The 288,358-nt window shown below is 40.1% G+C and overlaps 3 protein-coding genes and 2 pseudogenes across 3 annotated transcripts; 1 reads left to right on the top strand and 4 right to left on the bottom strand.

Moving 5' to 3' along the window:
• Positions 1-20,037: 20,037 nt before the first annotated feature.
• On the bottom strand, positions 20,038-45,068 carry LOC139174778 (zinc metalloproteinase-disintegrin-like MTP4; annotated as a pseudogene).
• Positions 45,069-56,837: 11,769 nt separating this feature from the next.
• LOC139174776 (zinc metalloproteinase-disintegrin-like NaMP) lies at positions 56,838-89,353 on the bottom strand. Its single transcript, XM_070765325.1, is given in 18 exon segments — positions 56,838-57,327; positions 59,396-59,525; positions 61,349-61,451; positions 64,049-64,244; positions 64,909-64,998; positions 67,673-67,835; positions 70,433-70,563; positions 72,714-72,798; positions 75,680-75,849; positions 77,698-77,769; positions 78,401-78,463; positions 78,969-79,167; positions 80,970-81,046; positions 83,150-83,228; positions 85,820-85,890; positions 88,017-88,123; positions 89,189-89,278; positions 89,281-89,353. Coding segments are annotated over 18 exon segments (1,968 nt in total). The 3' UTR covers positions 56,838-57,258.
• A 19,660-nt stretch (positions 89,354-109,013) lies between these two features.
• Positions 109,014-135,740, bottom strand: LOC139174921 (zinc metalloproteinase-disintegrin-like NaMP). The gene is made up of 18 exons (XM_070765622.1): positions 135,689-135,740; positions 133,437-133,543; positions 131,882-131,958; positions 131,455-131,533; positions 129,797-129,873; positions 128,954-129,152; positions 127,406-127,408; positions 126,987-127,046; positions 126,489-126,560; positions 124,390-124,559; positions 120,689-120,773; positions 117,867-117,997; positions 116,507-116,684; positions 115,823-115,912; positions 114,275-114,470; positions 113,204-113,306; positions 110,476-110,593; positions 109,014-109,070 (listed from the first exon to the last, which is right to left on the bottom strand). The coding sequence occupies exons 1-18, from the start codon at positions 135,738-135,740 to the stop codon at positions 109,014-109,016; spliced, it is 1,854 nt and encodes a 617-aa protein (XP_070621723.1).
• Positions 135,741-149,919: 14,179 nt separating this feature from the next.
• LOC139174775 (zinc metalloproteinase-disintegrin-like ohanin) lies at positions 149,920-240,964 on the bottom strand. The gene is made up of 26 exons (XM_070765324.1): positions 240,822-240,964; positions 219,692-219,804; positions 217,985-218,061; positions 214,151-214,229; positions 204,580-204,656; positions 203,512-203,707; positions 200,903-200,965; positions 198,163-198,234; positions 196,521-196,690; positions 192,912-192,996; positions 190,709-190,839; positions 183,270-183,447; positions 180,117-180,206; positions 179,716-179,911; positions 177,067-177,169; positions 175,229-175,385; positions 171,348-171,428; positions 169,889-169,967; positions 168,403-168,505; positions 167,217-167,313; positions 166,571-166,633; positions 165,004-165,051; positions 164,553-164,618; positions 161,474-161,545; positions 158,110-158,178; positions 149,920-155,851 (listed from the first exon to the last, which is right to left on the bottom strand). The coding sequence occupies exons 1-26, from the start codon at positions 240,874-240,876 to the stop codon at positions 155,831-155,833; spliced, it is 2,541 nt and encodes an 846-aa protein (XP_070621425.1). The 5' UTR covers positions 240,877-240,964; the 3' UTR covers positions 149,920-155,830.
• A 41,167-nt stretch (positions 240,965-282,131) lies between these two features.
• The window catches only part of LOC139174920 (inactive rhomboid protein 2 pseudogene), an 8,803-nt pseudogene continuing 2,576 nt past the window's right edge, over positions 282,132-288,358 (top strand).

Below are 288,358 nucleotides of genomic sequence, written 5' to 3'. Positions count from 1 at the left end.
GTATAGGATAGTAGTTTATATAAACATAACATAGAAATTAATGATTAAAAAAGGCAATAGGGCAATAGGACAGGGATGGTAGGCACAATGGTGTGCTTATGCACGCCCCTTACAGACCTCTTAGAAAAGAGGAGACGTGTATTGTAGACAATCTAAGGTTGAAGATTTTGGGGTTTGGGGAAAGAAACAACAGTCAGGTAGTGCATTCCAGGTGTTTATCACTCTATTGCTGAAGTCTAGTTTGGAGAGGTTTATATTTACTTTGAATCTGTTACATTCTCATGTGTTGTTGCGGTTGAAGGTGAAGTAGCCATTAACAGGAAGGACATTTTGGTATATGATTCTGTGAACTATAGTTACATCAGTTTGTAGACGACGAAGTTGTAAACTTTGTTGGAATTATAAACTTTGTTGGAGTTGGAGACTACATGGTAGAATGTAGAATGTATTAGTACAGTGAGAATTTAGGAGGGGCAGTTGTATGAGAAGGAAGAATACTAGACACAACAAATTCCTTCTCAATACTCAAGGTCATCCTTTGTTCAGCACCTGCCCGGAAGTCAATGGGAGGATCGTGAATGTTGGCAGAACCAGAGTGATACATGTGATGAACTTGTGGGAGTGGGGACAGAGGATGAACTTTAAACTGGGTGGAGAAACCTAGGGGACTTTAGATTCTGGTTTCTCCAGTTCGTGCTAACACGGCTCTATTAATAAATTGGAACTTAGAGGAAGGCCAATCCTTGGAATCCGATTTATTTCTCGGATGCTATTTGGAATGCTGCCAAAGGGTTGATGAAAGTTTTCTTGGTGGGTCCTTGATTAGGGTCTTGTTTCCTATTAGCTTGTTTGTCTGAGTTGGCAATGTATTGATTGGGATATTGTTTACTTCTTGACTGTTGGTCTACTCACTGCAGGGTGGTGCAGTAGGTAGAGTGCTGTACTGCAGGCCACTGAAGCTGACTGTCGATCTGAAGGTCAGCGATTCAAATCTCATCACCGGCTCAAGGTTGACTCAGCCTTCCATCCTTCCGAGGTGGGTCAAATGAGGACCCGGATCATGGGGGCAATATGCTGGCTCTGTTAAAAAGTGCTATTGCTAACATGTTGTAAGCCGCCCTGAGTCTAAGGAGAAGGGCGACATAAAAATGAATGAATGAATAAATAAATAAATAAATAAATAAAGTCATTTCTGAACTTTGTAGTTATTTTACCCCCTTGTTTTAAAAAAGTAAACAATCCTCATATACTGCAATGTCTCAAAAGATAACGTCAAAAGCAGATGAGGATTTCATCAAGTTCTGATCAGTTCTGGAGCACCGGTAGTGTTGTGGTTCAGCCTGAGGCTGCTCAGGGACCGGCTGTGTCTCTGCTGGCTCCATGCCCGGAGGAGGATGACAGCAAAGAGGAGGGGGCTGAACAGTCGGACGGGGGAGAGGAAAGTCAGGAATGGGATGAAGGAGAACAGCATGAGAGCCCCGGGGGGGGGGGGGGGGGCTCTCCCCAGCCAGTAGCTTAGAGTCATTAAGTGATGAAGCACAAGCCATCATTGACATGCGCAGGAGACGTTCAGATCACAGAAAGGAGCAATTAAAGAGGTATTATCAGCACTGAATTAGGAACAGCTGGGCTTGGGTGTGGTCCTCCTTAGCAGGGTTTAAAAGGCAGGCAAGCCCTTGAAGCCATGCGGAGTGTTATCAGTTTGGAGTTGCGTTATCCTGTCTTGTTTCTTGGCGTCTCTGTTCCTGGCTTGTGGCCCAGCAGCTTGGGAAGACCCGTGGGAGGTGTAGGTCTGCTATCTACAGCCTCGGCTTGGCAGCAAGAATTCTGTATTGCTGCATGGACTTTTGCCTTCGTGGATATATCTGAAGATACAGCATTTTCCTGTTTGTAAGGACATTTTCTGTTACCTGTGTTTTTCTTGAATTTTATAAAACTGCCTTTGCCTTTTACCAGTGTGTCTGGGTTCTCTTTTTGGGTTGGTATTGACTTCTGGAGTGACCCAGACAGAACAGGTAGTGGAAATTTTAAGTAGTTTGGAGAACCAGTAAATACCACCTCTGATTGGCCCTGCCCCTCAAGTCCCAGCTGATTCGGAGGAAATGGGGATTTTGCAGTACTCTTCCCCTGCCGCACCTACCAAGCCATGCCCACCAAGCAATACCACACCCACCAAGCCACGCCCACAGAACTGGTAGTAAATTCTTTTGAAACCCACCACTGGTCAGAAGAAGAGAACATCCCTTTCCTCTTTTGCCTCGTGAATCACCTTGTCTCTATAGCCTTACCTGGCACTGCCTGTTTTTACCCATCCAAAACATTCACATGCCTTGTGATGACATTTCACTGGGCTTCCTCTTTTTGGAATTACCTATCAAATCTCCATTCTGTTTGTCTTAATGATCTTTTAATCTAATTAATAGCTTTTGAAGAATTAAGAGTTCCAGTAAAATGGTCGTAATCCTTGAAAACAAGAACAAAATCTAGCACAGTAAATCACATCCGTGTCAAGAAAGTATAAGGATAAACACACACTCTGACATTTAGACTTTCTCAAGGCTGGGATTAGGAAATAATGCAGCAAATAGAAAACATACTGTATAGGTCAGTGATGGCAAACCTTTTTTTCCTCGGGTGCCGAAAGAGCAAGCGTGCGTGTTTTCGCGCGTGTGCGAGTGCTCATACCCATAATTCAATGCCTGGAGAGGGCAAAAACAGTTTCATCTGCCCCTCTGGAGGTCAGAAATGGCCTGTTTCCCAACTTCTGGAAGGACCAGTAGGCTCCTGTTTCGCCCTCCCCAGGCTCCAAAGCTTCCCTGGAGCTGGGGTGGAGGATAAAAAAGGCCCCCCACCTTCCCCCGGAGAATCTCTGGAAGCCGAAAATGCCCTCCCAGAGCCTCTGTGTGAGCCAAAAAATCATCTAGCCAGCACACACATACACATTGGAGCTGAGCTAGTGCAATGGCTCACGTGCCAGCAGATATGGCTCTGCGTGCCACCTGTGGCAACCATACCATAAGTTCACCATCACTGGTATAGATGGTCTTCAACTTTTGATCGCAGTTAAGACCAAAATTTATATTGCTAATTGAGATATTTGTTAATTTTACACCATTTTTTGACCTTTCTGGCCACAATTATAAGGTGGATCATTGCCGTTGTTAAGTTAGTAAAGAGGTTGTTGTCAGGGTTCCAAATAGCATCCTAAATTAAATCAGAGTCCAAGACACAAAGTTTCAATTTATTAACAAAGCTATGAAAAACCTGAATTTAAAGCTACAAAGGATTCTCCACCAAGTTTAAAGTTCATTCCCTTGATCCCACACCCATGAGTTCACCACGTTGACCATTGATCGTCTTTTGCCAATGTGTCCGTTACTCCCATCAGCTTCCGGGCAGGTACTAAGCAAAGGATGACCTTGAGAATCTAGAAGGAATTTGTTACGGCTATATTTCCACATCCCTCATGCAACAGCCCCTCCCAAATTTCCACAGCAAGAATACATTCTAAAGCATAAAGTGTGTCCAAGTCAATGATGGCTTCGGTCTAATCCTGCCTTGAAGCTATCCAGCCTGACAGCTGTCATGACCTCTTCTGGAAATGAATTCCATAAACCAATGACCCTCTGGGTGAAGAAATATTTCCCTTTATTTGTCCTCACTTTCTTACCTATTAGCTTTAGGGAGTCCTAGTATTCTGTGATAGAAACAAGAATTTTCTCTATCCACCTTTTCTATCCCATGCATCATTTTATACACTTCAATCAAGTCACCTCAATGCTGTCTTTCAAGGCTGAAGAGACCAAGGCATGGCAACCTGGTTTCATAAGGGAGGTGCTCCATTTCCTTGATCATTCTTGTTGCCCTTTTTGGCACCTTTTCCAGTTCCATTATATTCTTCTTGAAGTGTGGTGACCAGAACTGTACATAGTACTCCAAATGTGGTCTCACCATCAATTTGTATAGAGGCAAATTTTCTTTTATTGCTATCACTTCATGTCTAGTAAATGTACTCATCTATCAACATGGAACTGGGGTTTTTCTTTCTTGGACTTTGAATGGAAGCACACCTGACATTCACATTTCCCCATTGACTGCTCATCAGAAGGTTGCAGAAAAAGATCACATTATTATTATTATGTCAATACAACACAGCAAACGAGATCACTATGCTGGATTTCGTATTTCATCACCAGTCGGGCGCTTCCCAAGCACCTAGGACTGCGTGATGTAGCGGCGAATTATGTTTACCAATCCCAGTAAAGTGACTTTTTGCAATTGACAGGTGGAGATTTTGTCAATTCCGATGGTTTTCAAATGTCCGCTGAGATCCTTTGGCCCTGCGCCCAGCGTGCCAAGTACCACTGGGACCACTTTCATTGGCTTATGCCAGAGTCGTTGCAGCTCGATTTTTAGATCTTCGTATTTCACTAATTTCTCTAGCTGCTTCTCCTCAATTCTGCTGTCCCCTTGAGAAGCAGCTAGAGAAATTAGTGAAATATGAAGATCTGAAAATTATTATTATTATTATTATTATTATTATTATTATTATTATTATTATTATTATTATATTTGTATGCCGCCCCTCTCCGTAGACTCGTGGCAGGTCACAACAATAATAAAACAATGTATGACAAATCTAATATTTAAAGTAACTAAATCTAATATTTAAAGTAACTAAACTGATCCCGGGGTACTGCAAATTTGAGACAATTGTCGACTGAGTTTTGATCATGTGACCATGAGGATGCTGCAATGGTCATAAGCATGACAAATATTCATATGTCAATGATCTGGTTACTTTGAACAGCCACTAATGGAACTGTCGCAAGAGGAGTAGTACTAGTGCACCCTAATTGTTTCTTCAAAGGAAACTATTTAACAAAGTGAAGAAGCTAAAACCCTTCTTTATATTTTATTGCTATCATCTCCACACTATCTCTCCCCCACCGCCCCGGCATTTGATGGTACCCTACAGTCTTATCTAATTGCTCAGCTCCTGTTCAAAAAATTAACCCTAAACTTTACAGAATCACCAAAAGTCTTTGAAGATTTTAGTGTTCATAATTATGATCTCACAGGTTAGTGTTTTTTCAGATATATATTCAGATTCCAACTTAAAAAACAATAGAAGCGTGTATTTGATTTGAATTGTCACCCTTGAAATCAGCAGGCTTCCTGCTTCCATCTATTGTTTTATCTCACACTTGTATTGTTGCAGTGTGTTCTATAGGGCGTGTTGTGGTTAGCTCTGGCCCAGCTCCTGCCCCAAGGAATGTGCAGGTGGATGTGGGGGAGACATCCACATGCCGTAGGCCTGTTTTGCTCCTGATGGAATCTGCCGATGAAGCCTCCTCTGACCAAGGAAGCATGAGTGACAGGGAAGAGGGGAGTTTGGCAGACAGCCCAGGAGGAGATCAATCATCTGTATCATCCCTGGATTCTGAACAAGAATTAATGACACATCCACGCATGCGTAGAGTGATGCATAGGAGGCAACAACTAAAGGATTATTACAAGAGAAAATGAGGCCACCTGTGGTTGGGTGGGGCTCCAGTAATTAGGGCTGCTGCTATAAATAGGAGCATGTGGGTTTGGCCGTGGTGGAAGAGTATCTGATCGCAGTTCGTCAGGAATCCTGGGTTGCTGGTTTCTGGACTTTGCTTGTTGATTTTTCACGCCTTGGAAAACAAAGCAGAGCAACGTGTGTGTGTGTGTGTGTGTGTGTCTCACTTCGTTGGAAGAAGAAGGGGTGTGAAGTTTCTTCACAGCTGCTATCTAAGTACTTAATGACTGCTTAAGGGAAATTGTACAGACTACCCAGTTGTTTTGGGAAAAGTGTTCTTTGCAATACAAAAAGAGTGCTTATTTTATTTTGAATTTTGGGATAAAGAACATTGTTTTGAATTTTCAAATGTGTGTGTGTCTGAAATTTGTACCCTTGAATTTTCGGGAGGCTCCTACCAGAGAGCCCGGCAGAACAGGTCGTTTCCCTTGAAGAGGGATTCTTGACAAATGTATATTTTATTTTATGTACGCTGAGAGCATATGCACCAAGACAAATTCCTTGTGTGTCCAATCACACTTGGCCAATAAAAATCTATCTATCTATCTATCTATCTATCTATCTATCTATCTATCTATCTATCTATCTATCTATCTATCTATCTATCTATCTATCTATCTAAAGAGTATTCAGAAGTTACAATCGGTCCAGAATGCTATGGGTGGCATATGTAACATCATGTTCCAGGAGCTGCAGAGGCTGCTGATAGGTTTCTGGGTGTTGGTTGTGACTTTTAAAGTCCTTTATGTCATCAGTATCTCCAGGATATATGCAGAATCACCTTTCTCAATGGGATAACAGTTTAATGTTTCCAAATGTAAAATAATGCACTTGGGGAAAAGGAATCCTCAATCTGAGTATTGTATTGGCAGTTCTGTGTTAGCAAAAACTTCAGAAGAGAAGGATTTAGGGGTAGTGATTTCTGACAGCCTCAAAATGGGTGAACAGTGTGGTCAGACAGTTGGGAAAGCAAGTAGAATGCTTGGCTGCATAGATTAGATTAGATTTATTGGATTTATATGCCGCCCCTCTCCGCAAACTCGGGGCGGCTCATAACAATAGTAAAAACAGTACATAGTAACAAATCCAAACCCACCAATCTAATTACAATTTAAGTTAGGAAATTCATAAACAGTCCCAATATATATAAAAAACAGGCATACAGTCAATCAATCAAATGGCAAAACAACATGGGCAAGGGGGAGATGTTTTAGTTCCCCCACACCTGATGGCAGAGGTGGGTTTTAAGGAGTTTACGAAAGGCAGGGAGGGTGGGGGCAATCCTAATCTCAGGGGGGAGCTGGTTCCAGAGGGTTGGAGCCCCCACAGAGAAGGCTCTTCCCTGGGTCCCGCCAGATGACATTGTTTAGTCGATGGGACCCGAAGAAGGCCAACTCTGTGGGACCTAACCGGTCGCTGAGATTCGTGTGGCAGGAGGCGGTCCTGAAGATATTCTGATCCGGTGCCATGAAGGGCTTTATAGGTCATGACCAACACTTTGAATTGTGACCGGAAACTGATCGGCAACCAATGCAGACTGCTGAGTGTTGGAGTAATAGGGGCATACTTAGAGAAGCCCATAATTGCTCTCGCAGCTGCATTCTGCAGGAAGAGGGAGATTGTGATCCCGCTATATAGAGCGCTGGTGAGACCACATTTGGAATACCGTGTTCAGTTCTGGAGACCTCACCTACAAAAAGATATGGATAAAATTGAACGGGTCCAAAGACGGGCTACAAGAATGGTGGAAGGTCTTAAGCATAAAACGTATCAGGAAAGACTTAATGAACTCAATCTGTATAGTCTGGAGGACAGAAGGAAAAGGGGGGACATGATCGAAACATTTAAATATGTTAAAGGGTTAAATAAGGTTCAGGAGGGAAGTGTTTTTAATAGGAAAGTGAACACAAGAACAAAGGGACACAATCTGAAGTTAGTTGGGGGAAAGATCAGAAGCAACGTGAGAAAATATTATTTTACTGAAAGATGCTTGGAACAAACTTCCAGCAGACATGGTTGGTAAATCCACAGTAACTGAATTTAAACATGCCTGGGATAAACATATATCCATCCTAAAATAAATTACAGGAAGTAGTATAAGGGCAAACTAGATGGACTATGAGGTCTTTTTCTGCCGTCAATCTTCTATGTTTCTATGTTTCTATGTTTCTATGTTTCTATGTTTCTATGTTTCTATGTTTCTATGTTTCTATGTTTCTATGTTTCTATGTTTCTATGTTTCTATGTTTCTATGTTTCTATGTTTCTATGTTTCTATGTTTCTATGTTTCTATGTTTCTATGTTTCTATGTTTCTATGTTTCTATGTTTCTATTATTGCCTTGCCCCACTCATGTCTGCTTAAAAGCGGGGTTTTCTTAACTACTTTAAATTTTAAATTGTAAATTATTAGATTTGTTATGAATTGTTTTATTATGTTGTGAGCCGCCCGAAGTCTACGGGCGGCATACAAATCAAATAAATAAATAAATGAATGAATGAATGAATGAATGAAGAAAGAAAGAAAGAAAGAAAGAAAGAAAGAAAGGACTACTGCAGGACTTTTGGCTAGTGAGATCCAGAAGAAGAACCTTTTCTGCCATTGTTCATGCTCTTTTAGTACATGTTGTCACAGGAGGTAAGATCCACCCTCCAGAAGAGCCTTGAAACATGGCTATGGTGGCCTTCCTCTCCAAACCTTTGGGTTTTAGTTAGTTTCAATTTTTGTAATCTACTAGAAGGCCACTAGGGGCTGCTGTAGGAGCAGGAACAATGATAGCAGTGCTTGGCTGAGCAGTTTGACAGCTGATATAAAAGGGAGCTGTTAAATGGCACCCAGCATGTTTTTAGTCAGATAAGCGTCTACTGAGTTTGTTCACAAAGCTTTTAAAATGTTATGTTTGAAGGCAACTATGGAGTCTCTTCAGTTATTGTGCTCATTTATCATGCTATTTAGTAATTTTTATATTTTCTTATATTTACAATTGTCAAATGTTTGTGTGTATTTTAAGCCAATGTCCAGGTGTGTTGACTGGCTAGGATTTGTGATAATTTCAGATCTTAAAATGTTGTAATTTAATATTTTTTAATCAGACTGAGGAAAGTCACTCTAGGTACTATCTCAGAGTAAATGTCAAACACCAGGGAAATCAGGAGGTCCAGGCAGTTCAATTTTGTATAAAGAATTATATATCCTTGATTATATTTCCTCATCTTAGCTTTCGGGAGACTTACATTTGTCTCGTTCTCTCCATCTCTCTCCTCTTTTCTTTTTATCCCTGTTAAATATTTTTTCCCCTGGTGTCTCTTAAGGGCTATCTGTACTTCATATCTCCTGTTCTGTGCTTTGTGCTATTATTCGGTGCAATAATTTATTTATTTTTATTTATTTTATTTATTTATTTTGTCCAATACATAATACAAATTGAAAAGAATAGACATGAAGTATTATATATAAAGAGAAGATATAAAAATAGAGGAGAAGATATATGAGGGAAGAAAAGATATATGATATATGAGATAAGGAGAGACAATTGGACAGGGGACGAAAGGCAGGCTAGTGCCCCTTACTGACCTCTTAGGAACCTAGAGAGGTCAATCATGGATAGTCTAAGGGAGAAATGTTGGGGGTTAGGGGTTGACACTACTGAGTCCAGTAATGAGTTCCACGCTTCGACAACTCGATTGCTAAAGTCATATTTTTTACCGTCAAGCTTGGAGCGATTAATATTAAGTTTGAATTTGTTGCGTGCTCTTGTGTTGTTGCAGTTGAAGCTGAAGTAGTCATTGACAGGCAGGACGTTGCAGCATATGATTTTGTGGGCAATACTTAGATCGTATTTTAGGCGTCGTAGTTCTAAGCTTTCTAGACTTAGGATTGATAGTCTGCTTTCGTAGGGCATTATGTTTCGAGTGGAGGAGTGAAGGGCTCTTCTGGTGAAGTATCTTTGGACATTTTCTAGGGTGTTGAAGTCCGAGATGTGGTATGGGTTCCAGACAGATGAACTGTATTCAAGGATGGGTCTGGCAAAAGTTTTGTAATGGATAGAGTTGACAAAGTATGGTGCTATGTAACCCTTGAGCCTGGTGAGATCTGGACTGCCAAATTGAACTGATATGTTCTATCCTTTTCTAAGTGGAAGTTACATATATTATTGATTGTCATTCTCATTGTGGAAAAGCAGAATATAAATTATTTTAATAAATAAGGGATGGTCTGTTATATTGTCAGCACACCTAAAGTTGAAATATATTGCGCTGGTTTGTAGTTCCATGATTATTATAAATTATTACTTTCCTAAATTCTGAATAAAGCAGACCCTGACACTCGACAAGCTTCAGAGGCAAGGTATAAAATATTGCTTTATGTATCTTCAGTCATCTTACAATCAAGGTTTGATAAAGATCTTAAAACAGAAGGTATTAATTTACAAAAAATGGAGATAGATCAGATTCTATTTGACCAGGGGGATACTTTGATTTTTAAAAAATGTAAGTATTTTTAATCTATTCCATTAGATTTTGAACAGTTTTGTAATTTCTTTTATTGTTATTATTATTATTATTATTATTATTATTATTATTATTAATTAATTAATTAATTAATTAAATTTGTATGCCGCCCCTCTCCGTTTACTCAGGGCGGCTCACAACAGTAATAGAAAAAACAATGTAGAATACAAATCTAATAATTAAAACTCTAAAAACCTATAATTTAAAAAAACATGCACACAACATACCATACATAAACAATATAGGCCTGGGGAAGTTATATCAGTTCCCCCATGTCTGACGACAGAGGTGGGTTTTAAGGAGTTTATGAAAGGCAAAGAGGGTGGGGGCAGTTCTAATCTCAAGGGAAAGCTGGTTCCAGAGGGTCGGGGCTGCCACAGAGAAGGCTCTTCCCCTGGGACCCGCCAAATGACATTGTTTAGTCGACGGGACCCGGAGAAGGCCCACTCTGTGGGACCTAATCAGTCGCTGGGATTCGTGCGGCAGAAGGCGGTCCCGGAGATATTCTGGTCCGGTGCCATGAAGGGCTTTATAGGTCATAACCAACACTTTGAATTGTGACCGGAAATTGATCGGCAACCAATGCAGACTGCGGAGTGTTGGTGTAACATGGGCGTATTTAGGGAAGCCCATGATTGCTCTCACAGCTGCATTCTGCACGATCTGAAGTTTCCGAACACTTTTCAAAGGTAGCCCCATTTTATCCATTTCTGGATTTTTTCCCAATATTTTCTTACTTCTGGACACGTCCACCATGTGTGGTAGTATGTCCCCAGATTCTGTTTACATTTCCAACATGTTGCTAATGTATTTGGATACATTTTTGCCAGTCTTTTCAGAGGTAGGTGCCAGCTATAGAATATTTTGTATATATTTTATTTGTACAATGCTGCCTTAATTCATTTGTGATTTTGGTCCCATAATCTTTCCAAATCTATCTGTTGTTTAGTAGTCCCTTTGCATTAGTAATTCTTGTTCTTTAAGTTTAAGGTTAAAGTTTTCCCTTTAAGAATGCCTTCATTGTATCCCATATCTTTTGATTTGACATTTGACGTTTGGTGTTTCTTTAAAGAAGAAACCTACTTCTTTTTCTAAATTTCTTTTTAGAATAGCTTGGTTGAATGACCATCTAAATGTTTTTCCTTTTTCTCCTCTCCATTTTATTGCTACTAGGTTGTTAGGTAAGGATTCAATGTTGTTTATCAGTTCTGTGTTTGTCCAAACCGTGTCGATTCGGGACCAAGATCTATGGGGATTTGAGTAAAACATGAATTGCTTTTTTTAACAGGTTTAATATTCTCCATGTATCTTGTAAATTTAGTTATTTGACCATGTTTAAATATGTAGTTGGTATTTGTCTTCTAATTTTCTTCTTAATGATAGATTTATAATCCAATTTACTATCTCCTATAGCATTGAAATCTCCTATGATACATAGATTCTCCCATTTTAATTCTGTTATTATTTTGTGCAATTTAGAGTTTATTTATTTATTTTATTTATTTATTTATTTATTCTTTGTCCAATATACAATACATATGGAAGAGAATAGACATTAAGTAATATATATAAAGATAGAAAGTAAAAAAGAAGAGAAGTAGATGGGAGGGAGAGAATATATATGATATAAGAGATAAGGAAAGATAATTGGACAGGGGACGATAGGCACATCAGTGCACTTATATACTTATATTTAAAAATATATTACTAGTAAAATTTGTTTTCTTCATATTATTACTTCCACAATTCATATTCTACCTTTTTTATCTGTATATATCAATGTTGAGGTTAGCCATAGCCATTCTTTTACATATATTACAATGCCTCCTCTTTATTTGTCTGAGCCAATGAGCAATATAGTTTTCCCAATTTTGGGTATTCTAACAATTTTTCATATTTTTTCTGCTATGTGCACCCCTTATAAACAAATTATAGTCATGTTTTGTTTTTGTAAATCCAGCAATAAACCTTTCCTCCAACATGTGCATTCAATCCATTAATATTTATTGAGAATAAGTTGACTTCTTGTTCTTCATATTTCCTATTGGGTACCTGCCTTTGCAATTATTTATTTATTTATTTTATTTATTTATTCAATTTTTATGCCGCCCTTCTCCTTAGACTCAAGGTGGCTTACAACATGTTAGCAATAGCACTTTTTGACAGAGCCAGCATATTACCCCCAGAATCCGGGTCCTCATTTTACCCACCTTGGAAGGATGGAAGGCTGAGTCAACCTTGGGCCGGTGATGAGATTTGAACCGCTGACCTACAGATCTACAGTCAGCTTCAGTGGCCTGCAGTACAGCACTCTACCTGCTGCACCACTATTACCTCCATCTGTGCCTGTATTCTGGCTCCCTTCCTTTTGTATATTTTTATTTCTTTTCTGTCACTTGTTTCCTGTTCTTGTTGTTTCTCTACCCTTAACTCACCTCGGCTTCTATTGGTCCTCTCTTCTCTGCTGTCTTGTTCATTTTCAATCAAAAAATGTTCTTGGAATCCTTGCTCATTTCCAATAAATGTCTATTTTAAATTTCTTGCCTATTTATTTATTTATTCATTCATTTGTCCAATACACAAATACATAGGAAGAAAAATAGACATGTGATAATATAAAAGAGGGTGAAAGTGAACTTAGAGGAGAGGATATATGAAAGGAAGAGAATATATAAGATAGGTGAAAGAAAGGAAAGATAATTGGACAGGGGACGAAAGGCACACCAGTGCACTTATTTACGCCCCTTACTGGCCTCTTAGGAACCTGGAGAGGTCAATCGTGGAGAGTCTAAGGGAGAAGTGTTGGGGGTTAGGGGTTGACACAATTGAGTCCGGTAATGAGTTCCACGCTTTCGATAACTCGATTGTTGAAATCATATTTTTTACAGTCAAGTTTGGCACGGTTCGTGTTAAGTTTGAATCTGTTGCGTGCTCTTGTGTTATTGCGGTTGAAGCTGAAGTAGTCATTGACTGGTAGGACATTGCAGCATATGATCTTGTGGGCAATACTCAAATCGTGTTTTAGGCGTCGTAGTTCTAGGCTTTCAAGGCCCAGGATTGTTAGTCTATTTTCGTAGGATATTCTGTTTCGAGTGGAGGAGTGAAGGGCTCTTCTGGTGAAATATCTTTGGACATTTAGACTATCCAAGCTATCAGCATCCCTTCTGGTATGAGCCATCTAAATGCAATTTTTTTGCCTGATTAATTGGGCATCTTACTGGAAACTGCTAGTTCCAGGACATCTCTCTCCCATTGCGTGCAGGGAAAAACCTTGAACAATAAAGTCTTTACTGTGAGTGCTACAAGCCCAAGTTCTGCACATGCGCAGGAGAAATCCCCTTCCCAGCTCAGCTTATGTGCATGTGCAGGAAAAAAAACAAAAATCCCCACCATAGTTCCCTCCATGCTGAGCAGTGAGCAATCGCTCACTTAAAAATCATCATCAACTCAGAGTTTTCCAAACCTGCCCAGAAGCCGAGAGGGAAAGAGGGAGAGGGAAGGAGAGAGAGAGGAAGAGAGGAAGAGAGAGAAACAGATAGGAAAAAGAGAGGGAGGAAAAGAGAAAGAAAAAGAATGGAAGTAAGGAAGAGAGAAAGAAAATCAAAATCTAGTTTGAAACTAGCTCAACTATTTAAGTGGCATTTTGATATTGATAGAGTTGCCCTATTATGAGCTCACTGTTATAGACACACAGTACAGTATTTTATTTTGAAATTCTCTGAGGCAAAACAGGGTGGGTTTTTTGTTTGTTTGTTTGTTTGTTTGTTTGTTTGTTTGTTCGTTCGTTCGTTCGTTCGGTTGGTTGGTTGGTTGGTTGGTTGGTTAGTTAGTTAGTTAGTTAGTTAGTTAGTTAGTTAGTTAGTTATTATTTCTGTGCCGCCCAGTCCTGAAGGGACTGCCACTCAGACACTATACTTTTCTATATACACTATACCCCCCCAAAAAATTAGAGGAAATACTGATCCCCACCCTCCTTACCTTCTGTAAGAGTTTGAGAGTCTAACCCCCTAAACTTGGGTTTTAGATTAGCTAGTTTTAAATTTAATTGGACTTAGGATATTTTGTATTGTTTTTAATGTGTTGTAAGCCTCCCCATATCCCTGGAGAGCAGGGATAAATCAAATCAAAATCAAACCTCCACAGCTGGATTACTGCATTCCTGTCAAACAGGCAACAAGTTGTCAAAATTGGAAGCGCCATTTCCACCCCTGTCCGGGTTAAAAGTGGCGTTCCTCAAGGCAGCGTACTAGGACCTACTCTCTTCATTCTCTACATCAACGACCTATGCAATCATATCACAAGCAACTGTGTTCTTTTCGCCAACGATGTAAAACTTTTCAACACCACAGACAAAACATCTACTCTCCAAAAAGACCTCGACTTTGTCTCACATTGGTCTAGCACATGGCAACTTCAAATATCAACCAGCAAATGTTCTACCCTCCACATCGGCAAAAAGAATCCGAACCTCATATATAAACTGAATAAACAAAAATCTCACAGCCAACCCCCACTCAGTAAAAGACCTTGGAATACTAATATCAAATGTGCCAAAGTCCACTGCAACAATATCGCCAAAAAGGCTTCTAGAGTTGTTAACTTGATACTACGCAACTTCTCCTCTGGCAATCTCATGCTACTCACCAGAGCCTACAAAACTTTTGCCAGACCCATCCTTGAATACAGTTCATCTGTCTGGAACCCATACCACATCTCGGACATCAACACCCTTGAAAATGTCCAAAGATACTTCACCAGAAGAGCCCTTCTCCACTCAAAACAGAATACCCTACAAAAGCAGACTATCAATCCTAGGTCTAGAAAGCTTAGAACTACGTCGCCTAAAACACGATCTAAGTATTGCCCACAAGATCATATGCTGCAACGTTCTACCTGTCAATGACTATTTCAGCTTCAATCGCAACAATACAAGAGCACACAACAGATTCAAACTTAATATTAACCGCTCCAAACTTGACCGTAAAAAATATGACTTCAGCAACCGAGTTGTCGAAGCGTGGAACTCATTACCTGACTCAGGAGTGTCAAGCCCTAACCCCAAACATTTTTCCCTTAGACTATCCATGATTGACCTCTCCAGGTTCCCTAGAGGTCAGTAAGGGGCGTGCATAAGTGCACCAGTGTGCCTTCCGTCCCCTGTCCAATTGTCTCTCCTTATCTCCTTTATCTTTTCTTCCTTTCAAATATGTTCACCTATACTTTTATATCTTTTCTTCTATTCTTTTCTTTACTTATATTATTACATATCTTTCTCTTCAATGTGTATTATGTACTGGACAAAATAGATAGATAGATAGATAGATAGATAGATAGATAGATAGATAGATAGATGATAGATAGATAGATAGATAGATAGATAGATAGATAGATAGATAGATAGATAGATAGATATGGAAAAATTTCAAAAAAATAAAAATAGAAAAAGAATGCAGCGCCCACGGACCGGCACTGATTGTACTGGATCCATGACATCACTGTGACATCACCAGCAGGTTGCTACCAGTTCGAGTGAACCCATCCGAACCAGGAGGAGCCCACCCCCTCTGTTTCAGTGGTCTGACAATTAACAGGTACAGGAGCTCAGGTACAACAGACTGTCTTATCCTAAGGATCTGAAAATAGCCCAACCATTCTTGGTGAAATTCTTGGCTCTGACATATCCAGATGGACCCTGCCCCCAAACAGAAACAAACACACTGTGTTGTGATATATGGATAATTTATTTTTAGAGGATCCTTTTGAGACAGAATAGGAACAAAAACACCTTTTGAATTTACTGGGTGACTAAACAATCTAAATCCAGCCTCTTTAATGCCATGATTGCATGCAAGTTCTAAATCCAAAAGATGAGATTTGAGAAATCAGCTTTTACAAAATACAGAGTTGAGAATAATTTATTGATGGAATCAGCTACACTCTGGAAAGCCAGAGTGAAATTTTGGGATAGGAAGCATTGCCTTTTAATCTGCCAGCTCAAAAAAGCAGAACTTGTTGCATTAAAACGGACTCTGCAATTGACTAACGGTAAAACTGCCAATATTTTTTTCTTGACAGCAAATATATCCTTGGTGTTGTATGTTCCCATGGAACTTTGTGGCTGGAAAAAGATTACTACAGATTACAATATAAAGAAGAAATATTGTAAATTTTAGAAGTCATTGATTGATTCACTTGTATGATGAAAAAGGAGGGTTTCTTTGGGCTTGAGGGAAGTCCAACTTTCTGGAAGAAGAATCTCCAAAATCAAATCTGAGAAAAGTTAATGGTTTATTCATAGGCTGTCTTCACATCAACACACTGGCCTTTGTTGCAGACCTGAAAGTCAAATTAAAAGATGATCAATAGATTAAGACAGTCCTTTCCTATACAATTACATTTTGTCATTCCCTAGAACGAAACCATAATGTTCAACACACCTTGTTTCATGATATATATTTTATTAAACAAACAGGGGGAAGTGACTCCTGATCCTTTAAGATAAGCTTTTGGGATTATTTCAGCACTTCTAAGTACCATAGCTTCACTGAACTTGTGTCCTTTAGATAAGTGTTTTTCAACCAGTGTGCCGCGACACACTAGTGTGCCGCGAGACATCGTCAGGTGTGCCACGAAGCTCAGAGAGAGAAATAAAGTAAGAGAGAGAGAGAAAGAGAGAAAGAAAGCAAGAGAGAGAGAAAGAAAGCAAGAGAGAAAGAAAGAAAGAAAGCAAGAGATAGAAAGAGGGATCAAGAAAGAGAACAAGAGAGAGAGAAAGCAAGAGCGAGAGAAAGAGAACAAGAAAAAGAAAGCAAGAAAGAGACAGAGCAAAAGAGAGCGAAAGAAAGAGAGAGAGAGAAAGACATAGAGGGAGGTAGGGAGGGAGAGAGAGCAAAAAAGAGGAAGGAAGGAAGAGAAAGAAAGAGGGATGGAGAGAGAAGGAAAGATGGAGAAAGAGGGAGAGAGAAATAGAGCGAAAGGGAGGAAGAGAGAGAGAGAGAGAATATTTTTGTCCAAATTTTTTTTAGCAGCCCCCCCCACACACACACTCAATGTGCCCCAGGGTTTCGTAAATGTAAAAAATGTGCCGCGGCTCAAGAAAGGTTGAAAATCACTGCTTTAGATCACAACCAGTTCTGCCCTTATTTTCTCATCTCTCTCTTCCACCTTCCCTACAATTTAAGAGAAAGGACTGTCTCTTGACAATCTGTTGAGAAAGTACTGCAAAAGAGAAGCACAAAGCTCTGAGAAGGCCAGAAGAAGAAAGAAACAAGCCTGGACATTCACTTCATTTGTTGTGGTTATTGTTTGAAGGAAAGATAAAATTAGAACGCCAAAAGAAGGCTAGAAGGATAGTTTTTCTTCTCCATAGATTCACTGTAGTGGGAAAAATCTAAGCCAGCTTTCAGCAAGATCCATTGTGACATTTTTAGTGATCAACCCTTGGAATCAGAACATACAGGTTTAGAGGTAATCTTTTACTAACCCATCCATCTCCACATTTTGTTCCAGGTTCAACCATTCCAATCATTGCATCTGCTGGTGAAAAGCTGAATTTGCATTGATTTATTGTCACAGTGTAGCCAACTGCAGGAACATCCGTACCTCCTGTGCAGTATAACCTGCCACATGCGATGTCCCTGGAAGAGAAACAGTCAATTCCTTCTAATTAACAACAATGAATTAAAAATATATCTGTTCATTTGCATGCATGCATGCATGTATGTATGTATATATGTATGTTTGTATGTATGTATATATGTATGCATGTATGTATGCTGCACGAGTCAAAAAGAGGGCGGTGAAAATATTAATGACCCCTCTCAACCTGGACATAAACTGTTTCAACTCCCACCCTCAGAGCACTGCACACCAAGACAACTAGACACAAGAACAGTTTTTTCCCCGAATGCCATCACTCTACTAAACAAATAATTCCCTCAACACGGTCAAACTTTTTATTAAGTCTGCACTTCTATTTCTATTAGTTTTTTCTCATCATTCCTATCATCCTTTTCCTCCCACTTAGGACTGTATGACTGTAACTTGTTGCTTGTATCCTAAGATTTTTTATTAATATTGATTGTTTCTTCATTGCTTATTTGACCCCTATGACAATCATTAAGTGTTGTACCACGTGATTCTTGACAAATGTATCTTTTTCTTTTATGTACACTGAGAGCATGTGCACCAATGACAAATTCCTTGTGTGTCCAATGACACTTTATTCTATTCTATTCTATTCTATTCTATGTACAGTATGTATGTATTGTTAGTTTTCCATGCATCTGGATCCCATACATATTGAACTGAAAACATTTTTTCTCACTAATTCAGTGACTCTGGGCACTTTACCAAAGATGCTTTTTTCCGTTTCAGACATTACAAATAGATGCAACCAATATTCCATTGGTTGTGTTGTACCACATCCAACCTTATTTTGGCCATATCCCACCTAAGGCATCTCAAAAATCCCGATGACCCTCCCCCCAGACATATAATTCTTACTATTTAAAAAGTGAACTCCTACTCATGGGAGTAAGCCTAAAAGGCAATTAACTTGGTTTAAAGAAGGTTTAATTGCCCCAATTAAAAATCAAATTGCCCCCTGTGGGGTATGGGTCCCACCATGGAAACCACTGATTTAAACAATGGCAGAGGGTTTATAGGGCAAGAGGGGAAAAAAAACCCATGAATTAAAAAAAATGATTATAACAGTAGTCTTTGATTTCTAGCATCTAGAATTGCAAAGCAAGGTTGTTGCTAAGCAACCTGCACATGATTTCACATCATTTTCGCCATGGTTGTTAAGTGAATCACTACAATTTTTAAATGAATCACAACATTGTTCAGAAAATCTGACTTCCCCTCCCCTTGACTTTGTTTGTTGGAAGCTGGTAGGCAAGGGGCCCTCGTAAATGTTGTGGTTAGCTCTGGCCCAGCTCCTGCCCCAAGGAATGTGGAGGTGGATGTGGGGGAAACATCCACATGCCACAGGCCTGTTTTGCTCCCAATAGAATCTGCCGATGAAGTCTCCTCTGACCAAGGAAGCGTGAGTGACAGGGAAGAGGGGAGTTTGGCAGACAGCCCAGGAGGAGATCAATTATCCTTATCCTCCCTGGATTCTGAACAAGAACTTATGACAGACCCACACCTGAGGAGAGTGGTGCATAGAAGAGAACAATTGAAGGATTATTACAGGAGATAAGTGAGGCCACCTGTGGTTGGGTGGGGCTGCTGTAATTAGTGCTACAGATAAAAAGAGCAGCGTGCTGATTTAGCCTTGTGGAAGTTTATCTGATGCATTGTTTCGTCAAGATCGTGGTTTTGCTGTTTTGCTATTTCCCTGTTCAAGACTGTGTGTGGACTTTCTGGACTTTGGAATTGGACTCAACTTCCCAGTTATTGGGTGAGAAATTGGATTACATTGAACCTGTGCCTTGTGTGTATCAGAACATCCCTTTGACATTTTAAAAGGGAGTTTTTCCTGCTTTTCTGTTGATAAAGACTTTTGGTTTTCCTTCTATTGTGTGGTGTGTGTCTTCCTGAACTAATCGCCCTGTAATTACGGGCGGTTGGGGCATGCCGGCGGAACAGTAAATATATGTTGAAAGCCAAGCACTTGAATTTGGACCATGTGACTATTGAGATTCTGCAAAGACCCATAGCAAATCTCTTCTTGCAGTGTTATAGCTTTGAGATTGATAAACGAATGGTTGTAAGTCAAGGACTACCTATACTTTCTCATACAATCTTTTAAAAGAATTCCTGTGGCACTCCTTTTCTATTGCATTGTAACCCAAGAAGGAAAACTCAGGAAAATTAGCCATTCAGAAATTGGCTCACATTTCTGTTGTTTTAGCCAGGTGATAGAATCTGGATCCGTACAGATGTTGACCTGAAAACATTTTTTTAATAATTCTTTAATATTGTCATTAACATAGCAGATAATAATTTAGACTGCTTACTTTGGTTCACATGGAATGTTTCTATCATTTTCCTTTCTGCAGTAGGCATAGTTATCGCCTATCTGGTTGAACTGAAAACAGTCATATGGGGCGACTTTTCCCTCTGTAAGTGGAAAAGTAAAAGCAAAACAAATAGTACTTGAATGTGACACCTGCCAGCAGGATTGTCAATCACCACTACGTGCCACCTGACACTTTTAATTTGAGGCCCAAAAAACTTTGTTTGGCACATTCTATAATACAAAGCCTCACTGTAACACCCAATTATGATGATGATAATAATATTAATAAGGTTAATGTTAATGTTAATGTTAATAATGTTAATGTTAATGTTAATGTTAATGTTAATGTTAATGTTAATGTTAATGTTAATATAATAATAATAATAATAATAATAATAATAATAATAATATCTGCCGGCATGTGAGCTGTTGCCCTAGCTTAGCTCCAGTGCTCATGTTCACACTGGTCAGCTGATTTTTGGCTCACATGGAGGCTCTGGGAGGGTGTTTTTGGCTTCTGGGGGGCCTCCGGTGGGTAGGAGAGGGCATTTTAGCTCTCCCTGGCTCTAGGGAAGCCTCTGGATCCTGGGGAGGGTGAAAAACGGGCCTACTGGGCTCACCAGAAGTCAATAAATGGGCCATTTCTGGCCTCCAGAGGGCCTCCAGGGGGGCAGGGTATTATTATTATTATTATTATTATTATTATTATTATTATTATTATTATTATTATTATTATTTAGATTTGTATGCCGCCCCTCTCTGAGGACTCGGAGCAGCTCACAACAGAATACAACGTGACAAATCCAATATATTAAAAAACACATAAAAAACCCATTATTAAAACCATACAACTCAGTCATACCATACACAAATCTACAATAGCCGAGGGGTAACTCAATTACCCCATGCCTGGCAACATAGGTGGGTTTTGAGTAGCTTACAAAAGGCAAGGAGGGTGGGGGCAATTCTAATCTCCCCAGGGGGAGTTGATTCCAGAGGGCCGGGGCTGCCACAGAGAAGGCTCTTCCCCTGGGTCCCACCAGACGACATTGTTTAGTCGACAGGACCCGGAGAAGGCCGACTCTGTGGGACCTTATCGGTCGCTGGGATTCATGCAGCAGAAGACGGTCCCGAAGGTATTCCGGCCCGATGCCATGTAGGGCTTTATAGGTCATTACCAACACTTTGATTTGTGACCGGAAACTGATCGGCAACCAGTGCAGGCTGCAGATTGTTGCCGAGACGTGGGCAAATCTGGGAAGCCCCACAATCGCTCTCGTGGCCGCATTTTGCACGATCTGAAGTTTCCGAACACTTTTCAGAGGTAGCCCCATGTAGAGAGCATTGCAGTAGTCGAATCTTGAGGTGATGAGGGCATGAGCGATGATGAAGAGAAATCTCTCAGTTTCCCAGAAAAAAATATCTCCTTTATATGAAAGGGAGGAACTTATTTTCAGCTTCATTTTTCAACCAAAATCATACTGAAAATTTTTGGATAGTTTGCCATTACATTCATGGATGGTCAGCGATAAGAATCACATCTCCCAACATCTGTTTCTGTAATTTCTATGCTAAATTAAAATTAAAATTCAATCTCAGGGATTGAAAACTCTTAGCAAACACTCCTATGTTCAATCTCCATTATCTCCGATTGACAAAAAGTAAAAAGTTGAAATAAATTAATCAGTGATCCTAATTAATTCTTAGAAGAAGGGCAGAATACTAAGCCTATGACAGGTTCTTGATGTCAATCATTGTGCTTCTCCAGCAGTATTGGCTTGCTTCACAATTTGACATAAACAAAGAATATTGGACAATAATTTTGAGCTGGCACTGTAATATACAATGTAGCAGTCTATCTGTGACATACAGTACACACAAACACAGTTCACACATATTGTCTCAGGTTTTGGTCCATTTTGTGAATGCACGCACAACCCACGAAAGCACAATCCCCTAAAGTCAGCCTTTCTAGATTTTTGCTCTACATACAACTGCCATTATCTTTGACCAGGGGTCCCCAAACCTTTTACACAGGGGGGCCAGTTCACTGTCCCTCAGACTGTTGGAGGGCTGGACTATTAAAAACAACCTATGAACAAATCCCTATGCACACTGCACATACCTTATTTTAAAGTAAAAAACAAAATGGGAATGTGCTATTTAGAGGGGGGGAGGGAAGAAGTCTGAAATTCATATACGTTTATGTTTTGTTTTTAATTTTCTTGTGTTAACATCTGATTGTAGGTTTTCTTGGCTTATAGAAAAATGTATAAAGAAAGAAGGAAGCACTTTGGCATAATGGTTAATAAGTTAGAATATAATTGGTGTACTAAGGAGGGAATGTAATTAAAAGAAAATGAATGTAACTGGATGACAAAATTAGAAAAAAAACACTTTTGCAACTTTTTGGATGATTGATATTAGTTACTAACAAAATCCCGCATTTTAGTCATAGAAAATTAGATGGAACCCTGTGTTGTGTCAATCACCCACGGGCCGGATAAATGGCCTCGGCGGGCCACATGTGGCCCACGGGCCATAGTTTGGGGACCGCTGTCTTTGACCATTGGTCATGTTCTCTACAACTAACTAGAGCTTTAAACCAAAAACATCTGGAGGACTGAGCTTTGAAGCCTCCAACCAAAGAACTTCAACTTGAAAAATTATGTCATCTGTACAAGGGAAAATATATGTGATCAATAGCAACAATTGTCTCAGTCTTTTATAACACCCTATTTCTGAAATCCTAAGGTTGACTTACCTGGGCCCCAGAGAGCAATACATTGCTTGAAGAAGGAAGGACACTTTCCATTGTAGCAGTAACCAACGTTGTTTTGGCATGGTTGTCCATTCTTTTGGAAGCGATCCATGGGACACTCAGCAGATTGACCAGTGCAAAAATCAGGTATGTCACAGTCATCCTTTGCTCTCCGGCATTCTACTCCTGCTCCCTTAAACTGTGAGCGAGAATGAGAAATACTCTCAGCTATCACTCTTTAAGGATCAAAGAACCAAACCATGATTCACAACTCAATTCAAAGCCTCTTTTTTATCTGTCTTGAGGATTACCAAGATGGGCTCCAGGTCTTAAGACAATTGTGCATGGTGTCTAGAAGTCCCAGCCTAGAAGTCCCAGGCTGTCCTACTTGTTATGAGGAAGTGACTGCCTTGAAATTCTCAGTTCCTAAAATACAAGTTCAAGTAAACTGGAAGAAGGGGCTATATAATAATAATGATGATGATGATGATGATGATGATGATGATGATGATGATGATAATAATAATAATAATAATAATAATAATTATTATTATTATTATTATTATTATTATTATTATTATTATTATTATTATTATTATTTATACTTGTATGCTGCCCCGCTCTGTAGACCCGGGGCAATAGTATAAAACTAGAACCCAATAAAAAGTTATTTAAAAAGACAGTCACAGTCATACAAATGCACACCATTCATAAAATTGGCCATCCAGGATGTAAATTTATGGCCCCCAGGCCTGCCGACAAAGTCTGTTCTTTGTGGCCTTATGAAAGGCCAGCAGGGTGGGAGCAGTATGGACATCGGGTGGAAGTTGGTTCCATAGAGCCGGACTCATAGTTCCCTCTAAGCTGAGCAGTGAGCAATGGCTCACTTAAAAATCATCATCAACTCAGAGTTTTTCAAACCTGCCCAGAAGCTGAGAGGGAAAGAGTGCCGCCCAGTCCCGAAGGGACTGCCGCTCAGACACTATACTTTTCCGCCCCCCCCCCCCAAAAAAATTTAGAGGGAACACTGGCCGGACTAACCTGAATTGCTTAGTCAACGGGACCCAGAGGAGGCCAACACTGTATGCTCTTATGGGTCTCTGGGAGGTGGTATGCGGTAGGAGACGGTCCGGTAAACAGTCTAGCCCTGAGACGTATAGGGTTTTTTTAGGTAATAACCAACAGCTTGAATTGTGCCCGGAGACTAATAGGAAGCCAGTGCAGCTCGTGGGGTGTTATATGCTCTCGCAGCTACATTCTGGACTATTTGCAGTCTCCGAACACTTTTCCAGGGTAGCCCCATGTAGAGCGCTTTGCAATAATCAAGACGGGAGATGATGAGGGCCTGAGGGCCTGTATGGAGAGCCTCCTGGTCCAAGTAGGTCCTGGTCCATATATCTAGTCAGAAGCAGCGTAAAATCCCTCCAAGTGTTAAATAAATAAAGTCTAATAAATAAATTAAAATAAACAAGCCTTACCTGACATTTCTCACAACATTCTCCATCTGCACATTTTGCTCCAGGTTTCAGTCTACAAGATTCACAGCAGCCATTTGTACATTGCTGAAAATCAAAACATACCAAATGGTGTCATAGGCTTTTCTGCTTGTTCTCTTCTAATTTCAAAGAGAGAAAATGTCAAGGAAAAGGATATTTCTCCCATGTATTCCTTCTTACGGGTTCATGCTGAAAAATGAATGTGACTAAAATCACATCCCTGGGTGATTGTTATTTCAAATGCATAGCTATCGGTATGTGAAACAGACTTATCTGCTGTATCCAGTGATGAGCAGCAGCCGGAACGGTTGGAAATCCCATGCTGCCGGTGGAAACGGAGCATGGAAGCTTGCTCCATTGCCGCCAGGTATGCACGCGCCATGCACATGCAACCGGACCGGTTCTGGTTAAAAATTAGCAGGTCTTTTTGCTTCTGCGCATGCAAGTGGGTGGAGGCATGGCAGAGTGGGCAGTGTAGGGGGGGAGCCAGCACGAGAGGCGCGTGGGGCGAATGATGGCAAGTGGGTGGCAGCCTGGCAGAGTGGGCGGTGGGGGAGGAAGCCGGCGCGAGAGGCGTGTGGGGCAAACGGCGTTGAGTGGGCGATGGCATGGCAGAACAGGAGGTGTGAGGGGGAAACAGCAGAAGGCAGCAGCGAGCGGGCACTTACCTTGTTTTTGCCTATTTCTGGGTTCTTTTCGCTTATGCACATGTGCAGAAGCTAAAAAAAATCCGGAAATCTCACATGTACTCATCCACACATGAGATTCGGCTTCCCAAAATTTTGCCCTTATTCTATCCACTGTTGACCTTTCCTGATTCCTAAGAGGTCAGTAAGGTGCACCAGCATGCCTTCCATCCCCTGTCCTAATGTTTCCTTTTTACTTTTACTATTGTTTCCTTTTGTTTCCTAATGTTTCCTTTTCCTTTTACTATTATCATGTATATAAATATCATTATATCTTTATATACCACCAATATGTACTTGACATTATAAATAAATAAATAAATAAATAAATAAATAAATAAATAAATAAATAAATAAATAAATAAATAAATAAATAAATAAATAAATAAATAAATTTACTTATTTATTAGATTTGTATGCCGCCCCTCTCCGCAGACTCGGGGCGGCTCACAACAATAATAAAAACAATGTATCACAAATCTAATATTAAAAAGTCTCTAAAAACCCCTTATTTAAAAAAAGCAAGACATACACACAACATACCATGCATAAATTATATAGGCCAGGGGGAGATGTCTCAATTCCCCCATGCCTGTCGGCAGAGGTGAGTTTTAAGAAGTTTGCGAAAGGCAAGGAGGGTGGGGGCAATCCTAATCTCTGGGGGGAGCTGGCTCCAGAGGGTCAGGGCCGCCACAGAGAGGGCTCTTCCCCTGGGTCCCGCCAGACAACATTGTTTAGTCGACGGGGCCCAGAGAAGGCCAACTCTGTGGGACCTAACTGGTCGCTGGTATTCATAAATAAATAAATTATAAGTTTTGAGAGGAATCAGCTGACGAAAATACTAGGATAGATAATGTGGCTATGTCAACAAATTAAGGGTTTTCAATAGGGAAATATTTTCTTGGAGTGATAAATCACACATTTTTTTTTAAAAAAATGTTGACTTTCCCAAATGGCAGTAAGATAAAAGTTCTTTATTCCTCTATAAATGTTTCCCAATTGCAAGGAACTGCACTGCACCCTGATCCTAAATCAAACCAACCTCTTTTTTGGCTCATGCCCATTTTTGAGAAAGGTCTCGGAAGTATCCTTGTTCATAAATAAACTTACCTCTGGAGAGCCACAGTCACATTCTTCTCCACGCTCCACAAGGCCATTCCCACAAATTGGAGATGTAATAATATCTTTGCTGAATGGTTTGTTGAGAAGACATTGTGGAGTAACTTCAGAGAGATATGTATAATGAGCGGTCAAACTACAAAGGCTGAATACCGTAGGTGGTTCATTCCTATAAAAAAATAAACCAATATAAGTGTTATGCCAGGCTTCACGTTACGAGCCCCAATTAAGTCCGAGATGTAAATTCAAACACACACACTGTTGTAAAGTAAACAAAGTCAGTTTATCAATAGAAAAATATTGTCCAAACGCACTTTAATCAGCCAAAGTGCTCTCCCACAAACCACAAGCCTTGAATGCTGTGTAAAGCAAAAACAAAAGCAAAGCAGATAAAGGCAGCTGTGAAGATGTCACAGCCACCCCTCTTCAAGAGTCCTCAAGCTGTACTTAACTGTGAATTAGTCAAGGAGTCCTGGTAAAATCCCGAAGCTGTCCAAAATCAAACAATACTCGTGTCTCACCAAACGGATAATCTCCCACACTGAGAGGCAACAATGCTGGCAATTTATCAGCAGCCCCATTAGCCTAATTGCTCCAGCCACAGGTGTTGTCTCTTATTTTCTATAATACTTGCGCAGTTGTTCCCTTCTTGTCATAAACCTGCATCTGCGAGCATCTATGAACCCCTCTTCCTCTGAATATAATGATGATGACTCACTAATGGGGTCATTAGCTAATGGGCTGCCTGTAACAACCTCATCATCCAATCCTGATTCACTCCCAGAATCTTCCCTTGACACAGAATATTTACTGTCCAAAACTGTTGGCAGTAAAACCGGTCTCTGATAATGGGAGGATTCTCCCAAACCAACCCCCACAGTCCTCGGAGCAGGAGCTGGCCCAGAGCCAACCACAACAATAAGGTCATGACATCATCCATATTTGAACCAAAACCAAAATTCATTGCAAAAACATATTGTTCTGCCTGACTGGCTCAGGCAATGCGTAATAGTCCAAGGAAAAGAAATCAAACACACACGTGCTCTGCTAATCAGCAAACTTGTATTAAATAAACAAAAAAGGGTTACTCAAAACAGTTCTTAGTGTCCAAAAACAATGAGAGTGCAAGGCTTACTTCAGCTACATACAAAAACACAGGAAAAAACAAACAAAGACAACCTGGAATGAGCAAAGACGTTTCAGGAGTCCTTTTGAATCTTTGAAGCAAACAGCAAGTCCCAGAGTTTTCACCTCCCACTTGTCTGAAAAGAATTAAAATAGGACCTACTCTCTTTATACTCTACATAAACTATCTCTGTGACAATATTACAAGCAATTGTGTTCTCTTTGCTGATGATGTTAAGCTATTTAATACCTCCAATAATACTTCTACCCTTCAAAAGGACCTTGACCATATAGCTGAATGGTTTAATAACTGGCAACTGCAAATCTCATCCAACAAATGCTCTGTTCTACACATTGGTAAAAAGAATCCAAATACTAAATGCACACTTGGACAAACTGAACTCGCAGAAGACCCTCACTCAGTCAAAGACCTTGGAGTACTCATTTCCAATGACCTAAGTGCCAGAGCCCACTGCAACAGCATTGCCAAAAAAGCACTAAGAGTCACAAACTTAATTCTATGCAGCTTCTTCTCTAGAAACACCGATCTACTAACCAGAGCATACAAAACATTTGTCAGACCAATTCTTGAATGCAGCTCACCTGTATGGAATCCACACTGCATAACAGACATTAATGCAATTGAAGGAATCCAGAAATACTTTACAAGAAGAGTCCTCCACTCCTCTTCACGCAACAAATTATCTTACTCCTCCAGACTTCAATTACTATGTTTGGAAAATTTACAGCTACGCCGCCTCTGAACTGATTTAATTGTTGTTCATAAAATCATACATCACAATGTACTACTTCACCTTTAACAACAACAACACAAGAGCATGCAATAGATACAAACTAAATATAAATTGCTCCAAACTAGACTGCAGAAAATACGATTTCAGCAATAGAGTAGTCAACGCCTGGAATTCACCGGACTCTGTTGTTTCCTCCCCCAATCCCAAAATCTTCAACCTTACATTATCTACAATAGACCTCTCCCCTTTTCCAAGAGGTCTGTAAGGGGCGTGCATAAGTGCATTTCGTGCCTACCATTCCTGTTCTAATGTCTTTTTATCTTTTCTATCTCTACTTTATACTTATATTATGTTAAACATACTGCAATGCAATACTATATTTGTATGACAAATAAAATAATAATTAAGTAAGTAAGTAAGTAGGTAGGTAGGTAAGTAAGTAGGTAGGTAGGTAGGTAAGTAAGTAAGTAAGTAGGTAGGTAGGTAGGTAGGTAAGTAAGTAAGTAAGTAAGTAAGTAGGTAGGTAGGTAGGTAGGTAAGTAAGTAAGTAGGTAAGTAGGTAAGTAGGTAGGTAGGTAGGTAGGTAGGTAGGTAAGTAAGTAGGTAGGTAGGTAGGTAGGTAGGTAGGTGGGTAAGAAAGTAGGTAGGTAGGTAGGTAGGTAAGTAAGTAGGTAGGTAGGTAGGTAAGTAAGTAAGTAAGTAAGTAAGTAAGTAGGTAGGTAGGTAAGTAAGTAGGTAGGTAGGTAGGTAGGTGGGTAAGTAAGTAGGTAGGTAGGTAAGTAGGTAGGTAGGTAGGTACGTAGGTAGGTAGGTAGGTAGGTAAGTAGGTAAGTAGGTAAGTAAGTAAGTAGGTAGGTAGGTAAGAAAGTAAGTAAGTAGGTAGGTAGGTAAGTAAGTAGGTAGGTAGGTAGGTAGGTAGGTAGGTAGGTAAGTAAGTAGGTAGGTAGGTAGGTAGGTAGGTAAGTAAGTAGGTAGGTAGGTAGGTAGGTAAGTAGGTAGGTTGGTAGGTAGGTAGGTAGGTAACTAGGTAGGTAGGTAAGTAAGTAGGTAAGTAAGTAAGTAGGTAGGTAGGTAGCTAGGTAAGTAAGTAAGTAGGTAAGTAGGTTGGTTGGTAGGTAGGTAGGTAGGTAGGTAAGTAGGTAGGTAGGTCGGTAGGTAGGTAAGTAAGTAAGTAGGTAGGTAGGTAGGTAGGTAAGAAAGTAAGTAAGTAAGTAAGTAGGTAGGTAGGTAAGTAGGTAGGTAGGTAGGTAGGTGAGTAGGTGGGTAGGTAGGTAGGTAGGTAGGTAAGTAAGTAGGTAGGTAGGTAAGTAAGTAGGTAGGTAAGTAAGTAAGTAAGTAAGTAAGTAGGTAAGTAAGTAAATAAGTAGGTAAGTAGGTAAGTAAGTAGGTAGGTAGGTAGGTTGGTAGGTTGGTAGGTAGGTAGGTAGGTAGGTAGGTAAGTAAGTAAGTAAGTAAGTAAGTAAGTAAGTAAGTAAGTAAGTAAGTAAGTAAGTAAATAAATAAATAAATAAATAAATAAATAAATAAACAAACAAACAAGTAAATAAATAAATAAATAAATAAATAAATAAATAAATAAATAAATAAATAAATAAATAAATAAATAAATAAATAAATAAATAAATAAATAAATATTTTCATGAATCCTTACCCAGCTTAGGTAGTCATGATGCATGGGCCAGATTGGCAAGTGCAGTACTCCGCATCATGATCCATGCCCACAGTATGACCCATCTCATGAGCCATTACAGCTGCCACAAAAAGTGCCGTCTTGCTGTGATCCTGAAGAATAGAGAACATTTTTGTCTATTGTTAGTCCAGCAAAAGAAATCAAAACTCAATCTAAATATTACTAGCACTGAGCTGAAACCTTTGCTCAAGGACCTTCTAATGAAAAAAAAAATCAAATAGTTGTTAAAAGAGATCAATAATTCGAGAGCTGGGATTGGATTTCCTGCAAAAAAAAAAAAATTCCCCCTTCAAAGCAATATACTGCAGTTTACTCAATATTTTCCTTTGAGTAGCTTAGACCACTACAATAGCGATCATTGTAGATGACCAGACTGGGCCTGGAGGAGGGATTAAATAATCATACATCTGAAGTCCCTTCCTGACCACGAGATCGAAATTCAACCTACATTGAATTCCTGTGACTTTTATTTAATGCCAATTTGTTTTGGCAATTAATCGTTCAGATTATTTTAGAGTTGGAACTTGCAATAAATATTTATATTCATTATATTCATGCTGGAATCCTGATTTCCCCCTCTCGGCAGTCATAAAGTGAATGATACGTTCATACGTTCAATTGTTAAGGAAACCCATATGAGCTGGTCTTTGACAGAAACCAGTAGTAAACACCAATTTCTGGCAAAACTATCATAAATCACAATCACATTATTGAAGAGTACTGCAAATGGCCTTAAATGCAGACTGGTTGCTAAAGGTCCAAAATGCAGTCACTCAGCAAAATTTCAAAATGAAATTGTAAGTAGATTTTTATTTTTATTTTTTTTGGGGGGGGAGTCTATGGTAACTTTGAATGGTCATTAAGTGGCCAGTTACAGGGTGAAGACTATCTACATCAGAGGTCTTCAAACTTGGCAACTTGAAGACTTGTGGACTTCAATTCCCAGAATTCTCTAGCCAGCATAGCTTGCTGGAAAATTATATGAGTTGAAGTCTACAAGTCTTAAAGTTGCTAAGTTTGAAGACCTCTGATCTCAGGATTCCTCCAGCTCTTCTAAATGCATGTGTCCTCACCAAGCCTCCAGAACATTCACAAATACTTGCATCCAGAAGAAAACTTTAAAGCCCTGAAGGAATGGAGGAGATCAAAACCTGAATAGTTTTGGACTGAAGTTATCTGTAAGTTTTAGTAATTAAATCAATGCAGACAGACAGGTGGATGTAGATCCACCTGTCTGTCTGCATTGATTAAATTACTAAAACTTACAGGTAACTTCAGTCCAAAACTATCCAGCAGCTTTTGATAAAGCTAAAATTTTCAGACTGAATTCCTAAACAGACATAAGAGAACATTGGATCTTCTAAATAAAAACAACTTTTTTAAGCAAACAGGGTTGCCTCATTTTGCCAGAATTGTAACTCTGCTTATTAAGGCTTTACAAAACTTTATAACTTCCATGTGATACTTGTTTTTCTTCTATTGGAACAAAGTCTAAGATAATGTTTCTCAGTAAATATATAATAACATCTTAACTAACATGGTTTTCTTACAGGGTTAATTACCGGTAATAGCATTTTAAAGCTGATTTAGTAGTCTCCCATTTTTAAAAAATATACCTGTATATTAATTCAGCCATATACACAATATAGATTCTAAATATTTTGGAATGAAACTGGTGTTTCTAAGAATATGGTTCAGAAGCCTTGTTTGGAAATATTGCACCATGTTTTATCCTGTTCATTGGTCAATTATGACAGTTTTTCTTCAACCCCTGCTGATCCCAAAAATTATAACTTATTGTCATCTATGGATATATACAAAAAGCTCATACAAAAAACCCTAATCTACAACATGTCTAGAATGCCATCAATTGAGAAAGGACCTGAAGATGTCAAATTCACGAATAAATGTGGATGAAAATGGTTCAAAAATGAGAAGACTATGTGTAAGAAAGTATGTAAGTTTTAATTGATATACTTTCTACCTACCTGAACAACTCCTGCAGAACTGTCAGGTTCACACATGGATTTGAAGAAAGCTACTCCTAAGCCCCCGTCATAGAGGTCAATACCCCTGTAAGAAAGCAGGTAATAGTGGGAATACAATTTATAGAAATGGAAGCACACCACATAGCTTGGAGCAGTGTTTCCCAACCTTTTTTGAGCCGCGGCACATTATTCATATTTTCAAAATCCTGGGGAACACTGAACGGGGGTGGGTGGGGGGGGTGGCTAAAGAAATGTTTTGACAAAAAAAAATCTTCCTCCATTTCGCTCTATTTCTCCCTCACTCTTTCTCTCTCTTCCTTCCTTCCCTTCTTTCTCTCTCTCCATCCCTCTTTCTTTCTTCCTCTCTTTTTTGCTCTCTTTCTATCTCCCTCCTTCCCTCCCTATATGTCTTTCTCTCTCCCTTGCTCTCTCTGCCTCTCTTGCTATCTCTCTTTCATTCTCTCTCTTTCTTTCTTTCTCTCTTTCTCTCTCTCTCTGTCTCTCTTTCTCTGTCTCCTTCTCTCTCTCTCTCTTGCTAGCTCTCTTTCTCTCTCTTTCTCTTTCTCTGTCTCTCTCTCTCTGCCTCTCTTGCTATGTCTCTCTTGCTCTGTCTCTCTTGCTCTGTCTCTCTTGCTCTCTCTTCCTTTCTTCTCTGCGGAGGCCGGCGAAGGTTTTTCTTATTTTAAATGTTCCGGGTGGCAGGGGGATGCGGAGCCCGCACGCACACACCCCCGACATTCCAAATTCTGCCTCAGCTGTGAGAAGAACGCCTGCCCCGCCTGTCCTGCAGCCCTTTCGCTGACAGCCTGGGACAAAAGCGCTCCGTGAAGGGACTGCAAGAGGGGCTGGGCGGGTATTAGCAGCCGGATGAGGAGGACGAAAAGCCGCTGCAGCCACCCCCAATCCCCCCCCTTCCCTGGGTGCCTTCCAAAGGCCCCTGGAAAAAGGCAGGAGGTAGCAACAAGGCGCGAGGACAAGCAGGCAGCTTGGCGGAGGGGAAGCACTGAGGGGCTCTCCTCCTTCCCCACCCCCGCGCTTCTCTCCCGCCCTGGCTTTTGCTTTGCCCGCAGATTTCCCCGCAGTTCAAAAGGAGGCAAGAGGTGGCCTGGATGAAATTGCGGGGAAATCATGGGTCTTGCCTCCCAAGGACAATTCCATCTGTCCGTCCATTACCCTGGGGGGAGAATCATTGACCCCCTCAGAGAGGGTCCGCAACTTGGGCGTCCTTGGGCGTCCTCCTCGATCCACAGCTCACATTAGAGAAACATCTTTCAGCTGTGGCGAGGGGGGCGTTCGCCCAGGTTTGCCTGGTGCACCAGTTGCGGTCCTATTTGGACCGGGAGTCACTGCTCACAGTCACTCATGCCCACATCACCTTGAGGCTCAACTACTGTAACGCTCTCTACATGGGGCTACCTTTGAAAAGTGTTCGGAAACTTCAGATCGTGCAGAATGCAGCTTCGAGAGCAATCATGGGCTTCCCTAAATATGCCCATGTCACACCAACACTCCGCAGTCTGCATTGGTTGCCGATCAGTTTCCGGTCACAATTCAAAGTGTTGGTTATGACCTATAAAGCCCTTCATGGCACCGGACCAGATTTTCTCAGGGACCGCCTTCTGCTGCACGAATCCCAGCAATCAGTTAGGTCCCACAGAGTGGGTCTTCTCCGGGTCCCGTCAACTAAACAATGCCGCTTGGCGGGACCCAGGGGAAGAGCCTTCTCTGTGGTGGCCCCCGCCCTCTGGAACCAACTCCCCCCAGAGATTAGAATTGCCCCCACCCTCCTTGCCTTTCGTAAGCTACTTAAAACCCACCTCTGCCGTCAGGCATGGGGGAACTGAGATACTCTTTCCCCCTAGGCCTTTACAATTTTATGCATGGTATGTCTGAATGTATGTTTGGTTTTTACTTTAATGGGTTTTTAATTGTTTTTACTATTGGATTATTGTGTATGCTGTTCTATTATTGTTGTTAGCCGCCCCGAGTCTCCGGAGAGGGGCGGCATACAAATCCAATAAATCAAATCAAATCAAATCAAATAATATTGATAATGACCAATATCCAACACTGAGGTTACCTACTTTGGGTAATGAAAGGTCTGGCAGAAAACAAACAAATTCAGACAGCACCCCTTCTCATAATCCTCCGCTCCTGTCCAACCTCCTTCCCTCTGCCCACAATGAGACTTACGTGAGTAACTGAGCAAGGTCATTCCTTTTGCGCTTCAATAGATCTGAATGTCTCCACATTGCAAAGGCTCTCAAAGTGGCGTCTGATGATCCAGTGACCAAAATCTTATCTTTATCTGACCAAATTTCTAGGCCAATTAAGGCTACTGTAATATTCAAACTGTAGTAAATCTGTGGAGTGGACATCAATCAAAACCCCAAATTTATTGATAAATATTTCAAGACTAAAAGGCAAATTGACATCGGCACCTACGGGATGATGAAATGGAATAGATTTGGGGATCAGTAGAAAAGAAATCTCTGTAGCTTGGGGTTTAACTGTGGGGGTCCTTCAGCTAATAAAATGTCAATAACTCTACATATTGGGGGGTAATTATTATAACAATTATTACAATATTATTGGGGGATAATATTTCTCCTGATTAATAAATAATAATTCATTAACCAGAAGAAATAGGTAAAACAATAAAGAAGAACCTGGTGATTATTGTCTTTAATGAAGAACAGAAGAGGAGGAGGACTAAAGGAAGATTTGACCCCACTGATATTCCTGTTGTCTCCCCGATTCTAACTGATGAACAGCCCTGAAAATGTCAACAAGGCTAATAGGACTGAAATGAAGCCATTATTAGTGAATGAAATGCCACAGTCCAAGTCAAAATGGTTCCCTCCCTCCTACTTTCTTCTTACAGGTCCTCTTCATAATCAGTTGAGTTTTACATCTTCTAACTTTCAAGGTCAGCAGATTAACCACAGCCTTGAAAGAATTCAGCTACAGACGGACTGAATTCTTGTAACATTTTTGGACTACATTCTCCCAACACAGTGGCTACATTCACATAAGAGGCTAATTAACCTAATTATTGAATTGACCCATTTTCTGACATTTGCTGCACTCGAAACAACAAGTATTGACATTCCTGTATATCTCCTAGCTCTCTTTGCCAGGTTAATAAGCTTGTTATATGAATACAGTGAAAATCCAGGACAGACGGAAAGATTTAAATCCAAATAAAGGAGAAACAAACTTTTGCCATGTTCTCTTACCTGATTTAAATTATTGATACATTCAAACACTCTCAGTTGTACAATAGTGTGATTGCTGCTGTACTTCTTGAACTACAAAAAAGAAAAAGATATTTTTAAAAAAAAATTAAAAAGAATATGTCAGAGAAAGGAAGAGATTTTAAAATAATTCAATATGTTCATTCAGACAAAAATAATAAATCCTTATGAAGCAATCCAGGGATTCCTTTTCTCCTGATTTCTTAACATACATTTGTGCCGTTAATATATTAATACAGTGGAACCTCGGCTAACGATCACAATCCATTCTGGAATGTTGGTTGTTAGCCGAAATGTTTGGTATCCGAAACAATTTTCCCCATAAGAAATAAAGGGAATAGATTTAATTGGTTCCAAGCCCCTGTTGACTTGCTATTTTCTTCATTTCTTATGGGGGAAATTGATCTCTCGTTTATAGTGGCTGTTCCATTCCAGGACCACCCGTGATAAAGAATTTCTTTCTCTCCCCCATACACATATTGTCCCTCACTCCCCCACTTTCCTTACCTCTTTACCTCTTGTCTCTCTTCCTTCGTCTTTCTCTCTCTCAAAGCGTCTCTTTGAGTACAGTGGTGGCACCAGCGGCAGCTTCTCTTCAAGGACAGTGGTGGCATTGGGGGCCTGGGCATGGACATGACGTTCCCGGCACTGCTGCTCCTCAAAGGGAAGCTGCCGGAGCTGCCTCAGTAGCTGCCGCCGCCACCACCACCCCGCTGGTCCCGGCAGTGGTGGTGGCGGTAGTGGTGGCAACTGCTGAGGTGGCTCTGGAGGCTTCCCTTCGAGGAGCAGCAGCGCCAGGAATGTCACATCCATACCTAGGCCCCCGCCGCTGCCACTGTCCTCAAAGAGAAGCCACTGGAGTTGCTTCTGCCACCACCACCGCTGTCCTCAAAGAGAAGCCGCCACCACCGCCGTGACCAACAAACTCAGTGCCTGCCTTGTCAAAGCCAAAGCGATGCTTTGCTGCTTTGCTGGCGAGGAGATGAAGGCAGAGAGACAAGAGGTAAAGAGATAAGGAGAGGGGGCAGCAAGGGACAATGGGTATAACATTTTGAATAACAACCAAAAATTTCTGTTAGTTATCTGAATTTTTGTTCGATATCCGGTGCAAAGTTTTAACAAACTTTTTGGTTGTTATCCAAAATGTTCGCTATCCAAGGCATTCGTTAACAGAGGTTCCACTGTATTATTAACTTTTCAGCACCACATATGAGCCACAGTGGTAGAATGGTTAGAGTGATGTACTGCAGGTTATTTCTGTTGACTGCTGGCTGCCTGCAATTTGGCAGCTCAAATCTCAGCAGGCTCAAGGTTGACTCAGCCTTCCATACTTCCAATGTGGGTAAAATGAGGATCCAGATATGCAGACACTGTAAACCGCTTAGGGCTATAAAGCCCTCTGAATCGGTATATAAGTGTAAGTGCTATAGTTATTGCATCCTGGTTAGAGAAAACTTTGGTCAGAAAAGTCATAGATAAGTATTTTTCACTAGTCATCCTATTTTTCAGGTTTTGTCAACTCAGATAAACAAATAGTGCAAGAATATTTCAAAGAAACCCACAAAATTAATTTAGATGTGAATCTTAGATATCAACCAATCATAGCACTAAATAAGAAGGAGCACCATTGAACAGAATGTATCATATATGGAGAGGTATTTGCAAATCTTGTATTTTGGTGGAAAATCAGTGAATTAACAAAAAATCCATATTGTATCTTCACAAGAAAAGTTTTATAGGAGAAAAAGTAGCTTCCATTTATGCAATACTGTAAATAATTTTACATGGAAACGGAATATTACTGGTCACACTGCTAAGGAAGAAGAAACTGAATTTAAATGACATCCATCAGAGACCTGAATAGATTTACAATAGTATTAAAAGGAGAAACTTAAACTAGTGTCTGGGAATTCACAGGCTCTTTTGAGCTCATGAACATAGTTTTATATTTTGGGGCAGGGAGAAAATGTATATTCGGAGATACCCAAATAGTTATTTTACATATTTTACCAATGCTGCATTGTTGCTAAGTCAAATGTGGATCTTACTCAGGGTGGGTTTTGGACTGGTTTGCCCAAATTGGTAGCAACCTGCTGGTGACATAACCATGATATTAACAAACCAGATCTATTAACAAATCAAAATTCATACATGTCCAGACATACATGTGGAGGAAACCAATTTCAAATGCACATGTTCATGAAAATAAGTTAAAATATTTCATCTTAGGGAAAACCTGTGTAAAGCAATAGTATAAATAAAAATAAATGCTGCCAGGCAGGGATGCTATAATATATATTAATATTTCAATGTAATTAACCCTGCTATTCTCCTCGCATTTACTATAACCTTGTGATCCTCGGGTTATATATGACCCGGACTAAAAAAAAAGGTTGGTTTTAGCTACTGGAATACTAATTTGAACATTTCTGAACACAATGAAATGAAAACTGAAGTGAAAAAATTAATGCTTATTTGTTTATTTTGCTCAGAAAAGCCCAGCCCCCCTAGACACAAATAAAATGGAATAATATCCAGAATACTTGCCATGAGGTTGTCCACAACTAAGTAAATTTCAACAAATTTCTTGGCATCCAAGTATTGCTTTTGCTAAACAGAACAGTAAACAAAAGTTGTTTAGACATGTTAGTTCCTGGGAAAAACCTGATGTAACCAAATAGACCTGGCCTGCAATGATATCATGATATGCAACTAGGACAACTTAAGGGAAGTCAATCAGATATTTTGATCCCCTAAACTCACTCTAAATGGTTTGAGACATATATCTTGATGTAATTTTTTTTAAAAATTACTGGAAGATTGTTTTAGACGTCTCGGGTACAAGAAATAAGAGCAACATGGTTCATTGCTCAGAATAGTTTATGTATCCCTTGTTCCCCTATAGACAGGAGTCTTGCCAGGCTAAAGCACACTTTGCAGAAACATTAGAAACATCCTGTTGAATGTTTTAGGGAGGATCCTTTCTGAGCTTCTTTCTGCAATCCAAAAACTCATTGCTGATCCCCCCCTGGGATAGAACCCTTCTGTCGTGCACCCCAGTGTCACATTCATCACACATTCCGCATGAAATACTCCTACGGCTCAATCTGAACCTGTGAGGTTGCATCAGCTGCCTTTATTCCCTGGGAAAGTGAACTCTTGTTTGTTTGTTTGTTTGTTTGTTTGTTTGTTTGTTTGTTTGTTTGTTTGTTTGTTTGTTTGTTTGTTTGTTTGCTTGCTTGCTTGCTTGCTTGCTTGCTTGTTTTGTTCATTCGTTTGTTTGTTCGTTCGTTTGTTGATCCCAGAACTATTAGGTCAGATTGCCAATTCTAGAGGGCAGTTCATTTCCTTGCTGTCTGACATCAACTTTCTTCACTCTGCTGCACAAGATCCAGTTCGACCATGACATGACATTGAAACTAGAGCATTCAATGGGTAAAATAATGGACCGATTAAAGATATTGTCATACTATATAACCAGAACTTGCTGAAGATAAAGAAGCACAGGAGCCAAAAATCCAGCCATTGGCTGAGCTGTAGATTTCAGTTTTGGTATCTGCATTTGTATTTCTGGTATTCCAGTGTAACAACAACTGTTGCTCCAAGCTTATCATACTGACGGTGAATCAAAAAGTACTGCCATTTTCTTTATTTCAGGTGAAGTTTCCCTCTTATGTTATGTTATGTTAATATGTATTATAATACTATACTTGTTTGACAAATAGATAGATAGATAGATAGATAGATAGATAGATAGATAGATAGATAGATAGATAGATAGATAATATAGCTGAAATTCTTCCAAGCTATAAATGATTATATCATTTACATTGTGAAATATTTTGCTTCTTACTTTTCAAGTTTGTAACCACTCAAGGGAAATTCAAAATGGCTGCCCACTTAGAGTTGCATCAAAAACAAAAACGGCGATTGAATTCCTTGTTGCTGAGGGGAAAAACCCTGTGAACAATCACAGACCGTTACAAAATGTGTTTGAGGATAATACTTTAGATTATAGCAATGTATGCAACTGGGACCATCGTCTGAATGATGAAAAATTGGGAACTGTGAGCGATAAACTGCAGTGAAGAAGTGACTCAAAGAACAGTCAACAAAATTTTATGAGGCAGGGATACATGCTATCATTTGAAGGTTGAGAGAAACAGTGACCATATTGACAAGGAAGGATGTGATCCACAGAGGACCAGCTTCATTTTGATGTACATGTTCCTGTGTTGCTACATGTTCCTGTGTTGGTAATTATACATATCCTAAATAAAATGGCATTACTTTTTGACTCGTATTATAACAAAATAAGATAATGTTTTCAGCCACCAAAAAGAAGGAAGCAACTAGGATTTTGGATGTAATTTTTTCCCGCCTCCAATAATGAAGAAAAAATTTGGAATATGAGGATCATATTCATTTCAAACCGGTTTCAAACCAGTTTCTCATTCTACCCCAAGTCCTCTTTGCATTCCTAACAGAGGGATCCAATTTGATAATTTGATTAAACTTTCTAGACTGATTCAGAAAGATCAGATGCTTTCGACATTAAATTAAATAAAATAAATTAAGTTAAGCTAAGCTAAGCTAAGCTAAGCTAAGCTAAGCTAAACTAAACTAAACTAAACTAAACTAAACTAAACTAAATTAAATTAAATTAAATTAAATTAAACTAAACTATTAAATTCATTTTGAACCAAATCTCCAAACTAAGTTTGCATGGCGATAGAAAATGATATAAATCTGGAATATGTGTTTCCTGTTCATGGAGTTTCCATATTTTATTGGGCAGTGTGGCTGCAATACAATTTTAGTAATTGAGGTTCCACTTCTATGAATTATTTCTAAACACTATCAGAGAATTTCTCTTTACTTTACAATTTAGAAACGAGTAAATGAATCCCTATTCTCTAACCATTATGCATACCTGAGAGTTTAATATAAGACTTACTTCAGGAGTAACCATTAACTGTTGGCTCTTTTCAATGGGCTTATCTGATTCCCAGGTAGTCTGGGTTACTCCACAGGTTTTGGGGGGCCCATCCTCTTTTTCTATATTTTCATATTTGTAGACTGCATGGGCTTCACTGTTGGAAAACTTCAGGGGTTCAATAAAGTATATCTCCCCTTGATGCTTGAAATGCCCTCTGTGAAAACAATTTTAGAGTTTTTTTAAAAAGGTGGTCAGAAATGAACAACCAATGGAAGAATACATTTGCAGTACCGGATTGAATATGTTATGCAGAATGACATTATTAAAATGCAGAATTAACAGAGAGATGGATAAGCTAAAACTGTGATGGAGAACCTTTTCTCCCTCTGGTGCCAAAATTGCATAAGCATGCACACTCATGCATGCATAAGTGCCCATACCCATAATTCAATGCCCGGGGAGGGCGAAAAGAGCTTCCCCCGCCCCCCTGGAAGTCATTTGGAGGCTGGAAATGGCCTGTTTCCCAATTTCTGGTGGGGCCAATAGGCTCGTTTTTCACCCTCCTCAGGCTCCAAAGGCTTCCTTGGAGCTGGGGAAGGGTAAAAATGCTCTCCCCATCCCCCTGGAGGTTCTCTAGAAGCCAAAAACGCTCTCACAGAGCCTCTGTGCAAGCCAAAAATCACCTGGCCGGCACACACATGCATATTGGAGCTGAGCTAGGGCAACAGCTCGTGTGCTAGTAGATATAGCTCCATGTGCCACCTGTAGCACCCGTGCCATAGATTTGCCATCACTGAGTTAAAACATATGGTGAATGGTTGCAGGAACTCTAATGAAGAGAAGGAGTGGTGGGATGCCTTGGGGAGGGAGTGCTAAGAGGCAAGGGGGCAGCAGGGGGTGGTAAGAGAGGCCAGGGATGGGGCAGGTGGTTCGCCGATCCTGTCCCTGTGCTGCCACCCATGCCCACCCAATTGCCTGCTCACCGCTTTTTTGGCCACTCTTTTCATGGTGGGGGTTGAGCGGGCCATGAGATGGGCATCTTACTGGAGTTTTAACAGTTCCGTGTGCCTGTTGTCCAGTCCCTTTTAAGGATTGGGACTAGTGGTGGGATGGTGGGATGCAGTTTAGGGGTGACCAGCTGGGTGGCAAGAATCTGGCTAATGATAAGAACCTTCTGAATTTTTGGATTTTTACGCAGCTAAGATATTGAGATGGTTGGAGAAGGTGTCCAGAATGGCTCAAGATGGTGTTCCTGGGTGGTGCATGCCTCTTCCTCTACACTTTCTAGCAAAGTATGCAATTTGAAACTTAGTTATCTTCTTTCCATATCCACCTAATGTATGCAAAGTAAATGTAGTCTTGGGAGTTGCTTAATGCTGCAAAAGTCTTTGATTAAACTCAACTAATTTGCATGAACATTGATCCTCATATTAAGTTTGACAACTCCAAGAGCAATGATGATATTTTCATCCTGAATAAAATCAATAAAAGATAAGAAGATAACTTACTTCAAGCCACCACAGGTACTGATGACTGCAGTTGAGTCGACATCATTCTGAATGTAACCATGATAATAGCAGTGATCCTGTATGGAGACAAGAAGACTACATTGGTCAAAGCTTGTTTGTTGGGTGCCTTGATGAGCAGAAGTGCAGTTCCAATGTGTTTCACCATTATTCAATGAAATAATGTGTTCCAAAATTCCAGCATTCCAGAATATTTTGATTCGGGGGAACAGAAATCCTGCTTAGCATTTATTATCCCAAAATGAACATAGGATAAACACAAGTCTCCATTAACCCTGGTATTCTCCTCCCATTTACTACACACATGTTACCCTCTGGGTCCTTTTAGACCCGGAGTATAAAAAAGTTGGTTCTAGCTACTGGAATGGTCTTTTTGAATACTTTTTTCACTAATATACTAATTTGACCATTCAATTCAATCACTAAAACAAATTTGGGTTAACAATGCACACTTCCTTATATAGAACTTGTTCAATATAAGATATTTTGTACATAATACAGCCTTCTTATTTCGTACATACATATTTAGGTTTGCATTTGGTACATACAAAATATTGTGCGAAAATACTCTTGGTTTATTTCACTAAAGTAAAATAGTCTGGATATTACCTCAATTTGAGGGCTTGTTGTAATTTCTCTGCCATCAGGGGAATAATGAGTCTCGGTATAATCTTTTGAAAAAAGTTCCCTGGAAAGAATATAAAAAAGATATCTATGTCAGGAATTAAGTACAAAATAAGATAACTCCGGGACCACCTTCTGCCACATGAATCCCAGCGACTGGTTAGGTCCCACAGAGTTGGCCTTCTCCGGGTCCAATGTTGTTTGGCGGGACCCAGAGGAAGAGCCTTCTCTGTGGTGGCCCCGACCCTCTGGAACCAGCTCCCTCCGGAGATTAGAATTGCCCCCACCCTCCTTGCCTTTTGTAAATTCCTTAAAACCCACCTCTGCCGTCAGGCATGGGGAATTGAGACATTTCCCCCGGGCCTATACAGTTTATGCATGGTATGTTTGTGTGTATGTTTTTGCTTTTTAATAAGGGGTTTTTAGTGATTTTTAAACTATTAGGTTTGTTGTGCATTGTTTTATTGTTGTTGTGAGCCACCCCGAGTCTGCGGTGAGGGGCAGCATACAAATCTAATTAATACTACTACTACTACTACTACTACTACTACTAATAATAATAATAATAATAATAATAATAATAATAATAATAATAATAATAAACTACATCATAAGTCTAAAACTATGGTAGAACAGCATTTTAAGGATATTGTTTGGTATCAAAAGAAAGGAATAGGCATTGCATGCTTTAATAGGGCATAACATTTCCTGCCTAAATAGGAGGTTGGACTAAAAGATCACCAAGGTCCCTTCCAACTGTGTTATTATGATTATTTCGTGCTTTTTATGCTTCAGCATATAAACTCTGATGCAAGTTTAGCAGTTATATAGGGCTGTTAGGGAACATTATACAGATTGATGGGATGTCCTGGAGCAGTGTAACGAATCATTTTAAAATCTCTATTATATTTCATAACTAATGTAGTTTATTCCAGGGACAGACGGTTATGAGCCTTGAATGATCTAAAATCTAAATCGTTATAATCCAACAATGTACATTAACGGTTGAAACAACCAAAAAATTTCAGTTCTGGGATGAGACATAATTCACTTGTTCACCAACTGTGCCCATTTATCCTATACCAATGATGGTGAATTTTTTAGGCACAGAGTGCCCAAATTGAAAGGCACATGCATGGCAGAGGGTAAACAATGACCAGATGACCGTCAGGCATGCACATCTCAGAAACCTGATGAATAGTTGGCTGAACTGGGGCAATAGCATTCATGCCCACAGAGAGGGATTCTGGCTCACGTGCCATAGCTTCATCACCATGGTCCTATACTATAAAGATGAACTGAGTTTTAATTTTCCAGACAAAGCAATGCAATTATTATTATTATTCAATTATGCCTAAGAATATACATTTTCACATTATCTTAGTAAAAAGAACTTCTGCATAACCTACGTATTTTTGTCTAGGTGAAGGACCACTGGCTCTCCATTCACGTTGAATTTATATTGCATGCGATCTTCATACTTGATCTGAAATGCAAAGAGTTCAGGGTTTGGATAAATAAGAGTTCACACACACACACACACAAAATATGTTCTTACCAACTCAACCCCTCTTTACAAAAGAGCCCTTGTCGAAGCGTGGAACTCATTACCGGACTCAATAGTGTCAACGCCTAACCCCCAACATTTCTCCCTTAGACTATCCACAATTGACCTCTCCGGGTTCCTAAGAGGTCAATAAGGGGTGTACATAAGTTATGCATGGTATGTTTGTGTGTATGTTTGGTTTTTATAATAAGGGTTTTTAGTTGTTTTATTAAATTGGAATGTTACATGTTGTTTTTTATCATCGTTGTTAGCCACCCCGAGTCTGTGGAGAGGGGCGGCATACAAATCCAATAAATAAATAATAAATAAATAAAATAAGTGCACTAGTGTGCCTTTCGGCCCCTGTCCAATTGTCTTTCCTTTATCTCATATATCATATATATATTCTTCCTTTCATATATCTTCTCCTCTATTTTTACATATTATCTTTATATATATTACTTCATGTCTATTCTCTTCCATATGTATTGTGTATTGGACAAATGAATAAATAAATAAATAAATAAATAGTGGCATAGTAGTTAGAATGTAATATTTATCTATCTATCTATCTATCTATCTATCTATCTATCTATCTATCTATCTATCTATCTATCTATCTATCTATCTATTTATTGGATTTGTATGCCGCCCCTCTCCGGAGACTCGGGGCGGCTAACAGCAACAATAAAGCAGTGTACAATAGTAATCTGATGTTAGAAATAATTAAAAGCCCATTAATATAAAAAAACCCAAACATACATACATATATACATACCATGCATATAATTGTAAAGGCCTAGGGGGAAGAGGGTCTCAATTCCCCCATGCCTGATGGCAGAGGTGGGTTTTAAGCAGCTTACGAAAGGCAAGGAGGGTGGGGGCAATTCTAATTTTTGGGGGGAGTTGGTTCCAGAGGGCCGGGGCCGCCACAGAGAAGGCTCTTCCCCTGGGTCCCGCCAAGCGACATTCTTTAGTTGACGGGACCCGGAGAAATTATTGCAGGCTAACTCTGTCCGCAACAGAGTTTCATCCTGATGGGGTCATCCTTCCATCCTTCTGAGATTGGGAAAATGAGTACCAGATGGTTGAGGGAAATATTCTGGCAATATAAGCTTCCCAAAGAGTGCTATAAAGCATTGTGGGGTGTTATATAAGTATTATTGCAATTGGTATTGTTCTTACCTTTTGCTCAGATGAACGAGCTTCCCTTTTGGGCAATGCATGGACTTTTTGTGGATACACTACTTCATAATCGTTAACATTCCCGGATTCCAGGATTATAGAGCTCCCTTCACAAGAAAAAAAGAAAAGAAAGGTCCACTTTGGTATGTTATTATATCTTTTTTACATCTACAAAGACATTTGTGTTGCGAATTTAAGTGGAACCCACCCATGGTTGGGTGCAGTCATCTTTTCCCAATAAGAATCTGAATGAGGACACCAAAAAGAGCATCTTACCTTGATATGGAAAAACCGTTAAGCATATAGTTACCAAGAGAGCTTGGATCATTTTGGAGCCTGGATGGGCTGGTGGATAGAGAATCTCTATCAGCTTCGAAGCCAACCTGAACTCTTCTCCTGTTGACTGTGGGAAGCAAGCTCCATTCATGCCCTTAAATATGAAGGTGTTTGCGGAAGGCTTTGCACAATTTCTAAGGTGTAACAATCCTATTGGTGGGCAGGTTTGGTGGGCAGGTTTACAGCTGCCTTAATGTCAACAATTGTATGTGGAAGGGTTCTTTGAAGGCATCCTTTGAAAGAGGGGATTAAGTCGTGACAGCAGAGCTCTTCCTTTTATAATATTTTGTGAGCAACAGTTACTTCTTGGACAATCTAGCATCCTTTCAATATTGCTAGTATTTATTTATTTATTTATTTATTTATTTATTCATTCATTCATTCATTCATTCATTCATTCATTTATTTATCCAATACACAAGTACATAGGAAGAAAACAGACATGGGATAATATAAAAAGGGTGAAAGTGAACTTAGAGGAGAGGATATATGAAAGGAAGAGAATATATAGGATAGTTGAAAGAAAGGAAAGACAATTGGACAGGGGACGAAAGGCACACCAGTGCACTTATGTACGCCCCTTACTGGCCTCTTAAGAACCTGGAGAGGTCAATCGTGGAGAGTCTAAGGGAGAAATGTTGGGGGTAAGGGGCTGACACAATTGAGTTCCACGCTTTGATAACTCGATTGTTGAAATCATATTTTTTACAGTCAAGTTTGCTAACCAAGTAGCTCAATGAGCTGACTTGTAACCTTTGAAAAATGATATTATTGTGGGAAAGACTGAATTCATGTCAACGCGTCTACCTAAAGGATCCTTGACTACAAGAATATAAAAGCTTTCAATTTTTAAGAGACCCCGGGAGTCTTTCTATAATACTTCCATTTGCCCCTCCATTTTCTGAAAAAGAAGATGTTTGAGCTGGTGGTGTAAATCTCAGCTGCTATAGTATTCATTTAATTTCTTTGTAAATAGACAAATATACATAGTGACTTTTCTTTTGAGTCTTCATTGGGACTTACCGTATTTTTCGGAGTATAAGATGCACCCTTTTCCTCCCTAAAAGAGGCTGATAATTTGGGTGTGTCTTATACTCTGAATTTAGCCTTTTTTTCCGAGCCCTAACTAGCTGCTAACAATCTTCAAAGCTCTTATCTTGCAGGCTCTTTCATTGTTTCTCTCTGCAAAAAATGTTTTCCAAGCCCTAAGTCTATGCAGGGTTTTTTTTCCATTTCTCTAACTTATTCTCAATAAGTGTCTTTCCAGTCCTAATCAGGTGCTAACAATGTTCCCAGCTCTTACCCACTTGCAAGCTCTTTCATTGTTACTCTTTGCGAAGAATGTTTTCCAAGCAGGGTTTTTTTTCCATTGTTCTATTTGCTCCGAATGTTTCTTTCCAGATGTTAATGATAGTCCCAGCTCTTATTGGCTTGCAAGCTCTTTCTTTGTTAGTCTCTCCGAATGAAAATTTTTAAAGCCCTAACCAGAGGATAAAATAATGTGCTGAGGCTGACCAGACTAAGGACGCTAGCCAGATGAACACCTGGTAAGCAGATTCTTTTCCCTATTTTCCTTCCCAAAAATTAAGGTGCATATTATACTCCAAAAATATGGTAATTACTGATAATTAATTGGGCTGGACAGAACAATAGGATCTTCTGCTTGGGAAGGGAATGGAATTGGAAGATGTCCCAGGTTCCTTCTATGTCATTTTGTGTTCTGTAAAAGGTTTTTGAATGGTGACTATGAGATAAACCATAGCAAAGGTTTTAGGAACAAGGTGTGTGAGCTTTGGGGCCCATTTATTTTCTTTCAGAACTTCTGCCATCATCATCACCCACAGAAAATTCCAGTTATTGCATAGTTTAAAATGATACCAGAAAACATCAATATTTAAAGCCCTACATGGCATTGGACCAGAATACCTCCGGAACCGCCTTCTACCGCACGAATCCCAGCGGCCGATAAGGTCCCACAGAGTTGGCCTTCTCTGGGTCCCGTCGACCAAACAATGTCATTTGGCGGGCCCCAGGGGAAGAGCCTTCTCTGTGGTGGCTCCAACCCTCTGGAATCAACTCCCCCCAGAGATTAGAATGGCCCCCACCCTCCTTGTCTTTCGCAAATTACTCAAGACCCACCTTTATCGCCAGGCATGGGGGAACTGAGACATCCTCCCCCAGGCTTTTATATTTTATGTTTAGTATGTATGTGTTGTATGGTTTTAAATTGCTGGGGTTTTAGATATGTTTTATTTTAATATTAGATTTGTTTCACTATTATTGTTTCTATTGCTGTTTTGGGCCGCCCTGAATCTTCGGAGAGGGGCGGCATACAAATCTAATAAATAAATAATAATAATAATAATAATAATAATAATAATAATAATAATAATAATAATAATAATAATAATATCCCTCATACAATTTACTCAGTGACACCTCTATTTAATCTGTATTATTTTTAGCCTCAGAGGTACTACAATATGCTTTTAAAGAAAAAAAAGCAATAAAACACAAATGCCAGATAAAACAAATATTTCCCCATGCTTCAAATCTGCAAAATTACTTTTCCAAACAATAAATTGCATAGACTGTATGTTATAATTAAAGGTACAGAATTTCTGAAGTGATTTATGTCAATGTGATATCTTTTAAATATCTCGGAAACCTGAAATTTTAAGAGGGATTTGTAAACTTTTTATATCTGGTGTATTTCCATTCTTTGCTAAAAATCCTGGTCATTCTGATTAGTTTTATTTCAAGACATTACTATCTCATCAGCCTGATTTATTTCCCTCACCATAGCCAAGTCAGTGAGTACAAGCTTACCTACCGTATATAAAACTTTCACATGGCTTGTGATGGCCTTTCACTGGGCTTCCTCTTTTTGGAATTACCTATCAAATCTCCATTCTGTTTGTCTTAATGATCTTTTAATCTAATTAGTAGCTTTTGAAGAATTAAGAGTTTCAGTAAAGAAAATGGCCCTAATCCTTTGAAAACAAGAACAAATTCTAGCACAGTAAATCACATCCGGGTTAAGAAATTGTAATAATAAATATGTTACTCTGACATTTAAACCTTTTCATAGCATGAATTAGGAAACCATATCCTAACCATTATGGCAAAGATTTGCAAAGGCAAGGAGGGTGGGGGCAGTTCTAATCTCCTGGGGGAGCTGGTTCCAGAGGATTGGGGCTGCCACAGAGAAGGCTCTTCCCCTGGGTCCCGCCAAACGACATTGTTTAGTCGACGGGACCTGGAGAAGGCCAACTCTGTGGGACCTAACCGGTCGCTGGGATTCGATTTATCTTAAGAACACTAATTTGTGAAATCATAATTATGAACACTAAAAAGTGAGTTTGGTGACTGGTTTAGGAGTATTATTTTTTGAAAATAAGCTGTGCCATGAGATAAAACTGTACGAAGCCAAGCAATGCCACAGTGGAAAAGATCCATCACCTTGTCTACAGGACAGCAGTGAAATATCAATAAGGGTTTTAGTGTCTTCATTTTGCCAAGCAGTTTCCTTTGCAGTAATGATTATGTTATATGTTTTCTTATTATTTCCCAATCCCTGCCATGAGAAAGTCTAAATGTCAGAGTTTATTTATTTTTATTATAGATTATTGAAACGGACGTGATCTACTGTGCTAGATTTTGTACTTATTTTTCAAGGTTTAGGACCATCTTCTTTGCTGGAACTCTTAATTCTTCCAAAGCTACTATTAGATTAAAAGATCATCAAGACAAACAGAATGGAGATTTGATAGGTAATGCCATAAGGAGGAAGACCAGTGAAATCACATCACAAGGCACGTGAATGTTTTGTACAGGTAAAAACAGACAGTGCCAGGTAAGGCTATATGGACAAGGGCATCCATGAGGCAAAAGAGTGAAGAGAGGGTCACTTCTTCTGATGTAAATGTGGATTGTCTATTCTTTTAAAATATGCAAGCAGCATGGGGGGTAGACAAATAACAAATTCAGAAATAGATGTTCTTGATCGAGTAAGACAAAGAAGAGCCAACACTGGATCAGTTAGAAGAATGGAATGGAATGGAATGGAATGGAATAGAATAGAATAAGCTGGAAGTGACTTGGGAGCCTTCTACTTCAGCCCTCTGCTCAAGCAAGAGAACCTATACCATTTTAGTTAAGTGAGAGTCTAGATCAGTGTTTTTCAACCTTTTTTCTTCAGGGGAACCCTTTGATGCCACACGCGGGAGGGGGCGTTCAGTCGCTGGCAACCGTAATGAATGGGCGGGGCTGTGACTTATACACAGTCCCCGAATAAGCATTCTGGGAGGAGGCAAAGCCAAAAGCGGAGTGGTGGTGGTGGTGAATGGGGGGCGTGGGGTCCATCTTTCCCCTGCTGTGTCCCCTTTTCTCCACTTGGTGTAGACACCATGTTGGCTGGAAGGGAAGATCACGAGAGCAATGTTCCCTCTACTTTTTTTTCAGGGTGGGCGGAAAAGTATAGTGTCTGAGCGGCAGTCCCCTTGGGACTGGGCGGGATAGAAGTACAAACAGACAAACAAATAAATAAATAAAATAAATAGATCCCTTCTTTTTTATTAAAAGAAATTAATAATAAAACAAAACCAAACTCTATTACTATTAAAACTAAAACAACCAGCAAATCCAAAAACATAATTATTAATAAAAACAGGTGAGGGCTGGGGTTTTTTTTCTCTGTTATTATTTAAGTGCTTTTACCATATGCTTTAAATCAAGAGTCACTTCTCTCTCTGTTTCTCTCTCTTTCCTGTCATTCTTTGCCTCAATTATTTTCTCATTTCTCTCCCCCCCTTTTTCTATCATTTCTCTCTCCCTCTCTCTTCCTTCCACTCCTCTCTCTCTCTTGCTTTCTTACTCTCTCTCACTCTCTTCCTTCCTCTCTCCTCTATCACTCTTTTTTTCTTGCTCCCTCTCACTCTCTCTTCCTTCCTATCTTCTCTCTCTCTCTCTTTCTCTCTCTCTCCCTTTCTTTCCTTCTCTCTTCCTTCCACTTTTTTCTCTTTGTCTCTCTCTTTTCCTTCCTTCCCCTCTTCCCCTCCCTCTCCCTCTCTTTCTTCCTCTCTCCCTTTATATTTATCTCTTCCTTCCTTCCTCTCTTCCTCCCTTTCTCTCTCCCTCTCGTTCACTTTTCTCTCCCTTCCTTCCCTGCCTCCCTCCTTCTTTCCTCTCCTCTTTCCCTCCCTCTCTTTCTCTTCTTTCTCTCCACGTCTTCGGTGAGCAGCTGGCTTTGCTGACCGGCACAAGGCTCAGGATGGTCCTCCTGCCCCCCCCCAGCCGAAATCACAATGGAGGTCTGCCGCCACCAGCTTGAGCCTCCCATTGCTCCACCCTGCTTCGCCTGTCATCCTGGACCTCCGTTGTGTTTTCGGGGGGGAGCAGCAGGAAAGCCCTGTGCCGGCCAGGGCTTTTCAAATGCGCTGCTTTCTCACAACTCTTTCCTGGGCAGGGGGGAGGGAGGAGGCCACTCCCCCCCCCGGAAAGAGGTGCAGGAAAGCAGTGTGTTTAAAAGGCGCGCTGCTTTCATGAAAAGCCGGCTTTCCTGGCCGGCACAGGGCTTTCCCGCCGCTCCCCCCGAAAACACAACGGAGGATGATAGGCAGGGCGAAGCACGCTTTTCTTTTGGCGGAACAGGAGGAGAGGGGGTGGATCAGGTGGGCGGGGGGCAGCGCCTTCTACTGCCGGCACCTCCCAGCCCCCCTGCGGGCTGGCAGGGGGATGGGGAGAGCGCGCCCATGGAAAAGTGTGCGCGGGGGGGTATTTTGGGGGGCGCGCGTGGTCACGCGCGCAGCTTATGGGGAACGGTGGATGAGAGGCGGCTGTGGGACTAGTGGTGGCAGTGGCAGGCAGTGAAGAGCACCGGGCAGCAAGAAGCACACTGGAGAAAAGCCGGTTCGTTTCTCCACAGTCCCTCCTCTACCTCTTTTCCATCTCCTTCTCCTCCTCCTTCGCTGTGGTCTTCCTCAGCAGCCAACAGTTAACTGAAGCTCCCTGGCAGCCGAAGTGGAAGAGCAGCTCCTTCTCTCCTCTCCAGCCAGAGGGAAGAAAGAGAGTCCCCAGTCAACCAATTCAATCATGCATGATATCAGCCGGAGACAATCTCACCACTCGCAGCCCACATGCCTGCCAGCAGAGGGAGGTCTTGAGAGTTTTACAAAAGATCAGGAGGGAGGGGGCAGTACGTATCTCCAATGGGAGTTTGTTCCAGAGGGTTGGGGCCTCCACAGAGAAGGCTCTATCCCTAGGCCCCACCAACTGACATTGTTTGGCCAACAGGACCTGGAGAAGGCCGACTCTGTGGGACCTATCGAGCCACTGGGATACATGAGGCAGAAGGCGGTCCCAAAGATAGTCTGATCCCAAGCCATGTAGGGCTTTATAGGTCATAACCAGGACTTTGAGATCAATTGGCAACCATGTTCTATGATAGTTTCAATTATTTGCGCCTGACAATAGGTCTACAATGATATCATGAGAACAGCATATTGTAGACAAAGCTAATATTCAGAGGTCTCCAAGGACTGGTCATGGTTCCAAACACTCTAGTTCTTCATTCTTTGATGTGTGTTTTCCAAGAAAATTAAGACTTTAACCCTGCTGCTCTGTTCAAAACCGCTATACACTTGTACTGTTTATGAGTCTGTCTGACTCGCACTGAAAATTCTTTATTTTAAGTTCTTATATTTGGTCAATTTGAAAACTTCTTTCCCTTGGAAATTAGGTTGAACATTTCTGCACACAATGAAATGAAAATTGAAATAAAAAAATAATGCTTATTGGTTTATTTTGCTCATAGCCCCCCCCTTTTTGTGATTTTTTTTTTAAAATTTATAGATAGTTTTGCCTGCAAACAACTAAATTTGGTGTGGAATTACTAGTGTTTGAACATTTCTGAACATAATGATATGAAAATTGAACTGAAAAAAATGATGCTTCCCAGTTTTCTCAGTGAAAAAAGTTTTCAAAAAGACCAAATTTAAGTACCTAAAAAAATCTTTTTGGTCTGGGTCATATACGACCAGAAACAGACTCAACGTGAGGTTTTTTTGCCCAGTAAAAAGTTAGCCCCCCACCCCACCCCCAAAAATATTTTTATGATGATCAGCAATGTTAAATTGAGTTAATGAATGCCTAAGATATTAAAAATATTTTGGATTTGGAGCCTAAAAAAAATTTAAAGTGAAAATGGTTGCAAGCAGCCGGGTCGAGGAGGCCTTATTTCAGTCTGTTCCACGGACATGGGTCCAGATCTTGAAAGGCCCAAAGCTTGATGTTGCTATGTGTGTCTGTGGAACAGCGAACTGACCCTTCCCTGCTTAATGTAGGTCTCTCAATAGTATATACCAATATCAATGGGCTGCCAAGTAATTTTGTATATTTGAGTGCAGGGCCTTAAATACCATCACTAACAATTTAAATTGGGCCCTGGCTTGAATTGGTAACCAGTGTAGAGACCTATGTCAGCTGCAAACTGACAGAGTTTCAGAATTCATATCAACAATGATTGGGACAATTGGGAATAAAACACAGATTCATACACCCATACACAGCAGCAGAGAACGGTGTTGTTGAAGGAAGAATAGAGTCTTACAAACCATAAAGGACTCACTTCTAGAAGATTCTGATCTGAACATGTCATATTTACAGCTAAACCTGAACCTATTGGTTTATCTTACGGTGCTGAATTTCAATGGCCAGTATTCAATTCATATGCAATATATATTATATAGTTAATGCTCATATTTCATGCTTTTTACACTTAAAAAATGTTCACTATGATGAGGTATTTACACCAGCTGTATAGATTGAAAACATAAGATTCACATTAACACTGGCAGTTATGCATGGCCATAAAATTTGGCATTTTGACATACTTACTGCATTCCTCAATGCTGAGTTAGAGGAAGAAATTTATATGGTTCAAGCACCAGGGTATGAAAGTAAAGACTAACAGTGTACAAATTGAACAAAGTCATTTATGGGCTGAAGCAATCACTCAGAAATTGGAATATATGTCTAGCTAAGGCACTGTAGAGTTTTGGGTTCAAGAGTTGCAAGGCTGATGGTTGCATATACACTGGAAAGATGTGGATTGTCAATTATTAGCATTTGTGGATGATCTTTGCTTCATTGCAAAGGACGTATCCAGTGAAGGTCTGCAAAAGATTTCACTGCCACATTGTGGGCGTGGCTTGTTTTGTGGGTATGGCTTGCCAGCTACGTGACCAGGTGGGAGTGGCTTGATGATCATGTGACCCGTGGGTGGCTTAAAGGACATGTGACTGGCTTAAAGGTGACCAACTTGACATCACTCACATCAAGGGTTTGGTTTAGGGTTGGGTGCCTGGCCTCTCCTAGCCTCAAAGACAGAGGTCTCCAAACTTGGCAACTTTACGACTTGTGGACTTCAACTCCCAGAATTCTCCAGCCAACTATGCAGGCTGGAGAATTCTGGGAGTTGAAGTCCACAAGTCTTAAAGTTGCCAAGTTTGGGGACCTCTGCTCAAAGAGATACAATTTCCCTGTTTTCTGTTACTGAACATCCCAAATATACTATTTAATTCTATGTCTATATGTCATGTGTGTACATACATATTACACAAAGGCACACAAAAATATACATTATCGACTATATAAAATGTATGTACACACATACACACCCAGATCTTCTAGAATTATATACAGTGTTCCTTCCCTCGATTTTCACGGGGGATGCGTTCCGAGACTGCCCACGAAAGTCGAATTTCTGCGAAGTAGAAATGCGGAAGTAAATACACTATTTTTGGCTATGAACAGTATCCCAAGCCTTCCCTTAACACTTTAAACCCCTAAATTACAATTTCCCATTCCCTTAGCAACCGTTTAGATTATTACTCACCATGTTTATTTATTAAAGTTTATTAAAAAAAATGTTTTTTATAGGCAGACGAAAGTTTGGCAATGATATATGATGTCATCGGGCGGGAAAAACCGTGGTACAGGGGAAAAAACTGCGAAGTATTTTTTAATTAATATTTTTGAAAAACCGTGGTATAGACGTTCCACGAAGTTCGAACCCGCGAAAATCGAGGGAACACTGTACATTCAACCTCATTTACTGTGATAGGAAAAACATACCCAGAGCCCAGAAGGCAAATAAAGAGAAAAAATTCAAAAACTTTCTACCAGTTCTGTGTACCTGACCATACCCATGCCCATACATACCCATACCCATACATCACTGTATGTATCACAATAAAAAGGATACTCGGGTATTTGAAGGGAATTCTGAATGTGGATTTTCAAATATAAGTATCTGAAGAATATTAAATCTTCCAGTCATGAAGGGAGGAGTGTTAGAATATTCATGACTGGGAGAACCAGTGATAACAACGTCAGCCAATGAATAGGCATAGCAACTAAGTCAACCAATGGGAGCTAACCACTGCTGAGTCTGTGCAGAGAATCAAAACTGGAATTTAAGATTAAGGCTAGGTGTGGCTCCAAGTCAACTCTGCACTCTCTTCTGAAATGAAGCTAAGTCCTGTTTGTGTTTACCTGAAGAAATAATCTGCTAATGGTATTGTAAATATATATCTTAGTATGTTTATAAAGATTTTTATGAATCCAGCTGAATCAGTCATTTTTGTGTGCTTCTGATTTTGATTTTTCAACAAACTTTAATAGGGTTTTAGATCATTGAGATCATGCATATCCAGGGGATTCTTTGTAACTCTAATGTCAGAATATGTCAATATGTCAATATGCCAGTCTTTGTTCTGAAAATTGGCGCAAGCAATTAAGCCTATCACTGTTCTTCACATTCCTACCTTTGGTTGCAAAAGCAGTCCCGAGGTTGCAGAAGAGACATTACATTAAGTAATCTGGGGGAACTTGTCAATCAGCAACCTAGGCCTCTCCTTTGCATACCAATAATGCACAGCTGTAGGTTGAGATGAATATAGTATATGGAAGCTTTTAGAAAGCATTTCAAGGGGAAAATATGTGCCATCAATGATGTGCTATGGATGAATAAAGATAAATGAAGTTTTATCAGAATTCCTTAGAATCTTTTCTGACAATTACTTCTTATAAATCGTTGGAGTAATAAAATGAGATTTTTTGACTTGGCTGGGAAGGTGTTGTGGTTGGCTCTGGCCCAGCTCCTGCCCCAAGGAATATAGAGGTGGATGCAGGGGAGACCTCAACATTGCATAGACCTGTTTTATTGCCGACAGAGTCAGGTAGTGCAGTTTCCTCGGACGAAGAAGAAGGTGGGGTGACTTGGAAGAGGGGGGCTTGGCACACAGCCCAGGAAGCCCATCTCCCATTATATTCGGTCGATTCGGATGAGGAAGTGTTGGACACACGCATGTGCAGAATTATGCATAGAAGAGACCAATTGAAGAAATATTACAGGAGATAAGAGAGGCCACCTGTGTTTGGGTCTGATTGTAATTCTTCAGGACCGTATCTTATTGTTTCTGGACTTTGTTTGTCGATTTTTCACGACTTTGAAACCACAGGAGAGCAAAGTGTGTGTGTTTCGCTTCGTGGGAGAAGGAGGGCTGTGACGTTTCTTCACAGCTGCTAGCTAAGTACTAAAGGACTGATTAAGGGGATTGTTTTAAAAAAGTTCGCGTTCGGGTTTGCAGGTTCGGTTCGCCCAACACTAATTATAATGTGATATTAACCCTTTACCTGAACTGGTTTCTATCCCTTGAACATGTACAAGAAATCAGACTGTGATAGCTCAAGGATTTGAAAATAGCCCAATCATTTTTGGTAAAGTTCCTGGTTCTGATCAACTCAGATGGAGCCACCTACTCCCTAATCACTAATAAATAGCTCTATATTGCCATATGTATATGTTGTGATTCAGCCTGAGGCTGCTCAGGGACCAGCTGTGTCTCTGCTGGCTCCATGCCCGGAGGAGGATGACAGCGCAGAGGAGGGGGCTGAACAGTCGGACGGGGGAGAGGAAAATCAGGAATGGGATGAAGGAGAACAGCATGAGAGCCCCGGGGGGGGGCTCTCCCCGGCCAGTAGCTTGGAGTCATTAGGTGATGACGCACAAGCTGTCATTGACATGAGACAGTGACGTTCAGAGCAACGAAAGGAGCAGTTAAAGAGATATTTTCACCATTGAAGTAGAAACAGCTGGGTTGGGTGTGATACTCATCAGCAGGGTTTAAAAGGCAGGCTAGCCCTTTAAGCCATGTGGAGTGTTATCAGCTTGGCGTGGCGTTATCCTGTCTTGTTTCTCGGTGTCTCTGTTCCTGGCTTGTGGCCCAGCAGCTTTGGAAGATCCGTGGGAGGTGTAGGTCTGCTATCTACAGCTTTGGCTTGGCAGCAAGAATTCTGTATTGCTGCATGGACTTTTGGCCTTCGTGAATATATCTGAAGATACAGCATTTTCCTGTTTGTAAGGACATTTTCTGTTACCTGTGTTTTTCTTGGATTTTATAAAACTGCCTTTGCCTTTTACCAGTGTGTCTGGCTTCTCTTTTTGGGTTGGTATTGGCTTCTGGAGTGACCCAGACAGAACAGTATATGAAGTATTATTAGGGCTCCTTCTGAGACAAGATGAGAATAAAATACTATCAGTCTTTTGAATTTTCTGGCTGACTGAGTGAACTAAATCCAATCAGTTTAATAAATGCCAATAAATAATTGACCTGATGATTTATCTCATGACTACATGTAAATTCTCTTGATGTGATTTACTCCAGAGGAACACATTTAAAAATCAACATTTACTAAATGCAGAATGAGATTTGTTTATTGATTGAAGCAACTACATCATTGATTGTCAGAGTAAAAAAATTGGAATGGAATACATTGATTCTGAATATGACAGCTCCAAAATTAGAACTTGTTATATTAAAACATGTTTTGAAATTGGCAAAAGAAAAACAGTCCATATTTTTTTCTTGACAGCAAAGGTACATTTGGTGTTGTACATGGTACTTTGGTGTTTTACTTGGAGCCTTGTGGATGGAAAAAAATTTAATAACAGCAAAAAGTAGTCAGATTAAATATGGAGAAGAAATATTGCAGATTTTAGATGCCATCTAGGAATTAAGAATGATTTACTAGTACAGTAAAGACGGATGGGTCTCTTTGGGCTTGAGGGAAGCCAAGCCTTCTGGAAGGAAGATCTCCAAAATCAAATTTGAGAGAAGCTAAGTGCTTGGTCCAATGGTTGTCTCTGTCTCTGTCTTTATCAAAGTACACTTGTCAAAGACACAGATCTGAAAGTAAAAGTCTAAGATTATCAATAAAGTGAGACAGAACTTTCCCACACAATAAAACTCTGTCATTCCCTAGAACTAGCCCAAGATAGTCAAAAAACCTCTTTCAGTTTATATTTATAAGTCTAAGTGCTATTACTGTTGCTGTTATCTGTTCTTTCATTCTTTTCTCCTTTCTTCTGAGTAAAATTGACATGTGAAAAAAAGATCATTTTGCCATATGCAATCCCTAGTTGAAAGCGTTTTCTTAAAGTTTGATGAAATGTTAATGGCTGCAGAAAATATCCAGGTCCATGTAGCTTTGGATAAATTAGGTTCACAAAAGGGATGTGATTTGAAACCAGCAGGTTCATTGCTAAGAAATGTGGACTACACAGATTTATAAGTGAATTGATTGCACATCTCCTTGATGTTGAACCTGTATTATTTTTTTACAATAGCGGAAATCTGACTGAGTACAGAAGTGATTTATTGGTTTTCCTTAGGAGCCTTAAAGATGATTGTGGAATGAATTTGTCATACTTAACTGGAAAGCACTTTCATCTGGACTTTTTGGGGAAAATAATATTAACTTTGGACACTGGATATTTAATCAGACAACAATTGATAAGAGATGGTATTAATAAACAAATATCAATATCTGATTAAGGATGAATCACTTAACAGTGATATCATGTTTCGGCTGTGGCGAGGGGGGCATTTGCCCAGGTTTGCCTGGTGCACCAGTTGCAGCCCTATTTGGACAGGGAGTCATTGCTCACAGTTCTGCACGATCTGAAGTTTCCGAACACTTTTCAGAGGTAGCCCCATGTAGAGAGCGTTGCAGTAATCAAACCTCGAGGTGATGAGGGCATGAGTGACTGTGAGCAATGACTCCCTGTCCAAATAGGGCCGCAACTGGTGCACCAGGCGAACCTGGGCAAACGCCCCCCTCGCCACAGTCGAAAGATGATGTTCCAATGTCAGCTGTGGATCGAGGAGGATGCCCAAGTTGCGAACCCTCTCTGAGGGGGTCAGTAGTTTCCCCCCCAGGGTAATGGACGGACAGATGGAATTGTCCTTGGGAGGCAAGACCCACAGCCACTCCGTCTTGTTTCATTTGTTTCTTTGTTTAAAGTTTTGGGAGTTTTGTATTTTAAATTGAAATATAAATTAAAATAAAAAATAAAAAATAATAAAAAATAATAAAATAAAATAAATAAAATAAAATAAAATAAAATAAAATAAAAATAAATAAATAAAATAATAAAATTTAAAAATTTAAAAAAATATAAAATATAAAATATAAAATATATAAAATATAAAATATAAAATATAAAATATAAAATATAAAATATAAAATATAAAATATAAAATATAAAATATAAAATATAAAATATAAAATATAAAATATAAAATAAAATAAAATAAAATAAAATAAAAAAATAAAATAAAATAAATATAAAATAAAATAAAATAAAATAAAATAAAATAAAATAAAATAATAAAATAAAATAAAATAAAATAAAATAAAATAAAATAAAATAAAATAAAATAAAATAAAATAAAATAAAATAAAATAAAATAAAAAATAAAATAAAATAAAATAAAATAAAATAAAATTATTATTATTATTATAACTTAATTTTGCCTTTTTATGATTATTGTTATTCTTGTTAAATATTTTTTCATTAATGTAGTATATAAATGACAAGTAAATAATTTTCAAATAGTTTTAGAAGTTCAAAAAATTCTGGGGCCTGATTCTCAAGAGGTGGGAAACTAATGTTGTAGTGATATATTAATTGGTATTCAAGTAGGGGGGAAATATATGTTTATGTGTTAGGGTTTTTAATTTTTAATGCACTTTCTTAATGTCTTGTTTCATTTGTTTCTTTGTTTAGAGTTTTGGGAGTTTTGTATTTTAAATTAAAATATAAAATAAATAAAAAATACAACCCCCTCCCCCCAAAAAGGAAAGAAAATCTAAACCAGCTTTCAGCAAAATCCTTTACAAAAATTTCTTTCAATGATCAACCTTTGGAATCCGATCTTCCAGCAGACAGAGAAGAGCTAATCTTTTACTAACCATTCCTTCTCCACACTTTGTTCCAAGTTCAACCATTCCATAATCTGGATTTCCTTCTGAAAAGCCGTATTGGCACGAATCATCTTCTGTTGAATCACTTATGCAGTATAACCTGCCACATTTAACATCCCTGAAAAAGAAACAGTCAATTTCTTCTAATTAATGAAGTGGATTAATAAAATAACTGTTTCTTTGCTCATTTTAAAATATTTACGTTAAAAATTTAAAAAGGTGATGGAGAATCAGAGGTTTGCTCAATCTCAAATGTTGGCTTTAACAAGTAAATTAAAAAAATTCACAAGGTGTTTCAGGTTTTGGAGAAAAAGTAGAGAAACACAGTTCCAACAACCTCACATGGTTTCCCTATTTATGAGTATGAAGATAGTTTGAGTCAGGATTCTTATCATCAGAGTGGTAACATATCTATTGTCCACATGGAAAACTCCTAAAGCAGATTTAGGAGGGTTGATTTTTTTCAAGATCTCTAGCCTAAATTTCTGATCTGTGACTAGTGAATGATGGGGTATGTGTGTGTGTGAGGTGAGTTGAAAGCTAAAGGGGAAGGGAAATTATTGTGAAAGATGGCTATTAATCCATTTCCTTATTACTCCATTAATACTGAAATAGGGATATATATAAAACAAGGACTGACATTCTTTTAATAGGGAAAAATTGCATAGGATTCTGTGGGTTTATGCAAGAGCTAGAGGCAGAATGAATTTACACACATCACAAAAAGGCAGCTTATTGTTTGGATTGGGTTCAACTTGTGGTACATATTTTGTCATTGTGATTCCTAAGTGTTGTGGTTAGCTCTGGCCCAGCTCCTGCCCCAAGGACTGTGGGGGTGGATGTGGGTGAAACATCCAAATGTCACAGGCCTGGTTTGCTGCCGATAGCTTCAGGCAGCAAATTATCCTCTGAAGAAGGGAGTGTCTGTGAGATAGACTCTGATGAGGAAGTTGTGATAGACCCACGCATGTGTAGAGCTATGCATAGAAGAGAACAGCAGATATTACAGGAGATAATAGAGTCCACCCATGGTTGGGTGGGGTTCAAGTAATTAGGGCTGCTGTTAAATGGGCAGCATGCCGGCCTCGCAGTATGGAAGATTATCTGATTGTGCTTGTGGAGTTTGCATTGCTGTTCCGGATTTTCCCAGGACCTTGTGTTTGGATTTCAGGACTCTGACCATAAATCATAGTGAGTTTACAACGTCTGAAGAAGAGTAGCAGTGACAAATTCACTGATACTGGTTAATTGACTTGAGTTTATTCTTTTTGTTATTTCACAACATTCAGGTTTGTTTGTTTTTACAAGTGAGTCCTTTGAATTCAAAAGAGGGTTTTCTTCTATTTTTCTTTGGATAAAGAAACGATTGTTGCCTTGTCCTGTGTGTGTGTGTCTGTTTTTGCTACTTTTACATTTAATTGAAGGCTCGTGCCAGGAGCCAGCAGAACACTAAGTCACAGTTTATTTTGTCTAAAATAAATGGTTGTAACTCAAGGAGTACCTCTACTTTTTCATACAGTCTCTTAAAAGGCACTTTTATCCTCAAGGAACTCCTTTTATACCCTACTTTTAACTCAAGTGAGGCAGGGGTGGGTTCGGATTCTGTACAGAAGCAAAAAACAAGATGGCAGTGCCTATGACAATGGTGAGAGAACCAGCTCGGGCATTGCAGGCCTGAGTCACTGCTGCTTCCAGCGGCCCAGGCCGCCAAGTTACTAACGATTCTATCGAACTGGTAGGAACCCACTTCTGAAGTGGGGTATAAAAGGGTTTACCCCTCTTGTACACAAGATAGAAAACAAAGGAAAATTAGCCATTCAGAAATTGGCTCACACTTCTGGTGATAGACTCAGGTTCCCACAGATATGGGCTTGAAAACACCTTTTATGTTATTATTAAATGGTGTCAACATCATAGCAGGAAATAATTTAGACTGCTTACTTTGGTTCACAGGGAACCTTTGCATCGTTTTTGGGTTTGCAGAAGCCATAACTGTTCCCTTTCTCGTTATTTGCAAAACACTCATCTGGAGCCACTTTCGCACCTGTAAGAGGGGAGTGAGAAACCAAAACAAATACCTGAGTGTTTAACATGTCAATAGGATTCTAAATCAGCATGACGTGCCACGTAATGCTATTAATTAGGGACTCAAAATTGTACCGGAGATATTCTGCATGCAAAGCTTTACTGCACCACCCATCAATAGAAACATAGGAACATAGAAGGTTGAGGGCAGAAAAAGACCTCATGGTCCATCTAGTCTGCCCTTATACTATTTCCTGTATTTTATCTTAGGATGGATGGATGTTTATCCCAGGCATGTTTAAATTCAGTTACTGTGGATTTACCAACCACGTCTGCTGGACGTTTGTTCCAAGCATTTACTATTATTCCAATAAAATATTTTCTCACGTTGCTTTTGATCTTCCCCCCAACTAACCTCAGATTGTGCCCCCTTGCTCTTGTGTTCACTTTCCTAATAAAAACACTTCCCTCCTGGACCTTATTGAACGCTTTAACATATTTAAATGTTTCGATCATGTCCCCCCTTTCCCTTCTGTCCTCCAGACTATACAGATTGAGTTCATGAAGTCTTTCCTGATACGTTTTATGCTTAAGACCTTCCAACATTTTTGTAGCCTGTCTTTGAACCTGTTCAATTTTATCAATATCTTTTTGTAGGTGAGGTCTCCAGAACTGGACACAGTATTCCAAATGTGGTCTCACCAGCTCTCTATTCAGCCAGATCACAATATCCCTCTTCCTGCTTGTTATACCTCTAGCTATGCAGCCAAGCATTCTACTCTCTTTCCCTACCGTCAGACCTCATTGTTCACCCATTTTGAGATTGTCAGAAATCACTATGAATGATCAAGGGAAATCTCCTTGTTTCCTGTTTCCCAGAAAAAATATGTCCTTTATATGAATAGTTAACTAGTTAACTACCAGGAATTTATGTTCCTTTTACAACGTAAAATTATGGTGAAAATTTTTGGATACTCTTCATATTAAAGTCGTGAGTGATCAGTGATAAGAATCATCTGTTTCTTGAATTACTATACCAAATCTGAAGGAAAATTCAATTTTAAGGTTTGAATACACTTATGCATGTTCAATCTCCATTATCTCTGCTTGAGAAAGATGGGAAGTGATGGGTCTATCAGTGGTCCTAATTAATTCTTAAAATGACAAATGGACAAAACTCTAAGCTTATGATAGGTTCTTGATGTTATTTGTACTTTTCCAGTAGTATTGACTTACTTCACAATACCTGTTGATCTAAGAAAAAGAGTATTGGGAAATAATTTTGAGCTGATGCTGTAATATTCTACTAAATCTGCACTTCTATTCTACTAGTTTTTCTCATCATTCCTTTCACCCATTTCCTCCCATGTTGACTGTATGACTGTAACTTGTTGCTTATATCCTAAGATTTTTATTAATATTGCTTCTTCATTGCTTATTTGACCCCTATGACAATCATTAAGTGTTGTACCACATGATTCTTGACAAATGTATATTTTATTTTATGTACGCTGAGAGCATATGCACCAAGACAAATTCCTTGTGTGTCCAATCACACTTGGCCAATAAAATTCTATTCTATTCTATTCTATAGTAGTTTATAAATGGCATTCTCACATATAAAGTTCACATATGTTTTGTCTCACATCTTTGTCCACTTTGGGAAGGTGCAACAGCCACAAAGCACTCTACCACCAAGTCTCTCTTTCCAGATTTCTGGTCTGCAGTTGTCTTTGACCGTTGACCATGTTCTATTGGGAAGCTTGGCGCTTTAAACCAAAAGACGGACTGATCTGGAGGACTGAACTATGAAGCTCCCAAAAAAAGAACTTTATCTTTGAAAAAAATATGCCAGCATAATTGTTGTGGCTTCAGGCCAGCTCCTTTGGCTGCTGATTTTGATGCAGAGGAGTGGGAGTCGTCTGTTCACAGAAGACTCCTCTGGCTGGAGGACGAATCAGACAGTGAACCAGAAGGAGAGACAGAGAAGGGAATAGAGCCAGTCAGATCTCCAGCCAGAGTTTCATCGGAATCAGAAGGGGAGGAGTTAATGAACAATACTATTCTTAGTGTTCGGGTCAGGAGAATGCTGGGAAGACAAGAGCAGCTGTGTAAATGCAGAAACAGATTATAGGTCACAGGGTATAAGAATTAATGATGCTGTTGCAACCTTGAAAAAGGGGAGGGTTGGAGTGATTTGTGTGGGAGTCTATTGTTACGTTTTGAGGAAACGTTGATGAATTGTGGTTTTGTGTTTGCTGTGGATTTCTGGACATTCTTACATTTAAGTTGTGAGTTATTTGGAAGCCTGAAAGGCTTTTGCACTGATTTGAGTAATTAACTCTGACCTATTGAACTTTTAAACTAACATTGCTCTGAAACTCCATGGTCTACACTTTCCTGAATATAAAGAACAACCCTTGCTTTATTTTTACAAGCCTGCCTGTGTGTGTGTGTGTGTTTGACTAATTATTTCATTCCTGGGGGGGGGGGGGGCACGTGGCCAGGCAGAACAATAATGAAATGATGATTTACTGTGGATACAATATCTTTGATCAACAACAACTGTCTTAGTCTTTTATAACAGTACTATTCCAGAATCCCAAGGTTCCTTACCTGGCCCAAAGAGAGCAATACATTGTTTTTCTAAGGTTGGACATGCCCCCTGGAAGCAGATACCCAAGTTGTTTTGGCACGGGTGTCCATCCTCCTGGAAGCGATTCCAGGGACACTCAGCATCTTGGCCAGTGCAGAATTCAGGCAGGTCACACTCATCTTTTGCTGCCTGGCACAGTTCTCCTGCTCTCTTAAACTGTGGGTGAGAATCAAGAATGCTTCCAATGGTCACTTTTTAGCAGCATATAAATATACACAAACATACCATGCATAAACTGTATAGGCCCGGGGGAGATGTCTTAATTCCCCCATGCCTGACGGCAAAGGTGGGTTTTAAGGAGTTTACGAAAGGCAAGGAGGGTTGGGGCAGTTCTAATCTCTGGGGGGAGCTGGTTCCAGAGGGTCAGGGCCACCACAGAGAAGGCTCTTCCCTTGGGTTCCGTCAAACGACATTGTTTAGTCGACGGGACCCGGAGAAGGCCAACTCTGTGGGACCTAACTGGTCGCTGGGATTTTGCTATGAGTATATCCTCTATTTATTTATTTGTTTGTTTGTTTGTTTGTTAGTTTGTTTGTTTATCTATCTATCTATCTATCTATCTATCTATCTATCTATCTATCTATCTATCTATTTATTTATTTATTTATTTATTTATTTATTTATTTATTGGATTTGTATGCCACCCCTCTCCATAGACTCGGGGCAGCCAACAACAGTAATAAAAAACATCATGTATAACCTTCACTATGTATTTTACTATGTGTATACCCACTAAAACCCTCATCGTGTATTGGACAAAATCAATAAATAATAAATAATAATAAAACCTCTCCTAGCGTTAAAAATAAGCAAGTCTTACCTGGCATTCTTCACAACAGGCCCCACCTGCACACTGTGCCTCAGGTGTCAGTGTACAAGTTGCAGCTTCGCAGCACTTATTGTTACATGTCTGAAAACCAAAAAAATATCAAGTGACGTCATAGGCTATTCTGCCTAGTCTCTTTGAATTGGTTTCTTTTGTAGAGGGGAAATGTCAATTTCTGTCTTATGGGCTCATGTTGGAAGATGACAGGAACTAATATCAGCCTGAGCGTTTGTTGGTTGACCACCATTGTATCCACCATTGTGTCTGATAGTACAAGGTACATGGTTGTTAGGGTTTCCATTGTAAACTAGCTATTGTAGTCTCTTGTACTATCTATTGTAGTCTCTTGTACTATCACTTTAAATATTTTGGGCTGGTTCGCCATAAGAGGGCACCAGTACTCCTTCCCTCAATGATGCTTTATCGCTCATTCACTTTTGCTTTGCCTTGAGGGGGGAGTGTGCTTGCTTAGTGCTTTTGTTTGCTTAGTGCTTGTTATGGATTGTTTCTATTTTGTATATATGTAAATAGTACTTATTCAGCATAACTAAGTCTGTGTCTATTTCTTTGGCTTTACCACACATCCACATTCTGTTAAAATTCTCTGCTCAGTGTATGTCAAAGGTCTCATAGCCTAGCTATACCGAGACATACCAACAGTGTCCCATCCATGCCCTCCCCCGATCCATGATCCATTACTGATCCATCACTGGATCATTGGATCCATCAGTGATTGACGCCCCATCAACAACAGACTGGTCAGCCTTTTTGAGATAGTATCTGCTCTTTTCAGCTTGAGCAGGATGTTGGACTATACGACCTTCAAGATTCCTTCCAACTCTGTTATCTATGCTATTTCAAAATAATGATGGCATTTCTGCATGAAACAGATTTACTACGTATTTCCTATGTGATAAGAAACCCACCTCCCAAATAGGCTCACCTTCTAATTGTGAAGCTCACATAAAACCTGCAACCCAAAACTCTTGCTTATCCTGAACGATTTAGGCCAGAGAAGAAGCACCAAACATGAATGTTTAATGCTACCTTTATTCTAGAGTTATAATAGCCTTAATATTTCATGCCCGAAAGAACATTTATCCCCTTATCTTTACGGAAAGATGGGTATTCCACTTGAGATGATTGTCATATCCCCATTGTTTCTGCAGGCTGAGCTACCTTTTATCTGACAATTAAGTAGCCTGATCTTCCTATTTGCCTCTCAAGCACCTTCTCAAAGATCATTACATGTGTCGCTACAGAGCACTGCACAACAAGACCACTAGACACAAGAACGGGTTTTTTCCGAACGCCATCACTCTACTAAACAAATAATTCCCTCAACACTGTCAGACTTTCTACTAAATCTGCACTTATATCCTACTAGTTTTTCTCATCATTCCTTTCACCCATTTCCTCCCATGTTGACTGTATGACTGTAACTTGTTGCTTATATCCTAAGACTTTTATTCATATTGCTTCTTCATTGCTTATTTGACCCCTATGGCAATCATTAAGTGTTGTACCACATGATTCTTGACAAATGTATATTTTATTTTATGTACGCTGAGAGCATATGCACCAAGACAAATTTCTTGTGGATCCAATCACACTTGGCCAATAAAAATTCTATTCTATTCTATTCTATTGACTCCATTTAACAATCAAAGGAGAATAAACCACAGTTCCTGTTAAAATTTACTATTAGAAAGCAGAACAGAAGTTGAAGATCATACATTCTGAGAAAAAGCGCTCAAGTAAACAGTGTGATAGGTAATGTGGTCAAGTTGCAAGACCCAATAAGGTTCAATCACCAGAGCTAGAGATGGTACATATTCTGGTGAGAGAGAAATTCCCTGAGGATGACCTGCAGCATAAGTCTGAAAGTTTGGAAGACTAAATCTCTTGGACCTGGTGACAATCCCAGACTGGCTTCTCCTAGGATACATGAATTTGTCTTCATTTGAAATATAGCAATGTCAACAACGTAGGGGTTTTCAGGAGGGAAAGATATTCTTAGTGTGGTAAGAATGTTAATGCATTGTCTTTCCAAAATGTAAGTGAGGTATCAGTTCTCTATTCCTCTAAAACTGATTTCTCAAATCCAAGAAAGCAACACAAACATTTTGTCTGCGAAACATGGCTAAATGCATCCTTTCCTCTCCTGAATCCTAGGTTTAGAAAGCTTCGAACTACATTGCTTTAAACACGACCTAAGCATAGCCCATAAAATCATCTGCTACAATGTCCTTCCTTTCAAGGATTACTTCAGCTTCAACCACAAAAGAACACGAGCACACAACAGATACAAACTTAAAGTAAACCGCTCCAAATACGACTGGAGGAAATAGGACTGTAGTAACCGAGTAGTTGATGCCTGGAACTCACTACCTGATTCTATAGTATCATCACCTAACTCCCAAAACTTTACCCTTAGACTATCCACTGTTGACCTCTCCCGATTCCTAAGAGGTCAGTAAGGGGCGTCCATAAGTGCACCAGCGTACCTTCCGTCCCCTGTCCTCATGTTTCTCGCTTACTAGTATCATGTATATAAACATTGTTATATCTTTGTATTCTACCAATACATATTTGACAAAACAAATAAATAAAAATAAAATAAATAAAATGTATATACATAAAGGACATAAACCTATGCCATTCAGAAGTCAGCCCCTTGGATGTCTCATACCACTTTTCCAAGGACAGTTCATTGATTTACCCTTGTTAATTAAGAAAACAAAAACAAAAAAAATACCTCTGAAGGGCCACAGTCACATTCTTCTCCCTCTTCCATAACACCATTTCCACAAACTGAAGTGGTCAAGGGGACGTTGAGAATGCATTGTGCTTCTTCACTCGTGACAAACATCTCATAATACCATAAACTACAAGAGCTGAACTGAGAAGGAGGGTAATAACTGTAAAGATGAATAAGAGATGGTTTGGATATTATAATGTGAATTAATGGTATATGTGTTTGAATATTATAATCGATATAAATGTGGACACTCATTACAAAACAGCTAAGTAGTCTGCAAGTTCCAACTACTCAGGATATCACCCCCAATCCACAAACATCAACTAATCAGCCTACATCAATTACATCAATGATCCCAGGTGTTACCCCACTGACTCACCAGGAAGTTTCAACACAGCTTGCAGCTGCTGAGCCAGCACTCCACACCCACCCACCAGTATTTATAGAGGGAAGGCAGCTCAGGTCTCTCTGCATTCACCCTAGCACAAGGACAAAAGCACCAGCCTGAAGATGATGAGTGGGACCTCGTCGAAACGTCGCCAGAAATCTCTGAAACTTACACGGGAAAAAACCCAAATATGCTACAGTGATACCTTGTCTTACAAACTTAATTGGTTCCGGGACAAGGTTCTTAAGGTGAAAAGTTTGTAAGACGAAACAATGTTTCCCATAGGAATCAATGGAAAAGTGATTAATGCGTGCAAGCCCAAAATTCACCCCTTTTGCCAGCTGAAGCGCCCGTTTTGTGCTGCTGGGATTCCCCTGAGGCTCCTCTCCATGGGAAACCCCACCTCCGGAATTCTGTGTTTTTGCAATGCTGCAGGGGAATCCCAGTAGGGGAATCCCAGCACCGCAAAAATGAGCGCTTCGCTGGCAATAGAAGTCCGGAGGTGGGGTTTCCCAGCAAAGGGAGCATCAGTGAAATCGCAGCATCACAAAAACACCGAAGTCCTCGAAACCCCACCTCTGGACCTCTGTGTTTTTGTGATGCTGCGATTTCACTGAGGCTCCCCTCGCTGGGAAACCCCACCTCCAGACTTCCGTTGCCAGTGAAGCGCCCGTTTTTGCACTGCTGGGATTCCTCTGCAGCATCACAAAAACACGGAAGTCCAGAGGTAGGGTTTCCCATGAAGGGGAGCCTCAGGGGAATCCCAGCAGCACAAAAATGGGTGCTTTGCTGGCAATGGAAGTCTGGAGGTGGGACATCCCAGCGGCGGCGGTGGGTTTGTAAGGTGAAAATAGTTTGTAAGAAGAGGCAAAAAAATCTTAAACCCCGGGTTTGTATCTTGAAAAGTTTGTATGACGAGGCGTTTGTAAGATGAGGTATCATTGTATATATATATATGAGCTGAACTGTAGATGAGGGTAAAAACTGTAAAGATGAGGAAGAGAGGGAAGTAATGTAATTAAAGGGATTTTCCCCCTTTTGGGGAGATGTTGCCCTTTTTATAATAAATGTTTTAAGGGAAAGTGAGCATTAAGATACTTATTGGACTTCTTTTCTAATATCAGCAACTTGCCACTGTCTTCTGAAATACTATGCTGAAAGAGATACAAATACGACATCATAAGTCCACTTTCCTAATGCTATTACAAATCATTAGGAATATAATCATTGGGCCTCAAGTTAGAGAGTGAAAGCAAGAACCCAAAGACCAGCTGCTTTTGGCCATTAAATAGCCCACATGGTCTCCCCATTCCTCTCCTCCCCTTCCCCTTTCCCCCTCCCTCTCCCTTCTTCCTCCTTCTCCCCTCCACCCTCCTCCCTCCCTCTTCTTCTCCTTCTCCTCCTTTCTCTCCTTCTCTTTCTGCTTTGCATTTCTCTTTTCTTTCTTGAAAACATAAACCTAATAACTTTCATCATGACTTTAAACTCTTGTGTTTCAGAGGAAGCTACTGAATGGTGGCTATTCAACTGAGACCGTCTACCTTTTTAAATACAAGACATTTTAATCACACACCACAAATTTACGCATGTTTGACCAGACCTCATTGTTCTGTAATTCTGACCATTTCATTTTTAAGCTCTCAGCATATTTAATTTCATGATTGATTGATTAATTAATTAATTAATTAAATTTGTATGCCACCCCTCTCCAGAGACTCGGACTGGCTCACAACACAAAACAGTACAAATCCAATGATTAAAGCAATTTAAAACCCTTAATAGCAATCATACATCTCATATAAACTATACATAAAAGGGAAAACGGTCCAGGGGAATCAATGTCCCCATGCCTGATGACAGAGGTGGGCTTTAAGGAGTTTGCAAAAGGCAAGGGGGGTGGGGCAAGGGGCAAGGGGAGTTGATTCCAGAGGATCAGGGCCGCCACAGAGAAGGCTCTTCCCCTGGGTCAGACGACATTGTTCATCAATGGGACCCAGAGAAGGCCAAATCTGTGGGACCTAACCAGTCGCTGGGATTCGTGAGGCAGAAGGCAGTCTCGGAGATATTCTGGCCCGATGCCATAAAGGGCTTTATAGGTCATAACCAACACTTTGAATTGTGACCGGAAACTGATCAGCAACCAATGCAGACTGCAGAGTGTTGGTGTGACATGGGCATATCTGGGAAAACCCATGATAGCTCTTGCAGCTGCATTCTGCATGATCTGAAGTTTCCGAACACTCTTCAAAGGTAGCCCCATGTAGCGAGCATTACAGTAGTCGAACCTCGAAGTGATGAAGGCATTGCAATCATCTAAATATAACATGATTTAAATGGCATTAAAAGTGTTTTTTTTTCTGAACCCTTACTCTATTGTGGGCTTCATGATGCATAGTCCTTTGTTGCAAGTACAGGACTCTCTATCGTGACTCATGCCAAGATTATGACCCATCTCATGGGTCATTATAGATGCAACTAAAGTTGCCTTGTTGTTGTTATCCTGAAAAAAAGAGAAAACATTTTTGTCTAATCCACCAATAAACCAAAATGATCCTAGTTACTTGCATTGAGCTGAAATCTTTGTTCTGGGACTTTTTATTAAAAAAAATCAGAGTTAGAAAAAGAAATAATTTAAAGGGCTTAGAATAGGTTTCATGCAGAAAGCAGGGGTTTTTTTCAAAGTTTGATGGCTTCTTTTAGTAGCTTAGAGATGGAGGTTTCCTCCACAATTTTCTCATTGGAATAATGTGACATTAAAATGTCTTCCTATTATTTTTTCTGGGTTAAAAATTTGAAATGTAAACAAAACATTAGCCTCAAAGGAAGTGGAACAGAGGTGGGGGTTTTTTCTTCTTCTCTGTATGTGAAGCCAAATTTCAAATATATATATTGAAATTTTTGGCATTGTGTATGTGTATAGCGCAAAGTACACACATGGCCAAGAGATGTGATCACAAGGTGCAGCCACATGGCACAGGAGGAAGCAAACCAGTGACGATGTAAGTTAGACCCCACCCCTGGAGTGGAAGGGATAAGATCCTTTCTCCAAATGGTGCCACTGTTTTATCAGCAACAGGTTTTAATGTGGAGAAATGCTAAGAAAGTCTACTGTTATCTGAAGCCTGAAACAAAAGGATCATAGATCCTCAGTTTATGAACATAACTGAGCCTTGCAATTATGGTCATAAGTAAGAATGGTTGTACAGTGGGTTATCACATGACCCAATTTTATCACCTTTTTATAGTATTCTTTAAGCAAACACAATAAATTGAAGCAAATGTTGCAATTATTAAGAGAATACTGTGGTTGTTAAATAAATCCATTGTTTGTTTTAGGCTGCTTTTTGCCCAAAACCAGAAAAAAAATGCCAATTTCTAACAAAACTCATAAATTACAATTACATCATCTCAGACCATTGGGAATGCCCTTAAGTACAGGCTGATAGCCAAGGGCTCAAAATGCAGTGATGTGATCTCAGAACCTCAAAATCTGGGTACACATAGCTTTGGGGAGGTCCAAGCCACTTCAAACAGTCACTGACTACTTGTACCAGCTCTTCTAGGTACTTGTGTGCACCATTGATAATAATAATAATAATAATAATAATAATAATAATAATAATAACAACAACAACAACAGCAACAGCAACAACAACAACGAGAAGAAGAAGAAGAACAACAACAACAACAACAACAACAACAATAACAATAACAATAACAATAACAATAATAAAATTAGATTTGTATGCCACCCCTCTCCGAGGACTCCAGAACATGCACAGATACTGTACAGTATTTGCATCCAAAAGGCCCTGAAGAGCCAAACCTTTGCATCCATCCATCCATCTGTGTGTATTTATTTAGTTACTAAAACTTACAGGCAACTTCAGTCCAAAAACTACTTAGTCAATTTTGCTACAAGCTAAAATTTTTAGAATATTGAAGACTGAAGTGCTTAATAGATTTGGTCCTTCTGAATAAAATGACTTTCTTAAGCTAACAGGCTTAGGGTTACCCCATGTTTCAGGATCCTAACTTTGCTTGTTAAGGAACAAAACTTTATAACCTCCATGTGGCTCCATTCTATTTGAAGTGAACAAAGCTAAGTTTAATGTTTTCTCTGTAAATACTATTAGTATTTTCCTGACTAATATGATTTTCGTACAGGCTCTTCAAATATTGAAAGTTTTTTTAAAGGCATATTTAATATTGTCTCAATTTTGCACTGTACATTAATTCAGCCATATAAGTCTTGATCCTAAATTTCTTAGAATGAAAGAAGGATGTTTCATATTTAATATCACGGTTAGCAAGAATATTGTTCAGAATCCTTGTTTGCAAGTATTGTATCATAATTTTAACTGCCAATCATGGCAGTTTTTCTTTGACTTCTTCTGATTCAAATAATTATAATATATTTTCATCTTCTGATAAATAAATCAAAGCATACAAAAAGCTTGTTCTATGATATTTCCATAGTGCATTATGGCAAAAGACAATTAATTGAGGAAAGACATGGAGATGTCAAATTCATAAATAAATATAAATGAAAATGATGTGGATCAAAAATTAGAAGTGTCTTTATTCATAATAAAATTATGAGTGATTTACAGTAAGTTTCACTAACTACAAACAGATAACACTACCCACCTGAGAAATTCCTACAGATGCCAAATCATCACACATGCCTCTTGTAAAAGCTATTCCTAAAGTTAGTCCCTCAAAGTAAACACCCCTGTAAAAAAGGAGATGGGGAGAAATAAAATTTATACAAGATGGAAATACTGTCTATAGGATTGGGGCATACATAATCCCATATACCTTTCACAAACCTCTAATCCTGAGGGATACATTTTTAGCATGCATTTTCACTGCACAGTGATCAGCATGCTATGTGAATCCAGTGCATTAAATTAATTTACATTCCCTGTGTTGCAAAAATCCCAGATTCAAGTTTCTTTAATAATTAAGTTTCTTCTATTAATTTAGATGTGGTGTTATTGAAGACTAGTTGAGATTGGAAACACTGATTAAGTGGCACATCAAATCAATAGCTGGGGGAGAGGTCAATGGATTTTCTGTATTTTTTACAATTTGATTTGATTTGAGATTTGATTTGATTTGAGATTTGATTTGATTTGATTTGAATGCCGCCCCTCTCCGTAGACTCGGGGTGGCTCACAACAATAATAGACAATATAAGACAAATCTAATAATTAAGATCATTAAAAAGCCCCTTATTAAAAAGAAAAAATACACTCAACATAAACTTTATAGGCCTGGGGGAGAAGTCTCAGTTACCCCACGCCTGGCAGCAGAGGTGGGTTTTAAGAAGTTTATTTTATCTTATTTTATTTTATTTTATTTTATTTCATTTCATTTCATTTCATTTTATTTTATTTTACTTTACTTTACTTTACTTTACATTTTATTTTATTTCTTTTATTTTTATTTTTATTTTTATTTTTATTTTTATTTTTATTTTTATTTTTTTATTAGATTTGTATACCACACCACTCCGTAGACTCCATAGACAAAAGATAAGGAGGGTGGGGGCAGTTCTAATATCCGGGGGGAGCTGGTTCCAGAGGGTTGGGGCCGCCACAGAGAAGGCTCTTCCCCTGGGTTCCGCCAGATGACATTGTTTAGTCGAAAGGACCCGGAGAAAGCCAAATCTGTGGGACCTAACCGGTCGCTGGGATTCATGCAGTAGAAGGCGGTCTCGGAGATATTCTGGCCCAATGCCATGAAGGGCTCTTTCACTTTGATTCCTCCCAGTTTGGACTGATTCACCCAAGTGACCTGCTGGTGATTTGACGATGATGCAGGGGTGGGCTACTGCCCGGATGGGGGTGGGATGCAGTGGGGTAGCGAAAATGGAGCTCTACCCCAAAGCACCCAATTTGCACTGAAAGATAATGAAAGAAAATGCAGGGCATCCTGCATAAGCCATGCCCACAGTGTGGTAATAAAAATTTTGGTAGCCCTTCACTGCAATGATGTAACTGATCTAATTTGGTCAGTGACAATCCATGAGTGCCACCATCTTTTTTTTCTTTTTTTTAAATATTTTGGGAGAAAATGTATTTTTATTTATTTTTCTTCTGAGCATGTGCAGAAGCCAAGCTTCTGGCACGGTGCATAAGGTGACCATCTTGTTTTCAGGTTTTTTTTAAAAAGCAGATGGCACTGCACAAGTGTGTGTGCAAAGCATGTGCGGGCACACTAAATGTGCACACCAGGAATAAGAGAAAGTTAAACGGCAGGGAGGTAAGTAGGAACCCACCCCTGATCTACCTCTAACGTATTTCATGCATTTGTATGCACAGACCCTGTAGGATTACTCGCAATTTATATTTGTCTAATATTTTACAGATATAAACCCATTAACTTACCAATTTCACATTCATAATTATATAACTGCCTGTATAAACTAGTCACATTAAGATCTAGGATATTTATTTATTTATTTATTCATTCATTCATTCATTCATTCATTCATTCATTTATTTATTAGATATGTATGCCGCCCCTCTCTGCAGACTCGGGGTGGCTAACAACAGTAATAAAACAGTATATAACAATAATCCAATACTAAAAACAGTTAAAAACCCATTATATAAAAACCAATCATACATACAGACATACCATGCATAAAATTGTAAAGGCCTAGGGGGGAAGTGTATCTCAGTTCCCCCATGCCAGGCGGCAGAGGTGGGTTTTAAGCAGCTTACGAAAGGCAAGGAGGGTGGGGGCAATTCTAATCTCTGGGGGAAGTTGGTTCCAGAGGGCCGGGGCCGCCACAGAGAAGGCTCTTCCCCTGGGTCCCCTTATGGATTCACATAAGCTGCTAAGCAAAGGTATTATCCAAGAACAGATATTTTATTACTTTTTTTTATTCCTGGTTTATCTGTGATATAATGGAAACATTCATTTAGCTAGTGCAGAATGAAAACCAATCAATTTAAAATGCTGGCATGAGTGTAGCCAAATATATCATGAGACATAGAATAAAAAAAAGCTCTGTTTGATATATGCTGCACTGATTTTTACAACTTATAAGTAAATAAGCGGATATGTCTACCAACTTATTTGAAAAATTCATAAAAATTACATGCATAATTGTTTCTGGACACCACTTGACTTGGTATTCTTCATTTTTACACATTATTAAACATGGGAAACTGCCAGAATCTGCTATGTTCTACCTTCCTCTGGACATCATTCCAAATGTGTCAAAATTACTTTTTGTCATTGCCAAAGCAGAATCCCCAATTAGAAGCCTCTGGAAGCTTCCTATATCATCTAACACCCAGACCCACTTTAAAGTTGTCCCCTAAATAGAATGTTTAATTGATAGAAGAGGAAAATTCATATGTCAGGACAATCGTTCGAGATTCAATTTCCAATCCGGCGGAAATGAAATGAGCATTATACAATCTTCACTCAAAACTAGTTCTAAGTTAAGAAAAAAATGGTTTGATTTGATCCAGAAACAAAGTTCACACATAATTTATAACATGCAACACAGAGTGGAAACCCTGAGCAAACATCGACATTCTTATAATGTTCCACTCCCAGACTCTCCCACCCCCTCTCCCCACAGTGGGACCTACGTGAGTAAATGAGCATTATCATTCTTTTTGCGTGGCAGTAGATTTGACTTTCTCCATTCTGCAAAGAAATCCAAAGTGGTTTCTGAAGTTGCATTGATCAAAATCTTATCTTCATCGGACCAAACTTCAAATCCAACCGATACTACATAAATATTCAAGCGTTTGTAAAACTGTGGAGTGAACACAGAATCAGTCAGAAACAGAAACACAAGTAAATCTTGATAAGCATATAAACAGACTAAAAGGCAACTGACATTGACATCCGTGGGAGGTGAACTGGAATGGATTTGGGAATCAATAAAAGAGAATCTCTGCAGCTCAGGTTTGAACGGTGGAGTTCTTAGGGCTCTTTGAGTTTGTTGGTTTGCTTGCAGATATTCATTTCAGGTAATGAAACGTCTGCAATAAAACCACCAGGGTCAGACAGCACCAAAAACTCCACATTTGAGCTAAACTAATAATTTATTAAACAGAAGGAAGAAATAAATAAATGGTGAAGAACCAGGTGGTGATGCTCTTTAGTCAAGAACAGAAGGGGAGGAGGACTAAAAGGGAGGTTTAACCTCTCAACGTTCCTGTTGTCTCCCTGATTCTAACTGATCATTAACATGGAAGATAGTCAACAAAGCTAATTTGACAGAAGCAGTACAATATGAGTGGGTCTTCTCCTAAGTGTCACAACCCAACCGGCTTTCTCTCTCCTGCTTTCTTCTCGGGGATCATGTTCATAATCAGTTGAGTTTGCAATAGGCTTACTCTCTCTTTCTCTTTCTAATTTTCAAATTCAGATTAACCTTAGCCCAAGATGAATCTAGCTACAGAATACACTGAGTGAATTCTTGGAACACCTTGGGACTTGTACCATCCCAACATGGATGTACAGTGTTCCCTCGATTTTCACGGGGGATGCGTTCCGAGACCGCCCATGAAAGTCAAATTTCCGCGAAGTAGAGATGCGGAAGCAAATACACCATTTTTGGCTATGAACAGCATCACAAGCCTTCCCCTTAACACTTTAAACCCCTAAATTACCCTTTCCCATTCCCTTAACAACCATTTAGATTATTACTCACCGTTTTTATTTATTAAAGTTTATTTAAAAAAATGTTTATTAAAGGCGGACGAACGTTTGGCAATGACATATGACATCATCGGACGGGAAAAACCGTGGCATAGGGGGAAAAACCATAATATTTTTGAAAAACCGTGGTATAGATTTTTCGTGAAGTTTGAACCCGCGAAAATCGAGGGAACACTGTATTCACATTTAAGGCTTTTCAATCTAGTTATGGAACTAACTAATTTAGTATGAAATGGCCTCACATGCTGGATCACAAGCTTGCCAAATAACTCAGTTTTATTTATTTATTTATTGGATTTGTATGCCGCCCCTCTCCGTGGACTCGGGGCGGCTAAAAACAGTGACAAAAACAGAATGTAAAAATCCAATACTATAATATCTAAAAACCCTTGTTATAAAACCAATCATACATACAAACATACCATGCATAAATTGTAGAAGCCTAGGGGAAAAATTATCTTAGTTCCCCCATGCCTGATGGCAGAGGTGGGTTTTGAGGAGCTTACGAAAGGCAAGGAGGGTGGGGGCAATTCTGATCTCTGGGGGAAGTTGGTTCCAGAGGGTCGGGGCTGCCACAGAGAAGGTTCTTCCCCTGGGCCCCGCCAACCAACATTTTTTTAGTTGACGGGACCCGGACAAGGCCCACTCTGTGGGACCTAACTGGTCGCTGGGATTTGTGCTGCAGAAGGCGGTTCCTGAGATAATCTGGCTTTATAGGTCATAACCAACACTTTGAATTGTGACTGGAAACTGATTGGCAACCAGTTTTGCAGCACTCAAAGCAGGAAAAGTTACCATTTGTGTAGATGTCTATCTCCTAAGTCTCTTCATCTGATTAATTCTGTTAGGTGAACATAGTGAAGATGTGAGCAAGAGTGTGGGGTGGGCGGGGAGGTTTAATGCAAAAAGTGAAATAACATTTGTTATGTCCTCTTACATCATTGACATGGTTGAGTAGGTCAGATATTCTCCTCCTTATAGTAGCGATGTTGCGGTCATACTTCCTGAACTACAGAAAAGAAAAGAAAGTTAAGAGGAAACCATAATTTTAGGATAGGTATTGAAGGAGACAGAGAAAGCATATGTCAGGGAGAGGAAGAAATTTATTTAAAAAATGGATTTTCTGAATCAGACAAAATAATAATTCTATATAAAGTAGCCCAGTAAATTCTTTTCTGCTGATTTTTAACCTATATTTGTGCTGTTACTCTATTAACATTATTAAGTTTTCAGCACCACACAGGAGGCCTCCTTCTGGTTAGAGAAGTGTTGGTCAGCCTTCTGAAATGCTTTTCATATTTCCATGTTTAGAGAAATGTAAGATAAGCATTCTTTACTTCACATCTTATTCTTCATATGTTGTCAACATGAGTAAACAAATAGTTGAGGAATGTTACAGAGAAACCCACAGAAACTGGGATAAATAAATTCAGATGTGGATTGAGCAATAGTCTGAACATTAAGAATATAATTTTATCTCAGCACTATTGGAATTACTTTGAAGATTTATTTTGAAATAAATACAACCCAGTTAGAATTCTATATTTGGTAATGTCTTCAAAAACGCTGATATTAAAACACAGAAACAAAATCTTGTGCTCAATGTAGAAAGAAAATGGAATTATATCCAAGATACTTACAAGTACATTATCTACAACCATGTAAACCTCAACATATTTTTTAGTTTTCAAGAATTCTTCTTTCTAAACAGAACAATAAATAGAAAAGTGTTTAGATATGTTCCTCCCTGCAGCAAATAGGCACGTAGGCTCTCAGATCAGAAAATTGATTGTTATTCTTCTTGGTCTAAGTCCTTGAAGTTTCAGAAATATTGTTTTTTGAAGAAACCATTTATAGTGACAGAGCTTGTTAAAACACCTTTAACACCTAGAGAATGTATTACTAGTTTCTTCCCATTATTCTTCCCATATGCTGGAAAAACATGTATTTGTGTTTTTTCAACTTATGGAACTACCATTTGCAATGTCAGAGAGTTCCTATGTTGAGTCCAAGATTGCCAATTCTTCTTTTGTTCTTTGACAGCTACTTTCTGCTCCGCAAGATCCAGTTTGAATAAAGTGATCATGACCTGAAATTGAGACTAGACCATTCAAAGAGTGAAGGTGACTTTTTAATATATAGATATGGATATAGATATGGAAACAAATAAACGTATCCATGTACTTGAGGGTTTAATATGAGACTTACATCTTCAGGAGTACTGAATATCTTTGAGGTCTCTTTGATGGGCTCATATGATTTCCTAGAAGAGTCGATTGCTCCACAGGTTTTAGGGGTCTCATCCTCTTTTTCCAGACTTTCATATTTGTAGACTGCATGGGCTTCATTGTCAGAAAACGTCAAGGGTTCAATAAGGTATACCTCACCATTATTCTTGAAATACCCACTGCAAAAAAAATTGTAGACTCTTTTGGAAAAGAGTGACCAGAAATGGATGAAATAGAAAATCATATTTGTAGTTCAGGTGTGGACTTCACTGATGATGATGTTACCTAGTTGGATAGTGAAATGACTACAAGGAAAACTGTAAGTTCAGAGAGCATCTAGGACCCATTTTTTTAATGACTACATCAACATCCCCTGTGGTTTTGAATCCCTCCCTAAAACTCATTTTTTTTTAATTTTCTTTCCCTCCTTTGCTTTTCAAAGATACAGGTATGATCAGAAATATATAAACGATTACACATTTTCAATACAAACATGGAGTGTCTGTACAATGTTTGTATGGTAATAACTTGACGTGGAATCCAATGCTGTATATTTACTAGGTTTTACATAAAATAGGGGGGGGGGGAAATCTAGCTATGGAAATATAAGAATATCCCTGTCTGAAAGATTAAGTTTATGTGTAAAACTTTATTCTCATAAGGGTAAAATAGGCTATAGCAAGAGCAATTTATTATTTGGATTTATATGCTGCCCCACTCCTGAGGGACTCAATAGCTCTCAGACTTATATACCGCTTCATAGTGCTTCTACAGCCCTCTATTTACAGGGTCAACTTATTGCCTCCAACAATCTGTGTCCTTATTTTAGTGACCTCAGAAGGATGGAGGGCTGTGTCAACCTTGAGCCAGTGAGATTTGAACTGCTGAACTGCTGTTCAGTTTGAAGATTTTGAAGATTCTGATTTAGATAGTGTTTATGAATTAGTGGCAGGTCCTGATTTACAGGCAGCAGAACAAGGAGGAGACCAACCACAGGACGTTTCTATGAGTTCAGACTCCAGTGAAGGAGAGACAGATAATAGATTGTTAAATCCTCATTTCAGACGATTACAGAGATGAAGAGAGCAAGTGTCAGGGAATAAATATTAAGGAGAGGAATGGGTTAATTAATTAAGTAATTCATCACGTACGGGTGTCAGCGGAGAAGAAGGGCGGAGTTTTCAATTCTTCCATAATTCAATATGGAGGTGTTGTTCTGCAGCTCTGAAGTAAGCTTTGTTTTTATGTGTCTTTTAACTGCAGTTTTATTACCCTGAGCTAATGCTGCCTAGCCATAAATCTTAATATGAAGGAAGGAATGCTTGGAGAATGTTTTATGTTGATTTACTATTAAAGACTGAGATAAAAGTGATTGCCTGCCAATGACGATGCAGTTTTGTAACAGAAGAGAGAGAAATAAAGATGATGTTTTTTGCTTTATAAATGTCTGCATTCAGTAAGCCTTTATTCCAATTAACAGAGGCTCTAGTCGGAAACCAGAACAAACTGCAGCTAGCAGTCAGCTGAAGTAGCCTTCAGAGCTTCACTCTCACCATCTCAGCTCTACAAAGTGTTTCACCCATATATAAACTCTTATATACAAAGTATTTGACCAGTATATACATTGTTGCACACTCACTATCAATTACTATTTATTCAGTCATAGACAACATATAAAACTTAAAAATCATGGTTTTAGGGAGGAAAGGGAAAAAATATAATGATATAATGATTCTAAACTATCCAAAAAGAATTAGAGGAAATACTATGATGTAGAAGTCATAGAAGGATATTGGGCTGTGGTCAAAGAAATTCTTTCTTTCAAATGAAGCCTTTCTTATTTCTGCAAATGTCTTGGATCAAACCCAAATAATTTCACTGAAAGAACCTGATTATCTTTGCTTTAACTATGACAACTACAAGAGCAGTAATAATATTTTCACTCTTAATAAAACAAATAAATGATAAGACACTATCTTACTTCAAGCCGTCGCATGCACTGATGACTGCAGATGAGTCGGCATCATTTTGAATGTAACCATGATAATAGCAGTGATCCTGTATGGGGACAAGAGGATTACAATGGTTAAAGCTTGTTTGTAGGGTGACTTGATCAGCAGAAGTGAAGTTCCAATGTATTATAGTTATAGTTTATTAGATTTGTATGCCGCCTCTCTCCAAAGACTCGGGGCGGCTCACAGCATAGCAGTAATACAATACATTACAAATCTAATAATAAAAAATTAAATCCATTTAAAAGACATTAATAACATAATAACATAATAAACCTCCTAACTGCAGTCACACACATTCAACCTAATCTATCATACAGTAAGGCCAAAAACATAATAAAAAGGGGGAAAGATGGTAATTATCCCCATGCCTGGTGACAAAAGTGGGTCTTCAGCATTTTATGGAAGGTGAGGAGGGTGGGGGCTATTCAAATCTCTGGAGGGAGTTGATTCCAGAGGGCCGGGGCCACCACAGAGAAGGCTCTTCCCCTGGGTCCCACCAGCTGACATTGTTTGGTCAACGGGACCCAGAGAAGGCCAACTCTGTGGGACCTAATCGGCCACTGGGATTCATGTGGCAGGAGGTGGTCTCAGAGATATTGTGGTCCGATACCATGTAGGGCTTTATAGGTCATAACCATCACTTTGAATTGTGACCGGAATTCCACTACATCAATGAAAAAATGAGTAAGAGGGCAACTAGTCCAGAATGTTTTGATTGAGGGGGAACCTGCTTAGTATTGATTGTTCAAAATGAAGATAGGATATGATAATCACAGGTCCCCATTAAAGGAAGTCACACTGCAGAGGGAGGCTCATTGATGGTTAAAAACTAAGACCTTTTGGGCAGACAATCAACAAAGAAATTTTTTAAAAGTATGTTCAAATAACAAGCCATTTTCTCCATCAACCTTGTTTTCTTGAAGAACAATTCTAGTGCCGCATCACAGGATTTGCCGAATAAACTTTCAAATTATGTTCTAAAATCTTATACCACTTAATAATTCTTTCCTTGAGCCCACACAATGGAAGCTTTCACAAACACACAGTACATCAGAAATATAAATACACAATACCAAAATATATGCCTATGTAACCTGGAATTCTCCAACTGGTAGTTGAATTTTGATCACTAACATCTTCTGGAATCGGGACCAATATATATCAGTTTGGTTAGAAACATGTTACTGCTGTGATATTGTAACAGGTTGTGGCCAATTTTAGTGAGAAGGAAATATAATGGATTTCTATATTCTGTACAAGCAAATTGAATCCCTCTCACTTTTAGTGTTTCAAATGTCTTTGCAAGTATCACTGTAACCTATTTTAAAAGGTTAAGTATTTACATAGCAAAGGGGAAATATACTAAGACAAGAACCAAAACCTTTTTTCCATAATTTAGACATGCTACAAATGTATATAATTTAAAACTGCTTTGAATAAGAATTTTAAGATCTAATTAATGATTGTAATATTTGAATCTTTTTTCTTTTCTTTTTTCTAGAACTGAAAAGTATAATTCGTATACTTTCATTACTTTCTTTGGTTTTTAAGAAACACAGAGCTAACCTGTTAGGTAAGCATGAAAAACTTTAATATGGGAAATGGCTAATTGAGTATTAAATTGTTGGTCTATAAAAATATAATAAGAAAGGAAAGAGAGCATGTTGCCTCCCTAATGTTTGTTGTTTTTGTCCTATTCTTTTTATTTTATTTTCTTTTCTTCTTTCTGTTTTTTTCTGTTTTGCTCTTTTTCTAAATGCTATTATTTCATTTGATATTAGTTGATGGACATTTTACTTTCTGTACTATACACTTTTCAATATTTTTGTCTTAAGAATAAAAGGTTAAGTACATCCCATTAACATGATTTTCTCATAGGAAGCCTATTTGTGGAGCTCACTCCCCAAAATGTTTGCTTTTAATCAGTAGCAAGGAATTGATTGAAATATATGTCCTACTAATTCAATAAATGAAACAGATTGGGTTTTAATAATCCACACATGTTTACACAAAGCATGTCCAATGTAAGACACCTCATGCATAAATAATCATTTGAATAGCCTGGTCTGGTCTATACAAATTTGGAATATTGTACACAAATATTCTTTCCATTTGCTTCATAAAAAAAAGATGCTCGGGATATTACCTCAACTTGAGGGCTTGTTGTAATTTGTCTGCCATCAGGAGCATAATGTGTCTCAGTGTAATCTTTGGAAAAAAGTTGTCTGGAAAGAATGCAAAAAGTCATTATTTATTACCATAAATTAAGTAGGTAATTGCATATTCAGTCTACAATGCTTGTCTAATGGCATTTGTTTGCTGTCAAAGGAAAGGAGCAGGCATTTCAATCTCATCAGGTATGGCTATTTACGAGGAGTACACAGCATCCTGGATTTTCCTGACCAGAGAGATTTGTCCCAAGGAAGCGGTGCAATCCATCAACACTGAGAGGGGGGTATGATTGACCAGGGTGGTCCAAGATTCTTCTGATTGATGCAACAATCAGATAAAGCTACTAGGTCTGCAAAGGAGAGCACTGTAGGTCCCTTTGCTCAAGAGGTTCACATTGCTTCATGAAGAAACCTTAAGAAAGGAACGCATTGAACCTTTGTTCAGGATCATCTCTCTTGAGGTTTCAAACAATAGTACAGTGATACCTCGTCTTACAAACGCCTCGTCATACAAACTTTTCGAGATACAAACCCGGGGTTTAAGATTTTTTTGCCTCTTCTTACAAACTATTTTCACCTTACACACCCACCGCCACTGCTGGGATGCCCCGCCTCCGGACTTCTATTGCCAGCGAAGCACCCGTTTTTGCATTGCTGGGATTTCCCTGAGGCTCCCCTCCATGGGAAACCCCACCTCCGGACTTCCCTGTTTTTGTCGTACTGCAGGGGAATCCCAGCAGTGTAAAAATGGGTGCTTCACTGGTAATGGAAGTCCAGAGGTGGGGTTTTCCAGTGAGGGGAGCCTCAGTGAAATTGCAGCATTGCAAAAACACAGAGGTCCGGAGGTGGGGTTTTGAGGACTTCGGTGTTTTTGCGATGCTGTGATTTCACTGATGCTCCCTTCGCTGGGAAACCCCACCTCCGGACTTCGATGCGATGCTGGGATTCCCCTGTTGGGATTCCTCTGCAGCATCGCAAAAACACAGAAGTCCAGTGGTGGGGTTTCCCATGGAGGGGAGCCTCAGGGGAATCCCAGCAGCGCAAAAACGGATGCTTCGGCTGGCAAAAGGGGTGAATTTTGGGCTTGCACGCATTAATCGCTTTTCCATTGATTCCTATGGGAAACATTGTTTCGTCTTACAAACTTTTCACCTTAAGAACCTCGTCCCGGAACCAATTAAGTTTGTAAGACAAGGTATCACTGTATTGGGTCACTATCTACTCCTGGTGTCACATATTCTTTGGAGTATAAGATGAACCTTACTTTTTGGGGAGGAAAACAGGGGAAAGAATCTGCTTACCAGGTATTCATCTGGCTAGCATCCCTTGGTTAGGACTTTAAAAAAAAATTTATTGGGAGAGGGTAACAATGAAAGAGCTTGCAAACCAGTAAGAGCTGGGAATATCATTAGCATCTGGAAAGAAAGATTCGGAGCAAGTAGGGTAATGGCAAAAACCCTGGAAAGTCTTAGGGCTTGGAAAACATTGTTTGCAGAGCATAACAATAAAAGAGCTTGAAAGCGGTAAGACCTTTGAACATTGTTAGTTCAGCAATACCTTGTCTTACGAACTTAATTGGTTCCAGGACGAGGTTCGTAAGGATGAAAAGTTCGTAAGACGAAACAATGTTTCCCATAGGAATCAATGGAAAAGCGATTAATGTGTGCAAGCCCAAAATTCACCCCTTTTGCCAGCCAAAACACCAATTTTTGCACTGGTGGGATTCCCCTGAGGCTCCCCTCCATGGGAAACCCCATCTCCAGACTTCCGTTGCCAGCGAAGCACCCATTTTTGCAATGCTGGGATTCCCCTGCAGCATCGCAAAAATGCGGAAGTCCGGAGGTGGGGTTTTCCATGGAGGAGAGCCTCAGGGGAATCCCACGAGCATGAAACGGGCGCTTCACTGGCAACGGAAGGTCCGGAGGTGGGGTTTCCCAATGAGGGGAGCCTTTGCCTGGCAACGGAAGTCCAGATGCGGGGCATCCCAGTGGCGGCGGCGGGTTTGTAAGGTGAAAATAGTTTGGAAGAAGAGGCAAAAAAATCTTAAACCATGGGTTCATATCTCGAAAAGTTCGTATGACGAGGGGTTTGTAAGACAAGGTATCACTGTACAGTACATGGTTAGGGCTGGAAAGAAACATTTGGAGCAAGTAGAGAATGAAAAAAACCAAAAAACTACAGGATTTGGAAAACATTCTTCACAGAAATTAACAATAAAAGAGCTTGCAAGCCAGTAAGAGCTGGGAACATTGTTAACACCTGGTTAGATCTGGAAAGAAAATTATTTGGAGCAAGTTAAAGCAATGTAAAAAGCCTCGGAAAAATTTAAGGGTTGGAAAACATTCTTCACAGAGAGAAACAATGAAAGAGCAGCTAGTTAGGGCTGGAAAAAAACCCCTACATTCAGAGTACAAGACACACCCAAATTATCAGCCTCTTTTAGGGAGGAAAAAGGTGCATTTTATATTCTGAAAAATATGGTAGTTAATCAATTTGATAACTATATCTACCTCACTGATACAGTAATATTTAAATTACATTTCCCCAACAAAGCAATGCAAGCATTATTTCTGCAGGATTATGTCCAAGAATATGCATTTTAACCTTCTCTAAGCAAAGTTAAGGGAACTTCTGAGTTAACATACCTATTTTTTTCTAAGTGAAGGACCACTGGCTCACCATTCACTTTAAATTCATATTTCATGGTATGTTCATACTTCATCTGAAATGGAAAGAATTCGGTGTTCATTTTTTTAAAAAAGATAAATAAAAAGACAAATAAAATGTGCACCTTCTGACCCATTCAAATGTGTGAAATGGAGAGCCATTCATGTAATTTGATTTGCAGTATTTCATCTGTTGCTTGAAAAGCACTATGAAATCTTAAATTATATTAAGCCTTCTGGCATAAGCTCAAGATCTTCTTTAATTCAATACTTTGTTGAATGAGGTTTGGCTGGGACAGAGAGGCTGAGACAAAAGTCATTGAGTGGCTTCCATGGCTGAGGATATATTGGTATCTGGTCCTTACTTCCAACCTTGAGCTGTAACCACTACATCACCTTCAGTACCTTTATATGTCATAGTGATGCATTCTGGAAAGCTAGAAAGGATAATTTCATATCTCATGGTTCTCAGTTGTCACCACTGCCCATCATCATTCATGAAAACATGATCCAAGACCATAAAAAGGAAGAAATCTCTTAAAGTTACCTATTAATAGTAACATTGTGTCACTCACAAATAGAAACATAGAAACATAGAAGACTGAAGGCAGAAAAAGACCTCATGATCCATCTAGTCTGCCCCGAGTCTTCGGAGAGGGGCGGCATACAAATCTAAATAAACTAAACTAAACTAAACTTATACTATTTTGTGTATTTTATCTTAGGATGGATATATGTTTATCCCAGGCATGTTTAAATTAAGTTACTGTGGATTTATCTACCACGTCTGCTGGAGGTTTGTTCCAAGGATCTACTACTCTTTCAGTCAAATAATATTTTCTCATGTTGCTTTTGATCTGTCCCCCAACTAACTTCAGATTGTGTCCCCTGACCAGATTTACATGTGAAGAGTTCAAACTATTAGATGTTCCATAGAACTGTGTCTGTGTGTGGTGTGTATGTGTGTGTTTCAGTCCTGGATCTCTTGCAACTTTGCAATGATTCAAGGCAAATTCCCAACTTGATCCCTCCTCCCTGTCTTTCTAGGCATTGCCAAATACTTTACGAATATAGTAACCTATTCATATGATGATGAATTTTTTAATGTTTTAAGTTGCCAGGAGTCTTCTCAATTGTGTGTAAATTAGATGTCTGTATAAACCTGTTTAATAAATAAATTTGCAGGTGCATCGATTGAAATGCAAACACAGAAGAGGAGGAAGCAAATTGGCAGCAAGGTAAGTTGGAGCCCACCCCTGGATTTATTGCATGTCATCTTTACTTGCACATTTTTATATAAATCCATCTATGAAAGTATTATTCATAAGACCTTTGAGGGTTAAACTAGGGTCAGATCCAACCTAAAGATGAAATGGGTGTCAGATCCAATTATAAACTCCCCCCCTTCATCACTTTTCATAGTCTATGAACTCTGACAAATATGTGACTTTGTAGTAATTTCCCTCTTTAAAACAGAACAAACTCAACTTTAAAAACACCAATAAATATAGTGGAAATTTCAGGGACTTTTGTCCTAAGAAGCAAATGGCAAAATTGTGAAAGTAGTAGAGTTGTAACTGTAGGTTTTCTTCATGTAAATAAATATTGAGCAAGACTTAGGGTCAGATTGATCCCTCCCTCCCTCCCTCCCTCCCCCTTCTATCTATCTATCTATCTATCTATCTATCTATCTATCTATCTATCTATCATCTATCTATCTCTATCTATCTATCTAACTATCTATCTATCTCTATCTATCTATCTATCTATCTATCTAACTATCTATATCTATCTATCTATCTATCTATCTCTATCTATCTATCTCTATCTATCTATCTATCTATCTATCTATCTATCTCTATCTATCTATCTATCTCTATCTATCTATCTATCTATCTATCTCTATCTATCTATCTCTATCTCTCTCTCTCTCTCTCTCTCTCTCTCTATCTATCTATCTATCTATGAATCAAATAAATAAATAAATAAATGCATGCATACATACATACATACATACATACATACATACATACATACATAAATATTTGAATTTGTTGTACAAAAATGAAAACAAGAATAAGAGAATAAAAATACAACAATATGGAAGATAGACACTTATGCATGCCCCCTCTACTGACCACTTAAATTAGTTGATGAAATGAAGATTATTTCTTACTTTTTGCTCACGCCGCTCAATTCTGCCTCTGGGCAATGCAGGGATTTTTTGTGGATATACTACTTCATAATCGTTAACCTTCCCAGCTTCCAGGATTATAGAACTCCCTTCAAAAGCAAAGCAAAGCAAAGTTCTACCATTTTTGCATCTATAACAGTTAATCAGTTATCAATGAAGAATGGAATCCTTTTCTAGTGGAACATAGGATCGAAATTCAGGTTACAATTTTGCACATGAAATATACTAAATGGTGTTGGATAACTGGTAGTATGGGAGGAGTACATAAAAACCTGAAATCCCAGAACTGCATTCTGTATGAAAAGACTAGAACACTATCCAAGAAGACAGTAGTGGAAAACCCTTGAATATCCGCATGTAATTTACAGAAACTGATTCAAGTCAGGATTATTTGTCCTACAGTAGATGTTCCAATTGGAAGACTGAAAAAGAGCTTGGCCATTGTTATATTTATCTGAACACCCATTCTCATATAGGAGAATTAGCCTCTTCGATCATCCTTGGAGGCTAACTCCTCCTACCATGGAGAATTGCTTATTCACTTTTTAGTGAAGGCAAAAATGAGAGAATGTGTGGAGGGGAACCCATTAAGGCAATAGAATATGGTTGTTTGTAATGATATCTGGGATGACTTGGGAGACAGAAGGAAGAGACTGGTTAATTGGCATGTAAAAGGTATCTCAACCCACATAAGGAAGGAGAACATAGAAAGCATATCACAAGGGACTCTCCCTCGTTTTCTGGATAATAAAAAGAAAGGAGGAAAGAAATAATTTAAGGTCATTTAAAATCTTGCAATGCGGAAAGCATCAGATTAACTTCAGTACCATTTGAAGATTCTCAGTCTTCTACTCTTTTTTTTACTCACATTATTGGAAAGCCTACCAACTTGAATATGCTTTTCTTTTGAGGATCTTATATCTTTTCTTTCTTGGGATCTGTTTGTTGCATGACAAAATATAAGCAAACACAAAGAAAAATCCATTCATTCATAACAAATTTAATCTTTGGGAGTATTCTTTTTGAAAATCTGTAGAAACTAAAGTTGTGCAAAGTTTGATTAATTGTCAAAAGAATAACCACACAAACCTGTTGGATAAAATAGCTTTTTAGCAGTAGGAACCTGAACAAGGAAACCCAAGAGAACATCTTACCTTGATATGGAAAAACCGCTAAGCATACAGTTACCAAGAGAGCTTGGATCATTTTGGAGCCTGGAGTTGACTGACAGTCAACAAAAATCACTTTTTGCTTTCAAGCCAATCTGAGCTTTTCTCCTTTTGACTATGAGAAGTAAGTAATGAGTCCGTCAACTCCATTCATGCTCTTATATGAGAAGGTGTTTGATAAAGGATTTGCACCAATTCTGAGTTGCCACCATACTATTGGAGGGCAGGTTTCCAACTAACTTAGTGCCAACCATTACACGTGGAAGGCCTCCCTCAAAGGATGGGATTAAGTGGTCCAAAGAGAGCTCTTCCTGGTCTGTACGTTAATGTAACTTAATTCGGGTGGTCTTGTGCATGGGGTTTTAAATGTCAAGAGTTATGTTTTGTAGTATTTTGTGTGCAACAAGCATTTGTGAACCATTTACAATACATTGTAGCTAAATGGTTCATTATACCTTATGCAACCAGACTTGAAATGCTGGGCTTAGAAAGCTTAGAAGTATGTTGCCTTGGGCATGACCTTAGCATGGCTCATAAAATTATCTGCTACAATGTCCTTTCTGATAATGACATTTTCAGCTTCAGCCACAACAATACACAAACACACAGCAGATACAAATTCAAAGTGAACCGCTTCAAATTTGACTGTAGAATATACGACTTTAGCAACAGTGTGGTTAATGCCTGGAACTCACTACCTGACTCTGTGGTCCCCTAACCCCAAAAACTTTATCCTTAGACTGTTGACCTCACCTGATGCCTAAAAGGTCAGTAAGGGGCATGCATAAGTGCACCAGCGTGCCTGCCGTCCCTGTTCTAATGTTCCCTCTTATCAGTACCCATCTTATGTATATAAACAATGTTATATCTATGTATGTATATTACCAATATGTACTTGACAAAGAAAGAAAGAAAGAAAGAAAGAAAGAAAGAAAGAAAGAATATTAGGGTTACATCCATAGCAACCGACTCTGAGCATTCCCATGGTTTTCACCTAATTTGTCCGCCTCCTGCCCACGTCCGCACCGTCCCCCTCTCCATACGTCGCCGCGTCTGCCACCTCCCTCTGATCTTAATGAGCGCCGCCTCCTGCCCACTTCCGCGCTGCCCCCCTCTCCATACGTCACCGCGTCTGCCGCCTCCGTCTGATCCAAATGAGCGCCCCCTCCTGCCCACTTCCGTGCCACCCCCTCTCCATACGTCACCGCGCCGTCCCCCTCTCCATACGTCACCGCGCCGTCCCCTGCACTTGTCACTGTCGCCTCCTGCTTAAAATACGGTAATGCACACAGTATTAATCATACATCAGTAAAACATACACACTGGCATACTGGGGTATCATCTGCTGTTTTGTGGTGAATACAATACTGTTCAGGTTGTTAATAAATGTTAATTTTATGGTTAAAACAAAAAATTCGACAATTTTTTTCCAATATAAGACATACCCCGAAAGTAAGACATAGTGGGGCTTTTGGGGATAAAAAGAAAGTAAGACACTGTCTTACTTTCGGGGAAACACGGTAGGCAATGATGTCCCCCTTAATCCTTCACTTTAGGTTAGACATACATCGACTTTTTGTTTTTTTTAGAAAAGAGCTATACTAATTCATAGAAATCATGGAGATCAACAATTGCTAGCCTTGAAGGCAGAGGGGCTATCTAAGAAAGCCGTCTGCTTGGAGACTGTTCTGTGCAAAGCCTTTGAAGCAAATCCCCCAACTCAAAAATCCTTTATGAATAAATCAAACTCTTTATTGTTATAAGCACACATAATGGGTTTTAAAAGTCTCGGAGAAGGGAGGATTTTCTTTTTGGGAGCTAAATGTCAACAAGGTCCGGGGAAATGGCAAGCTCAGCCTAATCAGCATCCCAATAGATAACAAAGTCCATTTATCATTTAAGCATATAAGTCCTCAGAGAGGGGCGGCATAGAAATCCAATTAATAAATAATAAATAAATAAATTACGCTCACCAGAGTCCTGAATGTGAGAAAAGATATATAAAATATAGGAGAGTCAATTGGACAGGAGACGGAAGGCACACTAGTGCACTTATTACTTTTACTATGTAATTCTTCTCACCTTCTGAGCAATCTCCTATATCGAGGGTCTATTTCCACTCTCATGTCTCCCTCGTCCTCCCACTGGGACCATTCCTCCATTGACATATCAGCCCCCTCTAGTGGTCACTTTCTCCCTCACCCTCATTCTCTGCTTCAGTTAGCACCCGCCTGGCCCTGGGTATCCAGAGGGGCTTGGCTCATCCTCCTCAGAATCTGACATGACCTGAAGTGCACAAGAAGCACTCACAACATAGGCCAAAGAGTTTTCTTGATTGATTATGAGGAGAACAAGAATGCTGGATTAGATGGGCCAGAGGTCCAACCCATATGCTCTTAAGTACATATCCTTTTGTTCCTGAGAGGTATGCAAAGAATAATATCCAGAAAGTATTAAAAATACAGTTTTCAGTTCTGTTCTTCAAAATCTATTTCTTTTCAAATATATCCCTGGATTATCACTGGATATTTTTAAGAAGAATCTAGACACTAAGTTAACTAAAATGGTATAGGTTCTCTTGCTTGAGCAGAGGGCTGAACTAGAAAACCTACTATTCTATTCTATTCTATTCTATTCTATTCTATTCTATTCTATTCCATTCCATTCCATTCCATTCTATTCTTCTAACTGACCCAGTGTTGGCTCTTTTTTGTCTTACTCAATCAAGAACATCTATTTCTGAATTTGTTATTAGTCTACGATCCATGCTGCTTGCATATTTTAAAAGAGTAAACAATCCACATTTACAGCAATGTCTCAAAATATAACATCAGAAGAAGATACCATTTCTTTGCTGTTTTGCCTCATGGATACCCTTGTCCATATAGCCTTACCTGGCACTGTCTGTTTTTACCTGTACAAAATATCCACATGCCTTGTGATGTAATTTCACTGGTCTTCCTTCTTAGGGCATTAGCTATCAAATCTCCATTCTGTTTGCCTTGATGATCTTTTAATCTAATTGTAGCTTTGGAAGAATTAAGAGTTCCAGTAAAGGAGATGGTCCTCAACCTTGAAAAATAAGTACAAAATCTAGCACAGTAGATCACATCCGTGTCAATAACCTGTAATAATAAATAGACACTCTGACATTTAGACTGTCTTATGGCAAGGATTAGGAAATAATAATAATAAGAAAACATATAACCTAATCATTACTGCAAAGGAAACTGTTTGGCAAAATGAAGACACTAAAACCCTTGTTGATATTTTACTGCTGTCCTCCAGACAAGGTGATGGATTTTTCCACTGTGGCATTGGATGGCATCGTACAGTTTTATCTCATGGCACAACTTCTTTTCAAAAAATAATACTCCTAAACCAGTCACCAAACTTACTTTTTAGTGTTCGTAATTATGATATCACAAGTTAGTGTTCTTAAGATAAATCTTCAGATTTCAGCTTATTTTAAAAGTACATTAAAACAATGTACGTTAAACAAAGTACATTAAAACAACACCCTTCTTACCCTTGGGAATGAAATTTACCAACCCAAGACTTGCGGGACCAGTAGAAAACCAGGCATGAGATTCTTTCTATCATTAACCGAAAGCAAACAGGTAATTTGATTTCTGCTATCCAGTTGATTAATGGCATAATTGGGAATACACTACTAGTTTCCCAGTTGGATTGGCAATAAGAAACCACTGATCTTCAAGGGATGACTGGGAAGTTGGAGGAAGACTCATAATTGCTCATTCCCAAGATTGGTGGAGAGAGGATAAAAAAGAAACTAATCTTTTTCTGTTCACCACACTTCAAGAGAGACATTGAAACTCTGGAGAAGGTGCAGAAAAGAGCAACCAAAATGATTAGGGGACTTGAAACCAAGACTTACGAAGAGAGACTGTGGGAACTGGGCATGGATAGCCTTGAGAAAAGGAGGGCCAGAGGGGACATGATAGCTGTATATAGGTATATGAAGGGTTGCCACAGAGAGGAGGGGGGCACTCTATTCTCCAGAGCACCAGAGGGCCGGATGAGGAACAACGGCTGGAAGCTGACCAAGGAGAGATTCAACCTAGAAGTAAGGAAGAACTTCCTGATGGTCAGAGCAATCAACCAGTGGAACAACCTGCCTGTGGAGGTTGTGAACTCCCCAACTCTGGACACTTTCAAGAGGAGATTGGACTGCTATTTGGCTGGGGTGCTTTAGGATTCCTGCTCAAGCAGGGGGTTGGACTTGATGACCTGCATGGTCCCTTTCAACTCTAACAATAGATAGATATATAGATAGATAGATAGATAGATAGATAGATAGATAGATAGATAGATAGATAGAGAGAGAGAGAGAGAGAGAGAGAGAGAGACAGACAGACAGACAGACAGACAGACAGACAGACAGACAGACAGACAGACAGACAAATAAAAATGCCAAGATGACTTTTGCAGTATATCAAGGTGAACAAAGATATGCTGATGAACAGGAGATCAATCTCTGTAGTGTCCACCTTCCAATACAGCAAACTACATGTCTGTCAGGGAACGAAGTTCTCCACCCATGCAGTAAGTGCAAGGATTGCCAGGCAGCTGCCATTGAGATGAGGAAGTATAGCATAGCAACTAAGTTGTTGAGTTTAGATAGGGGTGATCCAACTTTTATCTTATCCCCAGCCATGCATCATTTTTAACTGGCTATTCTTTTAGTCCAATCTATTTCAAATGGTGCTTATTGTAGAGATTCAACCTAGAAGTAAGGAAGAACTTCCTGATGGTCAGAGTGATCAACCAGTGGAACAACCAGTGGAACCAGTGGGGAGGTTGTGAACTCCCCAACTCTGGACACTTTCAAGAGGAGATTGGACTGCTATTTGGCTGGGGTGCTTTAGGTTTCCTGCTCAAGCAGGGGGTTGGACTTGATGACCTGCATGGTCCCTTTCAACTCTAACAATAGATAGATAGATAGATAGATAGATAGATAGATAGATAGATAGATAGATAGATAGATAGATAGATAGATAGATAGACAGACAGACAGACAGACAGACAGACAGACAGACAGACAGACAGACAGACAGACAGACAGACAAATATGCCAAGATGACTTTTGCAGTATATCAAGGTGAACAAAGATATGCTGATGAACAGGAGATCAATCTCTGTAGTGTCCACCTTCCAATACAGCAAACCACATGTCTGTCAGGGAACGAAGTTCTCCATCCATGCAGTAAGTGCAAGGATTGCCAGGCAGCTGCCATTGAGATGAGGAAGTATAGCATAGCAACTAAGTTGTTGAGTTTAGATAGGGGTGATCCAACTTTTATCTTATCCTCAGCCATGGATCATTTTTAGCTGGCTATTCTTTTAGTCCAATCTATTTCAAATGGTGCTTATTGTAGAGTCATTGTAGAGAAGAACTGACAAGACGGAGTGGCTGTGGGCATTGCCTCCCAATGGCAATTCCATCTGTCCATCCATTACCCTGGGGGGGGGAGACATTTGACCCCCTCAGAAAGGACCCGCAACTTGGGCATCCTTCTAGATCCACAGCTGACTTTAGAACATCATTTTTCGGCTGTGGTGAGGGGGGCGTTTGCCCAGGTTCTCCTGGTGCACCAGTTGCGGCCCTACCTAAACAGGGAATCTCTGCTCACAGTCACTCATGCCCTTATCACTTCGAGGTTCAACTACTGCAATGCTCTCTACATGGGGCTACCTTTGAAAAACATTCAGAAACTACAAATTGTGCAAAATGCAGTCCCGTGAGCAGTCATGGGCTTGCCCAGGGATGTCCATATCTCTTCAACATTCCGTGGTCTGCATTAGCTGCCAATTGGTTTCCAGACTCACTTAAGAACAGGTTCTCTGATCAATTTCTATGGACAAGTTGTTCCACTGATTAATTGTTCTATCAAGAAATTTGAGAGGCTCCTACAAAAACAAAAATGAGGGGTCGAACTGTTTCCCAAAACACCAAAAGGCATGACAAGAAACAATGGATGGAGATTAAACACAGAGAGAAACAACCTAGGACTACAAAGAAATTTCCTAAGGGTGGGACCAATCAGCCAGTGCAATTGCTTGCCTTTAGAAGTTGTGGGTACTCCATCACATACAAGCAACACAGTTACAAGGTAATTTGGAACCTTTACAGTCTAATACCATATGCTAACTCTTAAATGCAGGATCAAAATATATTCTGCTGCGCGAATCCCAACGACCAGTTAGGTCCCACAGAGTGGGCCTTCTCCGGGTCCCGTCAACTAAACAATGTCGTTTGTTGGGACTCAGGGGAAGAGCCTTCTCTGTGGCGGCCCCGGCCCTCTGGAACCAACTCCCCTCAGAGATTAGAATTGCCCCCCCTCCTCACCTTTCGTAAGCTTCTTAAAGACCACCTTTGCTGTCAGGCATGGGGGAACTGAGATACTCTTTCCCCCTAGGCCTTTACAATTTATGCATGGTATGTTTGTATGTATGTTTGGTTTTATAATAAGGGGTTTTTTTAGTTGTTTTAATATTGGATTGTTACATGCTGTTTTTTATCTCTGTTGATAGCCGCCCCGAGTTTACGGAGAGGGGTGGCATACAAATCCAATTAATAATAATAATAATAATAATAATAATAATAATAATAATAATAATAATAATAATAATAATAATAATAATAATAATAAACATTGAAAAAAAATTTCTGGGCAAAAAAAAAGTCACGTTTAGTCTGTTCGGGTCATATAGACCCGGACCAAAATGATTTTTTTTAGGTACTTGAATTTGGTCTTTTTGAAAACTTTTTCAGCTGGAAAACTAGTTTGAACATTTATGAACATAATGATATGAAAATTGAACTGGAAAAATTGAGACTTATATTTTTATTTTGATCAAAAAGCCCCTCCCCCCATCTTTTCTGAATTTCGTGTCAATTTCTATTCTTTAAGGCTACAAATCCCTAAGGAATTTTCCCCCAAAAGGTTTGATATACTAAATTGAACATTTCTGAATATAAGAAAAATATAAATGAACTGGAAAAAATGGTTCTTATTGGTTTATTTTTGCCACAAAAGGGCCACCCCCCCCTCGGCCTTGCTGTGTGCCATTATTGTCACTTTTTATACATATTTGGCTAGAAATATTTGGAATATCATTTTGAAAATCAACCACATTGTAGCCAGAGAACTAATTTTATGAAACAAATCCATTTTACTAAAAAAAAGTATGTAAGTTTGAAATTAACAGCATAATTTTTATATAAATTGAAATAATTGAACACGGGGGGAGGCATACATTTATGTGCAAAATAAACCAATATGCATCAATTTTTCCAGTTCAATTTTCATATCATTATGTTCAGAAATGTTCAAGCTACCAATCCCACACCAACTTTAGTAAAATAGAATGGATTTTGCAAGCAAAACTATCCATAAATTGAAAAGAATTCACAAAAATGGGGGGTGCGTGCATTATATCCGCAAAATAAACCAATAAGATTTACTTTTTTCATTTCAATTTTCATATCATTGTGTGCAGAAATGTTCAGACTACTTTCCAAGTGAAAAAAGTTTTCAAATTGACCAAACATAAGCACTTCAAATGAAGAGTTTTCGGTCCGGGTCGTATGTGACCCGAACAGAAGATTTTTAACTTTTTTCGACCAGATGAGCAGGGTTAAAATGTTTAAAACTCCTTCCCTGGCCTAACCCTGTCAAGAACAAGGAAAGATTCAACCTAGAAATGAGGAGGAATTTCCTGACAGTGAGAACAATCAACCCATGGGACAGAAGCTGCCTTCGGAAGTTGTGGAAGCTTCATCACTGGTGTAGGGCCATGATGGCAAACCTATGGCACATGTGTCATAACAATGTCACCTGGCTGGCATGAGTGGCATCATCCGTTCCTCTTCCAGGTTTCTGGTTCACATGCGCACACAATGATCAGCTGGCCTTTGTCCATGAAGCAGTGCCAGAAACTGGAAGAGCTGGTCTTCTGTTTTCCAGAAGGCGCATGCATGCTGGCCACCTGATCATCATGCATCCATGCAGGAATGCCAGGAATGGAATACTTGCTGGCCAGTGAACCAGAAGTTCATTTTCCAGTGTGCGCATGACCCGTGGGCAGCTCCTCTTCCAGGTCGCAGACCAGAAGAGTGCACGCGTGGAAGTCAGTGCCAAAAAGATTCCCTCTCACTGGTGTAGAGTCTCCTGCTTGGGTAGGGGATTGGACTAGATCAGGGGTCCCCAACCACCGGGCCGCGGACCAGTACCGGGCCGCGGGGCATGTTGCACCGGTCCGTGGAGTCAGCAGCTGCCGGCCCTCATGCTGCCACCCCCTCCCTCCAGCGCTTCGCCTCCCGCCGGGCAAGAGGCCTCGGGAGGCAGGTTCTGCCGGCCACAGGACGATGGACGGGACAGAGGGGCGGGAAGGACCAAGAGGCTCAAGCCTCTTTTGGCTTCTGCCGCAGGGCGCTTTTGCGTTTTTGGTTGGGGGGAGGCAGGAGGGCCAGCCTGACCCCCTCTCTCCAGCGCTTAGCTCCTGCTGGGCAAGAGGGCTTGGGAGGCAGGTTCTGCCGGCCACAGGGCGATGGCAGTAAAGAGGGGTGGAGAGGACCAGCACCCCTAGTGTTATATCTGCTCAGTTACAGCCGCAGATTAGAGCCGGGCGATAGGCGTCCCTATCCAGGGTGCTGATTGGCCGCCAGGCCGTAGTTACAATGTAAGCGGGAAGTTTCTCTCTGCGGGGATTGGGTGCTGCCTCAGGCAGCTTGTTATATATAAGCCTGTGTGTATGTTATTGCTTAAGTCTGTACCTGCCAGGCCTGGCATGAGTTCCGTAATAAACTTCTGAGTTTACTGTGGCCTCTATTACATTGGCGACGAGGTAGCGAGCCTATGCGGAGGATTGACAGTTGTGACAGTAAGTCAGGATGTCTGTACAATTAACATTCGCCCCCTTTGATCCTCAAGGGGAGACGTGGGACTCCTATGTCGCCCGCTTTGATTGTTTCCTGATCTCTAATGGATACCAGGACATTTCGGGGGATAGGAAGAGGTCCTATTTCTTGGGGTTTTGTGGCCCCGATATGTTTGAAACAGCTCGTGCCCTGTTTGCCCCAGTGTCCATCCATGATGTGTCTTGGGAGGATTTCTTGAAAACGTTACAAGATCATTATGCCCCTGCCCCTTCGAGGTGTGCTCGTCGCTACACTTTTTATCAGCAAAATCAAGCCAAAGGGGAGGCTATTAATGACTTTCTGGCTGCTCTCCGTAGAGCGGCGTTATATTGTGAGTTTGGGGACCTAAATGACTACCTTTTGGATAGATTAGTTTTCGGAGTCAGAGACGGTCGCCTCAAGCGGCGCCTCCTGGCAATCCGGGATTTAACCTTTCAAGCAGTGGTGGCGGAGGCTCGTGCTTTTGAGTTATCTACACAATCCTTGGCTTCTATGGACAGTTCGGTTAATGTCACACAAAAGGCAGCCACTGTTTTGGAAAAACCCAAGCTGGCCCCGGAGGAGGAGGGCGATTTAGGGGGCGAAGAAGAAGAGGTCTGCAGATTGGCTACTAATCGGGCTAGAGAAGCACCGACGGGACGTCTTCGTCCTCCTTTGTCGCCATGCCGTGGTTGTGGGGGGGGGGGGTCATTTTCGCTCAAATTGCCCGTCCCGAGATGTGGCGTGTTGGCGATGTGGTGCTAAAGGTCACCTCGCCAGAGTTTGCCATTCTCGTAGATCCCCGGCTGCCCCGTTCCGGGAGCAGCGTGAGTTTTCTGGCTTCAATTCTCGGGGACAAAGAAGATTTCCCCCCACTAGAAGAGATGACTGCAACGCGGTGTACAGCTGCCCTCGTCCTGTTTCTTCTTATGTCAGGAAGACCGCCGGCTCGGCTGAGAAAATTTCTGTGGTAGTTCAATTGGGGGGTTCTCGTTGTAACATGCAGGTGGACACCGGCTCTGCTCATTCCTTAATTTCTTGGGCCACCCTCAAGCGTTGTTTCCCTGCATGGAGGAAGAGTCGCCTGCTGCCCTGCGCTTTGAGCCTGAGGGATTACCAAGGAGCTGCCATCCCTATCATCGGAGAAGGCCGTTTTGCAGTCCGCTTTAAAACTTTCGCCGGTAGACTGCCTCTCGTAGTGGTGGATGGACCCTTTGCAAGCCTGCTCGGACTGGACTGGTTCTCTTCTCTGGGACTCTCTTTGGAGGGGGTTAATGCTATTGTGGGGGAGTCGGGATTTGAACAGCTGGCATGGGAGTTCCCTGCCGTTTTTGACAGTAATTTGGGTCGTTATACTGGCACCCCCATCTCGTTCAATTTAGATCCTAAAGTCCCAGCAGTTCGCTTAAAGGCCCGCCGTGTCCCTATTCCCCTCCGTCCTAAGGTAGATGCAGAATTGGACAGATTAATTGCCCAGGGGGTTTTAGAGCCGGTAGATCAGGCTGCGTGGGAGACCCCTGTGGTGATTGCTTTCAAGGGGGATGGGGGAATCAGATTGTGTGGGGATTATAAGTGCTCTGTGAATCGTGCATTGGCCCACCATTCATACCCTTTGCCAGTGGTGCAACAGCTGCTACACACTCTGGGGGAGGGTCGGGTGTTTGCCAAGCTCGACCTATCCCAAGCTTACCAGCAGCTCCCCGTAGACTCTTTGACAGCCGAGGCCCAGGCGATCATCACCCATAGGGGGGTATTTAAATGCCACAGGCTGCAGTTCGGGGTTTCCATCGCCCCAGGCATTTTCCAAGGTTTGATGGAGCGCCTGTTATATGGACTGGAAGGAACTGTGCTGTATTTCGATGATGTTCTGGTGTCGGGGAGTTCCACAGACGAATTAATGGCACGTGTAAGGAAGGTTTTGGCTAAATTCAGGGAGGCTGGGCTTAAACTGAAAGCTAAGAAATGCGTGTTTGGTGTGCCCCAGGTTGAGTTTCTAGGCTTCACGGTGGATGCACAGGGAATACATCCAACCCCTGAAAAGATTCGTGCCATCAGGGATGCCCCCAGGCCACAATCCAAGGGGGAGCTCCAAGCGTTCCTGGGCTTACTAAATTTTTATGCAGTCTTCATCCCGCATAAGGCATCGGTGGCTGAGCCTTTACACAGACTTCTCGACAAGCAGTCCCCTTGGCATTGGGGAAAGAGGGAGGAAGCAGCGTTCTTGGGGGTTAAGGAGCTACTCACTTCTAACAACATCCTGGCTCAATACTCACCTGGGTTGCCCCTGGTACTCACCTGCGACGCTTCTCAATATGGAGTGGGCGCAGTCTTAAGCCACAGACTGCCAAATGGTACGGAGGCTCCCCTGGCTTTCTTCTCCCGCACGTTGGCTAAAGCGGAACGTAATTACGGCCACATCGACAAGGAGGCGCTGGCTCTGATTGCGGGAGTCCGAAGATTCCACGAGTACCTGTATGGCCGTCACTTCGAACTGGTGACTGACCACCAGCCGTTATTGGGGTTATTGTCTGGTTCCCATCAAAGCCCTGTAGTAATATCCCCCAGGATGTCACGTTGGATCGTTTTCCTTGCTAACTATAATTACACCTTATTATACAAACCTGGGCGCCATATATCTCATGCAGATGCCCTTAGCAGATGCCCCCTGGCCGAAGTTTTAGTGGACCCCGCACCTGCATGTTCAGTATTTACGTTGTCAGAAGGGGGTCTTATCTTATCTGCAGCCGAGGTAGCTTGGGAAACGGGGCGGGATTTCATCTTGTCCCAAGTAAGGCAATGGGTGTTAAGGGGGTGGCCTGTCTCAGCCCCTGCCGAGGAGTATGTGCCTTTCTTCAGGTGTCGAACCGAGTTCTCTGTGGAAAGAGGAATTCTGCTAAGAGGGTGCAGGGTGGTAATTCCGAGTAGACAGCGCAGCCAGGTATTAGCTCTCTTGCATGATGGCCATCCAGGCATTGTGCGCATGAAAAGCCTGGCGAGGGATTACGTGTGGTGGCCGGGGCTGGATAAGGGGGTAGAGCAAAGAGTGGCAGAGTGTAGGACATGCCAAGAGCACCGGCCTTTCCCTCCCCGGGGGGAGCCATTGGCATGGGAACCGCCTGCGGGTCCTTGGGCCCGGATTCATATTGATTTGGCCGGTCCCTTCATGGGGCAATCCTTCCTGGTGATTGTGGACGCACACTCTAAGTGGGTGGAGGTGGTGCACCTAAAATCCACACAGTCACAAACGATTATAGAGGCATTGATGACAGTATTTGCCACACAGGGTTTCCCAGACCTTCTGGTTTCCGACAACGGCCCGCAATTCACAGCGGTGTTGTTCGAGTCATTCTTGGCATCGGTGGGCATCCGCCACGCGCTGACCTCGCCTTGACATCCGGCCAGTAATGGCCAGGCGGAATGGGCCGTTAGGTCAGTCAAGGAGTCCTTAAAGAAGATGACTGGGGGTTCATGGCAGAAGAGGTTGGCAGATTTGTTATTGGCACAGCACACTACCCCCTGCGTGGCCACTGGCAAGACCCCTGCAGAACTATTGATGGGTCGCAAACTTCGAATAGTCTTAGACAGGCTTCATCCATGGTATTCACAGTCGGTGCCTTGGCCAGAAACCCCGGTCAGGAAGGTGAAAGTGGGAGACAGGGTGTTTGCGCGCTCGTATTCAGGAGAGCAGAATTGGGCAGAAGGTAAAATAAGCAGGGAGCTGGGTCCCAGGTCATTTGAGGTCATGTTAAGGGATGGCCGAGTGTGGAGGAGACATTTGGACCAGATTCGGTTAGACAAGGGAATGAATACTGGCGAGGAAAGGGGTCACGGCCACCCCGGGAATGCCCTGGAGGAAAGCCTAAACCGGGGCGGAAACAATGTGGGAACTGACAGCTCGGAAGAAGCCTCGCCGCTTGTAAGCGAGGAAAGCAGAGAGGCGAGTCCAGAGACCAGGGAGGAACAAGTAATAGAGCCACGGAGATCTGGACGTCTGTGTAAGAGACCGGAATATTTGAAAGATTACGTGTGTGCTAACGAAAGGGATAGGAGTGTTATATCTGCTCAGTTACAGCCGCAGATTAGAGCCGGGCGATAGGCGTCCCTATCCAGGGTGCTGATTGGCCGCCAGGCCGTAGTTACAATGTAAGTGGGAAGTTTCTCTCTGCGGGGATTGGGTGCTGCCTCAGGCAGCTTGTTATATATAAGCCTGTGTGTATGTTATTGCTTAAGTCTGTACCTGCCAGGCCTGGCATGAGTTCCGTAATAAACTTCTGAGTTTACTGTGGCCTCTATTACACCTGTGCTTAATCCCGCCCCCAACCACACCCCTTTCCGCCCCCACCGGGCCATAGAAAAATTGTCTTGCTGAAACTGGTCCCTGGTGGAAAAAACGTTGGGGACCACTGGACTAGATGACCAATGTCACTTCCAACTCTGTTAATCTGTATGATCTGTAAGTTTCTATTGTTTTTGTGCTCACTACATTCCTGCGGTCTTATTATCGCAAGTTTGCAACTAAGTTAAATGGTTCTTGTCCGTCTGCCCAGGCAGCCTTAAATTATTATTATTATTATTATTATTATTATTATTATTATTATTATTATTATTATTATTTATTAGATTTGTATGCCGCCCCTTTCCAAAGACTCGGGGCGGCTCACAACAGTAATAAAAAAAACAGTTTAATAATGAAACAAATCTAATAATAAAATTACATTAAAAAAACCCAACAATTTTTTTAAAACCATACAGCACATACATATAAGAAAGCCTGGGGGAGATGTCTTAGTTCCCCCATGCCTGGCGATATAGGTATTCAGCCAGTTTGCAGGAGTCCATAAAGAGTTAACAAATGGTTCTCCTGAACTGGTGAAAATTGGTGTTATCACTGTACTAGACCAAGATACCTCTCCTTTTCAAAAATCTTCCAAATATAAAAGGCCAAACTCCCACTGTCTCCTTTACAAGCTGAGAATCTAGGGAAGGTCCCTTCTGAACCTCTTGCTTCACCTACAATGCAGCTATGGGCTATGTTTGTTTGTTGATTGTTTGTTTGTTTGTTTAGTTGGTTGGTTGGTTGGTTGGTTGGTTGGTTGGTTGGTTGGTGGGTGGGTGGGTGGGTTCCTTCCTCCCTCCCTCCCTCCCTTCATTCATTCATTCATTTGATTCGACTTCTATGTCGACCAATCCCAAAGGACTCAGGGCTGCTTACAATGACATAAAAATACAATACAATAAAAGAAGTCAAGTATAAAAGTCTAAAACTATAACTATAAAACTATAAACATTGATTCTTATTTGAATGTCCCCTCTTTTTGCCCAGTCTCTCAAGGTCATTTCCAGAATATCATTAGGAAAATTCCAGATTCACCTCTACCTGGAAACATATTTGCCATTAAAGTCTTCGGAGAGGGGTGGCATACAAATCTAATAAATAAATAAATAATATCAGCTTGTCTTGCTGATTTTCATCTTAAAAGCCAAAGTTTGTACTATCTAAATTTAATTAAATAAATAAAAATCCAGAAATGACATCCCTTCACATTCTCTTGGATTTTATCCTGCATGTCATCAGTTAATTAGTTAAATACAGTTAATTTCAAAAATTCTGAGAACCAAAATACAAAATTTACTGGCAAAATCTTGGCAAAATCTACAAAGCTGGTGACTTAGTCTTATGGAAAAGAAATAATCGGCATGTGTTTAAGGATGCAGTTGAGATTCACGCACAGCAGATGTCAGAGTTGCTACACATATAAAGATCTTTCTTTTTTTAACAATCTACTTTAAAAAAATCTAAACATGTCTAAGTGACTAGAAGACCTTGGATTCTTCCAGTGCAACCCTCTGGCCAAGGCAGGAGACTTTATACCATCCCAAACAAATGAAGGTTTTGAAAAGCTTCAGTGACAGAGAATCCACAGTTTCTGTAAATATGACTGTAATTTTGTTGCTTGCATCTTTAAAATTTATCTTGACTGGTTCCTAATATGAGTTGATTGCTTATTTGTACCTTATGACCTTATGACCAGTGATAGGCGGTATGGTTAGGTACGCAGTACTGTTAGCAAAATTTTGGTCAGGTACACAATGCCGGTAGCAAAAATTTGAATTCCCCTCCCCTTCTGGGCTCTGGGTATGTTTTTCCTATCACAGTAAATGAGGTTGAATGTGTATAATTTTAGAAGAGCTGTGTGTGCATGTGTGTGTGTGTACATACACACATACAGTTTATATAGCAGATAATGTATATTTGTATGTGCCTGTGTGTAATATGTATGTTCACATATGGCATATATACATGGAATTAAATAGTTTATTTTGGATGCTCAGTAATAGTAAATAGATGGGGCAATTTTATCTCTTTGAGGCAAGGAGAGGCCAGGCACCCTAATCCAAACCCTTGACGTGTGTGACGTCAAGTTGACCATCTTTAAGCTAGTCACATGACCTTTAAGCCACCCCAGTCACATGATCATCAAGCCACTCCCACCTGGTCACATGGCCGGCAAGCCACAACCAAAAAGCCATGCCCACAGTGTGATAGTGAAAAATTTTGTAGCCCTTCACTGCTTATGACTATTTAAGTGTTGTAACTTATGATTCTTGAAGAATGTATCTTTTCTTTTATGTACACTGAGAGCATATGCACCAGGTTTTTTATTTATAATACAATTAAAAACACTAACGTATAAACACTAAACAAAGACCATAAAACATAAGAAATGAGTACATGACAGATTATCCAGCTTACCTTTTTACATTTGATTGCTTCTTTTCCCGTTATCCTCCTAAGAATATAAAACTAAATTTAATTAAATTTCTAACCTTAAACACTGGTCCTTTTTTCCCACCAATGGCATAGTTTGTCCAAGGTTTCAAAATAGTCTGATTCAGTGGCCATTTTAATCATGAAGACACCTTTATGACAATACTAAAAATGTACTTTCAAAATTCTAAGATGTCTGTCATTTCACTGTTTTATAGCTGCTCACTTCTAGGATGTGGGTGAATTTCATGAGTCAAATGGGCATTATTTTGAGATTCTTGGAAAATCCTTGGTCAAGTCACATAATCATCAAGCTACCTCCACCTGGTTACATGGTCGGTAAGCCACTCCTTAAACACGATCTAAGTATTGCCCACAAGATCATATGCTGCAACATCTTGCCTGTCAACGACTACTTCAGCTTCAACCTCAATAACACAAGAGCACCCAACAGGTTCAAATTTAATATCAACCGCTCCAAACTTGACTGTAAAAAATATGACTTTAGCAATTGAGTTGTCGAAGTGTGGAACTCATTACCGGACTCCGTGGTGTCATTTTTCCCTTAGACTATCCATGATTGACCTCACCAGGTTCCTTAGAGGTCAGTAAGGGGTGAGCATAAGTGCACTAGTGTGCCTTCCGTCCCCTGTCCAATTATCTCTCCTATATTTTATATATCTATTATCCCATTCATATATACTTTCCTCTACTCTTCATTGATGTCTTCTATTCTCATATCTTTTCTTCTGTCCTTTCTCTGATGTTTACTACTACATGTTTTTATTCTCTTTAACTTTCGATTTGTATTGGGCAAAATAAATAAATAAAATAAATAAAAGTCCCATTTAATGTTATCAAACACTTTCTGGTTTTCAAGGAAGATTAATTGCATTGGTTTCTCGTTGTGGGCTTCATAATGTTCTAAGGTATCCAGTATTGTCCTAATATTGTTTCTTAGATGCCTTTTGGGCAAAAAGCCATTTTGATCTGTATGTATGAATTCTGCCATATATCATTTTAATATCTCAGCCATTATAGTTGCAAATATTTTATAATCTGAATTTAGGAATAAAATAGGTTTATCGTTTTTAATGTGTGTCAAATCAGCATTTTCTTTGGCGACCAATGTTTTAATTGCTTCTTCCCAGGATGTTGGCATTTTCACATTGGTTAACCCTTCATTATATATTTCTAATAGTTTTGGACCTAGGATGTCTTGTAAGTTTTTTATATATTTCTACTGTCAAACCATCAGGGCCTGTGCTTTATTGTCTTTTTTTTGTTTCCTGATTGTGTTGAATAATTGTAGGAGTGTTATTTCTTTATTTAATATCATTTGAGTCTCTAATGGTACAGTCAGCTAAGCAGTTCTGTCTTTGGCAAATACTGCAAGATATTGTTTTTGTTGTTCCTTTCCCTATTCGCTTATAATTCAAATGCTACACCTTTTTTCCCTTCTTTGTCCTATATTATTTCTCCTTCTCATTATGCAATTTACAAATCCTCCTTTCCTCCCTCTGTTTTTTAATTCTTGGCCAAGCATCTCCCCAGTTTGTTGGCATTTTCAAAGAAATTTTATTTAGCACACTTTATTTGTTGTGCCATTTTTTCCTTTCCCATGTTATTCCTTTTATGTTTAAAGAAATCGATTTGTTGTTTTATTTGCTGTCTCTGTGGTTCACTTTGCAATTTAGTCTCAGCATCTCTTAGTTCTTCTTCCAATTTTGTTTGTTGTTCTTTTTAGAGTTTATTTTCTTTGGCCATATAGGCTATTGCGACTCTCCTCATATAAGCTTAGCCATGTCCCATCATTTTGATAATTTGTGTCTTCCTTTTTGTTTGCTTTAAAAAATAAATCCAGTTGTGCCTCCATTTTCATTTTAAATACTATTTCCTTTAATTAAACTTTTATTGGATTATGATCTGCCAATGTATTTATGTCTATTGAAATTTTCTCTATAGCTGAATTTAATTCTGTTCTGAACAATGCCATATCAATCCGAGACCATGATGCATGTCGATTTGACTAATATATAAACTGTTTTTCTCCCATGTACCATTCTCTCCAGCTGTCTTTAATGTTTAACTCTTTTACCATTTTAATAAATGTATTAGGTAATACTTTTCTGATACCTTTCCTAATTTTATTACTTTTGTAATCTAATTGCCTATCTACTGTCACATTAAAGTCACCTATTATGCTGATATTTTCATATTCAAGCACACTAATGATATTATGTAACTTTTGGGGGAAAATATTTCTGTCCTTCATTTGGAGCATATAACCCTACAATTGCTATTTTTTCTTTATTCAAAATTATTTTTATTATAATTATCCCACCATCATTGTCTTCATAAATTTGTTTAGCTATGATTTCTTTATTGCTGTATATAACTACGCCTCTCTCTCTCTCTCTCTCTTTTTTTGCCTAGATAGTGATGTGATAATTTAATAAATGTTTATATTGGTTTTTTATATGTATTTCTTGTTTGATTATTATATCCAAATTCATCTTGTTTATCTTGTATAAATGTCTTTTCTCTTTTGTTGGGAATTCTGTGGGCCATTTACATTCACTGATAGGATTTCTATTCCTTCTATTATTCATCTAGCTGTATTTGGATCTTGTAACCCATTCTGATCTGGTTTCTTCATATTTTTAAGCCTGTTTTCATTCTGTCTTCTATTATCTATCTCCCTTCTCCTGCCATCTTTATTTTCAGTGTGGGGTTCCACTTTTTCCATAGGTTGTAAAGCTGTGTTAGCTTCTTAGAAACATAGAAACATAGACGTTTGACGGCAGAAAAAGGCCTCATGGTCCCTCTAGTCTGCCCTTATACTATTTTCTGTATTTTATCTTAGGATGGATATATGTTTATCCCAGGCATGTTTAAATTCAGTTACTGTGGATTTATCTACCACATCTGCTGGAAGTTTGTTCCAAGGATCTACTACTCTTTCAGTAAAATAATATTTTCTCATGTTGCTTTTGATCTTTCCCCCAACTAACTTCAGGTTGTGTCCCCTTGTTCTTGTGTTCACTTTCCTATTGAAAACACTTCCCTCCTGGACCTTATTTAACCCTTTAACATATGTAAATGTTTCGATCATGTCCCCCCTTTTCCTTCTGTCCTCCAGACTATACAGATTGAGTTCATGAAGTCTTTCCTGATACGTTTTATGCTTAAGACCTTCCACCATTTTTGTAGCCTGTCTTTGGACCCGTTCAATTTTGTCAATATCTTTTTGTAGGTGACGTCTCCAGAAATGAACACATTATTCCAAATGTGGCCTCATCAGCACTATATAGCGGGATCACAATCTCCCTCTTCCTGCTTGTTCTCTTTCCTTGGTTCTCTTGCTTCTCTTTCTATTGTCCCATCCTCATCACCAAGATTTTGTAAATAAAAGTCCTCTGCCTGTTGTACCAATTCTAACCAATATCTTTTCTTTTGCCATGTCATCATAATGCCTTCAGTTGTTAACCATCTGAAATTAATATTTCTTCTTATGAGTTTCAATGTTATTAGTTGGTAGTTGATAGAGAACAAAATGCTGTCAGTCTTTTGAATTTTCTGGCTGACTGAGTGAACTAAAATCCAATCACTTTAATGCCAGTAAATAATTAACCTGATGATTTACCTGATGACTACATGTAAATTCTTGATGTGATTTACTCCAGAGGAAAAAAATTAAAAATCAACATTTACTAAATGCAGAATGAGATTTGTTTATTGATTGAAGCAGCTACACATTTGAGTGTCCAAGTGAAAATTTTGGAATAGGATACATTGATTTTGAATATGACAGCCCCAAAAGTAGTACTTGTTGCATTAAAACATGTTTTGAAATTGGAAAAACAGCCCATATTTTTTTCTTGACAGCAAATGTACATTTGTTGTTTTACATGACATGGAGCTTTGTGGATGGAAAAAGGTTTAATAACAGCAAAAAGTAGTCAGATTAAATATGGAGAAGATATATTGCAGATTTGAGATGTTATCTAGGAATTAAGAATGATTTACTAGTACGATAAAGAGGAATGGGTCTCTTTGGGCTTGAGGGAAGCCAAGCTTTCTGGAAGGAAGATTTCCAAAATCAAATTTGAGAGAAGCTAAGTGCTTGGTCCAAAGGCTGTCTTTAGGTCAATACACTGCCCAAGGCCACAGACCTGAAAGTCAAAGTCTAAGATGATCAATAAAGTAAGACAGAACTTTCCTACACAATTAAACTTTTGTCATTTCCTAGAATTAGCCCAAGACAGTCAACAAACTTCTTTCAGTTTATATTTGTAAGTCTAAGTGCTATTACTGGTGCTATTATCTGTTCTTTTATTCTTTTCTCCTTTGCTGAATTGATCCAAAGCCCATCGAGTCCAGCATTCTGTGTCACACAGTGACCCACCAATTGTACATGGGGATCTTGAGCAGAAAAAGAAGGCAAAACCCTCCCTTTCCCTTGACCCCCAACATATGGTACCCAAGGGAATCATGCCTGCCTCAATCAACATAGAGGCGGCACTTGGACATCCGTTTCAATCATGCCTTGGAGCAGCATTAAACAGAATAAAATTGATGTATGAAAAAGACAATTTTGCAACATGCAATCCCTAAGTTGAAAGCGTTTTCTTAAAGTTTGATAAAATGATAATGGCTGCAGAAAATATCCAGATCCATGTAGCTTTGGATAAATTAGATTCACAAAAAGAATGCGATTTAAAAGCAGCAGGTTCATTGATAATAAATATAGACTATACAGATTTAGACTTGAAACTGATTGCACATCTCCGTGAAGTTGAAACTGCATTTTTTTACAACAGCAGAAATCAGACTGAGTGCAGAAGTGATATATTGCTTTTCCTTAGGAGCGCTGAAGATGATTGGGGAATGAATTTATCATATTGAACTGGAAAACTCTTTCATCTGGACGTTGGGGGGGAAATATATTAACTTTGGACAATGGATTTATGCTATTTAATCAGACAACAATTGATAAGAGATTATATTAATAATAAACAAACATGAATATCTGATCAAGGATGCATCACTGTTAACTCTTGGGGTGATTTGACATAAATAAGATGTAGTAAATTTTCTATATATTGATCACAGTAACAATTTATTAACAGGGTTTTTTTAAAGTTTAATTTTGTCCTTTTTATCATTATTGTTATTCTTGTTAATTATTTTGTCATTAATGTAGTATATAAATGACAAGTAAATAATTTGCAAATAGTTTTAGAAGTTAAAAAAATTCTGGGGCTTGTTTCTCATGAGGTGGGAAACTACTATTGTAGAGATGTATTAATTGGTATTCAAGTAGGGAGGAAAATATGTGTTTATGTATTAGGGTTTTTTTTCTTTTTAAATGCACTTTAAAAAGTCCTATTTCATTTGTTTCTTTGTTTAAAGTTTTGGGAGTTTTGCATTTTAACTTAAAAAAAATAAAATAAAGCACACACACACACACACCAAAAAGGAAAGAAATCAAAACCAGCTTTCAGCAAAATCCATTGCAAAAACTTTCAGTGATCAACCTTTGGAATGAGTGAAGATAAGAGCTAATCTTTTACTAACCATTCCTTCTCCACACTTCGTTCCAGGGTTAACTATTCCATCATCTGAATAGTAGAATTTGCATCCATTCGCTTCAGTTGAATTATCTCTGCAGTATAACCTGCCACATTTAACATTCCTGAAAAAGAAACAGTCAATTCCTACTAATTAATAAAGTGGATTAAAAAAAGATGTATGTTTCTTTGCTAATTTTAAAATATTTTCAGTTAAAAATTAAAAACATGAGATGGAGAATCAGAAGCCTGCTGAACCTCAAAATAAACTGGGTTGCCTTTAACAGGTGAATGAAAAAAATCAGAAGGAGTAAAGGTAGAGAAACACAATTCCAACTAGCTCATATGGTTCTCCTGTTTATGAATGTGAAAGATTCTTATCATCAGAATAGTAACATAACTATTTTGTGGATTTGTGTAGGAGAGTGATTTTACACACATCACAAAAATACAGCTTATTGTTTGGATTGGGTTCAACTTGTGGTGCATATCTTGCCATTTTAGTTTCTAAGTCATGGTTTATGACTAAGTGCCATTCATATTCATATTCTTGTGGCTCCCATTGTTCCTGACACTTCCTGTGGTTCTCTGCATTTATCTGTTCATATTGTGTCCCCAGTGTGCCACCCAGAGGCCTTGTTTCAACTGAATCCTGCAAGACCAAATGGCTTTGGGTACATGGGGGCTCCAGGATCCGGGACTTTTCATCCATGACTCTTAATTGGGTTCAACTTGGGAGCCAGGGTGGCGCAGCAGGTAGAGTGCTGTACTGCAGGCCACTGAAGCTGACTATAGATCTGAAAGTCAGCGGTTCAAATCTCATCACTGGCTCAGGGTTGACTCAGCCTTCGATCCTTCCGAGGTGGGTAAAATGAGGACCCAGATTGTGGGGGCAATAGCCTAGCTCTGTTAAAAAAAAAGTGCTATTGCTAACATGTTGTAAGCCGCCCTGAGTCTAAGGAGAAGGGCAGAATAAAAATCGAATAAATAAATAAATTGTGCCTCAAAGAGAGCCAGTCTGAAACATGAGGGTTCTCCTGGAGCAGGAGACAGTCGTGGCTAGGAGATGTACCAGTTGCAGCCTTTCCTGGATCAGAATGGCTGTTGCAATGCCACTGCTGTGCAAGATGTATCTGCTTCTGGGTGCTTCTGATCAATCCCAACTGGATCTCATCCAGCTGGGATTGACCCCACCCACTCATGCTGTCAGAGGCATCCTGCAGGTCCCGTCAGCCCAATTCTTCCAGGTGGCCCACATCCAGGAGAAGGGCCTTCTCTGCTTTTTCTCCTGCCTCAACCTCTTTCCACACCAATATCTGGTTATTTATTTTATTTATTTATTTATTTTGTCCAATACATAATACACATTGAAGAGAATAGATATGTAATAATATAAATAAAGAAAAGAATAGAAGAAAAGATATAAAAGTATAGGTGAACAAATTTGAAAGGAAGAAAAGATAAATGGGATAAGGAGAGACAATTGGACAGGGGACGGAAGGCACACTGGTGCACTTATGTACGCCCTTTACTGACCCCTAAGGAACCTGGGGAGGTCAATCATGGATAGTCTAAGGGAAAAATGTTGGGGGTTAGGGGTTGACACTACTGAGTCAGGTAATGAGTTCCACGCTTCGACAACTCGGTTGCTGAAGTCATATTTTTTACAGTCAAGTTTGGAGCGGTTAATATTAAGTTTGAATCTGTTGCGTGCTCTTGTGTTGTTGCGGTTGAAGCTGAGGTAGTCATTGACAGGTAGAATGTTGCAGCATATGATCTTGTGGGCAATACTTAGATCGTGTTTTAGGCGACGTAGTTCTAAGCTTTCTAGACCCAGGATTATTAGTCTATTTTCGTAGGGTATTCTGTTTCGAGTGGAGGAGTGAAGGGCTCTTCTGGTGAAGTATCTTTGGACATTTTCAAGGGTGTTGATGTCCGAGATATGGTATGGGTTCCAGACAGATGAACTGTATTCAAGGATGGGTCTGGCAAAAGTTTTGTAGGCTCTGGTGAGTAGTGTGAGATTGCCAGAGCAGAAGCTGCGTAGGATCAGGTTAACAACTCTAGAAGCCTTTTTGGCGATATTATTGCAGTGGGCTTTGGCCCTTATCATTGTAACAGGTTCCAGAATTTGCATTGCTAAGCAAGTCTCTTGTTAAGTTACTTGCACCTGGTTCTATGATGTTTTTGCAACTGTCAAGTGAATCACCTGGTTCATAAGCAAATCTGACTTCCCCCTTGGCTTCGCTTGTGGGAAGCTGGGAGGATATTATTATCATGTGACCTCAGCACACAGCAGCCCTTGTAAACACATGTTGATTGAAAAGCATCTGAATTTTGATCACATGACTGTAGAGATGCTGCAATAGTGTAAGTACAAGGAAAAGTTGTGGGACACTTATTTTAGTGTTGATGTTCCTTTGAAGTAATTAAACAATGGTTGTAACTCAAGCACTACTTGTACTTTCTTTGTCTTTTAAAAGGCACCTCTTTCTCATGGAACTCCTACTACATCCCACTTTGAACCCAAGTGGGGTATTACAAGGTATATCCCTTCTTGTAACCTAAGGTGGAAAACAAAGAAAAATTTGACATTCAGAAATTGCTTCATACTTCTGTTGTTTTAGCGGGTGATCGAATCAGGTTCCCACAGATATGGACCTGAAAACATTTTTTTTATATATTATCCTTAAATCACGTAAACATCATAGCAAGAAATACTTTAGACTGCTTACTTTGGTTCACAGGGAATGTTTGCATTGGTTTCATTTCTACAGTGGCTAATCTCATCACCTTTCTCGTTATTCTCAAAACACTCGTCTAACGCCACTTTTGCATCTGTAAGAGAAACCAAAACAAATACATGAGTGTGTAACATGACAGCAGGATTCCAAATCAGCATGGTGTGCCACCTGATGCTATTAATCAGGGACCCAAAATTGTATTGGGGATATTCTATATGCAAAGCCTTTACTGCACCACCCATCAATGATCAAGATAAATCTCCCTGTTTCCTGTTTCTCAAAAAAAATATGTTCTGTATATGAATAGGAGGAATTTATTCTCAGGAACCTATGTTCCTTTTTCAATGTAAAATTATGGTGAAAATGTTTGGATAATCTGCCATTGAAGCCATGAGTAATCAGCGACAAGAATCATCTGTTTCTTGAATTACTATACCAAATCTGAAGAAAAAAAATCAATCTTAGGGTTTGAGTACCCTTATGTATGTTCAATCTTCATTATCTCTGCTTGAGAAAGATGGAAAGTGATGGGTGAATCAGTGACTCTAATTAATTCTTAGAAGAACAAAGCTAAATGGACAAAACTCTAAGCTTATGGTAGGTTGTTGATGTACATTTTCAGTAGTATTGACTTACTTCTCGATACCTGTTGATCTAAAACAAAGAATATTGGGAAATAATTTTGAGCTGATGCTGCACTATGCAACACAGCAGTCTATAAATTTCACACATGCACATACAGTTCACACATATATTGTCATATCTTTGTCCACTTTGGAAATGTATCCACAACCCACAAAGCCTGTCTTTCCAGATTTCTGGTCTACAGCTGCCATCACCTTTGACCACTAGCCATGTTCTTTTGGGAAGCTTTAAACCAAAAGATGGACTGATCTGGAAGGCTGAGCTATGAAGCTTCCAAATAAAAGAACTTCATGTAGGAAAAAAAGTATATCATCATAATGAAATGATGATTTACTATGGATACAATTTATTTGATCAACAACAACAACTGTCTTTTATAACAGTACTACTGTATTCCAAAATCCCAAGATTCCTTACCTGGCCCCCAGAGAGTAATACATTGGTTTGTTAAGGTGGGACATGTCCCCTTGAAGCAGTAACCGGTGTTGTTTTGGCACGGGTGTCCATCCTTATGGAAACGATTAAAGGGACACTGAGCAGATTGGCCAGTGCAGAATTCAGGCAAGTCGCAGTCATCCTTCGCTGCCTGGCATATTTCTCCTGCTCTCTTAAACTGTGGGTGAGAATGAAGAATGCTTCCAACTGCCACTCTTTAGCAGCAGAGAACAAAGAGCCAAACCATGATTCCCATTCCCATTCACACATTTCAAAGACTCCTTTCCATCTTTCACTGAGACACCTCCCCCAGGCTTTTACATTTTATGTATGGTATGCCTGTGTTGTATGGTTTTTTAAATGGTGGGTTTTTAACTGTTTTTTAATATTAGATTGGTTTCCATTGTAACACTGTTATTATTGTTGTTGTGAGCCGCCTTGAGTCTTCGTAGAGGGGCGGCATACAAATCTAATAAATTCTTCTTCTTATTTATTTATTTATTAGATTTGTATGCCGCCCCCTTCCGTAGACTCGGGGCGGCTCACAACACAATAAAACAATTCATGACAAATCTAATAATTTACAATTTAAAATTTAAAATAGTTAAGAAAACCCCATTTTTAAACAGACATACCTACAAACATACCATACATAAATTGTATAGGCCCCGGGGAGATATCTCAGTTCCCCCATGCCTGACGACAAAGGTGGGTTTTGAGGAGTTTACGAAAGACAAGGAGGGTAGGGGCAGTTCTAACCTCTGGGGGGAGCTGGTTCCAGAGAGCCGGGGCCGCCACAGAGAAGGCTCTTCCCCTGGGGCCTGCCAACCAACATTGTTTAGTTGACGGGACCCGGAGAAGGCCCACTCTGTGGGACCTAATCGGTCGCTGGGATTCGTGCGGCAGAAGGCAGTCTCGAAGATATTCTGGTCCAGTGCCATGAAGGGCTTTATAGGTCATAACCAACATTTTGAATTGTGACCGGAAATTGATCGGCAACCAATGCAGACTGCGGAGTGTTGGTGTAACTTGGGCATTTTTGGGAAAACCGATGACTGCTCTCGCAGCTGCATTCTGCACGATCTGAAGTTTCCGAACACTTTTCAAAGGTAGCCCCATGTAGAGAGCGTTACAGGAGTCGAGCCTCGAGGTGATGAGGGCATGAGTGACTGTGAGCAATGAGTCCCGGTCATCATCATTATTATTATTATTATTATTATTATTATTATTATTATTATTATTAATATTATTATTATTATTATTATTATTATTATTATTTATTTATTTATTTATTTATTTATTTATTTTCACAGACGTGACTTAACATGCCAAAGGAATGCATTTTAAACTGAGACAATGTTGAATTTTTGTTAAACTGTCTTCATAAGGATGAAATAAACTGGAAGAAGGGATGGGGACAGGGTTAAAATGTTTTGATTGCAGTAAATTACCAAATGATATAACATTTTCATATCGCTGGTAAGGCATAGGGTAAAATCTCTCCTAGCGTTAAAAATAAGGAAGCCTTACCTGACATTCCTCACAACAGGCCCCACTTGCACACTTTGCCTCAGGTTTCAGTTTACAAGTCGCAGCCTCACAGCACTTATTTTTACATATCTGAAAACCAAAAAAATAAATAAAATCAAGTGACATCATAGGCTACTCTGCCTGGTTTCTTTTGAAGAAGGAAGCTGTCAAGGTAAAGGGTATTTCTGTCGTGTGTTCTCTCTTATGTTGGAAGATGACAGGAACTAATAGCAGGCTGTTTGTCGGTTGCCCGCCATTGTGCCCTATCCATGCCCCCCCAATCCCTGATCCATTCCTAATTTATCACTGGATCATTGGATCCATCAGTGATTGGTGTCCCATCAAGAAGAGAGTGGACAGCCTTTTTTTCTAAACTGATATTTCTCTTCAGCTTAAACAGGGTGTTGGACTATGTGACCTCCAAGATCCCTTCCAACTCTGTTATCCTGTGTTCTATGCTATTTCAAAATGATGATAGCATTTCTGCGTGAAACAGATTTATCGCATATTTCTTCTGTGAAAAGAAACCAAAAGAATTGCTCATCAATGTTCTGTTGGGCTCTCTGGTAGAATCCTCCCAAAAATTCACAGGTACAAATTTCAGACACACACACACGTTTGAAAATTCAAAACAATGTTCTTTATAATGAAAATTCACTTAAACAAAAAACAAAAAAAAATTACCTCTGAAGGACCACAGTCACATTCTTCTCCTTCTTCCACAAAATAATTTCCGCAAACTGCAGTTGGAATAATATCTGTGGGCAAGGGGTCGTTGAGAATGCATTGTGCATCTTCACTCATGAGATACTTCTTATAATCCCATAAACTGCAGGAGCTGAACTGTAGAGGAGGGTAATAACTGTAAAGATGAATAAGAGATGGTTTGGATATTATAATGCGAACTAATGCTATATGTTTTTGAATGTTATAATTGATATAAATGTGGGTAGAAGGCTTAAAACTGTAGAGATGAAAAAGAGGTGGCAATAATGTAATTAAAGGATTTGTTTTTCTTTTCTATTTTTCTGGAGATGTACTTTTTATAATAAATGCTTTAAGAGAAAGGAGCGTTCAGATACTTATTGGACTTATTTTCTAATATCAGCAGCTTGCCACTGGGTTCTGAAAGACTATACAGAAAGAGATACAAATACAGTATCATAAACCCACTATCCTAATGCTATTACAAATCATTAGGAATATAATCATTGGACCTCAGGTTAGAGAGTGAAAGCAAGAACCCAAAGACCAGCTGCTTTTGGCCATCAAATAGAGTACATGGTCATCTTTTAAGGGCAAAGATGCACCAGACCCATTAGATGAGTTTTATTAAGCAAAACTGTTCCCTAAACCAGGGTATCTGTATGCAATACCAAGTAGTGGTTCAGAAGTATTAAAAAGTGAGCATGATGCAGAAAAAGTTAGATAGCATTCTCAAAACTTCCTATCTTATTACCATTGAATAAAATATGAGACAATAACATTTGTCAATAGGTAGCAAGTACTCTGAGACTATGAAAAAAAAAATCTTACACAAAAGGTTATGGGAAGTTTGGTAATATATAAGTTCTAGGAAGATCCCATCCCTTCCTTTCCCTGTTCTCGTTCCTCCCCTTCCTTCTCCCCTGTCCCCCCTTCTCTCCTGTTTTCCTCCTTTTCCCCGCCCTTCTCCTTTCTCCCTCTTTTTCTTCACCTCCTTTCTCGCATTCTCATTCTCCTTCCCGTTTCTCGTTTGTTTCTTGAAAAATAAAGCATAATAACAACTTTCATCACAGCTATTAAAATTTGGTTTCATGGGTTACTGTTCCTATGCCTTTTTTAAACTATTGTGTTTTGGAGGAAGCTACCTTTTTAAATATGGTACATTTTAATCACACATCACAAATCATACACAAAATTGACTGGATCCCACTTTTCTGTAATTCTGACCATTTCATTTTTTTAAAACTCTCAGCATACTCAATTTAATGATTATTTGCAATCATTTAAATATAACATTATTTGAATGGCATTAAAAGTGGGTTTTTTTCTGAATCCTTACCCTATTGCGGGCTTCATAATGCATGGTCCTGTGGTGCAAGTACAGGAATCTGTATCATGATCCATGCCAAAATTATGACCCAACTCATGGGCCAATATAGATGCAATTAACTCTTCCTTGTTGTTGTTATCCTGAAAAAAAGAGAGAACGTTTTTGTCTAATCCACCAAAAAACAGGAGTGAACAGGAGTTACTAGCACTGAGCTGAAATCTTTGTACAGGGACTTTCTAATAAAAAAATCAGAATTAGAAAAAGAAATTTCATTCATTCATTCATTCATTCAAGTGTGGAACTCATTACTGGACTCCATATTGTCATCCCCAAACCCCCAACACTTTACCCTTGGATTATCCACGGTTGACCTATCCAGATTCCTAAGAGGTCAGTAAGGGGTGAGTACAAGTGCACTAGAGTGCCTTCCATCCCCTGTCCTATTGGTCTCCTATATCTCCTATACCTTTCTTCTATTCCTATATCTCTTCTTCTATTCTTTCATTGACATGTTCAATTCCTATAACTTCTCTTCTATTCTTTCTTAAATATATTTTACTATGAGTATGTCCTCTATAACCTTCATCATGTATTTTACTATGTGTATACCCACTAAAAGCCTCGTTGTGTATTGGACAAAATCAATTAAATGAATGAATGAATGAATGAATGAATGAATAAATAAATAAATAAATAAATTCATTCATTCATTCATTCATTCATTCATTCATACTTCTATGGCGCCCAATCTCACTGGGCTAAGAGGAGGTTTCTTGCAGAAAGCAGTTGTTTCTTCAAAGTTTGATGGTTTCTTTTAGAAGCTTAGATATGGAGGTTTCCTCCACAACTCTCTCATTAGAATAATGTGACGTTAAAGTGTCTTCCTATTATTTTTTCTGGGTTAAAAATTTGAAATATAAATAAAACATTAGCCTCAAAGGAAGTGGAACAGAGGTGTGGGTTGTTTTTCTTCTTCTCTGCATTCACAGAAACCAAGTTTCTGACATTGTGTATGCACCACCATCCTGTTTTAGGTCTTTATTTTTAAAAATTATTTTGGAATTTTGTGCATTGCGCATGTGTGTGTGTGGTCAAAGTGCGCATGCGCCCACACAGTGTTCCCACACAGTGTGGGACAAAGCGAACCAGCAGTGAGATAAGATACAACCCACCCTTGAAGTGGAAGGGATAAGATTATTTCTCCAAACTGTGCTACTGTTTTATCAGCAGCATCCCTGTTCTTACTTATTATTTATTGGTTTTAACAGGGAGAAATACTAAGAAAGTCTAATGTTATCTGAAACATGAAACAAAATCAATCCTCAGATAGTCTTCGGTTTATGACCATAACTGAGCCTAGCAATTATGATCATTAGTAAGAATGGTTGTACAGTGGGTTATCATAGGACTGACCCAATTTTATCACCTTTCTATAGAGTTTGTTAAGCAAACACAGTGATTTTAAAGCATTTTTTTTTTTCAATTATTAAGAGAACACTGTAGTTTTTAAATGAATCCATTGTTTGCATTGGGCTGCTTTTTGCCCGAAACCAGAAGAAAATATAAATTTGTTGCAAAACTCATAAATTATAATTACATGACCTCAGGCCATTGGAAATGCTCTTAAATACAGGCTGATGGCCAAGGCTCAAAATCGGGATACAAGTAACTTTGGGGAGATCCATGCCACTTCAAACAGTCACTAAGACTACTTTCACCATTATTTCAGCTCTTCTGGGTACATGTGTGCATCATGATCCAGAACAGTGTTCCCCAACCTGAACAGTGTTCCCCAATCTGGACTTCAACTCCCAGAATTCCCCAGCCAGCATTTGCTGGCTGGGGAATTCTGGGAGTTGAAGTCCAAATATCTTCAAGTTGCCAAGTTTGGGAAACACTGATCCAGAACATGCAGAAATGTTAACATTCGAAAGGCCCTGAACAGCCAAACCTCTGCATCCATCTGTCTGTTTAGTTACTAAAACTTACAGGCAACTTCAGTCCAAAAACTACTCAGTGACTTTTACTACAAGCTAGCATTTTCAGAATATTGAAGACAGAAATGCTTAATAGATTTACAAGCGAGTTGGTCCTTCTGAATAAAAATGACTTTCTTAATCAAACAAGCTTAGGGATACCCCATATTTCAGGATACTAACTCTGCTTTTTAAGGAACAAAACTTTTATTACCTCCACCTGGCTCCATTCTATTCAAAGTGAACAAAGCTACCGGTAAGTTTACTGTTTCTCTGTAAATGCCATTAGCATTTTCTTGACTAATATGATTTTCTTACAGACTCTTCAAATATTGAACGTTTTTTTTTTAAAAAAAAAAGCATATTTAGTATTGTCCCAATTTCACACTGTACATTAATTCAGCCACATAAATCTTGATCCTAAATGTCTTAGAATAAAAGGATATTTCATGTTTAATATCAAAGTTAGTAAGAATATTATTCAGAAACCTTGTTTAAATTCCATGCTTGAGCTAAACCAGTAATTTATTAAACAGAAGAAAGTATTGTATCATAATTTGACCTGCTCATTTGCCATTATGAGTTTTTCTTTGACTTATTCTGATGCAAATAATTACAATATATTTTTATCTTCTGATACATAAGTCAAATCATACAAAAAACCTGTTCTATAGCACATCCATAGTGCATTGTGGTAAAACACCATCAGTTGAGGAAAGACATGAAGATGTCAAATTCAGAAATAAATATGAATGAGAATTATGTGGATCAAAAATTAGAAAAGTCTTTATTATGAGTGATATAGGGTAAGTTTTTAGTACCTAAAAACAGGTAATAGTTGTCCTTTTTACCCACCTGAATAACTCCTACAGATTGCCAAGGATCGCACATGCCGCCTATAAAAGCTACTCCTAAGACTTGTGCACCAAAGCTAATACCCCTGTAAGAAAAGATGGGGGGGGGATAAATTTATTTATTTATTGGATTTGTATGACGCCCCTCTCCGGGGACTCGGAGCGGCTAACAGCAACAATAAAACAGTGTACAATAGTAATCTAATATTAAAAACTATTAAAACCCATTAATATAAAAACCAGTCATACATACATACATACCATGCATAGAATTGTAAAGGCCTAGAGGGAAAGAGGATCTCAATTCCCCCATGCCTGACGGCAGAAGTGGGTTTTAAGTAGCTTGCGAAAGGCAAGGAGGGTGGGGGCAATTCTAATCTCTGGGGGAGTTGGTTCCAGAGGGCCGGGGCCACCACAGAGAAGGCTCTTCCCCTGGGTCCCGCCAAGCAACATTGTTTAGTTGACGGGACCCAAAGAAGATCCATTCTGTGGGACCAAACTGGTCACTGGGATTCATGCGGCAGAAGGCGATCCCTGAGATAATCTGGTCCGGTGCCATGAAGGGCTTTATAGGTCATAACCAACACTTTGAATTGTGATTGAAAACTGATCGGCAACCAATGCAGACTGCGGAGTGTTGGTGTAACATGGGCATATTTGGGAAAGCCCATGACTGCTCTCGCAGCTGCATTCTGCATGATCTGAAGTTTCCGAACATTTTTCAAAGGTAGCCCCATGTAGAGAGCGTTACAGTAGTCGAGCCTCGAGGTGATGAGGGCATGAGTGACTGTGAGCAGTGACTCCCGGTCCAAGTAGGGTCGCAACTGGTGCACAAGGCGAACCTGGGCGAACGCCCCCCTCGCCACAGTTGAAAGATGTTTCTCTATAAATGTATAGAATATGGAAGTACAGTCTATAGCATACATAATCCCCTATACCATTTATTATTTATTTATTTATTTATTAAATTTGTATGCCGCCCCTCCTCCGTAGACTCGCAGATTTGCAAACCTCTAGTCCTGAGAGATGCTTTTTTAGGATGCATTTTCACTACATAGTGATTAGTATGTTATGTGAATCCACTGCATTAAATTAATTTACATTCCCTTCAAGTTTCTTTAACATCACAGCTAAATTGATTGGAGAAGCTTAATTATTAATGAAGTCTAGTTGAGATTGGAAAGGCTGATTGAGTGGGGGAGGGGCAATGGATTTTCTGTATTTTTTACAGTCCATCTTTCAATTTGATCTGCTTTCCAGCTAGCCCTGGGGTGGGATCCTCCCAGTTTGGACCGATTCACCCAAACTGGTAGTGACCCGCTGGTGATGTGACAATGATGTAACTGACCCAGTTTGGTCAGTCCGTGGGTGCCACCATCTATTATTATTATTATTATTATTATTATTATTATTATTATTATTATTATCATCATCATCATCACCATCATTTATTATTATTATTATTATTATTATTATTATTATTATTATTATTATTATTTAGATTTGTATGCCGCCCCTCTCCAAAGACTCATCATCATCATCATTATTGTTATTTTGGAGGAATTTTTATTTTTATCTATTTTTCTTCTGAAGCCAAGCTTCTGGTACTGTGAATGTGGTCACCATCTCATTTTCAACTCCTGGTTTGGACTGATAGATCTGAACTGTCACCAATCAGATTCAGATAGTGCCTTGTCCATGGGCACTGCCATCATTTGTTTGGTTTTTAAAATTATTTTGGGAGGATTTATTTATTTATTTATTTATTTTTCTTCTGAGCATGCTCTGAAGCCGAGTTTCCAGCACTGCGCATACAGTTGCCATCTTGTTTTTGGATTTTTTTTTTTTAAAAAAAATTCACACCGCGAAAGCATGTATGCACCCTAACATATTTCATGCATTTTTTAATGCACAGAACCTGTAGAATTGCTCACAATTGTTATTTGTCCTATATTTTACAAATATAAGCCAATTGACTTACCAATTTCCCATTCATAATAATATAACTGCCTCTATAATCTAGTCACATTAAAATCTAAGATATGGGTTCACATCAGCTGATAAGTACAGGTATTACCCAAGAATAGATATTTTATTATTTTTCTTTATTCTTAGTTTATCTGTGGTATAATGGAAATGTTCGTTTAGCTAGTGCATTTTTTCCCCAGGGTTTTTTTAAAAAGCAGATGGCACTGCACAAGTGTGTGTGCGCAAAGCATGTGCGGGCACACAAAATGTGAACAGCAGGAATGAGAGTAAGTTAAATGGCAGCGAGGTAAGTAGGAACCCACCCCTGATCTACCTCTAACGTATTCCATGTATTTGTATGCACAGAGCCTGTAGGATTACTCACAATTTATATTTGTCTAATATTTTACAGATATAAACCAATTAACTTACCAATTTCACATTCATAATTAAATAACTGCCTGTATAAACTAGTCACATTAAGATCTAGGATATTTAATTATTTTTTATTTACTTACTTACTTACTTACTTACTTACTTACTTACTTACTTACTTACTTACTTATTGGATTTGTATGCCGCCCCTCTCTGCAGACTTGGGGTGGCTAACAACAGTAATAAAACAGTATACAGTATAACAATAATCCAATACTAAAAACAGTTAAAAACCCATTATATAAAAACCAATCATACATACAGACATACCATGCATAAAATAGTAAAGGCCTAGGGGGAAAGTGTATCTCAGTTCCCCCATGCCTGGCAGCAGAGGTGGGTTTTAAGCAGCTTACGAAAGGCAAGGAAGGTGGGAGCAATTCTAATCTCTGGGGGGAGTTGGTTCCAGAGGGCCGGGGCCGCCACAGAGAAGGCTCTTCCCCTGGGTTCCCTTATGGATTCACATAAGCTGCTAAGCAAAGGTATTATCCAAGAACGGATATTTTATTACTTTTTTTATTCCTGGTTTATCTGTGATATAATGGAAACATTCATTTAGCTGGTGCAAAATGAAAACCAATCAATTTAAAATGCTGGCATGAGTGTAGCCAAAGGTATCATGAGATATAGAATAAAAGGAACTCTGCTTGATATTACATGCATAATCCTTCTTGGACACCACTTGACTTGGTATTCTTCATTTTTACACATTATTAAACATTGGAAACTTCCAGAATCTGCTATGTTCTAACTTCTCCGGACATCATTCCAAATCAAAGTCATTTTTGTAACTTCCAAAGCAGAATCCCCAGTCAGAAGCCTCTGGAAGCTTTGTATGTATCTTCTAACATCCAGACCTACTTTAAAGTTGTCACCGAAAGAGGACAACTTTATAAAAGAGGAAAATTCAGAAATATACGTCATCGAGGTTCAATTTACGAGCCAGGTGAAATGAAATGAGCATCATTCAATCTTTTTCCCAAAACTAGTTCTGAGCTAAGAAATCAAATGTTTTGCTTTGACTCAGAAACAGAGTTTACACATACTGTAGTTCAGTGTTTCCCAACCTTGGCAACTTGAAGATATCTGGACTTCAACTCCCAGAATTCCCCAGCCAGCATTTGCTGGCTGTAGAATTCTGGGAGTTGAAGTCCAAATATCTTCAAGTTGCCAAGGTTGGGAAACACTGCTGTAGTTGATAACATACAACACAGAGTGGAAACCCTGAGCAAACATCAACATTCTCATAATGTTCAATTCCCAGACTGCCCCACTCCCTCTCCCCACAATGAGACATACGTGAGTAATTGAGCATTATCATTCTTTTTGCGTGGCAGTAGATCAAAATATCTCCATGCGGCAAAGGTTCTCACAGTGGATTCTGATGATGCAGTGATCGGAATCTTATTTTCATCGGACCAAACTTCTAAGCCAGTCCATGCTATAGAAATATTCAAAGGTTTGTAAAACTGTGGAGTGGACAAGGAATCAATCAGAAATGCAAAAACAAGTAAACCTTGATAAACATTTAGAAACATAGAAGATTGATGGCAGAAAAAGAACTCATGGTCCGTCTAGTCTGCCCTTATACTATTTCCTGTATTTTATCTTAGGATGGATTTATGGTTTTTTTTAATTATTATTATTATTATTATTATTATTATTATTATTATTATTATTATAGCTGAAAGGGACCCCCTGCTTACACAGGAAACCCTACAGCACCCCAGCTGTGTAACCCTACAGTTACTGTGGATTTATCAACCATGTCTGCTGGAAGTTTGTTCCAAGCATCTACTACTCTTTGAGTCAAATAATATTTTCTCACGTTGCTTCTAATCTTTCCCCCAACTAATTTGAAGACTAAAAGGCAACTGACATTGACATCTATGGGAGGTGAACTGGAATAAATTTGAGAATCAATAAAAAAGAATCTCTGTAGCTCAGGTTTGAACTGTGGAGTTCTTAGTGTTCTCTGAGTTTACTGGTTTGCTTGCAGATATTCATTTCAGGTAATGACTATTCATTTCAGGTGTGACTATTTTAATGACAAGGATTTTTAATTGTTTTTTTTAAAGTATTGGATTTGTACACTTTATTATTGTTGTGAGCCACTCCGAGTCTCTGGAGAGGGGCGGCATACAAATCTAATAAATTATTATTATTATTATTATTATTATTATTATTATTATTATTATTGTTGTTGTTGTTGTTGTTGTTGTTGTTATTATTATTGTTATTATTATTATTGTTGTTGTTGTTGTTGTTGTTGTTATTGTTGTTGTTGTTGTTATTATTATTATTATTATTATTATTGAAATGTCTGCAAGAAAACCACTAAGGTCAGACAGCACTGAAAACTCCATGTTTGAGCTAAACTAGTAATTTATTAAACAGAAGAAATAAATGAAATGATGAAGAACCAAGTGATGTGTTCTTTAATCAAGAAGAGAAGGGGAGGAGGACTACAATGGAGATTTCATCCACTGATGTTCCCGTTGTCTCCCTGATTCCATCTGATCATTATGGAAGATAGTCAACAAAGCTAATTTGACAGAAGCAGTATAATATGAGTGGATCTTCTCCTAACTGTCACAATCCAACTAGCTTTCTCTCTCCTGTTTTTTTTTCCCAGGGATCATGTCCATAATCAGTTGAGTTTGCAATAGGTTTACTCTCTCTTTCTCTTTATAGCTTCCAAGTTCAGAAGATCAACCATAGCCCAAGAAGAATCTAGCTACAGAATTCTCTGTTTGAATTCTTGGAATACCTTTGGACTTTCATCCTCCCAACACAATGACTGTACAGAGCAGGGATGGGCAATTAATTTTGCCAAGGGGACGCATGAGAAATTGGAATGGTTTTAGAGGGCCGGACTAATATAATTATCTCAGTTCTACCCAATACTGTAAAGATCCTGATCCTGGCCTGACCTAAACACCCAGACCCACTCTACAGACCCTAATTGTTTGCATGGCTTTTGTGCTCAGCAGCTCTCAATAGGAAAGCAGGAACCGGAGGAGTCCCAGCATACGCAGTGAGCTCTTTCACCCTCGCACTGGAGCGGACCCTGACCTCCGCGGACCGGTCACAGACAGTGGGCGGGCCGCATGTGGCACATGGGCTGCCCCTTGCCCAGGTCTGGTATACAGACCAGTTACTGAACTAAACCATTTTCTGGAATAACCTAGTTACTGAACTACTGTAAGCTGTTTTTATGGGCCAAATGACTCCGCTTTGCTGCCCTCGAATCCAGAAAAGTTAAATTCTTGTGTATGTTCATCTAATAAGCCTCTTTATTGGATTAAGTTTGTTCCTTGAACACAGTGAAAATCTGACTCAGGGCAGGGAGAGGTCTACATTCAAAGAGTGCAATAACTTTTGGCTTCTCTTCTTACCAAAGTTAGATAGTTGAGAATTACAGATATTCTCAGCCTTATAGTAGTGATATTCTGGTCATATTTCTTGTACTAAAGAAAAGACAAAAACGTTAATAAGAAACCATAATTTTAGGATAGATGTTGAAGGAAACAGAGAAACAACATGTCAGGGAGAGGAAGAAATTTATTTAAAAAATGGATTTTCTGAGTCACACAATAATAATAATTCTATATAAAGCAGTCCAGTGAATTCTTTTCTGCTGATTTTTAACCTATATTTGTGCTTTTTTTAATCTATTAACATTATTAATTTTTCAGCATCACACAAGAGGTCTCCTTCTGGTTAGACAAATGTTGGGAAAAAAATTCACAGATTATTTTAAAGCACATTTTAAGATACAACCCAGTTAGAATAATGTGCTTGGTAATGTCTTCAAAAACGCCGATATTAAAACACAGAAACAAAATCTTGTGCTCAATGTAGAAAGAAAATGGAATGATATCCAAGATACTTACAACTAAATTATCTGCAACCATGTAAAGCTCAACAATTTTTTTAGACTCCAAGTATTCTTTCTAAACAGAACAGTAAACAGAAGAGAATTTAGATATGTTTCTCCCTGCAGCGAACACGCATACAGTATATGTCATCAAATAATCCGGTAATTGCTTGTTATCCTTCCTGGTCAAAGTCCTTGAACTTTCAGAAATATTGGTTTTTGAAGAAGTCAATTATAATGAGAGAGCTTGTTAAAACTTTAAAAACTAGAGAATGTATGCGCATGTATTACTTGTTCTTTCCATTATTCTTTCCATATGCTGGAAAAATCATATATTTGTGTTTTTTCAGCATGTGGAACTATTGTATATAAGGTCAGACTGTTCCTATGTTGAGCCCAAGATTGCCAATTCTTCTTTTGCTCTTTGACAGCTACTTTCTTAACTCTGCTCCACAAGATCTGGTTTGACCATGACCTGAAATTGAGACTAGACCATTCAAAGGGTGAAGGTGGTTATAAAATAATGGACCACCTAAACATACTATATATAAAACCATAGCTTGCAGAGGATAAAGAATCTCCAATTTCAGAAGCATTGAAGAGAAAAATCAAACAGCAGATTTTGCATTGTAATAACATTTTTTTTTCAAGTCTATCACATTTTAACAGAAGAAGAAGCTAAGCTTTTGATCTTCCTGATATGTTTCAGCCAATTTGATCTTCCGGATCTGTTTCAGCAAGTTTCAACTTCTGCCACCAAAAGGAAGGAAGGAACTATTCCTTTGGATGTAATGTTTTTTCTTCAAAATTTTCTATGTCCAGCAATAAAGGAAAATATTGGAAAAATGTAACCAGACTCTATTTGTCTCTTTTAATCCAATTGCCACTTCAATCCAATTTAGTCATTCAAATCAAATCAGAAAATTGAGTCAAGGTTATGTTTATTGGGTCTTTATTAGGTCTTATTAGACATCTCAAAACACTTTGATTTAATATTTTAAACCAGTTTCTTCCCCTATCCCAAGTCCCCTATGCATGCACAAAGGAGGCGTTCAATTTGATCATTTGATTAAATTTTCTAAAGTAATTCAGAAAATTGAGATGATTCAGGGTTTCAATTGAATTCATTTTGATCCAAATGTCCAAATTTATTTATTGGATTTTTATGCCGCCCCTCTCCGAGAACCAAATTAACTTATATAAATGTGGAATATGTGTTTTCTGTTCAGCAAGTTTTCATATTTTCTTGTGCAACATGGCTGAAATAATGGGAATTCCTCTTCTATGTTTTTTTTTTCTAAGCAGTCCCAGATAATTTTTCTTTTATTTTTCTTTTCTTTCTGCCAACAGACTTGGGGCCACTGAAATCTTAACATCCTCCCAGGCCTACGAGTGAAGTATGATACGAATGTGGATGGTTGCTTTATTAATATATAGGGTTTTAGAATATAATTTAACTTAGATTTATGTGTTTTTAGTATTGAGACTTTTAGAGTATTTAATATTAGATTTCTTTATGTTTTTCTATTTGTTTACTGTGAGCCATCCTGAGTCCCAAGAGAAGGGCGGCATAGAAATCTGATAGATAGATAGATAGATAGATAGATAGATAGATAGATAGATAGATAGATAGATAGATAGAGACAGACAGACAGACAGACAGACAGACAGACAGACAGACAGACAGACAGACAGACAGAAATGTATCCATGTTCTCAATCCATGTTTTTCTATTTGTTTACTGTGAGCCATCCTGAGTCCCAAGAGAAGGGCGGCATAGAAATCTGATAGATAGATAGATAGATAGATAGATAGATAGATAGATAGATAGATAGATAGATAGAGACAGACAGGCAGGCAGGCAGACAGACAGACAGGCAGGCAGGCAGGCAGGCAGACAGACAGACAGACAGACAGACAGACAGAAATGTATCCATGTTCTCAATCCATGTTATGTACTTGAGGGTTTAATATGAGACTTACTTTTTCAGGAGTACTCAATATCTTTGACGTCTTTTTGATGGACTCATCTGATTTCCCAGAAGAGTGGATTGCTCCACAGGTTTTAGGGGTCTCATCCTCGTTTCCCAAGCTTTCATATTTGTAGACTGCATGGGCTTCATTGTCAGAAGGCTTCAGGGGTTCGATGAGGTACATTTCACCCTTATTATTGAAATACCCACTGCGAAAATAATTGTAGACTCTTTTTGAAAAAGGTGACCAGAAATGGATAACCATAGACAATCATATTTGTAGTTCAGGGATGAACTGAATTGATGATGTTACCTAATTGGATAGTGAAATACTTATAATGGTTTCACTTTGTTGGTTTGGGCCCAGTGTTTGAGTATGTTGAGGTCCCTCATCATTCTGAGTCTGTGTTTGCTACTCCCGCCAGCTTGGTATCATCTGCAAATTTGGTTAGTTCTCCTGCTATTCCCTCACGTAGGTAATTTATGAAGATATTAAAGAGTACTGGGTCCAGGACAGAACCTTGTGGTACCCCAATTCTTACTTCTCTCCATGTACACTCAGAGCCATTGAGGACTACTCTCTGGGTACAGTTGGTCAGCCAGTTGTTAATAGATCTAGTTGTCTAGCTGTCTATCCTGCTTTTTGTGAAGAAGTAGATTGTGGTCTACTTTGTCAAATGCTTTGCTGAAGGTATATTATTTCCACTGTGTTTTGCTGGTCTATTGATTTGGTCACAGTGTTGAAGAGCAAAATGAGTAATATGACTGAAAGAAACTGATTGTCTTTGTTTTAACTATGTCAGCTACAGGAACACTCTTAATAAAACAAATAGATGCTAAGACATTCTCTTACTTCAAGCCGTCGCATGCACTGATGACTGCAGATGAGTCGGCATCATTCTGAATGTAACCATGATAATAGCAGTGATCCTGTATGGGGACAAGAGGATTACAATGGTCAAAGCTTGACTTTGTAGTGTGACTTGATGAGCAGAAGTGCAGTTCCAATGTATTCTGCAACATCAATGAAAAAATGAGTAAGACGATAGCTAGTCCAGAATGTTTTGATTCAGGGAAAACCTGCTTAGTACAGGTTTGATTGATTGATTATCTATCTATCTATCTATCTATCTATCTATCTATCTATCTATCTATCTATCTATTTATTAGATTTGTATGCCGCCCCTCTCCGTAGACTCGGGGTGGCTCACAACACAATAAAACAATTCATGACAAATCTAATGATTTAAAAACATTTTAAAAACCCCATTAACCTACCATGCATAAATTGTATAGGCCCGGTGTGTTATATCACAATTCCCCCATGCCTGGCGGCAAAGGTGGGTTTTAAGGAGTTTACGAAAGGCAAGGAGGGTGGGGGCAATTCTAATCTCCAGGGAGAGCTGGTTCCAGAGAGTCGGGGCTGCCACAGAGAAGGCTCTTCCCCTGGGACCCGCCAAACGACATTGTTTAATCAACGAGATCTGGAGAAGGCCAACTCTGTGGGACCTAATATTATTATTGATATTATTGAGTATTGATTATTCAAAATGAACATAGGATATGATAATCATAGGTCCCCATTAAAGGAAGTCACACTGCAGAGGGAGTCCCATTGATGGTAAAATGCTAAGAACTTTTGGGCAGACAATCAACAAAGAAGTTTTAGACAAGTTATGTTCAAATAACAAGCTCTTTTCTCTGCCAGCCTTGTTTTCTTGGAGATCAGTGCTAGGATTTGCCAAATAAACTCTCAAACTATGTTCTAAAATCTTATAATAATGTAGGAAAAATTCCATACTAATGTATTGAATTAGTAAATTCAATACGAATTTACTAATGATACCACTTAATAGTTCTTTCCTTGAGCCCACACAATGAAAGGTAGCTGAACTTTGATCTCTAACATCTTCTGGAAGAAGGACCAATATAGATATCAAAATCAGCAGTTACACATTAAGAAGGAACAATTTGTATGACCTTTGAATATATTAAGTCAAAAGTAAACCATTTTTGGAGACAGAGGATACATTTTTTTAATCAATTTGGTTGAAAGCATGCTAGTGCTGTGATATTTTAACAGGTTCTGACCACTTTTAGTGAGAGGAAAATATAATGGATTTCTATAAGCGAAGTGAATCCCTCTCACTTTTGGTGTTTAATAAAACCATGACTTTGCAGGTATTATTGTAATCTTGTTTTAAAAAGCAAAGTCCATCCTATTAACTTGAGGTTCTCATAACAAACCTATTTGTGGGGCTCACTCCACAAAATGTTCGCTTTTAATCAGCAGCAAGGAATTGATTGATTGAAATATATGTCAATAAGTGGAACAGATTGGGTTTTAACAATCCACACATATTTACACAAAGCATGCTCAATATAAGACAATTTGTGCATAAATAATTCTTCTCTGAATAGACTGGTCTGGTATAATATACAGTATTTGGAATATAGTGCCCAAATATTCTTTCCATTTACTTCATAAAAGTAAGACGCTCTGGATATTACCTCAACCTGGGGGTTTGTTGTAATTTCTCTGCCATCAGGGGAATAATGAGTCTCACTGTAATCTTTGGAAAAAAGTTGTCTAGAAAGAATGGAAAGAAGGGGGCACAATCTGTAGTTAGTTGGGGGAAAGATCAGAAGCAACGTGAGAAAATATGATTTTACTGAAAATCCACAGTAACTGAGTTTAAACATGCCTGGGACAAACATATATCCATCCTAAGATAAAATACAGGAAATAGTATAAGGGCAGACTAGATGGACCATGAGGTCTTTTTCTGCTATCAATCCTCTATGTGATGTTAAGTTTAATTAAATTTTAATTTGCCAAGCAAGGTAAAATGATTATTATTTCTGTAGGATTATGTCCATGAATGTACACTTTTCACATTGTCTTTAAAAAGTTAAGGGAACTGCTGAATTAACATACTTATTTTTTTCTAGGTTAAGGAGCACTGGCTCTCCATTCACTGTAAATTCATATTTCATGGTGTCTTCATATTTGGTCTGAAATGCAAAGAGTGTAGTGTTTATTTTTTAAAATAAATAAATAAATGTGTCTACACCTGCATCAAATGGAAACCCATTGTCAATTCATTTATTAGATTTTGAGTATTTCATCTGGTGCTTGAAAGGCACTGAAAATTTTTCTTAAATTAAATTAAGAACTTCTGATTGAACTTCTTGGTGAATGAATTTGGGCTGAGACAGAGAGATTTACTTGAAGACCATCTAGTGATGGTCTTTAATCTAGTCCTGAGTCCCAGCCTTGAGCTATAACCACTACACCATCTTCACCTAGAAGGACAATTTATATATTTCAAAGTGATGCATTCTGTAAAGCTACAAAGAATAATTTCATATCTCATGGTTCACAGTTATCACTGCTGCCCATCATCTTCTATGAAAATGACCCAGGAGCATAAAAAGGAAGAAGACATTTTTTAAAGTTACTTATTAATAGTAACTTTATTTCAGGCACAAGTGATCAGATTCACATGTGTGAAGTTTATTGTATTATTCCTAGAATACAGAAAACTCCCTAGACTATTTGTCTTCCCCTGAGAACAGACAGATAATATTTCATGGAATGCTTTCTTTTTGGGGGTGGGGGGGTCAGTCCTGATGTTTTGCAACTCTACAAAGTTGCAAGGCTAATTTCCTGGTTGCTTGATCCCTCCACCCTGTCTGACTGGGGGTTTCCCAAGACTTTATTTCTTATAGTAATCTATTAACATTAGAAAATTCATGTTCTACGTCTCCTGAATTGTGTGTGAATTGGACAGCCATATAAATTTGTTTAATAGATAAATAATCCAAGCAGGCACATAGACTGCAATGCACAAATTCAGATAATCATCAGATGTCAGCAAAGGGTACCAAAAGTTCTGTTGCCTGACAACTAGTTATCCAGATTTAATAATGTTGCCCAGTTTGAGTCTTCATTTTCATGAATTTTTATCACTGTATAAGTTTCATTCAAATCTTGAGATAAGTGGTGCATGGACTTTTCTCACATTTCTGCAATATGACAGATTTGTAATCAAAGTGAAATTTATAGTATGGTGAGACTTATCATAGGTCATCTTTATTTGGATCTCTCTCTAGAAATCTCTGTATGCAAGTATTATTCAAAATATTAAGATCTCTAAGGTTTGAAATCCAACCTTAGAATCCAACCTAAAAATGAAACAGGTGATAGGTCCCAATTACAACTATCTCCCATCATCACTTTTCATATTTTATGAATTCTGACAAATATGTGACTTTGTAATAATTCTCCTTTACAAAACACAGCAATAAATACACTTTAAGATGAACAGTAAAAACAGTAGGAAATTAATGGAAATTTGTTTGAATAACCTAATGGCAAAATTTTGAAAGTAGTAGAGTTTAACTCTAACTTTGCTTCCCATGAATCTTGATCAAAATCTAGGGTCAGATTCGTCAACGAATAACTTGATAAAATGAAGACTTTTTCTTACCTTTTCCTCACGCCACTCGCTTCCTCTTGTGGACAATGGAAGGACTCTTTGTGGATACACTATTTCATAATCTTTACCTTTTCCAGATTTCAGGATTGTAGAGCTCCCTTAATCAGAAAGAAGGAAGGAAGGAAGGAGGGAGGGAGGGAGAGAAAGAGAGAGAGAGAAAGAAAGAAAGAAAGAAAGAAAGAAAGAAATCCACTTTGCTGTGTAATTCTAGTATTTTCAAACCTATTACATAATTTGTTATTCAGCTATCAATAGAGAATATAATCTTTTTCTGGTACAGAAATCTAAGGGATTTAGGGTGCATATGAAATTTGCTAAATGGTGTTTGATAGTTGAGAATCTAACTGGAGATTTTGATTATATGATCTTGGGATTCCTTTGAAGACCTTTACTTTTTGCTGTGCCAATATAACATTGAATGGTGACTATGTCAGGAATGGCTGTATGTCTAGGACTACTTATATCTGATCTTCACTAAGCAGGACAGGACTTCTTTAAAACTTGAAATCCCAGAATGACAGACTATACTGGGAAGCTAGAAAACTAGAAAATTGTGGAAAACCACTTCCATTCTGCAGCTAAGCAGACAGCATTGGCTGCCGATTGGTTTCCGGATGCAATTCAAGGTGTTGGTTATGACCTATAAAGCCCTGCATGGCATCCGACCAGATTACTTACGGGACCGCCTCCTGCCACACGAGTCCCAGCGAGCGGTTAGGTCCCACAAAGTCGGCCTATTTGAGGTCCTGTCAACTAGGCAATGTTGCTTGGCAAAGCTTGGGGGAAGAGCCTTCTCTGTGGGGGCTCCGGCCCTCTGGAATCACCTCTCCCCAGAGATTCATACTGCCCCCACCCTCCTCGCTTTCTGAAAGAGCCTGAAGACTCTTCTATGCCACCAGGCTTGGGGTAATTAGACTCTAGCCCCCGAAGGATGAATTTTTGTGGTCTGAGTGGGAATGCCTAACTTTTAATGATTGGGGATTTTAGATTAATTGGATTTAGGACATTGTATTATATTGATCTATTTCGGCTTTATTTTGGCCTTATCAGCTACCCATACCCTCACTGGGACTTGAACCTGAAACCTTTGCCTTGTAAGGCAGAGAATTATCCTCTAGGCTACAGTATCCAATGCCTTCAGCTCTGTACCAGGGAAGGGTTACATATCTTTGTGTCGAATCACCCTGGTGTATTGAAGGAACACCACAGCTCCTACTTTTGCCTCTCGGCCCAACCCAGGGCCATTTCCAAGGCAGTTAATTTTATTGATAGCCGACATTTCTATCTGTATGTGTCACGTGGGTTTTTTTTGCTGTATTTGAAAATTAAGGGAGACTATCAGGCTGAAGTTTCCAAGCTTCGTGCTGTTGTAAAATGGAATATATATAATATATATATATATATATATATATATATATATATATATATATATATATATATATATATATATATCCGATTAATAAATAAGCAAATAATAAATACAACCATTTGTCAATCACTATGTAATTACCAGCAGCTGATTCAGCTCAGGATTCCTTGTCCCACAGAAGATGTTGTAATTAGGAGACTGACAAAGAGATTTATACAGTATATTTACTTTTTAATTCAGTATTTCTATCATGTTGTGCATGTCTAATTAATACGCTCACTACAAAAAAATGCAAAAATAAAAGGCTTATACAGTAGTTGTAAATGGAAACAAACCAATAAACTAAAATATTAATACCTACAGAGTATGGGGAAATGTTTTAAGATAATTTAGAATCTTGAAGATTTTCTGAGGATAACAATAAACTAGCTGTGATTTATAAAAGCTTAATTACATGCTTTCTAATTGACAGTGAAAAAAATGAAAACTGAAAATACTTTGTTTCTATAATATTTTCCTTTCTGGATTTTTCTTCCAACAAAGACTCTCTCTGTGTCTCCCTCAGTCTTGCAATCACTTTCTACTCACGTTATTAGAAAACCTTCTATCCAACTTGAACATGCCTTTGTTTTTAGGATCTTAGACCTTTTCTTTTTTTAAGACCTGTTCATTGATTGACAAAGTTTAAGCAATTGCAAAAAGACAATCTATGTAAATTCATAACAAATGCAATCTTTGAGTGTTCCTTTGATAGATTGGTAGAAACTGAAATGGAACAAATTTTGGTTAAGCATCAAAAGAAAAACCGTCGTAATCTGTTGGGTACAGTAGTCTTTTACCAGTCTGAATGAGGAAACCAAAAATAGCATCTTACCTTGATATGGAAAAACTGCTAAGCATATAGTTACCAAGAGAGCTTGGATCATTTTGGAGCCTGGATGGGCTGGTGGACAGGGAATCTCTTTCTGCTTCCCAGCCAACTTAAGGTCTTCTCCTATTGACTGTGCGAAGCGAGTAATGAGTCCTTCAGCTCTATTCAGGCCCTTATATGCAAAAGTGTTTGCTAAAGGATTCACACAAAATTCACAGTTTTCCAACTGGATTAGTGCTTGTCACTCCAATAATGACATCTGGAAATCATCTTTGAAGGCATCCCTCAAAACAAAAGCCAAAATGAGAGGATTAAATGCTCACAGCATTGGCTCACGTGTTAATACAGTATACAGTAAAAGACCTTGGAATACTAATATCAAATGATCTAAGTGCCAAAGCCCACTGCAACAATATAGCCAAGAAGACTTCAAGAGTTGTAAACTAATCCTACGTAGCTTCTGCTCTGGCAATCTCACACTACTCACAAGAGCCTACAAAACTTTTGCCAGACCCATCCTTGAATACAGTTCATCTGTCTGGAACCCATACCACATCTCGGACATCAACACCCTTGAAAATGTCCAAAGATACTTCACCAGAAGAGCCCTTCACTCCTCCACTTGAAACAGAATACCCTACGAAAGCAGACTATCAATCCTAGGTCTAGAAAGCTTAGAACTACATTGCCTAAAAGACGATCTCAGTATTGCCCACAAGATCATATGCTGCAACGTTCTACCTGTCAATGACTATTTCAGCTTCAATCGCAACAACACAAGAGCACGCAACAGATTCAAACTTAATATTAACCGCTCCAAACTTGACTGTAAAAAATATGACTTCAGCAAACGAGTTGTCGAAGCATGGAACTCATTACCTGACTCAGTAGTGTCAACCCCTAACCCCCAACATTTTCCCCTTAGACTATCCACGATTGACCTCTCCAGGTTCCTTAGAGGTCAGTAAGGGGCGTGCATAAGTGCACCAGTGTGCCTTCCATCCCCTGTCCAATTGTCTCTCCTTATCTCATTTATCTTTTCTTCCTTTCAAATATGTTCACCTATACTTTTATATCTTTTCTTCTATTCTTTTCTTTACTTATATTTTTACATATCTTTCTCTTCAATGTGTATTATGTATTGGACTAAATAAATAAATAAATAAATAAATAAATAAATAAATAAATAAATAAATAAATAAATAAATACATAAGAGGCACTTTTTGAGCAATCTGGCATCCCTTCAGTATTGCTAGCATTTAGTATTGGTTGCTAATCAGGAGGCTCAATTACCTGACTTGTAGCCTCTGAAAATTAATGTTGTTGTGGGAAAGACTGTAATAGAAAAAAAGAGGAAAACCTTTCCTGTCCATTGCCTTCTTAATAATGAATTTTGCAATGAGCTTTCTGGAAGTGAGAACTTGGTTCTGTTTTAGAGAAGAGATTAAAAAATACAAAAATCGTGATTTAAAGTTGCTACTCAACTGAATGACATCAACTCCCACCCCAATTAATGAACTATAATCATGAATCTCTATTATTTATTAGAGAAATTATATTTTTACTTTTTTATCCTTTTCGCTTGTGATTTTTATGTTATATTTGCTGGTCAATCATTATCTATTTTCTTATGCCGGTTGTGATTAGGAACTAAATTAAATGATTTTGTCTTGGTCAAAGATAAGAAATTGAAACAGAAAACTCATCAATATAATTTAAGAAAATTATTGCCTAAGAACTATAATCAAGAATTTATATTAATCTCGTATATTAATCTACCATCTTTTGTTCATGGATCTCAAAATCACCCTTCATTTTAACCTCATAGCACTAATATTGTGAGTTACACTAGAAAAAATTAATTGCTGAAATTATTGTTTTGTCCAGTGAGACATAAACATGGGTATCCTGATCCTGATCCCAATCCAACAGCTTAATCGATTTTATACTGGCACTTCAAAAATTGCAAAATAATTTTTTTTTAAAAAAAATGAAGGCTAGAGTCAATTTATTTGCAAATGATTCAAAGCATGCTTGAATCATTTTTCTTCGGTTTTTTAGCCTTTTAAAGGAAACACCTGATAGGGGACCATCAGAGAAGTAAATATTTTCTCCAAGGAACTAATATCACTTTTATTCACCATCTGATAAAAACGTCAGTTCAGGTCAAGAAAAAATGAAAATGCTTGTGTGGACACAGATGTTGAAAGTTGCTGACCAAAAGCCCTCCTGAGTCACAGCACCAATAGACAAGAAGGGAAACCAAGGTTTAATTTGTCACTTAGGATCCGACAATAAAAAGACGAAGCCCACGTGTGAGTTCCCACCTGGACAATAGGATGATACTAGTATTTGAGAAGAAATGGCTCTTTGCCAAACCACAAGATTCCATAACTGGCAGCAGGCATTTCAAACACACTTATAGCATTGTTGCATTATGATTAAAGTCTTAATTGTCTTGGACTGTAGGCATCAAAGAAAGAAGGGCCAGATTAAAGTCTTTGGAACCATGACCTTTTCCTGGAGAGCTCTGAATATCAGCATTGTCCAAAACATGCCGTTCCCATAATACAATTATAGACATATTGTCAGGCACAAATAACTGAAAATAGATGATGGAATAATACTGTTAGAAGAGACCTTAGAGATCTTCTAGCCCAACTCTGTATCCTGTACCAGTGATGGTGAAACCTCTAGCCACCAATTGCCCAAACTGTGTGTGCGTGCCCAAATTGAAGGTGCACAGGCAGGGCATCCCAACACTGGCAGCGTTGCAAGAGGTAAGATCTTTTTCTTTCATGAGCTTCTGTTTCGTTGTTTGCAGGAAAACAAATGGCACTTCAAAAATAGCAAAAGGAGTACAACGTTCTTCCCTCCCATCACCAGACGGAGTGTGCAATTGCCCCGGAAGCGGAGTAAAGATGCTGAGACATTGTATGGATTAAATATAGGGTCACTTTATTAAATTAACATAAATTTAAATAACGTAACTTTAAATACGTAAATTTAAATATTTAAATTCAACTATAACAAAGGACCTGCAGAGGCCAAAAACTAACGGGGTGGAAATTCCTGCCAGAACCTTCCTTGGCAACATTGGGCAAAACTCCTTGCTGAACCAGGTGAAGGTAGCCACCTTCACCTGGATCTGAGCCACGCCCCTTGGCGTGTGGGAGGAGCTCACCCTCCAATCCCCCAAGGGAAATTGGATCCGGTGAGTCCCATGGGCATCCTCTCTCCAATCCCTGACGTTGTTCTAACCTCTAGTTCCTGGAGAGAGGCGGTCCATCACCTTTTAAAAAGATGCCCAAAGGAGCATGCACAGTCGCTTCTACTGCCCATTTCCACCCCTAACCTGCCAACCCCAGTGACCAAAGGGAAACCTAAATCTAAAATCTATGTGCGCCACATCCCCTAACCATTCCATCCTTACCGTCAGTGTGGAGTAGGCGAAAAGAACGGCCACCGCTAAAGGGGAGGCCACAAAAAATTCCTATTCGGCCCCAAAGCGACCTCTTTCAGACACACTGTTGATAGTGGAGGGCGGGCGGGTGTTTGCTTCAGAGTTTCCCAGAGCAAGGAGGAGGTCCAGTTCGGATTGCCCTTAAATAGGGCGATTTAGGACCTCCCCTTAGTCCAGCAATCAGCGCGCATGTTTGGCGTGCTGGCAAAAGCCGAACTTCTGGTTTCGCCGGAAACCAGAAGTTCGGGGCTCAACGGAGCTGCCTGCAGTGTCGCCCTGCTCCGGGGGCAATTTCGGCCGGCGGTTTAAGCCGCCGGTCATGCATTTGAGATTGAACCTGGGGCTAAACTCCCTAAGCCAAAGATATACTCAATGACCCCAAAAGAGATGGCTGAACTGAGGAAGACATCTCTAATAAATTGAAACTTTGAGAAACCTCTGGCTTCAGAGTTTTATATTGTTGGGGGTGTTCATTGGAATGCTGACAGTATCCTTCTTTTAGGGACCTTTCCTTTCCAAGTTGCAAATTTTATGAGAGCCTTTTGAAAATGGAAAATTTCCAATTCATAGAAAGCCTGAGAGTTCATAATTTAGGCTAACTTTGGGACTTTCTTGAGGGCTGGAACCAATTAGAATTATTTACATTAATTCATACGGGGAAAATTCGTTCGAGATATGAGTTGATCTACTTACGAGCTCGGGTCTGGAACGAATTAAACTCGTATGTCGAGGTACCACTGTATTCCCTTTTCTCTATGTTACTGGAAGGAAATTATGCCCTCCTTAATTCATCTCTTCAATAGGCTAGACATACAGAGCTCCCTCAATCATTTTGTTTTGTTTTTCAGAAAAGAATTGTTCTAATTCATAGGCGTAATAGAGATCAACAGTTGTTAGCCTTGAAGGCAGAGGGACTATCTCTGAAAGCTGTCTGCTTGGAAACCAAAGGGTTTCTTGCTTATAAGGAGAACAAAATGCTGCATTTGGTGGCCCAGAGCTCCAATCCAAAGCTTAGAACTACGGCGCCTAAAACACGATTTAAGTATTGCCCACAAGATCATATGCTGCAACGTCCTACCGGTCAATGACTACTTCAGCTTCAACCGCAACAACACAAGAGCATGCAACAGATTCAAACTCAACACTAACAGCTCCAAAATTGACTGTAAAAAATATGACTTTAACAATTGAGTCGTCGAAGCATGGAACTCATTACCGGATTCAATAGTGTCAACCCCTAACCCCCAACATTTCTCCCTTAGACTATCTACGATTGACCTCCAGGTTCCTAAGAGGTCAGTAAGGGGCGTACATAAGTGCACTAGCGTGCCTTTCATCCCATGTCCAATTGTCTTTCCTTTATCTCATATATCATATATATTTTCTTCCTTTCATATATCTTCTCCTCTATTTTTACACTATACAGTGTTCCCTCGATTTCCACGGGGGATGCGTTCTGAGACTGCCCGCGAAAGTCGAATTTCCGCGAAGTAGAGATGCGGAAGTAAATACACCATTTTTGGCTATGGACAGTATCACAAGCCATCCCTTAACACTTTAAACCCCTAAATTACCATTTCCCACTCCCTTAACAACCATTTACTCACCATTATTACTGGTACTCACTATTGAATAAGACACTTAGTGATCCTGATATTTATAAACATAATTATTTATTAACAATAATTATTTTTGTTGTTATCTATTTGCAAAAATTATTAGTTTTGCGATGACCTATGACATCATTGGGTGGGAAAAACCATGGTATAGGAAAAAAACCACAAAGTATTTTTTAATTAATATTTTTTGAAAAACCGTGGTATAGGCTATTCGCGAAGTTCGAACCCGCGAAAATCAAGGGAACACTGTATTACTTTATGTCTATTCTATTCCTATGTATTTGTATATTGGACAAATGAATAAATGAATAAAATAAATAAATCCAGTATGCTCTTAGGTACATATCCTTTTGTCCCTGAGAGGTATGCAATATAAAAAAATACTGTTTTCAGATGTATGTTTTCAAAACCTATTTCTTTTGAAATGTATCCATTGATGTTTGGCTTTCCTTTTGCATTATTCTCTCAAAAACATTTCTTTATGAACTTTGTGTTTATCTACCTTCCATGCTGCTTGCATATTTTAAAAGGGCAGACAACCCACATTTACAGCAATGTCTCAAAAGATAAAAACAGAAGAAGAGACCATCTCTTAACTCATTTGCCTTGTGGATGACCTTGTCCATATAACCTTACCTGGCACTGTCCGTTTTTACCTGTACAAAACATTCGGATGCTTGTGATGTCATTTCACTGGGCTTCCTCTTTTTGGAATTACCTATCAAATCTCAATTCTGTTTGTTATAATGATCTTTTAATCTAATCAGTAGCTTTGGAAGAATTAACAGTTCCAGTAAAGGAGAAGGTCCTAATCCTTGAAAAAACAAGAACAAAATTAGCACAGTAAATCACATCCGTGTCAAGAAATTGTAATAATAAATATACATTCTGACATTTAGACTTTCTCAGGGCAGGGATTAGGAAATAATAATAATAATAATAATAATAATAATAATAATAATAATAACAACAACAACAGTGGTACTTGGCACGCTGGGCGCAGTGCCAAAGGATCTCAGCGGACATTTGAAAACCATCGGAATTGACAAAATCTCCATCGGTCAATTGCAAAAGGCCACTTTACTTGGATCGACAAACATAATTCGCCGCTACATCACACAGTCCTAGGTGCTTGGGAAGTGCCTGACTGGTGATGAAATACGAAATCCAGCATAGTGATCTCGTTTGCTGTGTTATATTGACATAATAATAATAATAATAATAATAATAATAATAATAATAATAATAATACAGTGTTCCCTCAATTTTCGCAGGGGATGCGTTCCGAGACCGCCCGCGAAAGTCGAATTTCCACGAAGTAGAGATGCGGAAGTAAATACACTATTTTTGGCTATGAACAGTATCCCAAGCCTTCCCTTAACACTTTAAACCCCTAAATTACAATTTTCCATTCCCTTAGCAACCATTTAGATGATTACTCACCATGTTTATTTATTAAAGTTTATTTAAAAAATATTTATTAAAGGTGGACGAAGGTTTGGTGATGACATATGATGTCATCGGGCGGGGGGAAAACGTGGTATAGGAAAAAACCGCAAAGTATTTTTTAATTAATATTTTTGAAAAACCATGGTATAGACTTTCCGCGAAGTTTGAACCCGCGGAAATCGAGGGAACACTGTAATACAAAACATATAACCTAATAATTACTGCAAACTATTTGGCAAAATGAAGACACTAAAACCCTTATTGATATTTTACTGCTGTCCTTTAGACAAGTGTTGTGGTTCAGCCTGGGACCCCTCCGGGAATGACTGATTTGCTGTCGGTGTCCGGCTCAGAGGCTGAGGACCAGGAGGGGCAGACTGATGAAGAAGCTGAATCCCAGGCTGAAGATGAAGGACAGCCAGAGTTCCACCAGGGGGAGCTCTCCCCAGCAAGCAGCCTGGATTCCCTGGGGGAAGATGCTAGTGACTTCATAGATATGCGACAGAGGAGAGCTAACGAGAGAAGAACGCAATTGGCCAGATATTTCCAGCATTAGGGGTCGCAGCTGGGTTTGGGTGTGGTGCTTGGGAAAGGATAAAAGGCGGCCCCACCCTTCCTGGCTTGTGGAGTTTTATCTTGGAGATTCGTGAGACCTGTTTGTGAACTTTGGTGGCTACAATCCTGGTTTGTGCCTTGGACTCTTGAAACCTTGGGGGGGGGGGTGCCAGCAAGAAGCTTTTGGAATTGACTGGACATCAGGACCCTGTTGTAAAGTATTGTAACCTGTCTGCTGTGAAGACAGGTTTTCCTGTGTGCTTATTTTTTCCTGCTATAAATTACTTTTGGATTTTACCAGAGTGTCTGGCTGTTTTTCAGTGGGTGTGGAGGTCTGGGAAAACCCAGACAGAACAGACAAGGTGATGGATATTTCCATGATGGTATTGGTTAACATCTTACAGTTTTATCTAGTGGCACAGCTTCATAATAATCCTAATGTTCACAGCATCACCAAACTAATTTCAAGATTTTAGTGTTCATGTGATTTCACAAGTTAGCGTTCTTAAGAAAAGCTTCAGATTTCAGCATTTTTTAAATAAAAGAGTATGCTCTTTGCTTAGAATTCTGAATTTATGGACAACCTGATTACTAGGTGGAGGTTGCCTTTGCAACACACGTAGCTCAGGTCTCTGCCGTGTGAGATTTTGCTTCGTCGCTTGCGCAGGAAGCAAAATCTCATGAGGGGATGCACATGTGAGATTTTGCCTTTTTTTTTTTTTGCTTCAGTGCATGCGCAGAAGCAAAATGTCACTGGGTTGTATGCGCCCGCCCGCCCGCAGGACACCCGAAGCTGCGCTTGCAGTTCAATTTTTGCTACCAGTTCAGCATCCGTAAATGTGCTGGTAGAAACCCAATACTGCTTCTTACACTTGGAGCTAGTGAGTGTCCTGTTGCCAACTATTGAGTCTTCGGAGAGGGGCGGCATACAAATCTAATAAATTATTATTATTATTAGTAAATTATTGTCAATCTCCCACACTCTTATATGAGACTACCCTTGAAGACGAATCCCAGCGACCAGTTAGGTCTCACAGAGTTGGCCTTCTCCGGGTCCCATCAGCTAAACAATGTCATTTGGCGGGACCCAGGGGAAGAGTCTTCTCTGTGGCGGCCCCGACCCTTTGGAACCAACTCCCCCCAGATATCAGAGTTGGCCCCACCCTCCTTGCCTTTCTTAAGCTCCTTAAAACCCACCTCTATCGTCAGGCATGGGGGAATTGAGACTTCCCCTTCCCCCTAGGCTTATAAAATTTATGCATGGTATGTCAGTATGTATGATTGGTTTCTTAAATTGGGTTTTTTAAAAATTAACTTAAATATTAGATTTGTTTACATTGTATTATTGTTGTTGTTAGCCGCCCCGAGTCTACGGAGAGGGGCGGCATACAAATCTGATAAATAAGTAAGTAAGTAAGTAAGTAAGTAAGTAAGTAAGTAAGTAAGTAAGTAAGTAAGTAAGTAAGTAAGTAAATAAATGAATGCTATTTAGAAACTGCACTTGGTGCAGAATGCAATGGTGCCAACACTTTTGGAGACTCCTTAGGTGGCACATGTAACGCCTCTGTCAAGGAGAGATTCAACCTAGAAATAAGGAGACATTTCCAGTGAGAATGAGAATAATGAGAACAATCAACCAATTGAACCGCTTGCCTTCAGAGGTCATGGGAGCTTCTCAAGAAGAGACTTCACTACCATTTGTCAGAAGTGGTGTAGGGCAGGGGTAGGCAAAGTTGGCTCTTCTGTGACTTATGGTGGACTTCAACTCCCAGAATTCCTGAGCCAATCAAGCTAAGAATTCTGGGAGTTGAAGTCCACGTGTCATAGAAGAGCCAACTTTGCCTACCCCTGGTATAGGGTGTTCTGTCTGGGTCCCCACAGACGCCAACACCAACCAAAAAGAGTAGCCAGACACACTGGTAAAAAGCAAAGGCAGTTTATATACTGGAAAGCAAACACAGGTAACAAAAACTGTTCTTACAGACAGGAACACGATGAAGCTTCACAGAGGTTTCACGAAGGCCAGGCAATAAAACAGGATTCTTGCTGGCAAAAACAACACTGGAGATAATAAAACCCACGCCTCCCCCAAGTCTTTCAGCCTTCTAGGCCACAAGCCAAGATCAGAGATGCCAAGAATCGAAGCAAGGTCACAGGACTCCCAGTTGATAACTCTCCACAAGACTGTAAGGGCGGGCCTGCCTTTTCAACCCTGCTGAGGAGAACCACACCCAAACCCAGCTGTTGCCAATTCAGGGATGGAAATATCTTTCTAATTGGCCCCTTCTTTGAGCTGCACGTCTTTGCCTCATGTCTATTATAGCCTGTGCGTCTTCATCCAATGAATCCAGGCTACTAGCTGGGGAGAGGGCCCCCCCCCCGGGGGTCTCAGGCTGCTCTCCCTCTTCCTCTTCCTGACGTTCCTCTCCCCCGTCTGCCTGGTCCTCCCCCTCCTGGTCACTGTCCTCCTCCTCTGGGCATGGATCCGGCAGAGCTCCAGCTGGTCCCTGAGGAGCCTCAGGCTGAATCACAACGTAGGGCAATGATGGTGAACCTATGGCATGCGTGCCACACGTGGTACCTGCTGGCACATGAGCCACTGCCATAGATTAGCTCCAGTGTGCATATGTGCACTAGCCAGCTGACTTTCAGCTCACACACAGGCTCTGGAAGGGCATTTTTTGCTTCCAGGGGGTGAGGGAGGGCATTTCACTCTCCCTAGGCTCTAAGGAAGCCTCTGGAGGCTGGGGAGGATGAAAAATGGGTCTACCAGGTCCACCAGAAGTCAGGAAATGGGTCATTTCCAGCCTCCAGAGGGACTCCGGCGGGCAACAGAAGCTGTTTTTGCCCTCCTCAGGCATTGAATTATGAGTGTGGACACTCACACATGTGCGATTGTGTGCATGCACATGCAACTTATGTATTGAGTTTGAATTGGGGTGAACCAACTCTAAAGTTATCCTCAACCATGGCTCACTATTAGCTGACACCTCCAGCACACAAGTCCCAGTTTGACACCTATGTTCTAGATCCATCCTTTGGCCAAGCAAAAGACTTTGTAGTATCTAGGTCCAATAAATGTCCAGTCTTTTCTTGAAAACCTCCAGAGATGGAGCACCAATGAAGGGCTACCAAAAGTTTTACTACCACACTGTGGACGTGGCTTATGCATTTTCTTTCAACATCTTTCAGTGCAAATTGGGCACTCTGGGGTGGAGCTCCATTTTTGCTACCCCACTGCATTCCCCCAACCCCCCATCTGGGCAGTAGCCCACCCCTGTGGGGCACCCATAGCTTCTGGAGTCAAGCCATCCCATTGATTAATATAATTCTCACTGTCAATTTTTCCCCTTAATTCTAGCTTGGATTCTAGCTATCTTTAACTCAACCAATCTTTAACACAGCCTGAAAGCTAAGTAGGGCTGATTTTAAAAAATACTCAGGTGAGAAGCTTTCAGGGGAAGAGTAGGAGTGGGGTTGGAGGTTCTGAAGGCTAGTAAGAAGAAACCACGCTCTAGCATCCAATAAGTCTATACCTATCTCTATACTTAATATGGCATTTTGGATGTGGTGTGGCTTGAATATACTTATTTTGAATGGTTTCAAGAATATTAAGCTTTGAAAAAGAGAAAACATGGGGGTTATAGAGTATCTTAGCTTGGAAAATATTGCAATCTGCAGAGTTATAATGGGCTCTGTCTGAGCAAGTAAAAGTTACAATATCTGAAAAGGTACTTTCCTAATGAAATAAATGAGTATCCCAGGACAGAGAAACATGGAATTAAACTCCAAGGTATTTATAAGTGCACAGCATCTTAATTTGAGTCCCATTGGCTTACCACCTGTGAATAATATGATAGTGTAGAGCAGTGTTTCCCAACCTTGGCAACTTGAAGATATCTGGACTTCAACTCCCAGAATGCCCCAGCCAGCATTCGCTGGCTGGGGAATTCTGGGAGTTGAAGTCCAAATATCTTCAAGTTGCTAAGGTTGGGAAACACTGGTGTAGAGTCAGCCTGGAAGGGCTGCTTATAGAGTCCAGATTTCTGCACCTCATTTCTATAGGTACCCAGGCTTGTCCCCACTTGGTGGGTCTTTCAATGTCCAGCATTATGGATATCCACTGACCCAGCTCAAGCCATGCCCGCTGTCTGCTGGGGTATCTGATGCCCCTCTGTTCATTGGCTTGCCCACTCGACTTGGTCAACTCGCCTCCATCTTCTCCACCTCTTCTTCTTTCAAAGGAAGCTCCAGGGCTTGACTAGTTAAAAAGTCTAATTCTTCCATTTCTAACCTTGTCTGAAATAAAATGTCCCCTTCACCTTTCAAGATTCAAGTCAACTCTCCCCTCAAAAATCTTCCTGCCCAAACCCTGATAGAATTATTCTATGAGGGAAACTTGGAGTGATCTAATATTTTTCCCCATTTTTCAATATACATGTCAATAAACATTTTTAACAGTTCTGTGTCATATGTATCATACGGTTATTTACATTGTCTACAGAGTCTACGGAGAGGGGCGGCATACAAATCTAATAAATAAATAAAATAAATTTCACAGTGATCTAAATTTAATGTGCTAATTGGAGTTAGTTGGAATTTTAATAGTCTGCAAGTGAACTTTAAAGCATAGGTATGTTAAGAGGAAATTTATTTAAAAGAAGATTTTAGAAGTGTTTTTTAAAGAAAAGCTTAGTGTGTTAAAAGTTATGAAAAAAGGGATTTTATTTATATATATATTAATAAATAAAAGTATTTCATGTATATATTAACCTTAAGGTTAAAGAATCTGAAAGAATACAGTGAATCTTGTTAATATAAATGGATAGTTGATAAAGATTATTCATTTCAGAGAGAAAATCATATTGTTTCCACAGATGAAGCAGAAATGATTGTTTTACTGGAAGAGAAGAATATATTTAATTATGTTTTTTCATTTGAATATCACTCTGGATGTTGTGCTTGTGATGAAAACAAAATGAAATTTTGGGTTATTCATATTAGATAGATTTCTTGTGATAGAAATGGCTAGTTATATACTAATGTGTACAACTTTAGCTGCTCAGAGTCAGTTTTGGAGTGAGCAACATATAAATTAAATTTAAAGAAAGAAAGAAAGAAAGAAAGAAAGAAAGAAAGAAAGAAAGAAAGAAATGAAGAAATAATAAAGAAAGAAAGAAATGAGAAATGAAGAAATGAAGAAATAATAAAGAAAGAAAGAAATAAAGAAATAATAAAGAAATAAAGAAATAAAAAGAAATAAAGAAATAAAGAAATAAAGAAATAAAGAAATAATAAAGAAATAAAGAAATAAAGAAATAAAGAAATAAAGAAATAAAGAAATAAAGAAATAAAGAAATAAAGAAATAAAGAAATAAAGAAATAAAGAAATAAAGAAATAAAGAAATAAAGAAATAAAGAAATAAAGAAATAAAGAAATAAAGAAATAAAGAAATAAAGAAATAAAGAAATAAAGAAATAAAGAAATAAAGAAACAAACAAACAAACAAACAAACAACCATACAAACAAAGGCTGTAATGTTGTTACCTTGAACTATGCTAAAAAGGGTCAGAGGTCAATGCTTTTTCTAGCTTCCCTTGTATCCCATATCCCCCCTTTTTTCTTCCCTTAATTTCCTATTTTAATTTTTCTTTGTATTTTATACATTGATAAAACAATAACAGTCCAAAAAATGTGAGAGATTCCCCTTCTCTCCTCCCCCCCTCTCAGCTGGCCCCTCAAAAGTTTTCCCGCCAAAACCTGACAGAAATTCCCCCTCCCCCCGCCCCTTCTTCACTCAACCAAAACTCCAGGACTCAACCCCACCCCCCGCCATATATTCAAATATTAAAACTTTGGTTTTCTGATAGTTTATCTTTTGCTCTAAGCAGAATAAAGCTAGTGCCCTAACCTCCCAATCTAGGAGGTCACTAGGAGAGGGAATCCCAAATGAGATGACATCAGAATCCTTGTTAAAGCTGTCACAGAAGGGATGTGCTCATTTCCCTGCAGATATTTGTGTATTAGGAGGAATTTAGCATCTCTCTTTAAGGCACCAATTGATTAAATCCCAAAACCCAATGGAGGTCTTGCTCCTGAAATTAAATTCCTCCAATTCTTTCTTAGAGCCTGGTTTTTCTTTACCTCCAAAAGGTCTTTGTATATTTCGAGAATCTTGGGTAATTGGGAAGCCCTCAAAGAATTATCATGATGAAAGGAAGTTATTGCAAGAAGCTTTTTAGAAGGAGGAGGAAGTATTATTATTATTATTATTATTATTATTATTATTATTATTATTATTAATTAGATTTGTATGCCGCCCCTCTCCACAGACTCGGGGCGGCTCACAACGGTGATAAAGAACAATATGTATTGACAAATCTAATAATTTAAAATCTAAAATAGCAATTGTACATTTAAAAAATCTAAAAACAAGGAACCCCAATATAAAAAACCATACATACAGTCATATCATGCACTAAAACTACATAGGCAGGGGGAGATGTCTCAGTTTATTTATTTATTAGTTGGGCTTGTATGCCGCCCCTCTCCGAAGACTCAGTTCCCCCACACTTGACGACAGAGGTGGGTTTTGAGGAGTTTACAAAAGGCAACGAGGGTAGGGGCAGTTCTGATCTCTGGAGGGAGCTGATTCCAGAGGGTCGGAGCCGCCACAGAGAAGGCTCTTCCCCTGGGTCCCGCCAGATGACATTGTTTAGTCGACGGGACCCGGAGAAGGCCAACTCTGTGGGACCTGACCGGTCGCTGGGATTCATGCGGTAGTAGTAGTAATAGTAATAGTAATAGTAGTACAGGTAGTAGTAGTAGTCCAGGAAAATATCACTTCTGGACTGCTCCATGAAAACTGCAAAGTTGTATCCAGGAGTTGACCTCTTTCTAACAACTTTTTACTAGAGAACTAATAAATGCATTGTTTCAGTAGGAAGGAAATATAGCATTGAAATTGACAAGGTGTTGGAGAGCCAAAATAAAAAGAGTTGTAACAGTTGAGGCACTTAGGGAAACATGAACTTCCCCTGTAACTAAGATGAACCTTGGAGACTCTGGTTCCAGGCTGGCCTGGTTCTTGTTAGTCCTAGAGGGTCCTAAACCCACCAAAGGGGACAGATTACAAACATTTGCATCTTAAAAAGAAAGACATGGTCATATTTATTTTTATAAGCAACGTTTTAGATAGGAACCTTTTAAATAGAGGTATTGTTACAAATATTATATTTTACATAATAATGACATCATATTTTAAATCACAATTTAACTAGACATAGAAGTGTTTGTACAAAGGAAAAAATAATGATTGCACAGGTTGACTTTGCAGCCTCTGTTTGCTTTCCACGTTTCCATTAATTTCTAGCAGAGATCTCAAAGAAAGAATTCCTTGAGTTTTCCAAATTGTAAGAGAAAGATTAAGAGAAATCCCCACTGCCAATAACAACAATAAAATAAGTTGGAAAAAAAGAGAGGCAAGTTTGAGAGAAACCCACAAGAATTCCGAAAGGAAGAATGCCTTTATTTACAATGGTCAAACAGTTGAGAAATTGCAAGTCAGATTTCAATGGAACAATAGTCAAACTCTCAACACTTGAGAGTTTGACCAGACTAGCAATTTGCCATTTGCTTCTAACAGTCTTAGATCCCTGGAGAAAAAACTCTAGGGGAATCGCAGAGGTCAAGAACAGAATCAGAATCCTACTTCTCGATTTACAATTATTCTTTCAGCAATTTGAAACTGCAGTGTTTCTGAATGGGGGGGAGTTACGATATCTTCAGAATTCCCTTCCCAGCCAGCACTTCTTGTACATCCTTGTTTTACGACCATATCACTCAGTGACGGAAATGTTGGTCTCAGTTGACATTGTAAATTTAAGACCATCCTGCATTTAAATTCAAGCCAATTCAAACACCTCTTCCTCTTCTGATCTAGCAATCACCTTGCTAAATTTTGACATAGAAAAGGGAGGGTTGGTGATAACTGTCACCCAGACAGTATATATGCTCCCTCGCTTTTAACAGAAATAAATATTCTCTATTTATACCTGACTCTCAAATTGAACTTGAAGTTTCCTACATGTAATTTATGCATATATGGAAACCTAAAATTAAAAAGCAATACACTTTATTAAAATAGACAAAGTCCTAGATTTGTGCCAAGATCCACAAGATGTCAGTGTTCTACAAGTGAAATAATACAAGATTTCAGCTGAGAGCACGCAAAGTTTTGGCATTCATATATAAGAACATGTAAAAAGACTTTGCAAGCTTGGATAATTCCCATTCATCTTCTTTAAAAAAAAACATTTGAGACTTGAAAAGCCTGCCCACACCTCCTCAAGAATAAGATAATGCCACCCGAAGAGAAGTGATTGAACAGGTACAATACAGTACAGATAAACCACATTTTATGGTGATCTCCAGGCTTCAAACTGGGCTATTTCTGCAGTGGAGAACAATGTCCCATCCATTTTACAAATATCCATGTGTTTCTTTTGTTCATCAGACAATATTAGCTTTCATGCCAAGTGCTTGCCTCTCCATGCAGTGTTGAATCTTGATCAATTGTTGTGCTGATAAGATTATCACATCTATCTGACTACTTTGAAGGATCCAACTTAGAAAACTAGTTGTAACTGTATTTGACTGTCTTTCTGAAGATGACATAACTTTTTTTGACAGAACATGAGATGCTTAGTCAGACCTGAAGGACCTTGAAATCTAATTTCAATTCAATTCAGAAAATCAATTAATTTTTTTCGGAATTAATGGACAAAGGCTACTTTTGCAATATATATATACAGTATATGCAAAATATTTTTACATTTCCAGATCATTTTGCAAGTGCCTGATTCAATTGAACAGTTCAGTTTTTCTTGACTCTCAGAATCTGATTCAGAAATCATGAAAAGAAGGACTAGGAGTGAAATAACATCAGTATTCCAAAATATTCCAAACAGCCACGAAGTATTCCAGTATTCCAAACAGCCACGAAGAAGAGGGAATCGATTTATTCTCCAAAGCAGCTGAAAGCAGGGCAAGTGGCAATGGATGGAAACTGATTCAAGAGAGATATAATCTAGAACTAAGGATTAATTTCCTGACAGCAAGTTGTGGGTGCTCCAACAGTGGAAGTTTTTAATAAGAGATTGCACAACAATTTGTCATGAACAGTATAGGGTTTCTTGTCTGATCATTTGGACTAGAAGACCTGTTCTGGTATTTAGGTTGCAAAGTTGTCCCAATTGACTTCAAGCTGAAAATCCAAATCACAGGTTTATGGTATCCTAGTAATGTCGTCTATACCTACAAGGTATATCCAACTTAGACTGAGAAATACATGCCCTCAGTCTTTGATTCATTTAGCTGACATTATTTTTCTCAGTTTCTGCTTCTTTGTAGTGTGTTAAATATCCTGTAAACATACTGAGAAGTGTAAGTCAGCAGCTGCAGCAGTCAAGGCAGCTTTCCATGTCATTCCTCCCAAATTTCAATTCAACTGACATTTCCTAAACATATACCGGTTGCCTCAGTTTCATTGATGCCTTTGTTGAGCAAAATAGACAGTAAAAACCACTGCAAAACAGTAGCCTTGTGGTACCCCAAGAAGGTGCATCATAAGGCGGGGCCCAGGGGAAGAGCCTTCTCTGTGGCGACCCCGGCCCTCTGGAACCAACTCCCCCCGGAGATTAGAATTGCCCCCACCCTCCTCGCCTTTCGTAAGCTCCTTAAAACCCACCTCTGCCGTCAGGCATAGGAGAACTGAGATACTCTTTCCCCCTAGGCCTCTACAATTTATGCATGGTATGTTTGCTTGTAGGTATGATTGGTTTTAAAATAAGGGTTTTTTTTAGTTGTTGTAGTATTGGATTTATATGCTGTTTTTATTATTGTTGTTAGCCGCCCCGAGTCTACGGAGAGGGGCAGCATACAAATCCAATAAACATAGACAAACGTAAACATAAACATAAACATCTTTCTTCCCATTCTAGGTGTTTCTTGCAATAGGCAAAACAACATATAAAATCATGTGGACAAGTGTATCAAGTTTGCTTCTTCTTTTTTTTGCAATATTTTTTTCATGTGCAAAATAAAGAAAGGGGAAGAAACATGAATGGAGTGAAAACAGCAAACCATGTCACTTCCTCTTCCACACAAAAATACAATGGAAAATCACAGAGAGGATCAGTTATTCAAAAACGTACAAACTCAGAAAGAATTTTAGATATGGAGTATTACAGAAGTGGCCTTACTTAAAACATAACTAAAAATACCCCGACCTTGAAAAAATCAACAAAATTATATACTTTTGGTTCTGTTCCTTGACCTTTTTTTTCCCTCCCCAAATCATACTACATCTTTCAACTCCTATTGCACCATCCCGATATCTCCCTTAGTCTCACAACTGACCTTTTCAAACAGTAACACATTTTAAAAACAACAACAACATTGTATTGCTTTGTGTAATACTGTCTCCTAACCTTTCCCATCATTTTAACCCATGAACTATTTGGCTGCTTAATGAAAATGTTGTCCTTGGAAGGTCTAAGAATTTAAATGTTTTTTTTAATTGTAATGTCACAAAAAGAAAGTTCTTAAAATGAAATCTCAGCCTAGAAATCTCAGCCTAGTTAGGATATTCCTTCCCCTAGGCCATTACAAGTTATGTATGGTATGTTTGTGTGTATGTTTGGTTTTTATAATAAGGGTTTTTAATTGTTTTATTAAATTGGATTGTTACATGTTGTTTTTTATCATTGTTGTTAGCTGCCCCGAGTCTGCAGAGAGGGGCGGCATACAAATCCAATAAATAATAAATAATAATAATAATAATTCAAATGCTAATAATGTATTCCTTCTACCATTTAAAGTTATCAGCTCTTCATGTCTGTCTCTCTCCCTTTCCTTTTATTTTTATTATTTTTATTGAATTTTTAAAAAACGTCCCTTTCTTTTTAAATACTCAAGAATATGTGTGACTCAATGTTTAACTATTGGGTCCTTGGCTGGTTCTTTTCCTGCAGATGGTTCATTACTCTTTCCCTTGCAGAAGTTTGATCTGCAAGAATCAGTAGAAAAAGCTTTTGATACCATGAAAACCTATTAAAGTTTACAACTGGTCCTTTAGAGCAGTGATTTTCAACCTTTTTTGAGCCGCGGCACATTTTTTTACATTTACAAAATCCTGGGGCACACCACCAACCAAAATGACACAAAATGACACCCTAAAACCCTCTCCTCCCCCCTTGTGTGTGTGTGTGTATGTACACACTCTTGAACCATTTCCAAAAACAGGTGAGGGCTGGGGGTTTTCTCTCTCTTATTCTTTGGTTGCTTTTTATCACATGCTTTAAATCAAGTCACTTCTCTCTCTCTTTTGTTTCTCTCTCTTTCCTCTCATTCTCTGTCTCAATCATTTTCTCATTTCTCTTTTTTTCCTCCACTTTTTGCTCATTTCTTTCTCTCTCCATCTCCCTCTCCTTTTCTCTCTCTCTCTCTTGCTTTCTTTCTCTCTCTCTCTCTCTTGCTTTCTCTCTTGCTTTCTTACTCTCTTTCCCTCTCTCTTGCTTTCTTTCTCTTTCTCTCTCTCTCTTGCTTTCTTTCTCTCTCTTTCTCTCTCTCTCTCTCTTGCTTTCTCTCTCTCTTGCTTTCTTTCTCTCTTTTTCTCTCTCTCTTGCTTTCTCTCTCTCTCTCATCAAAAAGTTGCGAGACCGGAACCTGAGCTTCCTTCTTTGCGGCACACCTGACCATGTCTTGTGGCACATTAGTGTGCCATGGCACACTGGTTGAAAAACACTGCTTTAGAGTTATACTCAGGGCAGCAGTGGACCACGAGCTGGAACACTAAATTGCACTTGCTGCCATGGCTCATAAATTCTTGTGGGACCAGCGCGATTTTTCTGCTGCACCTGTGGAGGTAGCAAAACCGTGCACGGATCCTCAAATAAAACCTCACCGAAACACGGGCACCAATTTTGCTACCACCACAGGTGCAACAGCAAAATCGTGCTGGTCCTGCAAGAACTTACGAGCCGCCGCGGCGAGTGCAATTAAGTGTTCTGGTTCTTGCCCACCGCTGACTCAGGGGTATCCATGGGGAGAGGAATAAAAAAGTCAAGATGAAAGCTGCAGCCACGTCCTCAATGCCCTGCCTTTTTAAATGCATTTATGTAAAAAGGGGAGAGCCTCTATCTTGCCCACTCAAATGTCCTAGGTAAACCCGGTCAAGGCTGACCAGAGGCAAAAGGCACCAGGAATTCTACTTCTTTCACTTGTATTTTCCTTTTCTCTCAAGCAACACCCTGAAAAGATGAAGTATCTCAACTGGAAGTCTGAAAGGGCCACTTGCCAATTGGTTTTGAAATTAAACCAAAGGTCACATGTAGCCTTAGGGAATAGGAGCAGAGTCTGGTGAAAAAAGTTGGCACAGCTAATACAATTGTACCTTGGAAAGTCCTTGAGCAATAAACAATAGACACTGGGGTTCTAAAGTCTCATCTCTCCTCCTTTGTTTGCACAGGTAGAGAAAGGGTTCAAAGCGATCAGCCTTCGCTTATGTCAAAGAACCTGGTGGCATCATGCAAGAATCAATCATTTTATATTCCAAGAGAGTAAAGTGATTAATTCAGCAGGCAGGACAGTTTCTGTTTTCACTTGCATCAAGCAACAAGAATATTTTCTTTAGTTTTGATTTTGTTCACAGTTGGCAAGGATGGGTGTTTAAAACTCCGATGGAGGCATCGTTTGTTTCTATGCATCTTTTGGCTCAGTTCACAATTCACAAAATCACCCCAGCTCTGCTACTATCTCCTCATTTGATATCCAAGGATATAATGGAAAAACACTGAAGATATTCCTATCAATTCCCATTCTTACTACAGGCGATGCTGTCACCAAAGTTAAAAAGAACTTCCCCACTGCAGAGGAAGCGTTAGACTTGTGGAAGGAAGTCGTCATTTAGTTGTCCTTTGCAGGAATGCCAAAGTTCTTCTTTGAAGTCAGATAATCGGTATTATTCTTGATTCTTGTTTCGATTCATGCCCTGAGATTATTTAGTGGGTTTCAGCACCTGTAAACAGTAGCAAACAAATATTGAAATCAAATGACTGAAAGCAAAGCATTATAAATTGATTTTAAGTCATTAGTCCTTCTCTAAACTGAATTTTAAATTGCTAGGTTGGCAGATCTGGGCAAGGACAAGATCTCACCCCTCCACATGGCACTTCAATCTCAAATCTGGGCTGCCAACTTTCCAGCCATTAAGCCCAGCATCTTAACCACTGAATCACTGTGCCAGAATAAATAGGTAAAGAATATAACTTTTCCCCATACAAAATAAACTTTGCTTTTGTTGTTTTGATTTTTTTTTCTGAAAAAAATATACTATATGTTTATTGTTTATGATAGCTTCGGAATGATCAAGTTGATGACCATGCTTTTTTGGGGGGGAAATCACTGGAGAATTTATACCCAACGGGGTCAATATACACCCATCCATCCAAGTCTCTGTTGTGGTTGGCTCTGGCCCTGCTCCTGCCCCAGGGAATGGGGAGGTGGGCGCAGGGGAAACATGTCACAGGCCTGTGTTATTGCCGACAGAATCAAGTCAGAGTTTAGTTTCCTCAGACGAAGAAGAAGGTGGGAGTGACTCAGCAGAGGAGGGCTTGGCACACAGCCCAGGCAGTCAATCTTCCTTAACTTCTATTGCTTCAGATGATGACATTTTGGACCCACGCAAGCGCAGAATTATGTGTAGAAGAGACCAAGTAAGAACATATTACAGGAAATAAGGGAGGCCACCTGTGTTTTGGTGGGGCTCCAGTAATTAGGGCTGCTGCTATAAATAGCAGCATGTGGGTTTGGCCATTGTGGAAGAATACCTGTTGCAGTTTCGTCAGGAATCTTGTGTGCTAGACTTTGTTGCTTTTTCATGCCTTTGAAACCAAAGCAGAGCAACGTGTGTGTGTGTCTCACTTCGTTGGAAGAAGAAGGGGTGTGAAGTTTCTCCACAGCTGCTGGCTAAGTACTTAATGACTGCTTAAGGGAAATTGTACAGACTATCCGGTTGTTTTGGGAAGAGTGCTCTTTGCAATACAAAAAGATGCTTAGTTTATTTTGACTTTTGTGATAAAGAACATTGTTTTGAATTTTCAAATGTGTGTATGTCTGAAATTTGTACTTTTGAATTTTCGGGAGGCTCCTATCAGAGAGCCTGGCAGAACAGTCTCCAGGGTGTTTTATTTTAGGAATTAACAGCCGAACAAAGAACTAGTGTTTCTACTTCCATTTGTCCACAGATAACTTCTTTATCCCAGAAAGGCAGTTTCTCTAAAATGAATTGTTTGATATTGGAAATGTTAACTTAGATGACACAATTCCCTTTGTACCATTCTTATCAATGATCCATCATGTATCAAAGATCAGATGTTGCCATTTCCAATAATGGTGCTTTTCTACCCAAATGTAATCTTGTCACATGAGAACAAAGTATACCCTCTCGATCTTTCTACCTCTACCAGTTAAAAAGTCATAACTCTTTAACATCTTTATCATTTTTTTGTATTTTCATAGTGTTGTGGTTGGCTCTGAGCCAGCTCCTGCTCCAAGGACTGTGGGGGTTGATGTGGGTGAATCCTCCCATTATCAGAGGCCAATTTTACTGCTGACTGCTTCCGACAGCGAAGCGTCTGTAGGAGATAGTGAAAGTGAGGTGGGATCCACAGAGGAGGGAATTACAGGCAGCTCAATAGACAGTCGCCCCGTAAGTGATTCATCATCATTATCATCATTGGATTCAGAAGGGGAGACATTCATAGATGTGCGCAGACGCAGGGCAATGTCAAGGAAAGAGCAACTGCGGAAATACTATAAGAAATAAGGGAGATCACCTGTAGCTGGGGGTAATTAGGCTAATGGGGCTGCTGTATAGCCAGAGTTCTTGCATCTGGGCATGGAAGTTTATCAGTTCAGTGAAGGAGAGAAGTGTGTTTTGCATCAGGAATCTACAAGGACTCTTTGAACTGTTTCCAGGACTCTTGAACTAAATCATAGTTAAGTTTGTGACTTGAGAACTCTTGAAGGGTGTGTGGCTGTGACATCTTTACAGCTGCCTTGTATCTGCTTTGTGTTTGTTTATTGTTCTTCACAGCATTCAAGGCTGTTGCTTTAAAGCAGAGCACTTTGATTGACTAAAAGTGTGTTTGATTCATATTTTCCTTTTGATAAAACAGTGTTATTGACTTTACAACTGTGTGTGTCTGAATTTGAACTTAATTGGGGGCTCGTGTCGAGAAGCCTGGCAGAAAACATAGAATACCTGCCTCTTACCTGAGGTGGAGGGGGAGGAGGAGCTGGTTTAGACTTAAGGTGCGAGGGAGCTGGGTTCATTCTTTTTGTCTGTAAGAGAAATGCCAGATTACTTCTGTTAAATATTAACCAGCCAGTTATTTTACCTTCAAAATAGTAATAATAATAATAATAATAATAATAATAATGATGATGATGATGATGATGATGATGATGATGATGATGTAACTCAATTTCGTATGGACAGTTGGCGGAACAAAGCATTGCATGGCCGGTTCTTGGAGCAGATTGAAGGCAAAGTGGATAAAGAAAAGACCTGGTCATGGCTTACAAGTGGAACACTCAAAAAGGAGACAGAAGGACTAATACTGGTGGCACAAGAACAGGCCATTAGAACAAATGCTGTCAAAGCCAGAATTGAAAAATCAACAGATGATCCAAAGTTCCGACTCTGTAAAGAAACAGATGAAACAATCGATCACATACTCAGCTGCTGCAAAAAGATCGCACAGACTGACTACAAGCATAGACATGATGCTGTGGCACAGATGATCCACTGGAACATGTGCCGGAACTACCATTTACCAGTGGCAAAGAACTGGTGGGACCATAAGCCCGAAAAAGTGGTCGAAAATGAGCAAGCAAAACTACTGTGGGACTTCCGACTTCAGACTGACCAAATTCTGAAGCATAACACACCAGACATCCTGATTGTGGAGAAAAAGAAAGTATGGATCATCGACATTGCAATCCCAGGAGACAGCAGAATTGAGGAGAAGCAGCTAGAGAAATTAGTGAAATACGAAGATCTAAAAATCGAGCTGCAACGACTCTGGCATAAGCCAGTGAAAGTGGTCCCAGTGATCCTTGGCGCGCTGGGTGCAGTGCCAAAGGATCTCAGCGGACATTTGAGAAGGCTTTCAAACCTGACGAAGAGGAATAGATGGCCACTGTGTGCTGGACAAAAGCTAGGGCAGCCACCAGAAGGCAGCATTGACTGTTAGTGTGATGTAGCTGCGTGAGAGTTTTTCAATTTTTTAAATTTTTAGAACTGAAAGAGAGAAGAGACTTCCTTGAGAATAACCTGTGAAACTAGGACCTAAAAGAGGATGTGGAATTGTGGTTTTTCTCCACCTCTCCTGGGAAGTGGTGAGGACAGCTTTAGCATCATCTTGGAACAGGAAGTTAAGATGGTGAGCTTTTAAAAAAACTGCTTAGAGAATATTTTGTAATTAAAAACTGGGTTGTGTACCTCAAATACACTAGTAGATAGTACTGAAACCTTGAAGACTACAATATTTATATATACAGACTTGTTTTACTTATTTATTATTATCATTTTTATGGAATTTAGAGACAAAGAGAGAGGGAGGGAGAGAAAGAAAGGGAGAGGATTGCAGAGCCACAGTGCCATCTACTGGCAGAAGAGGGAAGTAAGCTGGAAGCTGTCAAGTCGCACAATGCATAACCTTGGACAGAAGATAAGAAAACACTGCCAGAAAACAATTCTGATGCGATAAGATGAATTAACTGAGATAGCTGGATAACTGAGATACAGTGTGGAATACTGAGGCTTGTTATTTTTAAATAATGTAATTCTTGAAATTCAAAGGGAAATATACACAGCAAAAGGCTTCGTTATTTTTAACTCATTCCTTTTTCTTTTGCTGTGTGAACTTTCTCTGAGTAAATATTAAAACTATTGGAGTTTGGCAGGGCAAGCTGGATTACAATTTATCAATATATTATCCCCTTTTGTTGAATAAGGAAGGATTAGGGTCTGAAGAATCTGAAGAATGCAATAAGAAGGATGGGAGTAAAAAAATGATACTTTTTTGGATTATAAGCCATTTTTGTATTTGTTTTCGTTCTTTGTCCTCTCTCTGTTTTTTTCTCTTTTTTTACTTTTTAAAATCTCAAATTATAACTGATTTATTTAAATATATTTATTTAATTTGGCTTCTATGCCTCCCAATCCCGAAGGACTCTGGACTCAACTGATCATTTCACTTCCTTCTCTTTGTGGATTATAAATTCTAAAATAACCAAATGTTAGGACAACACCATCATCATAGTCTTCAGTCTTCAGTGTCATCATCTGTAATTTCAAGCCCTTCTGGGCAGAGGACCCTGGATGCTATGTTACAACAGGAGAAAGCCAATGCGATACAGCTAGAATTAAAAGGATTGATTCAAGTGCTGCACGATGACTTAAAAAAATAATAATAATAATCAGGAAAGTAGAAGACAAATTAGAGATAGTGGAGGGTAAATTAGAGAATGTTCAACAAATGATGGCAAGTAATGAACAATGCATGCAGAAAGTAGAAGAAAAAGTGGAACAAATGATGAAAAAGGTGGATAATAGACTTACGCTAGTGGACAAAAATAAATAAAGAATAATAATATCACTGGAAATGGATAGGACTGGTTATTATCTGGGGTTCCAGAACATGAAGGAAGAAAAAGGAGAAAATCTAGCAGAGAGTTGTTGCCAGATGCCTTAGAGGTGGACAAAGAAAAAATCATTGCAGATATTGAGAGTTAATACTAAATATGCAGTGAGAAACAGACTTCCTAGAGAGGTCCATGTGGAATTTACAAAAAAAAAAAAGGCAATAAAGGCAGAGATTTTACAAAGATGAACCTGTAAAATACAAAGGGAAGGAAATGTTAATATTAAAACAGATTCCAAGAAGCATGAGAGAAATAAGGAGAAATGTCAATTCCTAATAAGATAACTAATGAAGAATGTAGTGAACTTTAGATGGTTGGTCCAGAGGGAATATTAGTTACCTGGGTGGAGCAAAGACATATAGAAAAATCAAAACAATTCTATGAACAATATTTTGGACCCAAGAGGGAACAGGAATAAGTGGAAAGGAAGAGACTAAATGACAAGAAGAAGTTACAGAAAAGAGGAATATGTAGCAAAAAAAGATGAAAGAGACTGGGAGGAAATAGCAATATGGAAGGACCCTTAATAAATTAGAGAAACTAAGATTTGACACAATTTGTTTACAAGAAGTTCACTTTAAAGAAACCATGTGAAGGTATTGGAATAACCTAAAATTGGGAAGCTATACACTTCCCTACCACAACAAAACAAGAGAGGAATAGCCCTTTATGTAAAAGAAACAATAGATGCTAAACAAATTTCTATGGATGAGGAAGGAAGAATTTTGCTTGTGGGGATAATGATGAACAATAAACAGATATTTTTTTTTGTAGCAATATATGCACCAAACACTAATCAAGAAAACTTTTATGGTAAACTTCATAAAAATAGCAGAATATATAGAACTTTCTACCTCTACCAATTAAAGTCATAACTCTTTAACATCTTTATCATTTTCTGTATTTTCATAGAATACCTGCCTCTTACCTGAGTTGGAGGTTGAGGTGGAGCTGGTTTAGACTTAATGTGAGAAGAAGGACTTGGATTCATTCTTTCTGTCTATAAGAGAAATGCCAGATTGTTTCTGTTAAATATTAACTAGCTATTAAGTATATGTTGAGTATACTATTGCTAACCTGCCCTTTGCAAACAGCCAAGAGTCTTTGATTGATTCAGTAGTATATAACTCTAACAATTCATTGTTAGATAAGATACAAATAAATATTTAAATTAAATTACTCTTGCTTATTTAGTTTACAACTTGACTGCACCAGGTTTGCATGGAAAGTTGAGGCTCATATTTAAAAACTGAACTGATAAAGGCTCATTTTTAGAACTTTTGTGAATAAAATAGAGAGATTAAGTACCAATTTGTTTCTTAATATTGCCCACCTATCCTCTTCTCCCCAAATGAAAGAGTCCCAAGCATTTTTCTCCAGGACATTGTGAATAGAACTTGGCAGTTGCAATACTGATTCTGTAAGGCCATTTTAAATCTCCAGTTAACCCTTGATGTAGTCTTGGAAAAAAGAAGATCATCAAGCAGTACAGATGCTATTGTGATATATAACATTTCACGAAATGAGCCAGCTTCTATCTAATACCTAAGGGCAGACAAGATGGACCAGGAGGTCTTTTTTCTGCCGTCAATCTTCTATGTTCCTATGTTTCTATGCCCATGTTCTGGCACCATTCTTGAATTACTGATCTACAAGTATTCCATGTATTCAGAATATGTGTTTACTGATCTACAAGTATTCCATGTATTCAGAATATGTGTTTAAAACAATTTAGCAGGTTATAAAGAGTGTCATTCACTGTCAGGCAATTTATGATGAAGGGTTACATGTTTTGCGCTAAGATTGGATGGCTTCAGTTTTCTTATGGGAAGTTGTTTCTTTGAAAAAAGGAACTATCAAGGATAATATCTGGAAAGTGAGTATTTCTGGGGCCCTTAAGTTCTTAAACAAAGGGAGTATTTTAAATGGAACATGTTAGTACAGGGTACATGGTTGTTAGGGATTGCCATTGTAAACTGCATATTGTACACTTGTACCAAACTTCTACTTAAGGAGTTAATGTGCACTTAAAGGGTTAACTTGTACTTGAAGAGTTAATATTCAAGGCTGTTTCGTCACTTCCTCATTGAAGCTATAAAAGCACATTATTTTGCTCAGTCACTCCCTTTACTTTTGCCTGAGAAGGGGGAGTCATGTTTAAGCGTCGTGCTTGTATGAGCTTCGTGCTTATTATCTGTTGTGGTTAGCTCTGGCCCAGCTCCTGCCCCAAGGACTGTGGATGTGGGGGAGACATCCACATGCTGCCGGCCTGTTTTGCCCCCCCAGTGGAATCTACTGATGAAGGCTCCTCTGACCAAGAAGACATGAGTGACAGGGAAGAGGAGAGTGTGGCAGACAGCTCAAAAGGAGATCAATTATCTAGCTCCTCCTTGGATTCAGAACAAGAGTTAATGATACAGCCACGCATGTGGAGAGCGATGCATAGGCAACAACAACTGAGAGATTATTATCAAAGAAAATGAGGCCACCTGTGGTTGGGTGGGGCTGTGGTCATTAGTGAGGCTGCTATAAATAGCAGCCTGTGGGTTTGGCCTTTGTGGAGGATTATCTGATTGTTGTGTTTCGTGACTGCTTTACTGACTTTGACCTTTTGTGTGCTGATTTTCCCCGCTTTGAAACTAAACCAGAACAAAGTGTGTTTCACTTTGTGAAAGAAGGACTGTGAATTACCTCACAGCTGCAAGATAAGTATCACAGAACTGATAAGGGACTTGTACAAATTACCAGTTTGTTTGGAGACCAGTGCTCTTTGCTATACCAAAAGAGGGCTTGGTTTCAGTGAATTTTCATTATAAAGAACATTGTTTTGAATTTTCAAACATCTGTGTGTCTGAAATTTGTACCTGTGAATTTTCGGGAGGAGTCTACCAGAGAGCCCGACAGAACATTATCTATATTGTATTTTGCTTTGTGCTAATCTTGTAATTGCTCAGTGCTTATTATTCTGTATTTGCTTCGTGCTTATTCTGGATTGTTTATATTTTGTTTATATGTAAATAATACTTATTTAACTAAGTCTGTGCCTTGGCTTTATCACACATCCATGCTCTGTTAAAATTCTCTGCTTGGTGTTGTCGAAGGTTTCATAGCTAACTGAGACAAGCCAACAGAACATATTCCAACTGTTTCCCATTAAAACTGGAGTTTGGACAAAGCTTGCGTGGGCATACTATTACTCCGTTACTGTACAAAAGAGCAAAAGCAAAATTAGAGGGTTGAGTTAAACGCATTATCAGTTCAGAGTCCCTGTATTGTCATAAGAGTCCCAAGTCCCGACCCCCTTGTAGGTCTTCTCCTACGGTTACTATTGTAGATTAACTGTCCTAGGTAGATAGAGATTCAAGAATAAGGCCATAATGCAATTCAACATATTAGTGGCAATTCAACCTCCCTTTAGAAAACCATCAGACCTAGACTTGATATACAACATTCCAAAGGCTTTATGTCTTTCTTGGCATTAGAAACATAGAAACATAGAAGATTGATGGCAGAAAAAGACCTCCTGGTCCATCTAGTCTGCCCTTATACTATTTCCTGTATTTTATCTTAGGATGGATCTATGTTTACCCCAGGCATGTTTAAATTCAGTTCCTGTGGATTTACCAACCACATCTGCTGGAAGTTTATTCCAAGTATCTACTACTCTTTCAGTAAAATAATATTTTCTCACATTGCTTCTGATCTTTTCCCCAACTCACCTCAGATTACGAAGAAAGAAGTGAGTACCTACTAAGTCTGGTTGTATTCAACAAGCAGTTTAAGCTACAATATGGTTAGGCACAATGCCCGGAGATTTAAATCCATTAAAAAAAAATCCCTACCAATTGAGGTTTTTCTCCTAGTGCAGTTCTTTGCCTTATTTTTCATTTGGAAAAGTGAAAGTTTTACACTGGCTAAAAGGAGTTATTATCACAAAGCTTCACCTAGTATTCTGCTATTAAGGAACAAAATATGTTGGAAGAATGGTGTTTAGGAAGCTGACATACCATAGCTGGATATATGGATTTTACTGTTGGAACAGGAGGTGGAGGCATGTTTGGTTTCACAATGGGCTGGAATGAAAGAAAATTGGAAGGGTTTTTTTAGTTGCCTTTGTACACAGTAATCAAAATGCATTTTAAAAATTCTTTCCACATCTATTGGAGATCATATTTCCTGCCGGGCTTAAAATTTGAGTCATCTGTCTGCAACAAAAATTAACTCTTATTCCCATTCTCCACCAAACGTGCAGTTGTATGAACTCAAAATTCCCAGCATTTTCACAAAGTGAAAAATTTTCCTTGATTTCTCACTTTTCTATAGGTTTCATAGAATGATGCATGACACTCGTCCCCCCAGAAGGGTGAGGAGGTTGTCAGGGAATTAGGAGAATCAGAGGGAACATCTACCAGTATTCTGAAGTTGTTAGATCAAATGGCCTTTCATTTAGAAACTTACCATTCTGGGATTTTCATATTTGTGTCTTAATGGTTCATCTGGGATTTTCTGTTAATAATGAAATAGTATCAGTTTAATCAATTGTTTTTTCGAAGAATGAGTGTGAACTCCCTAATTTTGTTGAACTCTCTTACAATAGAATCATAATGTTCCTATAACACTGGATATTATGCAGATTATCCAGGGTGAAGTCCAGTAGATACTAATAGGTTCTGGAGAACTGGTAGCAGAAATTTTGAGTAGTTCGAAGAAACAGGAAATGCCACCTTTGGCTGGCCCCAGGAGTGGGGAGAGAATTGGGATTTTGCAGTATCCTCCCCCACAGGCATGGGTTGGGGATGGGGATTTTGCAATATCCTTTCCCCAGGAGTGGGGTGGGAATGGAGATTTTGCAATACCTTTCCCCTGTCATGGCCACCAAGCCACACCCACAGAACTGGTAGTAAAAAAAATTGGATTTTAACACTGAGATTATGCCTAATCTATACAGGGATTTAGCATGCAGAAAGGAAATAATAATGTAATTAGAAACTACTTATTGCATTTCAGAATATTAGTATGAATTTTTCAACAATCAGGTTAATAAGTGTGTAGATTATTTGTTTTCCATTTGCAACATTCTAGATCTTAAAGTTGCTAAGTTTGAAAAAAAATATTATATGCATATCTAGTACAATTACATTATCTCTATACAGTATTTGCTCATAAGGAAGTATATTGAGTCCAATGGATGTTGCAGCCAAATGGACATTAATAAAAAAATTTCACATTTGTTTAAAATCCTTCATGTTTGTCATGTAGCTATATTCACATTTCACAAATAGCTGTCGTGTTCTAATCATAATATATTGTATGAGCCACAGTGCTTAGTTTGCACTAAACCATAAACCATGATTGATAAACTACAATATTCTGATCCATACAACATGCCAATCTGAAATAAAACTTACTAGGTTCAATATAATATGTACATTCATACTACTGAATGGTGATCTATCATCTATCTATCTATCTATCTATCTATCTATCTATCTATCTATCTATCTATCTATCTATCATCTATCTATCTATCTATCTATCTATCATCTATCTATCTATCTATCTATCAATCATCTATCTATCTATCTATCTATCTATCATCTATCTATCTATCTATCTATCTATCTATCTATCTATCTACTTACCTACCTACCTACCTACCTACCTATCTACTTACCTACCTACTTACCTACCTACCTACCTACCTATCATCTATCTATCTATCTATCTACTTACTTACCTACCTACCTACCTACCTACCTATCTATCTATCTATCTATCTATCTATCTATCTACTTACCTACCTAACTACATACATACATACCTACCTACCTACCTACCTATCTACCTACCTATCTATCTACCTATCTACCTATCATCTACCTATCTACCTATCTACCTATCTACCTATCTACCTATCTACCTATCTACTTACCTACCTATCTATCCATCCATCTATCTAGTATTTTGTTTGTTAAAGACTGCTCTCGACCCATATGCAAGAACTGTTCCATTGAACTTTACTCACAACTTGGACTTCTGGTGTATTTCCTTGGAATGGATTTGGGAGGAGGAATCTGGAAGAATTTATCTGAAAGGAAGAAACAGTCAGACTGTTTGAGTATATTGGTTTTAAAGCCAGTATCTTCAAATACTGAAGCAAATCAGTTAGAAGCCTTGAAGTTGCCCTTCCATACATACATCATCCCAGTAAGGTTAAGCTTAATTATTTTGTGTTGCTTAATTTACAAACACATTCTATTGAACTTATTGGGCAAACAATAGGTTAATTCATTACTTATAGCAATTGTGTGTAATTTTTGTTTTTGAAAACAACAAAGAATTGTGTTGCATGTTGAAAAATAGCAGGTTGATTGACATTATCTTATGATCACGGCAATAGAAGCAATAACATGTTTCTCTCTATGTATAACGAATAAAAAAGGCAAGCATTTCATCTGTGTGAAAAGCTCCAATTAGCACAGTTTCAACATCTGGTTTTTTGTTTTAGGCATTGTGTGGGGTGGTGGGCGGTGGTAAAGAGCCTCTAAACCCAACCAGGCTCCCCAATTCCTTAAATTGTCACTGGGGAACCTATTATAAAACCAATGGATAAAGCATTTTATAAAATTTCAGTGTTTTACTCTGCTCAGGCAGCCCATTTGACCTCTCACCTCTGGATCATTGGACACTGGACCAAGATGCTGTTTCCTCTTCTGATCTGGACCAGGGAAAGAAGGATTTGTGGCCACAGGTGCACTTTTGTGAATGCTGCCATAGAAGAATAGAATATTATAGTTGAGATGGGATTCTGAACTATACCCAACACCAAAGTCAAGGTAACACTGGAAATACTGTACATTTAATGTCTGTCTGTCTATCTGTCTGTCTCCTTCCTCCCTCCCTTCCTCCATTCCCTCCTTCCTTCCTTCCTTCCTCCCCCCTCCTTTCCTTCCTTCCTTCCTCCCTCCCTCCCTCCTTTCCTCCCTCCCTCCATTCCTTCCTTCCTCCCTCCATTCCTTCCTTCCTTCCTTCCTTCCTTCCTTCCTCCCTCCTTTCCTTCCTTCCTTCCTCCCTCCCTCCCTCCCTTCCTTCCTTCCTCTTTTCTTCCCCCCATTAAAGTAACTTGTTACCTGAAAACTGCTGATATCTTAGAACCTGATTTATACATATAATTGAAGGGCTGTGCATAAGTGCACCATTATGCCTACCGGCCCTGTCCTATTGTCTTCATTATCATTACTTACTACTTATTTTATGCTTATACAAACTACAATTCCTTACTTGCTTGACTGAATGAATAAATAAATAAAAATATACTATAATTCAATTCATACTATAATCTAGTCAATTTCTAGTAACTTCAATGAGAGATTTCCTGAACTCAATATCCAGTTTTATACAGCTTTTTCCAAGTCGGAATATGTTCACTCTCCCCATTAAGTTGGGAGACCCCACCATTGCTGTTTTCATGGGACTCAGCCAAAGGAGGGTTCCTCCTGGTTCACCTGAATCAATAGCAAACAGCTGGTGATGTCACAATGATGTCAAGGAACTGGTTCTGTTGATGCCGGTCCATGGATGCTACCATTTTATTTTTGGAATTTCTTTTCTTTCTTTGAATGTTTTTTGGGAATGTTTTTTCTGATTTTTTTCTTCTTCTGCCCATGTGCAGTTTCTGGCACTGCTCATGCACCACCATCTTATTTTTGGTGTGGGGGGGGGGCATTTTTGAGAATTTTTGGCGTGGGACAAAGCGAACCAACTGCAAGGTAAGTTAGAGCCCACTCCTGGACTCAGCAAACTGTCAATCTCCCCACACTTAAAAGAAGCTTGGCTGAGAACATTCAAAAGCTTCACCTGTCTTTTTTCTTCTTCTTTAAAACACGGCAGAAGAGAACAGTAAGGACGATGGCTATGATTATTAAGACTAATATCACAGTTACAACAATGATGATGACATCTAAAAAAAATAAAGAGAAAAGGCTATGAATAGATTTGATGGAATCACAGTGGAAACATAGAGACAATCAGTTGGAAATTATATTGTTCCAAGGCCTGGCAATTTCTCACCCCTTCAATAAGAGTCCTTAGAGCCACTGTTGAGAATTGGCCAGAATGTAAAAGGCAAAATATTTGTACAATGTGAAGAGAAACCAGAGTATGAGAATTGGCTAGAATTTATGCAATTTCTCACCCATGCAATAAGAGTCTTTCCTAAGAGCCACTTTTGAGAATTGGTTAGAATGTAGAAACATAGAAACATAGAAGACTGACGGCAGTAAAAGACCTCCTGGTCCATCTAGTCTGCCCTTATACTATTTTTTTGTATTTTATCTTAGGATGGATATATGTTTATCCCAGGCATGTTTAAATTCAGTTACTGTGGATTTACCAACCACGTCTGCTGGAAGTTTGTTCCAAGGATCTACTACTCTTTCAGTAAACTAATATTTTCTCATGTTGCTTTTGATCTTTCCCCCAACTAACTTCAGATTGTGTCCCCTTGTTCTTCTGTTCACTTTCCTATTAAAAACCCTTCCCTCCTGGACCTTATTTAACCCTTTAACATATTTAAATGTTTCGATCATGTCCCCCCTTTTCCTTCTGTCCTCCAGACTATACAGATTGAGTTCATTAAGTCTTTCCTGATACGTTTTATGCTTAAGACCTCCCACCATTCTTGTAGTCCGTCTTTGGACCCGTTCAATTTTGTCAATATCTTTTTGTAGGTGAGGTCTCCAAAACCGAATACAGTATTCCAAATGTGGTCTCACCAGCACTCTATATAGCGGGATCATAATCTCCCTCTTCCTGCTTGTTATACCTCTAGCTATGCAGCCAAGCATCCTACTTGCTTTCCCTACTGCCTGACTGCACTGTTCACCCATTTTGAGACTGTCAGAAATCACTACCCCTAAATCCTTCTCTTCTGAATTTTTTGCTAACACGGAACTGCCAATACAATACTCAGATGGAGGATTCCTTTTCCCCAAGTGCATTATTTTACATTTGGAAACATTAAACTGCAGTTTCCATTGCTTTGACCAGCTAGTAAAGCTAAATCATTTACCATATTACAGATGCCTCCAGGAATATCAACCCTATTGCACACATTGTGTGGGATTTAGCTTCTGCACATGTGCAGACTATGGTACATTTGCTATAAGATATACTGAGAAAAGAAAGATCTCCAAAATGTCCAGTATTAGCATTTGTAGGTGGAATAGCAAATAATATTAGAAGTATCTGCTCACCCCAGGAAAATCTATTATTATAGGGGGGGGGAATCTATTTATGTCCCCAGATTCTGGGGGGGGGGGAGTGCCACCCTGAATTAACTCACATTTATTTCCTGTTGGGTCATCACAGTAAGGAGGTGCTGATCCTTCTTTGCACTGGCACTGTAGTTCATGGTCACATACCTAGAATAGCAAAGATCAGTATTAATCTTTGAAACAAATACAAGAAAAAACAGACAGTCAACATTTCTCGTCCTTCCGTCCTTCCTTCCTTCCTTCCTTCCTCCCTCCCTCCCTCCCTTCCTCCCTCCCTCCCTCCGTCTTTCTTTCTTTTCTTTCTTTCTTTCTTTCTTTCCTTCTTTCTTTCTATTTTTCTTTCTTTTTTTCTTTCTTTCTTTCTTCCTTCCTTCCTTCCTTCCTTTTAAGACTGAATAATGAACCATATAATGAACCATATAACTGAAGCAAAAACTGAGCCATGGTGGTGTAGCGGTTAGAGTGCAGTACTGTGGGCTACCTCTGCTTGCAGTACTGCCTGCCTGCAATTTGGCAGTTCAAATCTCACCGGGTTCAAGGGAGCACACTCAGGGCACCATCACCACATGCACTGAGAGATGCCTGCAGCACAGGAGAACACAGGTGAGGTCGCATAGACGGAGGTTGGGCAGGCTGCTGTTGCTGCTGTTGCTGCTGACCCCAGTTGCTGCTCTAGGTGCCCCAGCAAAATTCGGCTGCAAAAATTGCCGGTTTCTTTGCTGTCGTGCATGCACAGTTCTTGCACCCCCATTCCACTTCAGGCCCATCCCTGGTCATAAGTGTGAACAACAGTCATAAATTCCTTTTGTCAACCCCATTGTAGCTTTGAATGGTCACTAAATGAACTGCTGTAAGTCTAGGATTATATATTAGATCATATGCTGCAACGTCCTGCTTGTCGGCAACTACTTCAGCTTCAACCACAACAACACAAGAGCACACAACAGATTTAAATTTAATATTAACCGCTCCAAACTTGACTGTAAAAAATATGACTTCAGTAACCGAGTTGTCGAAGCATGGAACTCATTACCGGACTCCATAGTGTCATCCCCAAACCCCCAACACTTTACCCTTAGATTATCTACGGTTGACCTATCCAGATTCCTAAGAGGTCAGTAAGGGGCGAGTACAAGTGCACTAGAGTGCCTTCCGTGCCCTGTCCAATTGCTCTCCTATATCTCCTATACCTTTCTTATATTCCTATATCTCTTCTTCTATTCTTTCATTGATAAGTTCTATTACTATACCTTCTTTTCTATTATTTCTTAGATATATTTTACTATGAGTATCTCCTCTATAACCTTCATCATGTATTTTACTATGTGTATATAGATATATATACCCACTAAAACCCTCATTGTGTATTGGACTAACTAACTAACAAACGAAAGAAAGAAAGAAAGAAAGAAAGAAAGAAAGAAAGAAAGATTACCTGTAAGCTTTTTATAGGCCAAGCCCAAAGCAGAACAGTCTAAAAGAACATGGAGAATACTTTAGTCAGAATATAAAATGCAAGATGCTTACAGAGTCTCCTTTGCATTTCTGTGAACAGTTGGTCGATCTATAGGCTGTTTCTATCTCAATACACTCCCCATTGTTGCAGACCTGAAAGCCAAAGTAAAATATTATGAATACCATAAGACAGACGTTTCCTACACAACTAAACTCTGCCATTCTCTAGATTCTAGAGAAAGATTCCAGAGAGTCTAGAACAGTGATGGCAAACCATTTCTTCCTCGGGTGCCAAAAGAGCATGTAGCTGCACTATCATGCATGAACGAGTGCCCACATCCATAATTCAATGTCTGGGGAGGGCGAAAACAGCTTCCCCCCCCCCCAAGAGACCTTCTGGAGGCTGAAACAGCCTGTTTCCCAACTCCTGGTGGGCCAAGTATTTATTATTTATTTATTTATTTATGGGATTTGGATGCCGCCCCTCTCCGTAGACTCGGGGCGGCTAACAACAGTAACAAAAAACAGCATGTAAATCCAATACTAAAACAACTAAAAACCCTTATTGTAAAACCAAACATTCATACATGAAAACATACCATGCATAAATTGTAAAGGCCTAGGGGGAAAGAATATCTCAGTTCCCCCATGCCTGACGGCAGAGTTTGGTTTTAAGGAGCTTACAAAAGGCAAGGAGGGTGGGGGCAATTCTAATCTCCGGGGGGAGTTGATTCCAGCGGGCCGGGGCCGCCACAGAGAAGGCTTTTCCCCTGGGCCCCGCCAAACGACATTGTTTTGTTGACGGGACCGAGAGGAGGCTCACTCTGTGGGACCTAACCGGTCGCTGGGATTTGTGAGGCAGAAGGCGGTCTCGTGGATACCCTGGTCTGGTGCCATGAAGGGCTTTATAGGTGATGACCAACACTTTGAATTGTGACCAGAAACTGATTGGCAACCAATGCAGACTGCGGAGTGTTGGTGTTACATGGGCATTTTTGGGAAAGTCCATGATTGCTCTCGCAGCTGCATTCTGCATGATCTGAAGTTTCCAAACACTTTTCAAAGGTAGCCCCATGTAGAGAACATTACAGTAGTCGAGCCTTGAGGTGATGAGGGCATGAGTGACTGTGAGCAGTGACTCCCAGTCCAAATAGGGCCGCAACTGGTGCACCAGGCGAACCTGGGCAAACGCCCCCCTCGCCACAGCTGAAAGATGTTTCTCTAATGTGAGCTGTGGATCAAGGAGGACGCCCAAGTTGCGGACCCTCTCTGAGGGGGTCAATAATTCCCCCCCCCCCCCAGGGTGATGGACGGACAGATGGAATTGTCCTTGGGAGGCAAAACCCGCAGCCACTCCGTCTTATCCGGGTTGAGTTTGAGTCTGTTGACTCAAGTAGCCTCGTGTTTCACCCTCCCCAGGCTCCAAAGGCTCCCTTGGAGCTGAAGGAGGGTAAAAATGCCCTCCCCACCCCCGGAGGCTCTCTGGAAGCCAAAACACCCTCCCAGAGCTTCTGTGTGAGCTAAAAATCAGCTGGCTGGCACACACATGCACATTGGAGCTGAGCTAGGGCAATGGCTCACGTGCCAACATATATTGCTCCGCAGGCTACCTGTGGCACCTGTGCCATAGGTTCGCCATCCCTGGTCTAGAACAAAACCAGGATATTCAATACATTTCTTCCAAATTCTATACGGTGTAAAAAGACAGGGATATGTGCAATTCCTGATCCTTTAAAATAAGCTTTGGAATTGCTTCAGCACTTCTAAATGGCTTCACTAAATTAATGTCCTTTAGGTCAGTGTTTCCCAACCTTGGCAACTTGAAGATATTTGGACTTCAACTCCCAGAATTCCCCAGCCAGCATTCACTGGCTGGGGAATTCTAGGAATTGAAGTCCAAATATCTTCAAGTTGCCAAGGTTGGGAAACACTGCTTTAGGTCACAACCATTTCTCCCCCTGATTTTCTCTTTTCTTTCTTCCACTTTTCCATACCTACAAGTTAAGAGATAGAACTGTCCCTATCCAGAAAGTGTTGCAAGGGAGAATCACAAGGCTATGAGAAGACCAGGTATTTTGTTCTTAGAAGAATGAAATAGCCCTGAACAATGGACATTCACCTGAGGAGCCTTGGTGGCCCAGTGCTTAGAATGCAATATTGCAAGCTAACTCTGCCCACAGCCGGGAGTTAGATCCTGATGTGGCTCAAGGGTGACTCAATCTTCCACCCTTCCAAGGTCAGTAAAATGTGGATCCGGATTGTTGGGGGCAATAAGCTGATATTCTAAACTGCCTAGAGAGTGCTTAAATAGTGATAAATAGTGATGGGCGAACCCAACGGTGTTCGGGTTCGGCAAGTTTGGACAAACTTTACGCAAAATTCAACCAAACCCGAACTCGAACCTGTTCTGTCTGGGTGCCCCCAGACTTCAACACCAACTGGAAAAAGCAGCCAGACACGCTGGTAAAAGCAAAAGCACTTTATAGTTTGAAAAATAAACACAGAGGAAAACCTGTTCTTCCCAACAGGCAGGCTATGAGACTTCACAGCAGAGTCCTGATGGCCAGACAATACAGCAGACTTCTTGCTGGCACACCCACCACTGTAGAGAATAAGACCCACACCTTTCCCCCCCAAGGTTTCAGTATTCAAAGTCACAAACCAGAATTCCAAGACGCCAAAGATCACAGCCAGGTCCCAGGACTCCCAAAGATACTACTCCACAAGACAGGAAGGGTGGGTCTGCCTTTTCAGCCTTTCCAGAGAGCACCACACCCAAACCCAGCTGTTGCCTCTTTAGTGCTGAAAGTACCTGGCTAATTGTCCCCTTCGTTGTGTTGCTCTTCTCTGCCGGAGATCGATGATTGCTTGTGCATTTTCATCTAAGGAATCCAGGCTGCTTGCTGGGGAGAGCTCCCTCTCGGGGGACTCTGGCTGTCCTCCCTCTCCCTCAGCCTGAGATTCCTCCTCCCCGTCTGCCTGAACCTCCTGTTCCTCCCCCTCCCCCTCTGAGCAGGAAGCCGGCAGAGGATCAGCCATTCCCTGAGGGGCCTCAGACGGAATCACAACAGAACCCGAAGGGGGAATCCCTCCCACGAAGAGATTCTGGGGGTGGATCTTTGACGTCACCGGCAGGTTGCTAAGGACACCAAGGTGATCACTTCCTGGATTACATATTTATTTTTACGCGAAAGGACCGCCCTTTGCTTGCAGCGCCGCTGCAGCGTCCTTTTTCGTAAAAATAACAATGTTTATTTTTATGTGAAGACCTCCCTTTGAAGGAGCTGGGGAATCCCTCCCGCAAAGAGATTCCGGGGGCGGAGCTTTGACGTCACTGGCAGGTTGCTAAGGACGCCAAGGTGATCACTTCCTGGATTCCATGGAATCCAGGAAGTGATCACCTTGGCGTCCTTAGCAACCTGCCGGTGATGTCAAAGCTCCGAACGCCGAAAGTTTGAAAGTTTGAAAAAATTTCGGGTTCGTGTTTGGCATACCGAACACCGCAAAATTCGGTACGGACCCGAATTGTGTGGGTTCAGTTCGCCCATCACTAGTGATAAAGGGACGATATAGAAGTCTAAGTGCTATTGCTGATTTGTTGAGGACGCAAATGATGACTCTGTAAACATGATCTAAGTATTGCCCACAAGATCATATGCTGCAACATCCTGCCTATCGGTGACTACTTCAGCTTCAACCACAACAACACAAGAGCATGCAACAGATTTAAACTTAATATTAACCGCTCCAAACTTGACTGTAAAAAATATGTGGTGGCTGTTTGCAGGAAAAACAAAACAATAAAAACAAGAAGGCTAGATGAGGTTTTTCCCCCCCTACCTAGATACACTGTAGTATGCAAAATGTAGACCAGCTTTCAGCAAGATCGAGTGAAAAAATATTTTACTGATTGCCCCTTACAGCACGCACATTAGCAGCAATCTTTTACTAACCATTCCTTCTCCACATTTTGTTCCAGGATCAACCATTCCAACATCTTTCTCATTTCCTCTTGGAAAGCTGGTTTTGCATGATTCAAATGAAACCCGGCTTCCACCTGTGGGCAAATTTGAACCACCTGTGCAATAGAGCTTGCCACATCTTTTATCCCTGGAAAGGAAATAATCAATTCCCTTTTAATGAACAAGAATGGATTCATGTTCCTTTGCTCTATCTTGTAACTCAAAGTCTACGGAGAGGGGCGGCATACAAATCAAATCAAATCATGTTGAAAAAAAAATAAATAAAATAAAATAAAATAAAATAAAATAAAATAAAATAAAATAAAATAAAATAAAATAAAATAAAATAAAATAAAATAAAATAAAATAAAATAAAATAAAATAAAATAAAATAAAATAAAATAAAATAAAATAAAATAAAATAAAATAAAATAAAATAAAATAAAATAAAATAAAATAAAAAATAAAATAAAATAAAATAAAATAAAATAAAATAAAATAAAATAAAATAAAATAAAATAAAATAAAATAAAATAAAATAATAAAATAAAATAAAATAAAATAAAATAAAATAAAATAAAATAAAATAAAATAAAATAAAATAAAATAAAATAAAATAAAATAAAATAAAATAAAATAAAATAAAATAAAATAAAAAATAAAATAAAATAAAATAAAATAAAATAAAAAATAAAATAAGTAGCCATTCCAAAACTGACTCATATTTCTGTTGATTTTAGTGAGATGGTAGAATCATGTTCTCATGGATGACAATATTTCTTACATTACCCTTACATGTCATCATAATAAATGAGGACCCAAATGCTGACTCTGTAAACGTGAGCTAAGTATTGCTCACAATATCATATGCTGCAACGTCCTGCATATCGGTGACTACTTCAGCTTCAACCACAACAACACAAGAGCATGCAACAGATTTAAACTTAATATTAACCGCTCCAAACTTGACTGTAAAAAATATGACTTCCGTAGCCGAGTGGTCGAAGCGTGGAACTCATTACAGGACTCCAAAGTGTCATCCCCAAACCCCCAACACTTTACCCTTAGATTATCCACGGTTGACCTATCCAGATTCCTAAGAGGTCAGTAAGGGGCGAGTACAAGTGCACTAGAGTGCCTTCCATCCCCTGTCCTATTGCTCTCCTATATCTCCTACACCTTTCTTCTATTCCTATATTTCTTCTTCTATTGTTTCATTGATATGTTTTATCCCTATATCTTCTCTTCTTTTTTAGATATATTTTACTACGAGTATCTCCTCTATAACCTTCATTATGTATTTTACTATGTGTATACCCACTAAAACCCTCATTGTGTATTGGACCAAATCAATCAATCAATAAAAATAAATAAACCACTTAGAGAGAGCTGTGAATAACTGTGAAGTGGTATATGTAGGGTGTCCAAGGGGAAAGCATTTTGAAATTCCCTGACATTTCCCTGTAACTTGTGATCTAGTTAAGGAGTGGTTGTAGATGATGTCATATCAAACGGCTAAGCCATGGAGAAATAACAGTGGCTGAGGAAGCAAGTTGTTGCCACAGTTGTGCTAATTTTTGCTTAACTGTGCCAAGCAGTGTGATCTGTTTTTTTTAACATGATTTTTCCCTGACTTTTAAACATTTTAATACAGTTTAGTTTTTTCCCTGATTTATTCCATTTTTTTTTCACGAATTCACTGATATTTCCCAAACCGCCCATCTCCCTGATAATTCCCCGATTTCGCTCTTTTCCAGGTTTGCTGGACACCCTGTATATAAATCTAAGTGCTATTAGTGCTATAGTAGGGAATAATGTAGATTGCTTACCTTGGTTTACATGGAATATATGTACCATTTGCTTTTCTGCAGTGGCCGTAATAAATCCCTTTCTGGTTGACTTCAAAACATGAATTTGCAGCCACTCTTCCATCTGTAAGAGAGAGTAAGGAAGAAACACAAATATTTGAGCATGTAACATGCCAACAGGATAAAGAATGGCTTAAGGTATATGTGGCATACCACATCTCAGACATCAACACCCTTGAAAATGTCCAAAGATATTTCACCAGAAGAGCCCTTCACTCCTCCACTCGAAACAGAATATCCTACGAAAATAGACTAACAATCCTGGGCCTAGAAAGCCTAGAACTACGGCGCCTAAAACATGATTTGAGTATTGCCCACAAGATCATGTGCTGCAACGTCCTACCGCTCAATGACTACTTCAGCTTCAACCGCAATAACACAAGAGCACACAACAGATTCAAACTTAATACGAACCGCGCCAAACTTGACTGTAAAAAATATGATTTCAACAATCGAGTTATCGAAGCGTGGAACTCATTACCGGACTCAATTGTGTCAACCCCTAACCCCCAACACTTCTCCCTTAGACTCTCCACGATTGACCTCTCCAGGTTCCTAAGAGGCCAGTAAGGGGTGTACATAAGTGCACTGGTGTGCCTTTTGTCCCCTGTCCAATTGTCTCTCCTTTCTTTCACCTATCTTATATATTCTCTTCCTTTCATATATCCTCTCCTCTAAGTTCACTTTCACCCTCTTTTATATTATCACATGTCTATTTTTCTTCCTATGTATCTGTGTATTGGACAAATGAATGAATGAATGAATAAATGAATGAATGAATAAATAAATAAATAAGGTATCTCAGAGGAGTTCCAAATAATTTAGTAAATGCTCACTTATTTGTAACCAATTATTTCATAACCCATTACTTATCTAACCCTCATTAAGCAGGAAGCATTCACCATCTCATAAAGTGTTACAATAAACTTGCTTATTACATTTTATTGACCCAGGGCTGAAGCCCCTATCGTGCAACTTTCAAAAGACTACTTGGTAAATCAATGGCTGTCAAGAAATCTGAATCCAGATTACGTCCTCTGTATCCCCGTTTTAAAACTTCATCATAAGTAGATACAATACAATAATACAATACTATCAACTTTATTTGATTAGTCAATTGACCATATCAAAGCACAAACAGGGACCACATTGGTTGTCATAAGGCTGTGACTGGTTAAAATCTCCGGGACTGCCTTCTGCCGCATGAATCCCAGCGACCAGTTAGGTCCCACAGAGTGGGCCTTATCCGGGTCCCGTCAACTAAACAATGTTGTTTGGCGGGACCCAGGGGAAGAGCCTTCTCTGTGGTGGCCCTGGCCCTCTGGAACCAACTCCCCCCAGAGATTAGAATAGCCTCCACCCTCCTTGCCTTTCATAAGCTCCTCAAAACCCACCTCTGCCGTCAGGCATGGGGGAAATGAGATATTTTTCCCCCTAGGCTTCTACAATTGATACATGGTATGTTTGTATGTATGATCGGTTTTATAACAAGGGTTTTTAGCTGTTTTAGTATTGGATTTTTACATGCTGTTTTTATCACTGTTGTTAGCCGCCCCGTGTCCATGGAGAGGGGCAGCATACAAATCCAATGAATGAATGAATGAATGAATGAATGAATGAATGAATAAATAAATAAATAAATAAATACAATTGGATAAAATAAAGGGAATTTTGATGAATAAGTTAAAATGCAGTACTATAATATGCTAAAATTGAGTAGTAAAACGTGAGAATATAACTCATGCAAAGGATTATATTAAGCAAATGTAAGGTACTGATATAAAATATTCTTAAGTGAATTCATCTCCTTTCCATGCCACCCCAATGGGCACACCTGTGTATCCGTGCGTGATTTCGCTACCTGCCCAGGTGCAGTAACATAATTGCGTGAAACTCCGCTAGCACTCAGAGCCGCGGGAGTGAGCACACGTCACCGTTCCACCTTAGCAGCCCACCTCTGGAGGGGGTTGCATTCCAGAGGAGTAAGAGGCAAGGGTCTGCCTGGATATCATGTGTGAGAAAAAGAGGGTGAAGACAGCTCCTCCCAAATAGTATATTGTAGATTGAGTTCTGGAGACCTCACCTACAAAAAGATATTGATAAAATTGAATGGGTCCAACGACGGGCTACAAAAATGGCGGAAGGTCTCCGTGGGGCCTCTCTAGGAATCTCCTGGAAGGAAACAGGGCCGGAAAAGGCAGGGAGAAGCTCCGTGGGGCCTCTCTAGGAATCTCCTGGAAGGAAACAGGGCCGGAAAAGGCAGGGAGAAGCTCCGTGGGGCCTCTCTAAGAATCTCCTGGAAGGAAACAGGGCCGGAAAAGGCAGGGAGAAGCTCCATGGGGCCTCTCTAGGAATCTCCTGGAAGGAAACAGGGCCGGAAAAGGCGGGGAGAAGCTCCATGGGGCCTCTCTAGGAATCTCCTGGGAGGAAACAGGGCCTCTACCCTCCCTGTGGTTTCCCCAATCGCACACATTATTTGCTTTTACATTGATTCCTATAGGGAAAATTACTTCTTCTTACAAACTTTTTCACTTAAGAACCTGATAATGGAATGAATTAAGTTCATAAGTAGGGCTACCCCTGTATTTTGAAATCCTAAGGTTGACTTACCTGGCCCCCAGAGAGCAATACATTGCTTTGCCAAGGTGGGACACTTCCCCATGTAGCAGTAAGCCTGGTTGTTTTGGCACGGGTGTCCATTCATACGGAAGCGGTCCAAAGGACACTGGGCAGATTGGCCAGTACACAGTTCAGGCAAGTCACAGTCATGTTTTACTGGCCGGCACACTGTTCCTGCTCTCCCAAGCTGTGGGCAAGAAGTTATTTATTTATTTATTTATTTGTTTGTTTGTTTGTTTTGTCAAGAATGTACTGGTGGTATAAAAAGATGTAACAATATTTACAGGGGGTGGACAAAAAATTGGAAACACCAACAGTTATCGCATTGTCATGAGGCTATTAAAGAGCAAAGTACAATCTCTCCTGGTGTTAAAAAAATAAACAAGACTTACCTGGCATTGCTCACAACATTCCCCGTGTCCACACTTTGCCCCGGGTTTCAGTGTACAAGTTTCAGCATCGCAGCACTCATTTTTACATTCCTGATAACCAAACATATCAAATGACAGTGTAAGTTTTTTTCTTCCTGGTCTGTTTTGAAGAGGAGAACTGCCAAAGAAACTGGCATTTCTGCCCTGGGCTACCTCTTATGGAATCATGCTAGAAAGTGAATGTGACTAACAGTTGCCTGAGTGTTTGTTACTGCAGTGATTTTCAACCTTTTTTAAGCCACGGCACATTTTTTACATTTACAAAACCATGGGGCACATCGGGAGGGGGGCTAAAAAAGGTTTGGACAAAAAATTCTCTCTCTCTCTTTCTCCCTTTCGCTCTATTTCTCTCTCTCTCCCTCTTTCTCTCCCTTGCTCTTTTTTCTCTCTCTCCATCCCTCTTTCTTCTCTCTTCCTTCCTTCCTTCCTTCCTTCCTCTTTTTTGCTCTCTTTCTCTCTCCCTCTCTCTGTCTTTCTCTCTCCCACCTTCCCTCCCTCTCTCTTTCTCTTGCTTTCTTTCTCTCTCTTGTTCTCTTTCTTTTTCTCTCGCTTTCTTTCTCTCTATCTCTCTTTCTCTCTCTCTTGTTTTCTTTCTCTCTCTCTTGTTTTCTTTCTCTCTCTCTTGCTTGCTTTCTCTTTCTCTTGCTTTTTTCTCTCTTTCTCTCTCTCTCTTTCTCTCTCTTTCTTTGTTACTTTCTCTCTCTCTTGTTTTCTTTCTCTCTCTGAGCTTTACGGCACACCTGACCATGTCTCACGGCACACGAGTGTGCCGCGGCACACTGGTTGAAAAACACTGTGTTACTGCAAACAAGATATGATGGCATATCTATGTGAAATATTATCTGGTATTTCTTATATGAAAATAATAAAACAAATAAAAACATCCTCATCTCCTAATTGTGAACCCCACATAAGCTGCAGCTGAAAACTCCTGCTAATTCTGAGAGTTTTCTACTCATGATTATCCACTCAACTATTATCTATCTATCTATCTATCTATCTATCTATCTATCTATCTATCTATCTATTTTGTCCAATACATAATACACATTGAAGAGAAAGATATGTAATAATATAAGTAAGGAAAAGAATAGAAGAAAAGATATAAAAGTATAGGTGAACATATTTGAAAGGAAGAAAAGATAAAGGAGATAAGGAGAGACAATTGGACAGGGGACGGAAGGCACACTGGTGCACTTATGTACACCCCTTACTGACCCCTAAGGAACCTGGAGAGGTCAATCGTGGATAGTCTAAGGGAGAAATGTTTGGGGTTAGACACTACTGAGTCAGGTAATGAGTTCCACGCTTCGACCACTCGGTTGCTGAAGTCATATTTTTTACTGTCAAGTTTGGAGCGGTTAATATTAAGTTTAAATCTGTTGTGTGCTCTTGTGTTGTTGCGATTGAAGCTGAAATAGTCATTCACAGGTAGAACGTTGCAGCATATGATCTTGTGGGCAATACTTAGATCGTGTTTTAGGCGATGTAGTTCTAAGATTTCTAGACCTAGGATTGATAGTCTGCTTTCGTAGGGTATTCTGTTTCGAGTGGAGGAGTGAAGGGCTCTTCTGGTGAAGTATCTTTGGACATTTTCAAGGGTGTTGATGTCCAAGATGTGGTATGGGTTCCAGACAGATGAACTGTATTCAAGGATGGGTCTGGCAAAAGTTTTGTAGGCTCTGGTGAGTAGCGTGAGATTGCCAGAGCAGAAGCTGCATAGGATCAGGTTAACTACCCTTTGAAATAGTCCAGAGGAGGAGGAACAACCATGAGTATTAACACCAGCTTTATTGTAAGGTTGCAATAAGTGAATCTTTCAAGCCTGAAAGTACATTCCTTCCTCCTCGTCTTTATGGTCCAAGACCATGGGTGGGAGGTCTTCCTCTTGAGATGTTTTCCATGCCCCATTCCTTCTGCAGGCTAAACTACCTCTTGTCTGACCACTACCTAGTCTGTTCATCCTCCTTCCATCATTCGAGGACATTCTCATCGACCATTACACAATTGCCATTGCCATTAACAATCTAAGGAGAACATTTTACTAAATTACTGTTTGTGTGCAAAATTGCTAGATCTTTTAGTCCAACCCACTGCCCAAGCAGGAGACCATGTACCAGTAATGGAGAACCTTTTTTGGTTCACGTGCCAAAAGGATGTGTGTGCGTGTCCTAGCATGCACGCATGTGCATTCATACCCATTCCTCCCTCCACCCATGCGCAAACACACATGCGCTGTCCCTGTGCACAATCCCCCCTGTCCCCAAGCATACTGAAGCCTGGGATGGTGAAAAAATGGCCAAACATACAAATTGATTTTCTTGGGAGTGATAAATGACCCATTTTAAATATATATACAGTGGTACCTCTACTTAAGAATTTAATTCATTCTCTGACCAGGTTCTTAAGTAGAAACGTTCTTAAGTAGAAGCAATTTTTCCCATAGGAATCAATGTAAAAGCAAATAATGCGTGCAAACCCATTAGGAAAGAAATAAAAGCTCGGAATTTGGGTGGGGGGAGGAGGAAGAAGAGGAGGAGGATGCTGAAGGAAGAAGGTGAGGGGAGGGGAATTTAAGCCAATCCAAATCTTTAAGGCTTAAAAAAAAAAGAGGGACTCTGAGGCAGCAAGGGGGAGCATGTGCCTCCCATACATCCGGCGTGAGGCTGCCTCCCATACACTGCACCAGAGGGAGAAACCCAGGGGAAATGGCAGGAAACTGCCCAGGCCTTCGTGCCGCTCTCAAAGTTCCTGGGAATTTTTTCTGGGCTCGGGTTCTTAAGTAGAAAATGGTTCTTAAGAAGAGGCAAAAAAATATTGAACACCCGGTTCTTAGCTAGAAAAGCTCTTAAGTAGAGGCGTTCTTAGGTAGAGGTACCACTGTATATTGTCTTCCCAAAATAATAGTGACATATCAGTTCTCCATTCCTCTACAACTAGTTTCTCAAATCCATGAAACCACTGTATAATACATAAAAGGCATAAACTATGCCATTCACAAACTGGCTCATGCCAGTTAGAAAAACAGATGATTTTTCAAGGATTCTTATTTTTGTCAAACTTCTTGGAACCACCCTTGTTTATTTATTTATTGTTTTTTAAAAAAAGACCTACCTTTGGAGAGCCACAGTCACATTCTTCTCCCTCCTCCACAAAGTCATTCCCACAAACTGGAGGTGAAATTATATTCCTATTCAAGGGTCTGTTGAGGATGCATTGGGGGGTGTCCTTCAGGATATATGTCTGATAATCATGGAGACTGCAAGAACTGAACTCCCGAGGAGGTATATAGCTGTAAAGTTGAACCAATAGAAGACTATGACATCATCCATATTTGGACCAGGAACAAACTTCATCGCAAAAACAAACATATAAGATTAAAAAATGGCTAATGAATAGAACAGTGGTTTTTCTTCGCTCTAAAGCTAACCAAATAACTATGAGAACTAGTGTTGGGTGAACTGAACCCGCACAATTTGGGTCCATACCGAATTTTGTGGTGTTCGGCATACCGGACCCAAACCCGAATTTTTTTTAAAAAATCGTGCTTTGGTTCGGCGTTTGTGCCGAACACAGTGAAAGCCACCGCCCAGCTGTCATCTGCTGAGAAGAGGAGGAGGAGCCGGGCGCCGGTGGCGGCGGAGGAAGGCGAACAACGGGGAGCTGTCGGCCAGACTGGAGGATGGGAGGGAGGCACAAAAGGAGCTGGGGAATCCCTCCCACGAAGAGATTCCAGGGGCGGAGCTTTGACGTCACGTATACCGGCAGGTTGCTAAGGACGCCAAGGTAATCACTTCCTGGATTCCATGGAATCCAAGAAGTGATCACCTTGGCGTCCTTAGCAATCTGCCGGTATACATGACATCAAAGCTCCACCCCCGGAATCTCTTCATGGGAGGGATTCCCCAGCTCCTTCAAAGGGAGGTCTTTTCACGTAAAAATAAACATTGTTAATTTTCCGAAAAAGGATGCCACGGCGGCACTGCAAGCAAAGGGCGGTCCTTTCACGTAAAAATCAAAATGTTTATTTTTACATGAAAGGACTTCCCTTTGCTTGCAGTGGCATCCTTTTTTGTAAAAATAAAAATAAATAAAAATAAAAAGTCCGTAAAAATAAAAAAACGATGGGATTCCGGGGGTGGAGCTTTGACGTCACGTAGCGTTCGGAGTTCGAGTTCGGGTTCGGTTCAGGTTCAGCCGAACTTTACGCGAAGTTTGTCTGAACTTGCCGAACCCAAACACCATTGGGTTCGCCCATCACTAATGAGAACTCTTTGTACTCCTTGATCTTACTCCCAGATGATGCTCTCTCAATTTTAATCCCACTAACTTTTCCCCCCTCTTTTTAACAAAATGAATTTGCAATGAGAACTCCATATGGTGTTAGTTCAGAGGTCTTCATACTGGGCAACGTCAAGACTTGTGGACTTCAATATCCCAGAATTCTGGGAGTTGAAGTCCACAAGTCTTAAAGTTGCCAAGTTTGGGGGACCCCTGTAGTTGCTTAAGCTACTTCTTGTGTTTGATTGGGATGCCTTTCATTTCCGTTGGGAAAGTTGGGTCTGGAAATGACACAGTAACATTGCTGATGGGACGAAGAAGGAGCAATAAAACAATTGAAGGGAAAACAGTGAAATCCTGACCCTCTTCTTTTCTTCTTATGGAGCCACAGTGGTGCAGTGGTTAGAGTGCAATATGGCAGACTACTTCTGCTGATCGCCGTCTGACCGCTCCCGTCAACTAAACAATGTCGTCTGGCGGGATCCAGGGGAAGAACCTTCTCTGTGGTGGCTCCGACCCTCTGGAACCAGCTCCCCCCAGAGATTAGGATTGCCCCCACCCTCCTTGCCTTTCGGAAACTCCTTAAAACCCACCTCTGCCATCAAGCATGGGGGAATTGAAACATCTCCCCCTTGCCCATGTAGTTTCTGTGTATGATTCGACTGTGTGCTTGTTTTTTATATATTGGGGTTTCTTTTGGACTTTTTAACCTAAAACTGTGATTTAGATTGCTAAATATTAGATTTGTTACTATGTACATGTATTGTTTTTTGCCATTGTTGTGAGCCGCCCCAAGTCTACAGAGAGGGGCGGCATATAAATCCAATAAATCTAATCTAATCTTATCTGTCAGCAGTTGGCAGTTCAAATTTCACCGGGCTCAAGGTTGACTCAGCCTTCCATCCTTCCGAGTGGGTAAAATGAGGATGAAAGTTGTTGGGGTCAATAGGATGACTTTGTAAACTGCATAGGGAGGGCTGTAAAGCACTGTGAAGTGGTTTATTATTTTAAGTACTATTGCTATTGTCCTTCCTTCTTTTCCTTCCTTCCTTCCTTCCTTCCCTCCCTGTCTCTGCCCACAGTTCAATCCTGACTGGCTGACGGTTGACTCAGCCTTCCTTTCAAGGTCAGTTATATTGAGGACCTAGATAGTTGGGGCAATAAACTGACTCTGTAAACTGCTTAGAGAGGGCTGAAAGAGCACTCTAAAGTGATATATACAGTGTTCCCTCGATTTTCGCGGGGGATGCGTTCCGAGACCGCCCGCGAAAGTCGAATTTCCGCGAAGTAGAGATGCGGAAGTAAATACAACATTTTGGGCTATGGACAGTATCACAAGCCATCCCTTAACACTTTAAACCCCTAAATTACCATTTCCCATTCCCTTAACAACCATTTACTCACCATTTTTACTGGTACTCACCATTGAATAAAACACTTAGTGATCCTGATATTTATAATCGTAATTATTTATTAACAATAATAATTATTTTTTTGTTATTTATTTGCAAAAATTATTAGTTTGGCGATGACGTATGACATCATCGGGCGGGGAAAAACGTGGTATAGGAAAAAAATCACAAAGTATTTTTTAATTAATATTTTTTGAAAAAACCGTGGTATAGGCTATTCGCGAAGTTTGAACCCGCGAAAATCGAGGGAACACTGTAATTCTAAGCGCTATTGCTATTGGAGAAGAAAGGTTTGCACTTTTTATTACAGAGGAATATTTTAAGGCAAAGGGAAGAGTGAATATACTATTGGTCTCCCTTTGTTGGAAAGATCATAATATCAGCAACTTGCCACTAGGTTTTGAAAGTGCATACTTAAAGAGATGCCAACATAATAAACAAGTCCACTCAAGCCCCTTCCTAATGCGATTAGAAATCATTAGGAATATAATTATTGGTCCTCAAATGAGAGGGTGGAAGAAAGAACCCAAAGGTGATCTGCTGGGAGCGACTAAAGGGACAACATGGTCTTTCAAGATCAAAGTTGTACCATGAAGTGGGTTTTATTGAGCAAACTGTTCTCCATGCAAGGCCTTCTGTACAAAATTCCACAAAAGTGGTTTGAAGTATTAAAAAAGTAATCATGACGCACGAAGATCTTTCAATAAGGACAGGAAAGGTTACATAGCATTCTCAATACTTCCTGAACTCCTTGCCATTTCATAAAATATGAAGCAACAGAAGTCTTAGGGCCTTGGCAGAAGAAATTAAACATTTGACAGCAAGTGGCATGTTCACTGAGGCTATACAAAAATAATACAAAAGGTAATTGGGTGTTTTGGAATTTTCCTTTCCTTCTTTCCTTTCCTTCCTTCCTTCTTTCCCTCCTTCCTTCCTTTCCTTCTTTCCTTTCCTTTCTTCCTTTCCTTCTTTCCTTTCCTTCTTTCCTTTCCTTCTTTCCTTTCCTTCCTTCCTTCCTTCCTTTCCTTTCTTCCTTCCTTCCTTTCCTTCTTTCCTTTCCTTCCTTCCTTCCTTTCCTTCTTTCCTTTCCTTTCTTCCTTTCCTTCTTTCCTTTCCTTCTTTCCTTTCCTTCCTTCCTTCCTTCCTTTCCTTTATTCCTTCCTTCCTTTCCTTCTTTCCTTTCCTTCCTTCCTTCCTTCCTTTCCTTTCCTTCTTTCCTAGAAACTTAGAAACATAGAAGATTGACGACAGAAAAAGACTTCATGGTCCATCTAGTCTGCCCTTATACTATTTCCTGTATTTTATCTTAGGATGGATCTATGTTTATCCCAGGCATGTTTAAATTCAGTTCCTGGGGATTTACTAACCACGTCTGCTGGAAGTTTGTTCCAAGCATCTACTACTCTTTCAGTAAAATAATATTTTCTCACATTACTTCTAATCTTTCCCCCAACTAACCTCAGATTGTGTCCCCTTGTTCTTGTGTTCACTTTCCTATTAAAAACACTTCCCTCCTGGACCTTATTTAACCCTTTAACATATTTAAATGTTTCAGTCCTGTCCCCCCTTTTCCTTCTGTCCTCCAGACCTTGCAGATTGAGTTCATGAAGTCTTTCCTGATACGTTTTATGCTTAAGACCTTCCACCATTCTTGTAGCCCGTCTTTGGACCCGTTCAATTTTGTCAATATCTTTTTATAGGCGAGGTCTCCAGACCTGAACACAGGATTCCAAATGGTCTCACTAGCGCTCTATACAGTGGGATCACAATCTCCCTCTTCCTGCTTTTTTCCTATCCTTCCCTTCCCTTTTCTTTTTTTGTCTGCCCTCTCCTGCCCTCCTATATTCTTCCCTTTCTCTCTCTCTCATCCCCTCCCCTCCCTTTCCCTCCATCCCTCCCCTCTCCATTCCTCCATTCCTTTTCCTTCTTGAAGACATAGAGGCTAAACAAGGACTAGCAATATAACAGAGATAATCTCCAACAGTCAACCACAACTGATATCAGACTTTCCATTGGATGCTGATAAATAAACGCATGCTGGTTGCCCTGCCCACAAATCTTGATCATGTGACTCAGGAGAGGCATGCTATGGATGTTAAGTGCAGTTGTAAGTGCATTTTTTTCCGGGCCTTCAAACGGTTGCTAAACAAAGGATTGTAAGTTAATGATTACTTGTACATTCCTTCCCGTTGATTTTGGCAGACTGCACTATATGAAAGATGTAACTTATCTTCCACCTTGATAAAGGGACAAACTCCAAATACACTCATTTATAGTGATGGGAGAACCAAACCCGCACAATTCGGCTCCATACCGAATTTTGCGGTGTTCGTTATGCCAAACACAAACATGAATTTTTTTCAAACTTTGTGCAAAGTTTGGGGTTGTGTTCGGCGTTCAGAGCTTTGATGTCACCGGCAGGTTGCTAAGGACGCCAAGGTGATCACTTCCTGGATTCCATGGAATCCAGGAAGTGATCACCTTGGCGTCCTTAGCAACCTGCCGGTGACGTTAAAGCTCCGCCCCCGGAATCTCTTCGTGGGAGGGATTCCCTGTTCGAGTTTGGGTTCGGTTCGGGTTTGGCCGAATTTTGTGTAAAGTTCGGCCGAAATTGCCGAACCCGAACATCGTTGGGTTCGCCCATCACTACTCATTTATCTTTTATGCACCTGCTGTTGCCTAGTTCAGTGTTGTGATTCCGTCTGAGGCTCCTCAGGGAACGGCTGATTCTCTGCCGGCTCCCTGCTCAGAGGGGGAGGATGAGGAACAGGAGGAGGAGGAGGAGGTTCAGGCAGACGGGGAGGAGGAATCTCAGGCTGAGGGAGAGGGAGACCAGCCAGAGTCCCCCGAGGGGGAACTCTCCCCAGCAAGCAGCCTGGATTCCTTAGATGAAAATGCACAAGCAATCATCGATCTCCGGCAGAGAAGAGCAACACAACGAAGGGGACAATTAGCCAGGTACTTCCAGCACTAAATAGGCAACAGCTGGGTTTGGGTGTGGTGCTCTCCGGAAAGGCTGAAAAGGCAGAACCACCCTTCCTGGATTGTGGAGTATTATCTTTGGGAGTCCTGGGACCTGGCTGTGATCTTTGGCGTCTTGGACTTCTGGTTTGTGACTTTGAATACTGAAACCTTGGGGGAAAAGGTGGGGGTCTTATTCTCTACAGTGGTGGGTGTGCCAGCAAGAAGTCTGCTGTATTGTCTGGCCGTCAGGACTCTGCTGTGAAGTCTCATAGCCTGTTGGGAAGAACAGGTTTTTCTCTGTGTTTATTTTTCAAACTATAAAGTGCCTTTGTTTTTACCAGCGTGTCTGGCTTTTTTTTCCAGTTGGTGTTGAAGTCTGGGGGCACCCAGACAGAACAGTTCGGAATATGTTTTCCTCATTCTGCTTCCCACTTTAGGAAAGTCTTTCATGTCTAACTTAGTTTCCTGTTTTATACATCACACAGTGGTGGGATTCAGATTTTTTTTTACTACCAGTTCTATGGGTATGGCTTGGTGGGCATGATGTGGACGTGGCTTGATGGACGTGGCAGGGGAAGGCTACCGCAAAATCCCCATTTCCTCCCAATCAGCTGGGACTGCGGAGGCAGATAATAGATGGGAGTGGGGCAGTCAGAAGTGGTATTTACCAGTTCTATGAACTACTCAAAATTTCCATTACCAGTTCTCCAGAACTGTTTGGAAACTGCTGAATCCCCTTTACAAATTCACAGATAGTAATACAGTGGTACCTCTACTTAGGAACGCCTCTATTCATGAACTTTTCTAGATAAGAACCGGGTGTTCAAAATTTTTTTGCCTCTTATCAAGAACAATTTTCCATTTACAAACCTGAGCCTCTGTTGTGGTTAGCTCTGGCCCAGCTCCTGCCCCAAGGACTGTGGATGTGGGGGAGACATCCACATGCTGCAGGCCTGTTTTGCCCCCCGGTGGAATCTGCTGATGAAGGCTCCTCTGACCAAGAAGACATGAGTGACAGGGAGGAGGAGAGTGGGGCAGACAGCTCAGAAGGAGATCAATTATCTAGCTCCTCCTTGAATTCAGAACAAGAGTTAATGATACAGCCACACATGCAGAGAGCGATGCATAGGCAACAACAACTGAGAGATTATTATCAAAGAAAATGAGGCCACCTGTGGTTGGGTGGGGCTGTGGTCATTAGTGAGGCTGCTATAAAAAGCACCCTGTGGGTTTGGCCATTGTGGAGGATTATCTGATCGTTGTGTTTCATGACTGCTTTACTGACTTTGACCTTTTGTGTGCTGATTTTTCCCCGCTTTAAAACTAAACCAGAGCAAAGGGTGTTTCACTTTGTGAAAGAAGAAGGACTGTGAATTGCCTCACAGCTGCAAGCTAAGTATCACAGGACTGATAAGGGACTTGTACAAATTACCAGTTTGTTTGGAGACCAGTGCTCTTTGCTATACTAAAAGAGGGCTTAGGTTAAGTGAATTTTCATTATAAAGAACATTGTTTTGAATTTTCAAATGTCTGTGTGTCTGAAATTTGTACCTGTGAATTTTTGGGAGGAGTCTACCAGAGAGCCCGACAGAACAGCCTCCGAAACCGTAAGTGGAAAAAGCAGGATGAAGCCCCCATGAGACCTCTCTAGGAATCCTGAGACTCATACATTATTTGCTTTTACATTGATTCCTCTGGGAAAAATTCCTTCTTCTTACAAACTTTTCTACTTAAGAACCTGGTCACGGAACAAATTAAGTTCATAAGTAGAGATACCACTGTATTTGGTTTCTTGGGCTATGCTTCCTGTGCTTTTTTTTTTTACACCGTTGTTAAGTGCAACTGTTTGAAAATAGCTTAATTTGAAAGGCATTAAAAAATTTCCCGAGCCCTTACCTTTGCTGGGGCGCCATAACGCATGTCGCAGCGTTGCAGTTACACAAATATGTGTCATGATTCATGCCAAAATTATGACCCATCTCATGGGCCATTGTTGCCCCGATAACATTTGCGTTGTGGCTGTGATCCTGAAAACAAGGGAACACTTTGTCTGTTGTTAGTCCTCCAAGAAACTGAAAGTGAATTTAATTATGACTAGCACTGTGCTCAAGTACTTTCTAATGAAAAGAAAAAATCAAAGAGTTAGAAAAAGAGATTAATCATTTGCAGAGCTGTTTTCCTTTCAGTAGCTTAGAGACGGTGCTTTCTCCACAATTATCTCCCTGGAATGCTGTGGTCGTACAAAGCAGTGTTTCCCAACCTTGGCAACTTGAAGATATCTGGACTTCAACTCCCAGAATTCCCCAGCCAGCAAATGCTGGCTGGGGAATTCTGGGAGTTGAAGTCCAGATATCTTCAAGTTGTCAAGGTTGGGAAACACTGGTACAAAGCATGGCCTCGGGCCAGATTACTTGGGCGACCGCCTTCTGCTGTATGAATCTCAGCGACCGGTCAAGTCCCCCAGAGTCGGCCTTCTCCAGGTCCCATCAACCAGATAATGTTGCTTGGCGGGGCCAAGGGGAAGAGCCTTCTTTGTGGGGGCTCCGGCCCTCTGGAATAAGCTCCCCCCAGGGATTCACACCACCCCCACCCTCCTCTCCTTTCGCAAGAGTTTTAAGACTCACTTATGTCGGCAGGCTTGGGACAATTAGATCTAGACCCCCCCTGGCCAATAGATGTGATGTATGACTGCGATTGAATTTGTTTAATTGATTTTTAATCTATTGAGTTTTTTTAGCTTGCTTAGTTTTTTAATTAATTAGATTTGTCTTTGTATTCACTGCTTTATATTGTATGCTGTGAGCCGCCCTGAGTCTTCGGAGAGGGGCGACATACAAATCTAATTAATAATGATAATAATAATAATAATAATAATAATAATAATAATAATAATAATGAACAAATGCTGTCAAAGCCAGAATTGAAAAATCAACAGACGATCCAAAGTGCAGACTCTGTAAAGAAACAGATGAAACAATCGATCACATACTCAGCTGCTGCAAAAAGATCGCACAGACTGACTACAAGCATAGACATGATGCTGTGGCACAGATGATCCACTGGAACTTGTGCCGGAACTACCATTTACCAGTGGCAAAGAACTGCTGGGATCATAAGCCCAAAAAAGTGGTCGAAAATGAGCAAGCAAAACTATTGTGGGACTTCCGACTTCCGACTGACCGAATTCTGAAGCATAACACACCAGACATCATGGTCGTGGAGAAAAAGAAAGTATGGATCATCGACATCGCAATCCCAGGGGACAGCAGAATTGAGGAGAAGCAGCTAGAGAAATTAGTGAAATACGAAGATCTAAAAATCGAGCTGCAACAACTCTGGCATAAGCCCGTGAAAGTGGTCCCAGTGGTACTTGGCACGCTGGGCGCAGTGCCAAAGGATCTCAGCGGACATTTGAAAACCATCGGAATTGACAAAATCTCCATCTGTCAATTGCAAAAGGCCGCTTTACTGGGATCGGCAAACATAATTCGCCGCTACATCACGCAGTCCTAGGTGCTTGGGAAGCGCCCGACTGGTGATGAAATATGAAATCCAGCATAGTGATCTCGTTTGCTGTGTTGTACTGACATTATTATTATTATTATTATTATTATTATTATTATTATCATCATCATCATCATTATTATCATTATTATCATTATTATTAAATCTTCTACTATTTATTATTTTTATTAATTAAAAGTAATATTTATCCATCCATGTTAAAAATATTAAATAGAAATAGAAAGCTAGTTTCAAAGGGGTTGGAAGGAGTAGGAACCTTTCTACAGACCATGCTACTTTTTCTACAGGCAACAGGGTTTTCTACTAGTGATTGTTTTTTAAGGCAGAAAAGTACTATAAAAGTGTACACAGTGTTTAGCTGAAAGCTGAGGCTAAAAGTTTACATCAGTTGTCCTCAACTTATGAACTTAACTGAGACTGGCAATTATCGTTTGGAGACGTCTAATTCATAAGTAAAGATGGATGAAAACGATGTGGATCAAATATAAAAGGAGTCTTTATTTGTCAAAAAGTCATTCCTGCATCCAAGTGTTGTCACTGACCATCACAAGTAACAAGTAGCTTTTCTACCAACCTGAACAATTCCTGTCGAAAACGCAGGAACGCACATGGTAGCGATATAAGCCAATCCTACCGTTGCTCCAGTGAAGTCAATACCCCTATAAGAAAGAAGAGGAGGATAAAATTAGTAGAAGATGGGAACCCAATCTGTAGCTTTGGATCATATGTAACTGCTTATGGCTTTTGAGCGCTGGTGGCACAGTGGTCAGAGTGCAGTACTGCAAGCTACTTCTGCTGTCTGCCTGCAGTTTGGCTGTTCTAAAGTCACCAGACTCAAGGTTGACTCAGCCTTCCATCCTTCCGAGGTGGGTTAAATGAGGACATACATTATTGGGGACAATATGTTAGAAACCTAGAAACCTAGAAGACTGACGGCAGAAAAAGACCTCATGGTCCATCTAGTCTGCCCTTATACTATTTCCTGTATTTTATCCTACAATGGATATATGTTTATTCCAGGCATGTTTAAATTCAGTTACTGTGGATTTACCAACCACGTCTGCTGGAAGTTTGTTCCAAGGATCTACTACTCTTTCAGTAAAATAATATTTTCTCACGTTGCTTTTGATCCTTCCCCCAACTAACTTCACATTGTGTCCCCTCGTTCTTGTGTTCACTTTCCTATTAAAAACATTTCCCTCCTGAACCTTATTTAATCCTTTAACATATTTAAATGTTAATGTTGACTCTGTACACTTACAGAGGGCTGGAAACCACTATAAAGTGGTATATGGTACTCACACAAGCCATTTAACTAAGCAGATTGTTAAATATATTCAGGATGAATTTTCACTACATGCTAAGCTCGGCTGATGTTAGCCTCTATTAAGCTGTGGGGAACGGTTAGCATGTTGTGTGAATCCAGCCCATTAGCTTAATTTAAATTCCATGTACTGTGAAAACTCCAAATGAAGCTTTCTTTAATAATTAGATTTCTCCTATCAGTTTAGCCATGGTTTATTAAAAACTAGGCGAGCTTGGAAAAAGTGACTAAGGTAAGTGGAGATCGAATCAATATCTGTGGGAAAAACAAAATGGATTTTTTTTCTCAATTTTTTATACTCTTTTATATTCTTCTTTACTTTGATCTGCATTTCATTTAGTCCCTAACATTTTTGTCTGTCTGTCTGTCTGTCTGTCTGTCTATCTATCTATTAAACTATCTATCTAGCTATCTATCTATCTATCTATCTATCTATCTATCTATCTATCTATCTATTAAACTATCTATCTATCTATCTAATCTATCTATCTATCTATCTATCTATTAAACTATCTATCATCTATCTATCTATCTATCTATCTATCTATCTATCTATTAAACTATCTATCTATCTATCTATCCATCCATCCATCTATCCATTCATTCATTCTATTTTTATGCCGCCCTTCTCCTTAGACTCAGGGCGGCTTTCAACATGTTAGCAATAGCACTTTTTAACAGAGCCAGCATATTACCCCCACAATCCGGGTCCTCATTTTACCCACCTTATATTTTATAAGACCCATTTGTTGTGCACAGATCCTGTAGGATTTCTCAAAGCCACAGTTATTACTTGTCCGATATATTATAGATATTAAACCAGTAACTTTGGTGATATGTAGGCTGAACTCACACTGCATTTATAACCAGATCACATTGAGATCTAGATGACGGTTTTATACAAATTCTCAAACTCAAGATTAGCTATTTTATTATTTTATTTTATTCTCGGTTTATCTGTTGTGTAATGGAAGTATTCCCTCAGTTCAGAGTGAGAACCAAAACTTGATTTAATCGGATTAAAAATGCATGTGTAAGTTCAGCCAAAGCATAACAGGATAAATTGGTTCAGTTTCAATTTCAAATCCAGATTAAATGAAATCAAGCTGAGTTTTTACCGGCAATCATTCAAGGCAGTAGTGGGGTTGCTGTCAGTTCAGCTCAGTTCTGCTCCATAGCAGTGGCAATGGGACATTCCACCCCACTGCTGAGATGCTTCTGAGCATGCTCAGAAGCATCACGAGCGTGAACCGGCAACAACGGGATTTAGAACCCACTACTGATTCAAGAACTTCTCAAAACCAGTTCTCATCTACAAAAAAGTGGTTGGCTTTGAAATATATACTGCTCAAAAAATAAATAAAGTGAACACTCAAATAGCACATCCTTGATCTGAATTAATGAAATATTCTAATTGAATACCGTGGTACCTCTACTTAAGAACTTAATAGGTTTTTAAGTAGAAAAGCTTGTAAGTAGAAGCAATTTTTCCCATAGGAATCAATGTAAAAGCAAATAAACATAGAAACATAGAAGACTGACGGCAGAAAAAGACCTCATGGTCCATCTAGTCTGCCCTTATACTATTTCCTGTATTTTATCTTACAATGGATATATGTTTATCCCAGGCATGTTTAAATTCAGTTACTGTGGATTTACCAACCACGTCTGCTGGAAGTTTGTTCCAGGGATCTACTACTCTTTCAGTAAAATAATATTTTCTCATGTTGCTTTTGATCTTTCCCCCAGCTAACTTCAGATTGTGTCCCCTTGTTCTTGTGTTCACTTTCCTATTAAAAACACTTCCCTTCTGAACCTTATTTAACCCTTTAGCATATTTAAATGTTTCGATCATGTCCCCCCTTTTCCTTCTGTCCTCCAGACTATACAGATTGAGTTCATTAAGTCTTTCCTGATACGTTTTATGCTTAAGACCTTCCACCATTTTTGTAGCCCGTCTTTGGACCCGTTCAATTTTGTCAATATCTTTTTGTAGCTGAGGTCTCCAGAACTGAACACAGTATTCCAAATGTGGTCTCACCAGTGCTCTATATCACAATCTCCCTCTTCCTGCTTGTTATACCTCTAGCTATGCAGCCAACCATCCTATTTGCTTTTCCTACCGCCCGACCACACGGCTCACACATTTTTGAGACTGTCAGAAATCACTAGCCCTAAATGCGTGCAAACCCATTAGGAAAGAAAAAAAAGCTCAGAATTTGGGTGGGAGGAGGAAGAGGAGGGAGAAAAAGAGGATGAGGACAGCCCCTGCCCAGAGCGAAGGAAGCATTTATTTTCTCCGGGCACTGGCAGAGGTTTATTCCCTCTCTAAGCATTCAGAGAAAGGAAAATGCTTTGTTCACTCTGGACTGCCAAAGCCTCCTTAAGCACCACTGAAAGGCTCCTCTGACAGCCCAGAAAAGCAAGAGATGGCCAGAATTGAAGGGGAAATGGCAGGAAACTGGCTGGGCCTTCGTGCTGCTCTCAACATTCCTGGGAAATTTTTCCGGGCTCTTAATGGTTCTTAAGAAGAGGCCAAAAAAAATCTTGAACACCCAGTTCTTATCGAGAAAGGTTCTTAAGCAGAGGCGTTCTTAGGTAGAGGTACCACTGCACTTGTTCTGTACAAAGTTGAATGTGCACAACAGCATGTGAAATTGATTTCAGAAGTTTGGTTTACTTGGAGTTATATTGTGTTGTTTAAGTGTTCCCTTTATTTATTTATTTTGAGCAGTGTAGTTCACATATGGTTTAAAGCATGCAACATAGAGTGGAAGTACTGTACTATGCAAGTACTAACTTTCCCATAATCCTCCACTCCCGGCCACCCCCATTCCTTTCCCCCACAACCAGACATACGAGAGTAGCTGAGCATTATCGTTGCTTTTGCGCTTCAGCAAAACCTCCTCTCTCCATGTTGAAAACTGGCTCAAAGTGGCACCTGATTCAACATTGACATGAATCTTATCTTCATCGGACCAAATTTCTAAGCCAGTCAATGCTACGTGGATATTCAAAGGTTTGTAAACCTGCGTGGTGGACATGACATCAGTTAGAAACTCAAACACAAGTAAACTTTGAGAAACATTTCAAGACAAAAAAGCAACAGACATTGGCTTCTATGGGTGAGTGAAATGGAACGGATTTGAGAATCAATAGAAGAAAATATCTAGAGCCACGGGGGGAGGGGGGAGATTTCATTGCCTACGTAGTTGGTTATGACGTATAAAGCCCTTCATGGCACCGGACCAGAATATCTTCGGGACCGCCTCTTGCCGCACGAATCCCAGCGACCGGTTAGGCCCCACAGAGTCGGTCTTCTTCGGGTCCCGTCAACTAAACAATGTCGTCTGGCGGAACCCAGGGGAAGAGCCTTCTCTGTGGGGGCTCCGACCCTCTGGAACCAGCTCCCCCCTGAGATTAGGATTGCCCCCACCCTCCCTGCCTTTCGTAAACTCCTTAAAACCCACCTCTGTCGTCAGGCATGGGGGAACTGAAACATCTCCCCCTTGCCCATGTTGTTTTGCCGTTTGATTGACTGTGTGCCTGTTTTTTATATATATTGGGATTGTTTTATGAATTTTTTAATTTAAAATTGTAATTAGATTGGTGGGCATTGGATCTGTTACTATGTACTGTTTTTATTATTGTTGTGAGCCGCCCCAAGTTTGCGGAGAGGGGCGGCATATAAATCCAATAAATCTAATCTAATCTAATCTAATCTAGTTCTTTATGTATGATAGGACTGTATGTATGTTTTTAATATATTGGGGTTTCTTGTTTTTCAGACTTTTTAAATGTATTATTGTCACTTTAGATTCTAACTATTAGATTTGTTATTATATATTGTTTTTATTATTGCTGTAAGCCGCCCCGAGTCTATGGAGAGGGGCGGCATACAAATCTAATAAATAATAATAATAAATAATAATAATAATTTTTAATGGGGCAATTGGAACTTTTTTTAAACCTAGTTTACTTTTTGAATGATAAGAATTATATAGGGGGAGGCCTCAGGATTTTGGAGATGCTTAGGTGGGGCATAGCCAAAAAAAGGTTGGGGACCACTGCTCTAGAGTAAAGATTTTAATGGTGTAACCCTTGGTCTCTGAGCCTAGCGCAGTGATGGTGAACCTTTTTTTCCTCGGGTACCAAAAGAGCATGGGCGTGCACTTTCGCACAGGAACAAATTAAGTTTATAAGTAGAGGTATCACTATATTACTGATTGAATTCTTGCAATAGTTTTGGACTTGCATCCTTCCAACACAGTGGTTGTATTCACATAAGTGTCTTATTAACCTAGTTACTGAACTAACCCATGTTCTGCAGTGGCCTTGCATACTGGATCACAAGTTTACCAAATGACCAAGCTTTGCTGGACTCAAACTGGTAATACATCTCCAAGGTCACTTTACCTGGTTAAGTTTGCTATGTGAACACAGTGAAAATGTGGGAGTTTTAAATCCAAAAAGTAAAATAACTTTTGCCATGTCCTCTTACCATATTTATAAAGTTGACTATATCAAATACTCTCGATCTTACAGCAGTTATGTTGCGGCTGTATTTCCTGAACTATAGGAAAGACAAAAAGGTTGAGAAGAGAAAATAATTTTAGGATTGAAAGAGAAAAAAACATATCCAAGAAAGGAAGAGATTTAAAAAATATATCATGGAATTTGCTGATTCAGACAAAAATAATAATTATATATCCAATTAATTCTTCTGTGCTGATTGTTTAATCCTATATTTGAACATACATTAACATACAATTGTTCTCATTAGCCCATGGAAGGACTAGAAACAACGGAATGAAACTGCAAGGGAGTAGATTTAGATTAGGTATCAGAAAAAAACTTTCTAACAGTAAGGGTGATAAACCGGTGGAACAGCTTGCCACAGGAGGTGGTGGGCTCGCCTTCACTGGAGGTCTTCAAACAGACTGGACAGTCATCTTTCTGGGATGGTTTAATGGATCCTGCATTGTGCAGAAGGTTGGACCCAATGACCCTGGAGGTTCCTTCCAACTCTGTGATTCTATGATTCTATGAATATATTGAAATTAATAATTATTGCATATGAGTTTTTCTCCTGGTTGGATAATATTTTGGTCAGCCTATTGAAAATCTTTCCTTAATTGGACACAATATTTCTCTGTTCAGCGAAGTGTGGGATAAGCATTCTTCACTGCAAGCTGGATTTAAATACCACCAGACTAATTTCCCTGAAAAAAATTTGCATAAGATGTTCTCTTTTGCAATAGTATTAAAAGGGGAAGCTCAGACCAGTATCTGGAAATTCACTGAGGTCATGAACATAGTTTTATTTTACTGGGGGTGGGGGTGGGGAATGTGAACATATTCGGAGAGTTCAAATACTCCCAAGAGTTATTTTATTGCAAATGCTATGTTACTACAAATGACATTGGCTAAGTCAAGCGTGGATCTTATTTGTCTGTTAGCCAAAGATTAGCTTCTATTAGCTTCTCGGAGAGGGGCAGCATACAAGTCTAAATAATAATAATAATAATAATAATAATAATAATAATAATAATTATTATTATTATTATTATCATTTTGTTGTTGTTGTTGTTGTTGTTATTATTATTATTATTATTATTATTATTATTATTATTATTATCCAAAGTGCAGACTGTATAAAGAAACAGATGAAACAATCTATCACATACTCAGCTGCTGCAAAAAGATCGCACAGACTGACTACAAGCATAGACATGATACTGTGGCACAGATGATCCACTGGAACTTATGCCAGAACTACCATTTACCAGTGGCAAAGAACTGGTGGGATCATAAGCCTGAAAAAGTGGTCGAAAATGAGCAAGCAAAACTACTGTGGAACTTCCGACTTCAGACTGACCGAATTCTGAAGCATAACACACCAGACATCCTGATTGTGGAGAAAAGGGAAGTATGGATCATTGACATCGCAATCCCAGGAGACAGCAGAATTGAGGAGAAGCAGCTAGAGAAATTAGTGAAATATGAAGATCTAAAAATCGAGCTGCAACGACTCTGGCATAAGCCAGTGAAAGTGGTCCCAGTGGTACTTGGCATGCTGGGCGCAGTGCCAAAGGATCTCAGTGGACATTTGAAAACCATTGGAATTGACAAAATCTCCATCTGTCAATTGCAAAAGGCCACTTTCCTGGGATCGGCAAACACAATTCGCCGCTACATCACGCAGTCCTAGGTGCTTGGGAAGCGCCCGACTGGTGATGAAATACAAAATACAGCATAGTGATCTCGTTTGCTGTGTTGTATTGACATAATAATAATAATAATAATAATAATAATAATAATAATAATAATAATAATAATAATAATAATACAAGCTGGTGATGGTGGAGAAATGGATGTAATCTAAATGATAGCATGAAAATTAGCAGCCTATAATTTTGACCTCTTGAACCAATTAATTGAAATCCATACACACATAAAGAGAAATCCAAACAAACATAAGGAAAATTTCAATTTAAAATCCATATATTCATAAAAATAACTTGAAATATTTTTCTTCTAGGGAAACCTATTTTCAAAAATCAAGTAAAAGTGCAAATAAAGAAATATATGCTGGAAGGCATAGAAACCAAAATATATTTATATTTCAATATAATTAAAAAGCAACTTGAATATAATGTTTTTGAAGCAAATTTTAAAAATTATAAAGAGCAAAATAGAGATGCCAACCCACTAATTCAAAAATTTGAATTCTGAGAGTTGAAGTCCACCAGGCTTAAAATTTATATTATTATTATTATTATTATTATTATTATTATTATTATTATTATTATTGTTGTTGTTGTTGTTGTTGTTGTTGTTGTTGTTGTTTATTAGATTTTGGAATGCTGGATTACCAAGGTAGAAGAAGTATATGATGATTCTCTCTTTTACTCCTTTTTTCTGTTTCAAAACTTCATTTATATTATCCATGTTAACTAATTTCAGCTTCCTGATCTGGAAATTTCTGGATAAACTATCATTAAAAGTCCAGGAACAATTCAGTACAAATCAGAGAAAATTTGAATTTCAAATTTCAAATAGGGGTCAGTCCCAATAACAAAAAGCTAAAATTATCAAAGTATATTTTAACATATACTTGAGAAGAAAATCTAGTTAGAATGTTGTGTTTGGCGATGCCTTCAAAAACACCCACATTGAAAAAAGCAAAAAGAAAATTTTGTGTTCAATGCAGAAAGAAAATTGGTATCCAGAATACTTACCATTCTGTTGTCCGCAACTATAAAAAGCTCGACATATTTTTTGGCCTGCAAGTATTCCCTTTGCTAAACAAAACATAAAACAAAAGGCTGTTTAGACATGTTGGGTCATCAGATAATCTTGTTATTCTTCCTGGACAAAGTACCTGAAATTTCAGAAATATTGGCTCTTTGAAGAAGAAATTTATAGCAAGAGAGCTTGTTAAAAGTTGCCCCGGAAGTGGAGTAAAGATGCTAAGACATTGTATGGATTAAATATAGGGTCACTTTATTAAATTAACATAAATTTAAATAACGTAACTTTAAATACGTAACTTTAAATATTTAAATTCAACTATAACAAAGGACCTGCAGAGGCCAGAAACTAACGGGGCGGAAATTCCTGCCAGAACCTTCCTTGGCAACATTGGGCATAACTCCTTGCTGAACCAGGTGAAGGTAGCCACCTTCACCTGCATCCAAGCCACACCCCTTGGCGTGTGGGAGGAGCTCACCCTCCAATCCCCCAAGGGAAATTGGATGCGGTGAGTCCCATGGGCATCCTCTCTCCAATCCCTGACATTGTTCTAACCTCTAGTTCCTGGAGAGAGGCGGTCCATCACCTTTTAAAAAGATGCCCAAAGGAGCATGCGCGGTCACTTCTACTGCCCATTTCCGCCCCTAACCTGCCAACCCCAGTGACCAAAGGGAAGCCTAAATCTAAAATCTATGTGCGCCACACCCCCTAACCATTCCACCCTTACCGTCAGTGTGGAATAGGCGAAAAAACAGCCGGCTCTAAAGGGGAGGCCGCAAAAAATTCCTATTCGACCCTGAAGCGACCTCTTTTAGACACACTGTTGATAGTGGATGGCGGGTGGGTGTTCGCTTTGATGTCCAGCCAAGCCAAGGAGGAGGTCCTGCTCAGATCGCCCTTAAATAGGGTGATCCAGGACCTCCCCTGAAGCCCGGCAAGTAGCGTGCCTCCTTGGCGCGCTGGCAAAAGCCGAACTTCTGGTTTCACCGGAAACTGGAAGTTCGGGGCTCCAAGAAGCCGATTCAGTGCTGCCCTGCTCCGGGGGCAATTTCGGCCAGCGGTTTAAGCCACTGGTCGTGCATTTTAGCACTTTAGAACAGGGGTCTACAACCTTGGCAACTTTAAGCCTAGCGGACTTCAACTCCCAGAATTCCCCAACCAGCTGGCTGGGGAATTCTGAGAGTTGAAGTCCGCCAGGCTTAAAATTATTATTATTATTACTTATTAGATTTGTATGCCATTAAAATTGCCAAGGTTGGATACCTCTGCTTTAGCATGTGCTGAGAAACATAATGCAATGGTTGTCCAGATTCACTTTGTCAGTTTTGATTCAGTCCTTGCTTCAACCCAACTTGGTGATTTAAATCATATTTTAAAATTATATCGAGATTATACACTGGTCTTATCAGACATCGCAAAGCACTTTGATCTAATATTTCAAACAAGCTTCTTCCTCTATTCCAAGTCCCCCTTTGCCTGCATAATACAAGAGACCTCCAACTGATAATTCGATTAGTTGTGACGATTTGGAGATTCAGTTGAATCTGTTGTGAACCACTTCTCTAAATTAAGTTTGCATGACCATAGAAAATGGTGTAAACCTGAAACATGTATTGTCTGTTCATTGAGTTTCCATATGTTCGTGCATAGCATGGGTGGAATAGGAACATAGAAACATAGAAGACTGACGGCAGAAAAAGACCTCATGATCCATCTAGTCTGCCCTTATACTATTTCCTGTATTTTATCTTAGGATGGATATATGTTTATCCCAGGTATGTTTAAATTCAGTTACTGTGGATTTATCTACCACATCTGCTGGAAGTTTGTTCCAAGGATCTACTACTCTTTCAGTAAAATAATATTTTCTCATGTTGCTTTTGATCTTTCCCCCAACTAACTTCAGATTGTGTCCCCTTGTTCTTGTGTTCACTTTCCTATTAAAAACACTTCCCTCCTGGACCTTATTTAACCCTTTAACATATTTAAATGTTTCGATCATGTCCCCCCTTTTCCTTCTGTCCTCCAGACTATACAGATTGAGTTCATTAAGTCTTTCCTGATACGTTTTATACTTAAGACCTTCCACCATTCTTGTAGCCCGTCTTTGGACCCGTTCAATTTTGTCAATATCTTTTTGTAGGTGAGGTCTCCAGAACCGAACACAGTATTCCAAATGGGGTCTCACCAGCACTCTATATAGCGGGATCATAATCTCCCTCTTTCTGCTTGTTATACCTCTAGCTATGCAGCCAAGCATCCTACTTGCTTTCCCTACCGCCTGACTGCACTGTTCACCCATTTTGAGACAGAAATCACTAACCCTAAATCCTTTTCTTCTGAAGTTTTTGCTAACACAGAACTGCCAGTGCAATACTCAGATTGAGGATTCCTTTTCCCCAAGTGCATTATTTTACATTTGGAAACATTAAACTGCAGTTTCCAGAATAGATTTTTAGAAATGGAGGGTGCTATCTTCTGAATTCTTTTTAGCAGTCCTAGATAATTTCTTTTTCACTTTACAATTTAGAAACAAGGAAATGAATCCCTGTTTTCAAACCACGTTATATTCTTCAGAGTTGAATATGAGACTTACTTCACGGTTCATGCTTGTCCGAGAGGTTTTCTGAAGGGGCTCCTCTGATTCCCAAGTAGTGTTGGTTACCCCACAGATTTTGGTGATATTGTCCTCTTTTTCCAGACTTGCATATTTGAAGAGCGCATGGGCTTCACTGTTGGGAAGCTTCAAAGGTTCAATGAGGTACTTCTCACCATGATTCTTGAAATACCCTCTGTAAAACAATTGTAGATTTTAATTTTTTAAAAAACAAAAGCATGACTAGAGATGGAAGACCAGCAGAAAAGAATATTTGGAGCTATTGTGGGGTCCTTGATGCCTCCTAAACTTGGTTGTTTTCCTGCAAACATTTCATTACTCAACTAGTAACATTATTTATTAGTGCACTAGATCAGTGTTTTTCAACCAGTGTGCCGTGAGACATGGTCAGGTGTGCCACGAAGCTCACAGAGAGAAAGCAAGCAAGAGAGAGAGAAAGAGAGAGAAAGCAAGCAAGAGAGAGAAAGAGAGAGAGAGAAAGAGAGAGAGAGAAAGAAAGAGAAAGAAAGCAAGAGAGAGAGAGAGAGAAAGAGAGGGACGGAAGGAGAGAGAGAGAAAGACATAGAGGGAGGTAGGGAGGGATAGAGAAAGAGAGCAAAAAAGAGAGGAAGGAAGGAGGAGAAAGAAAGAGGGATGGAGAGAGAGAAAGGAAGAGGAAGGAGGGGAGAGAAAGAGGGAGAGAGAAATAGAGCGAAAGGGAGGAAGAGAGAGAGAGAGAGAATTTTTTTGTCCAAACTTTTTTTAGCCCTCCCCCCGCCCCACTCAATGTACCCCAGGGTTTCACAAATGTAAAAAATGTGCCGCAGCTCAAAAAAGGTTGCAAATCACTGCACTAGATGTTACCTAGTTGGATAATGAAACATCTGCAAGAAAACAATTGAGCTCAGATAACACAAGGGATTCCATGGTTAATAGTCAGCTTTAACTAAGAAAGTTGACTTAACTTATTTTTATGAATTCCTCCTTAAAATAAACGGAGCCTTATTTTCTTTCTCTAGCTTACACATCATTCTTAGGCAATAAAGAAAAGATAAAGCAACGTCTTACTTCAAACCATGGCAGGCAGTAATGCTTGCAGTTGAGTCAGTATCATTCTGGATGTGACCGTTATAATAGCAGTGATCCTGTATGGAAACAAGAAGACACCGCTGGATTGGATTGTGATTTGTTAAGCAGGGATATGTTTCCAATGCATTCCACCATATAAGTGAAGTAATAAGTAAGAGCTTTGTGGCACCATTGTGACTTGATTTTTATAAGCTGCCCAGTCATAGAAACATAGAAGTCTGACGGCAGAAAAAGACCTAATGGTCCATCTAGTCTGCCCTTATACTATTTTCTGTATTTTATCTTAGGATGGATATATGTTTATCCCAGGCATGTCTAAATTCAGTTACTGTGGATTTATCTACCATGTCTGCTGGAAGTTTGTTCCAAGGATCTACTACTCTTTCAGTAAAATAATATTTTCTCACGTTGCTTTTGATCTTTCCCCCAACTAACTTCAGATTGTGTCCCCTTGTTCTTGTGTTCACTTTCCTATTAAAAACACTTCCCTCCTGGACCTTATTTAACCCTTTAACATATTTAAATGTTTCAATCATGTCCCCCCTTTTCCTTCTGTCCTCCAGACTATACAGATTGAGTTCATTAAGTCTTTCCTGATAAGTTTTATGCTTAAGACCTTCCACCATTCTTGTAGCCCGTCTTTGGACCCGTTCAATTTTGTCAATGTCTTTTTGTAGGTGAGGTCTCCAGAACTGAACACAGTATTCCAAATGTGGTCTCACCAGCGCTCTATATAGCTGAATCACAATCTCCCTCTTCCTGATTGTTATACCCTAGCTATGCAGCCAAACATCCTACTTGCTTTCCCTACCGCCTGACTGCACTGTTCACCCATTTTGATACTGTCAGAAATCACTACCCTTAAATCCTTCTCTTCTGAAGTTTTTGCTAACACAGAACTGCCAATGCAATACTCAGATTGAGGATTCCTTTTCCCCAAGTGCATCATTTTACATTTGGAAACATTAAACTGCAGTTTCCATTGCTTTGACCATTTATCTAGTAAAGCTAAATGAGCAGCTATAGAAATTGAATCAATCAATCAATCTATCTATTTTTTTAAACTCATCATCAGAATGTTTCACATTCTGTACTACTGCTATTGCAGAAGTGGAGAATATGTGATCCTCCAGATTTCATAAACTCTGACGCCATCATTCCTAGATGGGGAAATGTGTTTTTTCCTGGTCTGGGGCCAATAAAAACATTCTCAAAAATGTTCCCATATAAAAAATGTTAAAAATGTTACTTAAAGATAACTTTAAATTTACTAATGAGAAGGATGTGTGGAATACCTGAGCATTCCAAAATGAGAGTGAAAGAGACAAATGCATGAAAAAACAACTAAAGGGAAATAAAATTTTAGATTGACAATCCTCAATGTATGATTTCTGTATAATAACCTCATTTCTGACATTAACACCCTTGAAAATATCCAAAGATACTTCACCAGAAGAGCCCTTCACTCCTCTACCCGAAACAGAATACCCTATGAAACTAGACTTACAATCCTGGGTTTAGAAAGCTTAGAACTACGACGCCTTAAGCATGATATAAGTATTGCCCATAAGATCATAATATGCAACGTCCTGTCTGTCAACGACTACTTCAGCCTTAACCACAACAACACAAGAGCACACAACAGATTCAAACTTAATATTCACCGCTCCAAACTTGACTGTAAAAAATACGACTTTAGTAATCGAGTTGTCGAAGCGTGGAACTCATTACCGGACACCGTAGTGTCATCCCCTAACTCCCAACATTTTACCCTTAGACTATCCACGGTTGACCTCTCCAGATTCCTAAGAGGTCAGTAAGGGGCGTGCATGAGTGCACTAGTGTGCCTTCTATCCCGTGTCTTACTGTCTCTCCTCTATCTCCTCTATCTTCTCTTCTATCCCTTTATCTTCTCTTTTATTCTCTCATTGATATATTTTATTCCTATATTTTCTCTTCTCTTCTTTCTTTAATATATTTTACTCGAGTGTATCCTCTTTAACCTTCATTGTGTATTATTGTGTATTGGACTAACTAACTAACTAACTGTGGCAGCCCCAACCCTCTGGAATCAACTCACACACACACCCCGGAGATCAGGACAGCCCCCACCCTCCTTGCCTTTCACAAACTCCTTAAAACCTCCTTAAAATTGATTCCCCCGGGCCATTCCGTTTTAAGCATGGCTTGTCTGAGATTTATGACTGTTTTATATTAAGGGTTTTAATTTTTTTTTAACTATTGTATTTGTGCTGTGTTCTGTTGTTAAGAGCCACTCCGACTTTCTGGAGAGGGGCGGCATACAAATCTAATAAATAATAATAATAATAATAATAATAATAATAATAATAATAACAACAACAACAACAACAACAGTAATAACAGTAATAACAGTAATAACAGTAATAACAATAGTAATAATAGTAATAGTAATAATAATAATAATAACAATAATAATAAATAATTTGACTCAATACCAGTTTTGATTTCCCCCCACTCCTTATTTGGTGTATATGTTGCTAAAATCATTGGCTGACTGAGTATTTTTACAGAGTATCTAAAAATAAAAAGCAGATTCTGACATTTTCTTGCTTAATTGACAGAAAAGAATTTAAAAAATAAATAAAATCACTGTTTGGATTTTCCTACATGGCCTAATTGCCTGATGCACGATTTTGTTGGTCAAGGTTCTATGCTTACCTTCCTTTATCTTTGGTTTGGTTGACAGATGAAAAGTGAGGAGGCTGTTAAAACATTTTTTTTATTTTCCCTTTGCTAGAAGTCGCTTTTAAAAATGTTGCCTATAAATCATTCTATTCCAAAGAGCACGGCAAGCCCATTGAGTCTCTACTTAGGAACATACTATGTGCATAAACACACTGAGAAACAGCATTAGGTCCAAGTTTTCTCCAACAAATTTTCTTCAATATGTATTGTGTTTTCAATATGTATTGTGTATTGGACAAATAAATAAATAAATAAACAAACACCAAAAACAAAAGCAAGATACACCTTCACACTTCCAGATCTGAAACATTATTTGCAAATTGATAACTGACTATAGGAAGAGGCTTCCTATACAAGACAGGTTACCAACTGGTGGTCCATGAGAAAAGTTTGGTGGTCTGTGGCACACCCCGGTAGAGGAGACACTACAGGATGACTAACGGCCAGTCCTGTGTCTAGACACAGAATATCTCTGGGACCGCCTTCTGCCGCATTGATCCCAGCGACCAGTTAGGTCCCACAGAGTTGGCCTTCTCCGGGTCCCGTTGTCTAAACAATGTCATTTGGCAGGACCCAGGGGAAGAGCCTTCTCTGTGGTGGTCCCAACCCTCTGGAACCAGCTCCCCCCAGAGATCAGAATTGCCCCCACCCTCCTTGCCTTTCGCAAGCTCCTTAAAACCCACCTCTGTCGTCAGGCATGGGGGAATTGAGATATTCCTTTTCCCCTAGGCCTATACAATTTATGCATGGTATGTTTGTGTGTATGTTTGGTTTTTAATAAGGGTTTTTAAATTATTTTAAATATTAGATTTCTCATATGCTGTTTTATTATTGTTGTTAGCTGCCCTGAGTCTACAGGGAGGGGCAGTATACAAATCTAATAAATGAATGAATGAATGAATGAATGAATGAATGAATGAATAAATAAATAAATAAATAAATAAATAAATAAATAAATAAAATATGGAAATGGCCAGGCAGTTCATGATGGGATTGGAAATCTTGCAACTTTGCAACATAGAAAGAGGTAATGGTGCAAAGGGGGGGGGGTTGTGGTGCAGGTGGGCTGAAGCAACGGGTGTCAGCAACCCTCAGCTCCTTCTTCCCCCTGCTGTGGTTTCCTGTCGGCTTCTCCCCCCCCTTGCACCATTACCTCTTCCCAACAGTGGCTGGCTCACCCCTCACCCTCCCCTCCCACTCACTCGTCATCTGGCCTGAGAGGAGAAGGGCAAGGGGTGGAGATTTGCTCCAAATTCCAGAATGGGAGCGAAGTGTCCAGCATCAACAAAGGCCAAAGGAGCGCCGACGCAACCCGGAGAATGCCAGAGAATCAGGATGAGAGAGAGAGAGGCAGACACAGAGAAAGAGAGAGGGGGAGAGAGAGAGATGAAAGAGAGAGAAAGAGAGATTTCAGAGAGAAAGAAATGAGAGAGAGAGAGATGAGAGAGAGAGAAAGATAGAGGGGTGAGAAAGAGATGAGAGACACAGAGACACAGAGATTTATTTATTTGTTTGTTTGTTTGTTTGTTTGTTTGTTTTGTCCAATACACAATGAGGGTTTCAGTGGGTATATATCTATATACACATAATAAAATACATGATGAAGGTTGTAGAGGAGATACTCATAGTAAAATATATCTAAGAAATAATAGAAAAGAAGGTATAGTAATAGAACCTATCAATGAAAGAATAGAAGAAGAGATATAGGAATGGAAGAAAGGTATAGGAGATATAGGAGAGCAATAGGACAGGGGACGGAAGGCACTCAATGCACTTGTACTCGCCCCTTACTGACCTCTTAGGAATCTGGATAGGTCAACCATAGATAATCTAAGGGTAAACTGTTGGGGGTTTGGGGATGACACTATGGAGTCCGGTAATGAGTTCCACGCTTCGACAACTCAGTTACTGAAGTCATATTTTTTACAGTCAAGTTTGGAGCGGTTAATATTAAGTTTAAATCTGTTGTGCGCTCTTGTGTTGTGGTGGTTGAAGCTGAAGTAGAGAGAAAGAGAAAAAGAAAGAGGTAGGAAAGAGGGTTGGAGAATGCCTGAAGGACCCCATCCCATCACTGGGAATCCAGGTGCTTCAGAAAGCGGTGTACTCGATTATTAGTGGCCCACGGGATTTAAAATTTGCATGTAGCAGTCCCTGAAGTCCAAAAGGCTGGGGACCCCTGCTCTACAAAATATTTTGTCTCTTGTAATATTTTGCAAGAGACCAAGCAGTTACTCACTAGACTCTACCATGTGAAGAAAAGGGAAGAGTTTCTCTGAACAAGGCAACATCAGGTCAGTAGCAGCAATGTTCTATCAGCTATAGCCAAAACAAATGCTTTTAGAAAGCCTCAGTTGGAACTGGAGAAACCCTCCACCAGCAGGGTCTGTCTGGCACCAGTTGTTCAATTGTAGGTTATTTTGGACCATGGTGGATCTAACTTGCCTTATTTTGCAACTAGTTGACTGTCAGCTAATCACTGCACCACCAGGCTCTTATCCCATAGTAGTTGATTTGATGCAACACAATTAGTGATGGGCGAACTGAACCCACACAATTCGGGTCCGTACCAAATTTTGCGGTGTTCGGTATGCCGAACCTGAAATTTTTCCAAATGTCAGGCAAAGTTTGGGGTCGTGTTCGTTCTTTGGAGCTTTGATATCACCGTCAGGTTGCTAAGGACGCCAAGGTGATCACTTCCTGGATTCCATGGAATCCAGGAAGTGATCACCTTGGCATCCTTAGCAACCTGACGGTGATGTCAAAGCTCCTCCCCTGGAATCTCTTCGTGGGAGAGATTCCCTGTTCAGGTTCGAGTTCGGGTTCGGTTCGGGTTCGGACGAATTTTGTGTAAAATTCGGCCGAACTTGCCAAACCTGAACACCGTTGGGTTCCTCCATCACTAAACACAATCTGATATGATGTCTTTTTAACCAGGGGTTAAAATGCTGGGCATGTTAGCTGGAAAACAACACCCCACTTTTGAGACCCAAGTGCTGAGCTCAGCAGCTTGAAAAGCATGCAAATGCAAGTAGACTAATAGGTACTATTTGGGTGGAAAGGCCACTGCACTGTGTGTTTTGTTGCACGCTTTGTGTTATTGGCATTATGTCTCATTTTCAAACAGTCTCAACGGCTTCAAGAAACATATATAAGCAGACCCTGTAATAAAGTTGACCATGTGGTTAGCTGTGGTTAGCTCTGGCCCAGCTCCTGCCCCAAGGACTGTGGATGTGGGGGAGACATCCACATGCTGAAGGCCTGTTTTGCCCCCGGTGGAATCTGATGATGAAGGCTCCTCTAACCAAGAAGACATGAGTGACAGGGAGGAGGAGAGTGTGCCAGACAGCTGAGAAGGAGATCAATTATCTAGCTCCTCCTTGGATTCAGAACAAGAGTTAATGATACAGCCACGTATGTGGAGAGCGATGCATAGGCAACAACAACTGAGAGATTATTATCAAAGAAAATGAGGCCACCTGTGGTTGGGTGGGGCTGTGGTCATTAGTGAGGCTGCTATAAATAGCAGCCTGTGGGTTTGGCCATTGTGGAGGATTATCTGATCCTTGTGTTTCGTGCCTGCTTTACTGACTTTGAGCTTTTGTGTGCTGATTTTTCCCCGCTTTGAAACTAAACCAGAGCAAAGGGTGTTTCACTTTGTGAAAGAAGAAGGACTGTGAATTGCCTCACAGCTGCAAGCTAAGTATCACAGAACTGATAAGGGACTTGTACAAATTACCAGTTTGTTTGGAGACGAGTGCTCTTTGCTATATCAAAAGAGGTCTTGGTTTAAGTGAAGTTTCATCATAAAGAACATTGTTTTGAATTTTCAAACGTGTGTGTGTCTGAAATTTGTACCTGTGAATTTTTGGGAGAAGTTTACCAGAGAGCCCGACAGAACATGGTTATTGGAGTAAGATACAGGGACTTCTTTACCTTTCTCTTACACATACCGTAATTTAGGTAAGATTTTTAAAAGAATAAATAAACTCCCTCTTTCCAGCTTAATCCATGCAGTGTTTAGGACTCCGAATATGTGTTTGCTCATTTTAAATTAAATTGGGTTCTTTAGATTATGTTGCAGCATTTTTTTTAAATTCTTGTATCATTTAACTGGCTTTTGACATATTTTTGAAAAATTCTCTAGAAGTCTTTAAGAGAAGTGCCATGCAGATATCATCAGGGAGAAGGGATAAAAACAGAAAATTATTTGAGTGTGCCAAAAAAAGAGGAAGAACTCCTTATTATAGAAACTTTAAAAAAGAAAGAGACACATGGTACAGTTTCGTTGTCTTTTAAATTAAATTAAATTTGTCACAGATCAAAGGAAATAATCTGGATTGGTCAATGATTTCCTCATGTTGTTTTAATTGGTCAATGATTTCCTCATATTGGTCAATGATTTCCTCATGTTGTTTTAATTAACAGTCATAATTCATATTATGACCTTTTTTTCTGAAGAAAATCTCAAAGAATGCTTTGGGCAATAAATTGGCACCTCTACCTACAAATGCCTCTACTTATGAATTTTTCTAGATAAGAACCGTGTGTTCAAGATTTTTTTGCCTCTTCTCAAGAACCATTTTCCACTTACAAACCTGAGCCTCCAAAACTGTAACTGGAAAAGACAGGGAGAAGCCTTCGTGGGGCCTCTCTAGGAATCTCCTGGGAGGAAACAGGGCCAAAAAAGGTGGGGAGAAGCCTTCGTGAGGCCTCTCTAGGAATTTCCTGGGAGGAAACAGGGCCGGAAAAGGCAGGGAGAAGCCTCCGTGGGGCCTCTCTAGGAATTTCCTGGGAGGAAACAGGGCCAGAAAAGGCAGGGAGAAGCCTTCGTGGGGCCTCTTTAGGAATTTCCTGGGAGGAAACAGGGCTGGAAAAGGCAGGGAGAAGCCTTAGTGGGGCCTCTCTAGGAATCTCCTGGGAGGAAACAGGGCCTCCACCCTCCCTGTGATTTCCCCAATCGCATGCATTATTTGCTTTTATATTGATTCCTATGGGAAAAATTGCTTCTTCTTACAACCTTTTCTACATAAGAACCTGGTCACCGTACGAATTAAGTTTGCAAATAGAGGTATCACTGTACTGGGAATGGAAGTCCAACCCATCTCTTCAATTGATTAGTAACATTGAGATGTTGGGGGCGAGAATCATCTGTAAGGTTTGTCTTGGAATACAGGCAGCAACACCTGTGTCCCTATAGATCAAATGTCCTCCCACAGAGATTTAAATTAAGGTGTACCAAAACCTGTGCTGATTGTAAGTGAGATACGATCTTGCAAATGCTGGCCCCTGAATAGAACTGGCTTTGAACTGTTCTGAATTAAAAGAAGTGAATGTCTATAACAGAAAGAAATAATCACACACAGTACACAAATGCCAAAAGACATTGAATTTCAAACAAATGCATTTTACAAATAATAACTCTTGGTTATTTGGAAGTACAGAATATCACTGCAGGGGGAACCCTGTGGATTAAAAAAAACCAAGAACCTGTGGGCAGACAATCAACAAAGGAATATAAAATGTGCTCTTCACGTTACAAGACTTTTTCTCCACCAACTTGGTCTGCTTGGAGGTCAACTCTACTACTGAACCAGGATTTGCTGCATAAACTTTTAATACTTGTTCATTGTCCTATGTTATGAAATCCTATCATAATGTTGGTTGGGGAAAAACCCATATTTATCTATGATATCAATTACATGGCTATTTCCTTGAACCATACAATGAAAGCCTTGAGAAAGACATCAGAGATATAAATACACAATACCAATACTACACTAAAAATCCTATATAACTTGGAAGACTCCAACTGTTGTTGAATTTTGATTCCTAGCATCTTCTGCAAGCGGGAACCATGTAGACATCAAATTATCAAAGCATATGTATTTTACACATTAAGTAAGAACAGTTTGTATGACCTTTGAAAATGCTAATTCAAAAGTACAGTTTTCCCTCGATTTTCGCAGGTTCGAAATTCACAAAAAGCCTATACCACGGTTTTTCAAAAATATAAATTAAAAAATACTTTGTGGTTTTTTCCCCCTATACCACAGTTTTTCCTGCCCGATGACCTCATATGTCATCGCCAAACTTTTGTCCACCTTTAATTTTTTTTTTAAAAAAAATTGAATAAATAAACATGGTGAGTAATAATCTAAATGGTTGCTAAGGGAATGGGAAATTGTAATTTAGGGGTTTAAAGTATTAAGGGAAGTTATAAGTGTTAAGGGAAGGCTTGTGACACTGTTCATAGCCAAAAATAGTGTATTTACTTCCGCATCTCTACTTCGCGGAAATTGTGACCATTTTTGGACACAAAAGTTTAGATGTATTTGGGAGGATGGGGCCAAGGAAGCATGTTTGTACTAAGATATTTTAACAGGTTCTGGCCCATTTTAGTGTGAAGAACATAGAATGGATTTATTCTCTAGAAACAAAGTGAATTCCTCTTTCTTTTGGTATTCCAAACAAATGCTTCTGCATTTATCAGTGTAGTCGGGTTTAAAAAGCAAAGTGGCTCCTATAAACATGATTTTTTTTAAAAAAAAAAACACAACCTCTGTTTGTGGGGCTCAGTCCCCAAAATGTTTACTTTTAATCAGTAGGAATGAACTGATTGATTGAAATATTGCCCTATTAATTCAACAAGTGGAACAGACTGGGTTTTAACAGCCCACCCATCCTTACAGAGTGTATTGTAGATATAAGACACTTTATGCCTATACAACCCTTCTTGTTTGAATAGTCTGGTCCGGTATATGCATATTTCGAATATTGTGCACAAATATTCTCAAGGTATTTCATAAAAGTAAGATGCCGTTACCTCAATCGAAGGACTTGTTGTAATTTCTCTACCATCTGGGGAATAATGAGTCTCGCTGTAATCTTTTGAAAAAAGTTCCCTGGAAGGAACACAAAGGAGTCATTATTTAATCTTGGGAACATAGATAATTGCATAATAAGCCTACAACTACTGTATACTGGCATTTTAAGGATATTGTTTAGTATCAAAGGGAAGCAGCAGGTATTTCAATCTCATCAGTAGGAAAAGCAAGTAGGATGCTTGGCTGCATAGCTAGAGGTATAACAAGCAGGAAGAGGGAGATTGTGATCCCGCTATATAGAGCGCTGGTGAGACCACATTTGGAGTACTGTGTTCAGTTCTGGAGACCTCACCTACAGAAAGATATTGACAAAATTGAACGGGTCCAAAGATGGGCTACAAGAATGGTGGAAGGTCTTAAGCATAAAACGTATCAGGAAAGACTTAATGAACTCAATCTGTATAGTCTGGAAGACAAAAGGGAAAGGGGGGACATGATCGAAACATTTAAATATGTTAAAGGGTTAAATAAGGTTCAGGAGGGAAGTGTTTTTAATAGGAAAGTGAACACAAGAACAAGGGGGCACAATCTGAAGTTAGTTGGGGGGGAAATCAAAAGCAACGTGAGAAAATATTATTTCACTGAAAGAGTAGTAGATCCTTGGAACAAACTTCCAGCAGACGTGGTTGGTAAATCCACAGGAACTGAATTTAAACATGCCTGGGATAAACATATATCCATTGTAAGATAAAATACAGGAAATAGTATAAGGGCAGACTAGATGGACCATGAGGTCTTTTTCTGCCGTCAGTCTTCTATGTTTCTATGTTTCTATCAGGATGGCTATTTAAAGGAGTGCCGCGTATCCTGGATTCACCTAAGCCAGTGATGGCGAACCTATGGCACGGGTGCCACAGGTTGCACATGTAGCCATATCTGCTGGCACATGAACCATTGCCCAAGCTCAATTCCAATGTGCATGTGTGTGCCGGCCAGCTGATTTTTGGCTCACACAGAGCCTCCGGGAAGGGGATGAGGGAGGGTGTTTTTACCCTCCCCTGGCTCCAGGGAAGCTTGGGAGGGTGAAAACATGAGCCTACTGGGCCTACCAGAAGTTGGGAAACAGGTCGTTTCTGGCCTCCAGTGGGCCTCTGGGGGGCGACCGAAGCTATTTTTGCCTTCCCCAGGCTTTGAATTATAGGTGTGGGCACTCGCTCATGCGCGATACTGCACAAGCATGCTCTTTCGGCACCCAAGGAAAAAAAGGTTCGCCATCACTGACCTAAGAGCTTTGCACCAAGAAAACTTCAATACTCTTCGTCAAAGGGGGGCATGGTTGACCAAGAGAAGACATTTTTGTATTTCCTCTTTGATTCTTCTGGCCAATGCAACAACCAGATGAGGCAGCTAGGTCTGCAAAGGAGAGCAATATATTCCAGAGTAAAAGGGTTCCTATTGCTCCATGAAGCAACCTCAAAGGAATGAATAGGTTGAACCTCTTGAAGCTCTAAACCAACACAATGGAGCTACTTTCTTCTCCTGCTGGTTGTCCAGGCAAATTCATGCCAGGGTTGGGTTCTTCCTTACCTCACTGCCGGTTCCCTTCCTGATGCGACATGTGGGCATTTGCAGTGTCAAAAAATAAAACGGAGCCACAACTAACCTCAGATTGTGTCCCCTTGTTCTTGTGTTCACTTTCCTATTAAAAACACTTCCCTTCTGAACCTTATTTAACCCTTTAACATATTTAAATGTTTCGATCATGTCCCCCCTTTTCCTTCTGTCCTCCAGACTATACAGATGGAGTTCATGAAGTCTTTCCTGATACGTTTTATGCTTAAGACCTTCCACCATTCTTGCAGCCCGTCTTTGGACCCATTCAATTTTGTCAATATATTTTTGTAGGTGAGGTCTCCAGAACTGAACACAGTTCAAAGTGAGGTTAGGTAGAACCCATTCCTGCAGTGGCTGTTATACTAATTTCAACTTTGATGTCACATTTACTGGCTTTGAGGCAGTGAAATTCGGCACACCTTCTTTTAGCAGTAGAAGTAGTTTATTTTACAAGGGAGAAATAATTCCAGGCCATGTCTATTCCCCCTATTGAAATAAAGCCACTAATAAAAACGCAGTGGCCTGGCTAGACAAGTCAATGAAAGACCCAAAACTTGTTCCACTGGTTAGTTAGTATGCAGATATAAGCCAGGTGGCAAATCTCCCTATTATTATCTTTATTAGTATCTTGACTTAGAGTTCAAATGGAGAACCACTGAGAGGAATGAAATGGCATTCTTAACAGCAATCATAATGAAAAACCCACCAGGGTGTGTTGAAATCTGGCCTTGTTAAGGTCATGTCCCCTTTCATGCCTTAATAGGACATGACATTCATGCCTTTCATGCTTCAACATGTAAATTGTGATGTAAGTTGAGCAGCTATGAGGCATGGTGGTGCAGTGGTTAGAATGCAGTACCACAGGCTACTTCTGCTTCCTGCTGGCTGCAATTTGGCAGATCATTTCTCGCCAACTCAAGGTTGATTCATCCTTCCATCCCTCCAAGGTTGGTAAACTGAGGACCCAGATTGTTGGGGACCAAAGTTTGACTCAGTAAACTGCTTACAGAGGGTTGTAAAAGCACTATGAAGCAGTATATAAAGCTAAGTGTTGTTGCTATGTAAGGCTCTTATGAAAAGTTATACAGATTGATGGGCTGTCTGCGGAACAGCATAAATGTGTAACCAATCTTTTTAAAATTTCTAATACAGTGATACCTCGTCTTACAAACCCCTCATCACACAAACTTTTCAAGACACAAACCCGGGGTTTAAGATTTTTTTGCCTCTTCTTCCAAACTATTTTCATCTTACAAACCCAAGCCGCTGCCACTGAGATGCCCCACCTCCGTACTTCTGTTGCCAGCGAAGCACCCGTTTTTGCACTTCTGGGATCCCCTGAGGGTCCCCTCCATGGGAAACACCACCTCCAGATTTCTGTGTTTTTGCAATGCTGCAGGGGAATCCCAGCAGTGCATAAACGGGTGCTTCGCTGGCAACTGAAGTCCAGAGGTGGGGTTTCCCAGTGAGGGGAGCCTCAGCGAAATCGCAGCATCACAAAAACACGGAAGTCCGGAGGTGGGGTTTCGAGGACTTCCATGTGATGCTGCAATTTCACTGAGGCTCCCCTCGCTTGGAAACCCCACCTCCGGACTTCCATTGCCAGCAAAGCACCCGTTTTTGCACTGCTGGGATTCCCCTGCTGGGATTCCCCTGCAGCATCACAAAAACACGGAAGTCCAGAGGTGGGGTTTCCCATGGAGGGGAGCCTCAGGGGAGTCCCAGCAATGCAAAAACGGGCGCTTCGGCTGGCAAAAGGGGTGAGTTTTGGGCTTGCACGCATTAATCGCTTTTCCATTGATTCCTATGGGAAACATTGTTTCGTCTTACAAACTTTTCACCTTTCGTCCCGGAACCAATTAAGTTCATAAGACGAGGTATCACTGTATTTCATAACTAACCCAGGTAATTCAAGGGACTGAAGTTTATGAGCCTTGAGTGGTTCAATTTTATCTAGAATTGTTATGGTTGATCAGAAAACCATGTAATGTAGAAAAAGAAATTCTTAATTCTGGGGTAAGACATAATTAACCTGTTCATTAACTCTATCCCCTTCTCCTTTACAGTAATTATATTTAATTTAGCTCAATTAACTAATTTAATTTAGTTTTAATTTCACAAAGAAAGCAATACAATTTAATTTCTCTTGGATTGTGTCCAAGTATATATATTTTTCACATCGCCTTAGCAAAGTCAAAACAACTTCCGAGTTAACTTACTTATTTTTTTCTAGGTGAAGGACCACTGGCTCTCCATTCACTTTAAATTCATATTCCATTGTATCTTCATACTTAGTCTGAAATGCAAAAAGTTTACTATTTAGAGAAGTAACAGATGAATATTTTTTTAAAAAAAAATCGGCAAATAAAATGTGTACATTCTTAACAACTCCTGTGTCAAATGGAAAGTTGCAGCCAATTCATTTGTTAGATTTGGATTATTTCATCTGGTGCTTGAAAGCCACTTTAAGATCTTCTTCAATTAAACTTTCTCCAGAAGTTCAATGTTTTCTTCTCCAGTTCAACTTCTTGGGGAATAAGGTTGGATTGGGACACAGAGACTGAGTGGAATTTTTTTGCATTTTTTTATTATTGGGATGGGGGGGTCACGGTTTTTTTCTTCTGCACATGCACAGAACCTGAGTTTCCAGCACTGTACATGTGTTGCCATCTTGTTTTCAGTTTTGGGGGGAGGGTTTTTTTGGCATTGTGCATGCATGGTGCACCCAGATGGTGCAGGAAGAAGCAAGCTGGCAGCAAGGTAAGTTAGAACGCACCCCTGGTCAACTCTGTGCAAGGACTTTTCTCCGATTTTTGCAACTTGACAGATTTTTAATCAAAGTGAAACAGACTTTGGGAAGTTTACAGTCCTAGGAGATTTATGGTATGCCTATCTAAAATGAGGAAATCATTCTTTACTTGCAGCTGTCTATGAAAATCCATCTATGCAAATATTATTCAAAGTATTTTTCAAAGGTCTCAACGGGCTGTTCAGATCGTGCAGAATGCAGCTGCGAGAGCAATTATGGGCTTCTCTAAGTATGCCCATATTACTCCAACACTCCGCAGTCTGCATTGGTTGCCGATCAGTTTCCAGTCACAATTCAAAGTGTTGGTTATGACCTATAAAGCCCTTCATGGCACCGGACCAGAATATCTTCGGGACCACCTCCTGCCGCACGAATCCCAGCAACCAGTTAGGTCCCACAGAGTCGGCCTTCTCCGGGTCCCGTCGACTAAACAATGTCGTCTGGCGGGACCCAGGGGAAGAGCCTTCTCTGTGGGGGCCCCAACCCTCTGGAATCAGCTCCCCCCTGAGATTAGGATTGCCCCCACCCTCCCTGCCTTTCGTAAACTCCTTAAGTACCACCTTTGCCGTCAGGCATGGGGGAACTAAAACATCTCCCCCTTGCCCATGTTGTTTTGCCATTTGATTGATTGACTGTGTGCCTGTTTTTTTATATATATTGGGATTGATTTATGAAATTACTAATTTTAAATTGTAATTAGATTGGTGGGCATTGGATTTGTTATTATGTACTGTTTTTTATTATTGTTGTGAGCCGCCCCGAGTTTGCGGAGAGGGGCGGCATATAAATCCAATAAATCTAATCTAATCTAATCCTGGACAACACTTGATCCAATCTAAAAATGAAACAGGTGAAGATAGGTTCCAAATTATAACTTCCCTCCCATCATCACTTTTCACACTCTATGAACTCTAAACAAATGTGTGACTATATAACCATTTCCCTTTATAAAGCAGAACAATCTGAACTTTAAAAATGAACAATAGAAAAAGGTGAACCGGACTGCGAAATTTTGAAAGAAATGTGGTTTTAACTCTGGTTCACATGAGTCTCGAACAAAACTCAGGGTCAGATCCATCAGTTAAACAAGTTGATGAAAAGCAAATCCTTTTCTTACTTTTGGGTGAGACTTCTGTGCTTCTCCCACGTCTCTTTTGCGCAACGCATGGACTTTTTGTGGATACACTACTTCATAATCCTTAACTTTCCAGGACTCCTTTGCAGAGATCGCTTCACAAAGAAAAGGGAGAAAAAGTTCACTTTGGTATGTTATTCCATCTTTTCCACATCTACAACACAATTTGTTATTCCCATGAAGAATGAAAATAGTGGAAAACCACTTCCACTCTGCAGCTTAACAAATTACATGACCATCACCGTCATGTAATTACCAGAAGCTGGTTCAACTGAGCATTGTTTCTCCTACAGTATATATTAAATTTATTTATTTATTTATTTATTTAATCCAGTCTTTTCATCAGATTGTAAATATGAAAGTAGCCCAATACACATTACAAAAAAAGGACAACAATAATCCACAGTAACTGAATTTAAAACATGCCTGGGATAAACATATATCCATTGTAAGATAAAATACATGAAATAGTATAAAGGCAGACTAGATGGACCATGAGGTCTTTTTCTGCTGTCAATCTTCTATGTTTCTATGTCTTTCCTTTCTCTCATTTATCATATATATTCTCTTTCTTTCATATATCCTCTCCTCTAAGTTCACTTTTACCCACCTTCGTCGCCATTGTTAAATTAGAGGCTAGAGGCCGATAAAGAGGATAACAGCTCTTTATTTAAGAATCAGGAACATCTAAAGTGACCAGCTCGCAGGCAGGTAGCGACTTAAAAAACAAGCGGACAAAACCGCACCTTATATACATTGTTACTGGCGCAGGGATTGGTGACAATGTTTCAAGACTTCGCGCTGGAGCTTCCTATTGGTTGAGCCCGGAGGCTCCTTATTGGTCGCGCCCAGGTTTCCCATTGGTTGCGCTAGCAGGCTTCTTATTGGTCGCCCTGCTCCAATCAGCGATCACCTTTATTCTAGCAACTTGCAAACATAACACCTACATGTCTATTTTTCTTCCTATGTATTTGTGTATTGGACAAATGAATAAATAAAAATAAAAATAAATAAATTGCGAGTGAAAACAAAACAAGGAAGTAAAATATGAATAGCCACTCAGTAGTAGAGGGTGGGAACCTAATATTCAAACACCTACAAATGTGAGACAGTCACATTTGAAGAAGGGAAGCGAAAGAGAAAAAGAAAGAGATTTTTTAAATTTCAAGTTTCAAGTTTAATCAGATTTGTATGCCGCCCCTCTCCGCAGACTCGGGGCGGCTCACAGCAATAGCAATACAATGTAAGACAAATCCAATATTTAAATTACTTTAAAAAACACCACAAATTAAAACCAATCATACACACTAGCGTACGATGCATAAATTTTATAAGCCTAGGGGGAAGGAACATGTCAATTCCCCCATGCCTGACGACAGAGGTGGGTTTTAAGGAGCTTACGAAAGGCTAGGAGGGTGGGGGCAACTCTGATATCTGGGGGGAGTTGGTTCCAAAGGGTCGGGGCCGCCACAGAGAAGGCTCTTCCCCTGGGTCCCGCCAAACGACATTTTTTAGTTGACGGGACCTGGAGAAGGCCAACTCTGTGGGACCTAACTGGTCGCTGGGATTCGTGCGGCAGAAGGCGGTCCCAGAGATATTCTGGTCCAGTGCCATGAAGGGCTTTATAGGTCATAACCAACACTTTGAATTGTGACCGGAAACTGATCGGCAACCAATGCAGACTGCGGAGTGTTGGTGTGACATTGGCAAATTTAGGAAAGCCCATGATAGCTCTCGCAGCTGCATTCTGCACGATCTGAAGTTTCCGAACACTTTTCAAAGATAGCCCCATGTAGAGAGCATTACAGTAGTCGAGCCTCGAGGTGATGAGGGCATGAGTGACTGTGAGCAGTGACTCCAGGTCCAAATAGGGCCACAACGGTGCACCAGGCGAACCTGGGCAAACGCCCCCCTCGCCACAGCTGAAAGATGTTTCTCTAATGTTAGCTGTGGATCGAGGAGGACGCCCAAGTTGCAAACCCTCTCTGAGGGGGTTAGTGACTCCCCCCCCCCAGGGTGATGGACGGACAGATGGAATTGTCCTTGGGAGGCAAAACCCACAGCCACTCCGTCTTATCCGGGTTGAGCTTGAGTCTGTTGACACCCATCCAGACCCCAACAGCCTCCAGGCACCGGCACATCACTTCCACTGCTTCGCCGACTGGACAAGGGGTGGAGATGTAAAGCTGGGTATCATCTGCATACTGATGATACCTCACCCCATGTCCTTGGATGATCTCACCCAGCGGTTTCATGTAGATATTAAATAGTAGGGGGGAGAGGACCGATCCCTGAGGCACCCCGCAAGGGAGTAACCTAGAGGTCGACCTCTGACCCCCCACTAACACCGACTGCAACCAAACAGAGAGGTAGGAAGAGAACCACTGAAGGACAGTGCCTCCCACTCCCAACCCCTCCAGCCGGCGCAGAAGGATACCATGGTCGATGGTATCGAAAGCCGCTGAGAGGTCAAGAAGCACCAGGACAGAGGATAAACCCCTGTCCCGGGCCCGCCAGAGATCATCCATCAGCGCGACCAAAGCAGTTTCCGTGCTGTAGCCGGGCCTGAATCCTGACTGCTGAGGACCTAGATAATCGGCTTCTTCCAAGGACCGCTGGAGCTGGAGCGCCACCACCTTCTCAACAACCTTCCCCATAAAGGGAAGGTTGGAGACTGGTCGATAGTTAAGGTGGAGAATGACTGAAGTCTAAACATTTGGCCATGGAAATCAATCTTGTGATGGATATCTTCCAAAGGTAGCCCAAGGCAGAAGGTTATTTCTTCCTCATACTTTTATGTACCTGCCCATTTGTACCTGATGCTCACAGAAACATAGAAGGAATTTGATTGCTTGCCCTATGCTTAGAACACAGAAAAAGCAGAAATTCCACAACTCTTACTTCTTTACCATATTGTTCTCTACCAATTCCTGTTCTACTTGGGGAACTTCCCGTCTTGGTAAGGGCAATTCCACCTTTCCTTATTTTTTTAAAAAAATCAGGATTACACCAATGAGCTTCCGTTCTGAATTGTTCTGAATTCCGATCTGAAGAGAGTTTGGGAATTATCTGAATTGTGTTTGGGAATTATCCGAATCAGCTGATTATCATTATTTGTAATGCTTTGTGGGAAAGACCTGAGGAAGACCTAGAATTGTCATGTAAAAGGTATCTCAGCCCACAGAAAGAAGGAGAATGAATGTAGGAAACATTTTGGAAGGGATTGTGGGACTTCTGGAGTGTAAAAGCACAGAGGGAAGAAATAATAATAACAGTAGAAATGGTGGTAGACTTTAGGAGAAACCCTTCCACCCTTCCACCTCTCACAATACTAGACAACACAGTATCAACAGTAGAGACCTTCAAATTTCTAGGTTCTATCATATCTGAAGACCTAAAACGGTCACCTAACATTAAAAACATCATCAAAAAAGCACAACAAAGAATGTTCTTTCTGTGCCAGCTCAGGAAGCTCAAACTGCCCAAGGAGCTGCTGATACAGTTCGACAGAGGAATCATTGAGTCTGTCATCTGCACCTCTATAACTGTCTGGTTTGGTGCTGCAACCCAACAGGACCGACACAGACTTCAGAGGACAATCAGAACTGCAGAAAAAGCAATTGCTGCCAACCTGCCTTCCATTGAGGACCTGTATACTGCACGAGTCAAAAAGAGAGCGGGGAAAATATTTACTGACCCCTCACATCCTGGACACAAACTGTTTCAACTCCTACCCTCAAAACATCGCTACAGAGCACTGCACACCAAAACAACTAGACACAAGAACAGTTTTTTTCCGAACGCCATCACTCTATTAAACAAATAATTCCCTCAACGCTGGCAGACTTTCTACTAAATCTGCACTTCTATTCTACTAGTTTTTCTTATCATTCTTATCACCCATTTCCTCCCATGTTGACTGTATGACTGTAACTTGTTGAGAATATCCTAAGATTTTTATTAATATTGCTTATTTGACCCCTATGACAATCATTAACTTTTGTACCACGTGATTCTTGACAAATGTATATTTTATTTTATGTACGCTGAGAGCATATGCACCAAGACAAATTCCTTGTGTGTCCAATCACACTTGGCCAATAAAATTCTATTCTATTCTATTCTAATTTCAGCCCCACAAGATGCTGTTAATATGTCTTTACAGAGAACTAATATCCATGGCTGTGCATCTTACCTAAACTACCTCACAGGGCTAGCATTATTATTATTTAAATAATTCTTATTGAATAATTTTAAAATCAACATGCAGGTACAAATATGCATACAGTGTACAGTGTTCCCTCGATTTTCGCGGGTTCGGACTTCGCGAAAAGTCTATACCACAGTTTTTCAAAAATATTAATTAAAAAATACTTCGCGTTTTTCCCCTATACCACAGTTTTTCCCACCCCGATGATGTCATATGTTATCGCCAAATTTTTGTCTGCCTTTAATAAATATTTTTTAATAAACTTTAATAAATAAACATGGTGAGTAATAATCTGAATGGTTGCTAAGGGAATGGGAAATTGCAATTTAGGGGTTTAAAGTGTTAAGGGATGGTTTGTGATACTGTTCATAGCCAAAAATAGTGTATTTACTTCCGCATCTCTACTTCGCGGAAATTCGACTTTGCGGGTGGTCTCGGAACGTATCCCCCGTGAAAATCGAGGGAACACTGTAATACAAATCAAACTCCACATAATATCAACATATAAACCTTTCGTAAACTCCTCAAAACCCACCTCTGAAACATCTCCCCCTGCCTATGTAGGTTATTTTGTGTATGATATGACTGTATGTATGTTTTTTATATATTGGGGTTTCTTGTTTTTTAGACTTTTTAAATGTATTATTGTTATTTTAGATTCTAACTATTAGATTTGTCATTGTATATTGTTTTTATCATTGCTGTGAGTTGCCCCAAGTCTACGGAGAGGGGCGGCATACAAATCTAATTATTATTATTAATAATAATAATAAGAAGAAGAAGAAGAATAAGAATAAGAATAATAAACATAACGTAATATTTTAATTGTTTTGTATTTTGAATTACTGCTGTAACATTGGGTAGCTAATAAAATACCGCAATATGGAAGAAACAAATACGTAACCAGCTTTCTTTCATTCCATTCATCATTGTCCCTGTTGTAAGTAAAAGGTAGATGTTCCCAGGGCCCGAGGCTACTGAATTAACCAGAAACTAGAAAACTCCCTGCCTTCAGCTTTAAAAGTAAATAGACTGAGTCTCGGAGGGATGGGTGAGGGTTGGGCTGTGGATGAATGTAAGCGTATTTATCAAAAACGCAAAGTCAGGATGAATCGGACAGAGGGGGTTATGAATCACTTGCACATAATAGAGGATTCTTTTTGTGCATTTATGCTTTGGAGTCTTTTGGTCTCGATCAACGCTTCTGCAATCCTCTTTTCTGGCATAGAGCCCGAGGTAAGCTGACAAATCCATTCGGAAAGTCCCTCCGGTGAGTGGGATGAAGACTAGAATATTTCTCTGCAACTAGGGATACTTAACTAATCCTAAAGGAAATGATTATCTGGGCAGAGAAATTAAGTGCTCCAGCTCCTGGTATCTGATACAGAGTAATTATATACATATACAGTGGTACCTCGGTTTTCGAACGCTTCCTTTCTCGTACATTTCGGATACCGAACAAAATTTTCTGCAAAAATTTGCTTCAGTATCCGAACAAAAATTCGGATACTGAACAGAAAATTTTGTTTTCTATCCGAAATGTAAGATCTCAGGGGACGGGATGAGAGGGAATGGGAGTCGGAACACCCCTCCTGGCCGCCCTCTTAATAGCCTTCCAGTCTCTACCTTGTAACTTCTCCATGCAGCATGAAGGGTAGGGCTGGCTACAATACCGGCAGCTTCGTGGGGGCTACTTTCCTCAGCGTTCAGTCGGTTACCTACAAGCAGCTGCACCAATTTTTTTTTCCGGCGGTGGCGGCTCCGGGGCTTCCCTTAAAGGAGAAGCAGCAGCATCGGGAATGTCGCGCGGTTCAGTGGGTTACCTCCAGGAAGTTGCACCAACTTTTTCTTTCCCCGTGGCGGCTCCGGCGGCTTCCCGGAAGCTGCCCAAGCTGCTGCCGCGGGGAAAGAAAAAGTTGGTGCAACTTCCTGGAGGTAACCCACTGAACCTCAAGAAGCCCTCCCTGGACCCAGCTGTGCTTAATAACTACCGTCCAGTCTCCAACCTTCCCTTTATGGGGAAGGTTGTTGAGAAGGTGGTGGCACTCCAACTCCAGCGGTCCTTGGAAGAAGCCGATTATCTAGGTCCCCAGCAGTCGGGTTTCAGGCCCGGTTACAGCACGGAAACTGCTTTGGTCGCGTTGATGGATGATCTCTGGCGGGCCCGGGACAGGGGTTTATCCTCTGTCCTGGTGCTCCTTGACCTCTCAGCGGCTTTCGATACCATCGACCATGGTATCCTTCTGCACCGGCTGGAGGGGTTGGGAGTGGGAGGCACTGTTCTTCAGTGGTTCTCCTCCTACCTCTCTGGCCGGTCGCAGTCGGTGTTAGTGGGGGGACAGAGGTCGACTCCTAGGTCGGTGCTCTCCCCCCTGCTATTTAACATCTACATGAAACCGCTGGGCGAGATCATCCAAGGACATGGGGTGAGGTATCATCAATATGCGGATGATACCCAGCTTTACATCTCCACCCCATGCCCAGTCAACGAAGCGGTGGAAGTGATGTGCCGGTGCCTGGAGGCTGTTGGGGCCTGGATGGGTGTCAACAGACTCAAACTCAACCCGGATAAGACGGAGTGGCTGTGGGTTTTGCCTCCCAAGGACAACTCCATCTGTCCGTCCATTACCCTGGGGGGGGAATTATTGACCCCCTCAGAGAGGGTCCGCAACTTGGGCGTCCTCCTCGATCCACAGCTCACATTAGAGAAACATCTTTCAGCTGTGGCGAGGGGGGCGTTTGCCCAGGTTCGCCTGGTGCACCAGTTGCGGCCCTATCTGGACCGGGACTCATTGCTCACAGTCACTCATGCCCTCATCACCTCGAGGTTCGACTACTGTAATGCTCTCTACATGGGGCTACCTTTGAAAAGTGTTCGGAAACTTCAGATCGTGCAGAATGCAGCTGCGAGAGCAGTCATGGGCTTACCCAGGTATGCCCATGTTTCTCCATCACTCCGCAGTCTGCATTGGCTGCCGATCAGTTTCCGGTCACAATTCAAAGTGTTGGTTATGACCTTTAAAGCCCTTCATGGCACTGGACCAGAATATCTCCGAGACCGCCTCCTGCCGCACGAATCCCAGCGACCAATTAGGTCCCACAGAGTGGGCCTTCTCCGGGTCCCGTCAACTAAGCAATGTCGGTTGGCGGGCCCCAGGGGAAGAGCCTTCTCTGTGGCGGCACTGGCCCTCTGGAACCAACTCCCCCCGGAGATTAGAACTGCCCCTACTCTTCCTGCCTTCCGTAAACTTCTTAAAACCCACCTTTGCCGTCAGGCATGGGGGAATTGAAACATCTCCCCCTGGGCACGTTTAATTTATATATGGTATGCTTGTGTGTGTGTCTGTTAGTATATGGGGTTTTTTAAATCTTTAAAATTTTAAATTGTTTGATTACTTATGATTTGTTTCTACATGTTGTGAGCCGCCCCGAGTCTTCGGAGAGGGGCGGCATACAAATCCAAGTAATAAATAAATAAATAAATAAATAAACCGCGCAACATTCCCGACGCTGCTGCTGCTCCTTTAAGGGAAGCCCCGGAGCCGCCACCGCCAGGAAAAAAAATTGGTGCAGCTGCTTGTAGGTAACCGACTGAACGCTGAGGAAAGTAGCCCCCACGAAGCTGCCGGTATTGTAGCCAGCCCTACCCTTCATGCTGCGTGGAGAAATTACAAGGTAGAGACTGGAAGGCTATTAAGAAGGGAGGCCAGGAGGGGCGTTCCGACTCCCATTCCCTCTCATCCCGTCCCCTGAGATCTTTATCCCATAGGAAATAGAGGAAATACTGTAGATTTAATTGGTTCCCAGCAAGTCAATGGGCTGGGAACCAATTAAATCCATTTCCATTATTTCCTATGGGATAAATTAATTCGGTTCTCGACCAAATCGGTTCTCAACCACAGTTCTAGAATTGTGGTCGAGAACCGAGGTACCACTGTATATAGTATATGCATGCTCAGGACCTTGCCCCCCAGGATTTAAACATGGCCTTCACAAATCCTTCACTAACCCTTATTTACTGTATCATTTATTTATTTATTTATTTATTTATTTATTTATTCATTTGTCCAATACACAAATACATAGGAAGAAAAATAGACATGTAGTAATATATATAAGGGTAAAGTGAACTTAGAGGAGAGGATCTATGAAAGAAAGAAAATATATATGATAAGTGAGAGAAAGGAAAGACAATTGGACAGGGGACGAAAGGCACACCAGTGCACTTATGTACGCCCCTTACTGGCCTCTTAGGAACCTGGAGAGGTCAATCGTGGATAGTCTAAGGGAGACATACTGGTTATCTGCAAAAATTCTGGGTGTTATGCAGGAGCAGAAAGTCTGGGTGTCACGCTACTGATGCACTGCGCATACAGCTTTGGTTGCATTGCTATGTGCATGCACCCCAACATGTTTTTGCTTCTGCGCATGCATGGGAAACAAACATGCACTGAAATCTTGCGAGGGAATGCGTGCATGTGTGAGATTTTTGGCAACCAATCACCCAAATCTCGTGTGAACGCATCCCCTTGGGATGTTTTGCTTTTGCGCATGTGCACGAAGGAAAAAATATTTTAAAAGATGGCGGTGCCCATAGGACTGCCAGCGGAGCGATCTCGCGCAAATTGCACGATCTGATGGCCGATACCAATGCGCAGTCTGCTACCGCACCGGTAGCAACCCACTACTGGTGTCATGTCACAACCTGTTGCGGACAATTGCCAACAATTGCTGTCTGTCCGTCAATCCATCCATCCATCCAGAGGTGGGTTTCAGCAAGTTCTGACCAGTTCCAGAGAACCAGTAGCGGAAATTTTGAGTAGTTCGGAGAACTAATAAATACCGCCTCTGACTGGCTACACCTCCATCTATTCTCTGCCTCCCGAGTTTCAGCTGGTCAGGAGGAAATGAGGATTTTGCAGTAAACCTCCCCTGCCATTCCCACCAAGTCATGGCCACCAAGCAAAGCCAACCCCAAGCCACTCCCACAGAACCAGTAGTAAAAAATATGTATTATGAATCTACTCGTCTACCCGTCTACCCGTCTACCCGTCTACCCGTCTACCCATCTACCCATCTACCCATCTACCCATCCACCCATCCACCCATCCACCCATCCACCCATCTACCCATCTACCCATCTACCCATCTACCCATCTACCCATCTATCTATCTATCTATCTATCTATCTATCTATCTATCTATCTATCTATCTATCTATCTATCTATCTATCTATCTATTTGATTTGTATGCCGCCCCTCTCCGGAGACTCGGAGCGGCTAACAGCAAAAATAAAACAGTGTACAATAGTAATCTAATACTAAAAACGATTAAAAACCCATTAATATAAAAACCAGACATACATACATACATACCATGCATAGAATTGTAAAGGCGTAGGGGGAAAGAGGATCTATCTAACATCTATCCACCCATCCGCCCGCCCATCCGTCTACCTGCCTACCTGCCTACCTGCCTACCTGCCTACCTGCCTACCTATCTGCCTACCTATCTGCCTACCTATCTGCCTACCTATCTATCTATCTACTTATCTACTTATTTACCTATCTACCTATCTACATACCTACCTACCAATCTACCTATCTACCTATCTACCTACCAACCTACCAACCTACTTACCTACCAACCAACCTACCTATATATCTATCTATCTATCTACCTATCTACCTACCTATCTACCTACCTATCTTCCTATCTATCTACCTGCCTGCCTACCTACATACCTACATACCTACATACCTACATACCTACCTATCTCTCTATCTATCTATCTATCTATCTATCTATCAATCATCTTCATAAAACAAACAGTATAAATTCAAACAAAATGAAAGAGCTAAAATGTGACAGGGATGACAGGCATATTAATGCACTTGGACATGCCCCCTTAGGAACTGCTTATGGGATGAGGAGGCCCACAGAAATTAATTTGGAATTAAAACTGTAGTAGCCAAAACAAATGAATTGGTTAAGATATTCCAGACTTTGACAACTCTTTTAAAAAGCTTTTTTTTAAACGATCAAGTTTAAAGCAGTTGTTCTCATGTGTTACATTCATTGGCAGCTGTGTAAGAGTGTCAATATTGGACTGGGACCAAGATAAAAGCAGAAATCGACATTAATCATTTCCCTTCTCTAATGTTCTCCTTCCTTCTTGCCTTCCTTCTCAGACAGCAAACTGCCCAAAGAGAAGATGGGAGGCTTTTTGTCAGAGATCTGATGCAGGCGGGGGTTGCTACTTACTGCCGCTACTTGTGCACGTCCCAACAAGATATTGCCTCTGAGCATGCGCAGGTAGCAAAATCTGGCGATTTTTTTTTTGCTTCTGCACATGCGCAGAAGCACAACATTTGCCGAAATCTCATGCACAAGTGCAATAGACTCAAACTCAACCCTGATAAGACGGAGTGGCTGTGGGTCTTGCCTCCCAAGGACTACTCCATCTGTCCTTCCATCACCCTGGGGGGGAAGTATTGACCCCCTCAGAGAGGGTCCGCAACTTGGGCGTCCTCCTCAATCCACAGCTCACATTAGAGAAACATCTTTCAGCTGTGGCGAGGGGGGCGTTTGCCCAGGTTCACCTGGTGCACCAGTTGCGGCCCTATCTGGACCGGGACTCAGTGCTCACAGTCACTCATGCACTCATCACCTCGAGGCTTGACTACTGTAACGCTCTCTACATGGGGCTACCTTTGAAAAGTGTTTGGAAACTTCAGATCGTGCAGAATGCAGCTGCGAGAGCAATCATGGGCTTCTCTAAATATGCCCATGTTACTCCAACACTCCGCAGTCTGCATTGGTTACCATCAGTTTCCGGTCACAATTCAAAGTATTGGTTATGACCTATAAAGCCCTTCATGGCATCGGGCCAGAATATCGAGAATATTGACCTTCTCAGGGTCCCGTCGACTAAACAATGTCGTCTGGTGGGACCCAGGGGAAGAGCCTTCTCTGTGGTGGCTCCGACCCTCTGGAACCAACTCCCCCCCAGAGATTAGGATTGCCCCCACCCTCCTTGCCTTTCGGAAACTTCTTAAAATCCACCTCTGCCATCAGGCATGGGGGAATTGAAACATCTCCCCCTTGCCCATGTAGTTTCTGTGTATGATTCGACTGTGTGCTTGTTTTTTATATATTGGGGTTTCTTTTGGATTTTTTAACTTAAAACTGTAATTTAGATTGCTAAATATTAGATTTGTTATTATGTATTGTTTACCATTGTTGTGAGCCACCTCGAGTCTACGGAAAGGGGCGGCATATAAATCTAATCTAATCCTCTCTCAAGATTTTGTGAGAGGAAGCAAAATCTTGCGAGAGAACACACATACGTGTGAGATTTTGGCAAATTTTTTGCTTCCATGCATGGGCAAAAGTAAAACATTACTGAAATCTCTCACATGTGCAGAAACAAAATCTAGCTGGGATGCACAAACTCACACGCCAGTGATCTGAAGCTGTGCGGACATCTCCCGTTCTACTAACAGTGCGCAGTGTGGCCCGTATCAGGTAGGAACCCTATACTGATCGGATCCCTCCCTAAAGACCTCTGAAATTAATGCACCTATGGATGAAGAGCAACGATACTCTGGAATCATCCTTTCAACAAGGACGGTGTTGTGGTTAGCTCTGGCCCAGCTCCTGCCCCAAGGACTGTGGATGTGGGGGAGACATCCACATGCCGCAGGCCTGTTTTGCCCCCGGTGGAATCTGATGATGAAGGCTCCTCTGACCAAGAAGACATGAGTGACAGGGAGGAGGAGAGTGGGGCAGACAGCTCAGAAGGAGATCAATTCTCTAGCTCCTCCTTGGATTCAGAAGAAGAGTTAATGATACAGCCACGCATGCAGAGAGCGATGCATAGGGAGCAACAACTGAGAGATTATTATCAAAGAAAATTTGGCCCCCTGTGGTTGGGTGGGGCAGTGGTCATTAGTGAGGCTGCTATAAATAGCAGCCTGTGGGTTTGGCCATTGTGGAGGATTATCTGATCGTTGTGTTTCGTGACTGCTTTACTGACTTTGACCTTTTGTGTGCTGATTTTCCCCCGCTTTGAAACTAAACCAGAGCAAAGTGTGTTTCACTTTGTGAAAGAGGAAGGACTGTGAATTGCCTCACAGCTGCAAGCTAAGTATCACAGAACTGATAAGGGACTTGTACAAATTACCAGTTTGTTTGGAGATGAGTGCTCTTTGCTATACCAAAAGAGTTTAGTTTAGTTTAGTTTAGTTTATTTAGATTTGTATGCCGCCCTTCTCCAAGGACTCGGGGCGGCTAACAACAATAAAAAACAATATAAAAAATCTAATATTAAAAAGTAATCTAAAAAACCCCAATTTAAGAGACCAATCATACCAACAAACATACCATGTATAAATTCTATAAGCCTAGGGGGAAGGGAGAAAAAATTTCAATTCCCCCATGCCTGACCACAGAGGTGGGTTTTAAGGAGCTTGCGAAAGGCAAGGAGGGTGGGGGCAACTCTGATATCTGGGGGGAGCTGGTTCCAGAGGGTCGGGGCCGCCACAGAGAAGGCTCTTCTCCTGGGTCCCACCAAATGACATTGTTCAGTTGACAGGACCCGGAGTAGGCCAACTCTGTGGGACCTAACCGGTCACTGGGATTCGTGCGGCAGGAGGCGGTCCCGGAGATATTCTGGTCCGGTGCCATGAAGGGCTTTATAGGTCATGACCAACATTTTGAATTGTGATCGGAAACTGATCGGCAACCAATGCAGACTGCGGAGTGTTGGAGTAACATGGGCATACCTTGGGAAGCCCATGATTGCTCTCGCAGCTGCATTCTGCACGATCTGAAGTTTCCGAACACTTTTCAAAGGTAGCCCCCAAAAGAGTGCTTGGTTTAAGTGAATTTTCCTTATAAAGAACATTGTTTTGAATTTTCAAACGTGTGTGTGTCTGAAATTTGTACCTGTGAATTTTTGGGAGGAGTCTACCAGAGAGCCCGACAGAACAGACTGTTTCACAAGGGTTGTTCATTTCTCACAGGTCATGAGGGAACCTGCCTTACAGGTAAAAGATCCTTCACCTGCTTACTTCTTTGAAAACCACCTGTATATTTATGACACCTAAGCCCTAATGCCAGCCTGAAGCTATGAAACTTTAGTAATGGTGAGTAATTCAGAGTGTTTAAAAAAACCTGTGCAGACAACTTACACTGGAGTTTGAATAATAACAAAGTAATTAGGGAGTAAAATGGATCCATGTTACAGATCATTACATAGGAATGCTTGATAGCAAATGAGCAGGATAAAGCTGTATCCATAGCATGGATCATATCTAGCAAGCTATGAATGATGGAAATAACTCAAAGGATGCCAAAGGGACTCTTTTAGAAGAACATAAACAAGCAGAAGAGACTCAAAACATGGTGAAGAAGATGATTAAGGCTTTCTAACAATCCCTTTAACTGAAGTGTAGGTTCTCCTCCCCCAACAAAGTCCATACATGATGACTAGGTACCCTCTGATGTGTCTGGTCATCTTAAGCTAAGGGGAAAGGTCGGGCCAATCCATGATGGTCTTGGGCTTGAAGACATTGGCTGGGAGGAGTACCACCTCCCATGTCCGACGTCCGAAGGTCTGGCTACGAGGAGGCAGCTCCGGGCTCCGAGCATGCTCCCCGAGCGAGGAGGGCTGGACCGTAAAGAACATAAGAACATAACAAGAGCCCTGCTGAATCGGGCCAAAGCCCATTGAGTCCAGCATTCTGTGTCACACAGTGGCCCAACAATTGTCCATGGGGATTTTGAGCAGAAAGAGAAGGCAAAACCCTTCCTCTTCCTTGACCTCCAACAAATGGTACCCAAGGGAATCCTGCCTGCCTCAACCAACATAGAGGTGGCACATGGACATCCGTTTCAATAACCACCGATACACTTGGCATCCATGAATCTGTCTAATCCTGCCTTGAAGCTATCCAGGCTGGCAGCTGTCACGACCTCTTCTGGAAGTGAATTCCATAAACCAAGGTCCCCCTGGGTGAAGAAATATTTCCTTTGATTTGTCCTTGCTTTCTTACCTATGAGCTTTAGGGAGGGCCCCCTTGTCCTAGTATTGTGTGATAGAGAAAATAATTTTTGGGTTCGTGCTGATGTCCATCCGTCTGTGTTCTCCCCTCCCCCTCCCGGAATGGTGTCCTGCTTTAACGAGGTAATAATCTGGTCACTTTATTCTACAGGCATACATTTTAAGGCTTGGCACACTAATCTCTTTTATTCTTTCTGCTGGCAAGCAGCCATTAGGTTACCTCATTAGAAGGAGTGGTAGAAATCAAACTTCTCAACCCTGGAGTACTTCGATTGCATGAAGTCCTGTTTAACATTTGTAAGAAAAACTGATTGATGTGAAGAGCCAGTGAACTAACTATAATAACACAGTGTCTCCTTCCCTGTTTGTTTGTATGCCGCCCCTCTCCGTAGACTCAGGGCGGCTCACAACAGAATAAAACAGTTCATAACAAATCTAATAATTTACAATTTAAAATATTTTTAAAAACCCTTTATTAAGCAGACATATGTACAAACATACCATACATAAATTGTATAGGCCCGGGGGAGATATCTCAGTTCCCCCATGCCTGACGGCAAAGGTGGGTTTTGAGGAGTTTATGAAAGGCAAGGAGGGTGGGGGGCAGTTCTAATCTCTGGGGGGAGTTGGTTCCAGAGAGTCGGGGCCACCACAGAGAAGGCTATTATTATTATTATTATTATTATTATTATTATTATTATTATTATTATTAATTAGATTTGTATGCCGCCCCTCTCCGTAGACTCGGGGCGGCTCACAACAATAACAAGAACAATGTAAGAACAAATCTAATAATTTAAAAAACTCTAAAAACCCCATTATTAAAAGCAAACATATACACAAACATACCCTGGGGCCTGCCAACCAACATTGTTTAGTTGACGGGACCCGGAGAAGGCCCACTCTGTGGGACCTAATTGGTCGCTGGGATTCGTGCAGCAGAAGGCGGTCTTAGAGAATTTCTAGGTACGTTGACTTCAACTCCCAAAATTCCACAGCCAGCATAACCATTTCTAAGAATTCTGGGAGCTGAAGTCCACTCACCTTCTATTTGTCAAACATGGCACTCACTGGTATAGGGTTTCTTAGAAGTGATGGGCTCCTACAGGTATCTTTTCCTAACTTTTCCTAATCTCAGAACAGGGGTGAAATGCTACTAGTTCAGTGATGGGCTCCTACAGGTACGGTCAGGTGCACAGAACTGGTAAAAAAAAATGATTTTTTTCTTTTTTTTCCCTTCTGGAAAAAAAGGTATGTTTTTCCTGTCACAGTAAATGGGGTTGAATGTGTATAATTTTAGAAGAGCTGTGCATGTATACATATACATACAGTTTATATAGTAGATGATGTATATATTTGTGTGTAATATGTATGTACACATATGGCATACATACATAGATACAAGTGTTGGTTATGACCTATAAAGCCCTTCATGGCATCGGACCAGAATATCTCCGGGACCGCCTTCTGCCACACAAATCCCAGCAACCGGTTAGGTCCCACAGAGTTGGCCTTCTCCAGGTCCCGTCGACTAAACAATGTCGTTTGGTGGGACCCAGGAGAAGAGCCTTCTCTGTGGCGGCCCCGACCCTCTGGAACCAGCTCCCCCCAGATATCAGAGTTGCCCCCACCCTCCTTGTCTTTTGCAAGCTCCTTAAAACCCACCTCTGTCGTCAGGCATGGGGGAATTGAAATTTTCCCTTCCCCCTAGGCTTATAGAATTTATACATGGTATGCTTGTATGTATGATTGGTTCTTTAAATTGGGGGGGGGGGGTTAGATTATTTTTAATATTAGATTTGTTTACATTGTTGTTTTTATTGTTGTTAGCCGCCCCGAGTCTTTCGGAGAGGGGCAGCATACAAATCTAATAAATAAATAAATAAATAAATAAATAAATAAATAAATAAATAGAATTAAATAGTATATTTTGGATGTTCAGGAGAGGCTAGGCACCCTAACCCAAACGCTTGATGTAAGTGACATCCAGGTGGCCCCCTTTAAGCCAGTCACATGACCTTTAATCTACCCCAGGTCACAGAATTGTCAAGCCACTCCTACCTGGTCACATGGCTGGCAAGCCACACCCACAAAATAAGTCACACCCACAGTGTGGTAGTAAATTTTTTTGCAGGCCTTCAATGTTTTTTAGGTATCTAATGGTCCAATGGACACTTCCAGGAGCAACACAATGTGATCTATAAGAGTTCTCCCCCAGGTACAATGCTCCATAGAAATGAATAAGTAATATATTTATTTATTTATTGGATTTGTATGCCGTTCCTCTCCGGAGACTTGGGGCGGCTAACAGCAATCACAAGACAGCATACAATAATAATCCAATACTAAAAACAATTAAAAACCCATTATTATAAAAACCAAACATACAGGCAGACATACCATGCATAAAATTGTAAAGGCCTAGGGGGAAAGAGTATTTCAATTCCCCCATGCCTGGCGGCAGAGGTGGGTTCTAAGTAGCTTACGAAGGGCAAGGAGGGTGGGGGGCAATTCTAATCTCTGGGGGGAGTTGGTTCCAGAGGGCCGGGGCCACCACAGAGAAGGCTCCGCCAAGCGGCATTGTTTAGTTGACGGGACCCGGAGAAGACCCACTCTGTGGGACCTAACTTAGAAGATCAGGAGATACGTTCTCCCTTTAACCTATATCAGAGCAGGTTTCTGGTCAGGTCTGTCAGCACTGTCCTGCCATCGATCTGCTAGGAGTGAACCATCAACTTTTTTCAAAGTGTTGCCTCTGAAGGAATTGGGTGTTTTGAAACAATGACTTTGTGTTCCCAGACTGGAGCTGATTTTATATCAAAAAGTAGATACAAGCTAGTTTCTGCGAGTGGGTGTTCAGAATCTATTTTGGTTAATTATTAAAAACAAATTATTCCTCAGCACCTGAGGAACAAAACATGCCACCAGCTAAGATAAGACTTCATCTGTGAGGCAAGTGGAGTTTTGGTCGGAGTTACTGTATTTTTTGGAGTATAAGACGCACCTTAGTTTTGGAACAGAAAAATAAGGGGATATTCATCTGACTAGCCTCCTTAGTTTGGTCAGCTTCGGCACATAATTTTATCCCCAGGTTTGGGCTGGTAAAAAAAAATTTTTGGGGAGGGAGTAGCAATGAAAACAAGCCTGCAGGCCAGGAAATTAGCAGCTTATTAGGGCTAGAAAAACCTTTTTTTTGGAGGGAGTAACAATGAAAACAAGCCTGCAAGCCTGGAAGAGCTGGAAAGATTGTTAGCACCAGTTTGAAAGGATGCAAAAGTGAGTAGATCAATAGGTACCACTTTGATGGGGAAATGACAATCAATTAGAGGCAGAGATGGCTTGCTTTGTGAATCTGATGGGAACAGGACACGCTGGACCAAAGGTGCCTTCCTTTGAGAACCCGTATACTGCATGAATCAAAAAGAGGGCTGTGAAAATATTTACTGAGCCCTCAGTAAATGACGCCTCGCATCCTGGACATAAACTGTTTTAACTCCTACTCTCAAAATGTCGCTACAGAGCACTGCACACCAAGACAACTAGACACAAGAACAGTTTTTTCCCGAATGCCATCACTCTACTAAATAAATAATTCCTCCAACACTGTCAAACTATTTAGTAAGTCAGCAGTACTATTACTACTAATTTTTCATCATTCCTATCGCCCATTTCCTCCCACTTATGACTTTATGACTGTAACTTGTTGCTTGTATCCTTAAGATTTTTGTTAACATTGATAGTTTCCTCATTGCTTATTTGACCCCTATGGCAATCATTAAGTGTTGTACCTCATGATTCTTGACAAATTTATCTTTTTCTTTTATGTACACCGATAGCCTATGCACCAAGACAAATTCCTTGTGTGTCCATTCACACTTGGCCAGTAAAGAATTCAATTCTATTCTGTTCTGCTCTGCTCTGCTCTATTCTATTTTCTCTTTTATTCATTTTATTATTTTAGATATGAGGTTTGTATATTTTTGTAAGCCACCTTGAGTCACTATGTTTGGTAGGTAGGTAGGTAGATAGCTGGATAGCTGGATAGCTGGATAGATAGATAGATGGATGGATGGATGGATGGATGGATGGATGGATGGATGGATGGATGGATAGCTAGATAGCTGGATAGCTAGATAGCTAGATAGCTGGATAGATAGATAACTGGATAGATAGATAGATAGATAGATAGATAGATAGATAGATAGATAGATAGATAGATAGATAGATAGATAGATAGATAAAATAAATAAGGTAGGGTAGATACACTATTTTGGATCAGTCTTCAAGGACTACGTAGTGCCTCACGAAGTGTGTTTTGCAGTAGTCCAATCAGAAAGTAACTAACATACGAGTGAACGCAAACACAGTGCCTTGCAGCCCAGGAATGGATAAAGCTGGTGCACAAATTTACAGTTGTGCAAATGTCCCCCTGGCCATTGCTTCCACCTGCTCTTTGAGTAGGAGTTATGAATCCAGAAGAAACCACAGACCGCTCATCCATTCTGAATGGAGTGTGCCATCCCATGCAAAGCCAAAGACGGAAACACTCCATGTTCCTCCACGTAGTGCCTCCCACTCCCAACACCCTCGGCAGCCTTTGATGCCATGGCTGATAGTATCAAAGGCTGCTGAGAGATCAAAGGAATCAGGATGAATGCGCTACCCACATCCTAGGTTTACCACTAATCAAAAGCCAGCATGACCAAAGTAGATCTCCATACTGCACCTGGCTTAAAATTGTTTCATGCCACAATCTTAACCTGGGCCTTTTTTAAAATTTACCAACCAGACTGACTTTATAGATACACTAATCCCCCAAACCACATAATTTTATTTATTTATTTCATTTATTTTATTTTATTTGATTTATTGGATTTGTATGCCACCCCTCTCCGGAGACTCAGGGCGGCTAACAACAATAATAAAACAGTATACAAAATAATCCAATAGTAAAAACGATTAAAAACCCATTAATATAAAAACCAAACATACATACTAACATACCATGCATAAAATTGTAAAGGCCTAGGGGGAAAGAGCATCTCAATTCCCCCATGCTTGACGGCAGAGGTGGGTTTTAAGTAGTTTATGGAAGGCAAGGAGGGTGGGGGCAATTCTAATCTCTGGGGGGAGTTGGTTCCAGAGAGCCGGGGCCGCCACAGAGAAGGCTCTTCCCCTGGGTCCCGCCAAGCGGCATTGTTTAGTTGACGGGACCCGGAGAAGACCCACTCTGTGGGACCTAACCGGTCGCTAGGATTCGTGCAGCAGAAAGCGGTCCCTGAGATAATCTGGTCCGGTGCCATGAAGGGCTTTATAGGTCATAACCAACACTTTGAATTGTGACCAGAAACTGATCGGCAACCAATGCAGACTGCGGAGTGTTGGTGTAACATGGGCATATTTGGGGAAGCCCATGATTGCTCTCGCAATCTTATTTGTTTTGTCAAGTGAAGATATGATAATAATAAGATACATGATGCTAGTAAAAGTCAAACCTCTGAAAAGTATGAGTATTAGAAATAATAATATTCAAATACATGCATCTAGTAAAAATAATGAACATTAAGGACAGGGGACGGAAGGCACACTGTATATAACTGATTATACCCCATTAGTGATACTCATGCCCGGACTTCCACCAAATTAATTGAGCGTGTTGCACGAAAACACATTTTACTACCATAGTAAGCAAAGTTTCTCCTAAGGTCTCCTATGAAAGGGAAAACATTTAAGGTCCCACTCAACATGGATTTTAAAGAATATTCATGTATGCTAACTGGAAAATATAATTGGTATTTCTGTGTTGCCAACTGGCATCACTCTGAAAATCTTATATTAAGAGAAGTACTAAATAGTGTCACGTTAGTTTGAGTAGAGTTTGAAGATAACAATAGCACCAGCTTTTGTTCGGCTGAATATTATGCAAGCCTAATTGCAGGAGCTCTACTAAAAGAAAATTAAAACTGGAAAAAAATATTTATTTTTCCTTTAACATTTTGCTTCCTGAAATTTTCTTAGAATAGAATAGAATAGAATAGAATAGAATTTTATTGGCCAAGTATAGTCTGGAGGACAGAAGGAAAAGGGGGGACATGATCGAAACATTTAAATATATTAAAGGATTAAATAAGGTCCAAGAGGGAAGTGTTTTTAATAGGAAAGTGAACACAAGAACAAGGGGACACAATCTGAAGTTAGTTGGGGGAAAGATCAAAAGCAACATGAGAAAATATTATTTTACTGAAAGAGTAGCAGATCCTTGGAACAAACTTCCAGCAGACGTGGTTGGTAAATCCACAGTAACTGAATTTAAACATGCCTGGGATAAACATAGATCCATCCTAAGATAAAATACAGAAAATAGTATAAGGGCAGCAGACTAGATGGACCATGAGGTCTTTTTCTGCCGTCAGACTATGCTTCTATGTTTCTATGTGTGATTGGACACACAAAGAATTTGTCTTGGTGCATATGCTCTCAGCGTACATAAAATAAAATATACATTTGAAATTTTCTTGCCACAAGCTCTGCCTCTCTGCCCTCTTCACTCTTCTAATTTGTACTCACATTATTGGAAAACTTTCTCTAACTTGAACCTGCTTCGTTTCTTAGGATCTTAGAACTTTTCTTTCTCTGTTTCCTGCTTGAGAACATTTAAGCAAATACCAAAAAAAAAAAAAAAATCCGCACAAATGAAATATTTTGAGAGCATTCTTTTTGCTAGTCTGGGACAAGAGCTTGTTAATCATCAAAAGGAAAAGCATAGAAACCTGTTAGGTACAATAGTAGTAAAAATGTTGGAAAAAATGAAACCTGAAAAAAAAACAACCCTTACCTTGGTATGAAAACATTGTTGTTAAGCATATAGTAACCAAGAGAGCTTGGATCATTTTGGATCCTGAATTTGGCTGGTTGCTTTCTGCTCTCCAGCCAACTCCTGAGCAGTTCTTCTCTTGACTCTGAGAAGCAAGTAATGACTGCTCCAGCTATATTCGTGCCCTTACATGAGGAAGTGTTTGCTAAAGGTGTTGCCCAACTCCAAAGTTGCAACAGTACTACCAGAGGGCAGGTTTCCAGCTGGCTTAACAAGTGACACTCTAACAATGATACCTGGAAGAGGTCTTTCAAGGCAGCCCCCAAAGCAAACGCCCGAAGGAAGAAGTTAAGTGATCACACAAGAGCTCTCCCTGACTGGGATGCTAATAGAATTAAGCTGGGGTGCTTTTGTGCAAGGGGTTTTCAATGCCAAGGAAGAGACAGCCATGAATTGCTTTTTTTAGAGTATATTGTGAGTCAGGGGCACTTTTTAAACCATCAATTCCTTTCAATATTCCGAGCATTTATGGCTTGTTGGTCATCGGGTTGTAGGCTTGTAGAGTCTGAAAAAATGATGTTACTGGGGAAAGGCTGAATCCATGCCAAACGCAGCTACAAAAAGGACCGTTGCCTTATGCAATAATAGATTTTTTTTTTCCAGTTTGTTAAAAAAATACCCAACAACTTAAACCTAGAAAGTTTAGAACTAAGACGCCTTAAACAAGATCTAAGTATTGCCCACAAGATCATATGCTGCAACGTCCTGCCTGCCAGCGACTACTTCAGCTTCAACCACAACAACACATGTTATTGTTATTAATTAGATTTGTATGCTGCCCCTCTCCAGAGACTCGGAGCGGCATCTCAGTCATCAACACCCTTGAAAATGTCCAAAGATACTTCACCAGAAGAGCCCTTCACTCCTCCACTCGAAACAGAATCCCCTATGAGACTGGACTTTCAATCCTGGGCCTAGAAAGCCTAGAACTAAGACACCTTAAACAAGGTCTAAGTATTGCCCACAAGATCATATGCTGCAACATCCTGCCTGTCGGCAACTACTTCAGCTTCAACCACAACAACACAAGAGCACACAACAGATTTAAATTTAATATTAACCGCTCCAAACTTGACTGTAAAAAATATGACTTCAGTTACCGAGTTGTCGAAGCGTGGAACTCATTACCGGACCCCAAACCCCCAACACTTTACCCTTAGATTATCTACGGTTGACCTATCCAGATTCCTAAGAGGTCAGTAAGGGGCGAGTACAAGTGCACTAGAGTGCCTTCCGTGCCCTGTCCTATTGCTCTCCTATATCTCCTATTCCTTTCTTCTATTCCTATATCTCTTCTTCTATTCTTTCATTGATATGTTCTATTACTATACCTTCTTTTCTATTCTTTCTTAGATATATTTTACTATGAGTATCTCCTCTATAACCTTCATCATGTATTTTACTATGTGTATATAGATATGTACCCACTAAAACCCTCATTGTGTATTGGACTAACTAACTAACTAACTAACTAACTAACTAACTAACTAACTAACTAACTAAATAAATAAATAAATAAATAAATAAATAAATAAATAAATAAATAAATAAATAAATAAATAAATCTTTTGTTACTCTCTTTGTATAACACCTCCACCAGTCCCTCCATTTTCTGAAACAAGAAATTTAGATATTGGTCATCCAAATGTCAGCTGCAGCCATATGCACAAAAAGAGCTTTTAAAGGGGAACTAGAAGATGAATCACAGAGTAGAGTCAATCATTTCAAGAAGAGCCCAGTTTCCTCTTATAATCTCTCTTTTTTGCATCCACCTGGGATAGACATCTACAAACCAAAATAAAGAGGAAAGGGGAAAGGGGGGGGGCAGAACCCACTCTCCTGTTAAAGGCAAAGCAGAAAGCTTTGGTGAAGCAAAGGGGAATAAAAATAAAAATCTGATTTTGACTATGTTGACTAATTTGGGGGCAAGGAGAAGCCACAGTAAAAAAATATTTACTGATCCCTCACATCCTGGACACAAACTGTTTCAACTCCTAGCCTCAAAACGTTGCTACAGAGCCCTGCACACCAAGACAACTAGACAAAAGAACAGTTTTTCCCCCGAATGCCATCACTCTGCTAAACAAATAATTCCCTCAACACTGTCAAACTTTTTACTAAGTCTGCACTTCTATTTCTACTAGTTTTTTCTCATCATTCCTATCACCCTTTTCCTCCCACTTAGGACTGTATGACTTGTTGCTTGTATCCTAAGATTTTTATTAATATTGATTGTTTCTTCATTGCTTATTGGACCCTACGACAATCATTAAGTGTTGTACCACATGATTCTTGAAAATGCATCCTTTTCTTTTATGAACACTGAGAGCATCTGCACCAAGACAAATTCCTTGTGTGTCCAATAACACTTGGCCAATAAATAATTCTATTCCATTCACAGTCCAAACAGCAGCTTCCTTCCAAAATGATAAAGGCAAAGTAATCTTCTCTTCCTTGTATTTTAGAAATGAGGAGGTATGTGAGCCTTTGAAACTCTCTTTGTTTTCTTTCAGAGCTTCTGCCCTTACCATCATTAACAGTCTTCTCTTGCAATGGCACCAAACGAATTAAAATCACAATGCCTGTGCAGGTGAAGAGCTATAGAAGTAGCCTGGAGCCACATCTTATGCTGATTGGAACATTTCTCTTAGAGGGGAGGATAAATGATACATTAGTATTACTATATATTTATTTATTTTATTTATTTATTAATCAGATTTGTATGCCGCCCCTCTCCGCAGACTCGGGGCGGCTCACAGCAATAATAGTACAATGTAAACAAATCTAATATTTAAGTTAATTTAAAACCCCAATTTAGAAACCAATCATACATACTAACATACCATGCATAAATTTTATAAGCCTAGGGGGAGGGAAAGTCTCAATTCCCTCATGCCTGATGACAGAGATGGGTTTTAAGGAGCTTGCGAAAGGCAAGGAAGGTGGGGGCAACTCTGATATCTGGGGGGAGTTGGTTCCAAAGGGTCGGGGCCACCACAGAGAAGGCTCTTCCTCTGGGTCCCGCCAAACGACATTGTTTAGTTGACGGGACCCGGAGAAGGCCCACTCTGTGGGACCTAACTGGTCGCTGGGATTCATGCGGCAGAAGGCAGTCCCAGAGATATTCTGGTCCGGTGCCATGAAGGGCTTTATAGGTCATAACCAACATTTTGAATTGTGACCGGAAACTGATCGGCAACCAATGCAGACTGCAGAGTGTTGGTGTGACATGGGCGTATTTAGGAAAGCCCATGATAGCTCTTGCAGCTGCATTCTGCACGATCTGAAGCTTGCCTCTGCATATATACACTGGATTTTAATGCTTTTCTTATTCTCAGTTTGATGCTGGCCTTGATCCAGTATCTTTAAATTATTTCCTCAGAATAGCGGAAAAAGGAGGCAAAACTTTTCCACCAATTGCCTTCTTAGAAATTGCTCATCCTGTGAACTTTATTGCAAAGAGAACATGGTTCTGTTTTACAGTGATCAAAGAATGAAGCAACTAAAAAAATCCAGAATTCTAATTTTGAGGTCATTCCCCATTTATCCAACTGTACAGCCTCACCACCACCGCTCATTAATTTGTTTTTGTGTGTGTGTGTGTATCCCTATATTTTGAGATCTTCACAAGTTGGTAGACGTCTAGAATCATCCCATATTTTTCCGCTGTCATAATTGTTGATCATTTCTGGGCAACTCAGATTAATTCTGTCTAAATTATTATTGTATTTCTCTAAACGTGGCTAAATTTTGCTATATTGCTTGTAAACTATTCTATATTTTTGACTGCAGTATTTATTGATTATAATGTTTAGTTTTATTTGCTAGAGCTAGAATACATTTTTTGTGTTTGTGTGTGTTATGATTTGGACAATAAGTGTAAGGTGGTTTATTGACTGAGAATAATTGCTTCATAAGCCAACTCTCTGTGTAAATTATTTTTAGTTGTTCACAATATTGATTGTGTCCTCATTGCTTATTTGACTCCTATGACAATCATTAAATGTTGTAGCTCATGATTCTTGAAAAATGTATCTTTTTTTTAATGTACACTGAGAGCATATGAAGCAAAGACAAATTCCTTGTGTATCCAATCACACTTGGCCAATAAAATACAGTGTTCCCTCAATTTTCGCGGGGGATGCGTTCTGAGACCGAACAGGATCACAAGCCTTCCCTTAACACTTTAAACCCCTAAATTACACTTTCCCATTCCCTTAACAACCATTTACTCACCATTATTACTGGTACTCACCATTGAATAAGACACTTAGTAATCCTGATATTTATAAACATAATTATTTATTAACAATAATTATTTTTTTGTTATTTATTTGCAAAAATTATTAGTTTGGTGATGACGTATGACATCATCGGGCGGGAAAAACCATGGTATTTTTTAATTAATATTTTTTGAAAAACCGTGGTATAGGCTATTCGCGAAGTTCGAACCAGCGAAAAAACAGGGAACACTGTAATTCTATTCTATTCTATTCTATTCACCACAGCACATGAAAATTAACATTTTGACACTTATACCTAAAATGTACTCTCAATTCCCTCCCTTGTCTAATTTTGTTTCTAATTCTTTCTTTAGCTCAGTCCAAGTTATTATTTTTCACCATTTCTTCTTCCAGAGCCTGGGTAATCCAAGACATTAGGATTCTCCATCTGCTCACTTCTTGCACATGATGCTGCCTTATTTGGTAAAACCATCATGTATTTTTTTTCTCCTGCAGAGACTTTTTTGTGGAGTTATGATTCCATTTTTACTCATCAGATCTGTTGACAGTTCTTGTTTTATTTCTCTATATTTTCAGTTTTTAATTGAGTCCAAAGAACTCCAGTTACTGGGTATTTTAAATAGAATACCAGAAAACATGAATATTCCTGAAACAATTCACTCACTCACACCTCTACTCAATATGTATAATTTTAGCCTCCTGAATTGCAGAAGCTCTGCTATTACAATTTTTTTTAAGAGAAAAGCCACATCCTCAACTTTTCATACAGGAAATGAAACTATAATGTGTACATACGCAAATAAACATATATTTTCCCATGGTGTAAGTGTTACAATGTAAAAAAAGTAAACTGTTAACATCTAAACATTACTGTCTTTAGGTTAAAAGCAATAGCAATAGCACTTAGACTTCTATATCACTTCATTGTTTTATTTATTTATTTTTTATTTATTTTGTCCAATACACAATTGGTTATAGAGGAGATACTCATAGTAAAATATATCTAAGAAATAATAGAAAAGAAGGTATAGTAATAGCACATATCATTGAAAGAATAGAAGAGATATAGGAATAGAAGAAAGGTATAGGAGGTATAGGAGAGCAATAGGACAGGGGACGGAAGGCACTCTAGTGCACTTGTACGCACTCCTTACTGACCTCTTAGGAATCTGGATAGGTCAACCGTAGATAATCTAAGAGTAAAGTGTTGGGGGTTTGGGGATGACACTATGGAGTCCGGTAATGAGTTCCATACTTCGACAACTCGGTTACTGAAGTCATATTTTTTACAGTCAAGTTTGGAGCGGTTAATATTAAGTTTAAATCTGTTGTGTGCTCTTTTGTTGTGGTGGTTGAAGCTGAAGTAGTCACCGACAGGCAGGACGTTGCAGCATATGATCTTGTGGGCAATGCTTAGATATTGTTTAAGGCGTCTTAGTTCTAAACTTTCTAGGCCCAGGATTGAAAGTCTAGTCTCGTAGGGTATTCTGTTTTGAGTGGAGGAGTGAAGGGCTCTTCTGGTGAAGCATCTTTGGACATTTTCAAGGGTGTTAATGTCTGAGATGCGATATGGGTTCCAAACAGATGAGCTGTATTCGAGGATGGGTCTGGCAAAAGTTTTGTAAGCTCTGGTAAGTAGTGTGAGATTGCCAGAGCTTTACAGCCTTCTCTGAGTGATTTACAGATATACAGTAATTGTCCCCAACAATTTGGGTCATTTTATCAGTCTCTGAAGGATAGAAGGCTGAGTCAACCTTGAGCCAATCAGGATCGAATTGCTGGCAGTCAACTGTCTGCAATACTGTATTCTAACCAATGTGCCACCATGGCTCCAAAAATTGGATTTGATCACCAATTTCTCAGGATAGATGGTCATTTGGGCTTCGTTGGTTTCCATGAGTTTAATTGCCCTCATCTTGACTGGAAGAGCTGGTTCATAAACATATGATGAATCAGTTTCACAAACCCATAATTTTGATGACTCTGTGCTTGTAAAGGAAAATTGTGCCTATGTCCATTAGTTATTCAAAATCACTTTTCATTCATGCCATTTGATGTATAACAAGGCATTCCTTCTTCCTTTCCCTAGTGGACACATTGATTTAAAATATGACAAAAGACAAGGAGATGAGCTGTAGCTTAATGAAAACAACTTCAAGTAGGCTTTTATTTAAACAAAAATGTCGCTCCCCCTAACATTTCAAATCTGCTCATAACATTGGCTATGCTGAATGACCTGTTTTAATCAAAGCCAAATATCTATAAAATGAACTAAATATTTCCTTCCCACACTTTACTTTTCTCTTTGGAGAGAGACAAATAATTTCTAATAACAAATAATTTCTGAGAATTGTTCAGTTAATAAAGGGGCAATTGTTCAGTTAATAAAGGGGCATTCGCTGGCTGGGGAATTCTGGGAGTTGAAGTCCAGATCTCTTCAAGTTGCCAAGGTTGGGAAACACTGCTCCAGACTAGACAGATTGAGTTCATGAAGTCTTTCCTGATACGTTTTATGCTTAAGACCTTCCACCATTTTTGTAGCCCATCTTAGGAACCTTTCAATTCGATCCATCTCTTTTTGTAGGTGAGGTCTCCAGAACTGAACACAGTATTACAAATGGGGTTTCACCACCAGTGCTCTATACAACGGGATCACAATCTCCCTCTTCCTGCTTGTTATACCTCTAGCTATGAAGCCAAGCATTCTACTTGCTTTCCCTACTGCTTGACCGCACTGTCCACCCATCTTGAGATTGTCAGAAATCACTACCTCTAAATCCTTCTCTTCTGAGGTTTTTGCTAAGACATGACTGCCAATACAATACAATCTGAAGCACTTCAGATGTTGTTGAGCCAGCATCTCACCATCCATAGCATCCCTGATTGTCAGCTGTACAAGTCAGCATTACCATTTCTTCAACACTTCGATGGTCTATGACTGTAGGAACATAATGCAGAGTGTTGGACAGCACCAAGATGAGTTGGTGGCAAAAGTCTATGTTGATCTTCAGTGTCTTCATACAGGAAGGATGTGTCAGCTCTCTTCATATCAACGGATGTCGGTCAACTCAAGGAGTATTGCAATTGTCGCAAATATGTCTATGTCATTCTCCTCCAGGAGCATCTCTGTGTCATGTTCTCAGCAGCCCTGTTGATGAACTCTCCAAAACTTTTCACATTTTAATAGGATTATGAGCAATGCTTTAGTTAACTAGTTGAAATTTGTGATTGATTTCATCTGAGTCACACAGATAAACCCTTGTTCCAAATGTACATAGGACACCTCAATCTCACCACCTGTTTTTCTTTCTTTCTTTCTTTCTTTCTTTCTTTCTTTCTTTCTTTCTTTCTTTCTTTACTTACTTACTTACTTACCTACCTACCTACCTACCTATCTATCTATCTATCTATCTATTTTGTCCAATGAGGGTTTTAGTGGGTATATATCTATATACACATAGTAAAATACATGATGAAAGTTATAGAGGAGATACTCATAGTAAAATATATCTATGAAAGAATAGAAGATAAGTTATAGGAATAGAACATATCAATGAAAGAATAGAAGAAGAGATATAGGAATAGAAGAAAGGTATAGGAGATATAGGAGAGCAAAAGGACAGGGGACGGAAGGCACTCTAGTGCACTTGTACTCGCCCCTTACTGACCTCTTAGAAATCTGGATAGGTCAACCATAGATAATCTAAAGGTAAAATGTTGGGGGTTTGGGGATGACACTATGGAGTCCGGTAATGGGTTCCATGCTTCGACAACTCAGTTACTGAAGTCATGTTTTTTACAGTCAAGTTTGGAACAGTTAATATTAAATTTAAATCTGTTGTGTGCTCTTGTGTTGTTGTGGTTGAAGCTGAAGTAGTCGCCAACAGGCAAGACGTTGCAGCATATGATCTTGTGGGCAATGCTTAGATCTTGTTTAAGGCGTCTTAGTTCTAGGCTTTCTAGGCCCAGAATTGAAAGTCTAGTCTTGTAGGGGATTCTATCCCAGTGAATGAGAAGCCAGCCCAAGGCTCTTCTAAATGCTAGCTTATTTCCAGGGGTGGGTAGCAGGCAGGATGGGGTGGAACACAGTTCCACTGGTGGAAATGAAGCTGCATGCCCATCTCCAGCTGACCGGCAGCAGTCAATTCTGGGATTACCAGTCTCAGAAGGGCTCTCTTTTTTTCCCCTGCTGCTGCTGCTGCTGCTGCTGCTGCATCTGTGCTCCTTGCTTTTTTCCTCTTTCCTCCTTCCTGGCTCCTCCTCAGCCTCGTGTGGCCACCTCCTGAGGCCAGGAAGGAGAAAAGAGGAAAAAACAAGGAGCGTGCAGCAGCAGCAGGGAGGAAAAGGAGAGCTGAGCCGAGCCGAGCCACGCCAAAGTGGTCTGGGCTGTCTTTTTCCATGTTTCGGCTGGCCAGGAAGGACATCTTTGTGACATTAAAGCTCCTCCCATGGAATTCCCTATTGGGATTCCCCACCTCCATTTGAGCCTCCCAACTGGCCGACAGGTCCATGGCTCTTCTGGCAAGGTGACAGCCGGGCGGCGGAGCTTCTCAGTGGCCTCCTGAACCCAAACGCTGAACCCAGACTTTTGCCAAACTTCCAGGTTCGGCGTTCGGGAGAACGCCAAGAAGCCCCCCGGCTGTTTCAAAAGGCGACAGCTGGGTGGCGGGGCTTCTCGGCGGCCTCCTGAATGCCGAACCTGGAAGTTCAGCAAAAGTTCAGGTTCAGCATTCAGGGGAACGCCGAGAAGCCCCCAGGCTGTTTCAAAAGGTGACAGCTGGGCGGCAGGGCTTCTCAGCGGCCTTACAAACCTGAACGCTGAACCTGAACTTTTGCGAACTTCTGGGTTCGGCGTTCAGGCAGCAGGTTTGTAAGTTCGTAAGAAGAGACAAAAAATTTTCGAACCCCGGGTTCATACCTCGAAAAGTTCATATGACGAGGGGTTTGTATCACGAGGTACTACTGTATTCTTAATAAAATCAGGGAATGTTGCATTTTAGGATGAAGAACTGCAAAAAAAATAAAAGAAAAAAGAGAGGCTTCCCTCTTAATTACACTGAGATATTTTCATGGAATAGAAGCAGCCATAGTGGTGCAGTAGTTAGAATTGCAGTATTGCAGGCTGACTCTGCTCCCTGCCAGCAGTTCGATTCTGACCAGCTCAACTTGACTTAGCCTTCCATCCTTCTAAGGTGGGTAAAAAGGCAGACCCAGATTGTTGTAGCCAACACACTGCCTCTGTATCCTGCTTAGAGAGGGTTGTAAAGCATTGTGAAGTGGTATATAAGTCCAAACACTATCCATTCATATAAATGGTGAATGCACCTGCAAATTTCCCTTTCAGGCAATTGCAAAAAGTTAACATCCCCTATTCTTTGTTTTTGCATCTGGCTTCCTTGGATTATTAATGCAAGGATTTATTTTTTTAAAAATGTAGAGTACCTGCTTTATCCAGAACTGAACAGGAAAGGGAAGAAGCAGATTTAAGCTGCTATAATAAGTGCCACTCATACTTCAACCATCTTGCAAACAACCTTCATACCACTGAGCTTCCTTGGGCAATCAGAAACCAATCTGCTTTCGAGTGAAAATCGGTTTTGCAAATATGACTAATGCTGTTTTGAACAGTAAAAGAGAATTGATCAATATTTTGACTTTGGGTGACAAGTGGCCCAAACATGTTTTCAGTGTAGCAATGACCCAAACATCTAACATTTGCATCACTCAGTCATCACATCATTCATTACTTTTCTTTGCTCGCCCAAAATTGTAAAAATGTTTTGAAAAAAAGATAAACTTTATTAAACCATTAAAATAAACAAAATTAACCAGCATGTTAGAAACATAGAAACATAGAAGACTGACGGCAGAAAAAGACCTCATGGTCCATCTAGTCTGCCCTTATACTATTTCCTGTATTTTATCTTACAATGGATATATGTTTATCCCAGGCATGTTTAAATTCAGTTACTGTGGATTTACCAACCACGTCTGCTGGAAGTTTGTTCCAAGGATCTACTACTCTTTCAGTAAAATAATATTTTCTCATGTTGCTTTTGATCTTTCCCCCAACTAACTTCAGATTGTGCCCCCTTGTTCACTTTCCTATTAAAAACACTTCCTTCCTAGACCTTATTTAACCCTTTAACATATTTAAATGTTTCAATCATGTCCCCCCTTTTCCTTCTGTCCTCCAGACTATACAGATTGAGTTCATGAAGTCTTTCCTGATACGTTTTATGCTTAAGACCTTCCACCACTTTTGTAGCCCGTCTTTGGACCCGTTCAATTTTGTCAATATCTTTTTGTAGGTGAGGTCTCCAGAACTGAACACGGTATTCCAAATGTGATCTCACCAGCACTCTATATAGCGGGATCATAATCTCCCTCTTCCTGCTTGTTATACCTCTAGCTATGCAGCCAAGCATCCTACTTGTTTTCCCTACCGCCTGACTGCACTGTTCACCCATTTTGAGACTGTCAGAAATCACTACCCCTAAATCCTTCTCTTCTGAAGTTTGACAGTAGTTGAGGTTTTTAGGCTAACATTTCAGCAGTTTATCATTCTTTCTTCTTTATTTATTTTATATCAATTACTTAATATATTGGTATATACTTAATATACTTTATTGGTTATGTAGTTGTCTTATCACTTAGGCCTAGACTAAATTTATACATGATAAAAAATGGAAAAAGAAAGAAAGGAGAAAAAGAAAGGAAAGGGAAAGAAAGAGAAAGAAAAAAGGAAGGAAGAGTAAAGAAAAAAAGAGGGAAGAAAGAGAAAGGAATGCTGTTGGTCAATTATTTCAGTTTATTTATTTATTTTTTATTTATTTATTTTGTCCAATACACAATGAGGGTTTTAGTGGGTATATATCTATATACACATAGTAAAATACATGATGATGGTTATAGAGGAGATATTCATAGTAAAATATATCTAAGAAATAATAGAAAAGAAGATATAGTAATAGAACACATCAATGAAAGAATAGAAGAAGAGATATAGGAATAGAAGAAAGGTGTAGGAGATATTGGAGAGCAATAGGACAGTGGACGGAAGGCACTCTAGTGCACTTGTACTCGCCCCTTACTGACCTCTTAGGAATCTGGAGAGGTCAACCGTAGATAATCTAAGGGTAAAATGTTGGGGGTTTGGGGATGACACTGTGGAGCCGGTAATGAGTTCCACGCTTCGACAACTCGGTTACTGAAGTCATATTTTTTACAGTCAAGTTTGGAGCGGTTAATATTAAGTTTAAATCTGTTGTGTGCTCTTGTGTTGTTGTGGTTGAAGCTGAAGTAGTTGCTGTTGACTCACGCATTTGAGCGAACTGTTCCTAAACACATGTATGCAATTAGTAAGTTCTTGACTTGCAAATACTTGTTCCAATTTATTAACAGATAAGCAAGAACAGTGCCTGGGAAATATGAGTCCTCATAGTGTATGTTTTTTTTAAAAAAAATCACATAGAACACCTGTATGATGCAGGTTCAAAACAATAAGACTGCATTTTTATCAAGAGACTTATATTAAAGTACTTGGCATTTCCAAATTCTCTCCTCCCCCCCCCCTTGAAAAATAAAATCGGCACAAATCCTCCTTTGCATTTCTTCTTAGTATCTCTCATGCACAAATATAGATCGGTTTCCGGTCACAATTCAAAGTGTTGGTAATGACCTTTAAAGCCCTACATGGCATTGGGCCAGAATACATCCGGAACCGCCTTCTACCGCACGAATCCCAGTGGCTGATAAGGTCCCACAGAGTTGGCCTTCTCCGGGTCCCGTCGACCAAACAATGGCGTTTGGCGGGCCCCAAGGGAAGAGCCTTCTCTGTGGTGGCCCCGGCCCTCTGGAATCAACTCCTCCAGAGATTAGAACGGCCCCCACCCTCCTTGTCTTTCGCAAATTACTCAAGACCCACCTTTATCGCTAGGCATGGAGGAGTTAAGATATTCCTTCCCCCTAGGCCATTACAAGTTATGCATGGTATGTTTGTGTGTATGTTTGGTTTTTATAAATAAGGGTTTTTAGCTGTTTTATTATTGGATTGTCACATGCTGTTTTTATCATTGTTGTTAGCCGCCCTGAGTCTGTGGAGAGGGGCGGCATACAAATCCAATAAATAATAATAATAATAATAATAATAATAATAATAATAATAATAATAATTGTTGTGATTCCGTCTGAGGCTCCTCAGGGAACGGCTGAACCTCTGCCGGCTCCATGCTCAGAGGGGGAGGAGGAGGAACAGGAGGAGGAGGAGGCCCAGGCAGAAGGGGAGGAGGAATATCAGGCCGAGGGAGAGGGAGAACAGCCTGAGTCCCCCGGGGTGGAGCTCTCCCCAGCAAGCAGCCTGGAGTCCTTAGATGAAAATGCACAAGCCATCATCGATCTCAGGCAGAGAAGAGCAGCACAACGAAGGGGACAATTAGCCAGGTATTTCCAGCCCTAAATAGGCAACAGCTGGGTTTGGGTGTGGTTCTCCCCAGAAAGGCTGAAAAGGCAGACCCGCCCTTCCTGTATTGTGGAGTATTATCTTTGGGAGTCCTGGGACCTGGCTGTGATCTTTGGCGTCTCTGATTCTGGCTTGTGGCCTTGAAGGCTGAAACCTTGGGAGGAAAGGCGTGGGTCTTATTCTCTACAGTGGTGTGTGTGCCAGCAAGAAGTCTGCTGTATTGTCAGGCCGTCAGGACTCTGCTGTGAAGCCTCATAGCCTGTTGGGAATAACAGGTTTTTCTCTGTGTTTATTTTTCAAACTATAAAGTGCCTTTGCTTTTACCAGCGTGTCTGGCTGTTTTTTCCAGTTGGTGTTGAAGTCTGGGGGCACCCAGACAGAACAAATAATAATAATAATAATAATAATAATAATAATAATAATAATAATAATAATAATATCAGTTTTGCATTCACACCATGTGATATTACACCAGCTGTGTCCTTGACTGATTGGAATGATGAATGTGAGAAATGTTACGATCTTTGATTAGATTAGAATAGAATAGTATAGAATAGGATGGAATGAATGGAATAGAATAGAATGGGATGGGATGGGATGAATAGAATAGAATAGAACAGAACAGAATAGAATAGAATAGAATAGAATAGAATAGAATAGAATTCTTTATTGGTCAAATGTGATTGGACACACAAGGAATTTGTCTTTGTTGCAGATGCTCTCAGTGTACATAAAAGAAGAAGATACATTTGTCAAGAATCATGTGGGACAACACTTAATGATTGTCATGGGATGTTAAATAAGCAATGGAGTAACAATCAATATTAATACAAATCTTAGGAAACAAGCAACAAGTTACATTTATACAGCCCTAAGTGGGAGGAAAGGGTGATAGGAATGTTGAGAAAAAACTAGTAGTAATAGTAGTGCAGACTTAGTAAAATGTTTGACAGTGTTGAGGAATTATTTGTTTAGCAGAGTGATGGCGTTCAGGAAAAAAACTTTTCTTGTGTCTAGTTGTCTTGGTGTGCAATGCTCTGTAGCGATGTTTTGAGGGTAGAAGTTGAAACAGTTTGTGTTCAGGATGTGAGGGGTCAGTAAATATTTTCCCCGCCCTCTTTTTGACTCGTGCAGTATACAGGTCCTCAATGGAAGGCAGGTTGGCAGCAATTGCTTTTTCTGCAGTTCTGATTCTCCTCTGAAGTCTGTGTCGGTCTTGTTGGGTTGCAGAACCAAACCAGACAGTTATAGATGTGCAGATCACAGACTTTACAACACAATATCTAACCAGCTAGGCCAGGGCTGTCAACTCAATTGCAATAAGGGCTGCATTAGGGTTGTGTTTGTCCTCGGAGGGCCAGGGATTTTGGCCAGGGGTGTGGCCATCTCAAGATCACTCATTTCGGGGGCACCTGGGGGTGACCAAATGCTAAGGAAGGACTTCCCTGATACCCACCCTCTCATTATAATCTCCTTCCTTCCTTCTATATGTAATTTTCTAGCAAAACAATACAGTATTTCAATCAGTACCAGTATTACTATCACAGGAACATAGAAACATAGAAGATTGACAGCAGAAAAAGACCTCATGGTCCATCTAGTCTGCCCTTATACTATTTCCTGTATTTTATCTTAGGTTGGATACATGTTTATCCCAGGCATGTTTCAATTCAGTTACTGTGGATTGACCAACCATGTCTGCCGGAAGTTTGTTCCAAGCATCTACTACTCTTTCAGTAAAATAATATTTTATCCCGTTGCTTCTGATCTTTCCCCCAACTAACCTCAGATTGTTCCCGCTTGTTCTTGTGTTCACTTTCCTATTAAAAACACTTCCCTCCTGAACCTTATTTAACCCCTGAACAAATTTAAATGACATCGGACCAAAATTAACATACCTACATGGCATCGGACCAGAATGCCTTTGCAATCGACCAATTAGATCCCACAGAGTTGGCCTTCTCCGGGTCCCGTCGACTAAACAATGTTGTCTGGCGGGGCCCAGGGGAAGAGCCTTCTCTGTGGCAGCCCCAGCCCTCTGGAGTCAACTCCCCCTGGAGATCAGAACTGTCCCCGCCCTCCTTGCCTTTTGTAAATTACTGAAGACCTACCTATGTCATCAGGCATGGGGAAACTGAGCCCCTGTGTTTATATTATTTATGTATGGTATGTGTTGTATGGTTTTAATAATGGGTTTTAGATGTTTTTTAAATGTATTAGATTTGTTTACATAGTCGTTATTGTAGTGAACTGCTCCGAGTCTCCGGAGAGGGGCGGCATACAAATCTAATAAATTAAGTTAAATTAAATTAATTAAATGTTTTGATCATGTCCCCCCCTTTCCCTTCTGTCCTCCAGACTATACAGATTGAGTTAATTAAGTCTTTACCAATACATTTTATGACCTTCCACCATTTTTGTAGCCTGTCTTTGGACCCATTCAATTTTATCAATATCTTTTTGTAGGCGAGGTCTCCAGAACAGAACACAGTATTCCAGAACTGAACTATCCAACTCTATTTGTGGTGGACTTGTCTTTATTTCCTGCAAAAGTACCTATTGTACCTAAGTACCTATTGTACTTTCAAAACCCAAGTAAACAACGAAAGCACTGCTTTGAGTTTTGAGTTTTGAGTTTTGAGCACTGATTGAAAATCAGAAAACCACAAGAGGACATGTTGCAAAATTTTGTCGCAATCGAATGTCACGTAGGTATCATACTCTTACAATAAACCAAAGGAAATGAAAAAGTCTTTGAACGTTTATAAATAATATGTTTTTGTAATATGAAAATCCTGATAATAATTGCTGTTCCACAGTACAGTGGTACCTCCAGGGGTGGGCTGCTGCCCGGACCTGGGGGGAATACAGTGGTTTAGCAAAAATGGAGCTCCACCCCAGAGCACCTAATTTGCACTGAAAGATGTTAAAAGAAAATGCAGAGCATCTTGTATAAACCACGTCCACAGTGTGGTAGTAAAAAAATTGGTAGCCCTTCACTGGGTACCTCTACCTAAGAACACCTCTACTTATAAACTTTTTTAGATAGAACTGGGTGTTCAAGATTTTTTGCCTCTTCTCAAGAACCATTTTCCATTTACAAACCTGAGCCTCCAAAACTGTAACCAGAAAAGGCAGAGAGAAGCCTCCATGGGGTCTCTTAAGGAATCTCCTGGGAGGAAACATGGCCGGAAAAGGTGGTGAGAAACCTCCATGGGGCATCTCTAGAAATCTCTTGAGAGATCCGTCCCATGTCCTATTGTCTCTCTTATGTTTATGTTACTAATCATACATACAAACAAACATACCATGCATAAATTGTAAAGGCCTAGGGGGAAAGAGTATCTCAGTTCCCCCATGCCTGATGGCAGAGGTGCGTTTTAAGGAGCTTACGAAAGGCGAGGAGGGTGGGGTCAATTCTAATCTCCGGGGGGAGTTGGATCCAGAGGGCCGGGGCCGCCACAGAGAAGGCTCTTCCCCTGGGCCCCACCAAACGACATTGTTTAGTTGATGGGACCCGGAGAAGGCCCGCTCTGTGGGACCTAACTGGTCGCTGGGATTCGTGCAGCAAACATCCACCAAACATCAATATCTGCCTATTCCAAGTCCCTGGGAAGGACTCAATGGGTGGATATTACTGCCAAATTGAGTCTAAACATCTGGCTGACTGACATAATAAATTAGTTGTGGCTAAGAAGAGCTGAAAAGGAAAAGGAGAAACTAAGCTGGCTAGTGCAACTTTTTAAAAGGCTTTCAATTTCCTCTCTCATGTACCCTGGGTTTGCCCAATATTTGGAAACGCATCCTCTTTTCACAACTTTGCAAGCATGTTGTCAAGTGCTGAACTAGACAACTTGTTTAAATACAGTGATGCTAAACATTCTGTTCTACTTCCTTCTTTTTTAAATCCCTGCCACATTTTCAACACGTATATTTTGGATTACATTGGCTGTCTTTCTTCCTTAATTGGAACGCTTGCTAACATTCCGTGGGGTTGGCTCAGCTGCTGTCTTTTTTGGGAGGTTAAAATAGTGGTAATGTAAAACAAAGGAAATTAGTTCATTTTGTGAACTGTTAATGGCAGCTGTTCATTGCCCCAGGACTTAATGGTCACTGTATTTAAAGCAATATATGCCTATATAGAAACATAGAAGTCTGACGGCAGAAAAAGACCTCATGGTCCATCTAGTCTGCCCTTAAACTATTTCCTGTATTTTTATCTTAGGATGGATATATGTTTATCCCAGGCATGTTTAAATTCAGTTACTGTGGATTTATCTACCACATCTGCTGGAAGTTTGTTCCAAGGATCTACTACTCTTTCAGTAAAATAATATTTTCTCATGTTGCTTTTGATCTTTCCCCCCAAGTAACTTCAGATTGTGTCCCCTTGTTCTTGTGTTCACTTTCCTATTAAAAACACTTCCCTCCTGGACCTTATTTAACCCTTTAACATATTTAAATGTTTCGATCATGTCCCCCCTTTTCCTTCTGTCCTCCAGACTATACAGATGGAGTTCATTAAGTCTTTCCTGATACGTTTTATGCTTAAGACCTTCCACCATTCTTGAAGCCCGTCTTTGGACCCGTTCCATTTTGTCAATATCTTTTTGTAGGTGAGGTCTCCAGAACTGAACACAGTATTCCAAATGGGGTCTCACCAGCGCTCTATATAGCGGGATCATAATCTCCCTTTTCCTGCTTGTTATACCTCTAGCTATGCAGCCAAGCATCCTACTTGCTTTCCCTACCGCCTGACTGCACTGTTCACCCATTTTGAGACTGTCTGAAATCACGACCCCTAAATCCTTCTCTTGTGAAGTTTTTGCTAACACAGAACTGCCAATGCAATACTCAGATTGAGGATTCCTTTTCCCCAAGTGCATTATTTTACATTTGGAAACATTAAACTGCAGTTTCCATTGCAATAAAGGACACACTGGATGCATCAAAGATCTTAATTGTGGATCTAATCCTGCTCTATACCGTGCATGGTGGTGCTTAAAATTAAATGGAACTGAATGTTACTATGGTCTGTACTAGTGTTGGGTGAACCCAACGAAGTTCGGGTTTGGTGAACTTACACAAACTTGGCTACAAAGTTTGGGTAAGTTCGCCGAACCCAAACACTTAAATTTTTTTACAATTATTTAAAAATAAACAAGGAGGTGGGGAATCCCACAATGGGATTCCGGGGGCGGGGCTTTGACGTCACAGAGACTCCTTCCTGGCCGGCCGAAATGGGGAGTTGAGGAGGAAATAAAGCCATAGGCCAGGAAGGAGGCTCTGTGATGTCAAAGCCCCGCCCCCGGAATCCCATTGTGGGATTCCCCACCTCCTTTTGCTTACAGCACCGCTGTGGCGTCCTTTTCCGTAAAAATAAAAAGAAGAAAAAGGAGATGGGAATCCCATGGTTTTAAAAAAGTTCGGGTTCAAGTTTGGCATGCCGAACACCGCAAAGTTCTGCACGAACCCGAACTGTGCAAGTTCGGTTCGCCCAACACTAGTCTCTACCACTGTTGCAAGTTTTCTCAAGCCATTTTCAATTGAAGATTGCCTGCTCAAATCTTTCAATATAATGATCATTCATGTTAGGTAAATATTATCTGTTTTATTATCAAACTCTTTGTGACACCCTGTGATTAACAAAGCACTATGTCAGTTACTCGAAAGTGCCATTTTAACATCATTAGCTGGAGGTTAGGCTGGTGAAAATATGACTCTAGACTTCAATTTTTCCAGTTGGCTTGGCCCCTTGCATTATGATTGACAGCTTCGGTGTCCCTGGAGCCAGGCAAAAATGGATACCACGTTAAAATATATTTAACAAATCAATGAGAAAGTCTAGCATAGACTTCAGCAGATTTGCAAATGTTTTAAAACATGCTTGAACTATTCTTCCCTTTTTGCAACTTCGCCTTTAAAAAAAACCTGCGTGGGGAAGATCAAACAAATATTTTCTCAGAAAGCTAATATCTCTTTCTTCCCACTCACCAATCTGATGGAAACTTCCCTTGAGTTCAAGGAAAAGTGAAAATGTTTGTGTGGGCACAGACGGTTGCAGGCCGCTGACTGCAAACCCTCTTGAGTCACAACACTGACTTCATTTGTCACTTACAAGCTGTCAGTAAAAAGCCAAAGGCTTTTGTGAGTTTCCACCTGGACAAGTTGATGAGGTTTTTCTGTACTTGAGAAGAAATGGCTTCATCCTAAACCACAGCATTGGTGTGGTCTTTAACCACTCGGTTAAAGACCTTGGTATACTAATAACAAAAGATTTAAGTGCCAAAGCCCACTGCAACAACATAGCCAAGAAGGTTTCAAGAGTTGTAAACCTAATCCTACGTAGCTTCTGCTCTGGCAATCTCACACTACTTACCAGAGCTTACAAAACTTTTGCCAGACCCATCCTCGAATACAGCTCATCTGTTTGGAACCCATATCGCATCTCAGACATTAACACCCTTGAAAATGTCCAAAGATACTTCACCAGAAGAGCCCTTCACTCCTCCACTCGAAATAGAATACCCTGTGAGACTAGACTTTCAATCCTGGGCCTAAAAAGTTTAGAACTAAGACGCCTTAAACAAGATCTAAGTATTGCCCACAGGATCATATGCTGCAACGTCTTGCCTGTCGGCGACTACTTCAGCTTCAACCACAACAACACAAGAGCACACAACAGATTTAAACTTAATATTAACCGCTCCAAACTTGACTGTAAAAAATATGACTTCAGTAACCGAGTTGTCGAAGCGTGGAACTCATTACCAGACTCCATAGTGTCATCCCCAAGTCCCCAACACTTTACCCTTAGATTATCTACAGTTGACCTATCCAGATTCCTAAGAGGTCAGTAAGGGGCGAGTACAAGTGCACTAGAGTGCCTTCCATCCCCTGTCCTATTGCTCTCCTATATCTCCTATATCTTTCTTCTATTCCTATATCTCTTCTTCTATTCTTTCATTGATATGTTCTATTACTATACCTTCTTTTCTATTATTTCTTAGATATATTTTACTATGAGTATCGCCTCTATAACCATCATCATGTATTTTACTGTGTGTGTGTGTGTGTGTGTGTGTGTGTGTGTGTGTGTGTGTATATATATATATATATATATATATATATATATATATATATATATATATATATATATATATCCACTAAAACCCTCATTGTGTATTGGACAAAATAAATAAATAAATAAATAAATAAATAAATAAATAAATAAATAAATAAATAAATAAATAAATAAATAAATAAATAAATAAATAAATAAATAAATAAATAAATAAATAAATAAATAAATAAATAAATAAATAAATAAATAAATAAATAAATAAATAAATAATTGGTGGCAGCCATTCCAAATACACTTACAGCATAGTAGCAGCACTATGATTAAAGTCTTAATTATCTTGGAAAGTAGGCATCAAAAAAAGAAGTGCACGATTAAAGTCTCTTGAGCCAAGTTTAGTCCCAGCATTGTTGACAATGTGCAGTTCCCATAATATAATTATGTAATGGGGTGCAGCTGGTACGGCTGGGATTGGGGCTCTGGTAGCATAAATGGAGATGTGCATGCATCTCCGCACCACTGTCACATGCGCACCCGTGTGAGATTTGGGTTTGGTGCATGCACAGCAAGCAAAATCTCATGTGAGGATGCTCGCATGTGTGAGATTTCGCTGGTTTTCCGTGCAGCAGCAAAAAAACATGCTGAAAATGGGTGAAATCTCATGCGCAAGAACATCCTTGCGTGAGATTTTGCTGGCTGCACATGCGCAGAAGCTGAATATCACACTGACAGGTGTGTGTGCACCCACCACGGTTCTGAAGAGCATCCCAGTAGTGGCCAGTAAGTGTAACCCCCACCTGAGCATCCTCATAATGTCAACAGCGGCTTGGTACCAGTTCAGGCAAACCAGTCTGAACCGGTAGGAACCTACTTCTGGTGTAGGCAGTGATGGGCTCCTACGGGAACAGTCAGGAACACAGTTCCAGTAGTAAAATTTGGAGCTCAACCTCAGAGCCCCCAATTTGCACTGAAAGACGTTGAAACAAAATGCATAAGCCACGCCCACAATGTGGTAGTAAAATTTTTGGTAGCCCATCACTGGGTGTAGGTGAAATTTGTGCATCCTTGACTATGTGTAATTCTAATAGTGAATAAGTCCCAGTGTGACCCTTTACAGCTTTAGAACATAAAACAACCCAACAAGCAGAGAATATGAAAATAATTTTGTTTTTTAAAAAAACAGATCATGGAAAAAATTGTTCCTTCTTACATTTTCTTTGGCATTAATCTCTTTTTGTCTGATTCTTTGAATCAGATCCTGGTAAGAGGCCAAGCAAAACAACTGTTATTATACTTCACCTTTTTGGAAACCAGCGATTATTAAGGCTAATTTTGAAAATGTACACTTTGTCGTGGTAAAGCACTGCTGATATATGACTGCTGTTTTGTAGCAGTTAATGCTTATGGATAACGTCGGGTCCTCGGTGCTCTCTGAGCTTATTTTCTTGAAAACATTTCAATGCCAAACCTTTCCCTCCTTCCTCTGTTCAGATTGGCTAACATTTCCTCTGAACAACTTGATGACCACATTAGACAATCACCAGATTAGTCACCAACTGTAACACACTTGTTCAGTTAAAATGACCAACTTTGGTAAAGAAATTGTTTTACAGTAGTACCTCTAGATACGAGCTGCTCCACATGCGAGTATTTCAAGATACGAGCCACGAGGGGAGAGAAATTTCTGTTCCAGTCCCGAGCTCAAATTCAGGATATGAGCCGAGCGTCCACTAGGTGGCGCAAGAATCCTTGCTTTTGGTTATCTTGGAGGGGAAAAACAAAGTCTAAAGTTATTTGTTCCAGATACGAGTTGCTCGACATACAAGCTCCCTTCTGGAATGAATTATGCTGGTATCTAGGGGTACTACTGTATTTGTTTTCTTTTATTTATTGTTTTGTCAAGCATATATGAGATTACAGTAAAAGTATAAACGTGTATAAACGAGATGATTTTGAGTACATGGGTACATTAGGGCAAGGATGGTAGGCATGTCAGTGCATTTATGCATGCCCCTTAGGAATAGGGTGAGGCCAATAGTTGAAAGTCTTAGGTTAAAGTTTTGGGGATTTGGGGGAGAAACCAGAGTCTTGTAGTGTGTTCCAGGCACTGACCTCATGTCTTCTGTGAATTGGTCCAATCCCTTTTAGGGGTGGGATGGAAGGTAAAGGGAACTATAGGCCTGTTTAGGATTAAAAGTAAATGATAACTGCCTTTCTGTACTATGGTAACAGTACTTGAAGCAGGGGTGGGCGGCTATGGGTTTTCCAGGGTTTGGGAGAACCCATAGCTAATGTTATGGCTGGTTCTGACAACCTGCAAAGCCTACCCCTGGCTGGCCCCTCCCCTCTCACCCTGCTCTGCCCCTCCCAGGAGTCTCCACACAGCCCATTTTGGATGTGAGGTAAATGCAGAGCCTGCATGGAGAGTCAAAGAGGGGGAAAAATGGCTTCCCAGAAGCTCTGGGGAGCCTCCAGAGCCCAGAAAGGCAGTTTTCACCCTCCAGAGGCTTGAGAAAAGCCTCCAGACTTCTACAATGTTTCTCCTAACTGAACTTCAGAACATTGTTATGAACAGAAAGGAAGGAGATTTAAAGTTGATCTGCAAATATTATAATCCCAGACAAACATTCAATATATAAACATGTCAGAGTACATTGAGTGCACAGAGAGCATACAAAGGAATATATTGTTTTGATCCTTTGAGGATTAACCTTTTCAAAACAATTGTAATCTTAACTGCTCCTTAAATGTGTGAACTCTATCATATATCTTCTAGTGAAGTGTTTTTCCACTTCAACAACTCAACTCAGCATGCTGACTGGGGGATTTGGGGAGTTTTAATCTGTATAAAGTTGCTAAGGGGGAGAAACACACTATTGGGGTCTCATGGAATAACCTGTACGGTAAAATTTACTGATAGCTTTAGTTTAGTTTAGTTTATTTAGATTTGTATGCCGCCCCTCTCCGAAGACTTGGGGCGGCTAACAACAATGAAGAAAACAATGTAACAAATCTAATATTAAAAAGTAATCTAAAAACCCCCAATTTAAGAGACCAATCATACCAACAAGCATACCATGTATAAATTCTATAAGCCTAGGGGGAAGGGAGAAAAAATTTTCAATTCCCCCATGCCTGAGGACAGAGGTGGGTTTTAAGGAGCTTGCGAAAGGCAAGGAGGGTGGGGGCAACTCTGATATCTGGGAGGAGCTGGTTCCAGAGGGTCCGGGCCGCCACAGAGAAGGCTCTTCTCCTGGGTCCTGCCAAATGACATTGTTTAGTCAACGGGACCCGGAGAAGACCCACTCTGTGGGACCTAACCGGTCACTGGGATTCGTGCGGCAGAAGGCGGTCCCGGAGATATTCTGGTACGATGCCATAAAGGGCTTTATAGGTCATAACCAACACTTTGAATTGTGACCGGAAATTGATCGGCAACCAATGCAGACTGCGGAGTGTTGGTGTAACATGGGCATGCCTTGGGAAGCCCATGATTGCTCTCGCAGCTGCATTCTGCACGATCTGAAGTTTCCGAACACTTTTCAAAGGTTGCCCCATGTAGAGAGCATTACAGTAGTCGAACCTCGAGGTGATGAGGGCATGAGTGACTGTGGGCAGTGAGTCCCGGTCCAGATAGGGCCGCAACTGGTGCACCAGGCGAACCTGGGCAAATGCCCCCCTCGCCACAGCTGAAAGATGTTTCTCTAATGTGAGCTGTGGATCGAGGAGGACGCCCAAGTTGCGGACCCTCTCTGAGGGGGTCAGTAATTCCCCCCCCAGGGTTATGGACGGACAGATGGCATTGTCCTTGGGAGGCAGAACCCACAGCCACTCCGTCTTATCCGGGTTGAGCTTGAGTCTGTTGACACCCATCCAGACCCCAACAGCCTCCAGGCACCGGCACATCACTTCCACTGCTTCGTTGACTGGACATGGGGTGGAGATGTATAACTGGGTATCATCCGCATAGTGTTTGGAGCAGAAAGATTGCAGAATGGACTGAAATAGCTGCTTTTCCTTTATATTTTACATGAATGTACTTGTTTTCCTAAACCTACTTTGAATGGGGGAAAAGAAGCCCCCATTTATTTATTTTTCTTAGAATTTTGCATGCTATTACAAAGCACATTTGTGAGCTGAAATCTGCAATATTCCGAATGTTGTGATTCAGATCACTGCTAATGTAATTAATTAACAAAGAGCAAAGTAACAAACTAATGAGGACCCTATGCATATTTTAGGTGGACATCTATTCAAAAGTATTTTACATTAAGGAGAATAATCTGTAAATTGTCCATGATGGGGGCGGCGAGACAGTTTTAAAATTTGTATAAACCTTTATTTAAAAATTATACATTTTTAATACATAAAAAAACAAACTTGATCAAGGAACTACAACTCAAACAAGTTAACAGTACAGAAGTTCCTAACCAAGGAATCACCAAGAACACTCCCACCAACATCAATATACCAGTGAAAATGCCCTCCCTCGTCCCCCTGGAAGCTTTCTGGAAGCCAAAAATGCCCTCCTAGTGCCTCTAGGGAACAAAGCTGTTACAGAATCGGTAGTCCCATAAGAAAAATTCTTTGAAACTTCCTCTCAGAGGAGAGCAACCAGGGGTGGGCTACTGCCCGGACAGGGGAGAATGCAGTGGGGTAGCAAAAATGGAGCTCCACCCCAGAGCAACCGATTTGCTCTGAAAGATATTGAAAGAAAATGCAGGGCGTCCTGCAAAAGCCACACCCACAATGTGGTAGTATAATAAATTGTAGCCCTTCTCTGGGAGCAACAGAAATAGACCATGAAGTGGATATGTGGGGTCTCTAGCAATGCTTTGAGCTCTAAGCACAGAGCACTTATAGGCAATATCCTGAAAAACAGGAAGCAAGCTTCCTATAATCTTCTCTGCTGTCTTCACCACTCTCTGTAGGGACTTTCTATCCGAAAGAAAGCTGCCAAATCAAACAGGGATGCAGTTTGTTAACTCAATCATTATTTGGTTTATTGTTTTATTTGGGGGTTTTTTGGGGTTTTTTAATTTGTTTAATTTGTTTATTTATTTGTTTGTTTGTTTGTTTGTTTGTTTATTTGTTTGTTTGTTTGTTTGTTTGTTTGTTTACTTACTTACTTACTTACTTACTTACTTACTTACTTACTTACTTACTTACTTACTTACTTATTGGATTACTGACCAAGTGTTATTGGACACACAAGGAATTTGTCTTGATGCACATGCTCTCAGTGGTGGATATGCTCTTTACCAGACTCTGTGGTGTCATCCCCTAACCCCCAAAATTTTACCCTTAGACTATCCATGGTTGGCCTCTTCAGATTCCTAAGAGGTCAGTAAGGGGTGGGCATTAGTGCACCAGCATGCCTTCCGTCCTCTGTCCTAATGTCTCTCTTATGTTTCTACTAGCTCCATGTTCTATTATTCCCAGTGATTATTTCTTCCATATTATTCCTAATGCCTTATCTTCCATTCTTTTATTGATGTATTTTACTATGATTATATCCTCTGAAAGCTACATTATGTATTGACAAAATAAATAAATAAAATAAATGTGCTCTCAGCTCTCAATCGTGCCTCTATAAAAAGTAGTCTGGGCAGAAGGAGAAAGATGTGTGATCCTAAGCCATTTTTTTTCAACGCTAGTGTAACTTTGAACGGTAACTCAAGAACTCCCTGTAAGTTGACATAAGGATCTGGAACTGAAATTACTGTTGATATAGGGTGTAACCTTAAAGGCTGCCCCTCATTTGCCAAATTTAGCCCAATTGTTTTAAAAGGCATGACAAAGACAAGGGAACGTTTTCTCCTATTCATCAGGTTACAAAATTGTAATTTTGGTATTTCTGTGTCAATGATTGCTTGGATCTTGCTATGCAATTTGCTCTGAACAGGAGTTGTTAGAAAGGCTCTCCACGTTCTTGAAGGAACAAAACAATAACATCAAAAGAACAAGATGTTCTGCCATAGCTAAGCAGGTTATTTTGAGAAAAATCAGTTCCGTTTCTCCAATTTCCATCACCAAGACCTACGAGTGATCACCTTATGTTGTCCTCTCTTTGCACTTTCTTTTTCTTCTGCTTTGTGGTGCTAGAACATTTCTTTGTTTTAGGCAAAGTTATTGTAGATTTCTGTCCTATTGTCTCTCCTAAATCTCCTATATCTTCTATCTCTATATCTTTTCTTCTATTCTCTTTTCTGTTGTTTTTTTTAAAATACATTTTTATTGGAGTATATACATATTTAAAAACACACATAAACAGCTCGTTGTATTCTTAATTTGTGAGTACAATTATAGATTGTCTGTTATAGGACAATACAACATATAGATCCATCCCACCCTCTACCCCTGCTGCCTCTTTGCAACTTATCTTATTGTAAATTTATGGATAATCGTATCAGCGAAGTTATATACATGTATATATATAAATTATACAAATATACATATCTATATTTATATAGAAATAACAATAATAACTCTTTTCTTCTATTTTATTCCTACATTTTCTCTTCTTTTCTTTCTTTGATACATTTTATTTCAAGTACCGGTATATCCTCTATAACATTCATTGTGTATTATTGTGTTTTGGACAAAATAAATAAATAAATAAATAAAAACAGTCCCGGTTCAGATCGGTTTGCCCGAACTGGTAGCAACCCGCTGGTAACATCATGATGATGTTATAGAACCGGTTCTGTTAGTGCTGGTCCATGGGCACTGCCATCTCTTTTTATTTTATTTATTTTATTTTTTGCAATTTTTTTCCGGGTTGTTTTTCTTATGTTCATGCACAGAAACTGAGTTTCTAGCACTGCACATGTGTTGCCATCTTGTTTTTAGCTCATTTGGGGGGGGATCTTTTTATTCTTTGGCATTGCACATGTGCGCGCGCACAAAGCACATTCATGCACAGGAGGAAGCGAACTGGCAGAGAAGTAAATTACAACCCAACTCTGTTGTAAATAAAGTTCACGATGTTGAAGGGTTTTTTTAATTGGAAGCACGGTTATAAGATACAATTAAAGATCAGGTCAGATCAGGTCAGTACTAAAGAAGGGATCAAAAGCAGATAGAACAGAGGGAAAAGTAAGTGGCATGCATAATTAAACAAGGAAATAAAACCCTTGTTAGAGCAGAAAACCCATTTCACAGAACTAATTAAGCCTACCAGACAGGCTCAGAATACTTCATTCAACAGCATCACTTGTTGAGAAATAATTCATATTATGACCTTTTTTTCTGTAGAAAATCTCAAAGAATGCTTTAGGCAATACAGTGGTACCTCTACCTAAGAATGCCTCTACTTAAGAACTTTTCTAGATAAGAACCGGGTGTTCAAGATTTTTTTGCCTCTTCTTAAGAACTATTTTCTACTTAAGAACCCAAGTCCAGAAAAATTTCCCAGGAAATTTGAGAGCAGCATGAAGGCCCGGCCAGTTTCCTGCCATTCCCCCTGGGTTTCTCCCTCTGGCACAGTGTATGGGAGGCAGTCTCATGCCAGGTGTATGGGAGGGACGTGCTCCTCCTCATTGCCTCAGAGTCCCTCTTTTTTTTTTAAGCCTTAAAGTTTTGGATTTTTTTCGATTCTCCTCATCTTGGGAAATTGGATTCAACATCATTCAATGGAAGAGATGTGAGACTGGGGGTGTGGTTGATCAAGGCTTTAGAACCATGGTTTCTGCCTCAATAAAACTCATTCTCTGCTGAATTCTTGTTGCCAAAATTCCAGTGAACAAAAATCATATTCTTAAATGATAAATGGACTGTATTATCTAAGGCAGTGTTTCCCAACCTTGGCAACTTGAAGCTATCTGGACTTCAACTCCCAGAATTCCCCAGCCAGTGACTTGACGTCGCTCACAGCCAGGGTTAGGGTTAGGGTGCCTGGCCTCTCCTCGCCTCAGAGAGATACAATTTCCCTATCTATTTACCATTACTGAACATCCAAAATGCACTATTTAATTCTATGTATACAGTATGTGCCTTATGTGTCCATATATATTACGCACAGGCACACAAAAATATACATGATCAAGAAGATAATGTTTAAATGTAAATACCATGATGAAAAAGAGATATGTAATTGATTGTTTTCTTTTTACTTAGGAATCACTGCAGATTTACAGACACACACATATTCACACTGTATGTGTGTGTGTGTGTGTGTGTGTGTGTGTCGCATGTTTTTGCTGAATTTGAAAATTAAGGATCTATTTCAGCCTTATTGTGGCCTCATCAGCTAGCCATACCCTCACTGGGGCTTGAACTTGCAACCTTTGCCTTGTAAGGCAGAGAATTAACCTCTAGGCTACAGTATCCAATCCCTTCAGCTCTATACCAGGGAAGGGTTACATGTTTTTTGTGTCGAATCACCCTGGTGTATTGAAGGAACATCACCGCTCCTTTTTTTCACACACACACACATACACACACATTATCTACTATATAAAGTGTATGTACACACACACACACAGCTCTTATAAAATTATACACATTCAACCTCATTTAGTGTGATAGGAAAAACATACCCCGAGTCCAGAAGGGGAAAAAAGATTCTGTGTACCTGAGCAAAACTTTTCTACCGGTTCTGTGTACCTGTCGGTACCATAGGAGCCCATCACCGAACTGGATTGGTTGCCGATCAGTTTCTGGTCACAATTCAAAGTGTTGGTCATGACCTTTAAAGCCCTACATGGCTTTGGACCAGATTACCTCCGGAACCGCCTGCTACTGCATGAATCCCAGCGACCGATAAGGTCCCACAGAGTTGGCCTTCTCCGGGTCCCGTTGACTAAACAATGTTGTTTGGTGGGCCCCAGGGGAAGAGCCTTATCCGTGGCGGCCCCGGCCCTCTGGAACCAACTCCCCCCAGAGATTAGAACTGCCCCCACCCTCCCTGTCTTTCGTAAACTACTCAAGACTCATTTATACTGCCAGGCATGGGGGAGTTGAGATATTCCTTCCCCCTAGGCCATTACAAGTTATGCATGGTATGTCTGTGTGTATGTTTGGTTTTATAATAAGGGTTTTTAGTTATTTTATTATTGGATTGTCACATGCTGTTTTTATCATTGTTGTTGGCCGCCCCGAGTCTGCGGAGAGAGGCGGCATACAAATCCAATAAATTATTATTATTATTATTATTATTATTATTATTATTATTATTATTATTATTATTATTATTTCACCCCTGTTCTGAGATTAGGAAAAGATATTTCCAAAATGCCCACAGAAAAAAAGAGAACCAACTGACAACAGAGAGACAGGATCAAAAAGAAGGAAGAATCTCTCTGAAGTTCTGCCTCCTTCACTGATTTATTTTAAAGATTTGGGAACAGTCTGATCTCTGGTCCACATTGTTCCCTATGAATGACAGGCATAAAAGACATACACCTACCATTTCATGTATTTTTCCCCTCCAGTCTCAGCAGGGAGCCATCTGAAATGGCACCACCAAATATTTCAGTCCCAGACGATTGTGGAATATTAAGTCTAATCAGTTTATTAAAATTAGAGAAGGATTAATGAACCGATTTGGCTTGTTGCTTTTTAAAAAAATTAAAAAATAACATTTTTTTTAAAAAAAATTAAAAAACATAAAGTAATGCCAAACTTTTTGCCTCTTTTCACTAAATTTCCACAAGCTCTGCCAGGGATCTCAGAGAGAACAGAAAAATGGGGACGGGTTATCTCTGGCTCTGATTGTTAGTGTTTAGTAACATCAGCTGTGGCGAGGGGGGCGTTTGCCCAGGTTTGCCTGGTGCACCAGTTGCGGCCCTATTTGGATCAGGAGTCATTGCTCAGTCACTCATGCCCTCATCACCTCGAGGCTCGACTACTGTAATGCTCTCCACATGGGGCTACCTTTAAAAAATGTTCGGAAACTCCAGATCGTGCAGAATGCAGCTGCGAGAGCAGTCATGGGCTTACCTAGGTATGCCCATGTTTCACCATCACTCCGCAGTCTGCATTGGTTGCCGATCAGTTTCTGGTCACAATTCAAAGTGTTGGTTATGACCTATAAAGACCAGAATATCTCCGGGACCGCCTTCTTTCGCACGAATCCCAGCGACCGGTTAGGTCCCACAGAGTTGGCCTTCTCCGGGTCCCGTCAACGAAACAATGTCATCTGGCGGTACCCAGGGGAAGAGTCTTCTCTGTGTCAGCTCCGACCCTCTGGAACCAGCTCCCCCCAGAGATTAGGGTTGCCCCCACCCTCCTCGCCTTTCGTAAACTCCTTAAAACCCACCTCTGCCATCAGCCATGGGGGAATTGAAACATCTCCCCCTTGCCCATGTTGTTTTGGTATATGATTGATTGTGTGCTTGTTTTTTACATATATTGGGGTTGCTTTTATGAATTTTTTAACCTAAAACTGTAATTAGATTGGTAAATATTAGATTTGTCACTATGTACTGTTTTTGCCATTGTTGTGAGCCGCCCCGAGTCTGCGGAGAGGGGCGGCATATAAATCCAATAAATCTAATCTAATCTAATCTAGTTAATTTTTTAAAAAATGGGTCCACAGATAAACATACTATGCATAATTATTATGTGGGTACAGATATTTGTTTATGCTACTCTGTTTCCAAATAAGACATCCCCCGATAATAAGCCCAATCGAGCTTTTGAGTGCATAAGGCCAAGTCCAATTGGAGTTGGGTGGCAGATAAATCCCATAAACAAACAAACATAACATAAACAAACAAACAAATTTCAGGGTTAAAAAATTTAAGACAAATAAATTAAAATAAATAAATTAAATTTATTTTCAGGGAAACACAGTAGGGTTGGGCCCACCTCTGAATAATCTATAAAACAACTTTACATAATAACTGAAATGGTTACAAACACAGACAATTCTCGAACAGGTCCATGCCTGAAATAAATACCTTTCAGGCTAAGTTAAATAAATGCATTGTCAATGTGATTAACCTGGTAAATCTGCTTCCCAGGTGGAAATAACTGCATTTTCTTTTATTATCCTGTTTTTCAAGCTTTTTGGGGTGAGGGGGGTGGGGAGAGGGTAGAACAGTCAGACTATTATGGCTTGCAAACAATGTCAGCAGCATTTTGCACAAAGTTGTAGGCCTATACTGAACCTTACTAATCTTCCCCTTTCTTTGTTCCCCTTTCTTTATTCTGAGAGAAACTAGACTCCTAGCCAATTCAGCTAAAAGAGAATTTGAGGAGAGGAGAGGAGAGGAGAGGAGAGGAGAGGAGAGGAAGGAAGGAAGGAAGGAAGGAAGGAAGGAAGGAAGGAAGGAAGGAAGGAAGGAAGGAAGGGAAAGATAGAGATAAGAAAGAAAGACAGAAAGGAAAGGAAAAGGAATTGGGTTTTTTTATTATAGTTTTTGCACATCAACTTCAGTTTTCAGCCTTTCTGTTCATAATTATATTTTGAAGATCAGATGCACAAATGGAGAAGACTAGATAAAGTATTTTATTTTATTTTTATTTATTCATTTGTCCAATACACAAATAAATAGGGGGGGGAATAGACATGTGATAATATAAAAGAGGGTGAAAGTGAACTTAGAGGAGAGGATATATGAAAGGAAGAGAATATATAAGATAGGTGAAAGAAAGGAAAGACAATTGGACAGGGGACGAAAGGCACACCAGTGCACTTATGTACGCCCCTTACTGGCCTCTTAGGAACCTGGAGAGGTCAATCGTGGAGAGTCTAAGGGAGAAGTGTTGGGGGTTAGGGGTTGACACAATTGAGTCCGGTAATGAGTTCCATGCTTCAATAACTCGATTGTTGAAATCATATTTTTTACAGTCAAGTTTGGAGCGGTTCGTATTAAGTTTGAATCTGTTGCGTGCTCTTGTGTTGTTGCGGTTGAAGCTGAAGTAGTCATTGAGCGGTAGGACGTTGCAGCATATGACCTTGTGGGCAATACTTAAATTGTGTTTTAGGCGCCATAGTTCTAGGCTTTCTAGGCCCAGGATTGTTAGTTTATTTTCGTAGGATATTCTGTTTCGAGTGGAGGAGTGAAGGGCTCTTCTGGTGAAATATCTTTGGACATTTTCAAGTAGTGATTGAGGTAAAGGCTAAAATTTCTTGGGACAGCCATATTCATTCTCATTCTCATTTTCTCTCTCTCCTTCTCCCTCTCATTAGGCGCCCCTAATATGAGTGACGTCAAGCTGGCCACACCCAACTGCCCCCTACGAGGTCATACACAACACTGATGTGTTCCTCAATGAAATCGAATTTGACATCCCTGACCTAGAACTACTAACATCCTCATGACATCCCCCCCCCCTTTGTATACTGTGTATCAAACTGGGGATCAGGGAATACTCTAAAAATAGGAAAAGGGGAAAGAGTTTCCAAAGGAGATAAAAATTTTCCAAGATAGTTTATGAAGCTTAAATTAATGAAAGGGTAACTTAATCTTCTACAAAACTTCAGGCTTCATCTTTGATTCTGAAATGTTGTCCTCCTCAAAAAACAAAACCCCTATAAAATTATATTTTTCAACTCCATGCACATGAAGAGTTTTGGATACTTATAATCCCATGAGCACTGTAGGAGGCTCATGCGCACCAGTAGTGGGTTGTAAATCCCATCGCTACTGGTTCGCTCATGCGCATGTCCAGAATCATCCCAGCAAGGTGGGCAGAGCCTCTTACCGCTACTGGTTCACTGAATCGGGCTGAACCTGGAACAACCCACCACTTGATGAGCCCCTATTTTCATTTTTGTCTCTCCTAAAGAGTCAAGAACTCAGGACACACTGCGTCTCTGACATCTTGACTTTCAAAACATGTGTTTCTTCAGAAACATCTTGTAAAAAAAGATCCCCCAGCATGAACAAAACACTGCCCTGTATTTTTGTAATGTTGTTCCGCCACCCAGTGGTGATTCATTGAATTCCATGAGGAAAAGACATACAGTGATACCTTGTCTTACAAACTTAATTGTTTCCGGGACGAGGTTCTTAAGGTGAAAAGTTTGTAAGATGAAACAATGTTTCCCTTAGGAATCAATGAAAAAGCGATTAATGCGTGCAAACCCAAAATTCACCCCTTTTGCCAGCCGAAGCCCCCGTTTTTGCACTGTTGGCAATCCCCTGAGGCTCCCCTCCATGGGAAACCCCACCTCCGGACTTCTGTGTTTTTGCGATGCTGCAGGGGAATCCCAGCAGGGGAATCCCAGCATTGCAAAAATGAGCACTTTGCTGGCAACAGAAGTCCAGAGGTGGGGTTTCCCAACGAAGGGAGCATCAGTGAAATCGCAGCATCACAAAAACACTGAAGTTCTCGAAACCCCACCTCCAGACCTCTGTGTTTTTGCGATGCTGCGATTTCACTGAGGCTCCCCTCGCTGGGAAACCCCACCTCTGGACTTCCGTTGCCAGCGAAGCGCCCGTTTTTGCGCTGCTGGGATTCCCCTGCTGGGATTCCCCTGCAGCATCACAAAAACATGAAAGTCCGGAGGTGGGGTTTCCCATGGAGGGGAACCTCATGGGAATCCCAGCAGTGCAAAAATGGGTGCTTTGCTGGCAACGGACGTCCGAAGGCGGGGCATCCCAGTGGCGGCGGTGGGTTTGTAAGGTGAAAATAGTTTGTAAGAAGAGGCAAAAAAATCTTAAACCCCGGGTTTGTATCTCGAAAAGTTTGTATGACGAGGCATTTGTAAGATGAGGTATCACAGTAGTTTTAGAAACATAGAAGATTGACAGCAGAAAAAGACCTCATGGTCCATCTAGTCTGCCCTTATAGTATTTCCTGTATTTTACCTTAGGTGGATCTATGTTTATCCCAGGCATGTTTAAATTCAGTGACTGTGGATTTACCAACCACATCTGCTGGAAGTTTGTTCCAAACATCTACTACTCTTTCAGTCAAATAATATTTTCTCACGTTGCTTCTGATCTTTCCCCCAACTAACTTCAGATTGTGTCCCCTTGTTCTTGTGTTCACTTTCCTATTAAAAACACTTCCCTCCTGAACCTTATATAACCCTTTCACATATTTAAATGTTTCGATCATGTCCCTCCTTTCCCTTCTGTCCTCCAGACTATACAGATTGAGTTCATGAAGTCTTTCCTGATACGTTTTATGCTTAAGACCTTCCACCATTCTTGTAGCCCATCCAATTTTATCAATATCTTTTTGTGGGTGAGGTCTCCAGAACTGAACACAGTATTCCAAATGGGGTCTATATAGTCGGGTTTTTTTCAGATATGGAGAGAGAGCTTGCTTTCAATTACTCAGGTTCAAATTACAAGAAGATGTCAAGGGACGGACGGACAAGAATTAGATATAAGTTATTACAAGATGCCAAGGAAAGGAAAGAGGGGAGATTTCGGTTCTACGAAATATGAAATTGTATTTTGATGCATGCTGTTCAGTAGTGGGTTCTAAATCCTGTTGCTACGATTTGCACGCGCGACATACTAAACAGAGCATCCTCGGTGAGTAGGAAGAGCCTGACGCCACCACCACTACCAATTCACAGAACTGGGGCAAACCCATTGATGGGGCTGTTTGACCTGGGCAAAAGAATGGGTGTACCTCCAGAATTCGAATTAGAGGGCTGCCATGAATTAAGTTTGGGGTGGCACCAATGGTAGACTGCTGCCAGTGTGGGCCACTCTTATATACGGTGCCATGCACTTCCATCCGCTGTTTTCTATGGCAACTACAAAAGAATACCATTCACTGAAATATTTTGCCCTTGTGGCTCAGGAGAGGTGGAGACTGAGGGACACATGCTCCTGAGATGCTCCTTTTAGACAGACATTAGGAAAAAACATATTTTGCCACTAATTGCAAGGTATCCTGGCCACTCAGACACTACCTATCTCCATAATTTCGGTTAAGGACCTCGGAGTACTAATTACAAAAGACCTAAGTGCCAAAGCCCACTGCAACAACATCGCCAAGAAGGCTTCAAGAGTTGTTAATCTAATCCTACGTAGCTTCTGCTCTGGAAATCTCACACTACTTACCAGAGCATACAAAACTTTTGCCAGACCCATCCTCGAATACAGTTCATCTGTTTGGAACCCATACCGCATCTCAGACATTAACACCCTCGAAAATGTCCAGAGATACTTCACCAGAAGAACCCTGCATTCCTCCTCCTGTAACAGAATACCTTACGAAACTAGACTTACAATCCTGGGCCTAGAAAACTTAGAACTAAGACACCTTAAACAAGATCTAAGTGCTGCAAAGATTATATGCTGCAATGTCCTGCCTGTCAACGACTACTTCAATGACAGGCAGGACGTTGCAGCATATGATCTTGTGGGCAATACTTAGATCTTGTTTAAGGTGTCTTAGTTCTAGGCTTTCTAGGCCCAGGATTGAAAGTCTAGCCTCGTAGGGTATTCTATTTCGAGTGGAGGAGTGAAGGGCTCTTCTGGTGAAGTATCTTTGGACATTTTCAAGGGTGTTGATGTCTGAGATCCGATATGGGTTCTAAACAGATGAGCTGTATTCGAGGATGGGTCTGGCGAACATTTTGTAAGCTCTGGTAAGTAGTGTGAGATTGCCAGAGCAGAAGCTACATAGGATTAGGTTTACAATTGCTACGGGTTCTCCAGATCCTGGATCAGACCCATAAAGCACTTTGAAGAGAAAAAAATAGGAATCAGTGTATTCTAAGAGAGAGAAAAATATTAAACACAGGAGGGCACTATAAGTATTATTCCATTCCCTTCGTAGAAATCACATCAATTCTACATGAAGAAATTGTACAAGGGACTGATATTCCCCAGATGGAGAATGGTCACCTTCAAGTAAACCATGGTTAGGCGTGATGCTTATCCTACTGAATAAAAGAGGGGCTTACTGAAGTGCTTCCCTGAAAACAAAATAAATAAAATAGAAATAGCCATCCACACTTGAAATGAAATTTTACACTGTAATTTAAAAATGTGCAGGCATGTTATTGATTCATATACATCAAAGCTCTGAATGCTGTTTCCCTGTCATCTTCTAGATGACTTGGGATTAACTTCCCAAATTCCCAGCTAGGATGCTGGTTAGGAATTTTGGAAGCTGGGGAATCAGAGACAGGAGTAGGCCAAATGAATATAACACAAGCATGCCAATAGCACATAGAAACATAGAAGATTGACGACAGAAAAAGACCTCATGGTCCATCTAGTCTGCCCTTATACTATTTCCTGTATTTTATTTTAGGATGGATATACAGTATGTTTATCCCAGGCATGTTTGAATTCAGTTACTGTGGAGTTACCAACCACGTCTGCTGGAAGTTTGTTCCAAGCATCTACTACTCTTTCAGTAAAATAATATTTTCTCCCGTTGCTTCTGATCCTTCCCCCAACTAACCTCAGATTGTGCGCCCTTGTTCTTGGGTTCACTTTCCTATTAAAAACACTTCCCTCCTGAACCTTATTTAACCTTTTAAATGTTTCGATCATTTCCCCCCCATTCCCTTCTGTCCTCCAGACTATACAGATTGAGTTCAGGAAGTCTTTCCTGATAAGGTTTAATGCTTTGGACCTTCCACCATTTTTGTAGCCCATCTTTGGACCCATTCAATTTTATCAATGTCTTTCTATAATTAATAATAACAACAACTATTATTATTATTATTATTATTATTATTATTATTATTATTTATTAGATTTGTATGCCGCCCCTCTCCAAGGACTCGGAGCGGCTCAGAACAGGACAATACACAATATACGAATCCAATAGTTAAAAAAAAAACAGTTTAAAACCCTTATAAAAATAATCATACAACTCAAACAAACCATACATAAATTATAGTAGCTAAGGGGTATATTAGTTTCCCTATGCCTGGTGACATAGGTGAGTTTTCAAGAGTTTACGAAAGGCATGGAAGTTGGGGGCAGTCCTGATCTCTGGGGGGAGTTGCTTCCAGAGGGCTGGGGCCACCACAGAGAAGGCTCTTCTCCTTGTAACTTTAGTGCATTATTTTAAAATTACATCGGTACCCACTCTTCAGAATTCAATTCTTCCCAAGAAACTCACACAACTGGCTTTTAAAAAGTTTGTTTCTTTACCTTAACACGTGTTATTTTTGTGCACCTGTGTGCAACATGTACGTACACATACGGCATATATACATAGTATTAAATAGTATATTTTGGATGTTCAATAATAGTTAATAGATAGGGAAATTGTATGTCTTTGAGGCGAGGAGAGGCCAGGTACCCTAACCCAAACCCAAACCTTGGACGTGAGTGACATCAAGTTGGCCAAATTTAAGCCAGTCACATAACCTTTAAGCCACCACTGTCACCTGATCCTCAAGCCACTCCCACCTGGTCACATGACCAACAAGCCACTCCCACAAAATAAACCACGCCCACAGTGTGGTAGTAGCCCTTCACTGATTGTAATACTATTACAGCACACTCCCAAACACACACATACACACACAAACATACATTGTGACACAGACATACACAAATGCATTGAAGGTAAGATCACAACTCTGAAAATATCTCTGCTCTCATGATTCACATTCTCATGTGAGACCAACTTTTCGCCACAAAATGTGTTTGGAATGGAAGATGCCACATGAGTGGAAAACGGTTTTTTCCCATCATACTCATTAATAGCATTTAGGAATACAAGTGGCATTTAAAACCAACAAAACAAACCCTATTTCACACAATTATTTGATCAGCCATAGGAAAACAAAGCAAGAACACACACACACACATAAGAACAAGAAGCATATTTATAATATATAATTCATAACAGCTCCAAGGAACAAAGGGAGAATAACACGCACAAGGCATTCCAAGTGAAAATGCCTCCATACTTTCTTTCAAGTTTATATAAATTCCTTTCCTCTATGTTGTGAGTTCATATTCTGTTCTGTTTTCCCCCCTGCTTATGATATTTCCCAGTTTTAAAAAATCATCAGGATTTTCATATTTCCTTTCACTGCACACCTTTTCCCAGTCAAGATTTAAGTCTACATCTCTTTGCATCCAGTTGTGGTCACATCATTACAAAAATAAAATGATGTTGAGACTTTGGAAGGCGTGCAAAGAAGGTTCAACTAAGATGATTAATAATAATAATAATAATAATTTATTGGATTTGTATGCCACCCCTCTCCGTAGACTCGGGGCGGCTAACAACAATAATAAAAACAACATGTATAATCCAATAATAAAAAACAACTAAAACCCCTATTATAAAACCAAACATACACACAAACATTCCATGCATAACTTGTAATGGCCTAGGGGGAAGGGCTATCTCAACTCCCCCATGCCTGGCGGTATAAATGAGTCTTGAGTAGTTTACGAAAGACAGGGAGGGTGTGGGCAGTTCTAATCTCCGGGGGGAGTTGGTTCTAGAGGGCCGGGGCCACCACAGAGAAGGCTCTTCCCCTGGGGTCCGCCAAACGACATTGTTTAGTCGACGGGACCTGGAGAAGGCCTTATCGGTCTCTGGGATTCGTGCGGTAGCAGGCGGTTCCGGAGGTAATCTGGTCCAATGCCATGTAGGGCTTTAAAGGTCATGACCAACACTTTGAATTGTGACCGGAAACTGATCGGCAGCCAATGAAAGCCTAAAGGTTAAAGTCCTGGAGACTAAAACGTATGAAGAATAGTTGCCGGAATTTTGGCTACTCCAGAGAAAAGAAGAAATAGAGGTGATGTGAATATTGAGTATTTTAGTATTTGAGGGGCTGCCACAAACAATAGCAATAAGCACTTAAACGTTTATACCTCTTCACAGTGCTTTTAAAGCCCTCTCTAAGCAATTTACAGAATCAGCCTTTTGCCCCCAACAATCTTGGTCCTCGTTTTACCCACCTTGGAAGGATGGAAGGCTGAGTTAACCTTGAGCCGGTGCTGAGATTTGAATTGCTGAACTACAGCTAGAAGGTGTTGTGGTTAGCTCTGGCCCAGCTCCTGCCCCAAGGACTGTGGATGTGGGGGAGACATCCACATGCTGCAGGCCTGTTTTGCCCCCCCCCCATGCAATCTGCTGATGAAGGCTCCTCGGACCAAGAAGACATGAGTGACAGGGAGGAGGAGAGTGTGGCAGACAGCTCAGAAGGAATTCAATTATCTAGCTCCTCCTTGGATTCGGAACAAGAGTTAATGATACAGCCACGCATGCGGAGAGCGATGCATAGGCAGCAACAACTGAGAGATTATTATCAAAGAAAATGAGGCCACCTGTGGTTGGGTGGGGCTGTGGTAATTAGTGAGGCTGCTATAAAGAGCAGCCTGTGGGTTTGGCCATTGTGGAGGATTATCTGATCATTGTGTTTCGTGCCTGCTTTACTGACTTTGACCTTTTGTGTGCTGATTTTCCCCCGCTTTGAAACTAAACCAGGGCAAAGTGTGTTTCACTTTGTGAAAGAAGGACTGTGAATTGCCTCACAGCTGCAAGCTAAGTATCACAGAACTGATAAGGGACTTGTACAAATTACCAGTTTGTTTGGAGACGAGGGCTCTTTGCTATACCAAAAGAGGGCTTAGGTTTAAGTGAATTTTCATTATAAAGAACATTGTTTTGAATTTTCAAACATGTGTGTGTGTCTGAAATTTGTACCTGTGAATTTTTGGGAGGAGTCTACCAGAGAGCCTGACAGAACAGACTGTTTCACAAGGGTTGTTCTTTTCTCACAGGTTGTGAGGGAACCTGCCTTACAGGTAAAAGATCCTTCACCTGCTTACTTCTTTGAAAACCACCTGTATATTTATGACACCTAAGCCCTAATGCCAGCCTGAAGAATTAAAATGGTCTAAAAGGAACAGCCACCAATTGCTAATTCCTGATAAATTGGAGGAGGACATGGATGATGATGGTGACTATCCCAAATCCAGATGACCAACAGCTGGCTGTATCTCTCCTTTATCCTGCTAGGATTTATCCACCATGTGTCAGAAAGTTGTTTGTACAATTCGAAGACTGGAAAAGACAGGAGGTGGCAGTATTTGTAAAAGATGACAGCAACATATGTTGCCATTCTTTTTTCTTAAAAAAAAAAAGCAGAATGCAAATGCTGACACTTACATCGCTCCATATGAAATGAGGAATGCTGCATTGCCACCAGGAAAGTATTTTAAAAGCCTGCAACAAGATGGGCACACACTAATCCCAGTTAAATAAAGGAGCATGAATTACATAGTTGGAAATCGGCACCATATCTTGATTGTTTTGGGATTACATTTTCCCTTGAATTTCTTCAGTCCCAGACCCGGTGCCCTCGAGATAGGCTCAGATGATACTTTCCAGCATTCCCAATTGATTGGACATGGTTGATGGTCTGGTCCAAACCTAGAACTAAGGAGTAGTGTTGGGCGAACCGAACCCGCACAACTCGGGTCCGTACCGAATTTTGTGGTGTTCGGTATGCGGGACCCGACCCCAAATTTTTTAAAAAATTCATTCTTCGGTTTGGCGTTTGTGCCGAACACCGCGAAAGCCACCACCCGGCTGTCCTCTGCTGAGAAGAGGAGGAGGAGCCGGGCACCGGTGGCGGCAGAGGAAGGCGAACACCGGGGAGCTGTCGGCCGGTCGGGATGCTGGGAGGGAGGCACAAAAGGAGCTGGGGAATCCCACGAAGAGATTCCGGGGGCGGAGCTTTGACATCACTTATACCGTCAGGTTGCTAAGGACGCCAAGGTGATCACTTCCTGGATTCCATCCTCCCTCCATTATTCTAGTGCCGCCCCCGGAATCCAGGAAGTGATCACCTTGGCGTCCTTAGCAACCTGCCGGTATATGTGACGTCAAAGCTCCGCCCCGGAATCCCATTGTTTTTTATTTTAATGGATTTTTTATTTTTATTTATTTTTACGAAAAAGGATGCCGCAGCGGCGTTGCAAGCAAAGGGAGGTCCTTTCACATAAAAATAAAAAAAATATTTTTACATGAAAGGACCTCCCCTTGCTTGCAGCACCGCTGCGGCGTCCTTTTTCGTACAAATAAAAATAAATAAAAATAAAAAATCCGTTAAAATAAAAAACGATGGGATTCTGGGGGCAGAGCTTTGGCGTCATGGATCGTTTGGGTTCAGGTTCGGCCGAACTTTGCATAAAGTTCATCCGAACTCGCCGAACCCAAACACCGTTGGGTTCGCCCATCATTACTAAGGAGAAATTTCCTGACTGTCAGAATAATTAATCTGTGGAACGTCTTGCTTACAGAAAGTTGTGGGTGGTTTTAAAGAAAAGACTGGATAGTTATTTGTCCTGAATTATACAAGGTCACCTGCTTGAGCAAGGAGTTGGACTAGAAGTAACTTGCTCCTGGGGACGAAAGCTATGACAAATCTAGACAGCATACTAAAAAACAGAGACATCACCCTGCCAACAAATGTGTGTATCATCAAGGCTGTGGTTTTTCCATTTGCAATGTCTGGTTGTGAAAGTTGGACCATCAGAAAGGCTGAGCACCAAAGAAGGGAGGCCTTTGAATCCTTAGGTAGTGTATGGTCAGGCTACACACGCCTGCTCCGCAGGAAAAGGGAACCCATGGCCCATATGAGCTTTAAGGCAGCTGCAGCAATTATCAGAGGGTGTTCCGTTCTGGATCCTTCCATGCAAAAACGCAGAGGCAACAAACGGAGCTTTATTTATCCTAGCTTCATGGCTGATGATGTGGTGGATGTTCTGGTTTCTGGTAGAAGTTTAGTGATTACAAATAACTCTCATTAAATGCCTCATTTCATGAAATAAGCAACTCCGTTTATTTCTCTGCTCTCTTGCACTTCAACAAATTCCAGACATCAATAGGTCCGTTATCTCTCTTCTAGCCGCATATCTCACATTCCTTTTTCTGCTTCATTTAGACGAGATTTATTTCCTAACTACATAGCTTTAAAAAAGACAGCATCTCTGACTAAATACAATACAAAATACTTTGGCTTACTTTAGCGTGGTGAAAACACCTCCATATTTCCTTTCATCAACGTTGAAACTCCACCCTTCTTCTCCACTAGCCCCCTGATGTGCCAAATACATCACTGCAATATTTAACCCATTCTTCTCCTTAATATCTTCTTCCAGACCTTTGCTCTCTATGTTTCTGAATCCTTCTGAATTTAGGATTAACCCAGCGAGCATCTGATTCTCCCTTGCTAGATCCTGAACTCATAGCCCCATCCTGTGGTTGGCCTCCCACCTGTTCTACTACCTGTAACCCCAGGCCCCCCACTACTTCATAAACACTATCTGAATCTGAGTCCTCAATATCTTCATCATCCTCCAACTGATCAGGAGTGTGTACAACAGTGGATGGCATGGATACATTTGACTCTTCCTTCTTCTGCAAGGTTGATGCACATGAGGAGATGTGCTCCATGCAAGACAATGTATTTGAATCCCCACCTCTCTCTGCTATTGGCTACTCTGGGCTTCCCTTACAAGAAGACGGCAAGTCACCCAAGGCTGACCAACCTTTGCAGCATGGAGGAGCTGTTGCCTTCAGAAGCCTCTCCAAAACAGCTGCTGCTCCCAAGAGAGGGAATCGGATTGCTTCCCGGTTGAAGCACTTTGCCTTAGACCGCAAGAAGCGCTATTATGGGTTGGGAGTGGTGGGCAATTAGCTGAACAGAACGTATCGTCGGAGCATCAGCAGTGTGGTACGGTCACAGCTGGAGATCGCGGACAGCCACGGGCCTTATTTTACGTCCTGGATCACGTTTGGATCTACTTATCATTTGCACTTACGGATTTGCTCCAATGGGCTTTGCTCAGCAGAGAATTAATTCTATGAAACAAAGGCGTGCATGAAACTGTGAAATATAGCCAGCAGGAGAACTTCTCAATTGGCCCGAGTTTGATTGACTTGATCCATCTGGGAGCCAAGTTTTCCCCCTGTATACGGTGCTAGAGAAGACTCCTGCACTGCAAGGCAATCCAACCGGTCAGTCCTAGAGGAGATCAACCCTGACTGCTCTTTAGAAGGCCGGATCCTGAAGATGAAACTCAAATACTTTGGCCACCAAATGAGAAGGAAGGACTCACTGGAGAAGAATGCTGGGAATGATGGAGGGCAAAAGGAGAAGGGGACGACAGAGAATGAGGTGGCTGGATGGAATCAGCGTGAGCTTAAATGGACACCAGAGGATGATAGAGGACAGGAAGACCTGGAGGAATGTTGTCCATGGGGTCACGATGGGTTGGACACGACTTTGCAACTAACAATAATAAAAAAGGAATGAACATCCCATCAAAGAATCAGCGACACTTCTAAATATTCCAATCCATCCTTTCGGATTATTTTTATCTCAAAACTCTCTTCTCCTTTACCCTGATTGCATTTATGACAAGCATCCTGGGCCATTGCTCATTCCATGTGCTCCTGCATTTAAAGCACTTCAAAATTATAGGGCAATCAGTTATTACTTGAGAGCCAACACAAAGTATCATACAGTGGGAAAATCACATTGGGGAGTTAGCACTGGGAAACTGATTAGAAGGGATTATGAAATGAACTTGATTGTTCTGAGAAAGCCGAAGTTTGCAACTGTGGAGATGATGATGAACAAAGTTGTGAGATGGAAAAATAACTACCCATTTTTGCTATCTCTGGAGAATGAGTCAGGGTGAAAATAACTGGAACTTTTTCTTTTAAAAATATATACTGTATTCTACATCAGGTATACGTATATGAAAGAACAATAGCTTGAACTTGTGTATGTTAACATGCCAAAACTCTAGATTAAAACAGCAAAGCCCTCAGTATTTATAGGTTTTGGTTTCATTTTCATGTTTCAAATATAACATTTGTAAGGCTGCATTGACGATATATCACTGCTATGCAGCAAATTCATCTCAGATAAATTGTACCATCATTTTACATGTAGCAGAGATTTCACTGAAGGCCAGCGATGGGCTCCTATGGTATGGTCAGGTATGCAGTACCGGTAGCAAAAATTTGGTCAGGTACACAATACCTGTAGCAATTTTTTTCCTCCTGTGTTTTGGGTATGTTTTTTCTTTTTCTTTTTTTTTAAAAAATATTTTTTATTATTTTCAAAAAAGGACAAAGACATACAACATTGAACATTTAAGGAGCTGCCATTGCTCCGCTTATCGTAGAAGTCTAACTAATACAGAATATAAAAAACTCTAACTATTACCAGATCTATGCAGAAATACCACTCTTGTGAATTACATTATTATTAAATTTAATTCTATGTTTTTAACATTAAACTTATTAATTAAATTTCTTTGTATCTTAAAAAATAATATACTTGTGTGTGTATATATATGTGTGTGTGTATATATATATATGAAGGGATTGGATACTGTAGCCTAGAGGATAATTCTCTGCCTTACAAGGCAAAGGTTGCAGGTTCAAGTCCCAGTGGTATGGCTAGCTGATGAGGCCAAAATAAGGGCGAAATAGATCTATCCTAGTCTCCCTTAATTTTCAAATTCAGCTTAAAAATGTGACATATATATATATATATATATATATATATATATATATATATATATATATATATGTGTGTGTGTGTGTGTGTCACATGTTTTTTTTGCTGAAATTGAAAATTAAGGGAGATATATAAAGAGAAATAAACAAATTATTAGTAATACAAAAAGAAGATAAAATAAGCACTTCTAAGTTAGTTATAATATAAACTATTAAATTCTATCTTATAATTCTTCAAATAGTCATTTATTCTTATATATTTAATTTTAATACTATTTTTAACATTCCACCAATCATATACTTTATCCCACATTTTGTAAAATTCTGTTTCGGTTTGGTTGTTCAAACGTTTAGTCATCATGTCTAATTCTGCACATTCTATAATTTTTTTGAATACCTCAGTATCTTTCGGTATCGTCTTTTCTTTCCATTTCTGTGCGAATACTATTCGTGCCGCCACCAATATATGTATTATTAAATAGTAAATTTCTTTTTTATACTTTATATTTGAAATACCCAATAAGAAAAATTCAGGAGATTTTTTAATCTTCTCCTTTGTTATTTCATTTATCCAATTCTCTACTTTTTTCCAAAATATTTTAGTCTCAGAACAGGTCCACCATGCATGATAATATGTACCAACTTCTTTTTTGCATTTCCAACAAATAGGCGATACGGATGGAAACATTTTAGAAATTCTATATGGTGGAAGGTGCCATCTATAAAACATCTTAATTTGGTTTTCTTTAAAAGAGATTGATTTTGTTATTTTCCAATTATAAATCCATATCTTTATAAATATCTACTAAACTATAGAACGATAGGTTGGATATTGAAAGACAATATGATCAGTTGGTGCAAAAATTTTGGTAAAGAGATCAATTTAGACACTTGGGTATGTTTTTTCTATCACGGTGTTGTGGTTAGCTCTGGCCCAGATCCTGCCCCAAGGAATGTGCAGGTGGATGTGGGGGAAACATCCACATGCCGCAGGCCTGTTTTGCTCCCAATAGAATCTCCCGATGAAGCCTCCTCTGACCAAGGAAGCGTGAGTGACAGGCAAGAGGGGAGTTTGGCAGACAGCCCAGGAGGAGATCAATCATCTGTATCATCCTTGGATTCTGAACAAGAATTAATGACACATCCACGCATGCGTAGAGTGATGCATAGGAGACAACAACTGAAGGATTATTACAAGAGAAAATGAGGCCACCTGTGGTTGGGTGGGGATGCTGTAATTAGTGCTACAGATAAAAAGAACAGCGTGCTGGTTTAGTCTCGTGGCATTTTATCTGATTCATTGTTTCGTCAAGATCGTGGGTTTTGTGCTGTTCAAGATTGTGTGTGTGGACTCTCTGGACTTTAGAATTGGACTCAATTTCCCAGTTATTGGGTGAGCAATTGGATTGCATTTAACCTGTGCCTTGTGTGTACCAGAAAATCCCTTTAACATTTAAAAAGGGAGCTGTTTCTGTTTTTCTGTTTATAAAAACTTTTGGCTTTTCCTTTTATCGTGTGGTGTGTGTCTTCCTGGACTAATTACCCTGTAATTACAGGTGGTTGAAACACGCCGGCAGAACACACAGTAAATGAGGTTGAATGTGTGTAATTTTAGAAAGGCTGTTCGTGCATGTGTGTGTACACACACATAGAGTTTATATAGTAGATAATGTATATTTTTGTGTGCCTGTGTGTAATATTTATGTACACATATGGCATATATACATAGAATTAAATAGCATATTTTGGATGTTCAGTAATAATAAATAGAGAGGGAAATTGTATCTCTTTGAGGCAAGGAGAGGCCAGGCACCCTAACCCAAACCCTTGATGTGAGTGACATCCAGGTGGCCACCTTTAAGCCAGTCATATGACCTTTAAGACACCTCCCAGTCACACCCACAAAATAAGCCACACACACAGTGTGTTAGTAAAAAAATGTGTAGCCCTTCACTGCTGAAGGCCCTGTCTGTGCAGAACCATGTTAGTAAACCTGTCATCTCAGCCTTCACCCATAAAAAACTAGACTATTCTGTAGAGATTTTGGACTTGTGAGATACTTGGAGTCCATAATTTATTTATTTTACTTTTTGATTTGATTTGATTTGATTTGATTGCCACCCCTCTCTGTAGACTCGGGGCGGCTCACAACAACAATAAAACAATGTACAACAAATCTAATAATCTAAAAATCACTAAAAAACCCTTATTAAAAGCAAACATACACACAAACATACATGAAGGCAGAAGTGGGTTTTAAGGAGTTTACGAAAGGCAAGGAGGGTGGGGGCAGTTCTAATCTCCGTGGGGAGCTGGTTCCAGAGGGTTGGGGCCGCCACAGAGAAGGCTCTTCCCCTGAGTCCCGCCAAATGACATTGTTTAGTCAATGGGACCCGGAGAAGGCCAACTCTGTGGGACCTAACCGGTCACTGGGATTTGGGCGGCATTTATTTGCTTATATCCTGCTTTATTATTTTTACAAATAACTCAAGGTAACAAACCTATCCAACACACCTTCTTCCTCTATTTTCCCCATAATAACAACCTTGTAAGATAAGTTAGGCTAAGAAAGAGTGAATGGTCGAAAATCACCCAGTTGGTTTGCAGAGTTGAGGTGGAACCATGTTCTCCTGCTTTCTAGCCTAGTGCCTTAACTATTACACCAAACTGGCTCTATTTTGCATTCCTCTTCCTCCTCCTCCTCCTCCCTGTTGTTTTGAAGTAAGAGCAGACTTTGGAAGGGAAAAAAAGCATGATTTCCTGAATTGATTTTACTCCTTCCCAGTTATTTCATTAAAGAACTGCCAAGGTTGATCCACAAGCCACTTCCACTGGAATTAGCCCAATTCATTTTTCTAGGATTATTACGAAGTATTTTGTGAGCGGGAGGCATGATGCAGAAATGGGTAAGGGACTCTAAGATATAAAATCAGATTGGGTGGATTAAGCTGGGAATAAAGGAAAAATAAATGTAACATTTTTGTGGTTAAGTGTTGGGAGCTTTGGAAAATGTTGAAAAGTTCAGATTGAAAGCATATGTAGATGGCTGAGCTCAAAGTTATGGCTTAGGTAGCAGAAAGAACAAATGCTTGTGAATATATGAGGGATTGAGGTCATTAGAACTGTAGACTATTTAGTGAACAAAGAAATGACATATAGTATATGACTTTGGAAAATAGAAGCATAATCTACTTAACAAATGAAAAAAAAATTGTCCTCAAAACTGGTATGCACCAATTTCCTGGAACTATTCAAGCATGAAAGTTCAAAATATGGGATAGGCTCTCGTGGGGCTTTTAAAAAATAAAGCTTAATATTT

Source organism: Erythrolamprus reginae, chromosome 12, assembly GCF_031021105.1.
Source record: "Erythrolamprus reginae isolate rEryReg1 chromosome 12, rEryReg1.hap1, whole genome shotgun sequence".
Lineage (NCBI taxonomy): Eukaryota > Metazoa > Chordata > Lepidosauria > Squamata > Dipsadidae > Erythrolamprus > Erythrolamprus reginae.
The sequence above is the reverse complement of the archived record's forward strand: the minus strand, read 5'-3'. Positions and strand labels throughout refer to the sequence as shown.

Coding starts and splice junctions, on each gene's coding strand:
- LOC139174921 (XM_070765622.1), bottom strand. CDS start 135,740: ATGATCCAAGCTCTCTTGGTAACTATATGCTTAGCAGTTTTTCCATAT. Junction 126,561..126,986: donor TGGTTGCAGATAATTTAGTT/GTAAGTATCTTG, acceptor TCTTTTCTTTAG/TACAAGAAATATGACCAGAA. Junction 120,774..124,389: donor GATAATGCTCAATTACTCAC/GTATGTCTCATT, acceptor CTTTTCTTACAG/GGGTATTAGCTTTGGTGCAC.
- LOC139174775 (XM_070765324.1), bottom strand. CDS start 240,876: ATGATCCAAGCTCTCTTGGTTACTATATGCTTAACAACAATGTTTTCA. Junction 196,691..198,162: donor TAGTCAACTTTATAAATATG/GTAAGAGGACAT, acceptor TCCACCACGCAG/GTTTACAAACCTTTGAATAT. Junction 164,619..165,003: donor AATATGAAAATCCCAGAATG/GTAAGTTTCTAA, acceptor CTTTCATTCCAG/CCCATTGTGAAACCAAACAT.